Source organism: Eleutherodactylus coqui, chromosome 12 (assembly GCF_035609145.1).
Source record: "Eleutherodactylus coqui strain aEleCoq1 chromosome 12, aEleCoq1.hap1, whole genome shotgun sequence".
Classification (NCBI taxonomy): domain Eukaryota; kingdom Metazoa; phylum Chordata; class Amphibia; order Anura; family Eleutherodactylidae; genus Eleutherodactylus; species Eleutherodactylus coqui.
The window spans coordinates 18,113,398-18,389,416 of NC_089848.1; the positions used below are offsets into that span (position 1 = coordinate 18,113,398).

At 46.9% G+C, this 276,019-nt stretch overlaps 1 protein-coding gene across 1 annotated transcript; it reads right to left on the reverse strand.

Annotated features, from left to right (window-relative positions):
* Positions 1 to 43,607: 43,607 nt before the first annotated feature.
* SFRP4 (secreted frizzled related protein 4) lies at positions 43,608 to 240,905 on the reverse strand. The gene is made up of 6 exons (XM_066584824.1): positions 240,455 to 240,905; positions 71,213 to 71,293; positions 70,968 to 71,033; positions 60,571 to 60,769; positions 45,772 to 45,835; positions 43,608 to 43,787 (listed from the first exon to the last, which is right to left on the reverse strand). Exons 1-6 carry the CDS (start codon positions 240,894 to 240,896, stop codon positions 43,608 to 43,610), a joined length of 1,032 nt encoding a protein of 343 aa, XP_066440921.1. The 5' UTR covers positions 240,897 to 240,905.
* Between the last annotated feature and the right edge of the window lie 35,114 nt (positions 240,906 to 276,019).

The following is a 276,019-nucleotide window of genomic DNA, read 5'->3' on the forward strand; positions in this document are numbered from 1 at the left end:
AGAATCCTATTTTTTAAGGACTCTGGGTGAAAGATGTGAATCGACCAGTGTCTGTGCGCCTTAAAATAAAATAACCATTTCCTGAGAAGATCCTGAGTTGTTCTGTCAAATATCCTATTTCAATCCGACATGGCCGTCTGCAGGCGGCCTATCAGGTGTGTTCTCTTCTGTCCCCTGTTCAAAGTTGGCGCTGCTAGGCGGGGGTGGGGGTGGGGGGGGGGGTTGGCTTTAGTGCGGCCCAGGAATCGGAGCAGTCCCAAAGCCAAGGCAACTGTGGAGCACCGCTCCTGTCACCCAGAGAGGCTGAGGTAGCGGGTGACCCGCAGCCAGGGTCCCCGCCAGTTGTATGAAGTCTGGTGCTGCCACCAGCGGCACTCGCACAGCTGCAAGGAGATGGGGGTAGGCGTCAGTTGTTCCTCCGCAGGTTCTCCGATCCGGTCGAGGCTCACGGTCGCCTGGCAGGAGGGTTTCGGCCGGGCTCCTTCCAACTACCAGCCTTGCCACGCAGGCCCGGGGATACTCTGGTCCCACAGGCCGCAACAGTCCTCACTGCTTGATGGGACCCTGAAAGGTCTCTAAATGTTCCAGGTCAGAGAGAGCCATGCAGGGTCCCAGCTGTCCCTTTGTTCCGACACTGGCCTGACGGCGATATTTAGCGCTGGCTGTGAATGGAGCTCTACTGAACACTTGTGCTTCTCTGAATGGCTAGGCCACGCCCCCATTTATGCATAGTTATTTGATCGCCCCTTAGCCGTCTTTTTTCCAGGGTGAATAATCCGAATAATGTGCTCGTCCCTCGCCTCTATACCTCTTTTAATGCACCCCCAGACTTTATTAGCTTTTGTAGCAGCTGACTGGCATTGATTGCTCAAGTTAAGTCTATAGTCAACTATCACCCCCGATCTTTTTCCATATCACTTTTCCCTAGCAGTACCGCATTAAGGGCATCTACCCACTAGTGTTTTTTTTAACGCTGCGATATCGCTGAGTTTTTTCAATGGAAGTTTCTAATGTTAAAATTCAATCGCACAAAAATCGAAAAAGCACAAACTTGCGATTTTTGTGCGATGCGATTTTAACATTAGAAAGTTCTATTGAAAAAAAATGCAGCGATATCACAGCGTTAAAAAAAATGCTAGTGGGTAGGAACTAGAGATGAACGAGCACCAAAATGCTCGGGTGCTCATTACTCGAGTCGAACTTCCCGCGATGCTCGAGGGTTCGTTTCGAGTAACGAACCCCATTGAAGTCAAAGGGCGACCCGAGCATTTTTGTATATCGCCGATGCTCGCTAAGGTTTTCATTTGTGAAAATCTGGGAAATTCAAGAAAGTGATGGGAACGACACAAACGGATAGGGCAGGCGAGGGGCTACATGTTGGGCTGCATCTCAAGTTCCCAGGGCCCACTATTAAGCCACAATAGCGGCAAGAGTGGGCCCCCCCCCCCCAACAATTTTTGCTAATGAGGGTTTTTCAGAAGTAAGGCATACCTTAGCTAAGCACCACACTACCTCCAACAAAGCACAATCACTGCCTGCATGACACTCCGCTGCCACTTCTCCTGGGTTACATGCTGCCCAACCCCCCCCCCCGCACGACCCAGTGTCCACAGCGCACACCAAAGTGTCCCTGCGCAGCCTTCAGCTGCCCTCATGCCACACGCTGGCCTCATAGCCACACCACCCTCATGTCTATTTATAAGTGCGTCTGCCATGAGGAGGAACCAGAGGCACACACTGCAGACGGTTGGCAGAGCCAGGCAGCGACCCTCTTTAAAAGGGGCGGGGCGATAGCCCACAATGCTGTACAGAAGCAATGAGACATCCAATCCTGTGCCACCTCCGTCAGGAGCTGCAAACGTGGGCATAGCAATGGGGAATCTATGTGCCACACAGTATTCATTCTGTCAAGGTGTCGCATAGCTCAATCCACACTGCAAGGGGAAAGCCGTCAGCGCTCTGCCCCCTACCCAAGTCAGTCAGTGCCTTTGTGCCAGACAGGTCAAACACCGCAATGGGAACTAAGTTTGCACCAACAGCATAGGTGGGTCCTAGGACCTGAACAAAAAATTGATCTGAGCGGCCAAACATGGCAGACTTGCACCGCGCCCACGGCATAGGCATCGGCCCACAGATTCAGCAATCCTAGGCTGGAAGCGGACTTTCACTGCACCCAGGACATAGGCCTCTGCTCAAACCCTCAGCAATCGCGTGCCTACAGAAGACTCCAATGCTAGCGTAGCTGTGCACGTCTCCTTAGCGCTGTATTGCTCCTGTAGTTTGTCCCAATGCAGTGCCCCAGATAGTAGAGCTAACGTCAGATTAAATACAGGTGGGCTTCGTTCCACAGTGCATGCCCCAGTCAGACTGCGGTTCTTTATAAGTAGACACAGGCATTTACAACTCCGTGTGGACCGACAGCATGGATGTGTCCCAGGAAGGCACTGGCATTACATAAATAAATCCCATTGCATTGCCCAGCACAGCTGAGGCAACGTCAGATTAAATGCAGGTGGGCTTTGGCCCACACTGCATGCCCCAGTCTGACCGGGGTTTTTAATACATAGACACTAGCAGGTACAAATTCGTAATGTGAAGTCCCTGTGGACCCACAGCATGGGTGGCTCCCTGGAACCCACCAGCCGTACATAAATTTATCCCATTGTAGTGCCCTGCTCAGCAGAGCTAACGTCAGATACAATACAGGTGGGCTTCGGCCCACAGTGCATGCCCCAGTCAGACTGGTAATATGTACCTTAACAGTAACCACGTTGGTGGGAATGTGGTCGCGACTGTGGACCTAGTAGCGCGGTTTTATTTAGTTGGTTTTCGGAATGTGGCCAGGATTAAGTGGACCTAGGCAGTAACCGCGTTGGTGAGGGCGCGTACAATGTTGCGGGAGACGTGGTCGTGCAGGGCTGGGACGGCACATCGGGAAAAGTAGTGGCGACTGGGAACCGAATAGCGCGGGGCCGCCGCCATCATGTTTTTGAAAGCCTCCGTTTCCACAAGCCTATACGGCAGCATCTCCAGGCTGATAAATTTGGCTATGTGCACGTTTAACGCTTGAGCGTGCTGTGCGTGGCGGCGTACTTGCGCTCAAACAGTTGCGCTAGCGACGGCTGGACGCTGTGCTGAGAGACATTGCTGGATGGGGCCGAGGACAGCGGAGGTGAGGGTGTGGGTGCAGGCCGAGAGACGGTCGTGTCTGTGTCCTGAGAAGGGGGTTGGATCTCAGTGGCAGGTTGGGGCACAGGGGGAGAGGCAGTGGTGCAAACCGGAGGCGGTGAACGGCCTTGTCCCACCTTGTGGGGTGCTTGGCCATCATATGCCTGTGCATGCTGGTGGTGGCTCCCCGGCTGATCTTGACGCGACAAACCTTGCACACCACAGTTCGTCGGTCATCTGCACTCTCAGTGAAAAACTGCCACACCTTTGAGCACTTTGGCCTCTGCAGGGTGGCATGGCGCGAGGGGGCGCTTTGGGAAACAGTTGGTGGATTATTCGGTCTGGCCCTGCCTCTACCCCTGGCCACCGCACTGCCTCTTTCAACCTGCCCTGCTGCTGCACTTGCCTCCCCCTCTGAAGACCTGTCCTCAGTAGGCTTAGCAAACCAGGTGGGGTCAGTCACCTCATCGTCCTGCTGCTCTTCCTCCGAATCCTCTGTGCGCTCCTCCCTCGGACTTACTGCAATTACTACTACCTGAGTGATAGACAACTGTGTCTCATCGTCATCGTCCTCCTCACCCACTGAAAGCTATTGAGACAGTTGCCGGAAGTCCCTAGCCTCATCCCCCGGACCCCGGGAACTTTCCAAAGGTTGGGCATCGGTCACGACAAACTCCTCCGGTGGGAGAGGAACCATTGCTGCCCAATCTGGGCAGGGGCCCGAGAACAGTTCCTGGGAGTCTGCCTGCTCCTCAGAATGTGTCATTTTCATGGAGTGAGGAGGCTGGGAGCAAGGAGGAGCAGCAGTCAGAGGATTCAGAGTTGCAACTGTGGACGGCGTAGAAGACTGGGTGGTCGATAGATTGCTGGATGCACTGTCTGCCATCCACGACAGGACCTGCTAACACTGCTCAGTTTCTAATCAAGGTCTACCGCATGGACCCATTAATTGTGAGATGAATCTGGGGACCCCAGAAACTTGCCTCTCTCCTAATCCCACAGCAGTCGGCTGCGATACACCTGGACCAGGAGCTCGGCCTGTGCCTACACACTGACTTGGGCCTCCGCGTCCTCGCTTGCGTCCATGTCCTCTAGGCCTACCCCTACCCCTCAGCATGGTGTTTTACGAGTAGAGCAGAAACAGAACGCTGTAATTAAATGTGCCGCTTATTGGCCTGTGGTTGGAGGCTGACTTCGCTTATGGAGCGCACAGCAGAGCCGGGAAACAATTATGCGCAAGCCTGTAGTGAGACCTAGGTGCGTATGACTGAGCTACTGGAATTCACAGCGAAGAACCAGTCAAGTGTCCAAAGGCCAGTGGTAGGCCTTAAATATTTTGCCTCAATTGTTTAAAATGGTGAGGTGAAAAACCAGACAGACACCATATGCAGCGTATATATGTATACTGTTTCCCTCTGGCGGGAGGACGGCGATCATGTAACGGACACAGTAGAGCCAGGAAACAATTATGCGCAAGCCTGTAGGGAGACCTAGGTGCATATGACTGAGCTACTGGAATTCACTGCGCAGAACCAGTCAAGTGGCCAAAGGTCAGTGGTAGGCCTTAAGTATTTTGCTTCAATTTTTTAAAATGGTGAGTTGAAAAACCAGACAGACACCGTATGCAGCGTATATATGTATACTGTTTCCCTCTGGCGCGATGACGGCGATCATGTAACGGACACAGCAGAGCCAGGAAACTATTATGCGCAAGCCTGCTGTAACGCTTAGCTGGGTATTAATTAGCGACTACTACCCCCAGCAGACACGCAGTAAACTGAAGACGGTCACAGGCAGCCCAATTTTTGGGAAAAAGCCCACTGCCTATATAGCCTGTATATGGATTTCTCTGTTGGAGGATGACTGTGGTTATTGAAAGCACAGTGCAGCCAGAAAAAATTCTGCGCACGGCTGCAGTAACACCTAGCTGGTAATAGGTGAGCGACTACTACCCCCAGCAGACATGTAGTAAACTGAACACGGTCACAGACAGCCCAAAGATTTTTTTTTCCAATTTTTTTGAAAAAGCCCACTGCCTATATAGCCAGTATACCTCTTTCCCTGTACCACTGTCCCTGCCTCACCAGTACTGCCCCTATACTCAGTAAAATGACTGCAGACTGAGGACGCTATGGTCTGCATGCCCGATATACAAAAAAAAAAGAAGTGCAACACTGCTAAAAGCAGCCTCAACAGTACTGCACACGGTCAGATGTGGCCCTAAGAAGGACCGTTGGGGTTCTTGAAGATGAATATAACAGCCTAACACTCTCCCTGTAGCAGCTACAGCAAGACGGCACTTTCCCTAATGTCTCTCAGCGTGCATCTGTGGCGAGCCGCGGGCGGCCCCAGTTTATATACTCGGGTGGCACCTGATCTCCCCAGCCACTCACTGCAGGGGGGTGGGATAGGGCTGGAACTTCACAGGAGGAAGTTGTAATGCCTTCCTTGTGTTACTATTGGCCAGAAAACGGCGCAAAATTTTCTGGGAAGAAAATGAAAGTGACTCGAACACCGCGTGGTGCTAGTCTCAAGTAACGAGCACCTCGAGTACCCTAATACTCGAACGAGTATCAAGCTCGGACGAGTACGTTCGCTCATCTCTAGTAGGAACCCTTAGTGTGTATTGATGACATCCATTTCTCCTGCCCATGTGCATAACCTTACATTTATCAACATTGAACTTTATTTGCCATTTTTCTGCCCAAGCCCCCAGTTTATCTAGGTCCTTTTGTAGCTGCACATTGTCCTCCGTTGTATTTATTGTCTCGTATAATTTTGCATCATCTGCAAATATTGATATTTTACTATGCAGCCCCTCTATCAAGTCACTGATAAATATATTGAACAGAATACGGCCTGAGGGCTTAGTCAGACGGGCGTTTTTTGCCGCGATTTGCGCATGCGCATGCGTCCGGCGATTTTTTAAAACCATTGCTTCGCAATGGTATCGGACACATGTGCGCTTTTTATGCGCTCGTCCGAAAAATTATAGAACAAAAAAATCGCAGATCGCACCTATCTGCGATCTGCGATTCCTGTTCGCTTCTGTATATGCGCTCAATGGGGCCGGCGGCAGCAGCGACGACCCCATTGAGAACATATAGAAGACAAATCATTCTTCTCTGCCACAGCTGTAACAGCTGTGGCAGAGAAGAACGATGTTTGCCCATTGAATTCAATGGAGCGGCAATACAGCCGCTCCATTGAAAGCAATGGGCTGCCGGCGTGCGCGGGGTTAATTGTCGGGAAGGGGTTAAATATATAAACCCTTCCCTGCAATTCATGCTAAAATGTGTTAAAATAAAAAAAAATTGTATACTCACCTTTCCGCTGCAGCCGGAGTCCAGCCGCGGCCGCTGTCAGTTCTCCTGAACTGCTTCTCGGCACTATTCAGCCGGCGGGGCTTTAAAATCCCCGCCTGCTGAATGATCTGCTCTGATTGGTCACAGCCTGACCAATCAGAGGCCGGTTTCACTCACACACCCATTCATGAATTCATGAATGGGTGAGTGACTGCTGCCTCTCAGCGCTGAGCCAATCAGGGGCAGGTCTGACTCACATCCATTCATGAATTCATGAATGGGTGTGAGTGAGGCATGCCTCTGATTGGCTCAGCGCTGAGCCAATCAGGGGGCAGGTCTGACTCACACCCCCTTCACACCCACTGCAGGACGGCTGCCCGGAGCTGCAGGCAGAAGGTGAGAATGCAATTTTTTTTTATTTTAACACATTTTAGGATGGATTGCAGGTAAGGGCTTATATATTTAAGCCCTTACCGACAATTCATCCCGGGCTCGCCCGCAGCGCATTGCTTTCAATGGAGACGGCTGTATTGCCGTCTCCATTGAATGCAATGCGCTGGACAGCTCCGGCCCGTTTCTAATGAAACGCGCCTAGGAGCAGATTTTCAGGCGATTTGCGGGCGACTTGCGCGCACCGGTCACGCGATTTGCGGATGCGCATCCGTCATGCGATCCGCAAATCGCGGCAAAAAACGCCCGTCTGACTAAGGCCTAATACTGAACCCTGTGGCACCCCAATAACAGTGGCCCCATCAGAGCACAAAACATTTATCACCACCCTCTGCTTTCTATCTCTGAGCCAGTTCCTTATCCAGACACACACATTTTCACCCAGTCCGAGCTGTCTTGTTTTATATATCAACCTATTATGCGGCACAGTGTCAAATGCTTTAGAGAAATCCAGATATACGAGATCAATAGACTCTCCCAGGTCCAGCTTAGAACTTACTTCATTATAGAAGCTTATCAGATTGGTCTGACATGATATACCCCTCATGAACCCATGCTGATGAGGGGTTATACTGTTGTTCTCCTTGAAGTATTCTAGGATGGCGTCTCTCAGAAACCCTTTGAATATTTTTCCAATAATTGCAGTGAGACTTAAAGGAGATGTCTCGAGGAAGCAGTGAATTTTTTTTTTGCCCAGTCCCCCTAATTAAACATACATTACTAATTACCCCTGTAAATTACTTTCCTAGCTGGTTTCTACTTACCGTTCCAGCGTTTCAGCAACTTATAACACTTTTTCCCAAGATGGCCGCCAGCTCTTTTCGCATCGCTTGCTGTAGCCCGACGTGCGCGCTCCCGAGACGCTACCAGCTGTGTCTCCATGGCAACCAAACGCCCCGCAGCCGCCGACCGGACCCCTGGAGTGAACACCGCCGACCTGTCACCCACCGCCAGGCAGAAGGTAACCGGCGCAGTCCCCCCCCCCCCATCACAGCCCCCCTGGCCCAGCGACAGCCCCCCCCCCCCCCCGGCCCAGCGCTAGTTCCCCCATCACAGCGGCAGCCCCCCCGGCCCAGCGACAGCCCCCCCCGGCCCAGCGCTAGTTCCCCCATCACAGCGGCAGCCCCCCCGGCCCAGCGCTAGTTCCCCCATCACAGCGGCAGCCCCCCCGGCCTAGCGACAGCCCCCCCCCATCGCAGCGGCAGCCCCCCCAGCCTAGCGACAACCCCCCCCATCGCAGCGACAACCCCCCCCATCGCAGCGGCAGCCCCCCCAGCCTAGCGACAGCCCCCCCGGCCTAGCGGCAGCCCCCCCCGTCGCAGCGGCAGCCCCCCCCATCGCAGCGGCAGCCCCCCCCGGCGCAGCGGCAGCCCCCCCCGGCCCATCACTTACCAGGACAGCTGGACAGCTGGACGGCGGGACAGCTGGGCGGCTTCTCCGGACAGCTCGGCAGCTCTGCACCTTCCTCTAACAGAGGAAGGTACAGAATGGCCGCTCCAGCGCGCTCCCGAGCAGTGACAGCTCGTCTGCGCATGCGCAGAAGAGCTGTAGCGGGGAGCACACTGAAGCGGCTCGTGCTGAATGGAGAAGACCGGACTGCGCAAGCGCGTCTAAAAAAGCAAGCTGCCGGCGAATTTAGACGGAACCATGGAGACGAGGACGCTAGCAACGGAGCAGGTAAGTGGAATAACTTCTGTATGGCTCATATTTAATGCACGATGTATATTACAAAGTGCATTAATATGGCCATACGGAAGTGTATAACCCCACTTGATTTCGCGAGACCACCCCTTTAACGGCCTGTAGTTACCAGTTCACTGTAGCAGGACAGTTCTTTAACTGAAATAACTAACTGGTCACCGGAAAGAACTTTACTAAGATATAAAATATAACCTTTATTTAATCATTTAAAAGAGCTTGTAAGTAAAAATAAAAGAAGTCATATGACTCCACCAGCAACAATCTGGGGGCTATGCTGGCACCCACAAACAGCCAGAGGGGACGAAGATTAATATAATGACCCTCTAGCTTGATTGGATGTATCCTATATCCATAATAGGTATACTTAAACCAGATAACTCTATGGAGCAGTTTCTTGACTTTTATGCCTGATATCACTGGTCGCCAGAGCTAAATTAAACAAAGATCACATCCATCGACGCGTTTCCTTTAGTGTCACCAATGTGCACTATTTCATCAGGATGGGCACTATTCAATCAGTTAGAGAAAGACCATTGTCTGATTGACATATTAAATGTACTTCCTTGCTCTAACCCTCAATAGAGGGGGCTTATTCACACCAATGTTGTACTGGATAAACCAACACAATCACAGCATTGGACTTTGTGTCGTTCACTCAGAAAAAGTCCGAGTAGACAGCACAGGAGGTAAGTTCAGATGTAGATATATGCTCCTAGCCCTCATTTACGGGGCAATTAACTAGGTGAAACACTGTATTGATGATAACAGAATTCCAAGATAGATATAAACCACTGGATGAATTCAACCCCAGATAACCAGGGTCAAAAACTCCCGATGATGCATATACGTGGTAAAGCCTGCTACTGCCCACATTTACGGGGCGATTCAGTTAGACACATGTGCTACTGCCCACATTTACGGGGCTATTTTAGTCAGCAGAGATCTGTATTGATGAGAATAATTCATTGGATGAGATTGACCCAGATGTTGAGGGTCAATAGCTTCCAATTCCAAACTCTTATGGACCACCAAATACCAAAACCCACATTTACGGGGCAGATCAACAGCTATTTCTGATCAGAGAGGAGACCGATGACAGAAATCACATTGGTGAAGTCAAACGTGAACCCTCCTACACTGATCAGGGAGACAGCACACACCCTGGTCTAGGTTCAAATCCCTAGGTTAGATAGTGCCTGGGATCCACATGAACCTAATGCCAGATAGTATAATATTACAAGCCACTACTGCATCATTAGAAGGCTAGTATCGGCTAAATGCCCTTATGCAGGGAGCAGCAGGACCAGCCACACTGGCCGGGATCTTAGGACATAGATGGTATGTCAGTGCTAGCACCATTCTTTTATTTACCAAGCTCCGCCTTACTCCACCCTAGGGGCGGATATCATTGCACCAATCACATGCCATCATTGGCACACACCCCCGTGTGTACCGGATGTAAAAGCAGCGTCATTACCTTGCAGCGTAATGCCGTGTATGGGCCCGATCATGTGACTCCGATTTGATGACGCAAGGACGTCACATGATGCAGCCCAGGCTTACAGTCAAGAACCGATGCATTCGATCTCGCTGCGTTACATCGCGCACGCGCAGGACAGAGACCAGCCCGATCATGTGACACCAGACTGGTGACGCAGGAACGTCACATGACCCAACCCGGGCTAGCAGTGAGAGCCTGATATACTCAAACTAGCTGCGATATCTTCGCGCAAGCGCAGAGCAATAATTAGCGATCGATCCAATTCCACAGGAATGTGACGTCCTTGCGTCATCAAATCGGAGTCACATGATCGGGCCCATACACGGCATTACGCTGCAAGGTAATGACGCTGCTTTTACATCCGGTACACACGGGGGTGTGTGCCAATGATGGCATGTGATTGGTGCAATGATATCCGCCCCTAGGGTGGAGTAAGGCGGAGCTTGGTAAATAAAAGAATGGTGCTAGCACTGACATACCATCTATGTCCTAAGATCCCGGCCAGTGTGGCTGGTCCTGCTGCTCCCTGCATAAGGGCATTTAGCCGATACTAGCCTTCTAATGATGCAGTAGTGGCTTGTAATATTATACTATCTGGCATTAGGTTCATGTGGATCCCAGGCACTATCTAACCTAGGGATTTGAACCTAGACCAGGGTGTGTGCTGTCTCCCTGATCAGTGTAGGAGGGTTCACGTTTGACTTCACCAATGTGATTTCTGTCATCGGTCTCCTCTCTGATCAGAAATAGCTGTTGATCTGCCCCGTAAATGTGGGTTTTGGTATTTGGTGGTCCATAAGAGTTTGGAATTGGAAGCTATTGACCCTCAACATCTGGGTCAATCTCATCCAATGAATTATTCTCATCAATACAGATCTCTGCTGACTAAAATAGCCCCGTAAATGTGGGCAGTAGCACATGTGTCTAACTGAATCGCCCCGTAAATGTGGGCAGTAGCAGGCTTTACCACGTATATGCATCATCGGGAGTTTTTGACCCTGGTTATCTGGGGTTGAATTCATCCAGTGGTTTATATCTATCTTGGAATTCTGTTATCATCAATACAGTGTTTCACCTCGTTAATTGCCCCGTAAATGAGGGCTAGGAACATATATCTACATCTGAACTTACCTCCTGTGCTGTCTACTCGGACTTTTTCTGAGTGAACGACACAAAGTCCAATGCTGTGACTGTGTTGGTTTATCCAGTACAACATTGGTGTGAATAAGCCCCCTCTATTGAGGGTTAGAGCAAGGAAGTACATTTAATATGTCAATCAGACAATGGTCTTTCTCTAACTGATTGAATAGTGCCCATCCTGATGAAATAGTGCACATTGGTGACACTAAAGGAAACGCGTCGATGGATGTGATCTTTGTTTAATTTAGCTCTGGCGACCAGTGATATCAGGCATAAAAGTCAAGAAACTGCTCCATAGAGTTATCTGGTTTAAGTATACCTATTATGGATATAGGATACATCTAATCAAGCTAGAGGGTCATTATATTAATCTTCGTCCCCTCTGGCTGTTTGTGGGTGCCAGCATAGCCCCCAGATTGTTGCTGGTGGAGTCATATGACTTTATTTTTACTTACAAGCTCTTTTAAATGATTAAATAAAGGTTATATTTTCTTTCCGGTGACCAGCCTGTAGTTACCAGGCTCTCTTTTGGACCCCTTTTTGTAGTCCTTTCATTTTTGAAGGGTATGAACTGCTCACATGAGGTAATTAGGATGTTTTTAAACTTCTCCCATTTGTCGCCTGTACAGTTATTTTTGAGGACGCTGTCACAATTAATGTTGCTGATAGTAGTTCTGAACTGATCAAATTTTGCTTTACTAAGGTTTATTTTTTTTCGACCCTGATAAGGCTTCCTGTTAAATGACAACTGGAAATTAATTATATTGTGGCCACTATTTAGCAAGTGTCCCTCAACCTGTACCCCCGCGATTCTGTCCAGTTTGTTAGTTAATAATTCCTCTAGAATGTCCCTCCCTCTAGCTAACTCCCATACAAGTTGGATAAAGTATATATATTTATGCTCAGTCTCTAAGCCAATCAGCAAGGTGCTTAAGATACTGTTAGCCTACTGTATCAGAGCTGGAGTAGATCAAACCTTAAGACCTCCCTGAAGGTACTTACAGATGCAAATTGTGAGGGATTAGTGTTAGGATATGTAGCAACCTGGGCATCCAAAGCCAGAGACAGTGACACACGGAATAAAGTTCAAAGTTCAGGCTTTGCCTGGGTTTATTGTAGCAAAAGTAAAGCAAAACAGGCCTTAACTCCAGGCCAACATAAATTAACACCTGCTCGTCTGAGCACTCACTATACATAGACCATCCCTGACTACTCACTTGAAACAACACTGCTTGCTGCGCACAGCCAGTCTGGTCCTCAGACCTGCAGAGGTCTCAGCACACCCTCTCAAGACCTGCAGGTCCAGGCTTTATAAGGCCTGGTACCAGCCTTACCTGGTACATGGGAGTGGCCATCCCACCCTTTGCTTTGACCACTCCAGGAAAAGCCGGCCCGGACTATGCGGCTGGGAGCTACTTACCAACTACAACGTGTCAGTACCTTAGTGTTACTGACACACAAATGCTGGCTTCCTCCGAGCCCAGGCTGCTCAGTGGCACGTATCTGCCCAGGTGCTCCCTAAAGCCTCATATGAGAGCATCCTAGGCAAAATATATCTGCCCTTCAGCACTTTGCCAGTCCCTGCCTCACATACCCTCCCCCTCTGTTCAAGCCCGTGGGATCGGACACTTTTAGCTGCCATGCAATGCGTCCTTGACAAGGCATCGGCATTGCCCTGTAGCTTTCCGTCCCTGTGTTCTATGGAAAAGCTAAAGTTTTGTAGTGTCAGGAACCACCTGGTGACTCTGGCATTTCTCTCTTTTGCCTGTGACATCCAAGTTAAGGGAGAGTGGTCTGTGATTAGCCTGAAGTGCCTACCTAATAGATAGTACTTTAGGGATTCAAGGGCCCATTTGATGGCTAAGCACTTCCACTAACTATGCTATAATTTTTCTCTGGTGGCGTGAGCTTCTGGCTCAGATATATTACGGGATGTTCCTCTCCCTCCACTTCTTAGGACGGAACTGCTCCTATTCCCACATCAGATGCGTCTGTTTGGACAACAAATTCTCTTTTAAAATTAGGTGTGACCAACACTGGATGTCTACAGAGTGCCTGTTTTAACTCTTGGAACGCCTTTTCTGCGTCAGGGTTCCACTTGACCATAACTGACTTACTGTTCTTGGTCAAGTCTGTTAGGGGCGCTGCTATGCTAGCAAAGTTTGGCACGAACCGCCGATAGTACCCTACAATGCCTAAAAAGGGTCTCACCTGCCTTTTAGTTGTGTGTTGTGGCCAGTCCTGTACAGCTTCAATTTTATTGATCTGGGGTTTTATAATACCCCTACCTATTATAAACCCCAGGTACCAGGCGTCTTCGAGACCTAAGGCGCACTTCTTTGGGTTTGCTGTGAGCCCTGCTTTCCTAAGGTACCTCAGTACTGCCTGTACCTTAGGTAGATGGCTGTCCCAGTCTTCACTAAAGATGATGATATCATCTAAATATGCTGACACATACTGACGATGGGGTTTGAGTATGACATCCATTAATCTTCGAAAGGTTGCTGGAGCTCCATGCAAACCAAAAGGTAGGCAGACGTACTGAAACAGCCCTTCTGGTGTGGCAAATGCAGTCTTTGCTTTCGCCCTCTCTGTAAGGGGAACCTGCCAGTAACCTTTAGTAAGGTCGAAAGTGGAAAAGTATCTGGCATGACCCAGTCTCTCAATTAACTCATCCACTCTCGGCATTAGATATGCATCAAATTTTGACACGTCATTTAGCTTCCGGAAGTCATTACCGAAGCGTAAAGAGCCATCAGGTTTTGGTATCAGCACGATAGGGCTGGACCATTCACTTTTCGACTCCTCAATTACCCCGAGGTCTAGCATTTTCTTGACCTCCTCCGAGATGGCTCGTCTGCGGGCTTCTGGAACCCTGTAAGGTTTCAAATGAACCTTTACCCCTGGCTCAGTTACAATATTGTGTTTTATGACACCAGTACGCCCTGGTATAATCGGAGAACACATCCGAATTACGTTGTATAAATTCCCTAGACTCTTGCTGTTGGGATTTAGACAGGGACTCTGATACACACACCTCTGGGACCACACCATGGGGGGTGCTCACTGCAGTCAGGGTTTCTCTGTCCTTCCATTGCTTAATTAGATTTACATGGTACAACTGTTCTGGCTTCCGCCTACCCGGCTGGTACACCTTATAGTTTACCTCTCCCACTTTTTTGATTATTTCATAGGGCCCTTGCCACTTTGCCAGCAATTTACTTTCTAGGGTGGGCACCAACACTAGTACCCGATCCCCAGGGTTGAAGCTTCTCACCTTGGCGGACCTGTTATATACCCAGCTTTGGGCTTCTTGGGCCTGCTGTAAATGTTCCCTAACAATGGGCATAACTGCCACAATTCGGTCTTGCATAAGGGAGATGTGTTCAATAACACTCCTGTAGGGGGTGGACTCGTGCTCCCAGGTCTCCTTGGCTATATCAAGGAGCCCCCGTGGACCTCTACCATAAACTAACCCAAAAGGAGAGAACCCAGTGGAGGACTGTGGGACTTCACGGATTGAAAACATTAAATATGGCAGCAGACAGTCCCAGTCCTTCCCATCCCTATTGACTACCTTTTTTAGCATACTTTTTAGGGTCTTGTTGAATCCTTCAACAAGACCATCTGTCTGTGGGTGGTACACAGATGTACATAAGTGCTTAATATTCAGCAGCTTACACAGTTCCTTCATGACCTTTGACATAAAGGGGGTTCCTTGATCCATCAGGATCTCTTTTGGTATCCCTGCAGGATGAAGTATTGCGCAAAGGAACTGCTTCGGGGTAGCGGGTGGCGTAGTCTACAACCACTAATATATGTTGGTGATTCCTGGCAGACTTTACTAAGGGGCCGACTAGGTCCATAGCAATCCACTCAAACGGCACCTCTATAATGGGCAAGGGCACTAGGGGACTCCGGTAATGGGGCATAGGAGCCATTATTTGACACTCCAGGCACGACTCACAGTATCGCTTTACATCACCATGTACCCCAGACCAGAAAAAATGCTGATGGACGCGTTCCCAAGTCTTTTCGCTCTTGAGATTACCTCCTAGTACATGCTTGTGCGCAAGGTTTAAGACCATTCTACGATGGGACTGAGGTACCACCAGCTGTTCCACAACCTCTCCACGGACCTTGTCAACCTGATACAACAATTCTTGATTGACTGCCAGGTGTGGAAACATTGTACGAGCCCCTGGATATTGAGGTTCCCCATTAATCACTTTAACATTTTCCCTGGCTTTTACTCGGGTGGGGTCTCGGAGCTGCTGAGTTCCAAAATTAGCACGTGAGACCTCTAAGTCAGGCATAGCAACCACTTTGTCCTGTACCTCCGTCTCACCTGCTAGCACCGTTAAGGGAAAATTATCCCCATTCTCTTGGGTCACCCCTACTGCCGGAACCGTGTAATCAGGGTCAAACTGTTCTGGACACACCTGATACACATTTACATCCTCCTGCACATTACTTGTAGATGACCCTTGGCTTCGCCACAAGTCCCAAAATAGCAGAAAGTCTCTCCCGAGAATCACAGTGTGCATTAAAGGGGTTGTCTCGAGGAAGCAGTGAAATTTTTTTTTGCCCAGTCCCCCTTATTAAGCATACATTACTAATCACCCATGTAAATGACTTTTCTAGCTGGTTTGTACTTACAGTTCCAGAGTTTCAGCAACTTATAAAAAGTTTCCCCAAGATGGCCGCCTGCTCTTTTCCCGTCGCTTGCTGTAGCCCGACGTGCGCGCTCCCTAGATGCTACCAGCTGTGTCTCCCTGGCAACCAGACGCCCCGCAGCCACCGACCGGACCCCGGGATTGAACGCGGCCGACCAGTCACCCACCGCCAGGCAGCAGGTAACCGGTGCTAGGCCCCCGGCTCCCCCGCGCTAGGCCTCTGGCTCCCCTGCGCTAGGCCCCCAGGGCCCAGCGGTAGGTCCCGGGGCCCAGCGGTAGGCCCCGGGGCCCAGCGGCAGTCCGTCACGCGTCACCCCCGTCAGTCCGTCACCCGTCACTTACCTGGGTGGCTGGGTGGCTGGGCGGCTCTGCACCTTCCTCTAAGAGAGGATGGTAGCAGAATGGCCGCTCCAGTGCGTTCCCGAGAAGATACAGCTCGTCTGCGCATGCGCAGAAGAGCTGTAGCGGCGAGCACACTGAAGCAGCTCGTGCTCAGAGCAGAAGACCGGACTACGCAAGCGCGTCTAAAAAAGCAAGCCGCCAGCGAATTTAGACGGAACCATGGAGACGAGGACGCTAGCAACGGAGCAGGTAAGTGAATAACTTCTGTATGGCTCATATTTAATGCACGATGTATATTACAAAGTGCATTAATATGGCCATACAGAAGTGTATAACCCCACTTGATTTCGCGAGACAACCCCTTTAAGGACCTTACGACGCCCACCTCATGAGTGGCAAGTCCACACGGAGTCTCAAGTCTTACAAGGGCAATAGGATACTCCTTGGTGTCCCCATGCACACACACAAGCCCCATGCGACTTTCGGTGACTGTTGTGGGATCGACCAAGCTGGAGTGCACCAGCGTAACCAAGCTCCCTAAGTCCAGTAGTGCTGTCACCACAAAGTCATTCACCTTTATGTGGCATAATTGTCGATCCGTCTGACACAGTCTCTGCAGAGCACATTGGCCGTGCGAACATTGACCTCTGCCTGTGTGGGGGAAATTACCCAGGACCCCAGCTTTTGTGATATTATTTTAGATTCTACTGTTTCAGAGAAATCATTTCTTGTATAAGCTTTAGGCCTTGGTAGAATGTTAGCTTGACTTCACCAGCAATAAACCATAACTGGTGACTAGTCAGGCGATGGTTGAAAGTCCAGACCTTAACTGATAAAAAACTAATTAGTACCAGGTTCCAGCTGATATAACCAATAAATTTACCTTAAAATAAAGTCATAAAAAGTGAATAACAGAATAGCTGAAGAATGGAAAATTTTAGGTATTACGAATAGACTTTGACTGAACATGTGGCATTACTGAATGATGTAAACAAAATATGTAATGTTTGGCTCAGAATCAACATCACTTTAATTATATGATAGGTCTATAAAAGACCTCTTGTAACGTCAATAAAATCGAAGTAGATGAATTGTACATTCCATGCACATGTATGGTCTGTCTCTTCCTACCGATCGGTACTACTTAAACAATGATGAGTACTCATTTCAATTTGGACGCCGCATGACATACTAACGGGAGTTTTTCCCTAACAGCCTGGCTGAGTCACAGTCCATTGGCTCCACTGTGAGTGGACAGTTGGCGGCAATATGCCCGGGCTCATGACAGCGCCAACACCGCATGGGGCCCCGGTCTCCTTGGGGTTCTACCCAGGACTGGACTGTCCATTTGAGACTCCTCTTCTGTCCCAAACGATCCTCCTCTGGGCCGCCTCCCTTTGGGACACTTGTGACACCCCTTAAATAAGGAACAGTCTTACCAGATGCTCCGGCCGGCTTGCTGTTCCCGGGGTTGGAACGTCCAGGAGGCATGGCTTGTAATAAGTCCTCCATGGCTTTATACCTCTCGACAAGGTTCACGAGCTGTTCCACGTCCTGGGGGTTCCCTTGTCCCACCCAGCGCTGGATTGCGGGCTGTAACGAGCGGATGAGTTTGTCCAGAAATCTGATCAGTTTCTACGATGAAGTAAGCTCTAAGCTCGACCAGGGAGAATCTATTGATCTCGTATATCTGGATTTCTCTAAAGCCTTTGACACCGTGCTACATAATAGGCTAATATATAAAATGAGGCAGCTCGGACGGGGCGAAAACGTGTGTAAGTGGGTAAAAAAATTGGCTCAATGATAGAAAGCAGAGGGTGGTAATAAATGGTTCGTACTCTGCTTGGACCACAGTCGCTAGTGGGGTGCCACAGGTTTCAGTATTAGGCCCCACTCTGTTCAACATATTTATCAATGACCTGATAGAGGGGCTGCTCAGCAAAATATCAATATTTGCAGATGACACAAAATTATACAATATAATTAATGCAACGGAGGACAATGTGCGGCTACAAACGGACCTAGATAAGCTGGGGGCTTGGGCAGGAAAATGGCAAATGAAGTTCAATGTTGAAAAGTGTAAGACTATGCACATGGGCAGGAGAAACGGATGTCACCAATTTTCACTTAATGGGGTACCACTGGGGAAAAGTAATATGGAAAAGGATCTGGGGGTATTAGTGGATAATAGACTAAACTGGAGTAACCAATGCCAGTCAGCTGCTGCGCTGCAAAGGCAAATAAAGTCTTGGGGTGCATTAAAAGAGGTATAGGGGCGAAGGATGAGAACATTATCCTTCCATTATATAAGGCACTTGTCAGGCCTCACATGGAATACTGCGTACAATTCTGGTCACCGGTGCTCAGGAAAGATGTCACAGTGCTTGAGGGGATTCAAAGAAGGGCAACTAAACTAATACATGGAATGACGGGACTGGAATACCCAGAGAGGCTATCCAAATTGGGACCATTTACTCTAGAAAAAAGAAGGTTAAGAGGTGACCAAATAACCATGTATAAGTACATGAGGGGACATTACAAGGATCTCTCCCAAGATCTGTTTACACCCAGGACCACGACGGTAACAAGAGGACATCCGCTACGATTAGAGGAAAGTAGTTTTCATCACCAACATAGAAGGGGATTCTTTACTGTAAGAGCAGTTAGACTGTGTAACTCTCTGCCTGAGGAAGTGGTGATGGCAAAATCCATAGAGGAGTTTAAAAAGGGGCTTGATGTCTTTCTGGAGGACATTCTAGGATATAAATCTTAGGTTAATTGTCAATCAAGGTATATAGGAAGGTAGGAACTATTAGGGGTTGATCCAGGGAACAGTCTGATTAGGGAGTCGGGAAGGAATTTTTTCCCCAAAAGGGCTAATTGGCTTCTGGCCTTGGGGTTTTTTGCCTTCCTCTGGATCAACAAAGGAGGATAGACAGGCTGGACTAGATGGACATTGTCTTCATTCAGCCTTACATACTATGTTACTATGTTACTATGTAGAACAACTTTTTGCACCATCTCGGCCGGGGTTGATTCCTCCGGTTGCAGCCACTTTCTCACCAGGTGGAACAGGTCATACATCTGGGAGCGAGCTGGCAGGTGGTCAGCAAAAGCCCAGTTGTGCACCCGTCGGGCCCGCACATTGGTATGCATGCTTAAGCGTGCCAGGATCTAACCCTTGAGTTTAGCATAGGTCTTAGCATCCTGCTCACCGAGGTCAAAATAGCCCTTTTCAGGTTCCCCCATCAGGAAAGGCGCCACTACCTCAGCCCACTGAGGCACCGGTAACTTCTCCCTCTCTGCCACTCTTTCAAAGACAGCCAGATAGGCCTCGACGTCATCTGTGGGCGTCATCTTTTGTAAGGACGCCTGTACCACGGTACGGGTGGTGGGAAGCGCACCAGACGACCTCTGCACACTTTGCGCCACCGCCAGGACTTGCTCTTGCAGCTGCTTGTTAACCCGTTGTTACTCCTTCAGGGCTAAACGGTTGGCTTCCACCAGGAGAGCATTAGTTTCGGCCTGAGCTGTCATGGCCTCCTCATGGACCTTTTGCTGGGTCGCCGTCATCAGCTGGAGGCTGGAGTTCGCCTGAATTAACTGCTTCATTAGCTCCTCCATCTTGGCCGTGTCTAATTGCTGTGCTGTTGCAGCTTTCACCCAGGACATGGGGGTTACAGCACTCTCCAGTCAATCTTTCTTGGGCGGTTGCCCTTAGCAATGGTTCTCCAGTTGCTGCAGCAAAATGTCCATTAATTGGTGTATGTTTCTTTAAGACCTTTGCCTGCATCCAAACACCATATGTAAGGGATTAGCGTTAGGATATGTAGTAACCTGGGCATCCACAGCCAGAGACAGTGACACACGGAATAAAGTTCAAAGTTCAGGCTTTGCCTGGGTTTATTGTAGCAAAAGTAAAGCAAAACAGGCCTTAACTCCAGGCCAACATAAATTAACACCTGCTCGTCTGAGCACTCAGTATACATAGACCAGCCCTGACTACTCACTACGCACACCCTCTCTTCAAGACCTGCAGGTCCAGGCTTTATAAGGCCTGGTACCAGCCTTACCTGGTACGTGGGAGTGGCCATCCCACCCTTCACTTTGACCACTCCAGGAAAAGCCGGCCCAGACTATGGGGCTTGGAGCCACTTACCAACTACAACGTGTCAGTACCTTAGTGTTACTGACACACAAATACTGGCTTCCTCCACCGAGCCCAGGCTGCTCGGTGGCACGTATCTGCAGAGGTGCTCCCTAAAGCCTCATATGAGAGCATCCTAGGTGAAATATATCTGCCCTCCAGCACTTTGCCAGTCACTGTCTCACAAAATATACAAATTAACAGTGTAAAAACAGGCATGTTGATTTAGGTTAATTCTTTAGGCTGTATCCGTACTGATGAGTGTGATTTTAGTCAGTGAAAAACTGTCTAATTTTGATGCAATTTCCATGTGTTTTTTACGAGTTTTTGTAATACCTTACAATTATGATCCAGTTTACAGTCAGGAAATAATGGTAGATTCTTGAATAAGAATTCCGCAAAAGTAGAACATGCAATGATTTTTCTCATTTGGATTATTGGATTGGGTAAAAAAGTCACGTGTGAATTAAGTAATTCAATTTAATGGGTTCTTATTCTAAGAAAGTTTTGTCTATCTCGCGCATGAAAATTGCTTGTATGATACAGCCTTACAAGTACAGTCTAAGACCCCAATAAAGGAAAATGCATCAATGACCTTTTTCATATAGCCAAACCACATTATAGGATCCATATTACATGGTAAGACTTGAACACGTACGTTATTTCCAAGTCTTCTATGTTCTGTGGTGATCTACATCTTATTCATTAGAGCTGTGCCACATGTATATCTCACCACTAACAAAATGTGTAATTTACAATAAGCTGGTTACATAATGAACACGCTCAAGTTACAAATTAGAAGCGATTTATCACGCATTACTAATTGTAAAGCTGTAAATATCTCCATTATATCTCAATATTTTTTAGTTCATGAAGGTGCTCACTGGCTTCTCTTGTTTTGGCATAGAAAAAGTTTTTAGATCAATTAGAGGAGAAATTTCAGAAGGCAAAGTTTCAATATGGAATTCCTTTGGATTTTCTTAAATACTACAAAATCAAAAGGGTTAAATCAGCAGCATGAGTTGACATCATGAGCTCTACATACTTAACCCAGGTAGCTCTGCTATTCTGTTCCCCGACTCTCCTATGTTATTAATCACTCACCAGAAAAGTTTGCTTTGGACTCCACCATTCATTACCTGTTTGTTGTTTTCAGTTAGTTTTATCAGTCCTTGCTTGATGGTCAATGTCTGCTATGTCTTCATCCTGACCAAGTTCTTTTTCCCATTTTCATGTCCTGTTTTTTCCTCTGTCAAGTTTCTTCCTGTGTGTCATTGCTGTTTTGGATTTAAGTCCCCATTACTGTGAAAGTTAAAACGTTATTTTACAAAATATCCTGCTATTTCTGTCATCCTTTGGAAAGTCTTAACCTAGAAAGGTCCACATTCAGTGCCCAGGGAACCCACATTTATGTGACAGCTCATTTCATATTATTGACATGCGTATGTTTCCAATGTGACTGCAGTTGTATCACTTCTAGAGATGAGCGAGCACCAAAATGCTTGAGTGCTCGTTGCTCGAGTCGAACTTTCCGCGATGCTCGAAGGTTCGTTTTGAGTAACAAACCCCATTGAAGTCAATGGGTGACTCGAGCATTTTTGTATATGACCAATGCTCCACTTAGGTTTTCACTTGTGAAAATCTGGAAAACCTATGAAAGTGATGGAAACGCCACAGAAACAGATAGGGCAGGCCAGGGGCAACATGCAGGGCTGCATCTCAGGTTCCCAGGTCTCACTATTAAGCCACAATAGCGGCAAGAGTGTGCCCCCCCCTAACAATTTTTACTTCGGACAAACCCTCATTAGCAAGGCACACCTTAGCTAAGCGCCACACTACCTCCAACCAAGCACAATCACTGCCTGCGGGACACACCGCTGCCTTTTCTCCTGGGTTACATGCTGCCCAATCCACCGCACGACCCTGCGTCCGCAGCGCACACAAAAGTGTCCCTGCGCAGCCTTTAGCAGCCCTCATGCCACATGCTCGCTTCATAGCCACACCACCCTCATGTCTATTTACAAGTGCGTCGGCGATAAGGAACAAGATGCTGTTGAGAATCGATGAGAAATTGACATTCGATCTTCATTCCAATCCTGTGCCACCTCCGTCAGGAGCTGCAAACGTGGTCCTAAAGGGGATTCAGGTGCCAGCCCAGCACTTTTACACATTTCCACAATGCAGCAATACTCTGTGTGGGAAGTATGTGAGCGGGCCCTGGGTCTGCCTCTGTCCCAGCAAACACCTTGTGTGGCCCAAGGTGCTGCGAGTGACATAGCAGTGGGGAATCTGTGTGTCCACACACTACTCATTCTGTTTGGGTGTCTGATACCTCATTGACAACGCAAGGGGTAAACCATCTGCACTCTGCACCCTACCCAAGTCTGTCAGTGTTTTGGGGACAGACAGGTAAAACACCTCTATGGGAAGTCTGTGTGCACTCACAGCATGGGTGGGTCCAAGGAACTTAAATACAGTACACATAAAGAAATCAGAGTGCCCAAACATGGCAGACTTTCACTGCGCCGAGGACATAGGCCTCTGCACAAACCCTCAGCAATCGTGGGCATAGAGTGGACTCCGATGCTAGCATAGCTTTGAACGTCTCATTATCGCTGTATCGCTCCTCTTGTTTGTCCCAATACATAAATAAATCCCATTGCAGTGCCCCGGATAGCTGTGGTAACATGAGACAAAATACATGCTGGCTTGGGCCCACACTCCATGCCCTACTTAGTCTGTTTTTTTTTTTTTTATAGTGCCAGGCAGGTACAACTCCGCTATGGGAAGTCTGTGTGCACCCACAGCATGGCTGCGTCCCAGGAACCAAGAGAAGGTACATAAAGAAATCCCACTGCAGTGCCCCGGATACCTGTGGTAACGTGAGAGAAAATACATGTTGGCTTCGGCCCACAATCCATGCCATAGTCAGTCAGTGTTTTTTTTAGGGTCACATAGGTAGAACACCGCGATGGGAAGACTTATTGCACCCATAGTATACACAGACCCCTGTAATATTCCTGTAACAAAGGTATAAGCTGACTCCAGTAACAGTTATGTTGCAGAAGTCTAGGGAGAACCCAATAACATTTCTGTAGTAACAGTATAGACAGACCCCAGTAACATTTAATAAGCAGAAGTATAGGCAGACCCCTGTAATATTTCTATAGCAGAAGTATAGGCAGCCCCCTGTAACATTTACGTGGCAGAAGTATACGCAGACCCCCTAGTAACATTTATGTAACAGCAGTATGGCAGACCCCTGTAACATTTCAGTAGTAACAGTATAGACAGACCCCAGTAACATTTCTGTAGTAACAGTATAGGCAGACCCCAGTAACATTTCTGTATTAACAGTATAGACAGACCCCAAGTAACATTTCTGTAGTAACAGTATAGACAGACCCTAGTAACATTTATGTAGCAGCAGTATAGGCAGACCCCTGTAACATTTCAGTAGCAGCAGTATAGGCTGAGCCCAGTATTAGTCAAATTTCAGTAGAGGCCAGTATTCGTAACATTTCTGTAGTGACAGTATAGACAGAGCCCAGTAACATTTCTGTAGTAACAGTATAGGCAGACCCCAGTAACATTTATGTAGCAGCAGTACAGGCAGACCCCGGTAACATTTGTGTAGCAGCAGTATAGGCAGACCCCTGTAACATTTGTGTAGCAGCAGTATAGGCAAACCCCTGTAACATTTGTGTAGCAGCAGTATAGGCAAACCCCTGTAACATTTCAGTAGCAGCAGTATAGGCAGAGGCCAGTATTCGTAACATTTCAGTAGTAACAGTATAGACAGACCCCAGTGACATTTCTGTAGTAACAGTATAGGCAGACCCCAGTAACATTTATGTAGCAGCAGTATAGGCAGACCCCTGTAACATTTCTGTAGCAGCAGTATAGGCTGAGCCCAGTATTAGTAAAATTTCAGTAGTAGCAGTATAAGCAGAGGCCAGTATTCGTAATATTTCTGTAGTGACAGTATAGACAGAGCCCATTAACATTTCTGTAGTTACAGTATAGGCAGACCGCAGTAACATTTATGTAGCAGCAGTATAGGCAGACCCCGGTAACATTTGTGTAGCAGCAGTATAGGCAGACCCCTGTAACATTTGTGTAGCAGCAGTATAGGCAGACCCCTGTAACATTTGTGTAGCAGCAGTATAGGCAGACCCCTGTAACATTTGTGTAGCAGCAGTATAGGCAGACCCCTGTAACATTTGTGTAGCAGCAGTATAGGCAGACCCCTGTAACATTTGTGTAGCAGCAGTATAGGCAGACCCCTGTAACATTTGTGTAGCAGCAGTATAGGCAGACCCCTGTAACATTTCAGTAGCAGCAGTATAGCAGAGGCCAGTATTTGTAACATTTCAGTAGTAACAGTATAGACAGACCCCAGTAACATTTCTGTAGTAACAGTATAGACAGACCCCAGTAACATTTCTGTAGTAACAGTATAGACAGACCCCAGTAACATTTCTGTAGTAACAGTATAGGCAGACCCCAGTAACATTTCTGTAGTAACAGTATAGACAGACCCCAAGTAACATTTCTGTAGTAACAGTATAGGCAGACCCCGGTAACATTTCTGTAGTAACAGTATAGGCAGACCCCAGTAACATTTATGTAGCAGCAGTATAGGCAGACCCCTGTAACATTTCAGTAGCAGCAGTATAGGCTGAGCCCAGTATTCGTAAAATTTCAGTAGAGGCCAGTATTCGTAACATTTCTGTAGTAACAGTATAGGCAGACCCCAGTAACATTTCTGTAGTAACACTATAGGCAGACCCCAGTAACATTTATGTAGCAGCAGTATAGGCAGACCCCAGTAACATTTCTGTAGCAGCAGTATAGGCAGACCCCTGTAACATTTCTGTAGCAGCAGTATAGGCAGACCCTAGTAAGATTTCTGTAGCAGCAGTATAGGCAGACCCCTGTAACATTAACGTGGCAGAAGTATAGGCAGAGCCTAGTAACATTTTTGTAGCAGAAGTATACGCAGACCCCTGTAACATTTATGTAGCAGCAGTATAGGCAGACCCCAGTAACATTTCTGTCGAAAGAGTATAGGCGAACCCCTGAAACATTGGGGTACCATGAGTGTAGGCGAAAGCCGGTAAATTAGTTTGATAAGAGTATAGATGAGGGCCTGAAAAATTAGTGTTGCAAGAGTACATAGGTCCCCCGGAAACATTGCTCAGCCGAGGGGGCAGGTAAAACCCATAAATATTTATTGAAAGATACAGCTCGATGTTGCTTAATTTGTAACAGAGCATGGAGGCAGCCCTGTTAAAAAAATTGGTTCATGTTAAAATATCAATGCTTTTGAAACTTTGAAAAATGTTGTTAAAAAATTGTAAGCTCAGCCTTCTGGGCCGTAGAAAAATTGGCAGGTCAGCGTGATGACATGATGTTTCAGGAGGAGGAGCGGGAGGAGGAGGACTAATATCATACACAGATTGACAAAGGTAAATGTCCCTTTTTTTCCGGTGATAGAGAAGAATGCTTGCATCCGCGGTTGCAGCGAAAATAATCTTTAGGTTCCGCTGCTTTCTGCTGGTGGAGAAGAGAAGTCTGGGGAAATCCAGGCTTTTTTCATGTTTATGAGTGTAAGCATGTCGGCACTGGCAGTTGACAGGTGGGTACGCTTATCCGTGATGATTCCCCCAGCTGCACTAAACACCCTCTCTGACAAGACGCTAGCGGCAGAACAAGCAAGCACCTCCAGGGCATACAGCGCAAGTTCGTGCCACGTGTCCAGCTTTGACACCCAGTAGTTGTATGGAGCAGAGGCATCATGGAGGACGGTGGTACGATCGGCTACTCCCTCACCATCTTTTACAGTGCTCCATCCAACTTAGCCTTGACTGGGGAGTGGTGACACAGTCTTGCTGTGGAGCCATAAAGCTGGCAAGGGCCTTGGAGAGTGTTCCACTGCCTGCGCTGAACATGCTTCCTGATCTCTGCGCCCCCCTGCTACCTGGCCTTCGGAACTGCGCCTTCTGCCACTACCGCTGTCAGATGGGAAGTTTACCATCAGTTTGTCCACCAGGGCCCTCTGGTATTGCATCATTCTCAAACCTCTTTCATCTTCGGGAATGAGAGTGGAAAGGTTCTCCTTATACTGTGGGTCGAGTAGGGTGTACACCCTGTAATCCGTAGCGGCCAGAATGCGTCAAACGCGAGGGTCACGAAAAAGGCAGCCTAACATGAAGTCAGCCATGTGTGCCAGGGTACCAGTACGCAACACATCGCTGTCCTCACTAGGAAGATCTCATTTTTAGGATCCTCCTCCTCGTCCACAGGCCATACACGCTGAACAGATGGGAGGCAAGCAGCATGGGTAGTGGGCCCTCTGCAGTGGGCCCAGCTATCTCTTCTCCCTCCTCCTCCTGCTCCTCCCACTCATCCTCCTCCTCCTCCTCCAAAACACGCTGAGATATAGACATGAGGGTGGTCTGGCTATCAATGGACATACTCTCATACCATCTCCTGTTCCGACCGCAAAGCCTCAGCCTTTATGCTTTGCAGCGAACTTCTCAGCAGGCATAGCAGAGGAATGGTGACGCTAATGATTGCAGCATCGCCGCTCACCATCTGGGTAGACTCCTCAAAGTTTCCAAGGACCTGGCAGATATCTGCCATCCAGGCCCACTCCTCGGTAAAGAATTGAGGAGGCTGACTCCCAGTACGTTGCCCATGTTGGAGTTGGTATTCCACTATTGCTCTACGCTGCTTATAGAGCCTGGCCAACATGTGCAGCGTAGAATTTCACCGTGTGGGCACGTCTCACAGCAGTCAGTGCTCTGGCAGATTAAACCGATGTTGCAGGGTCCTCAGGGTGGCAGTATCCGTGGTGGACTTGCGAAAATGTGCGCAGACCCGGCACACCTTGCCGAGGAAGTAAGACAAGTGAGTGTAGTTTTTCAGAAACCGCTGAACCACCAAATTGAAGATGTGGGCCAGGCATGGCATGTGTGTGAGGCTGCCGAGCTGCAGAGCCGCTACCAAGTTACGGCCGTTGTCACACACGACCATGCCCGGTTGGAGGCTCAGCTGCGAAAGCCAGAGGTCGGTCTGCTCTGTCAGACCCTGCAACAGTTCGGGGGCCTTGTGCCTCCTGTCACCTAGGCTGAGAAGTTTCAGCATGGCCTGCTGACGCTTGCCCACCGCTGTGCTGACGCGCCGCGCTAAAATGACTGCTGGCGACGTGCTGCTCACATTTCTTAATTGAGAGGTAGAGGTTGCGTAGGAGGAGGAGGGTTTAGAGGAGGTGGCATAGACCGACACAGATACCAGAACCGAGGAAGGACCTGCAATTCTGGGTGTGGGTAGGACGTGTGCAGTCCAAGGCTCTGACTCGGTCCCAGCCTCCACCAAATTCACCCAATATGCCATCAGGGAGATATAGTGGCCCTGCTCACCAGTACTTGTCCACGTGTCCGTGGTTAAGTGGACCTTCCCAGTAACCGTGTTGGTGAGGGCACGATTGATGTTGTGGGAGACGTGCTGGTGTAGGAATGGGATGGCACACCGAGAAGAATAGTGGCGACTGGGGACCGAGTAACGTGGGACTGCCGCCACCATCATGTTTTTGAAAGCCTCCATTTCCACAAGCCTGTACGGCAGCATCTCCAGGCTGATCAATTTGGCAATGTGCACGTTTAAAGCTTGAGTGTGCGGGTGCGTGGTGGTGTATTTGCGCTTTCGTTCCAACGATTGCGCTAGCGACAGCTGGACGCTGCGCTGAGAGACATTGCTGGATGGGGTTGAGGACAGCGGAGGTGAGGGCGTGGGTGCAGGCCGGAGGCGCTCGTGCCTGTGTCCTGAGAAAGGGGTTGGATCTGAGTAGCAGGTTGGAGCACAGGGGGCGAGGCAGTGGTGCAACCCGGAGGCGGTGAACAGCCTTCGTCCCACCTTGTGGGGTGCTTGGCCATCATATGCCTCCGCATGCTGGTGGTGGTGAGGCTGGTAGTGGTGGCTCCTGGGCTGATCTTCGCGCGACACAGGTTGCACACCACTGTTCGTCGGTCATCCGCGCTCTCACTGAAAAACATCCACACCTTTGAACACCTAGGCCTCAGCACGGTGGCTTGGCGCGAGGGGATGCTTTGGGAAACAGTTGGGGGGTTCTTTGCTCTGGCCCTGCCTCTACCCCTGGCCACCCCATTGCCTATTCCAACCTGTCCTGCTGCTGCACTTGCCTCCCCCTCTAAAAACCTGTCCTCAGTTGGCTTAGGAAACCAGGTGGGGTCAGTCACCTCATCGTCCAGCGGCTCTTCCTCCGAATCCTCTGTGCACTCCTCCCTCAGACTTTCTGCCCTTACTACTACCTCACTGATAGACAACTGTGTCTTATCATCGTCCTCCTCACCCACCGAAAGCTCTTGAGACAGTTGTCATAAGTCCCCAGCCTCATCACCCGGCCCCTGGAAACCTTCCAAAGGTTGGGCATCAGTCACAACAAACTCCTCAGGTGACAGAGGAACCATTTTTTCCCAATCAAGGCAGGGGCCCGAGAACAGTTCCTGGGAGTCTCTCTGCTTATCAGAATGTGTCATTTTTATGGAGAGAGGAGGCTGGGAGGAAGGAGGGGCAGCAACGAGAGGATTCAGAGTTGCAGCAGTGCATGGCATAGAAGACTGGGTTGTCGATACATTGCTGGATGCATTTTCTGCCATCCATGACAGGACCTGCTCACACTGCTCTGTTTGTAATAAAGGTCTACCACGTGGACCCGAAAATTGTGATGTGAAGCTGGGGACCCCAGAAACTTGCCTCTCTCCTAATCCCGCATTAGCCGGCTGCGATTCACCTGGACCAGGAATTCGGCCTGTGCCCACACCCTCACTTGGACCTCCGCGTCCTCGCCCGCATTCATGTCCACGTCCTCGAGCCCTACCCCTCAGCATGGTGGATTACGAATAAAGCAGATACAGAGCGGTGTAGATAATTATGGAATAATTTGCGTACAGTTGGAGGCTGACGGCGGTATTGTAACGCTAACCCCAGGCAGAAACAAAGAATACGGAAGGCTGCAAACAGACCTAGCTCTGCAATACTGATGCACTGCAACTCCCACCAGACACCCAGTAAATTTCAGACGGTCAGAGGTAGCCCAACGAAGGAGCTTTTATTTTAATTTTTTTGAAAAAGAATACAGGCTTTAAAGCATGTATATGACTTCCCCTCTATCAGTGGCTGTGGCCGTACGCTGTGCGTGAAGTTTAGTCACACACAGAACGATGTAAAAAATTATGGAATTATTGGCGTATAGTTGGAGGCTGACAGCGGTATTGTAACGCTAACTCTAGGCAGAAACAAAGAATACGGAAGGCTGCAAACAGGCCTAGCCATTCAATAGTGATGCACTACAACTCCCACCAGACACCCAGTAAATTTCAGACGGTCAGAGGTAGCCATAAGAAGGACCTTTTATTTAAAAAAAATTTTGAAAAAGAATACAGGCTATATAGCGTGTATATGACTTTCCCTCTATCAGTGGCTCTGGCCATACGCTGTGCGTGAAGTTCACGGCACACATAGACCGGTGTAAGAAATTATGGAAATATTGGCCTACAGTTGGAGGCTGACAGCGGTAATGTAACGCAAACTGCAGCCAGAAAAAAATTATATGGAAGGCTGCAAACAGGCCTAGCTGCGTAATAGTGAAGCACTACAACTCCCAGCAACCACGCAGTAAAATGCACACAGTCACAGGTAGCCCTAAGAAGGACCGTTGGGGTTCTTGTAGACAGGATCCTACACTCCCACTATCCCTGTCTCACCAGCACTGTCCCTATACTCTGTATAATTGACTGCAGATCGAGAACGCTATAGCTGTAATGGCCTGCACAGCCCTATATTTAAAAAAAAAAAAAATTGTGCCAAACTGCTCCCAGCAGCCACAACAGTAATGCACACAGTCAGATGTGGCCCTAAGAAGGACCGTTGGGGTTCTTGTAGACAGGAACCTACACTACCACTTTCCCTATCTCTTCAGCAGCACTTTCCCTGATCTCTCACAGTGTGTGTCTGAGGCGAGCCGTGGGCAGGACCGCTTTAAGTCACTTGATCTCACCAGCCACTCACTGCGGGGGTGGGGTGGGGGTGGGGATGGAATAGGGCTGGAACGTCACAGGAGGAAGTTGTAATGCCTTACCTGCATTTCTATTTGCCAGAAAATGGCGCTAAACATGCAGGGAAAGAAATGGAATTGACTCGAGTACCGCGTGGTGCTCGTCTCGAGTAACGAGCATCTCGAGTACTCCAATACTCGAACGAGCATCAAGCTCGGACGAGTATGCTCGCTCATCTCTAATCACTTCTTATTTTTGTATAAGTCTGTGATACTACATGTGTTTTTAAGGTTTGGGATTATTAGGGTCTTCCCGAAAAGGTCTACTGGGAGTCACAATGGAGTTTCAAGATCGTTGCTCCAAACAGACCTAAGCACGCTCCCTGGAGACTTTCTAGTGTGAGAATGTCATTGCTATAAATTTAACTTTCGCTGCTCAATCAACAGAATACAGAGATAGTGAGTGGGGGTGCTGCAGAGAAGATGCAGCCACAAAGGAAAAGGCATCAAGGGCCTAAGCCCCGTGATGTAAGAGGGGTTGCTCAAGTTGCTTCTGCTGTATGGCCTGATTGAAAACCGAGATCTAAAGAATACAAATTTAAAAGCAATGGTATGTGATTCCCAGTAGACCTTTTAGGGAAGACCCTCCTATTCCCACCCCTTAAAAACACATGTAGTATCACTGAATTATACAAAAATAAGAAGTGATACAACTGCAGTAACATTGGAAGCATACACATGTCAATAATATGAAACTTTGTAATTGTACATGGAAAGCACTATTTTAAAAATGACAACGTTGGAGCGGTTAGCACTGAAAGGAAGTTATGTATTGTTTTCGGCCTCAATAATTATATATTTTAAAGGGGTTGTCCAAGTTGAGATTCTTTTAAAAAAAGCTTATTCCTCATGCAAAAACATAAACATATACTCACCTCTCCCCCATCAATGCTCAGTCCTCAATGACTGGTGTTTGTTTACAGGCTGCAGTCAGCCCGTGTATGGGAGCTCTGTCATTGGCTGCAGCAGCCTGTGACAGCCAAAAAACTGTCTACTGCAGCCTGTAAACATGATGTCAGGGGGAAGACCTGGAGCAGTGGCACTGAACACAGCACAGAGCTGTGAGAGGTGAGTACATGTCTGTTATGTTGCTGCATGAAAATAAAACATCTTGGATAATACTGCCATCCTGCTGCTGCAACCAAAACCGTGACTGCTGCTACAGATGTTGCAATTATGTTCCAAAAATGTTCCTACTCTGCAGCTAAATTCCTCCAAATAATACAGATATAATAGTGCCCGAGGACATGAATGAAGATGAAAGTAAGAGCATAACTGCAAAATGATAGGCTCCATATCAAAACCTTTAAATCAGCCCCAGGCGAAATTGAAAAGTGAATGCTAATCTCAGACCAGACTTCTAAATTAGTTCTTACTCCCAACCAGATACCTAAATAAATTCAAATCCCAGACTAGACTCCAAAACAAAGTGAAACCTCAATACAGACCTCCACAAAATAAGTCTTTCAATAAAGACCCCTTAAATTAATTCAGACCCCAAAGGGGACATCTCAATAAATTCAGATCATAGATCTGAATAACAGACCCAGCCTCTTTGTTATGTCTGCAAAGGACATACTGGACCAGCAACTGCAGATGTGTACAATAGTTGCTCACAGTGCAGCAGCCAAAACAAACTGACAAATAATAAATGTGAAGTCTTTCCCTAAACACATAATGAACAAGGGAGAGGGCCTTGCCTGACATGGCAAACTGATCACGTCAATAGATGCGGGCCTGCACGCGTTCCTGCGGCCTAAGTAACACTACTTGGCCAAACTGATAAGGGACAAAACAAAATAAAACACAGCACCTAGCTTTAGTAGAATAAGCCGCAGCACACAGAGCCATCCGAAAAAAGGAACCGTGGACACCACGCCTTCCACAGGAGCCACTAACTGCCAGATCAGACAGTAAGCAAATAACAATTCACAGCACCTTAGCTTCCTATCCATCCCAGCTAAATAGCTAGCTAATCCACAGATGTGAGCACATTGTGTCACACCTGCTAAGCTAGAAGGTGCAGAACCATGTCGAAAACCCGCACTGGACTGCGTCAACCCGGCAGCAATCCCAGCACTGCTGCAACACTCTTTCTCACACAGACTGGTCCCCCATGACATCCCTTTCCCACAGACTGCTCACCATGCCTCTCCTCACAAGATTGCTTTACAATGTTCCTCCTCACACAGACTGCTCCACATGTCTCTCCTTGCAAGATTGTTTCATTTGGCTTCTCCTCAAACAGACTGTTTGATATAGAGCTATCAACTAAGCATAGTCCATTTTTACCCATCATGCCTGTTGGAGTGATATCCATTTTTACATCATTCTTAACGGAACTGTTTCAACTATAGTGACCAGCTGGCCAAGCTTAGGACTACTATACATGCATGATCTGCATAGCTCAAGGAAATCTATGGTGCACAGATGCATTAATAAGGTCACGATACCAACAATACTGTCAAGACCATTCAAATTACAGTAACTACCGTGTTTCCCAGAAAAAGACAGTGTCTTATATTAATGTTTGTCCAAAAAGAGGCACAATGTCTTAATTTCGGGGACAAGCAGCGTCCGGGTCCCTCTGGCTGGGCTGTGGCGCTCCTGCAATATACCGTGTAGTCCGCGGCACTGAGAAAGCATTCTCTTCCTGGTAACAGGGCTTGAATACTCCGCCTCCAGCAAAAGATTGCTGTGATTGGATCACGATTGCAGTGGCTTAGCCAATCAGAGCCAGTGCTTGATGAGCCAATCACAGCCATTCAATGATGTAATTCACTGAATGGCTGTGTTTGGTTCATTGAGCGCCGGCTCTGATTGGCTGAGCCACGACACTCATGATCCAATCACAGCAATCTCTTGCTGGAGATGGGGTATTCAATCCCCGTTACCAGGAAGAGATTGTTTTCTCAGCAATGAGGACTACAAGGAAAACTGCTGGAGTGCCACAGTACAGCGTGAGGCACCAGGACGTCACCTGCTAGGTGTATATACATTGCACATTGTTTCTATATGTTTGAGAATGCTTTTGCTCTCTATATTGATTTGAGTGGAGCACTTATCCAACTGTGTGGGGCCTGTGGTGGGTTATTTGCACTTTTTTTTTCAGCCAGCGGCTATTTTTTTCTTATTATCTTATTCTTTTTTTTATATTTTAATAAAATAAATATATAATCAAGGCATTTTGAGAGCCGATCTCCCTGTGATGAATTAGGTGCGTGCATACTCACACTTGGCTTTCATTCCCAGTTATTGTTACAGGGCTTGTATAAAGAGTCTATCATAGAATCCTAGAATGGTACAGTTGGAAGGGGCTTTCATGGTCATCAGGTCCAACCCCCTGCTCAGTGCAGGATCACTAAATCATCCCAGACAGATGTCTGTCCAGCCTTTGTTTGAACACTTCCATTTGAAGGAGAACTCACCACCTCCCATGGTAACCTGTTCCACTTATTGATAAATCAGAATTATGTACTTTCAGATGTCTAACAAATGTTCTAACAAGAAAAACATATTTCATTATATAACAATCCTTTCAAATCCATGATACATTCTAATGTACATTTGTATATTCTTACATCTTTTATACAACTAGAGAATTAGAAATACAGATATTTTCACAAAGATGTAAATTCCTTATTTAACCCTTTCCAATCCAATGTCGGGCCTGCCCCGACATCATAATTTTCCCTCCACAGCTCCGATGTCGGAGCAGACCCGACACTGCAGTGCAGGAGTGCATCTGCACCCGATCATCAGACACATCGGGTGCAGATGCACTCCTGCACTGGTCCTCATTGAGGACCCCCGAGGAGAAGGCAGAAAGGGTTTTTAACCCTTCCTGCCTTCTCCTTTACACATTACATAGCGCTCAATTAGCGCTATGTAATGCACGGAGATTCCAGTCGGCGATCATGTGACCACCGGTTTTACCTGACCCCCAGCGGTCACATGAACGCGAGCCGGGAGCCTGCACCGTGGGAGGGCCTGCTTACCTGTCCGGCATCTTCTGCATTCTCCCTTCTGTCTCCTGGCTCGGCGAGTCGGGAGGCAGAAGGCAGAATGCTGAAGACGCCGGACAGGTAAGCAGATCCCTCCACGGTGCAGTGAGCACCTGCACCCTCCTGAACTCTGTCAGTTCAGGAGGGTGCAGGGAAATGTATTTTTTTCTCTTCCATTCTCACCAGCTCCAATTTATTTGGAGCTGGGGAGAATGGCTGAGAAAAAAATAAGTGGATTGGGAAGGGTTAAGAATGGGACGCAATAGCCAGCAGCCAGCCCATCGAGAAAGATTGTACTTGAGAAATCATTATTTGTGAGTGTTGTGAGTGGAACGTACAGATTCATGTCCGTTCCCATTCAAGGTAAACTTGTATCCTGATGAATGTTATGTGGCAAGCAAGACCGCAGCTGCATGTTCTCTTTGATATAATGCTGAGATTTGGATGGCTGTAAAGTCTATTGTTTATTTGGTTTTTCTCAGCGTCCAACAAAATCTTCTCAATCTCAAAACAGAATAATGGCCAAAATGTCTTGGACAGTATCAGCGATCGTCATAGAAACATCTTTACAATGCACAAAGTTGCTAGAATTGCATTCTACAGAAATATCAACGTGTAAAGTTTACCAATTTCCATCTCACTGAGTTTACATATCTAGTATAAATAATAGAGATGAGCGAGTACCAAAATGCTCGGGTGCTCGTTGCTCGAGTCAAACTTTCCGTGATGCTCGAGGGTTCGTTTCGAGTAACGAACCCCATTGAAGTCAATGGGCGACTCAAGCATTTTTGTATATCGCCGATGCTCGCTAAGGTTTTCATTTGTGAAAATCTGGGAAATTCAAGAAAATGATGGGAACGACACAAACAGATAGGGCAGGCGAGGGGCTACATGTTGGGCTGCATCTCAAGTTCCCTGGTCCCACTATTAAGCCACAATAGCAGCAAGAGTGGGCCCCCCCAACAATTTTTACTTCTGAAAAACCCTCATTAGCAAGGCATACCTTAGCTAAGCACCACACTACCTCCAACAAAGCACAATCACTGCCTGCATGACACTCCGCTGCCACTTCTCCTGGGTTACATGCTGCCCAACCCCCCCGCACGACCCAGTGTCCACAGCGCACACCAAAGTGTCCCTGCGCAGCCTTCAGCTGCCCTCATGCCACACGCTGGCCTCATAGCCACACCACCCTCATGTCTATTTATAAGTGCGTCTGCCATGAGGAGGAACCGGAGGCACACACTGCAGACGGTTGGCAGAGCCAGGCAGCGACCCTCTTTAAAAGGGGCGGGGCGATAGCCCACAATGCTGTACAGAAGCAATGAGAACTCCAATCCTGTGCCACCTCCGTCAGGAGCTGCAAACATGGGCATAGCAATGGGGAATCCATGTGCCACACAGTATTCATTCCGCAAAGGTGTCGCATAGCTCAATCCACTCTGCAAGGGGAAAGCAGTCAGCGCTCTGCCCCCTACCCAAGTCAGTCAGTGCCTTTGTGCCAGACAGGTCAAACACCGCAATGGGAACTAAGTTTGCACCAACAGCAAAGGTGGGTCCTAGGAAACCCAAGACATGAACAAAAAATTGATCTGAGCGGCCAAACATGGCAGACTTGCACCGCGCCCACGGCATAGGCATCGGCCCACAGATTCAGCAATCCTAGGCTGGAAGCGGACTTTCACTGCACCCAGGACAGAGGCCTCTGCACAAACCCTCTGCAATCGCGTGCCTACAGCGGACTCCAATGCTAGCGTAGCTGTGCACGTCTCATTAGCGCTGTATTGCTCCTCTAGTTTGTCCCAATGCAGTGCCCCGGATAGCTGAGCTAACGTGATATAAAGTACAGGTTGGCTTCGGCCCACACTCCATGCCCTAGTCAGTCTGGCCTTTTTTCATGGTCACAGGCAAGTACAACTCCGCTCTGGGAAGTCTGTGTGGACCCACAGCATGGGTGGGTCCCAGGAAGCCACCAACGGTTCATAAATAAATCCCATTGCAGTGCCCCGGATAGCTGAGCTAACGTGACATAATGTACAGGTGGGCTTCGGCCCACACTGCATGCCTGAGTCAGACTAGGGTTTTTTAATTAATAGTCACAGGCAGGTACAACTCCGCAATGGGAAGTCTGTGTGCACCCACAGCATGGGTGGCTCCCTGGAACCCACCGACGGTGCATAAATCCCATTGCAGTGCCCCGCACAGCTGAGCTAACGTCAGATAAAATACAGGTGGGCTTCGGCCCACACTGCATGCCCCAGTCAGACTAGGGTTTTTTAATTAATAGTCACAGGCAGGTACAACTCCGCTATGGGAAGTCTGTGTGGAGTGAACCCACAGCATGGGTGGCTCCCTGGAACCCACCGACGGTACATAAAAAAATCCCATTGCAGTCCCGCGGATAGCTGAGGTAACGTCAGATAAAGTACAGGTGGGCTTCGGCGAACACTGCATGCCCCAGTCAGACTGTGTTTTTTTAGTTAATAGTCACAGGCAGGTACAATTCCCCTTTGCGAAGTCTGTGTGGAGTGGACCCACAGCATGGGTGGGTCCCAGGAAGCCACCGACGGTACATAAATCCCATTGCAGTGCCCCGCACAGAAGAGCTAACGTCAGATAAAATACAGGTGGGCTTCGGCCAACACTGCATGCGCCAGTCAGACTGGGTTTTTTTTCTTGGGCCAGATACGTAGAACACCGCGATGTGAAAACTTTGTGCAGCCATCCTATGCACAGACCCCTGTAGTATTCCTGTAGCAAAGGTATAAGCTGACCCCACTAACAGTTATTTTGCAGAAATCTAGGTAGACCCCAGTAACATTTCGGTTGCAGCAGTATAGGCAGAGCTCAGTAACATTTCATTTGCAGCAGTGTAGATAGACCCCAGTAACATTTCAGTTGCAGCATTATAGACAGACCCCAGTAACATTTCAGTTGCAGCATTATAGACAGACCCCAGTAACATTTCAGTAGCAGCAGTGTAGGCAGAGCCCAGTAACATTTCAGGAGTTAGAGTATAGACAGACCCCAGTAAAATTTCATTTGCAGCATTATAGACAGAGCCCAGTAACATTTCAGTAGTAACAGTATAGACAGACCCCAAAAACATTTCAGTTGCAGCAGTATAGACAGACCCCAGTTACATTTCAGTAGCAGCAGTGTAGGCAGAGCCCAGTAACATTTCAGGGGTAACAGTATAGACAGACCCCAGTAACATTTCATTTGCAGCAGTATAGGCAGACCCCAGTAACATTTCAGTAGCAGCAGTGTAAGCAGAGCCCAGTAACATTTCAGTAGTAACAGTATAGACAGACCCCAAAAACATTTCAATTACATCAGTATAGTCAGACCGCAGTAATATTTCAGTAGTAGCAGTGTAGGCAGAGCCCAGAAACATTTCAGTAGTAACATTATAGACAGACCCCAGTAACATTTGAGTAGTAACAGTATAGACAGACCCCAGTAACATTTCATTTGCAGCAGTGTAGGATGAGCCCAGTAACATTTTTTAGGAGCAGAAGTATAGGCAGACCGAAGTAACATTTCTGTCGCAGAAGTATAGGCAGACCCCTGTAGCATTATTGTGGCAGAAGTATAGGCAGGCAGACCCATGTGACATTTACGTAGCAAGAGTGTAGGCCAACCCCTAACACATGAGTGTAGGCGAAGGCCAGAAAAAATAATTGGATTACAGTGTAGGCGAGGGCCCAAAAATTGCTGTACCAACAGTACAAATGTACTCCAGAAAAATTGCTCAACCCAGAGGGCAGGTGAAAACCATTAATATTTTAGCTTACTGTGGATTAATTTGTAACAGAGCCTGGAAGCAGCCCTGTTAAAAGAATTAGTTCATGTTGAAGTTTCAATGCCTTAGTTATAAACGTAGAAATATTGTTTGACAAAAGTTATATGAGCCTTTTGGGCCGCAGAAAAATTGGCGGGGTAAAAAATGTTTGAATTATTGGCGTGCAGTTTTTTAAAAAAATTTTTGGGAAATGCAATGCAGGCTATATAGCGTCTATCTGAGTTTCCCTCTATCGGGGGCTGATGCGTCTGCTGTGCGTGCAGTTGATGGCAGACACACCGCGGTGTAAAATTTTTTAGAATTATTGGCGTGCAGTTGGAGGGAAACAGTGCTTATGTTACGCAAACTGCACCCAGGAAAAAAATTATACAGAAGCCTGTGAGCAGGCCTAGCTGTGCAATAGTGAGGTACTACAACTGCCAGCAGCCACAGAGTTAAATGCACATGGTCACAGATAGCCCTAAACAGGAGCTTTTTGGGGGTACTTGTTGACAGGATTCTACAGTAGCACTGTCCCTGCCTCACCAATACTGCCCCTATACTCTGTATAATTGGCTGCAGACTGAGAATGCAATAGTCTGCAGAGCCCAAGATGAAAAAAAAAATTGGTCCAAAACTGCTCCTAGCAGCCACAACATTAATGCACACGGTAAGATGTGGCCCTAAGAAGGACCATTGGGGTTCTTCTAGGCAGGATTCCACACTACCACTGTCCCTACCTCACCAATACTTCCCCTATACTACGTAGTACAGACTGCAGCCTGAGAACGCTATAGCCTGCACGCGCAATATGAATAAAATTTTTTTTGCAAAACTGCTCCCAGCAGCCACAACAGTAATGCACATGGTCAGATGTGGCCCTAAGAAGGGCCGTTGGGGTTCTTGAAGACGCTAATACTCTCCCTATAGCAGCAGCACCCTCCCTAATCTCTGCCAGCGTGTGTCTGCGGCGAGCAGCGGGTAGGGCTGCATTATATACTCGGCGGTCACTTGATCTCGCCAGCCACTCACTGCAGGGGGGTGGGATAGGGCTGGAACGTCACAGGAGGAAGTCGTAATGCCTTCCCTGCATGTCTATTGGCCAGAAAATGGCAGAAAACTTTCAGGGAAGGAAATGGAATTGACTCGAGTACCGCATGGTGCTCGTCTCGAATAACGAGTATCTCGAACACCCTAATACTCGAACGAGCATCAGGCTCGGACGAGTATGCTCGCTCATCTCTAGTACCTATTCTCCACATTGAAAAATCTGCACCAATATTTGTATCGAGAACTGCATCATTGGTGCAGATTTTGATGCGGATTTGCTACAGATCTGAATTAACAGCTGTGTCATATGCTGCAGTTTTCAACATGGTTTTGGATGTAAATATTGGTGCAGTTATTCCACAAATTATGCTGTGACTTTTGGTGGAGATCTGTATTAAAAATCCGCTTTGTGTAAACATACCCTTACAGGGGTGCCATCACTTTCCTGTAGTGTGTGATGATGCCCGGGCCTTCTTCGTTGGAGCAGAAGGTTCTGAATCACAAAGGTACTATTCATTACATGATTATCACAGTGTTCACATCTGATTTCTTTGTCTTCAGGCTCCTTAATGTCAACTTTAACTGAAGCCAGTCTAAAGATTAAGGTTTGGGGTGCTGATGGCCAACCTTAAACGAGAGTATCCTGCTTAAAGACAATAGTGCGAGTATGTCCTACATTCGCTAATTGACTTAAATGATAACTGTGGTTTAACTAATAATAAAAAAGCATTTTTCAGTTTCAGATATTTATTATCATAATTTCATAATTGTTAAATAGATTTAAACATCAGAGCCCAGCCTGAAGTACAATAGTAGAAACTATAATATAGACAACAATGAAGCACAGTTATAAAATGGTTCTCGTGTAAAACATTCACAAATGTTTGTATAGGGGGGAATGTGCGCAAATATATTGCAACTTTTTTGCATTTTGTGCTGGCCAAAACGTGGGCAGGGCTTGTCAGGAAGGGGTGTGGCTATCCCATACTGACAAATTTATGTATAACATACGCCACAAACTGCCATATATTGTACCAGAAAAAAAGTTTAGTACGGTGTTAGCCAGTAGAGCAAAATGTGATTGTTCTCAGTGAGAGAAACAAAGTAAGGGTGGCTTCACACGAGCGTGTTTTTGTTTGTGCATACGTGCAAAAAAACACGCTTCTATTAGAACCAATGCATTCCCTATGGTGTGTGCACATGTCCGTGCTTTACAGGCATGTGCCTGCAAAGATAGGATATGCGTGCACCACAGGGAATGCACACATTGACTTCAATGGAGCCGCAGCTGCTGCCGGCGGTTCTATTGGGGACTATGGTCTGCCGGCACCCTTGAATTGTTTTTCAGTGAAGGGCTTTATATATAAGCCCTTCCCAGAAAAACAAGAATTTTGGTATAAAAAAATAAATGAATAAATATTTACTTGTCCACCACTGCCGTGTCCATGCGGCAGATCTTTCCTTCATCCCTGCGAGGAAAAAGAATTCCCTGCTGCACATGCCACATTGGTGACAGATGCAGCAAAGGAATTCTTCCTCCCTGCGGGGAATAAAGAATTACCTACCACAACTGGATTTTAAATCCCCACCTGCTGAAAGAAGTGCTTTGAAATGCCGGGAACAGCGCAGAGAGGACGCGGCTGAGCCCCGGCAGCTGAAGGAAGGTGAGTATGATTTTTTTAAATTTTTAACACCACTTTTCCTTGTTTTTCAGGGAAGGGCTTATATTTAAAGCCCTTCCCTGAAAAACAATTACAGGATGCCGGCAGCTGGATCCCCTACCGCAGCTGTCATGTGTGACAGCTGTGGTAGGGAATTCTTTATTCTCCGCAGGGATGAAGAATTCCTTTGCTGCATCTGTCACAGATGTGGCAGGTGCAGCAGGGAATTCTTTTTCTCGCGGGGATGAAAGTAACATCTGCCGCATGGACACGGCAGCGGCAGACAGGTAAGTAAGTTTTTTTTTTTCTTTACACTAAAATTCTTGATTTTCAGGGAAGGACTTATATGTAAAGCCCTTCACTGAAAAATAATTCAGGGGTGCCGGCAGACCATTGCTTTCAATGGAGGCACAGGCAGCAGCCGCGGCTTTGTTGAAGGCAATGTACGGACCTTCATACATGCATGCTTTTGCATGTACATAGGTGCGCACCTATGTACGCAAAAATACACGCTCATTTGAAGCCACCCTAATCTTGTAGATATGAGACTTTTTTATGGCTAACAGAAATACATGATGTTATAGCGAGATTTCAAACCTTCCTCAGGCTTAAATGGAATAGATCAGAACATATATATATATATATATATATGCACAGACATGGTGTGAGTAATTGGCACTTAAAACAATACCAGAACAAAATGAGCAGAGGAGTAAATACTTAAAGGGGTTGTCCAGCGGCGAAATCCAAATTTTTTTTTTAACTTACCCCCTCATTCTGCCCCATTAAAATCAATTCCGTTAGTTATTTTGAAAAAAAAAAATCACTTACCTGCATCCCCGTTCGCGCAGCATCTTCTTTTCTTCTTTTAAAGATGGCCGCCGGTCCTTTCCCATGGTGCACTGCGGTTTTCTCCCATGGTGCACCATGGATTGTCTTCTCCTTCCTTGTGTTCCACTGCCGATACAGCCACCTAATTGGCCGATCGGCAGCACGTGATGGAGGCGGAGCTACGATGACGCGGAGAAGAGGGAGGAGCCAGGACGCCGCTCGTGAGCCCGGAGGAAGTAAGAAGAGGAATCCTTACAGCGCATGTGCGACTGTTCGTGCGACTAAAGAAGCAGCTTTAGTCAGCACCATGGAGACAGGGACACCAGCAACGGAGCAGGTAAGTGAATAACTTCTGTATGGCTCATATTTAATGCACGATGTATATTACAAAGTGCATTAATATGGCCATACAGAAGTGTATAACCCCACTTGATTTCGCGGGGCAACCCCTTTAATTAGTAATGTGTAAGGCATGTGAAAGTGGTCTCTAAATTGTTGTAGGTGATCGCCAGGCCAGTGTGTTATCTCCGCTCCACATTTCTCATATTCTCCACTGATGCAAGAACCCCCCTCCGAGGTTCATTCTGGTCTTGACAGTATCAAAAGTTGTTATACATTTGTACTCCGAAACTCTTCTGTGACATTGGGATTTGAAATTGCCTTTTAATACAGTAACTTTTATACGTTTTAAAAGGCAATTTCAAATTCCAACGAAGAATTTGGGAGTACAAATTTATAACAACATTTGAAACTGTCAAGACGGGAATGAACCTCGGAGGGTGCTTCTTGCATCGGTGGAGAATATGAGAAATCTGGAGCAGAGATAACACCAATTTGGAGACAATAAAAACTTTCCCATCCCTTATCAGTGAACTAATGAATTATTTTCTTCTCTACTCATCCTGTTCTAATATTGTGTTGTGCAAATTAATGACACCATGTATATGCCTCTTCTGATCTATTCCATTTAAGTCCAAGGAAGATCTCTGAGTAGGTTTAAAGCTTGCTATAACATCATGTATTTCTGTTAGCTATTGAAAGGTATCATATCTACAAGATTACTTGGTTTTTCGTACTGAGAACAATCACATTTTATAGTAGAAATATGTACCAGATTAGACCTGACGTACACTTCTGAGAAGGCACATGGAGTTGCCAGGATGCACGGAATACATGAAGTGGCGTTCATGTATTAAATGGACCATACACAGGGGGAAAATTATACTAAGCCCGACATTGGAAATGTTGAGCTTAGTAATTTTCCTCCAGTATGCACACAAACATTTCCAATCTTCTATGTGGACATTCCAACATGCTGAAGCACAAGTGCAATAAACTCGTTCATTCAACTAAATGTCAATGGAAGAAACAAACAACATATTTGTATCATAAATCTCAAAGTAAACAATGTATTGTAGATAAAAGAATACTCATAAATATGGTGCAAATGGTTTGTCTCCACAATTGCACCAATGTTCACTGATACAAAGGTTTCAGTTTATTCAATACAAACCCTAAACTATGGATTGTAGTGGTCAAAGTATAAAAAGCAAACATTGGTAATTAAAGTGCAGCAAATAAAGTCATTGCAGGTTTCTGCATAATTGTTTGCTAGTGGATGAGCTTAGGAATAATATATTCTGCTACTGTAGCCAGCTAGCGGCCCTCACAATGCATGAAATGTCCTTTCGTGCAAACAGAGCAGCTTATGCCCGCTTGTCTCTCTGGTCCTTCTTAGTTTTAACAGCCTTTTTGGAGATGGCAGGAGGAGGGTTAGGGCTCTTCGGGCTTGTCTTTAGTGTCCCACTACGACTAGTTCGTCCCACATGCTTAACTTTTTCTTGTGCTGTTTTCACTTGCTGCTCTTGTAAGGTTTGCTCCCATCTCTTTAAAATAATCACATTGTTAATATTAGTGTCTTGGATATCATACACCGCACTAACACTGTAAGTGAACAAACCTAAAGAAAAGTACGCCTTTTATTTGTTACTGTAAAAAACTACTAGTGTATTCTATGTCTACTAGTATACTATATCACTACTAGTGTATTATATGTCTACTAGTATACTATATGACTACTAGTTAGAGATGAGCGAACCTACTCGGCCACGCCCCTTTTTCGCCCGAGCACCGCGATTTTTGAGTACTTCCGTACTCGGGTGAAAAGATTCGGGAGGCGCCGTGGGTGAGTGGGGGTTGCAGCGGGGAGTGTTCCCCGCTGCTACCCCCCGCTCCCCCACGCCTCCCCCTGCCCCCCGGCGCCCCCCGAATCTTTTCACCTGAGTACGGAAGTACTCAAAAATCGCGGTGCTCGATCAAGTAATTACTCGAAACGAGTATATTCGCTCATCTCTACTACTAGTGTATTCTATGTCTACTAGATTACTAGTGTATTCTATGTCTACTAGTGTACTATATCACTACTAGTGTATAATATATCTACTAGATAACTAGTGTATAATATGTCTACTAGATTACTAGTGTATTATATGCCTACTAGTGTAGGCACACATATGCTACTAGTGTATTATATGTCTACTAGTGTACTATTTGACTAGTAATGCACTATATTTCTATTAGATTACTAGTGTATAATTTGCCTACTAGATTACTAGTGTATTATATATCTACTAATGTACTATATGACTACTAGTGTATTATATGTCTACTAGATTACTAGTGTATTATATGTCTACTAGTGTACTATATGACTACTAGTGTATTATATGTCTACTAGATTACTAATGTATTATATGTCTACTTGTGTACAAAATGACTACTAATGCATTGTATAATTACTAGTGCTTACTATGAGTACCCCAATGCAAATCAATTGTGTTTATGCTATCTGCACTATGCGCGTAATACAGAGCACAAATACACTCATGTGAATGAGCCCTTATAAACGGCCCTTTGAAGGCAACTATAATGTTGATGTGGCCCTCGGTGGAAATGAGTTTAACCCCCCTGTTATATATTATTAAACATTATAAATCTAAAGGCAGATAAGACAAGATTCCCCATGAAAAATTGGTGTTGGGGACAACTTATCTCCCTGTGAACTCTGTATATGTCTGATCACTCTCACTGCACTCTCACAGACAGCTCATTTTCTGATTATTCTGTTAGGGCTCCTACCCACTTGCGTTTTTTTAATGCTACTGTAGCACTGCGCTTTTTTATGCGAATTTCAATAGGCCTTTCCAATGTTAAAAATGCATCACACAAAAATCTCAAAGCACAAACTTGCGATGAATTTTTAACATTAGAAAGTTTCATTGACATTCGCATTAAAAAAACGCAAGTGGGTAGGAGCCCTAAGGCACCATGCACACGGGCGGAAATTCGGCGTCGGGATTTCCCGCAGAATTCCCGCCCGTGCCCGCCTGCATAGGATTGCATTACAAAACGCAATCCTAGGCAGGACGGACACGATTTGTCTGTGTGAAAACACACGTGGAAAACAAATCGCGGCATGTTCTATTTCTGTATGGGTCTCGCAGAGGTCCGCACAGAAATGGCAATTGTGATGAGTTGGCCCCGCTGTGTGCATGCGCCACCTGGCCGGCACATTACAGAGCCGAAGCCGCGGGAGCAGGTGAAAGCCTCACTGGTCCCTGCAGGGCGCGGGTCGGGTCCCGCTGTGAGAATTCTCACAGGGGATCTGACCTGGTCGTATGCAGGCGGCCTTACTATGAGAAAAAAAAGTTTATTGAAGAGAAAGCTGCTCAAAGTTTGTTACTGTTCATGCGTCCCAACCTGTTCTAAGGTATAAACTCTGCCTTTGGAGAACGCTAGAGCGCCTGTAGTTGTATCTCTGGGAGAAGACTGTCAGACAGTAATTTCAGAAATAAAAATCGGTAATATTACCTTGAATCTCTTATTTAATTGGTCTTTCCACTTTTCCACTAAACAACCATCAAGAAGCATCATCCTAGGAATTAAAAATATAATATAATGATTGATGTACAACAGAATACTTAACAGCTACGGGAAGCTTTGTGCATGCAGAATCAATAAACACCTATCTTACTAAGTCCCTACAGAAAAAAAAAATTATACTTGCAATGCCTTAAGTCTTCCATTGAAATTTAAGGAGCATTCCCAGCAATAATAAGCACAAGCTCAGCTCCCCCTCCCTTTTCCTCTGTCTGAGGCCGCCTGCAGACGGGCGGGTCGGATCCGGCGCCTGCAGAGAGCGGCGCGTACTTGCCCACGCCCGTGGCTCCGGCTGTTTGATGTGCCGGGCAGCCGACGCATGCGCAGACCGGACCCGGCGGTGGGTGAGTGATGCGAGTCCCACACAGAAATAGGACATGCCGCGGTTTGTTTGCCGCGAGAGATTTTGCATGGCCAAATCCCACGGCAGAATTTCCGCTCGTGTGCAGGCGCCCGGAGGCTGTGTAGTCACACCCACTCAATGCTACACTGTATCTTCTTCAAGGTCATTTACCACCTGAGTTGGCGATTCCACTTTCTTGGTCTGTTCAGAGAGCAGGAAAGTGGAATCACTGCGGCCGAATAGCTCAAATTCTGGACAGAGCAGAACAGCGCTGGACAAACCCTATTGACTATAATGGGGTATGTCCGTTTTCCACCCAAATGCCTGTCTTCTGGATGGAAGAAAAAGTGTTGCGTGCAGGACTTTTTCTTCCAGTATTTTGAGCCAAATCTGTGACGAAACCTCCAGCCAGAGGTTCCAATGCAGATGTGAAACCAGCCTTACTGTTTATGGTTCAGATAAGCACGGAGCAGTTGTTTACAATGCAGTTCTATCTATAGATCAAATGGCAAGGTGGTGTGAACTGAACTGGGCTAAAGATGGAGCCTAATTATACAAGTAGGGGGGCAGATGATCTGGATAGAGAGCAGAGCATGACAAAATAATACAATGTGCAGAATGCTAGGGCATGGGGCTATGAGATGATCAGCATCTCACCTATATCTATAGGAACATCACTGCTGCAGTCATGCAAACATCCCTGGCTAGGACTGGAGCAGCAGTGCTAAACTGGTAGGGGATAAAACCAGTGATCATACGTTCTTTTTAATTTTTCAACTTTTGTTAAGTTTAGAAAAAAAATCAAACTAACTCAGAAAACCCCTTTAAAAGGAAATAAGCTGCTGCCAGAGATGTATGGCAGTGGCTTATTCCCCTCTCCCTATGAATACATGCACACTCTGTTGAGCTGAGCATGCGTGTGTTGCCAATGTGTATGGTGACCCTTAGATATTAAAATCTGTCAGTTTTAAAAGTATAACGATCTAATTCGTATTTGGATTTGACTCTGGCCCCCTGCACACGGGCGGAAATTCCGTGGCGGGATTTCCCACACAATTTCCACCCGTGCCCGCCTGCATAGGATTGCATTACAAAACGCAATCCTATGCAGATGGCCACGATTTGTCCGCGTGAAAATACACGTGGAAAACAAATCGCTGCATGTTCTATTTCTGTGCGGGTCTCATCACAGAGCCAGAGCCGTGGGAGCAGGTAAGAGACGCACTTGTCCCTGCAGGGACGTGGGCCGGATCCCGCTGCGAGAATTCTCACAGGGGATCCGACCCAGGAGTCTGCAGGCGGCCTCTGACAAAGTATTCCAGCATGTTGACTGGAAGAAAATATAAGAAAATTGTTATTTTTTAATGGTCTTGAGAAATAATATTTATTTAGTCAAGAACTGAGTGTGCTAGGTTTGTGATATACATCCTGTTAAAATTCCCTCTTGAAGGTTAGGTGATAAAAAGTACAGCTGCGGTCTTGTACTGTAAGCGTTTATAGAGCATGCGCAAAAGACCTCTGCAGCGCGAGCACGCCGGAGCCGGACAGAAGAAGGCAGACAGCGCAGCTTTAGTCGGCGCCATGGAGACGGGGACGCCAGCACCGGAGGGGTAAGTGTATAACTTCTGTATGGCCAATATTTAATGCACGATGTATATTACAAAGTGCATTAATATGGCCATACAGAAGTGCTTAACACCACTTCTTATCACGGTACAACCCCTTTAATCACTTCTACACTGCTCAGTACTGCTGTACAGTGCCCTACCTGATGATGTTGTGTTACATAAAGCAGTTCTCTGTGTACAGTGCATAGAAGATAAGCAGCTAAAAATACTCCCACCAGTTCTGTGAGGACTGAAAATCACAGATACAGCCTGCAGAGTGAAAAATGCAAGCTACAAATCATATAATGTCCAGAAATAGTGTTATTCCTCATGCACACAGCAGCATATTCTGAAAAGTCATCTAAAAAGTTAGATACTGCTTTAACAAGTAGATAATAGAGATGAGCGAACGTGTCCGTTACGGACACATCCGCACCCGGACACCGGCTTTGGCGAACACTACAGTGTTCGCGCGTAAGTGTCCGGGTGCCGCCGGGGGGCGGGGAGATGCGCGGCGGCGCGGGCGGCAGTAGCGGGGAACAGGGGGGAGCCCTCTCTCTCTCCCTCTCCCCCCCACTCCCCGCCGCACCCCCCCGCGCTGCCACGGCGGCCCCCGAACTTTTTCGCCCGAACACTGAAGTGTTCGCAAAGTTCGGTGTTCGGGCGAAAAAGGGGCGGGGCCGAACGTGTTCGCTCATCTCTAGTAGATAACTAATTCAAGATTTTTATTTTTTTTAAATTATTAAAAGCTCATGCACACTCTCAGGATCTCACGGTACTACATCCTGCTGTTGGCCCTAGATATACATAGATCTCCAGTAGAGATGAGCGAGCACCAAAATGCTCGGGTGCTCGTTGCTCGAGTCGAACTTTCCGCGATGCTCGAGGGTTCGTAACGAACCCCATTGAAGTCAATGGGCGACTCAAGCATTTTTGTATATCACCCATGCTCCGCTAAGGTTTTCATTGGTGAAAATCTGCAAAACCCAAGAAAGTGATGGAAACGACACAGAAACGGATAGGACAGGCGAGGGGCAACATGCTGGGCTGCATTTCAGGTTACCAGGTCCCACTTTTCAGCCACAATAGTGGCAAGAGTGGGCCCCCCCCCCTAACAATTTTTACTTCGGACAAACCCTCATTAGTAAGCGACACCTTAGCTAAGCACCACACTACCTCCAACTAAGCACAAGCACTGCCTGTGGGAAACACCCCTGCCTCTTCTCCTGGGTTACATGCTGCCCAACCCCCCCCCCACCCCCGCACGACCCAGTATCCACAGCGCACACCAAAGTGTCCCTGCGCAGCCTTCAGCTGCCCTCATGCCACATGCTGGCCTCATAGCCACACCACCCTCATGTCTATGTATAAGTGCGTCAGCCATGAGGAGGAACCGGAGGCACACACTGCAGAGGGTTGGCAGGGCCAGGCAGCGACCCTCTTTAAAAGGGGCGGGGCAATAGCCCACAATGCTGTACAGAAGCAATGAGACATCCAATCCTGTGCCACCTCCGTCAGGAGCTGCAAACGTGGGCATAGCAATGGGGAATCCATGTGCCACACAGTATTCATTCTGTCAGGGTGTCGCATAGCTCAATCTACACTGCAAGGGGAAAGCCGTCAGCGCTCTGCTCTCTACCCAAGTCAGTCAGTGTATTTGTGCCAGACAGGTCAAACACCGCGATGGGAACTAAGTTTGCAAGTCCTAGGAAGCCCAAGACATGAACAAAAAATTGATCTGAGCGGCCAAATATGGCAGACTTGCACCGCGCCCATGGCATAGGCCTCGGCCCACAGCTTCAGCAATCCTAGGCAGGAAGCGGACTTTCACTGCACCCAGGACATAGGCCTCTGCACAAACCCTCAGCAATCGCGGGCCTACAGCGGACTCCTATGCTAGCGTAGCTGTGCACGTCTCATTAGTGCTGTATTGCTCCTGTAGTTTGTCCCAATGCAGTGCCATGGATAGTAGAGCTAATGTCAGATTAAATATATAGGTGGGCTTCGGCCCACACTGCATGCCCCAGTCTGACCGGGGTTTTTTATAAATACTCACAGGCAGGTACAACTCCGCAATGGGAATTCCGTGTGCACCCACAGCATGGGTGGCTCCCTGGAGCCCACTGGCGGTACATAAATATATCTCATTGCAGTGCCCAGCACAGCTGAGGTAACGTCATAGTAACATAGTTCGTAAGGCTGAATGAAAACAATGCCCATCTAGTCCAGCCTGTCTAGCCTCCTGTTTTGTTGATCCAGAGGAAGGCAAAAAACCAAAAGAGCAGAAGCCAATTAGCCCTTTTGGGGAAAAAATTCCTTCCCGACTCCCTAATGGCAATCAGACTGTTCCCTGGATCAACCCCTAATAGTTCCTACCTGCCTGTATACCCGGATTAACAAATAATCTTAGATTTATAGCCTATAATATACTTCCTCTCCAGAAAGACATCAAGTCTAGAGATGAGCGAGCCTACTCGGCCACGCCCCTTTTTCGCCCGAGTACCGCAATTTTCGAGTACTTCCGTACTCGGGCGAAAGGATTCGGGGGGCGCTGTGGGTGAGTGGGGGGTTGCAGCGGGGAGTGGGAGGGAGAGGGAGAGAGAGAGGGCTCCCCCCTGTTCCCCACTGCTACCCCCCGCGCCGCCACACCTCCCCCCGCCCCCCGAATCTTTTCACCCGAGTACTGAAGTACTCGAAAATCGCGGTGCACGATCGAGTAATTACTCGAAACGAGTAGGTTCGCTCATCTCTAATCAAGTCCCCTTTTAAACTCCTCTTAGGATCTTGCCAACACTACGTCCTCAGGCAGAGAGTTCCACAGTCTAACTGCTCTAACAGTAAAGAATCCCTTTCTATGTTGGTGATGAAACCTGCTTTCCTCTAAACGTAGCGGATGCCCTCTTGTTACCGTTGCAGTCCAGGGTATAAACAGATCCTGGGAGAGATCCTTGTATTTTCCCCTCATGTACTTATACATGGCTATTTGGTCGCCTCTTAACCTTTTTTCAAGAGTAAATAGTCCAATTTGGATAGCCTCTCTGGGTATTCCAGTCCAGTCATTCTATGTATTAGTTTAGTTGCCCTTCTTTGAACCCCCTCCAATACTGTAACATCTTTCCTGAGCACCGGTGACCAGAACTGTACGCAGTATTCCATGTGAGGCCTGACAAGTGCCTTATATAATGGAAGGATAATGTTCTCGTCCTTCGCCCCTATACCTCTTTTAATGCATCCCAAAACTTTATTTGCCTTTGCAGCAGCTGATTGGCATTGGTTACTCCAGTTTAGTCTATAGTCCACTAGTACCCCCAGGTCTTTTTCCATATCACTTTTCCCTAGCGGTACCCCATTAAGCGAATAGTGGTAACATCCATTCTTGCTGCCCATGTGCATAACCTTACAGTTATCAACATTGAACTTCATTTGCCATTTTTCTGCCCAAGCCCCTAGCTTATCTAGGTCCGTTTGTAGCTGCACATTGTCCTCCATTGCATTAATTATATTGCATAGTTTTGTATCATCTGCAAATATTGAAATTTTGCTGTGCAGCCCCTCTATCAGGTCGTTGATAAATATATTGAACAGAATGGGGCCCAATACTGAACCTTGTGGCACCCCACTAGTGACTGTGGCCCAATCGGAGTATGAGCCATTTATTACAACCCTCTGCTTTCTATCATTGAGCCAATTTTTAACCCAATTACACACGTTTTCACCCTATCCAAGCTGTCTCATTTTGTATATTAGCCTATTATGTGGCACGGTGTCAAACGCTTTAGAGAAGTCCAGATATACTAGATCAATAGACTCTCCCAGGTCCAGCTTAGAGCTTACTTCATCGTAGAAACTGATCAGATTTGTCTGACATGAGCGACCCTTCATGAATCCATGCTGGTGAGGAGTTATTCCCTTGTTCTCCTTGAGGTGCTCATCGATGGCGTCTCTCAGAATCCCCTCGAAAAATTTTCCCGTTACTGAAGTGAGACTTACCAGCCTGTAGTTGCCAGGCTCACTTTTGGTCCCCTTTTTATAAATTGGAACCACGTTGGCAATGCGCCAATCCAATGGTACAACACCGGTCTTGATAGTGTCTAGAAATATTAGGTATAGCGGCCTAGCTAACTCATCACTTAGTTTCCTTAGTATCCTTGGGTGTATTCCATCTGGGCCTGGCGATTTATCGATTTTAATCTTTTTTAACCTGTTCCGCACTTCCTCTTGCGTTAGGTATGACATATTTTGTGAAGGGTTTATTTTATTCCCCTGTATCTCGTGTGGCATTTCCTTTTCGTTTGTGAATGCGCTTGAAAAGAAACTATTTAATAGATTTGCCTTCCCTCCATCATCTTCAATGATTTCCCCTGCATTATTTGTTAAAGGGCCAGTGCTCTTCCTGCAAATCCTTTTGCTGTTAATATAGTTGAAAAATAGTTTTGGGTTGTTTTTGCTCTCTTTGGCGATCAGTCTTTCTGCCACCTTCTTAGCAATTTTGATCGTATCTTTGCATATTTTGTTTTTTTCCCTGTACGATTTTAGCGCTTCTTCGCTACCTTGTTGCTTTAGTAGTTTGAACGCTTTCTTTTTTTCGTTTATTGCCCCCCTTACCGTCTTGTCGAGCCACATTGGTTTCCTTTTAGTAGAGATTCTTTTATTTTTAAAGAGAATGAACTGTTCACATGAGGTGATTAGGATCCTTTTAAACTTTTCCCATTTGTCCTCTGTACTGATATTTTTGAGGGTGTTGTCCCAATTAATGTTACCGACAGTAGTTCTAAGCTCATCAAATTTTGCTTTACTAAAGTTTAGTTTGTTTGTCGCTCCCTGATAAGGCTTCCTATTGAATGACAGCTGGAAGTTGATTATATTGTGGTCACTGTTCCCCAAGTGCCCCACGTCAGATGAAATGCAGGTGGGCTTCGGCCCACACTGCATGCCCCAACCTGACTGAGGTTTTTAATTCATAGACACAGGCAGGTACAAATCCCCTATGTGAAATCCATGTGGACTGACAGCATGGGTGGCTCCCTGGAACCCACCGGCGGTACATAAATAAATCCCATTGCATTGCCCAGCACAGCTGAGGTAACGTCAGATTAAATGCAGGTGGGCTTCAGCCCACACTGCATACCCCAGCCTGAGTGGGGTTTTTAATACATAGACACAGGCAGGTACAAATCCCCTATGTGAAATCCATGTGGACTGACAGCATGGGTGGCTCCCTGGAACCCACAGGCGGTACATAAATATATCCCCTTGCAGTGTCCAGCACAGCTGAGGTAACATCAGATTAAATGCAGGTGGGCTTCGGCCCACACTGCATGCCCCAGTCAGACTGGGGTTTTTTATAAGTAGACACAGGCAGGTACAACTCCCTATTCTGAAGTCTGTGTGGACCGACAGCATGGGTGGGTCCCAGGAAGCCACCGGCGGTACATAAATATATCCCATTGCAGTGCCCAGCACAGCTGATGTAACATCAGATTTAATGCAGTTTGGCTTTGGCCCACACTGCATGCCCCAGTCAGACTGGGGTTCTTTATAAGTAGACACATGCAGTTACAACTCTGTGTGGACCGACAGCATGGGTGGGTCCCAGGAAGCCACTGGCGGTACATAAATAAATCCCATTGCATTGCCCAGCACAGCTGAGGTAACGTCAGATTAAATGCAGGTGGGCTTCGGCCCACACTGCATGCCGCAACCTGACCGGGGTTTTTAATTCATAGACACAGGTAGGTACAAATCCCCTATGCGAAGACCCTGTGGACCGACAGCATGGGTGGCTCCCTGGAACCCACTGGCGGTACATAAATATATCCCATTGCAGTGCCCAGCACAGCTGAGGTAACTTCAGATTTAATGCAGTTTGGCTTCGGCCCACACTGCATGCCCCAGTCAGACTGGGGTTCTTTATAAGTAGACAGATGCAGTTACAACTCCGTGTAGACCGACAGCATGGGTGGGTCCCAGGAAGCCACCGGCGATACATAAATATATCCCATTGCAGTGCCCTGGACAGCAGAGCTAACGTCAGATTAAATGCAGGTGGACTTCAGCCAAGAATGTTTTCATTGTTGGAGGAGGAGGACGGGAAAGTTTTTGAGGCAGTATGTGTCCTGTCCCCGTGTCCGTGGTTATATGCACCTTCCCAGTGACCGCGTCGCTGAACAGTTATCGCGCCTGTGGAACCTAGTAGCGTGGCCTCGCCACCATCATGTCTTTGGGAAGCCTCCATTTCCACTACCCTGTAACATTGCAGTAGCAGCAGTATAGGCAGAGCCGAGAATTTGTAACATTTCAGCGGTAAGAGTATGCACAAACCCCTGTAACATTTCATTGGCAGCAGTGAGGACAGACCCCACTAACATTTCATTTGCAGCAGTATACACAGATCCCAGTAACATTTTAGTAGTATCAGTATAGACAGACCCCAGTAAGAGTAACGTAGAAGCAGTAGGGACAAAGCAGCAGATTCACATTTTCCTGGCAGCAGTGTAGGGAGAGCATAGTATTGGTAAGATTTCAGTAGTACGAGTATAGTTAGGCCCCAGTAACAGTAACGTAGAAGCAGTAGGGACAAAGCAGCAGACTCACATTTCCCTGGCAGCAGTGTAGGGAGAGTATAGTATTTGTAAGATTTCAGTAGTAGGAGTATAGACAGGCCCCAGCAACAGTAACATATAAGCAGTAGGGACAAAGCAGCAGATTCACATTTTCCTGGCAGCAGTGTAGGGAGAGCATAGTATTGGTAAGATTTCAGTAGTACGAGTATAGTTAGGCCCCAGTAACAGTAACGTAGAAGCAGTAGGGACAAAGCAGCAGATTCACATTTCCCTGGCAGCAGTGTAGGGAGAGTATAGTATTTGTAAGATTTCAGTAGTAGGAGTATAGACAGGCCCCAGCAACAGTAACGTATAAGCAGTAGGGACAAAGCAGCAGATTCACATTTCCCTGGCAGCAGTGTAGGGAGAACGTAGTATTGGTAAGATTTCAGTAATAGGAGTATAGACCTGCCCCAGTAACATTTCCGTTGAAGCATTATGGGCAGAGCCCAGTATTAGTAAAATTACAGTAGTAACAGTATACACCAACCAAGGTAACATTTCAGGAGCAGAAGTATCGGCAGACCGAAGTAACATTTCTGTTGCTGAAGTATAGTCAGACCCCTGTAGCATTACTGTGGCAGAAGTATAGGTAGGCAGAACAGAGTTACATTTCTGTAGCAAAAATGTAGGCCGACCCCAGACACAGTGGTGTACCATGAGTGCAGGCGAAGCCCATAAAAATTACTTGCATTACATTGTAGGCGAGGGCCCAAAAAATTGTTGTACCGACAGTACAAATGTACCCCAGAAAAATTGCGCATGCCCAACCCAGAGGGCAGGTGAAACCCATTAATCGCTTAGCTTAATTTTTAACTAGGCCTGGAGGCAGTCCAGTCTAAAAAACAATTGGTTCAGGTGGAAGCTTCAATGCTTTAATGAGAATTGAAACAGATAAATATTATTTTGGCCCACAGAAAAATTGCCCATTCGCGGTGATTATGAGAGGTTTCAGGAGGAGGAGCCGGAGGAGGAGGACGAATACCATACACAGATTGACAAAGGTCTTTAGGTAGCGCTGTTATCCGCTGGTGGAGAAGAGAAGTCTGGGGAAATCCAGGCTTTGTTCATCTTTATGAGTGTAAGCCTGTCGGCACTGTCAGTTGACAGGCGGGTACGCTTGTCCGTGATGATTCCCCCAGCTGCACTAAAGACCCTCTCTGACAAGACGCTAGCCGCAGGGCACGCCAACACCTCCAGGGCATACAGCGCGAGTTTGGGCCACGTGTCCAGCTTTGACACCCAGTAGTTGTACGGAGCAGAGGCGTCACGCAGGACGGTGGTTCGATCGGCTGCGTACTCCCTCACCATCTTCTTACAGTGCTCCCTCCGACTCAGCCTGGACTGGGGAGGTGAGAGACAGTCTTGCTGGGGAACCATAAAGCTGGCAAAGGCCTTGGAGAGTGTTCCCCTGCCTGCGCTGAACATGCCGCCTGATCTCCGCGCCTCCCCTTCTACGTGGCCCTTGGAACTGCGCCTTCTGCCACTAGCGCTGTCACATGGGAAGTTTACCATCAGTTTGTCCACCAGGGCCCTGTGGTATTGCATCACTCTCAAACCCCTTTCCTCTTCGGGAATGAGAGTGGAAAGGTTCTCCTTATACCGTGGGTCAAGCAGTGTGTACACCCAGTAATCCATAGTGGCCAGAATGCGTCTAACACGAGGCTCACGAGAAAGGCATGCTAACATAAAGTCAGCCATGTGTGCCAGGGTACCTGTATGGAACATATGGCTGTCCTAACTAGGAAGATCACTTTGAGTATCCTCCTCGTCCACCTCCTCAGGCCATACATGCTGAATGGATAGGCAAGCAGCATGGGTACCCTCTGCAGTGGGCCCAGCTGTCTCTTCCTCCTCAGGCTCCTCCCCCTCCTCCTCCTCCATGCTCTGAGATATAGACATGAGGGTGCTCTGACAATCCAGCGACATACTGTCTTCCCCGGCCTCCATTTCCGCCCGCAAAGCATCAGCCTTCATGCTTTGCAGGGAACTTCTCAACAAGCATAGCAGGGGGAATGGTGACGCTAATGATTGCAGCATCACCGCTCACCATCAGGGTGGACTCCTCACAGTTTCCAAGGACCTGGCAGATATCTGCCATCCAGGCCCACTCCTCTGTAAAGAATTGAGGAGGCTGACTCCCACTTCGCCGCCCATGTTGGAGTTGGTATTCCACTATAGCTCCACGCTGCTCATACAGCTGGGACCACATGTGAAGCGTAGAGTTCCACCGTGTGGGCACGTCGCAAAGCAGTCGGTGCACTGGCAGATGTTGCAGGGTGCGCAGGGTGGCAACGTCCGTGTTGGACTTGCGGAAATGTGCACTGACCCGGCGCACCTTGCCGAGGAGGTCTGACAAGTGTGGGTAGCCTTTCAGAAACCGCTGAACCACCAAATTAAAGACGTTGGCCAGGCATGGCACGTGCGTGAGGCTGCCAAGCTGCAGAGCCGCCACAAGGTTACGGCCGTTGTCACACACGACCATGCCCGGTTGGAGGCTCAGTGGCGAAAGCCAGCGGTCGGTCTGCTCTGTCAGACCATGCAACAGTTCATGGGCCGTGTGCCTCTTCTCTCCTAAGCTGAGTAGTTTCAGCACGGCCTGCTGATGCTTGCCCACCGCTGTGCTGCCGCACGACACCGACTGCTGGCGACGTGCTGCTGCTGGTGACAAGTCTTGATTTCGAGGTAGGGGTTGCGTTGGAGGAGGAGGAGAAAGGTTTAGTGGAGGTGGCAAACACCGCCGCAGATACCAGCACCAAGCTGGGGCCTGCAATTCTGGGGGTGGGTAGGACATGAGCAGTCCCAGGCTCTGACTCGGTCCCAGCCTCCACTAAATTGACCCAATGTGCCGTCAGGGAGATATAGTGGCCCTGCCCGCCTGTGCTTGTCCACATGTCCGTTGTAAAGTGGACCTTGGCAGTAACTGAGTTGGTGAGGGCGCGTACGATGTTGCGTGAGACGTGGTCGTGCAGGGCTGGGGCGGCACACCATGAAAAATAGTGGCGACTGGGGACAGAGTAGCGCGGGGCTGCTACCGCCATCAGGTTTTGGAATGCCTCAGTTTCCACCAGCCTGTAGGGGAGCATCTCCAGGCTGATGAATTTGGCTATGTGGACATTTAAAGCTTGAGCATGCGGGTGCGTGGCGACGTATTTGCGCTTTCGCTCCAACGATTCTCTTAGCGACAGCTGGACTCTGCGTTGAGAGACATTGCTGGATGGGGCCGAGGACAGCGGAGGTGAGGGTGTGGGTCCAGGCCAGGAGACGGTCGTGCCTGTGTCCTGAGAGGGGGGTTGGATCTCAGTGGCAGGTTGGGGCCCAGGGGAGAGGCAGTGACGCAAGCTTTAGGCGGTGAACGGCCTTCTTCCCACCTTGTGGAGTGCTTGGCCATCATATGCCTGCGCATGCTGGTGGTGGTGACTCCCCGGCTGATCTTGGTGCGACAAAGGTTGCACACCACTGTTCGTCGGTCGTCCAGCGTCTCCGTGAAAAACTGCCACACCTTAGAGCACCTTGGCCTCTGCACGGTTGCTTGGCGCGAGGGGGTGCTTTGGGAAACAGCTGGTGCATTATTCGCTCGTGCCCTGCCTCTACCCCTGGCCACCCCACTGCCTCTTCCAACCTGTCCTGCGGCTGCAATTGCCTCCCCCTCTGAAGACCGGTCCTCAGTTGGCTTATCACACCAGGTGGGGTCAGTCACCTCATCGTCCAGCGGCTCTTCCTCCGAATCCTCTGTGCGCTCCTCCCTTGGACTAAAAATTTGTGCAAAAGTGATCACAGCACCCACTACAGGTACTACAACTCCGAGCAACCACAGAGTTAAATGCACACAGTCGCAGGTTGCCTTAAGAAGAACCATTGGGGTACTTGTAGACAGGTTTCTACACTACCACTGTCCCTGCCTGACCAATAGTGCCCGGATACTGAAGTACAGACTGCAGCCTGAGAACATTACAGCCTGCACGCCCGATATACATTAAAAAAAAAATTGTGCAAAACTGCTCATAGCAGCCACAACAGTAATGCACTAGGTGAGCTGTGGCCCTAAGAAGGGCCGTTGTGGTTCTTGAAGACGCTAACACTGTCCCTATAGCAGCAGCAGCATCAGCAGCACTTTCCCTAATCTCTCTTAGCGTGTGTCTGTGGCGAGCCGCGGGTGGGGCTGATTTAAATACTCGGGGGTCACTTGATCTCGCCAGCCACTCACTGCAGCGGGGTGGGATAGGGCTGGAATGTCACAGGAGGAAGTTGTAATGCCTTCCCTGTGTTTCTATTGGCCAGAAAAGGGCGCAAATTTCTCAGGGAAGGAAATGTAATGGAGTCGAGTGCCGCGTGATGCTCGTCTCGAGTAACGAGCATCTTGAACACCCTAATACTCGAACGAGTATCAAGCTCGGACGAGTGCGCTCGCTCATCTCTAGTCTCCAGCATTCAGCCATAATCTGCTTGTGTGCATGAGACCTAAAAGTCTTCCACTTTTATGCATTATCGCTTCTATGAAAGCGCTGCAATATCGCACCTTTGTACACGCGATTTTGTAGCATCAGTGATGCTTTTTCCTAGGAAAAATGACGCAGCGCGTCAGTGCTACACACAATAAAATTGCGTGATTTTATCATGAGAAAAGTAATGAGTTTCTAAAATCGCAAGTGCTATGTGATAAACAAGGAAACATGGACTACAAAACATAGAAAATCATGGCTGTATAGAGCATGCCACGATTTATTTTCTAGCAACTATAGCATCAGACAAAACATCGCTAATGTGAAGGAACCCATCGAAAACCATGGGCTTCATATACATGCGATTTGTAGCACTGTCGCATTGCAACAAAATTGTGCGATTTTGTAGCCCGTGTGAAAGTAGCGTTTGGCCTCTTTTACACAGGTGACAGCAATATCGCCGCAAAAAATTGCAGCAAGATCGCTACGTTTTTTCACAGTGATATCACGATTTTGCGTCGCTACAAAGTTGCGCAACTTTGTAGCACTCTTTTTTCTGGGATTTTTTGGGGGAGCTTGGAATAAAACCCTACCCCGAAAATAAGCCCTAGCTGCATTAAAAAAATAAAAAACCACAAGCCAATCAGCCAATCAGAGCCAGCGCTTCCTGGAGGCAGGGTTTTTCAACCTCTGATCTAGGAAGCACTGATAGAAGACTTCAAACAAGTGTTGGGGACCTGCGAGGAGAAGTGCGGTCGAGCGGACAGCAGCTGTTAGGTGATGTACTGTGTTTTTAGTTTTTTTTAATGCAGCTAGGGTTTATTTTATGGCTTTTCCAGTAGGTCCTAACTTCCTACTGTAAAAGTTACATCACACTGCACAAAACCGCAGTTGCGATGCAACAGAAAGGAAGGCTTCATAGGGAAACGTGGGCTACAAAACATTGCAAGTCGCAGCAATATTGACCATCCTGCGATTTTTTTTCTCTCGCAATGCAGCAGCCTAAAAAACATTGCGAATGTGAAGAAAGCATGGGTGTCACATACATGCAATTTGTAGCACTGTCGCATCGCAAGATAATCGCACTATTTTGTTGCCCGTGTTAAAGCGGCCATATTGTTGCCTCTATTAGAGGGTTGTTGAATATTCAATACTAAAGACAATTTTGCAATGATCCTATTGTAATCATAATAGATAATAACAATAGTAATAACAATAGAATATTGTGCATTAATAAACATTTTTACGGATTTTAATTATCCATTTGGAAGAAGGAACCAACAAACTACAATAAAAATCGTAAAGTACCTTCACATAATAGGTCAGAACAGTGTAAATTTCTCTAATTCTGGGTTCCCACTGGACAGTATCACCGCGGAAATCTTGCGGTTTTGCCGCAGCGAAAAACCACGAGATTTCCACTGGATAAGCGCAGCTTCAAAACCCGGCACTTAGCCGTGGGTTTTGAAGCGGCTTCACCGCACGCTTTTACGTTGCGGCTGACTCTCCCATAGAGAGTAGTTTGGCCGCAACAAAGCTGCTGCCGGCTTTCCCGCAACACGTTGTCCGCCCTGTGTGGACAAGATTTTTGACAAATCTCATCCACATATTTGGCTAATCCCGGGATTAGCAGCCACAGGCGGATTTGCTGCAGCGAAATTCAGCGGCAAATCCGCCCTGTGTGAACCCAGCCTAAGTGGTGTAATACTGTTTTGGAAAATTGCGACCTTTCTCACCTTGAACGCCACTGGTAGCACATAATAAGGACATCTTGGTTCGGAAGTAAATGTGGACACTGACAGGATGAGTTTGTGATAAGAGGAACTTGGGATCGAGCTATAGTTTTTGAAGATTTCAATGTCTCTTTCACTTCTACTACTGTAGTTATTTCATTACAGTTGCTTCTAGTGACACTTTTCACTCTTGCATGGATCACTAGAGAAGAAAACAGAAACAATACATTTACAGGTTTTGTGTATTTGCCGTCTGTGTTAGTGGCTTCTGAGGGTCCGAGTTCTTCAAAGCTACAAAATCTTTTCATGGCATGGAATAATAATTTGAGCGACAGAGGATTTCTGTGCATCACAAAACTTTACTGCACTGAGGTAACAAGTAGAGATGAGCGAGCACCAAAATGCTCCAGGGCTTGTTACTCGGGACGAAATTCTCGCGATGCTCAAGGGTTCGTTTCGAGTAACGAACCCCATTGAAGTCAATGGGCGACCCCAGCATTTTTGTATATCGCCGATGCTCGCTAAGGTTTCCATTTGTGAAAATCTGGGCAATTCAAGAAAGTGATGGGAACGACACAGCAATGGATAGGGCAGGCGAGGGGCTACATGTTGGGCTGCATCTCAAGTTCCCAGGTCCCGCTATTAAGCCACAATAGCGGCAAGAGCGCCCCCCCCCCTCCCAACAATTTTTACTTCTGAAAAGCCCTCATTAGCAATGCATACCTTAGCTAAGCACCACACTACCTCCAACAAAGCACAATCACTGCCTGCATGACACTCCGCTGCCACTTCTCCTGGGTTACATGCTGCCCAACCCCCCGCACGACCCAGTGTCCACAGCGCACACCAAAGTGTCCCTGCGCAGCCTTCAGCGGCCCTCATGCCACACCACCCTCATGTCTATTTATAAGTGCGTCTGCCATGAGGAGGAACCGCAGGCACACACTGCAGAGGGTTGGCACGGCTAGGCAGCGACCCTCTTTAAAAGGAGCGGGGCGATAGCCCACAATGCTGGGCAGAAGCAATGAGAAATATAATCCTGTGCCACCGCCATCAGGAGCTGCACACGTGGGCATAGCAAAGGGGAACCTATGTGCCACACACTATTCATTCTGTCAAGGTGTCTGCATGCCCTAGTCAGACCGTGGTTTTTTATAAATAGTCACAGGCAGGTACAACTCCGCAATGGGAATTCCGTGTGCACCCACAGCATGGGTGGCTCCCTGGAACCCACCGGCTGTACATAAATGTATCCCATTGCAGTGCCCTGGACAGCGGAGCTAACGTCAGATTAAATGCTTCGGCCCACACTGCATGCCCCAACCTGACCGGGGTTTTTAATTCATAGACACAGGCAGGTACAACTCCCTATTGTGAAGTCCCTGTGGACCGACAGCATGGGTGCCAGGAAGCAACCGGCGGTACATAAATATATCCCATTGCATTGCCCATCACAGCTGAGGTAATGTCATGTTTAATGCAGGTGGGCCTTGGCCCACACTGCATGCCCCAGTCAGACTGGGGTTCTTTAGAAGTGGACACATGCAGTTACAACTCCGTGTGGACCGACAGCATGGGTGGCTCCCTGGAACCCACCGACGGTACATAAATATATCCCATTGCAGTGCCCAGCACAGCTGAGGTAATGTCATGTTTAATGCAGGTGGGCTTTGGCCCACACTGCATGCCCCAGTCAGACTGGGGTTCTTTAGAAGTGGACACATGCAGTTACAACTCCCTGTAGACCCACAGCATGGGTGGGTGCCAGGAAGCCACCGGCGGTACATAAATATATCCCATTTCAGTGCCCAGCACAGCTGAGGTAACTTCGGCTTCAATGCAGGTGGGCAAAAAATTAATTGGATTACACTGTAGGCGAGGGCCCCAAAAAATTGGTGTACCAACAGTACTAATGTACGTCAGAAAAATTGCCCATGCCCAACCAAGAGGGCAGGTGAAACCCATTAATCGCTTTGGCTAATGTGGCTTAATTTGTAACTAGGCCTGGAGGCAGCCCAGTTAAAATAAAAATTGGTTCAGGCGCAAGTTTCAACGCTTTAATGAGCATTGAAACGTATAAAAATTGTTTACAAAAATTATATGACTGAGCCTTGTGGGCCTAAGAAAAATTGCCCGTTCGGCGTGATTACGTGAGGTTTCAGGAGGAGGAGCAGGAGGAGGATGAATATTATACACAGATTGATGAAGCTAAAAGGTCCACGTTTTTGATGGTGATAGAGAACAATGCTTCCATCCACAGGTGCAGCCTACGTATTGTTTAGGTATCGCTGCTGTCCGCTGGTGGAGAAGAGAAGTCTGGGAAAATCCAGGCTTTGTTCATCTTGATGAGTGTAAGCCTGTCGGCACTGTTGGTTGACAGGCGGGTACGCTTATCTGTGATGATTCCCCCAGCCGCACTAAACACCCTCTCTGACAAGACGCTAGCCGCAGGACAAGCAAGCACCTCCAGGGCATACAGCGCGAGTTCAGGCCACGTGTCCAGCTTCGACACCCAGTAGTTGTAGGGAGCAGGGGCGTCACGGAGGTCGGTCGTGCGATCGGCTACGTACTCCCTCACCATCCTTTTACAGTGCTCCCGCTGACTCAGCCTTGACTGGGGAGCGGTGACACAGTCTTGCTGGGGAGCCAGAAAGCTGTCAAAGGCCTTAGAGAGTGTTCCCCTGCCTGTGCTGTACATGCTGCCTGATCTCCGCACCTCCCCTGCTACCTGGCCCTCGGAACTGCACCTTCGGCCACTAGCGCTGTCGGATGGGAATTTTACCATCAGTTTGTCCGCCAGGGTCCTGTGGTATAGCATCACTCTCGAACCCCTTTCCTCTTTGGGTATGAGAGTGGAAAGGTTCTCCTCATACCGTGGGTCGAGCAGTGTGTACACCCAGTAATCCGCATTGGCCAGAATGCGTGTAATGCGAGGGTCACGAGAAAGGCATCCTAACATGAAGTCAGCCATGTGTGCCAGGGTACCTGTACGCAACACATGGCTGTCCTCACTAGGAAGATCACTTTCAGGATCCTCCTCCTCCTCCTCCTCAGGCCATACACACTGAAAGGATGACAGGCAAGCAGCATGGGTACCCTCAGCAGTGGGCTAAGCTGTCTCTTCCCCCTCCTCCTCATCCTCCTCCCCCTCCTCCTCCTCCTCCTCCTCCTCCTCAATGCGCTGAGATATAGACAGGAGGGTGCTCTGACTATCCAGCGACATACTGTCTTCCCCCGCCTCCGTTTCCGAGCGCAAAACGTCTGCCTTTATGCTTTGCAGGGAACTTCTCAAGAGGCATAGCAGAGGAATGGTGACGCTAATGATTGCAGCATCGCCGCTCACCATCTGGGTAGACTCCTCAAAGTTTCCAAGGACCTGGCAGATGTCTGCCAACCAGGCCCACCCTTCTGTAAAGAATTGAGGAGGCTGACTCCCACTGCGCCGCCCATGTTGGAGTTGGTATTCCACTATAGCTCTACGCTGCTCATAGAGCCTGGCCAACATATGGAGCGTAGAGTTCCACCGTGTGGGCACGTCGCACAGCAGTTGGTGCACTGGTAGATGAAACCGATGTTGCAGGGTGCGCAGGGTGGCAGCATCCGTGTGGGACTTGCGGAAATGTGCGCTGAGCCGGCGCACCTTTCCGAGCTGGTCCGACAAGCGTGGGTAGCTTTACAGAAAGCGCTGAACCACCAAATTGAAGACGTGGGCCAGGCATGGCACGTGTGTGAGGCTGTCGAGCTGCAGAGCCGCCACCAGGTTACGGCCGTTGTCACACACGACCATGCCCGGTTGGAGGCTCAGCGGCGCAAGGCAGCGGTCGTCTGCTCTGTCAGACCCTGCAGCAGTTCGTGGGCCGTGTGCCTCTTCTCTCCTAAGCTGAGTAGTTTCAGCACGGCCTGCTGACGCTTGCCCACCGCTATGCTGCCGTGCCGCGCGACACCGACTGCTGGCGACGTGCTGCTGCTGACACATCTTGATTGCGAGACAGAGGTTGCGTAGGAGGAGGGTGGTTTAGTGGAGGAAGCATACACCGCCGCAGATACCACCACCGAGCTGGGGCCCACAATTCTGGGGGGTGGGTAGGACGTGAGCGGTCCCAGGCTCTGACTCTGTCCCAGCCTCCACTAAATTCACCCAATGTGCCGTCAGGGAGATATAGTGGCCCTGCCCGCCTGTGATTGTCCACGTGTCCATTGTTAAGTGGACCTTGGCAGTAACCGCGCTGGTGAGGGCGCGTACAATGTTGCGGGAGACGTGGTCGTGCAGGGCTGGGACGGCACATTGGGAAAAGTAGTGGCGCCTGGGAACTGAGTAGCGCGGGGCCGCGGCCGCCATCATACCTTTGAAAGCCTCCGTTTCCACAACCCTATACGGCAGCATCTCCAGGCTGATAAATTTGGCTATGTGCACGTTTAACGCTTGAGCGTGCGGGTGCGTGGGGGTGTGCTTGCGCTTGCGCTCCAACACTTGCGCTAGCGACGGCTGGACGGTGCGCTGAGAGACATTGGTGGATGGGGTCGAGGACAGCGGAGGTGAGGGTGTGGGTTCAGGCCAGGAGACGGTAGTGCCTGTGTCCTGAGAGGGGGGTTGGATCTCAGTGACAGGTTGGGGCACAGGGGGAGAGGCAGCGGTGCAAACCGGAGGCGGTGAACGGCCTTCGTCCCACCTTGTGGGGTGCTTGGCCATCATATGTCTGCGCATGCTGGTGGTGGTGAGGCTGGTGGTGGTGGCTCCCCGGCTGATCTTGGCGCGACAAAGGTTGCATACCACTGTTCGTTCGTTGTCTGCACTCTCAGTGAAAAACTGCCAGACCTTTGAGCACCTCGGCCTCTGCAGGGTGGCATGGCGCGAGGGGGCGCTTTGGGAAACAGTTGGTGGATTATTCGGTTTGGCCCTGCCTCTACTCCTGGCCACCGCACTGCCTCTTCCAACCTGCCCTGCTGCTGCACTTGCCTCCCCCTCTGAAGACCTGTCCTCAGTAGGCGTAGCAAACCAGGTGGGGTCAGTCACCTCATCGTCCTGCTGCTCTTCCTCCGAATCCTCTGTGCGCTCCACCCTCGGACTTGCTTCAATTACGACTACCTGAGTGATAGACAACTGTGTCTCATCGTCATCGTCCTCCTCACCCACTGAAAGCTCTTGAGACAGTTGCCGGAAGTCCCCAGCCTCATCCCCCGGACCCCGGGAACTTTCCAAAGGTTGGGCATCAGTCACGACAAACTCCTCCGGTGGGAGAGGAACCATTGCTGGCCATTCTGGGCAGGGGCCCGGGAACAGTTCCTGGGAGTCTGCCTGCTCCTCAGAATGTGTCATTTTCATGGAGTGAGGAGGCTGGGAGGAAGGAGGAGCAGCAGCCAGAGGATTCAGAGTTGCAGCAGTGGACGGCGCAGAATTCTGGGTGGTCGATAGATTGCTGGATGCACTTTCTGCCATCCACGACAGGACCTGCTCACACTGCTCATTTTCTAATAAAGGTCTACCGCGTGGACCCATTAATTGTGAGATGAATCTGGGGACCCCTGAAACGTGCCTCTCTCCTAATCCCGCAGCAGTCGGCTGCGATACACCTGGATCAGGAGCTCGGCCTGTGCCCACACCCTGACTTGGGCCTCCTCGCCCACGTCCACGTCCTCTAGGCCTACCCCTACCCCTCAGCATGGTGTATTACCAGTAGTGCAGAAACAAAACGCTGTAATTAAATGTGCCGCTTATTGGCCTGTGGTTGGAGACTGACTTCCCTTACGGAACGCACAGCAGAGCCAGGAAACAATTTTGCGCACGCCTGTAGTGAGACGTAGGTGCATATGACTGAGCTAGTGGAATTCACAGCGCAGAAGCAGTCAAGTGGCCAAAGGCCAGTAGTAGGCCTTAAGTATTTTGCTTCTATTTTTTTAAAATGCTGAGCTGATACAGCAGACAGATACTGTAGGCAGCGTATAATATTATGCATACTGTTTCCCTCTGGCGGGATGACGGCGGTGATGTAACGGAGACAGCAGAGCCAGGAAACAATTTTGCGCAAGCCTGCTGAAACGCTTAGCTGCGTATTAATTAGGACTACTACCCCCAGCAGACAGATACTGTAGGCAGCGTATAATATTATGTATACTGTTTCCCTCTGGCGGGATGACGGCAGTGATGTAACAGAGACAGCAGAGCCAGGAAACAATTTTGCGCAAGCCTGCTGTAACGCTTAGCTGCGAATTAATTAGGACTACTACCACCAGCAGACAGATACTGTAGGCAGCGTATAATATTATGTATACTGTTTCCCTCTGGCGGGATGACGGCGCTGATGTAACGGAGACAGCAGAGCCAGGAAACAATTTTGCGCAAGCCTGCTGTAACGCTTAGCTGCATATTAATTAGGACTACTACCCCCAGCAGACACGCAGTAAACTGAAGACGGTCACAGGCAGCCCAAATATAGTATTTTTCCCCAATTTTTTGGAAAAAAACCCTGCCTATATAGCCTGTATATCTCTTTCCCTGCCTCACCAGTACTGGCCCTATACTCTGTACAATGACTGCAGACTGAGGACGCAATGCTCTGCACGCCCGATATACAAAAAAAAAAAATTGTGCAACACTGCTAAAAGCAGCCTGAACAGTACTGCACACGGTTAGATGTGGCCCTAAGAAGGACCATTGGGGTTCTTGAAGACTAAAATAACTCCTGACGCTCTCCCTATAGCAGCTCCGGCATCAGCAGCACTTTCCCTGATCTCTGTCAGAATGCATCTGTGGTGAGCCGTGGGAGGGGCCGATTTATATACTCGGGTGACACCTGATCTCGCCAGCCACTCACTGCAGGGGGGTGGTATAGGGCTTGAACGTCGCAGGGGGAAGTTGTAATGCCTTCCCTGTCTTTCTATTGGCCAGAAAAGCGCGCTAACGTCTCAGAGATGAAAGTGAAAGTAACTCGAACATCGCATGTTGCTCGCCTCTAGTAACGAGCATCTCGAACACGCTAATACTCGAACGAGTATCAAGCTCGGACGAGTACGTTCGCTCATCTCTAGTAACAAGCTTGATACTTACAAACAGTTCAATATGCATGCTGATTCACAACCGTGTCTCAAAGAGGGCACAAACTAGGCATTGCTTACACAAGATGATGGCTACTTGCATCGAGTTAACTCTCACGTTATTCAAGGGTATCTGCACTACATATATACATTTCAAGTCACTACTGGTTCACCTCCTTCAAACCAGATTCTGGCCAGCACAATCTCGCACCTCTCATTCTCCTCAATACAACCTTTTCACGTGACATGGCTCTCTATCACACTCTGGATGTTGACAAGAAGGCATTACATCGAATCAGCTCTCGTACATGAAACATACATACTGTGCCGGCCAGCTTGTCAGCACATTTATCACACAAAAAGGTTGGACTCTAGTACATTCACCCATCAATATCAATCCTATGCCCCACTTCTGTGCCAATGATTGGTTGGAACTCCTCTACCCTGTGATACATCCTGACACCCAATCCAATGAGAGCTGTGCGGCACAGTATTAGCCTTGACATCCCTTGAGGATGCCAAGAAACTGTCAAAATATGTTGGAAGGCTCACAGCAGTGTTTTTAGCAGTTTGCTTGGCTGTGTTTTGCCCTTTGCCATGAGTGCTTGATTAATATGTGATTGTTTTCAGTAAGAGAAATCAGGTTATCTTGTAGATACGGTAGGTTTTAGTGGCTAACAAAAATTCATGATGTTATAGTGAGCTTTTGGACCTCTTAGTGTCCTTCCTCAGGCATAATGGAACAAATCTAAAGACGTATTTACTATAACACATGATCGCATGGGAGGGCACAAACATGGTGAACTTTATTTGCACTAGCTAAGTACCAGAGAGTGAGAGGATACAGACATGTTGGAAATAATAGAATTTGAATAAATACCAGGAGGGAAGACCATAACAGTAAATAATTAGTCCAGTGACAAGGAATGTGAAAGGAATCTTTACTTCAGACCTGCAAACAAGGAAGATGGAACAATACCTCTGCAGCGCCACCTCTAATTAATGATTCTCCTTGATACTGAGGAGAGAGTTTGAGTCTTCCACTCGGTTCATAGGGAGCTTAGGGCAGCTTTTCGTCTGCATTTGGGTGTACTACCTGATGAGTGTTCATCTTTTTCTTATATATGACCCTTTGCCCCTGATTATGATCTTTTATTTCAAGTATTTTCCTATACTGAGGAGGGAGTTTGAGTCCTCCACTCCTGTCCCTGGAAAATAGGGCAAATCTGTATTCTCATATGGTCGATTTACCTAATGAGTGTTTGTTTGATGCAGGCAGCATCTGGATTTTTAACCTTTAGCAAGTGAATTTAAATTTATATCTAAAAAAAGTTATATTTTTGTATAGGGGTTAATGCCTTTGGACTTTTTTCACTTTAAGTCATTTATAACCCTTGTAGAGCTTCTAGGCCACTGCTTTCAGATCAGCTGTTGTAAACGGTACTCATCACATTCACCATGTGAAGAACAATAAAAGCGTTTGACACAGATCTCTAATCTATCCCACTTGCAGCAATGTGACATCTATGTTCAACGTTACTGTTACTCTACACTGACCCCAACTCGTTTCTACCCAGCTGGTACTTACCTCTAGTTATCAGGGTGCATGGCTGATGTGGAAAGTATTTCTGCAGTGGAAAAAATCTGATCAGAAATTTTAACCATGTGTTCATATGTGTTGTGGATTTTTTTTATCCCCATAGAAATACACGGAAATTTCCAGTGTAGATTGTTATGCAGTAAAAATTATGCCCTGTGTGAATCCATCTTTGGGCTGCTTCCAGACAAGCACACCTGTAGCCAGTATTTGATCCATACTTTCCAGTCACAAAACTGATGTACATCTATGTATCTATTCACATGGGTGTATTTTTCACAGCCGTGTAATAAAAACATAACATGCGCTACTTTTGTCTGCATTGCATGAAAAACATGCCCATTATAGTCCATGGAAAGGTATTAAAAATCTGGTTGCATCCGTATAACATCCATCAGTATTAGATCTGTATGAGTCAACGTATTTGCATTCATTGGTAATATTTTCTAGTGGGAAAATATGGATCCGTATTTGCCCAGTTGAGGATAAAAACCAATGACAGCAAATATCGTATCAAATACAGATCAAATACTGATGGCATACGGTTGCAATATCACCTGTAAGACGTCTGTATTACGAATTCGTATTACATACGTTTTACAATGTGCTTGTGTAAAATCAGTTTGAGGCTGTATTTATACCGGCTAATGCGGGTTGTGCCCGAGATTTTCGAATGCAACATGCATCGCACAACACGCGAACACTTGGTCCATCCGCTGTCAGAGTTGCAGAACAGCACATATTACATGCCGCATTCTCATACAATACTCGCCAGAAAATGGAGCATACAGCGATTTTTCAATCCTGGCCCGTGGGTCTGAATGAAATGTCGCTCATGCAAATGAACCAACTCAAATGGATGGGTTAATTTTCTGTGAGAGTTCTATTCATGTGAGGCCTCATTCACATGAGCGTTTTTACACAGCTATTGGAGCTGTGTTGAAAAATCGCAACCATGTGAAACACTGCATTCATTCACATGAATGATTTTCAGTCGCATAAAAAAATTGTGCCATCAAAAGAAGAAGTTTTTATACGCCAATTTTTCTCACTGCGTGAAAAAATAAGTCTTGACTAGAGATGAGCGAGCGTACTCGGAAAAGCACTACTCGCTCGAGTAATGTGCTTTATCCGAGTATCGCTGTGCTCGGGTCTGAAGATTCGGGTGCCGCTGCGGCTGACAGGTGAGTCGCAGCGGGGAGCAGGGGAGAGAAAGATCTTACCTCCGCCCCCCCCCCCCCCCCCCCCCCGCTCTCCCCTGCAGCTCCCCGCTCCGTGCTGGCACCCGAATCTTCAGGGACGAGCACAGCGATACTTGGATAAAGCAAATTACTCGAGCGAGTAGTGCTTTTCCGAGTACGCTCGCTCATCTCTAGTCTTGACCCATCTTCTGCCGAAAACCACTGGAAGTTCCCATAGACTCCTGTGAGAGCTGAAAAAATGGCTCCGCGCTCAGAAACAATGATAGCTGACGATATTTAAGTTGTTGAAGCTATTAGAAGTCATTCTGAGGATTTCTGCCGACTGAAGAATTTCCATGCTGCTGCGTATTTTTCCCGCAATACGCCTGTGTGAATGAACGAGAAAACGCTAATTAAGCTCGAGACTCGATCGTGGCAATTGATGCAATCTTCAGCTGCAATGCGGCCAGCAATAAAACACATATGCTTGTGTGAATAAGACCTAAGACAGAACAGAACTTAAACGAGTTTATCGGTCGTGTAAATGCGTCCGTAGTCTTTGTTTGCTGCACAATATTGAAATCACTTACCATAGCTGTAGTTTTTCACCAAGTACGTATGTAAACTTGGTTTCATTGTTTTACATTTGCAGCGATCTGCAAAGAAAGAGGAGAAATCCTTACAGTAGCAAAATTAAAAATGTATCAGATGAACACAAATTAAATAATTAAAAAAAGAAATGTAAAAGCTGGCAGAAGACAAAAGAGTTGTGAGTGTCCTCTGGAGGACAAGGAGTTCTACAGGATCAGTTGTCAGAAGCAAATACAGACTTTACCCATGTTCAAACTTTTGCAGTGATTCATTCTGGGTCTTTCTGGGACGATGACATCTTGTGTAAACTCTGTCCACTTGATATCTAAAAAGAACAAGACAAATTTGCCAATGAAAATAATTGTGCCGTGCCAAAGACCCCAGGAGTAACTTGAGTCTTTAGTTACACCTCGTGAACCGGATAAGATGGTCTCTCCATATCTGCAGGGTAAAGGCTTTTAGTACTATTAAGTAAACCTGCGCTTTGATGGTTCTATTACTTTATTGCTTTAATAACTCTTTTTTTTTTCCTTTTAATAAAGTTTCACAACTATAGAAATTATTCCATTGCATAGAAAGTTCTAGCGTTGTGCGTGTGACGTGGCCAAGCCAAATAAAAAATAACCTGTGGACCAAACAACTTTCCTTTTGCGCTGGTCCTGTTATTTAAACAGGTGACTTTACTTGCACAACTGAAATTCTCTACAGGTGTTTTGGGGGTTTATGTATCACATGGCGGTAATCAGAGGGAGGCAAATGATGCTCTTTTCTGAAACAACCACTAAGGCCTCTTTTACATGAGCGTCATTTTCACGCAAAGTAGGTGCGTAAAAAAAACAAATCGCATTTAAAAGAACCCATGGTTTCCTATGGGTCCTTTCAGACAAACAATTTTTTAACGCGCCTAAAAAGATTTTTTGACATTGAATTTCTCTCTGTCAAAAGATAGGACTTGTCGATGGCTCCATAGTCTCCTATGGAGTTTATGAGAGCCAAGCAGCAAATAGAGGGGGAGGGAGTTTAACACAGCAGGGATGAAGGGAGTCCCCGTAGGATTTCCTTTATTGTTCTGGCAGCCAAGGAATTTCAGTGCACTGCGAGACGCTGCAGCCAGCTGGATAAACTCGCGAATATTCTTCATTCATGCGATTTAGCTCTCTGATAGCTGCGATTTCTAGCGCGGCTGTTGGAGCACTTAAGGGAGATGGAATAAATCCTGGCTTTGCTTTTAATTCCCGGTCATTGTAACAAGGCTTGTATAAAAAGTCTGACTTTGGCTTGAAGGAATACTGCCTTTCAATAGGTGGCACTGTGGAGGATTTATTCCATCACCCTTATTTGCATATTACCCAGAGGAGCATGCATGTCCATTTAAATCTCCTCACTTAGTTTATAGTATAGTTGCTCTGCCTAAGGAGAAAAGTTTCTTACCCCCCTGTAGGAGCACTAAAATGACATTCATGTGAAAGAGGCGTAACATGTCTGATGTATGATGGCTACTAGAGATGAGCGAACACCAAAATGTTCGGGTGTTCGTTATTCGGAACGAACTTCCCGCAATGCTCGAGGGTTCGTTTCGAACAACGAACCCCATTGAAGTCAATGGGCGACCAGAGCATTTTTGTATTTCGCCGATGCTCGCTAAGGTTTTCATGTGTGAAAATCTGGGCAATTCAAGAAAGTGATGGGAATGACACAGAAACGGATAGGGCAGGCGAGGGGCTACATGTTGGGCTGCATCTCAAGTTCACAGGTCCCACTATTAAGCCACAATACCGGCAAGAGTGGGCCCCCCCCCCTCCCAACAACTTTTACTTCTGAAAAGCCCTCATTAGCATGGCATACCTTTGCTAAGCACCACACTAGCTACAACAAAGCACAATCACTGCCTGGATGACACTCCGCTGCCACTTCTCCTGGGTTACATGCTGACCAACCGCCCCCCCTCCCCCCCACAGCGCACACCAAAGTGTCCCTGCGCAGCCTTCAGCTGCCCTCATGCCACACCACCCTCATGTCTATTTAGAACTGCGTCTGCCATGAGGAGGAACCGCAGGCACACACTGCAGAGGGTTGGCACGGCTAGGCAGCGACCCTCTTTAAAAGTGGCGGGGCGATAGCCCACAATGCTGTACAGAAGCAATGAGAAATAGAATCCTGTGCCACCGCCATCAGGAGCTGCACACGTAGGCATAGCAATGGGGAACCTATGTGCCACACACTATTCATTCTGTCAAGGTGTCTGCATGCCCCAGTTAGACCGGGCTTTTTAATTCATAGACACAGGCAGGTACAACTCCCTATTGTGAAGTCCCTGTGGACCGACAGCATGGGTGGGTGCCAGGAAGCCACCGGCAGTACATAGAAATATCCCATTGCATTGCCCAACACAGCTGAGGTAGTAATGTCGTGCGTAATACAGGTGGGCTTCGGCCCACACTGCATGCCCCAGTCAGACTGGGGTTCTTTACAAGTGTACAGATGTGTTAAAAACTCCGTGTGCACCTACAGCATGGGTGGCTCCCTGGAACCCACCGGCGGTACACAAAAATATCCCATTGCATTGCCCAACACAGCTGAGGTAGTAATGTCGTGCATAATGCAGGTGGGCATCGGCCCACACTGCATGCCCCAGTCAGACTGGGGTTCTTTAGAAGTGGACACATGTAGGTTAAACTCCCTGTGGACCCACTGCCTGGGTGGGTGCCAGGAAGCCACCGGCGGTACATAGAAATATCCCATTGCATTGCCCAACACAGCTGAGGTAGTAATGTCGTGCGTAATACAGGTGGGCTTCGGCCCACACTGCATGCCCCAGTCAGACTGGGGTTCTTTAGAAGTGTACAGATGTATTAAAAACTCCGTGTGCACCTACAGCATGGGTGGCTCCCTGGAACCCACCGGCGGTACATAAAAATATCCCATTGCATTGCCCAACACAGCTGAGGTAGTAATGTTGTGCTTAACCCTTTCCAATCCAATTTGTATATGGTTTTCCTAGGGGGCTTACTCTTTTTCTGCCGTTATACAACGGCGCTATATGCTGGCTAAAGCCAGTACTGCATGAGCTGACACGTAGGATAGGCTCCGACAGCAGAGAGGCTGGCAATATACAGTAAGAGAACCCCGACGGACGTCTACCAACAACGGAGCTGTACAGCCTTAAACCCTAATGTCTTCACAGGTCACACAGTGGACTGGAAAGGGTTAATGCAGGTGGGTTTCGGCCCACACTGCATGCCCCAGTCAGACTGGGTTTCTTTATAAGTGGAAACAGATGCATTTATAATTCCCTGTGGACCCACAGCATGGGTGGGTGCCAGGAAGCCACCGGCGGTACATAGAAATATCCCATTGCATTGCCCAACACAGCTGAGGTAGTAATGTCGTGCGTAATACAGGTGGGCTTCGGCCCACACTGCATGGCCCAGTCAGACTGGTGTTCTTTAGAAGTGGACACATGTAGGTTAAACTCCCTGTGGACCCACTGCCTGGGTGGGTGCCAGGAAGCCACCGGCGGTACATAGAAATATCCCATTGCATTGCCCAACACAGCTGAGGTAGTAATGTCGTGCGTAATACAGGTGGGCTTCGGCCCACACTGCATGCCCCAGTCAGACTGGGGTTCTTTACAAGTGTACAGATGTGTTAAAAACTCCGTGTGCACCTACAGCATGGGTGGCTCCCTGGAACCCACCGGCGGTACACAAAAATATCCCATTGCATTGCCCAACACAGCTGAGGTAACGTCAGCTGTAATGCAGGTGGGCTAAAAATTAATTTGATTACACTGTAGGCGAGGGCCCACAAAAATTGCTGTATCAACAGTACTAATGTACATCCCAAAAATTGGCCATGACCAGCCAAGAGGGCAGGTGAAACCCATTAATCGCTTTGGTTAATGTGGCTTAAGTGGTAACTAGGCCTGGAGGCAGCCCAGTGTAACGAAAAATTGGTTCAAGTTAAAGTTCCAACGCTTTTAAGCGCATTGAAACTTATAAAAATTGTTCAGAAAAATTATTTGAGTGAGCCTTGTGGCCCTAAGAAAAATTGCCCGTTCAGCGTGATTACGTGAGGTTTCAGGAGGAGGAGCAGGAGGAGGAGGAGGAATATTAGACACAGATTGATGAAGCAGAAATGTCCCCGTTTTGGATGGTGAGAGAGAACGTAGCTTCCATCCGCGGGTGCAGCCTACGTATTGCTTACGTATCGCTGCTGTCCGCTGGTGGAGAACAGAAGTCTGGCGAAATCCAGCCTTTGTTCATCTTGATGAGTGTTAGCCTGTCGGCACTGTCGGTTGACAAGCGGCTACGCTTATCTGTGATGATTCCCCCAGCCGCACTAAACACCCTCTCCGACAAGACGCTAGCCGCAGGACAAGCAAGCACCTCCAGGGCATACAGCGCTAGTTCAGGCCACGTGTCCAGCTTCGACACCCAGTAGTTGTAGGGGGCAGAGGCGTCACCAAGGATGGTCGTGCGATCCGCTACGTACTCCCTCACCATCCTTTTACAGTGCTCCCGCCGACTCAGCCGTGACTGGGGAGCGGTGACACAGTCTTGGTGGGGAGCCATAAAGCTGGCCAGGCCCTTAAAGACTGTTGCACTGCCTGGGATGTACATGCTGCTCGATCTACGCACATCCCCTGCTACCTTGCCCTCGGTACTGCGCCTTCTGCCACTAGCGCTGTCGGCTGGGAATTTTACCATCAGCTTGTCCGCAAGGGTCCTGTGGTATAGCAACACTCTCGAACCCCTTTCCTCTTCGGGAATCAGAGTGGGCAGGTTCTCCTTATACCGTGGATCGAGCAGTGTGTACACCCAGTAATCTGTCGTGGCCAGAATGCGTGCAACGCGAGGGTCACGAGAAAGGCATCCTAACATGAAGTCAGCCATGTGTGCCAGGGTACCTGTACGCAACACATGGCTGTCTTCACTAGGAAGATCACTTTCAGGATCCTCCTCCTCCTCCTCAGGCCATACATGCTGAAAGGATGACAGGCAATCAGCCGGTGTACCGTCAGCAGCGGCCCAAGCTGTCTCTTCCCCCTCCTCCTCATCCTCCTCATGCTCCTCCTCCTCCTCCTGTACGCGCTGAGAAATAGACAGGAGGGTGCCCTGACTATCCAGCGGCATACTGTCTTCCCCCGCCCCCGTTTCCGAGCGCAAAGCAGCTGCCTTTATGGTTTGCAGGGAATTTCTCAAGATGCATAGCAGAGGAATGGTGACGCTAATGATTGTAGCATCGCCGCTCACCACCTGGGTAGACTCCTCAAAATTACCAAGGACATGGCAGATGTCTGCCAACCAGGCCCACTCTTCTGAAAGGAATTGAGGAGGCTGACTCCCACAGCGCCGCCCATGTTGGAGTTGGTATTCGACTATAGCTCTACGTTGTTCATAGAGCCTGGCCAACATGTGGAGCGTAGAGTTCCACCGTGTGGGCACGTCGCACAGCAGTCGGTGCACTGGCAGCTTAAAGTGATGTTGCAGGGTGCGCAGGGTGGCAGCGTCCGTGTGGGACTTGCGAAAATGTGCGCAGAGCCGGCGCGCCTTTACGAGCAGGTCTGACAAGCGTGGGTAGCTTTTCAGAAACCGCTGAACCACCAAATTAAAGACGTGGGCCAGGCATGGCACGTGCGTGAGGCTGCCGAGCTGCAGAGCCGCCACAAGGTTACGGCCGTTGTCACACACGACCATGCCCAGTTGGAGGCTCAGCGGCGCAAGCCAGCGGTCGGTCTGCTGTGTCAGACCCTGCAGCAGTTCGTGGGCCGTGTGCCTCTTATCGCCTAAGCTGAGTAGTTTCAGCACGGCCTGCTGACGCTTGCCCACCGCTGTGCTGCCACACCGCGCGACACCGACTGCTGGCGACATGCTGCTGCTAACACATCTTGATTGCGAGACAGAGGAGGAGGAGGAGGAGGAGGAGGGTGCTTTAGTGGAGGAAGCATACACCTCCGCAGATACCACCACCGAGCTGGGGCCCGCAATTCTGGGGGTGGGTAGGACATGAGCGGTCCCAGGCTCTGACTCTGTCCCAGCCTCCACTAAATTCACCCAATGTGCCGTCAGGGAGATGTAGTGGCCCTGCCCGCCTGTGCTTGTCCACGTGTCCGTAGTTAAGTGGACCGTGGCAGTAACCGCGTTGGTGAGGGCGCGTACAATGTTGCGGGAGACGTGGTCGTGCAGGGCTGGGACGGCACATCGGGAAAAGTAGTGGCGACTGGGAACTGAGTAGCGCGGGGCCGCCGCCTCTATGATACTTTTGAAGGACTCCGTTTCCACAACCCTATACGGCAGCATCTCAAGGCTGATGAATTTTGCTATGCGGACGGTTAACGTTTGAGCGTGCGGGTGCGTGGCGGCGTACTTGCGCTTGCGCTCCAACAGTTGCGCAAGCGACGGCTGGACGGTGCGCTGAACTACACTGCTGGATGGGGCCGAGGACAGCGGAGGTGAGGGTGTGGGTGCAGGCCAGGAGACGGTAGTGCCTGTGTCCTGAGAGGGGGGTTGCATCTCAGTGGCAGGTTGGGGCACAGGGGGAGAGGCAGGGGTGCAAACCGGAGGCGCTGAACGGCCTTCGTCCCACCTTGCGGGGTGCTTGGCCATCATATGTCTGCGCATGGTGGTGGTGGTGAGACTGTTGGTGTTGGCTCCCCGGCTGAGCTTTGCGCGACAAAGGTTGCACACCACTGTTCGTCGGTCGTCAGGCGTCTCTGTGAAAAACTGCCAGACCTTAGAGCACCTCGGCCTCTGCAGGGTGGCATGGCGCGAGGGGGCGCTTTGGGAAACACTTGGTGGATTATTCGGTCTGGCCCTGCCTCTACCCCTGGCCACCGCACTGCCTCTTGCAACCTGCCCTGCTGATGCCCTTGACTCCCCCTCTGAAGACCTGTCCTCCTGAGTAAGCGTTGCACACCAGGTGGGGTCAGTCACCTCATCGTCCTGCTGCTCTTCCTCCGAATCCTCTGTGCGCTGCTCCCTCGGACTTACTGCCCTTACTACTACCTCACTGCAAGACAACTGTGTCTGATCGTCATCGTCCTCCTCACCCACAGAAAGTTGTTGAGACAGTTGGCGGAAGTCCCCAGCCTCTTCCCCCGGACCCCGGGAACTTTCGAATGGTTGGGCATCAGTGACAATAAACTCCTCTGGTGGGAGAGGAACCGCTGCTGCCCAATCTAAGCAGGGGCCCGAGAACAGTTCCTGGGAGTGTTCCCGCTCCTGAGCAGGTGTTATTGTAGTGGAGTGAGGAGGCTGGGAGGAAGGAGGAGCAGCAGACAGAGGATTCGGATTGGCAGCAGTGGACGGCGCAGAACTGCGGGTAGACGATAGGTTGCTCGAAGCACTTTCTGCCATCCAGGACAGGACCTGCTCACAATGCTCATTTTCTAATAACCGTCTCCCGCGTGGACCCATTAATTGGGCGATGAATGTGGGGACACCAGAAACGTGCCTCTCTCCTAATCGCGTAGCAGTCGGCTGCGACACACCTGGATCAGGAGCTTGGCCTGTGCCCACACCCTGACTTGGCCCTCCGCGTCCTCGGCCGCGTCCACGTCCTCTAGGCCTACCCCTACCCCTCAGCATGCTGTATTACCAGTGATTTGATTTCACAGGCAGCTAATAAATTGGCGCAAGACTGCAGGCCAAATATAATTTTTTCCCTTTTTTGAAAACGAAAGGCCCCACTGCCTCTAGTGAATGAATAATCTAAGTTTAATAACTGTGCTGTTTTCCTGCTAATGTGTCACAGAACGTGAGGGTAGCAGAGTTATTAACTGTGGCAGAGCAGGTATTTTTTTTCCCAATTAAGGAAAGCAAATGGCGAAGCCAGGAGTAAAACGTAGCTGGGTGCGTCTGATTTTTACAGGTTGCACACGCAGCCGACACGTGTCCACCGGCGTTAGTACGGACAGAGGCAGGACAAATAGAATTATTTTCCGTTTTTTTGCACCAAAAGGCAGCGCTGCGTATATTCTATGAACATGAGAAGTTTAATAACTGTGCTGTTTTCCTGCTAATGTGTCACAGAACGTGAGGATAGCAGAGTTATTAACTGTGGCAGAGCAGGTATTTTTTTTCCCAATTAAGGAAAGCAAATGGCGAAGCCAGGAGTAAAACGTAGCTGGGTGCGTCTGATTTTTACAGGTTGCACACGCAGCCGACACGTGTCCACCGGCGTTAGTACGGACAGAGGCAGGACAAATAGAATTATTTTCCGTTTTTTTGCACCAAAAGGCAGCACTGCGTATATTCTATGAACATGAGAAGTTTAATAACTGTGCTGTTTTCCTGCTAATGTGTCACAGAACGTGAGGGTAGCAGAGTTATTAACTGTGGCAGAGCAGGTATTTTTTTCCCCAATTAAGGAAAGCAAATGGCGAAGCCAGGAGTAAAACGTAGCTGGGTGCGTCTGATTTTTACAGGTTGCACACGCAGCCGACACGTGTCCACCGGCGTTAGTACGGACAGAGGCAGGACAAATAGAATTATTTTCCGTTTTTTTGCACCAAAAGGCAGCACTGAGTATATTCTATGAACATGAGAAGTTTAATAACTGTGCTGTTTTCCTGCTAATGTGTCACAGAACGTGAGGGTAGCAGAGTTATTAACTGTGGCAGAGCAGGTATTTTTTTTCCCAATTAAGGAAAGCAAATGGCGAAGCCAGGAGTAAAACGTAGCTGGGTGCGTCTGATTTTTACAGGTTGCACACGCAGCCGACACGTGTCCACCGGCGTTAGTACGGACAGAGGCAGGACAAATAGAATTATTTTCCGTTTTTTTGCACCAAAAGGCAGCACTGCGTATATTCTATGAACATGAGAAGTTTAATAACTGTGCTGTTTTCCTGCTAATGTGTCACAGAACGTGAGGGTAGCAGAGTTATTAACTGTGGCAGAGCAGGTATTTTTTTTCCCAATTAAGGAAAGCAAATGGCGAAGCCAGGAGTAAAACGTAGCTGGGTGCGTCTGATTTTTACAGGTTGCACACGCAGCCGACACGTGTCCACCGGCGTTAGTACGGACAGAGGCAGGACAAATAGAATTATTTTCCGTTTTTTTGCACCAAAAGGCAGCACTGCGTATATTCTATGAACATGAGAAGTTTAATAACTGTGCTGTTTTCCTGCTAATGTGTCACAGAACGTGAGGGTAGCAGAGTTATTAACTGTGGCAGAGCAGGTATTTTTTTCCCCAATTAAGGAAAGCAAATGGCGAAGCCAGGAGTAAAACGTAGCTGGGTGCGTCTGATTTTTACAGGTTGCACACGCAGCCGACACGTGTCCACCGGCGTTAGTACGGACAGAGGCAGGACAAATAGAATTATTTTCCGTTTTTTTGCACCAAAAGGCAGCACTGCGTATATTCTATGAACATGAGAAGTTTAATAACTGTGCTGTTTTCCTGCTAATGTGTCACAGAACGTGAGGGTAGCAGAGTTATTAACTGTGGCAGAGCAGGTATTTTTTTTCCCAATTAAGGAAAGCAAATGGCGAAGCCAGGAGTAAAACGTAGCTGGGTGCGTCTGATTTTTACAGGTTGCACACGCAGCCGACACGTGTCCACCGGCGTTAGTACGGACAGAGGCAGGACAAATAGAATTATTTTCCGTTTTTTTTGCACCAAAAGGCAGCACTGCGTATATTCTATGAACATGAGAAGTTTAATAACTGTGCTGTTTTCCTGCTAATGTGTCACAGAACGTGAGGGTAGCAGAGTTATTAACTGTGGCAGAGCAGGTATTTTTTTTCCCAATTAAGGAAAGCAAATGGCGAAGCCAGGAGTAAAACGTAGCTGGGTGCGTCTGATTTTTACAGGTTGCACACGCAGCCGACACGTGTCCACCGGCGTTAGTACGGACAGAGGCAGGGCAAATAGAATTATTTTCCGTTTTTTTGCACCAAAAGGCAGCACTGCGTATATTCTATGAACATGAGAAGTTTAATAACTGTGCTGTTTTCCTGCTAATGTGTCACAGAACGTGAGGGTAGCAGAGTTATTAACTGTGGCAGAGCAGGTATTTTTTTTCCCAATTAAGGAAAGCAAATGGCGAAGCCAGGAGTAAAACGTAGCTGGGTGCGTCTGATTTTTACATGTTGCTCACGCAGCCGACACGTGTCCACCGGCGTTAGTACGGACAGAGGCAGGACAAATAGAATTATTTTCCGTTTTTTTGCACCAAAAGGCAGCACTGCGTATATTCTATGAACATGAGAAGTTTAATAACTGTGCTGTTTTCCTGCTAATGTGTCACAGAACGTGAGGGTAGCAGAGTTATTAACTGTGGCAGAGCAGGTATTTTTTTTCCCAATTAAGGAAAGCAAATGGCGAAGCCAGGAGTAAAACGTAGCTGGGTGCGTCTGATTTTTACAGGTTGCACACGCAGCCGACACGTGTCCACCGGCGTTAGTACGGACAGAGGCAGGACAAATAGAATTATTTTCCGTTTTTTTGCACCAAAAGGCAGCACTGCGTATATTCTATGAACATGAGAAGTTTAATAACTGTGCTGTTTTCCTGCTAATGTGTCACAGAACGTGAGGGTAGCAGAGTTATTAACTGTGGCAGAGCAGGTATTTTTTTTCCCAATTAAGGAAAGCAAATGGCGAAGCCAGGAGTAAAACGTAGCTGGGTGCGTATGATTTTTACAGGTTGCACACGCAGCCGACACGTGTCCACCGGCGTTAGTACGGACAGAGGCAGGACAAATAGAATTATTTTCACTTGTTTTACAAGCAAAAGGCAGCACTGCGTATATTCAATGAATAATAACTGTGTTGTGGCCCTGCCTATACAATTCTTTCCCTGCAGTATCAATGGAGGGTGGAATGCTCTGCAGAGGCGATTTTGAGAAGCAAAAAAAAATGCAGCACAGCTAACAGCAGCCTGGACAGTACTGCACACGGATAAATATGGCCCTAGAAAGGACCGTTGAGGTTCTTGAAGGCTACACTCACTCCTAACACTCTCCCTGCCTATGCAGCACTTCTGTCCCTAATGCTGGGTGCAACGCTCTGCAGAGCCGATTTTGAGAAGAAAAAAAATGGCACTGCTAACAGCAGCCAACACACAGCTATCAGTGGCCCTAATAAGGACCTTTGGGGGTCTTGAAGCCTACACTAACTACCAATTCTTTCCCTACAGCAGCTCCGGTACAAACAGCACTGTCCCTCATCTAACTCACACGGCATCTGAGCCGAACCGCGGGAGGGGCCGACTTTTATGTTCGGGTGACACCTGATCTTCCCAGCCACTCACAGCAGGGGGGTGGTATAGGGCTTGAACGTCACAGGGGGAAGTTGTAATGCCTTCCCTGTCTTTCAATTGGCCAAAAAAAGCGCGCTAACGTCTCAGGGAAGGAAGTGAAAGTAACCAGAACACCGCATGGTGTTCGTTACGAATAACGAACATCCCGAACACCCTAATATTCGCACGAATATCAAGCTCGGAAGAACACGTTCGCTCATCTCTAATGGCTACTCATTTCAAGCAAAAAGAGGCTACATTCACACGGGCGACAATCCTGCACAGGTTTTGTGCGTTGTCAGAACTCGCATGAATATGAACTCAATTCTTTTGAATGGATTTATTTACATCAGCAATTATTTTGGCACCTCGCACATTGTTTTCAATGGGACCTTAACAGACATTGCATGCTGCGGGATGTACATGTGAGTGCAATGTAATGTTTCCCATTGAACTCAATAGGAAACACTTGCGATCCTCAACCGCGTGGGAAATGCAATTTCATAAAAACAATAGAAGGAATTTTTGAATGTAAAACGCCTGGCATCGGCATGAAAAACGCATGTTGGCAAGCACAATATCGAGCTGAGATATTGCACTTGCCCATGTGAATGTAGCCTAAGGCCACTTTCACACATCTGAGAAAATCACACAAGATTTGTGCATTGTGAGGCACACAAACCTCGCACGAATATGAATCCCATTCTTTTGAATGCAGTCATATACATGAGCAATGCGGTGCGGGAACAAAATCATGGCATTTTCTGCCTTTTTGTGTTCCTTGGAATGCATCGTCCATTATTTTTAATGGGACTGTAAAACACAACACACGGCGTGCAATGTACACACAAATTTATACTGCGCTAAAACTACGCCTGTGTGGAAGACCCTATGAGGAATCTTGCCATACCAAACAGTCCAGTAACAAGTGTGCTGCTCCTGAGAGAAAGCAGCTTTGCTTTTCTAATCTTTTACAGTCCCCAAGTCTTTGGGCACCTTCACACCGAGCGTATTCGGTGACAACTTTCCACAATGGAAAATCAGCAGCAAATATGCAGTAAATCCGTAGGGTCCAAATCTACGCATAAAGTAAGCTAATACTATGGGGCTTCTGTGGGGGTCACTATTATTACTGGGGCTTCTGTGGAGGTCACTATTATTGCTGGCGCTTCTGTGGGGGTAACTACTATTACTGGGGCTTCTGTGGGGGGTCACTACTATTTCTGGGGCTTTTATAGGGGAGCGATAATGCTACTGGGGTGATTGTTGCCAGGAATACTATGGGGGTCATTATTATTGCCGGGGATACTGTGGGGGTCATTATTATTGCTGGGAATACTGTGGGGGTCACAAGTATTGCTGGGGCTGGTATAGGGGAGCAATAATGCTACTGGAGTCATTGTGAGGCCACTATTACTAGTGAAGCCACTCTGCACGTGGCAGCGTACCTCAAGCTAACTTAGGGTATGTTTATATGTAGCAAAAATGCTGCAGAATGTCTACAGTGGAAATTTCCGCAGCAAATTCCACATCTAAAAGAACAGTCAAAATCTGTACCATTGACGCAGATTTTGATTAGAAATCAGCTGCAAATATGCAGCGGCGCTCCCCTTCATCGCCTCCAAGGGCTATCCGCTGTCAGCGCTTCCCAGCTTCCAGTTCCCAGTGGTCTGGTCAGGAGATGCCGCTACAGGCTGCTGGGAACTGGAAGCGCTGACAGCGGGAAGCCTTCGGATGAGGGGAGGGCGAGTGCCACATGGTATGAAATCAGCTGTGGATATGCAGCTGATTTCCAGTCAAAATTCACACAAATGGTACAGATTTTGGATGCAAAAATGCTGCAGTATTGGCACCCTGTCTTTTGTTGAACCGGCGCTGTACATTTTATAATGCCGGAGGTAAAATTATACGTCCGAGTTAGCCCCACCCTTGACCAGACCCTTCTGCCCCGCTTTGGCCCTGGTAAAATCTGGTCACCTTACATAAAGGGTGTGGATTTTTGTGCAGATTTGCGATGGGTATCAGCCTTTGCATTTCAAAGGTTAAAATCTGCTGTGAAGATCCTCATTTATTGAAATGCTGAGGATTAAGAGTCTGCGGAATATTTCAGATATACTGCAGATTTTCGCTCTGTGGACGAGTTTTTTTTTTTTTTTTTTTCAAATCAAATTTTATTAGATTTTTTATATAAACATACAAGGTATGGGCATGCCTCAACAAATATGTAATACCGCTAATACAACAATCTTTTTACTCCAGAAACCCTGGCTCTGCAGTGACAGCGTTAAATAAAGGCTTTAACGAGAGATCAGGGGACAGAAGACCAGCGCGCGTCCGCTGCCCAAGTGGTCCCTGTGGGCCCTCCGGACTGGAGGATCCAACAAACCTGTTACACAACACATATTGGGAAAAGTGGGGCGGGTAGGAGGGGAAGGGGATAGGAGGGTAGGGGGGTCTTGGTAACTGCACCTACTGTTGGGAGAAAACGTCTAGGAGCCTCAACTCACGCCAGGGATGCCACGTTATAATGAATTTGTCATGTGTGTTATTCTGACAGCTCTCCAGTTCCTCAAGATTATAGATCCAATCCACCTTCTCTTTCCAGTGTGAAAGAAGGGGGGGTGCCTCAGACTTCCAGGACAGCGGGATCAGGGCTTTGGCCGCATCTATCAACTGGGCCACCAATCTGTCTCTCCGTGGGTGAAACGCTTGGGAGGGTTTCCACAGGAAGACTATCTCCGGCGTTAGAATAAAGTTTTGTTTAATTTCACACAACACCTCGCTCACTCCCCTCCAGAAGGTCCCAAGTCCCTTGCAGGACCACCATATATGTAGGTAGGACCCCACTTCGGCGTCACACCTCCAACATCTGTTGTGTGGCGCCAACCTGTATGCAGCCAACCACTGTGGTGTTTTGTACCAGCGTACTAATAATTTATAATGGGATTCTTGGGCAAGGATACATGGAGAAAGGCCGCAGGAGTTGGACAAAATTAGATTGATATCTGAAGATGTCAACGAGATGCTCAGTTCCTTCTCCCAAGAGGCGAGAAATCCTGGCTTGATTATAACGTGCGGAACAATAAAATGGCCGCGAAGCTGCGAGATTCTTCTTGCCCTGGGGTTGGGATCGATTAAAGCGCGTTCAAAAGGGGTTTTGGGCCTGGTAGATGCATAAGCTTTAAAAAAGTCCTCCATGACCCTTGTAACCGTGGCTTTCACCAAAAAGGAGGGGGACCAATCCGTCTGGATTTTTTGTAAGATATCTACAGCCGGCAGGTGAGCCAGCGCCTGAAGGTTCCCCACCGTAAGGTGGTTAAATTTTTTCCAGACCGAGGTGGTAGTGGGATCTTCTGGTAACTTCATGTAATTGTGTATTAAACTTAGTGGAGCCACCGGGGAGGGCTCTGGTGACAGAGTCCCCTTCAGTTTATTCCACACTTCGCACGGTCCTTTCAAAAGAGGAGAGAACCCCTTTGCCAGGTATCTTTTCCTCTCAGGGAACCATAGGTCTTTCTGAGAACCACTGTAGGTGTGGGCCAATGCCAGGTTAGAGAGTATCTTGTCCCCTGACGGACACGCCAAGTCCATCCAGTAGTTCAACTGGGCTGCACGATAATAATCCTGGACATTCGGGAGGCCTATACCTCCCTCCGATCTCCTTTTGATCATTAGGCTGTAAGCCAATCTGGGTCTTCTTTGCCTCCAAACGAAGGCAGCAAAGACCGTGCGAATCGTTTTAAAGAAACTAGGAGGTATATAGATCGGTAGCATTCTGATCTTATAAAGGATAATCGGAAGGATGTATGATTTGAGGATATTGCGTCTACCAAACCAAGATATGCTGGGTATATCATAATCTTTCACAAGCTTTCTAACCTGGTCCAGTAGCGGGACGAAATTAGTTGCATATATATCCTCTATTTTTTGTGGGATTTTAACTCCCAGATAGTCCATGGCTGTCTCCGACCAGACGAACGGTGAGGAACTAGCTAAGTTTTTGCCAACTGTGTGTGGAACCGAGACATTTAGAACCGCAGACTTGTCGAAATTAATTTTAAAATTTGATAATTCACCATAGGCGTTTAGTGTTTCGACAAGTCTGCGGAGACCCTCCTCGGGGTTAGTGATAATAAAGACGATGTCGTCTGCAAAAGCCGCGGAAGACAACCGATCGTTTCCGACCGCTAGGCCTTCTATCTTTGGGTCCTGTCTGATCTGTACTAGGAGGGGCTCCAGAGCCAAGATGAACAGCGAGGGCGATAATGGACACCCTTGACTTGTGCCATTGTTAATTTCGAATGGGGGGGGACAGAGTGTCGTTAACCTTAATTCTGGCATGTGGAGCGGCGTACAGAGAAAAGATGGCTGTTACAAAACTATCCGGGATATTGTAATTTAGTAGGGTAGTTTTCATGTACTGCCAATTGACCCGGTCAAAGGCTTTCTCTGCGTCGGTTCCCACGAATACCATGGGGATATTCTGTGATTGCGCGTATCGGGAAGCATGTAGAAGTCTCCTACAGTTATCCTTACCCTCCCTTCTTTTAACAAAGCCCGCTTGCTCCTTGCCGACAAGATCGGGGATAAATTTGTCGAGTCTTCTGGTCAATAGCTTAGCCCATAGCTTGGCATCTAGGTTAATAAGGGAAATAGGTCTGTAGTTGCTACAGAGAACAGGATCTTTTTTTTCTTTGGGGATTAAAGTAATGTGGGCTTCTTGAGCCTGTCTAGGGAGCGGGGCCCCACCTAGCAAGGAGTTAAATAAATCCGTCATCTTGGGCACCAGGATATCCTGGAGGGCCTTATAATCAGGCATAGAAAGCCCGTCCGGGCCAGGACTTTTATTAGGGGGGGAGGAAGCTAATATCTCCTTAACTTCTGCTTGTGTGACCGGAGTCAACAAAGAGTCAGCGTTCGCTTCGCTCAATTTCGGTAGAGGAATCCGACGGAGGAAAGACTCAATCCTGTCTTTTGCTAACAGGGCTTCTTCTGGGGAGGTTTGTTTATCCAAATTATATAGGCCTGAGTAATAATGTTGAAATTCTTTAGCTATTTCGTTAGTGTCCATTGATATTTTCCCAGTGTGGGTTTTAATGGCAGTAATTGTGTTTTTGGTCTTTGCTTTTTTGATTAGTGAGGACGTAAATTTACTTCCTTTGTTGCCCTGTATATAGATTATATGCTTCCAGAACAAGTGTTTTTTATTAAATTTCACGTTAAGACAGAGTTGGAGATCTTTTCTTAATTCCGTCAGCTTTCCCAATTCAGTTTTCACTTGGGAGAGTTTTACTTTTTGCTCAATGGTGGCAATTTGGGTTAATTTTTCGTCTATCTCCTTTTGCGCTATTTTCTTGGCCCTGGAGCCCATAGCGATCAACAGGCCCCTAACATATGCCTTGTGGGTTTCCCACACAGTTGGCACATTCACCCCTCCCCCAGAGTTTAGCTGGAAGAATTCCTCTATTTGAGCTGAAATGGCGGAGACATTTTCCAGAGAATCTAGCAAAGAGGCGTTCAGTCTCCAACGCCACTCTCTAGACGGCTGTCTGAAGGGAAGGAACGTTGCGTGGACCGGCGCGTGGTCGGAGACAGTCACTACATCTATGTGCGCCCCTTGAAGAGCTTTTAACAGCCCCGGGGAGACGAAAATGTAGTCCAATCTTTGATGTGTAAGATGGACCTGAGAGAGGAACGTATAGTCCCTATCTACAGGGAATAGGAGGCGCCATGCATCTACCAGGCCCAACTCCTGCAAGCTTTTGTTCAGTTTTCTTAGCTTCGATTGGGATATATGGAAGCGACCGGTGGAGGCGTCTAACAGGGGATTAAGAGTTAGATTCAGGTCGCCCCCCAGGATAATTTGGCCTATTGCAAAATTTTTTAATATGTCCAATTGTGCTACCAACCATGAGACCTGATCTGTGTTAGGAGCATACAAGTTGGCGATGGTGATTTGCATGTTGTCTATCTTCCCCTTCAGGAGCAGAACTCTTCCCTCACCATCTGTGTACTGCGAATCGCATATAAAGTTAACGGAATGGTGGAAGAGAGTTGAGACTCCCCTGGAGGCGGAGATCGCGTACGTGCTGTGGAAGTGCTGTGGAAATTGCTTACCCGGTAGCGTGAAGCACCTGGTCCCCTTGAAGTGGGTTTCTTGTAGAAGCAAAATTTTCGTCCCATATTTCTTAATCATACAGGCAGTGTTGTGGCGTTTGACCGGCGTGTTGAGGCCCCTGACGTTGAATGACGTGACCTTCAACTCGTTCATCGTACCTGCTCACAACGGAAGATAAGACAAGAATTAATGGAAAAAGTAATAAACGTTACTTATCTTACTCAGTTACCAAAGCAGAGGTAGAGGGACAGGGGCAGGGACAGGGAGGGGGCAGGGAAAGCGGGGGACGGAAGGCTTGTAGGTAAGGTGTGGAGCACCCCTAGGTGCTTACTGAGAGAACAACCGGGGTTGCCTCTCAGGGATATGAATCAAAAGATATCAAAAGACTCAGAAAAAATGGAGGACGGACTGCGTCCCGGAGTATCAACGCAGTACTCAGTAATTAAACGAGAACTAAGTCAGCCTGACCTGACAGGCACGATCGGGGACCCCCTCTAAAAGGGGGGAAGTATTCCAGCATATAACTTTAGAAAAAACAGGAGTTTAAGTAGAGAACAAATACTTAACAAAATAGACCATTCTTAGCCTAATTAATCGTGCAAACAAAGAAACTCCCAACGGAAGGCGGAGAGGGGAGAGACGTCTGGCCCCCCGTAGGTGGCTGCACAGCTCGCCGAAAGTTCCGCTGCCTCTTCCTCTCACTTGGATCAACAGGAGAAACATGAACCGTGATAGACCTCAACCCTAGGCAATAGGGTTGGCTTGCTCCAGGGCATACGCGGTGTAAGTGGATTGTCCATTACTGTTCCAATTAGCCCTTCAAGTGTCCCTTGCTTCGGATTCGTCTCTGGTTTTCTTTTTTTTCCCTTTTGGGGACTTGTGATTGACTACCGGCTGCCAGCTCTCCGTCGCTGTTAAGGAGGGTAGTCTCACCGGTTCGGGCAGCGGGAGCCAATTAGGAATGTCCAGAGGTTCCATTTCCAACTGATGCCAGCAACGATGCAAATCTTCCGGGGACCGTATATTTATCTTACGGTCTTTATGGGTTATCCCCAGGCCAAAGGGGAATAACCAAGCATATCGGATCCCCTTCTGTTTTAGGGCATCCAAAAGAGGGCGCATCATCCTGCGTTTTGCCAGAGTGGATGGGGACAAATCCTGGAAGATGCGTATGGAGGCGTCACCGTAACGGATGTCGTTAATTTGCCTTGCAGCCTTCAGGACTTCCAGCGCATCAGGGAAAGCCAAAATCTTGCAGATAATGTCCCTCGGTGGTTCCGAAGGTGGGGGAGGGGGTTTAAGTGCCCTGTGGACTCGCTCGATGCAAATGGTCGCCGCTCTCTCTTCTCCTAGCAGTTGGCTGAAGATCTCTTTGGTGACTTTCATTAGGCACTCTGCAGCCCAGGTCTCAGGAAGCCCCTTGATGCGCACATTATTGCGCTTGTTTCTATTTTCAATGTCCTCTTGCATCAAGAGGGCTTTGTTAATTTGCAGGTGGTGCTCTTGTAAGGTTTTTTCTACCTCTAGGGAGTGAGATGTGATCGCAGCAGTAGTGGACTCCAGCGCTTCAACTCTGCGCCCCAGCTGCTTCAGCTCTTCTTTAATTTCAGTCAAATCAGTTTTGACTGGGTGCAGGGCTTGTGAAAGGAGCTCTCTCATAACGCTCCTGGATAAGCCTTCTCCCTCCTCTCCATCTGAAGAAGCCCCGTCCTCCCCCTCCTTACTGTTGGTGACAGAAATCCCTGCAGCCGGCGCCATCTTGAAGGGAGCACGAGGTGAGCGGGAGCTCTGTTCTTTTAGGTATCGCTGCATGTCCGCTTGTCCCTTACTTGCTCTGGGGGTGCTCTGGGCTTCTCCCCCCTTCTCTCTGCCGATTTTCCCCATCTAAGCTTCTTGTAGCCGCTGTGTGGGGTCCCCGCGGGTGCCGGTGTGATGGAGCTCCGGGCTCAGCACTCCATCTTCTTCAGCGGTCAGGCTCCGCCCCCGACAAGTTTTTTTTTAATACCCAACACGCTGTAAATTTTTCACGGAAATTCCACAGCTATTATGGCCCATGTGAAGCATCGGTACACATGCCATATATTCCAACCACCGGCGTAACTATAGGTGATGCAAGGGATGCGGTGGCACCTGGGTCCAGGAGCCCTAGGGGGCCCATAAGGCCTCTGTTCTCCATATAGGGAGCCCAGTACTATGAATAAAGCATTATAGTTGGGGACCCTGTTACAGATTTTGCATTGAGCCCAGAAGCGTCAACGTACACCTCTGATTCCAACACTTGTATCATCACTCAAGGGACACTTCCCAACCCCATCCTGATACGTACAAGAGTGCTCTCAAAATAGCTACAACACCCACTTTTATGCAGATCTACATAAGAGTTGCCCACTTAGCGACCCGTTTCTTGAAAAACTGGGACAGTTGGGAGGTGTGCACATGCCAAACAGTTGCGGGGACGATGTACAGTGGCTCACAAAGTCCCTATGGGCCAGATTTCTGAGCTTTAGGCAATTCATGTGCCAACAAACTGTGCCTGTGTTCCTCTTCTAGAAGCATTCTCAGACTCAAATAGCAAAGAAATAGGAAAATTATGGACTACCAACGCCATATTCCAAATCCACAAAATGTAGATCGCTGATACGGCTGTGATCTTGAAGCCTTGCTCAACATAGTCTAGAAATTAATACATCTACGTATTAATCTTACACTAAAGTGCTTCAAACACAGAATGGCAATTTCCATCATACTGCTAGTGTCCAGTTTGGGTATTTTTACTTCATTTAGGCCTCGGTCACACGGGCGATTCTCCGTGCGACCTGCGCCTGCGCATGCGATCTGCAATCTTAGAGAACCATTGCTTTGCAATGGTATCGGACAAATGAGCGCTTTTTATGCGCTCGTCCGATAAATTATAGAACAGAAATCGCAGATCGCACCAATCTGCGATCTGCGATTCCTGTTCTCTTCTCTATATGCGCTCAATGGGGCCGGCGGCAGCAGCGCCGACCCCATTGACAACATATAGTAGAGAAATCATTCTCCTCTGCCACAGTTGTAACAGCTGTGGCAGAGAAGAATGATGTTTGCCCATTGAATTCAATGGAGCCGGCAATACAGCCAGCTCCATTGAAAGCAATGGGCTGCCGGCGATCGCACGATGAATTTTCGGGAAGGGCTTAAAAATATAAGCCCTTCCCTGAAATTCATCCAGAAATGTGTAAAAAAACAAAAAAAATATATACACATTTCTGGATGAATTTCAGGGAAGGGCTTATATTTTTAAGCCCTTCCCGAAAATTCATCGTGAGATCGCCCGCGGCGCATTGCTTTCAATGGAGCCGGCTGTATTGCCGGCTCCATTGAATTCAATGCGCTGGACAGCGCTGAACTGCTCCGGCCCGTTTCTATTGAAACGCGGCTAGGAGCAGTTTTTTGGGGCGATTTTTCCGCCCCGGTCACACGATTTGCGGATGCGCATCCGTCATGCGATCCGCAAATCGCGGGAAAAAACGCCTGTGTGACTAAGGCCTAAGGCCGCATGCACACAAGCATATTTGTGCTGTGGAATCTGGACGTCCCCCTCCGGATTCCACTGCATTAACCCTCTATAGCATGCAATGCAAAAAAGATTCTTCATGCACACGAGCGGAAACCAATTGTGGTTTCTGCTCGCGGATAAAAAAAATTGCAGCATGCTCCATTTTACTACGGTTCCCACACGGACGGCTTCCAATTACTTCAATGGAAGCCTTCCAACCCATGGCCTGTCCGCGGGTAAAGCCGTAGTTTAAAAAAAAAAATCTGAACTGCACATGTCCGACAGCGAGCCATCCAAAGTGCAGAGAAGCCAGAAGAGGAGAGTATGCGGGGTCACCTGCCGCAGTCACGGCCAGATTTCGTGCGGGATTCCCCATGTGGAATCCATGCGTGCCCGTGTGCATGAGGCCTAACAGTCATGTAACTCCTTTTAATCAAACAGCTAACAACCACTTGTCAGATAGTGAGTGCTTCTCATGCTCCCCCCTTGGTGAGGTCATTGCTCCGCCCCCTGGTGACATCATCGCAGGTCCTACAACATATATAAAACACAGAGCCTGACTGACAGAAGAATAGCAAAGTTAGGGCTCTTGAGAAGGAAAGGACAAAAATAACACAATGATAATACAACTAAGCCGTTATTATATCAGACACAACTCAGTGATCCTGACAGAAGATACTGACCTACTGCCACCACAAAGATCCGGTGGGCTGAATGACCTGCAGTGATGTCACTGCTGTGGGAGGAGCCATTGTGCAGTTTGGTAGAAAGTACTGTATACTGGATAAACTGACAGCAGCTACTACCAGGACCTGTGATGACATCACCATCATGTGATCACCTGTGTGGTTGAAGTCAGGAATCACAAGACATGGGGTGATCACTGTATCCAGGAGTCTGGTGATGTGTGGAACAGCAGAGCTGTGTGTGTGTGAATCAGGATGTAGAAGTGTTGTGTGTGTCATGTGCTCTGTGTGTCATGTGTGGGGTCAGGATGGATATAAATGGATGTACAATGTGTCAGAGCTGTGCGTGTAATCTGCTGTGTGTGTTGTGTTGGGTCAGCATGCATATAGCAGAGCTGTTTGTGTAATCTGCTGTGTGTGTGATGTGTGGGAATCATAATGAATCTGCAATATTAGCAGAGCTGTGTGTGTAATGTCTGGGAATCAAGATGGATGTAGTAGCGCTGTGTGTGTAATGTGTGGGGTCAGGATGGATGTAGTAGAGCTGTGTGTGAAATGTACTGTGTGTAATGTGTGGGAATCAGGATGAATGTAGTAGCGTTGTATGTGTAATGTGCTATGTGTGTCATGCGGGAATCAGGATGGATGTAGTAGAGCTGTGTGTGTAATGTGCTGTGTGTCATGTGTGGGAATCAGGCTGGATGTAGTAGAGCTGTGTGTTATGTGCTGTGTGGGAATCAAGATGGATGTAGTAGAGCTGTGTGTGTAATGTGTACCATCCACTCTATGTACTGTATTCTATAACTGCCAAACTCCGCACATTAAAAAGTCTCTTTATGCACCAAATTTGTACCTACTGTGACTCTAATCATTAATCATTAATAGAGATGAGCGAACATACTCGTCCGAGCTTGATACTCGTTCGAGTATTAGCGTGTTCGAGATGCTCGTTACTCGAGACGAGTACCACGCGATGTTCGAGTTACTTTCACTTTCATCTCTGAGACATTAGCGCGCTTTTCTGGCCAATAGAAAGACAGGGAAGGCATCACAACTTCCCCCTGCGACGTTCAAGCCCTATACCACCGCCCTGCAGTGAGTGGCTGGCGAGATCAGGTGTCACCCGAGCATATAAATCGGCCCCTCCCGTGGCTCACCACAGATGCATTCTGACAGAGATCAGGGAAAGTGCTGCTGGTGCCGGAGCTGCTATAGGGAGAGCGTTAGGAGTTATTTTAGGCTTCAAGAACCCCAACGGTCCTTCTTAGGGCCACATCTGACCATGTGCAGTACTGTTGAGGCTGCTTTTAGCAGTGTTGCACAATTTTTTTTTTTTGTATATCGGGCGTGCAGAACATTGCGTCCGCAGTCTGCAGTCATTGTACAGAGTATAGGGCCAGTACTGATGAGGCAGGGAAAGAGAAATTCAGGCTATATAGGCAGTGGGCTTTTTCCAAAAAATTGGGGAAAAATACTATATTTGGGCTGCCTGTGACCGTCTTCAGTTTACTGCGTGTCTGCTGGGGGTAGTAGTCCTAATTAATACGCAGCTAAGCGTTACAGCAGGCTTGCGCAAAATTGTTTCCTGGATCTGCTGTCTCTGTTACATGATCGCCGTCATCCCGCCAGAGGGAAAGAGTATACATAAAATTATACGCTGCCTACAGTATCTATCTGCTGGGGGTAGTAGTCCTAATTAATTCGCAGCTAAGCGTTACAGCAGGCTTGAGCAAAATTGTTTCCTGGCTCTGCTGTCTCTGTTACATGATCGCCGTCATCCCGCCAGAGGGAAAGAGTATACATAAAATTATACGCTGCCTACAGTATCTATCTGCTGGGGGTAGTAGTCCTAATTAATATACAGCTAAGCGTTACAGCAGGCTTGCGCAAAATATTTTCCTGGATCTGCTATCTCTGTTACATCAGCGCCGTGATCCCATCAGAGGGAAACAGTATACATAATATTATACGCTGCCTACAGTATCTATCTGCTGGGGGTAGTAGTCCTAATTAATACGCAGCTAAGCGTTACAGCAGGCTTGCGCAAAATTGTTTCCTGGATCTGCTGTCTCTGTTACATGATCGCCGTCATCCCGCCAGAGGGAAAGAGTATACATAATATTATACGCTGCCTACAGTATCTATCTGCTGGGGGTAGTAGTCCTAATGAATACGCAGCTAAGCATTACAGCAGGCTTGCGCAAAATTGTTTCCTGGATCTGCTGTCTCTGTTACATCAGCGCTGCAATCCCGCCAGATGAAAGAGTATACATAATATTATACGCTGCCTACAGTATCTATCTGCTGGGGGTAGTAGTCCTAATAAATATGCAGCTAAGCGTTACAGCAGGCTTGCGCAAAATTGTTTCCTGGATCTGCTGTCTCTGTTACATCAGCGCTGTCATCCCGCCAGAGGGAAAGAGTATACATAATATTTAACGCTGCCTACAGTATCTATCTGCTGGGGGTAGTAGTCCTAATTAGTACGCAGCTAAGCGTTACAGCAGGCTTGCGCAAAATTGTTTCCTGGATCTGCTGTCTCTGTTACATGATCGCCGTCATCCCGCCAGAGGGAAAGAGTATACATAATATTATACGCTGCCTACAGTATCTATCTGCTGGGGGTAGTAGTCCTAATTAATACGCAGCTAAGCATTACAGCAGGCTTGCGCAAAATTGTTTCCCGGATCTGCTGTCTCTGTTACATCAGCGCTGTCATCCCGCCAGAGGGAAAGAGTATACATAATATTATACGCTGCCTACAGTATTTATCTGCTGGGGGTAGTAGTCCTAATTAGTACGCAGCTAAGCGTTACAGCAGGCTTGTGCAAAATTGTTTCCTGGATCTGCTGTCTCTGTTACATGATCGCCGTCATCCCGCCAGAGGGAAAGAGTATACATAATATTATACGCTGCCTACAGTATCTATCTGCTGGGGGTAGTAGTCCTAATTAATATGCAGCTAAGCGTTACAGCAGGCGTTTGCAAAATTGTTTCCTGGATCTGCTGTCTCTGTTACATGATCGCCGTCATCCCGCCAGAGGGAAAGAGTATACATAATATTATACGCTGCCTACAGTATCTATCTGCTGGGGGTAGTAGTCCTAATTAATACGCAGCTAAGCGTTACAGCAGGTTTGCGCAAAATTGTTTCCTGCATCTGCTGTCTCTGTTACATCAGCACTGCAATCCCGCCAGAGGGAAAGAGTATACATAATATTATACGCTGCCTACAGTATCTATCTGCTGGGGGTAGTAGTCCTAATTAATACGCAGCTAAGCGTTACAGCAGGCTTGCGCAAAATTGTTTCCTGGATCTGCTGTCTCTGTTACATCAGCGCAGTCATCCCGCCAGAGGGAAAGAGTATACATAATATTATACGCTGCCTACAGTATCTATCTGCTGGGGGTAGTACTCCTAATTAGTACGCAGCTAAGCGTTACAGCAGGCTTGCGCAAAATTGTTTCCTGGATCTGCTGTCTCTGTTACATGATCGCCGTCATCCTGCCAGAGGGAAAGAGTATACATAATATTATACGATGCCTACAGTATCTATCTGCTGGGGGTAGTAGTCCTACTTAATACGCAGCTAAGCATTACAGCAGGCTTGCGCAAAATTGTTTCCTGGATCTGCTGTCTCTGTTACATCAGCGCTGTCATCCCGCCAGAGGGAAAGAGTATACATAATATTATACGCTGCCTACAGTATCTATCTGCTGGGGGTAGTAGTCGTAATTAGTATGCAGCTAAGCGTTACAGCAGGCTTGTGCAAAATTGTATCCTGGATCTGCTGTCTCTGTTACATGATCGCCGTCATCCCGCCAGAGGGAAAGAGTATACATAATATTATACGCTGCCTACAGTATCTATCTGCTGGGGGTAGTAGTCCTAATTAATACGCAGCTAAGCGTTACAGCAGGCTTGCGCAAAATTGTTTCCTGGATCTGCTGTCTCTGTTACATGATCGCCGTCATCCCGCCAGAGGGAAAGAGTATACATAATATTATACGCTGCCTACAGTATCTATCTGCTGGGGGTAGTAGTCCTAATTAATACGCAGCTAAGCGTTACAGCAGGCTTGCGCAAAATTGATTCCTGCATCTGCTGTCTCTGTTACATCAGTGCTGTCACCCCGCCAGAGGGAAAGAGTATACATAATATTATACGCTGCCTACAGTATCTATCTGCTGGGGGTAGTAGTCCTAATTAATACGCAGCTAAGCGTTACAGCAAGCTTGCGCAAAATTGTTTCCTGCATCTGCTGTCTCTGTTACATCAGCGCTGTCATCCCGCCAGAGGGAAAGAGTATACATAATATATTACGCTGCCTACAGTATCTATCTGCTGGGGGTAGTAGTCCTAATTAATACGCAGCTAAGCGTTACAGCAGGCTTGCGCAAAATTGTTTCCTTGATCTGCTGTCTCTGTTACATCAGCGCTGTAATCCCGCCAGAGGGAAAGAGTATACATAATATATTACGCTGCCTACAGTATCTATCTGCTGGGGGTAGTAGTCCTAATTAATACGCAGCTAAGCGTTACAGCAGGCTTGCGCAAAATTGTTTCCTGGATCTGCTGTCTCTGTTATATCAGCGCTGTCATCCCGCCAGAGGGAAAGAGTATACATAATAACATACGCTGCCTACAGTATCTATCTGCTGGGGGTAGTAGTCCTAATTAATACGCAGCTAAGTGTTACAGCAGGCTTGCGCAAAATTGTTTCCTGGATCTGCTGTCTCTGTTACATGATCGCCGTCATCCCGCCAGAGGGAAAGAGTATACATAAAATTGTACGCTGCCTACAGTATCTATCTGCTGGGGGTAGTAGTCCTAATTAATATGCAGCTAAGCGTTACAGCAGGCGTTTGCAAAATTGTTTCCTGGATCTGCTGTCTCTGTTACATGATCGCCGTCATCCCGCCAGAGGGAAAGAGTATACATAATATTATACGCTGCCTACAGTATCTATCTGCTGGGGGTAGTAGTCCTAATTAATACGCAGCTAATCGTTACAGCAGGCTTGCGCAAAATTGTTTCCTGCATCTGCTGTCTCTGTTACATCAGCACTGCAATCCCGCCAGAGGGAAAGAGTATACATAATATTATACGCTGCCTACAGTATCTATCTGCTGGGGGTAGTAGTCCTAATTAATACGCAGCTAAGCGTTACAGCAGGCTTGCGCAAAATTGTTTCCTGGATCTGCTGTCTCTGTTACATCAGCGCAGTCATCCCGCCAGAGGGAAAGAGTATACATAATATTATACGCTGCCTACAGTATCTATCTGCTGGGGGTAGTAGTCCTAATAAATATGCAGCTAAGCGTTACAGCAGGCTTGCGCAAAATTGTTTCCTGGATCTGCTGTCTCTGTTACATCAGCGCTGTCATCCCGCCAGAGGGAAAGAGTATACATAATATTATACGCTGCCTACAGTATCTATCTGCTGGGGGTAGTAGTCCTACTTAATACGCAGCTAAGCATTACAGCAGGCTTGTGCAAAATTGTTTCCTGGATCTGCTGTCTCTGTTACATCAGCGCTGTCATCCCGCCAGAGGGAAAGAGTATACATAATATTATACGCTGCCTACAGTATTTATCTGCTGGGGGTAGTAGTCGTAATTAGTATGCAGCTAAGCGTTACAGCAGGCTTGTGCAAAATTGTTTCCTGGATCTGCTGTCTCTGTTACATGATCGCCGTCATCCCGCCAGAGGGAAAGAGTATACATAATATTATACGCTGCCTACAGTATCTATCTGCTGGGGGTAGTAGTCCTAATTAATACGCAGCTAAGCGTTACAGCAGGCTTGCGCAAAATTGTTTCCTGGATCTGCTGTCTCTGTTACATGATCGCCGTCATCCCGCCAGAGGGAAAGAGTATACATAATATTATACGCTGCCTACAGTATCTATCTGCTGGGGGTAGTAGTCCTAATTAATACGCAGCTAAGCGTTACAGCAGGCTTGCGCAAAATTGATTCCTGCATCTGCTGTCTCTGTTACATCAGTGCTGTCATCCCGCCAGAGGGAAAGAGTATACATAATATTATACGCTGCCTACAGTATCTATCTGCTGGGGGTAGTAGTCCTAATTAATACGCAGCTAAGCGTTACAGCAAGCTTGCGCAAAATTGTTTCCTGCATCTGCTGTCTCTGTTACATCAGCGCTGTCATCCCGCCAGAGGGAAAGAGTATACATAATATATTACGCTGCCTACAGTATCTATCTGCTGGGGGTAGTAGTCCTAATTAATACGCAGCTAAGCGTTACAGCAGGCTTGCGCAAAATTGTTTCCTGGATCTGCTGTCTCTGTTACATGATCGCCGTCATCCCGCCAGAGGGAAAGAGTATACATAATATTATACGCTGCCTACAGTATCTATCTGCTGGGGGTAGTAGTCCTAATTAATACGCAGCTAAGCATTACAGCAGGCTTGTGGAAAATTGTTTCCTGGATCTGCTGTCTCTGTTACATCAGCGCTGCAATCCCGCCAGAGGGAAAGAGTATACATAATATTATACGCTGCCTACAGTATCTATCTGCTGGGGGTAGTAGTCCTAATTAATATGCAGCTAAGCGTTACAGCAGGCTTGCGCAAAATTGTTTCCTAGATCTGCTGTCTCTGTTACATCAGGGCTGTCATCCCGCCAGAGGGAAAGAGTATACATAATATTATACGCTGCCTACAGTATCTATCTGCTGGGGGTAGTAGTCCTAATTAGTACGCAGCTAAGCGTTACAGCAGGCTTGCGCAAAATTGTTTCCTGGATCTGCTGTCTCTGTTACATCAGCGCTGTCATCCCGCCAGAGGGAAAGAGTATACATAATATTATACGCTGCCTACAGTATTTATCTGCTGGGGGTAGTAGTCCTAATTAGTACGCAGCTAAGCGTTACAGCAGGCTTGTGCAAAATTGTTTCCTGGATCTGCTGTCTCTGTTACATGATCGCCGTCATCCCGCCAGAGGGAAAGAGTATACATAATATTATACGCTGCCTACAGTATCTATCTGCTGGGGGTAGTAGTCCTAATTAATACGCAGCTAAAGGTTACAGCAGGCTTGCGCAAAATTGTTTCCTGCATCTGCTGTCTCTGTTACATGATCGCCATCATCCCGCAAGAGGGAAAGAGTATACATAATATTATGCGCTGCCTACAGTATCTATCTGCTGGGGGTAGTAGTCCTAATTAAAACGCAGCTAAGCGTTACAGCAGGCTTGCGCAAAATTGTTTCCTGCATCTGCTGTCTCTGTTACATCAGCGCTGTCATCCCGCCAGAGGGAAAGAGTATACATAATATTATACGCTGCCTACACTATCTATCTGCTGGGGGTAGTAGTCCTAATTAATACGCAGCTAAGCGTTACACCAGGCTTGCGCAAAATTGTTTCCTGCATCTGCTGTCTCTGTTACATCAGCGCTGTCATCCCGCCAGAGGGAAAGAGTATACATAATATTATACGCTGCCTACAGTATCTATCTGCTGGGGGTAGTAGTCCTAATTAATACGCAGCTAAGCGTTACAGCAGGCTTGCGCAAAATTGTTTCCTGCATCTGCTGTCTCTGTTACATCAGCGCTGTCATCCCGCCAGAGGGAAAGAGTATACATAATATTATACGCTGCCTACAGTATCTATCTGCTGGGGGTAGTAGTCCTAATTAATACGCAGCTAAGCGTTACAACAGGCTTGCGCAAAATTGTTTCCTGCATCTGCTGTCTCTGTTACATGATCGCCGTCATTCTGCCAGAGGGAAAGAGTATACATAGTATTATACGCTGCCTACAGTATCTATCTGCTGGGGGTAGTAGTCCTAATTAATACGCAGCTAAGCGTTACAGCAGGCTTGCGCAAAATTGTTTCCTGGATCTGCTGTCTCTGTTACATGATCGCCGTCATCCCGCCAGAGGGAAAGAGTATACATAATATTATACGCTGCCTACAGTATCTATCTGCTGGGGGAAGTAGTCCTAATTAAAACGCAGCTAAGCGTTACAGCAGGCTTGCGCAAAATTGTTTCCTGCATCTGCTGTCTCTGTTACATCAGCGCTGTCATCCCGCCAGAGGGAAAGAGTATACATAATATTATACGCTGCCTACAGTATCTATCTGCTGGGGGTAGTAGTCCTAATTAATACGCAGCTAAGCGTTACAGCAGGCTTGCGCAAAATTGTTTCCTGCATCTGCTGTCTCTGTTACATCAGCGCTGTCATCCCGCTAGAGGGAAAGAGTATACATAATATTATACGCTGCCTACAGTATCTATCTGCTGGGGGTAGTAGTCCTAATTAATACGCAGCTAAGCGTTACAGCAAGCTTGCGCAAAATTGTTTCCTGCATCTGCTGTCTCTGTTACATCAGCGCTGTCATCCCGCCAGAGGGAAAGAGTATACATAATATTATACGCTGCCTACAGTATCTATCTGCTGGGGGTAGTAGTCCTAATTAATACGCAGCTAAGCGTTACAGCAGGCTTGCGCAAAATTGTTTCCTGGATGTGCTGTCTCTGTTACATGATCGCCGTCATTCTGCCAGAGGGAAAGAGTATACATAATATTATACGCTGCCTACAGTATCTATCTGCTGGGGGTAGTAGTCCTAATTAATACGCAGCTAAGCGTTACAGCAGGCTTGCGCAAAATTGTTTCCTGCATCTGCTGTCTCTGTTACATCAGCGCTGTCATCCCGCTAGAGGGAAAGAGTATACATAATATTATACGCTGCCTACAGTATCTATCTGCTGGGGGTAGTAGTCCTAATTAATACGCAGCTAAGCGTTACAGCAAGCTTGCGCAAAATTGTTTCCTGCATCTGCTGTCTCTGTTACATCAGCGCTGTCATCCCGCCAGAGGGAAAGAGTATACATAATATTATACGCTGCCTACAGTATCTATCTGCTGGGGGTAGTAGTCCTAATTAATACGCAGCTAAGCGTTACAGCAGGCTTGCGCAAAATTGTTTCCTGGATGTGCTGTCTCTGTTACATGATCGCCGTCATTCTGCCAGAGGGAAAGAGTATACATAATATTATACGCTGCCTACAGTATCTATCTGCTGGGGGTAGTAGTCCTAATTAATACGCAGCTAAGCGTTACAGCAGGCTTGCGCAAAATTGTTTCCTGGATCTGCTGTCTCTGTTACATGATCGCCGTCATCCCGCCAGAGGAAAACAGTATACATAATATTATACGCTGCCTACAGTATCTATCTGCTGGGGGTAGTAGTCCTAATTAAAACGCAGCTAAGCGTTACAGCAGGCTTGCGCAAAATTGTTTCCTGGATCTGCTGTCTCTGTTACATGATCGCCGTCATCCCGCCAGAGGGAAAGAGTATATATAATATTATACGCTGCCTACAGTATCTATCTGCTGGGGGTAGTAGTCCTAATTAATACGCAGCTAAGCGTTACAGCAGGTTTGCGCAAAATTGTTTCCTGGATCTGCTGTCTCTGTTATATCAGCGCTGCAATCCCGCCAGAGGGAAAGAGTATACATAATATTATACGCTGCCGACAGTATCTATCTGCTGGGGGTAGTAGTCCTAATTAATATGCAGCTAAGCGTTACAGCAGGCTTGCGCAAAATTGTTTCCTGGATCTGCTGTCTCTGTTACATCAGCGCTGTCATCCCGCCAGAGGGAAAGAGTATACATAATATTCTACGCTGCCTACAGTATCTATCTGCTGGGGGTAGTAGTCCTAATTAGTACGCAGCTAAGCGTTACAGCAGGCTTGCGCAAAATTGTTTCCTGGATCAGCTGTCTCTGTTACATCAGCGCTGTCATCCCGCCAGAGGGAAAGAGTATACATAATATTATACGCTGCCTACAGTATTTATCTGCTGGGGGTAGTAGTCCTAATTAGTACGCAGCTAAGCGTTACAGCAGGCTTGCGCAAAATTGTTTCCTGAATCTGCTGTCTCTGTTACATGATCGCCGTCATCCCGCCAGAGGGAAAGAGTATACATAATATTATACGCTGCCTACAGTATCTATCTGCTGGGGGTAGTAGTCCTAATTAATACGCAGCTAAACGTTACAGCAGGCTTGCGCAAAATTGTTTCCTGCATCTGCTGTCTCTGTTACATGATCGCCATCATCCCGCCAGAGGGAAAGAGTATACATAATATTATACGCTGCCTACAGTATCTGTCTGCTGGGGGTAGTAGTCCTAATTAAAACGCAGCTAAGCGTTACAGCAGGCTTGCGCAAAATTGTTTCCTGCATCTGCTGTCTCTGTTACATCAGCGCTGTCATCCCGCCAGAGGGAAAGAGTATACATAATATTATACGCTGCCTACATTATCTATCTGCTGGGGGTAGTAGTCCTAATTAATACGCAGCTAAGCGTTACAGTAGGCTTGCGCAAAATTATTTCCTGCATCTGCTGTCTCTGTTACATCAGCGCTGTCATCCCGCCAGAGGGAAAGAGTATACATAATATTATACGCTGCCTACAGTATCTATCTGCTGGGGGTAGTAGTCCTAATTAATACGCAGCTAAGCGTTACAGCAGGCTTGCGCAAAATTGTTTCCTGCATCTGCTGTCTCTGTTACATCAGCGCTGTCATCCCGCCAGAGGGAAAGAGTATACATAATATTATACGCTGCCTACAGTATCTATCTGCTGGGGGTAGTAGTCCTAATTAATACGCAGCTAAGCGTTACAACAGGCTTGCGCAAAATTGTTTCCTGCATCTGCTGTCTCTGTTACATGATCGCCGTCATCCCGCCAGAGGGAAACAGTATACATAATATTATACGCTGCCTACAGTATCTATCTGCTGGGGGTAGTAGTCCTAATTAATACGCAGCTAAGCATTACAGCAGGCTTGCGCAAAATTGTTTCCTGGATCTGCTGTCTCTGTTACATCAGCGCTGTCATCCCACCAGAGGGAAAGAGTATACATAATATTATACGCTGCCTACAGTATTTTTCTGCTGGGGGTAGTAGTCCTAATTAGTACTCAGCTAAGCGTTACAGCAGGCTTGCGCAAAATTGTTTCCTGGATCTGCTGTCTCTGTTACATGATCGCCGTCATCCCGCCAGAGGGAAAGAGTATACATAATATTATACGCTGCCTACAGTATCTATCTGCTGGGGGTAGTAGTCCTAATTAATACGCAGCTAAGCGTCACAGCAGGTTTGCGCAAAATTGTTTCCTGGATCTGCTGTCTCTGTTATATCAGCGCTGCTATCCCGCCAGAGAGAAAGAGTATACATAATATTATACGCTGCCGACAGTATCTATCTGCTGGGGGTAGTAGTCCTAATTAATACGCAGCTAAGCGTTACAGCAGGCTTGCGCAAAATTGTTTCCTGCATCTGCTGTCTCTGTTACATCAGCGCTGTCATCCCGCCAGAGGGAAAGAGTATACATAATATTATACGCTGCCTACAGTATCTATCTGCTGGGGGTAGTAGTCCTAATTAATACGCAGCTAAGCGTTACAACAGGCTTGCGCAAACTTGTTTCCTGGATCTGCTGTCTCTGTTACATGATCGCCGTCATCCCGCCAGAGGGAAACAGTATACATAATATTATACGCTGCCTACAGTATCTATCTGCTGGGGGTAGTAGTCCTAATTAATACGCAGCTAAGCATTACAGCAGGCTTGCGCAAAATTGTTTCCTGGATCTGCTGTCTCTGTTACATCAGCGCTGTCATCCCACCAGAGGGAAAGAGTATACATAATATTATACGCTGCCTACAGTATTTTTCTGCTGGGGGAAGTAGTCCTAATTAGTACTCAGCTAAGCGTTACAGCAGGCTTGCGCAAAATTGTTTCCTGGATCTGCTGTCTCTGTTACATGATCGCCGTCATCCCGCCAGAGGGAAAGAGTATACATAATATTATACGCTGCCTACAGTATCTATCTGCTGGGGGTAGTAGTCCTAATTAATACGCAGCTAAGCGTTACAGCAGGCTTGCGCAAAATTGTTTCCTGCATCTGCTGTCTCTGTTACATGATCTCCGTCATTCTGCCAGAGGGAAAGAGTATACATAATATTATACGCTGCCTACAGTATCTATCTGCTGGGGGTAGTAGTCCTAATTAATACGCAGCTAAGCATTACAGCAGGCTTGCGCAAAATTGTTTCCTGGATCTGCTGTCTCTGTTACATCAGCGCTGTCATCCCGCCAGAGGGAAAGAGTATACATAATATTATACGCTGCCTACAGTATTTATCTGCTGGGGGTAGTAGTCCTAATTAGTACGCAGCTAAGCGTTACAGCAGGCTTGTGCAAAATTGTTTCCTGCATCTGCTGTCTCTGTTACATGATCTCCGTCATCCCGCCAGAGGGAAAGAGTATACATAATATTATACGCTGCCTACAGTATCTATCTGCTGGGGGTAGTAGTCCTAATTAATACGCAGCTAAGCGTTACAGCAGGCTTGCGCAAAATTGTTTCCTGGATCTGCTGTCTCTGTTACATGATCTCCGTCATTCTGCCAGAGGGAAAGAGTATACATAATATTATACGCTGCCTACAGTATCTATCTGCTGGGGGTAGTAGTCCTAATTAATACGCAGCTAAGCATTACAGCAGGCTTGCGCAAAATTGTTTCCTGGATCTGCTGTCTCTGTTACATCAGCGCTGTCATCCCGCCAGAGGGAAAGAGTATACATAATATTATACGCTGCCTACAGTATTTATCTGCTGGGGGTAGTAGTCCTAATTAGTACGCAGCTAAGCGTTACAGCAGGCTTGTGCAAAATTGTTTCCTGCATCTGCTGTCTCTGTTACATGATCTCCGTCATCCCGCCAGAGGGAAAGAGTATACATAATATTATACGCTGCCTACAGTATCTATCTGCTGGGGGTAGTAGTCCTAATTAATACGCAGCTAAGCGTTACAGCAGGCTTGCGCAAAATTGTTTCCTGGATCTGCTGTCTCTGTTACATGATCTCCGTCATTCTGCCAGAGGGAAAGAGTATACATAATATTATACGCTGCCTACAGTATCTATCTGCTGGGGGTAGTAGTCCTAATTAATACGCAGCTAAGCATTACAGCAGGCTTGCGCAAAATTGTTTCCTGGATCTGCTGTCTCTGTTACATCAGCGCTGTCATCCCGCCAGAGGGAAAGAGTATACATAATATTATACGCTGCCTACAGTATTTATCTGCTGGGGGTAGTAGTCCTAATTAGTACGCAGCTAAGCCTTACAGCAGGCTTGTGCAAAATTGTTTCCTGGATCTGCTGTCTCTGTTACATGATCGCCGTCATCCCGCCAGAGGGAAAGAGTATACATAATATTATACGCTGCCTACAGTATCTATCTGCTGGGGGTAGTAGTCCTAATTAAAACGCAGTTAAGCGTTACAGCAGGCTTGCGCAAAATTGTTTCCTGCATCTGCTGTCTCTGTTACATCAGCGCTGTCATCCCGCCAGAGGGAAAGAGTATACATAATATTATACGCTGCCTACAGTATCTATCTGCTGGGGGTAGTAGTCCTAATTAATACGCAGCTAAGCGTTACAGCAGGCTTGCGCAAAATTGTTTCCTGCATCTGCTGTCTCTGTTACATCAGCGCTGTCATCCCGCCAGAGGGAAAGAGTATACATAATATTATACGCTGCCTACAGTATCTATCTGCTGGGGGTAGTAGTCCTAATTAATACGCAGCTAAGCGTTACAGCAAGCTTGCGCAAAATTGTTTCCTGCATCTGCTGTCTCTGTTGCATCAGCGCTGTCATCCCGCCAGAGGGAAAGAGTATACATAATATTATACGCTGCCTACAGTATCTATCTGCTGGGGGTAGTAGTCCTAATTAATACGCAGCTAAGCGTTACAACAGGCTTGCGCAAAATTGTTTCCTGCATCTGCTGTCTCTGTTACATGATCGCCGTCATTCTGCCAGAGGGAAAGAGTATACATAATATTATACGCTGCCTACAGTATCTATGTGCTGGGGGTAGTAGTCCTAATTAATACGCAGCTAAGCGTTACAGCAGGCTTGCGCAAAATTGTTTCCTGGATCTGCTGTCTCTGTTACATGATCGCCGTCATCCCGCCAGAGGGAAAGAGTATACATAATATTATACGCTGCCTACAGTATCTATCTGCTGGGGGTAGTAGTCCTAATTAATACGCAGCTAAGCATTACAGCAGGCTTGCGCAAAATTGTTTCCTGGATCTGCTGTCTCTGTTACATCAGCGCTGTCATCCCACCAGAGGGAAAGAGTATACATAATATTATATGCTGCCTACAGTATTTTTCTGCTGGGGGTAGTAGTCCTAATTAGTACTCAGCTAAGCGTTACAGCAGGCTTGCGCAAAATTGTTTCCTGGATCTGCTGTCTCTGTTACATGATCGCCGTCATCCCGCCAGAGGGAAACAGTATACATAATATTATACGCTGCCTACAGTATCTATCTGCTGGGGGTAGTAGTCCTAATTAATACGCAGCTAAGCGTTACAGCAGGCTTGCGCAAAATTGTTTCCTGCATCTGCTGTCTCTGTTACATGATCTCCGTCATTCTGCCAGAGGGAAAGAGTATACATAATATTATACGCTGCCTACAGTATCTATCTGCTGGGGGTAGTAGTCCTAATTAATACGCAGCTAAGCATTACAGCAGGCTTGCGCAAAATTGTTTCCTGGATCTGCTGTCTCTGTTACATCAGCGCTGTCATCCCGCCAGAGGGAAAGAGTATACATAATATTATACGCTGCCTACAGTATCTATCTGCTGGGGGTAGTAGTCCTAATTAAAACGCAGCTAAGCGTTACAGCAGGCTTGCGCAAAATTGTTTCCTGCATCTGCTGTCTCTGTTACATCAGCGCTGTCATCCCGCCAGAGGGAAAGAGTATACATAATATTATACGCTGCCTACAGTATCTATCTGCTGGGGGTAGTAGTCCTAATTAATACGCAGCTAAGCGTTACAGCAGGCTTGCGCAAAATTGTTTCCTGCATCTGCTGTCTCTGTTACATCAGCGCTGTCATCCCGCCAGAGGGAAAGAGTATACATAATATTATACGCTGCCTACAGTATCTATCTGCTGGGGGTAGTAGTCCTAATTAATACGCAGCTAAGCGTTACAGCAAGCTTGCGCAAAATTGTTTCCTGCATCTGCTGTCTCTGTTGCATCAGCGCTGTCATCCCGCCAGAGGGAAAGAGTATACATAATATTATACGCTGCCTACAGTATCTATCTGCTGGGGGTAGTAGTCCTAATTAATACGCAGCTAAGCGTTACAACAGGCTTGCGCAAAATTGTTTCCTGCATCTGCTGTCTCTGTTACATGATCGCCGTCATTCTGCCAGAGGGAAAGAGTATACATAATATTATACGCTGCCTACAGTATCTATCTGCTGGGGGTAGTAGTCCTAATTAATACGCAGCTAAGCGTTACAGCAGGCTTGCGCAAAATTGTTTCCTGGATCTGCTGTCTCTGTTACATGATCGCCGTCATCCCGCCAGAGGGAAACAGTATACATAATATTATACGCTGCCTACAGTATCTATCTGCTGGGGGTAGTAGTCCTAATTAATACGCAGCTAAGCATTACAGCAGGCTTGCGCAAAATTGTTTCCTGGATCTGCTGTCTCTGTTACATCAGCGCTGTCATCCCACCAGAGGGAAAGAGTATACATAATATTATATGCTGCCTACAGTATTTTCCTGCTGGGGGTAGTAGTCCTAATTAGTACTCAGCTAAGCGTTACAGCAGGCTTGCGCAAAATTGTTTCCTGGATCTGCTGTCTCTGTTACATGATCGCCGTCATCCCGCCAGAGGGAAAGAGTATACATAATATTATACGCTGCCTACAGTATCTATCTGCTGGGGGTAGTAGTCCTAATTAATACGCAGCTAAGCGTTACAGCAGGCGTGCGCAAAATTGTTTCCTGCATCTGCTGTCTCTGTTACATGATCTCCGTCATTCTGCCAGAGGGAAAGAGTATACATAATATTATACGCTGCCTACAGTATCTATCTGCTGGGGGTAGTAGTCCTAATTAATACGCAGCTAAGCATTACAGCAGGCTTGCGCAAAATTGTTTCCTGGATCTGCTGTCTCTGTTACATCAGCGCTGTCATCCCGCCAGAGGGAAAGAGTATACATAATATTATACGCTGCCTACAGTATTTATCTGCTGGGGGTAGTAGTCCTAATTAGTACGCAGCTAAGCGTTACAGCAGGCTTGTGCAAAATTGTTTCCTGCATCTGCTGTCTCTGTTACATGATCGCCGTCATCCCGCCAGAGGGAAAGAGTATACATAATATTATACGCTGCCTACAGTATCTATCTGCTGGGGGTAGTAGTCCTAATTAATACGCAGCTAAGCGTTACAGCAGGCTTGCGCAAAATTGTTTCCTGCATCTGCTGTCTCTGTTACATGATCGCCATCATCCCGCCAGAGGGAAAGAGTATACATAATATTATACGCTGCCTACAGTATCTGTCTGCTGGGGGTAGTAGTCCTAATTAAAACGCAGCTAAGCGTTACAGCAGGCTTGCGCAAAATTGTTTCCTGCATCTGCTGTCTCTGTTACATCAGCGCTGCCATCCCGCCAGAGGGAAAGAGTATACATAATATTATACGCTGCCTACAGTATCTATCTGCTGGGGGTAGTAGTCCTAATTAATACGCAGCTAAGCGTTACAGCAGGCTTGCGCAAAATTGTTTCCTGCATCTGCTGTCTCTGTTACATGATCTCCGTCATTCTGCCAGAGGGAAAGAGTATACATAATATTATACGCTGCCTACAGTATCTATCTGCTGGGGGTAGTAGTCCTAATTAATACGCAGCTAAGCATTACAGCAGGCTTGCGCAAAATTGTTTCCTGGATCTGCTGTCTCTGTTACATCAGCGCTGTCATCCCGCCAGAGGGAAAGAGTATACATAATATTATACGCTGCCTACAGTATTTATCTGCTGGGGGTAGTAGTCCTAATTAGTACGCAGCTAAGCGTTACAGCAGGCTTGTGCAAAATTGTTTCCTGCATCTGCTGTCTCTGTTACATGATCTCCGTCATCCCGCCAGAGGGAAAGAGTATACATAATATTATACGCTGCCTACAGTATCTATCTGCTGGGGGTAGTAGTCCTAATTAATACGCAGCTAAGCGTTACAGCAGGCTTGTGCAAAATTGTTTCCTGCATCTGCTGTCTCTGTTACATGATCTCCGTCATCCCGCCAGAGGGAAAGAGTATACATAATATTATACGCTGCCTACAGTATCTATCTGCTGGGGGTAGTAGTCCTAATTAATACGCAGCTAAGCGTTACAGCAGGCTTGCGCAAAATTGTTTCCTGGATCTGCTGTCTCTGTTACATGATCTCCGTCATTCTGCCAGAGGGAAAGAGTATACATAATATTATACGCTGCCTACAGTATCTATCTGCTGGGGGTAGTAGTCCTAATTAATACGCAGCTAAGCATTACAGCAGGCTTGCGCAAAATTGTTTCCTGGATCTGCTGTCTCTGTTACATCAGCGCTGTCATCCGGCCAGAGGGAAAGAGTATACATAATATTATACGCTGCCTACAGTATTTATCTGCTGGGGGTAGTAGTCCTAATTAGTACGCAGCTAAGCCTTACAGCAGGCTTGTGCAAAATTGTTTCCTGGATCTGCTGTCTCTGTTACATGATCACCGTCATCCCGCCAGAGGGAAAGAGTATACATAATATTATACGCTGCCTACAGTATCTGGGCTTAGTCACACGGGCGTTTATTGCCGCGATTTGCGCATGCGCATGCGTCCGGCGACTTTTTAAAACCATTGCTTTGCAATGGTATCGGACACATGAGCGCTTTTTATGCGCTCGTCCGATAAATTAGAGAACAGAAATCGCAGATCGCACCTATCTGCGATCTGCGATTCCTGTTCTCTTCTCTATATGCGCTCAACGGGGCCGGCGGCAGCAGCGCCGACCCCATTGAGAACATATAGAAGACAAATCATTCTTCTCTGCCACAGCTGGAACAGCTGTGGCAGAGAAGAACGATGTTTGCCCATTGAATTCAATGGAGCGGCAATACAGCCGCTCCATTGAAAGCAATGGGCTGCCGGCGTGCGCGGGGTTAATTGTCGGGAAGGGGTTAAATATATAACCCCTTACCTGCAATGCATCCTTAAATGTGAAAAAATAAAAAAAAAGGATGTTCTCACCTGCTCCCGGCAGCTGGAGATCCCGGCGGTCGGCCTGCAGTGGGTGTGAAGGAGGTGTGACTCAGGCTTGCCCCTGATTGGCTCAGCCTGAGCCAATCAGAGGCTGAGCTCAGTCACACCCATTCATGAATTCATGAATGGGTGTGACTGAGACTTGCTTCTGATTGGCTCAGCGCTGAGCCAATCAGGGGCAAGCCTGAGTCACACCTCCTTCACACCCACTGCAGGCCGACCGCCGGGATCTCCAGCTGCCGGGAGCAGGTGAGTACATCCTTTTTTTTTATTTTTTCACATTTAAGGATGCATTGCAGGTAAGGGGTTATATATTTAACCCCTTCCCGACAATTAACCCCGCGCCCGCCCGCAGCGCTTGCATTCAATGGAGCCGCTGTATTGCCGGCTCCATCGAATGCAATTCGCTGGACAGCTCCGGCCCGTTTCTAATGAAACGCGGCTAGGAGCAGATTTTCGGGCGATTTTTGGGCCGATTTTTCGGCGCCGGTCACGCGATTTGCGCATGCGCATCCGTCATGCGATGCGCAAATCGCGTGAAAAAACGCCCGTGTGACTAAGGCCTTTATCTGCTGGGGGTAGTAGTCCTAATTAAAACGCAGTTAAGCGTTACAGCAGGCTTGCGCAAAATTGTTTCCTGCATCTGCTGTCTCTGTTACATCAGCGCTGTCATCCCGCCAGAGGGAAAGAGTATACATAATATTATACGCTGCCTACAGTATCTATCTGCTGGGGGTAGTAGTCCTAATTAATACGCAGCTAAGCGTTACAGCAGGCTTGCGCAAAATTGTTTCCTGCATCTGCTGTCTCTGTTACATCAGCGCTGTCATCCCGCCAGAGGGAAAGAGTATACATAATATTATACGCTGCCTACAGTATCTATCTGCTGGGGGTAGTAGTCCTAATTAATACGCAGCTAAGCGTTACAGCAAGCTTGCGCAAAATTGTTTCCTGCATCTGCTGTCTCTGTTGCATCAGCGCTGTCATCCCGCCAGAGGGAAAGAGTATACATAATATTATACGCTGCCTACAGTATCTATCTGCTGGGGGTAGTAGTCCTAATTAATACGCAGCTAAGCGTTACAACAGGCTTGCGCAAAATTGTTTCCTGCATCTGCTGTCTCTGTTACATGATCGCCGTCATTCTGCCAGAGGGAAAGAGTATACATAATATTATACGCTGCCTACAGTATCTATGTGCTGGGGGTAGTAGTCCTAATTAATACGCAGCTAAGCGTTACAGCAGGCTTGCGCAAAATTGTTTCCTGGATCTGCTGTCTCTGTTACATGATCGCCGTCATCCCGCCAGAGGGAAACAGTATACATAATATTATACGCTGCCTACAGTATCTATCTGCTGGGGGTAGTAGTCCTAATTAATACGCAGCTAAGCATTACAGCAGGCTTGCGCAAAATTGTTTCCTGGATCTGCTGTCTCTGTTACATCAGCGCTGTCATCCCACCAGAGGGAAAGAGTATACATAATATTATATGCTGCCTACAGTATTTTTCTGCTGGGGGTAGTAGTCCTAATTAGTACTCAGCTAAGCGTTACAGCAGGCTTGCGCAAAATTGTTTCCTGGATCTGCTGTCTCTGTTACATGATCGCCGTCATCCCGCCAGAGGGAAACAGTATACATAATATTATACGCTGCCTACAGTATCTATCTGCTGGGGGTAGTAGTCCTAATTAATACGCAGCTAAGCGTTACAGCAGGCTTGCGCAAAATTGTTTCCTGCATCTGCTGTCTCTGTTACATGATCTCCGTCATTCTGCCAGAGGGAAAGAGTATACATAATATTATACGCTGCCTACAGTATCTATCTGCTGGGGGTAGTAGTCCTAATTAATACGCAGCTAAGCATTACAGCAGGCTTGCGCAAAATTGTTTCCTGGATCTGCTGTCTCTGTTACATCAGCGCTGTCATCCCGCCAGAGGGAAAGAGTATACATAATATTATACGCTGCCTACAGTATCTATCTGCTGGGGGTAGTAGTCCTAATTAAAACGCAGCTAAGCGTTACAGCAGGCTTGCGCAAAATTGTTTCCTGCATCTGCTGTCTCTGTTACATCAGCGCTGTCATCCCGCCAGAGGGAAAGAGTATACATAATATTATACGCTGCCTACAGTATCTATCTGCTGGGGGTAGTAGTCCTAATTAATACGCAGCTAAGCGTTACAGCAGGCTTGCGCAAAATTGTTTCCTGCATCTGCTGTCTCTGTTACATCAGCGCTGTCATCCCGCCAGAGGGAAAGAGTATACATAATATTATACGCTGCCTACAGTATCTATCTGCTGGGGGTAGTAGTCCTAATTAATACGCAGCTAAGCGTTACAGCAAGCTTGCGCAAAATTGTTTCCTGCATCTGCTGTCTCTGTTGCATCAGCGCTGTCATCCCGCCAGAGGGAAAGAGTATACATAATATTATACGCTGCCTACAGTATCTATCTGCTGGGGGTAGTAGTCCTAATTAATACGCAGCTAAGCGTTACAACAGGCTTGCGCAAAATTGTTTCCTGCATCTGCTGTCTCTGTTACATGATCGCCGTCATTCTGCCAGAGGGAAAGAGTATACATAATATTATACGCTGCCTACAGTATCTATCTGCTGGGGGTAGTAGTCCTAATTAATACGCAGCTAAGCGTTACAGCAGGCTTGCGCAAAATTGTTTCCTGGATCTGCTGTCTCTGTTACATGATCGCCGTCATCCCGCCAGAGGGAAACAGTATACATAATATTATACGCTGCCTACAGTATCTATCTGCTGGGGGTAGTAGTCCTAATTAATACGCAGCTAAGCATTACAGCAGGCTTGCGCAAAATTGTTTCCTGGATCTGCTGTCTCTGTTACATCAGCGCTGTCATCCCACCAGAGGGAAAGAGTATACATAATATTATATGCTGCCTACAGTATTTTCCTGCTGGGGGTAGTAGTCCTAATTAGTACTCAGCTAAGCATTACAGCAGGCTTGCGCAAAATTGTTTCCTGGATCTGCTGTCTCTGTTACATGATCGCCGTCATCCCGCCAGAGGGAAAGAGTATACATAATATTATACGCTGCCTACAGTATCTATCTGCTGGGGGTAGTAGTCCTAATTAATACGCAGCTAAGCGTTACAGCAGGCGTGCGCAAAATTGTTTCCTGCATCTGCTGTCTCTGTTACATGATCTCCGTCATTCTGCCAGAGGGAAAGAGTATACATAATATTATACGCTGCCTACAGTATCTATCTGCTGGGGGTAGTAGTCCTAATTAATACGCAGCTAAGCATTACAGCAGGCTTGCGCAAAATTGTTTCCTGGATCTGCTGTCTCTGTTACATCAGCGCTGTCATCCCGCCAGAGGGAAAGAGTATACATAATATTATACGCTGCCTACAGTATTTATCTGCTGGGGGTAGTAGTCCTAATTAGTACGCAGCTAAGCGTTACAGCAGGCTTGTGCAAAATTGTTTCCTGCATCTGCTGTCTCTGTTACATGATCGCCGTCATCCCGCCAGAGGGAAAGAGTATACATAATATTATACGCTGCCTACAGTATCTATCTGCTGGGGGTAGTAGTCCTAATTAATACGCAGCTAAGCGTTACAGCAGGCTTGCGCAAAATTGTTTCCTGCATCTGCTGTCTCTGTTACATGATCGCCATCATCCCGCCAGAGGGAAAGAGTATACATAATATTATACGCTGCCTACAGTATCTGTCTGCTGGGGGTAGTAGTCCTAATTAAAACGCAGCTAAGCGTTACAGCAGGCTTGCGCAAAATTGTTTCCTGCATCTGCTGTCTCTGTTACATCAGCGCTGTCATCCCGCCAGAGGGAAAGAGTATACATAATATTATACGCTGCCTACAGTATCTATCTGCTGGGGGTAGTAGTCCTAATGAATACGCAGCTAAGCGTTACAGTAGGCTTGCGCAAAATTGTTTCCTGCATCTGCTGTCTCTGTTACATCAGCGCTGTCATCCCGCCAGAGGGAAAGAGTATACATAATATTATACGCTGCCTACAGTATTTATCTGCTGGGGGTAGTAGTCCTAATTAGTACGCAGCTAAGCGTTACAGCAGGCTTGTGCAAAATTGTTTCCTGCATCTGCTGTCTCTGTTACATGATCGCCGTCATCCCGCCAGAGGGAAAGAGTATACATAATATTATACGCTGCCTACAGTATCTATCTGCTGGGGGTAGTAGTCCTAATTAATACGCAGCTAAGCGTTACAGCAGGCTTGCGCAAAATTGTTTCCTGCATCTGCTGTCTCTGTTACATGATCGCCATCATCCCGCCAGAGGGAAAGAGTATACATAATATTATACGCTGCCTACAGTATCTGTCTGCTGGGGGTAGTAGTCCTAATTAAAACGCAGCTAAGCGTTACAGCAGGCTTGCGCAAAATTGTTTCCTGCATCTGCTGTCTCTGTTACATCAGCGCTGCCATCCCGCCAGAGGGAAAGAGTATACATAATATTATACGCTGCCTACAGTATCTATCTGCTGGGGGTAGTAGTCCTAATTAATACGCAGCTAAGCGTTACAGCAGGCTTGCGCAAAATTGTTTCCTGGATCTGCTGTCTCTGTTACATGATCTCCGTCATTCTGCCAGAGGGAAAGAGTATACATAATATTATACGCTGCCTACAGTATCTATCTGCTGGGGGTAGTAGTCCTAATTAAAACGCAGCTAAGCGTTACAGCAGGCTTGCGCAAAATTGTTTCCTGCATCTGCTGTCTCTGTTACATCAGCGCTGTCATCCCGCCAGAGGGAAAGAGTATACATAATATTATACGCTGCCTACAGTATCTATCTGCTGGGGGTAGTAGTCCTAATTAATACGCAGCTAAGCGTTACAGCAGGCTTGCGCAAAATTGTTTCCTGCATCTGCTGTCTCTGTTACATCAGCGCTGTCATCCCGCCAGAGGGAAAGAGTATACATAATATTATACGCTGCCTACAGTATCTATGTGCTGGGGGTAGTAGTCCTAATTAATACGCAGCTAAGCGTTACAGCAAGCTTGCGCAAAATTGTTTCCTGCATCTGCTGTCTCTGTTGCATCAGCGCTGTCATCCCGCCAGAGGGAAAGAGTATACATAATATTATACGCTGCCTACAGTATCTATCTGCTGGGGGTAGTAGTCCTAATTAATACGCAGCTAAGCGTTACAACAGGCTTGCGCAAAATTGTTTCCTGCATCTGCTGTCTCTGTTACATGATCGCCGTCATTCTGCCAGAGGGAAAGAGTATACATAATATTATACGCTGCCTACAGTATCTATCTGCTGGGGGTAGTAGTCCTAATTAATACGCAGCTAAGCGTTACAGCAGGCTTGCGCAAAATTGTTTCCTGGATCTGCTGTCTCTGTTACATCAGCGCTTTCATCCCACCAGAGGGAAAGAGTATACATAATATTATATGCTGCCTACAGTATTTTTCTGCTGGGGGTAGTAGTCCTAATTAGTACTCAGCTAAGCGTTACAGCAGGCTTGCGCAAAATTGTTTCCTGGATCTGCTGTCTCTGTTACATGATCGCCGTCATCCCGCCAGAGGGAAAGAGTATACATAATATTATACGCTGCCTACAGTATCTATCTGCTGGGGGTAGTAGTCCTAATTAATACGCAGCTAAGCGTTACAGCAGGCTTGCGCAAAATTGTTTCCTGCATCTGCTGTCTCTGTTACATGATCTCCGTCATTCTGCCAGAGGGAAAGAGTATACATAATATTATACGCTGCCTACAGTATCTATCTGCTGGGGGTAGTAGTCCTAATTAATACGCAGCTAAGCATTACAGCAGGCTTGCGCAAAATTGTTTCCTGGATCTGCTGTCTCTGTTACATCAGCGCTGTCATCCCGCCAGAGGGAAAGAGTATACATAATATTATACGCTGCCTACAGTATTTATCTGCTGGGGGTAGTAGTCCTAATTAGTACGCAGCTAAGCGTTACAGCAGGCTTGTGCAAAATTGTTTCCTGCATCTGCTGTCTCTGTTACATGATCGCCGTCATCCCGCCAGAGGGAAAGAGTATACATAAGATTATACGCTGCCTACAGTATCTATCTGCTGGGGGTAGTAGTCCTAATTAATACGCAGCTAAGCGTTACAGCAGGCTTGCGCAAAATTGTTTCCTGCATCTGCTGTCTCTGTTACATGATCGCCATCATCCCGCCAGAGGGAAAGAGTATACATAATATTATACGCTGCCTACAGTATCTGTCTGCTGGGGGTAGTAGTCCTAATTAAAACGCAGCTAAGCGTTACAGCAGGCTTGCGCAAAATTGTTTCCTGCATCTGCTGTCTCTGTTACATCAGCGCTGTCATCCCGCCAGAGGGAAAGAGTATACATAATATTATACGCTGCCTACAGTATTTATCTGCTGGGGGTAGTAGTCCTAATTAGTACGCAGCTAAGCGTTACAGCAGGCTTGTGCAAAATTGTTTCCTGCATCTGCTGTCTCTGTTACATGATCGCCGTCATCCCGCCAGAGGGAAAGAGTATACATAATATTATACGCTGCCTACAGTATCTATCTGCTGGGGGTAGTAGTCCTAATTAATACGCAGCTAAGCGTTACAGCAGGCTTGCGCAAAATTGTTTCCTGCATCTGCTGTCTCTGTTACATGATCGCCATCATCCCGCCAGAGGGAAAGAGTATACATAATATTATACGCTGCCTACAGTATCTGTCTGCTGGGGGTAGTAGTCCTAATTAAAACGCAGCTAAGCGTTACAGCAGGCTTGCGCAAAATTGTTTCCTGCATCTGCTGTCTCTGTTACATCAGCGCTGCCATCCCGCCAGAGGGAAAGAGTATACATAATATTATACGCTGCCTACAGTATCTATCTGCTGGGGGTAGTAGTCCTAATTAATACGCAGCTAAGCGTTACAGCAGGCTTGCGCAAAATTGTTTCCTGGATCTGCTGTCTCTGTTACATGATCTCCGTCATTCTGCCAGAGGGAAAGAGTATACATAATATTATACGCTGCCTACAGTATCTATCTGCTGGGGGTAGTAGTCCTAATTAAAACGCAGCTAAGCGTTACAGCAGGCTTGCGCAAAATTGTTTCCTGCATCTGCTGTCTCTGTTACATCAGCGCTGTCATCCCGCCAGAGGGAAAGAGTATACATAATATTATACGCTGCCTACAGTATCTATCTGCTGGGGGTAGTAGTCCTAATTAATACGCAGCTAAGCGTTACAGCAGGCTTGCGCAAAATTGTTTCCTGCATCTGCTGTCTCTGTTACATCAGCGCTGTCATCCCGCCAGAGGGAAAGAGTATACATAATATTATACGCTGCCTACAGTATCTATGTGCTGGGGGTAGTAGTCCTAATTAATACGCAGCTAAGCGTTACAGCAAGCTTGCGCAAAATTGTTTCCTGCATCTGCTGTCTCTGTTGCATCAGCGCTGTCATCCCGCCAGAGGGAAAGAGTATACATAATATTATACGCTGCCTACAGTATCTATCTGCTGGGGGTAGTAGTCCTAATTAATACGCAGCTAAGCGTTACAACAGGCTTGCGCAAAATTGTTTCCTGCATCTGCTGTCTCTGTTACATGATCGCCGTCATTCTGCCAGAGGGAAAGAGTATACATAATATTATACGCTGCCTACAGTATCTATCTGCTGGGGGTAGTAGTCCTAATTAATACGCAGCTAAGCGTTACAGCAGGCTTGCGCAAAATTGTTTCCTGGATCTGCTGTCTCTGTTACATGATCGCCGTCATCCCGCCAGAGGGAAACAGTATACATAATATTATACGCTGCCTACAGTATCTATCTGCTGGGGGTAGTAGTCCTAATTAATACGCAGCTAAGCATTACAGCAGGCTTGCGCAAAATTGTTTCCTGGATCTGCTGTCTCTGTTACATCAGCGCTTTCATCCCACCAGAGGGAAAGAGTATACATAATATTATATGCTGCCTACAGTATTTTTCTGCTGGGGGTAGTAGTCCTAATTAGTACTCAGCTAAGCGTTACAGCAGGCTTGCGCAAAATTGTTTCCTGGATCTGCTGTCTCTGTTACATGATCGCCGTCATCCCGCCAGAGGGAAAGAGTATACATAATATTATACGCTGCCTACAGTATCTATCTGCTGGGGGTAGTAGTCCTAATTAATACGCAGCTAAGCGTTACAGCAGGCTTGCGCAAAATTGTTTCCTGCATCTGCTGTCTCTGTTACATGATCTCCGTCATTCTGCCAGAGGGAAAGAGTATACATAATATTATACGCTGCCTACAGTATCTATCTGCTGGGGGTAGTAGTCCTAATTAATACGCAGCTAAGCATTACAGCAGGCTTGCGCAAAATTGTTTCCTGGATCTGCTGTCTCTGTTACATCAGCGCTGTCATCCCGCCAGAGGGAAAGAGTATACATAATATTATACGCTGCCTACAGTATTTATCTGCTGGGGGTAGTAGTCCTAATTAGTACGCAGCTAAGCGTTACAGCAGGCTTGTGCAAAATTGTTTCCTGCATCTGCTGTCTCTGTTACATGATCGCCGTCATCCCGCCAGAGGGAAAGAGTATACATAAGATTATACGCTGCCTACAGTATCTATCTGCTGGGGGTAGTAGTCCTAATTAATACGCAGCTAAGCGTTACAGCAGGCTTGCGCAAAATTGTTTCCTGCATCTGCTGTCTCTGTTACATGATCGCCATCATCCCGCCAGAGGGAAAGAGTATACATAATATTATACGCTGCCTACAGTATCTGTCTGCTGGGGGTAGTAGTCCTAATTAAAACGCAGCTAAGCGTTACAGCAGGCTTGCGCAAAATTGTTTCCTGCATCTGCTGTCTCTGTTACATCAGCGCTGTCATCCCGCCAGAGGGAAAGAGTATACATAATATTATACGCTGCCTACTGTATCTATCTGCTGGGGGTAGTAGTCCTAATTAATACGCAGCTAAGCGTTACAGTAGGCTTGCGCAAAATTGTTTCCTGCATCTGCTGTCTCTGTTACATCAGCGCTGTCATCCCGCCAGAGGGAAAGAGTATACATAATATTATACGCTGGCTACAGTATCTATCTGCTGGGGGTAGTAGTCCTAATTAATACGCAGCTAAGCGTTACAGCAGGCTTGCGCAAAATTGTTTCCTGCATCTGCTGTCTCTGTTACATCAGCGCTGTCATCCCGCCAGAGGGAAAGAGTATACATAATATTATACGCTGCCTACAGTATCTATCTGCTGGGGGTAGTAGTCCTAATTAATACGCAGCTAAGCGTTACAACAGGCTTGCGCAAAATTGTTTCCTGCATCTGCTGTCTCTGTTACATGATCGCCGTCATTCTGCCAGAGGGAAAGAGTATACATAATATTATACGCTGCCTACAGTATCTATCTGCTGGGGGTAGTAGTCCTAATTAATACGCAGCTAAGCGTTACAGCAGGCTTGCGCAAAATTGTTTCCTGCATCTGCTGTCTCTGTTACATCAGCGCTGTCATCCCGCCAGAGGGAAAGAGTATACATAATATTATACGCTGCCTACAGTATCTATCTGCTGGGGGTAGTAGTCCTAATTAATACGCAGCTAAGCGTTACAGCAAGCTTGCGCAAAATTGTTTCCTGCATCTGCTGTCTCTATTGCATCAGCGCTGTCATCCCGCCAGAGGGAAAGAGTATACATAATATTATACGCTGCCTACAGTATCTATCTGCTGGGGGTAGTAGTCCTAATTAATACGCAGCTAAGCGTTACAGCAAGCTTGCGCAAAATTGTTTCCTGCATCTGCTGTCTCTGTTGCATCAGCGCTGTCATCCCGCCAGAGGGAAAGAGTATACATAATATTATACGCTGCCTACAGTATCTATCTGCTGGGGGTAGTAGTCCTAATTAATACGCAGCTAAGCGTTACAACAGGCTTGCGCAAAATTGTTTCCTGCATCTGCTGTCTCTGTTACATGATCGCCATCATTCTGCCAGAGGGAAAGAGTATACATAATATTATACGCTGCCTACAGTATCTATCTGCTGGGGGTAGTAGTCCTAATTAAAACGCAGCTAAGCGTTACAGCAGGCTTGCGCAAAATTGTTTCCTGCATCTGCTGTCTCTGTTACATCAGCGCTGTCATCCCGCCAGAGGGAAAGAGTATACATAATATTATACGCTGCCTACAGTATCTATCTGCTGGGGGTAGTAGTCCTAATTAATACGCAGCTAAGCGTTACAGTAGGCTTGCGCAAAATTGTTTCCTGCATCTGCTGTCTCTGTTACATCAGCGCTGTCATCCCGCCAGAGGGAAAGAGTATACATAATATTATACGCTGCCTACAGTATCTATCTGCTGGGGGTAGTAGTCCTAATTAATACGCAGCTAAGCGTTACAGCAGGCTTGCGCAAAATTGTTTCCTGCATCTGCTGTCTCTGTTACATCAGCGCTGTCATCCCGCCAGAGGGAAAGAGTATACATAATATTATACGCTGCCTACAGTATCTATCTGCTGGGGGTAGTAGTCCTAATTAATACGCAGCTAAGCGTTACAGCAGGCTTGCGCAAAATTGTTTCCTGCATCTGCTGTCTCTGTTACATGATCTCCGTCATTCTGCCAGAGGGAAAGAGTATACATAATATTATACGCTGCCTACAGTATCTATCTGCTGGGGGTAGTAGTCCTAATTAATACGCAGCTAAGCATTACAGCAGGCTTGCGCAAAATTGTTTCCTGGATCTGCTGTCTCTGTTACATCAGCGCTGTCATCCCGCCAGAGGGAAAGAGTATACATAATATTATACGCTGCCTACAGTATTTATCTGCTGGGGGTAGTAGTCCTAATTAGTACGCAGCTAAGCGTTACAGCAGGCTTGTGCAAAATTGTTTCCTGCATCTGCTGTCTCTGTTACATGATCTCCGTCATCCCGCCAGAGGGAAAGAGTATACATAATATTATACGCTGCCTACAGTATCTATCTGCTGGGGGTAGTAGTCCTAATTAATACGCAGCTAAGCGTTACAGCAGGCTTGCGCAAAATTGTTTCCTGGATCTGCTGTCTCTGTTACATGATCTCCGTCATTCTGCCAGAGGGAAAGAGTATACATAATATTATACGCTGCCTACAGTATCTATCTGCTGGGGGTAGTAGTCCTAATTAATACGCAGCTAAGCATTACAGCAGGCTTGCGCAAAATTGTTTCCTGGATCTGCTGTCTCTGTTACATCAGCGCTGTCATCCCGCCAGAGGGAAAGAGTATACATAATATTATACGCTGCCTACAGTATCTATCTGCTGGGGGTAGTAGTCCTAATTAATACGCAGCTAAGCGTTACAGTAGGCTTGCGCAAAATTGTTTCCTGCATCTGCTGTCTCTGTTACATCAGCGCTGTCATCCCGCCAGAGGGAAAGAGTATACATAATATTATACGCTGCCTACAGTATCTATCTGCTGGGGGTAGTAGTCCTAATTAATACGCAGCTAAGCGTTACAGCAGGCTTGCGCAAAATTGTTTCCTGCATCTGCTGTCTCTGTTACATCAGCGCTGTCATCCCGCCAGAGGGAAAGAGTATACATAATATTATACGCTGCCTACAGTATCTATCTGCTGGGGGTAGTAGTCCTAATTAATACGCAGCTAAGCGTTACAACAGGCTTGCGCAAAATTGTTTCCTGCATCTGCTGTCTCTGTTACATGATCGCCGTCATTCTGCCAGAGGGAAAGAGTATACATAATATTATACGCTGCCTACAGTATCTATCTGCTGGGGGTAGTAGTCCTAATTAATACGCAGCTAAGCGTTACAGCAGGCTTGCGCAAAATTGTTTCCTGCATCTGCTGTCTCTGTTACATCAGCGCTGTCATCCCGCCAGAGGGAAAGAGTATACATAATATTATACGCTGCCTACAGTATCTATCTGCTGGGGGTAGTAGTCCTAATTAATACGCAGCTAAGCGTTACAGCAAGCTTGCGCAAAATTGTTTCCTGCATCTGCTGTCTCTGTTGCATCAGCGCTGTCATCCCGCCAGAGGGAAAGAGTATACATAATATTATACGCTGCCTACAGTATCTATCTGCTGGGGGTAGTAGTCCTAATTAATACGCAGCTAAGCGTTACAGCAAGCTTGCGCAAAATTGTTTCCTGCATCTGCTGTCTCTGTTGCATCAGCGCTGTCATCCCGCCAGAGGGAAAGAGTATACATAATATTATACGCTGCCTACAGTATCTATCTGCTGGGGGTAGTAGTCCTAATTAATACGCAGCTAAGCGTTACAACAGGCTTGCGCAAAATTGTTTCCTGCATCTGCTGTCTCTGTTACATGATCGCCGTCATTCTGCCAGAGGGAAAGAGTATACATAATATTATACGCTGCCTACAGTATCTATCTGCTGGGGGTAGTAGTCCTAATTAAAACGCAGCTAAGCGTTACAGCAGGCTTGCGCAAAATTGTTTCCTGCATCTGCTGTCTCTGTTACATCAGCGCTGTCATCCCGCCAGAGGGAAAGAGTATACATAATATTATACGCTGCCTACAGTATCTATCTGCTGGGGGTAGTAGTCCTAATTAATACGCAGCTAAGCGTTACAGTAGGCTTGCGCAAAATTGTTTCCTGCATCTGCTGTCTCTGTTACATCAGCGCTGGCATCCCGCCAGAGGGAAAGAGTATACATAATATTATACGCTGCCTACAGTATCTATCTGCTGGGGGTAGTAGTCCTAATTAATACGCAGCTAAGCGTTACAGCAGGCTTGCGCAAAATTGTTTCCTGCATCTGCTGTCTCTGTTACATCAGCGCTGTCATCCCGCCAGAGGGAAAGAGTATACATAATATTATACGCTGCCTACAGTATCTATCTGCTGGGGGTAGTAGTCCTAATTAATACGCAGCTAAGCGTTACAGCAGGCTTGCGCAAAATTGTTTCCTGCATCTGCTGTCTCTGTTACATGATCTCCGTCATTCTGCCAGAGGGAAAGAGTATACATAATATTATACGCTGCCTACAGTATCTATCTGCTGGGGGTAGTAGTCCTAATTAATACGCAGCTAAGCATTACAGCAGGCTTGCGCAAAATTGTTTCCTGGATCTGCTGTCTCTGTTACATCAGCGCTGTCATCCCGCCAGAGGGAAAGAGTATACATAATATTATACGCTGCCTACAGTATTTATCTGCTGGGGGTAGTAGTCCTAATTAGTACGCAGCTAAGCGTTACAGCAGGCTTGTGCAAAATTGTTTCCTGCATCTGCTGTCTCTGTTACATGATCTCCGTCATCCCGCCAGAGGGAAAGAGTATACATAATATTATACGCTGCCTACAGTATCTATCTGCTGGGGGTAGTAGTCCTAATTAATACGCAGCTAAGCGTTACAGCAGGCTTGCGCAAAATTGTTTCCTGGATCTGCTGTCTCTGTTACATGATCTCCGTCATTCTGCCAGAGGGAAAGAGTATACATAATATTATACGCTGCCTACAGTATCTATCTGCTGGGGGTAGTAGTCCTAATTAATACGCAGCTAAGCATTACAGCAGGCTTGCGCAAAATTGTTTCCTGGATCTGCTGTCTCTGTTACATCAGCGCTGTCATCCCGCCAGAGGGAAAGAGTATACATAATATTATACGCTGCCTACAGTATTTATCTGCTGGGGGTAGTAGTCCTAATTAGTACGCAGCTAAGCCTTACAGCAGGCTTGTGCAAAATTGTTTCCTGGATCTGCTGTCTCTGTTACATGATCGCCGTCATCCCGCCAGAGGGAAAGAGTATACATAATATTATACGCTGCCTACAGTATCTATCTGCTGGGGGTAGTAGTCCTAATTAAAACGCAGCTAAGCGTTACAGCAGGCTTGCGCAAAATTGTTTCCTGCATCTGCTGTCTCTGTTACATCAGCGCTGTCATCCCGCCAGAGGGAAAGAGTATACATAATATTATACGCTGCCTACAGTATCTATCTGCTGGGGGTAGTAGTCCTAATTAATACGCAGCTAAGCGTTACAGCAGGCTTGCGCAAAATTGTTTCCTGCATCTGCTGTCTCTGTTACATCAGCGCTGTCATCCCGCCAGAGGGAAAGAGTATACATAATATTATACGCTGCCTACAGTATCTATCTGCTGGGGGTAGTAGTCCTAATTAATACGCAGCTAAGCGTTACAGCAAGCTTGCGCAAAATTGTTTCCTGCATCTGCTGTCTCTGTTGCATCAGCGCTGTCATCCCGCCAGAGGGAAAGAGTATACATAATATTATACGCTGCCTACAGTATCTATCTACTGGGGGTAGTAGTCCTAATTAATACGCAGCTAAGCGTTACAACAGGCTTGCGCAAAATTGTTTCCTGCATCTGCTGTCTCTGTTACATGATCGCCGTCATTCTGCCAGAGGGAAAGAGTATACATAATATTATACGCTGCCTACAGTATCTATGTGCTGGGGGTAGTAGTCCTAATTAATACGCAGCTAAGCGTTACAGCAGGCTTGCGCAAAATTGTTTCCTGGATCTGCTATCTCTGTTACATGATCGCCGTCATCCCGCCAGAGGGAAACAGTATACATAATATTATACGCTGCCTACAGTATCTATCTGCTGGGGGTAGTAGTCCTAATTAATACGCAGCTAAGCATTACAGCAGGCTTGCGCAAAATTGTTTCCTGGATCTGCTGTCTCTGTTACATCAGCGCTGTCATCCCACCAGAGGGAAAGAGTATACATAATATTATATGCTGCCTACAGTATTTTTCTGCTGGGGGTAGTAGTCCTAATTAGTACTCAGCTAAGCGTTACAGCAGGCTTGCGCAAAATTGTTTCCTGGATCTGCTGTCTCTGTTACATGATCGCCGTCATCCCGCCAGAGGGAAAGAGTATACATAATATTATACGCTGCCTACAGTATCTATCTGCTGGGGGTAGTAGTCCTAATTAATACGCAGCTAAGCGTTACAGCAGGCTTGCGCAAAATTGTTTCCTGCATCTGCTGTCTCTGTTACATGATCTCCGTCATTCTGCCAGAGGGAAAGAGTATACATAATATTATACGCTGCCTACAGTATCTATCTGCTGGGGGTAGTAGTCCTAATTAATACGCAGCTAAGCATTACAGCAGGCTTGCGCAAAATTGTTTCCTGGGTCTGCTGTCTCTGTTACATCAGCGCTGTCATCCCGCCAGAGGGAAAGAGTATACATAATATTATACGCTGCCTACAGTATCTATCTGCTGGGGGTAGTAGTCCTAATTAAAACGCAGCTAAGCGTTACAGCAGGCTTGCGCAAAATTGTTTCCTGCATCTGCTGTCTCTGTTACATCAGCGCTGTCATCCCGCCAGAGGGAAAGAGTATACATAATATTATACGCTGCCTACAGTATCTATCTGCTGGGGGTAGTAGTCCTAATTAATACGCAGCTAAGCGTTACAGCAAGCATGCGCAAAATTGTTTCCTGCATCTGCTGTCTCTGTTGCATCAGCGCTGTCATCCCGCCAGAGGGAAAGAGTATACATAATATTATACGCTGCCTACAGTATCTATCTGCTGGGGGTAGTAGTCCTAATTAATACGCAGCTAAGCGTTACAGCAAGCTTGCGCAAAATTGTTTCCTGCATCTGCTGTCTCTGTTGCATCAGCGCTGTCATCCCGCCAGAGGGAAAGAGTATACATAATATTATACGCTGCCTACAGTATCTATCTGCTGGGGGTAGTAGTCCTAATTAATACGCAGCTAAGCGTTACAACAGGCTTGCGCAAAATTGTTTCCTGCATCTGCTGTCTCTGTTACATGATCGCCGTCATTCTGCCAGAGGGAAAGAGTATACATAATATTATACGCTGCCTACAGTATCTATCTGCTGGGGGTAGTAGTCCTAATTAAAACGCAGCTAAGCGTTACAGCAGGCTTGCGCAAAATTGTTTCCTGCATCTGCTGTCTCTGTTACATCAGCGCTGTCATCCCGCCAGAGGGAAAGAGTATACATAATATTATACGCTGCCTACAGTATCCTTCTGCTGGGGGTAGTAGTCCTAATTAATACGCAGCTAAGCGTTACAGTAGGCTTGCGCAAAATTGTTTCCTGCATCTGCTGTCTCTGTTACATCAGCGCTGTCATCCCGCCAGAGGGAAAGAGTATACATAATATTATACGCTGCCTACAGTATCTATCTGCTGGGGGTAGTAGTCCTAATTAATACGCAGCTAAGCGTTACAGCAGGCTTGCGCAAAATTGTTTCCTGCATCTGCTGTCTCTGTTACATCAGCGCTGTCATCCCGCCAGAGGGAAAGAGTATACATAATATTATACGCTGCCTACAGTATCTATCTGCTGGGGGTAGTAGTCCTAATTAATACGCAGCTAAGCGTTACAGCAGGCTTGCGCAAAATTGTTTCCTGCATCTGCTGTCTCTGTTACATGATCTCCGTCATTCTGCCAGAGGGAAAGAGTATACATAATATTATACGCTGCCTACAGTATCTATCTGCTGGGGGTAGTAGTCCTAATTAATACGCAGCTAAGCATTACAGCAGGCTTGCGCAAAATTGTTTCCTGGGTCTGCTGTCTCTGTTACATCAGCGCTGTCATCCCGCCAGAGGGAAAGAGTATACATAATATTATACGCTGCCTACAGTATCTATCTGCTGGGGGTAGTAGTCCTAATTAAAACGCAGCTAAGCGTTACAGCAGGCTTGCGCAAAATTGTTTCCTGCATCTGCTGTCTCTGTTACATCAGCGCTGTCATCCCGCCAGAGGGAAAGAGTATACATAATATTATACGCTGCCTACAGTATCTATCTGCTGGGGGTAGTAGTCCTAATTAATACGCAGCTAAGCGTTACAGCAGGCTTGCGCAAAATTGTTTCCTGCATCTGCTGTCTCTGTTACATCAGCGCTGTCATCCCGCCAGAGGGAAAGAGTATACATAATATTATACGCTGCCTACAGTATCTATCTGCTGGGGGTAGTAGTCCTAATTAATACGCAGCTAAGCGTTACAGCAGGCTTGCGCAAAATTGTTTCCTGCATCTGCTGTCTCTGTTACATGATCTCCGTCATTCTGCCAGAGGGAAAGAGTATACATAATATTATACGCTGCCTACAGTATCTATCTGCTGGGGGTAGTAGTCCTAATTAATACGCAGCTAAGCATTACAGCAGGCTTGCGCAAAAATTGTTTCCTGGATCTGCTGTCTCTGTTACATCAGCGCTGTCATCCCGCCAGAGGGAAAGAGTATACATAATATTATACGCTGCCTACAGTATTTATCTGCTGGGGGTAGTAGTCCTAATTAGTACGCAGCTAAGCGTTACAGCAGGCTTGTGCAAAATTGTTTCCTGGATCTGCTGTCTCTGTTACATCAGCGCTGTCATCCCGCCAGAGGGAAAGAGTATACATAATATTATACGCTGCCTACAGTATTTATCTGCTGGGGGTAGTAGTCCTAATTAGTACGCAGCTAAGCCTTACAGCAGGCTTGTGCAAAATTGTTTCCTGGATCTGCTGTCTCTGTTACATGATCGCCGTCATCCCGCCAGAGGGAAAGAGTATACATAATATTATACGCTGCCTACAGTATCTATCTGCTGGGGGTAGTAGTCCTAATTAAAACGCAGCTAAGCGTTACAGCAGGCTTGCGCAAAATTGTTTCCTGCATCTGCTGTCTCTGTTACATCAGCGCTGTCATCCCGCCAGAGGGAAAGAGTATACATAATATTATACGCTGCCTACAGTATCTATCTGCTGGGGGTAGTAGTCCTAATTAATACGCAGCTAAGCTTTACAGCAGGCTTGCGCAAAATTGTTTCCTGCATCTGCTGTCTCTGTTACATCAGCGCTGTCATCCCGCCAGAGGGAAAGAGTATACATAATATTATACGCTGCCTACAGTATCTATCTGCTGGGGGTAGTAGTCCTAATTAATACGCAGCTAAGCGTTACAGCAAGCTTGCGCAAAATTGTTTCCTGCATCTGCTGTCTCTGTTGCATCAGCGCTGTCATCCCGCCAGAGGGAAAGAGTATACATAATATTATACGCTGCCTACAGTATCTATCTGCTGGGGGTAGTAGTCCTAATTAATACGCAGCTAAGCGTTACAACAGGCTTGCGCAAAATTGTTTCCTGCATCTGCTGTCTCTGTTACATGATCGCCGTCATTCTGCCAGAGGGAAAGAGTATACATAATATTATACGCTGCCTACAGTATCTATGTGCTGGGGGTAGTAGTCCTAATTAATACGCAGCTAAGCGTTACAGCAGGCTTGCGCAAAATTGTTTCCTGGATCTGCTGTCTCTGTTACATGATCGCCGTCATCCCGCCAGAGGGAAACAGTATACATAATATTATACGCTGCCTACAGTATCTATCTGCTGGGGGTAGTAGTCCTAATTAATACGCAGCTAAGCATTACAGCAGGCTTGCGCAAAATTGTTTCCTGGATCTGCTGTCTCTGTTACATCAGCGCTGTCATCCCACCAGAGGGAAAGAGTATACATAATATTATATGCTGCCTACAGTATTTTTCTGCTGGGGGTAGTAGTCCTAATTAGTACTCAGCTAAGCGTTACAGCAGGCTTGCGCAAAATTGTTTCCTGGATCTGCTGTCTCTGTTACATGATCGCCGTCATCCCGCCAGAGGGAAAGAGTATACATAATATTATACGCTGCCTACAGTATCTATCTGCTGGGGGTAGTAGTCCTAATTAATACGCAGCTAAGCGTTACAGCAGGCTTGCGCAAAATTGTTTCCTGCATCTGCTGTCTCTGTTACATGATCTCCGTCATTCTGCCAGAGGGAAAGAGTATACATAATATTATACGCTGCCTACAGTATCTATCTGCTGGGGGTAGTAGTCCTAATTAATACGCAGCTAAGCATTACAGCAGGCTTGCGCAAAATTGTTTCCTGGGTCTGCTGTCTCTGTTACATCAGCGCTGTCATCCCGCCAGAGGGAAAGAGTATACATAATATTATACGCTGCCTACAGTATCTATCTGCTGGGGGTAGTAGTCCTAATTAAAACGCAGCTAAGCGTTACAGCAGGCTTGCGCAAAATTGTTTCCTGCATCTGCTGTCTCTGTTACATCAGCGCTGTCATCCCGCCAGAGGGAAAGAGTATACATAATATTATACGCTGCCTACAGTATCTATCTGCTGGGGGTAGTAGTCCTAATTAATACGCAGCTAAGCGTTACAGCAGGCTTGCGCAAAATTGTTTCCTGCATCTGCTGTCTCTGTTACATCAGCGCTGTCATCCCGCCAGAGGGAAAGAGTATACATAATATTATACGCTGCCTACAGTATCTATCTGCTGGGGGTAGTAGTCCTAATTAATACGCAGCTAAGCGTTACAGCAAGCTTGCGCAAAATTGTTTCCTGCATCTGCTGTCTCTGTTGCATCAGCGCTGTCATCCCGCCAGAGGGAAAGAGTATACATAATATTATACGCTGCCTACAGTATCTATCTGCTGGGGGTAGTAGTCCTAATTAATACGCAGCTAAGCGTTACAACAGGCTTGCGCAAAATTGTTTCCTGCATCTGCTGTCTCTGTTACATGATCGCCGTCATTCTGCCAGAGGGAAAGAGTATACATAATATTATACGCTGCCTACAGTATCTATCTGCTGGGGGTAGTAGTCCTAATTAATACGCAGCTAAGCGTTACAGCAGGCTTGCGCAAAATTGTTTCCTGGATCTGCTGTCTCTGTTACATGATCGCCGTCATCCCGCCAGAGGGAAACAGTATACATAATATTATACGCTGCCTACAGTATCTATCTGCTGGGGGTAGTAGTCCTAATTAATACGCAGCTAAGCATTACAGCAGGCTTGCGCAAAATTGTTTCCTGGATCTGCTGTCTCTGTTACATCAGCGCTGTCATCCCACCAGAGGGAAAGAGTATACATAATATTATACGCTGCCCACAGTATTTTTCTGCTGGGGGTAGTAGTCCTAATTAGTACTCAGCTAAGCGTTACAGCAGGCTTGCGCAAAATTGTTTCCTGGATCTGCTGTCTCTGTTACATGATCGCCGTCATCCCGCCAGAGGGAAAAAGTATACATAATATTATACGCTGCCTACAGTATCTATCTGCTGGGGGTAGTAGTCCTAATTAATACGCAGCTAAGCGTTACAGCAGGCGTGCGCAAAATTGTTTCCTGCATCTGCTGTCTCTGTTACATGATCTCCGTCATTCTGCCAGAGGGAAAGAGTATACATAATATTATACGCTGCCTACAGTATCTATCTGCTGGGGGTAGTAGTCCTAATTAATACGCAGCTAAGCATTACAGCAGGCTTGCGCAAAATTGTTTCCTGGATCTGCTGTCTCTGTTACATCAGCGCTGTCATCCCGCCAGAGGGAAAGAGTATACATAATATTATACGCTGCCTACAGTATTTATCTGCTGGGGGTAGTAGTCCTAATTAGTACGCAGCTAAGCGTTACAGCAGGCTTGTGCAAAATTGTTTCCTGCATCTGCTGTCTCTGTTACATGATCGCCGTCATCCCGCCAGAGGGAAAGAGTATACATAATATTATACGCTGCCTACAGTATCTATCTGCTGGGGGTAGTAGTCCTAATTAATACGCAGCTAAGCGTTACAGCAGGCTTGCGCAAAATTGTTTCCTGCATCTGCTGTCTCTGTTACATGATCGCCATCATCCCGCCAGAGGGAAAGAGTATACATAATATTATACGCTGCCTACAGTATCTGTCTGCTGGGGGTAGTAGTCCTAATTAAAACGCAGCTAAGCGTTACAGCAGGCTTGCGCAAAATTGTTTCCTGCATCTGCTGTCTCTGTTACATCAGCGCTGTCATCCCGCCAGAGGGAAAGAGTATACATAATATTATACGCTGCCTACAGTATTTATCTGCTGGGGGTAGTAGTCCTAATTAGTACGCAGCTAAGCGTTACAGCAGGCTTGTGCAAAATTGTTTCCTGCATCTGCTGTCTCTGTTACATGATCGCCGTCATCCCGCCAGAGGGAAAGAGTATACATAATATTATACGCTGCCTACAGTATCTATCTGCTGGGGGTAGTAGTCCTAATTAATACGCAGCTAAGCGTTACAGCAGGCTTGCGCAAAATTGTTTCCTGCATCTGCTGTCTCTGTTACATGATCGCCATCATCCCGCCAGAGGGAAAGAGTATACATAATATTATACGCTGCCTACAGTATCTGTCTGCTGGGGGTAGTAGTCCTAATTAAAACGCAGCTAAGCGTTACAGCAGGCTTGCGCAAAATTGTTTCCTGCATCTGCTGTCTCTGTTACATCAGCGCTGTCATCCCGCCAGAGGGAAAGAGTATACATAATATTATACGCTGCCTACAGTATTTATCTGCTGGGGGTAGTAGTCCTAATTAGTACGCAGCTAAGCCTTACAGCAGGCTTGTGCAAAATTGTTTCCTGGATCTGCTGTCTCTGTTACATGATCGCCGTCATCCCGCCAGAGGGAAAGAGTATACATAATATTATACGCTGCCTACAGTATCTGTCTGCTGGGGGTAGTAGTCCTAATTAAAACGCAGCTAAGCGTTACAGCAGGCTTGCGCAAAATTGTTTCCTGCATCTGCTGTCTCTGTTACATCAGCGCTGTCATCCCGCCAGAGGGAAAGAGTATACATAATATTATACGCTGCCTACAGTATCTATCTGCTGGGGGTAGTAGTCCTAATTAATACGCAGCTAAGCGTTACAGCAGGCTTGCGCAAAATTGTTTCCTGCATCTGCTGTCTCTGTTACATCAGCGCTGTCATCCCGCCAGAGGGAAAGAGTATACATAATATTATACGCTGCCTACAGTATCTATCTGCTGGGGGTAGTAGTCCTAATTAATACGCAGCTAAGCGTTACAGCAGGCTTGCGCAAAATTGTTTCCTGGATCTGCTGTCTCTGTTACATCAGCGCTGTCATCCCGCCAGAGCGAAAGAGTATACATAATATTATACGCTGCCTACAGTATCTATCTGCTGGGGGTAGTAGTCCTAATTAATACGCAGCTAAGCGTTACAACAGGCTTGCGCAAAATTGTTTCCTGCATCTGCTGTCTCTGTTACATGATCGCCGTCATTCTGCCAGAGGGAAAGAGTATACATAATATTATACGCTGCCTACAGTATCTATCTGCTGGGGGTAGTAGTCCTAATTAATACGCAGCTAAGCGTTACAGCAGGCTTGCGCAAAATTGTTTCCTGGATCTGCTGTCTCTGTTACATGATCGCCGTCATCCCGCCAGAGGGAAACAGTATACATAATATTATACGCTGCCTACAGTATCTATCTGCTGGGGGTAGTAGTCCTAATTAATACGCAGCTAAGCATTACAGCAGGCTTGCGCAAAATTGTTTCCTGGATCTGCTGTCTCTGTTACATCAGCGCTGTCATCCCACCAGAGGGAAAGAGTATACATAATATTATACGCTGCCTACAGTATTTTTCTGCTGGGGGTAGTAGTCCTAATTAGTACTCAGCTAAGCGTTACAGCAGGCTTGCGCAAAATTGTTTCCTGGATCTGCTGTCTCTGTTACATGATCGCCGTCATCCCGCCAGAGGGAAAGAGTATACATAATATTATACGCTGCCTACAGTATCTATCTGCTGGGGGTAGTAGTCCTAATTAATACGCAGCTAAGCGTTACAGCAGGCTTGCGCAAAATTGTTTCCTGCATCTGCTGTCTCTGTTACATGATCTCCGTCATTCTGCCAGAGGGAAAGAGTATACATAATATTATACGCTGCCTACAGTATCTATCTGCTGGGGGTAGTAGTCCTAATTAATACGCAGCTAAGCATTACAGCAGGCTTGCGCAAAATTGTTTCCTGGATCTGCTGTCTCTGTTACATCAGCGCTGTCATCCCGCCAGAGGGAAAGAGTATACATAATATTATACGCTGCCTACAGTATTTATCTGCTGGGGGTAGTAGTCCTAATTAGTACGCAGCTAAGCGTTACAGCAGGCTTGTGCAAAATTGTTTCCTGCATCTGCTGTCTCTGTTACATGATCTCCGTCATCCCGCCAGAGGGAAAGAGTATACATAATATTATACGCTGCCTACAGTATCTATCTGCTGGGGGTAGTAGTCCTAATTAATACGCAGCTAAGCGTTACAGCAGGCTTGCGCAAAATTGTTTCCTGGATCTGCTGTCTCTGTTACATGATCTCCGTCATTCTGCCAGAGGGAAAGAGTATACATAATATTATACGCTGCCTACAGTATCTATCTGCTGGGGGTAGTAGTCCTAATTAATACGCAGCTAAGCATTACAGCAGGCTTGCGCAAAATTGTTTCCTGGATCTGCTGTCTCTGTTACATCAGCGCTGTCATCCCGCCAGAGGGAAAGAGTATACATAATATTATACGCTGCCTACAGTATTTATCTGCTGGGGGTAGTAGTCCTAATTAGTACGCAGCTAAGCCTTACAGCAGGCTTGTGCAAAATTGTTTCCTGGATCTGCTGTCTCTGTTACATGATCGCCGTCATCCCGCCAGAGGGAAAGAGTATACATAATATTATACGCTGCCTACAGTATCTATCTGCTGGGGGTAGTAGTCCTAATTAAAACGCAGCTAAGCGTTACAGCAGGCTTGCGCAAACTTGTTTCCTGCATCTGCTGTCTCTGTTACATCAGCGCTGTCATCCCGCCAGAGGGAAAGAGTATACATAATATTATACGCTGCCTACAGTATCTATCTGCTGGGGGTAGTAGTCCTAATTAATACGCAGCTAAGCGTTACAGCAAGCTTGCGCAAAATTGTTTCCTGCATCTGCTGTCTCTGTTGCATCAGCGCTGTCATCCCGCCAGAGGGAAAGAGTATACATAATATTATACGCTGCCTACAGTATCTATCTGCTGGGGGTAGTAGTCCTAATTAATACGCAGCTAAGCGTTACAACAGGCTTGCGCAAAATTGTTTCCTGCATCTGCTGTCTCTGTTACATGATCGCCGTCATTCTGCCAGAGGGAAAGAGTATACATAATATTATACGCTGCCTACAGTATCTATGTGCTGGGGGTAGTAGTCCTAATTAATACGCAGCTAAGCGTTACAGCAGGCTTGCGCAAAATTGTTTCCTGGATCTGCTGTCTCTGTTACATGATCGCCGTCATCCCGCCAGAGGGAAACAGTATACATAATATTATACGCTGCCTACAGTATCTATCTGCTGGGGGTAGTAGTCCTAATTAATACGCAGCTAAGCATTACAGCAGGCTTGCGCAAAATTGTTTCCTGGATCTGCTGTCTCTGTTACATCAGCGCTGTCATCCCACCAGAGGGAAAGAGTATACATAATATTATATGCTGCCTACAGTATTTTTCTGCTGGGGGTAGTAGTCCTAATTAGTACTCAGCTAAGCGTTACAGCAGGCTTGCGCAAAATTGTTTCCTGGATCTGCTGTCTCTGTTACATGATCGCCGTCATCCCGCCAGAGGGAAAGAGTATACATAATATTATACGCTGCCTACAGTATCTATCTGCTGGGGGTAGTAGTCCTAATTAATACGCAGCTAAGCGTTACAGTAGGCTTGCGCAAAATTGTTTCCTGCATCCGCTGTCTCTGTTACATGATCTCCATCCTTCTGCCAGAGGGAAAGAGTATACATAATATTATACGCTGCCTACAGTATCTATCTGCTGGGGGTAGTAGTCCTAATTAATACGCAGCTAAGCATTACAGCAGGCTTGCGCAAAATTGTTTCCTGGATCTGCTGTCTCTGTTACATCAGCGCTGTCATCCCGCCAGAGGGAAAGAGTATACATAATATTATACGTTGCCTACAGTATCTATCTGCTGGGGGTAGTAGTCCTAATTAAAACGCAGCTAAGCGTTACAGCAGGCTTGCGCAAAATTGTTTCCTGCATCTGCTGTCTCTGTTACATCAGCGCTGTCATCCCGCCAGAGGGAAAGAGTATACATAATATTATACGCTGCCTACAGTATCTATCTGCTGGGGGTAGTAGTCCTAATTAATACGCAGCTAAGCGTTACAGCAGGCTTGCGCAAAATAGTTTCCTGCATCTGCTGTCTCTGTTACATCAGCGCTGTCATCCCGCCAGAGGGAAAGAGTATACATAATATTATACGCTGCCTACAGTATCTATCTGCTGGGGGTAGTAGTCCTAATTAATATGCAGCTAAGCGTTACAGCAAGCTTGCGCAAAATTGTTTCCTGCATCTGCTGTCTCTGTTGCATCAGCGCTGTCATCCCGCCAGAGGGAAAGAGTATACATAATATTATACGCTGCCTACAGTATCTATCTGCTGGGGGTAGTAGTCCTAATTAATACGCAGCTAAGCGTTACAACAGGCTTGCGCAAAATTGTTTCCTGCATCTGCTGTCTCTGTTACATGATCGCCGTCATTCTGCCAGAGGGAAAGAGTATACATAATATTATACGCTGCCTACAGTATCTATCTGCTGGGGGTAGTAGTCCTAATTAATACGCAGCTAAGCGTTACAGCAGGCTTGCGCAAAATTGTTTCCTGGATCTGCTGTCTCTGTTACATGATCGCCGTCATCCCGCCAGAGGGAAACAGTATACATAATATTATACGCTGCCTACAGTATCTATCTGCTGGGGGTAGTAGTCCTAATTAATACGCAGCTAAGCATTACAGCAGGCTTGCGCAAAATTGTTTCCTGGATCTGCTGTCTCTGTTACATCAGCGCTGTCATCCCACCAGAGGGAAAGAGTATACATAATATTATATGCTGCCTACAGTATTTTTCTGCTGGGGGTAGTAGTCGTAATTAGTACTCAGCTAAGCGTTACAGCAGGCTTGCGCAAAATTGTTTCCTGGATCTGCTGTCTCTGTTACATGATCGCCATCATCCCGCCAGAGGGAAAGAGTATACATAATATTATACGCTGCCTACAGTATCTATCTGCTGGGGGTAGTAGTCCTAATTAATACGCAGCTAAGCGTTACAGCAGGCGTGCGCAAAATTGTTTCCTGCATCTGCTGTCTCTGTTACATGATCTCCGTCATTCTGCCAGAGGGAAAGAGTATACATAATATTATACGCTGCCTACAGTATCTATCTGCTGGGGGTAGTAGTCCTAATTAATACGCAGCTAAGCATTACAGCAGGCTTGCGCAAAATTGTTTCCTGGATCTGCTGTCTCTGTTACATCAGCGCTGTCATCCCGCCAGAGGGAAAGAGTATACATAATATTATACGCTGCCTACAGTATTTATCTGCTGGGGGTAGTAGTCCTAATTAGTACGCAGCTAAGCGTTACAGCAGGCTTGCGCAAAATTGTTTCCTGCATCTGCTGTCTCTGTTACATGATCGCCGTCATCCCGCCAGAGGGAAAGAGTATACATAATATTATACGCTGCCTACAGTATCTATCTGCTGGGGGTAGTAGTCCTAATTAATACGCAGCTAAGCGTTACAGCAGGCTTGCGCAAAATTGTTTCCTGCATCTGCTGTCTCTGTTACATGATCGCCATCATCCCGCCAGAGGGAAAGAGTATACATAATATTATACGCTGCCTACAGTATCTGTCTGCTGGGGGTAGTAGTCCTAATTAAAACGCAGCTAAGCGTTACAGCAGGCTTGCGCAAAATTGTTTCCTGCATCTGCTGTCTCTGTTACATCAGCGCTGTCATCCCGCCAGAGGGAAAGAGTATACATAATATTATACGCTGCCTACAGTATCTATCTGCTGGGGGTAGTAGTCCTAATTAATACGCAGCTAAGCGTTACAGCAGGCTTGCGCAAAATTGTTTCCTGGATCTGCTGTCTCTGTTACATGATCTCCGTCATTCTGCCAGAGGGAAAGAGTATACATAATATTATACGCTGCCTACAGTATCTATCTGCTGGGGGTAGTAGTCCTAATTAATACGCAGCTAAGCATTACAACAGGCTTGCGCAAAATTGTTTCCTGGATCTGCTGTCTCTGTTACATCAGCGCTGTCATCCCGCCAGAGGGAAAGAGTATACATAATATTATACGCTGCCTACAGTATTTATCTGCTGGGGGTAGTAGTCCTAATTAGTACGCAGCTAAGCCTTACAGCAGGCTTGTGCAAAATTGTTTCCTGGATCTGCTGTCTCTGTTACATGATCGCCGTCATCCCGCCAGAGGGAAAGAGTATACATAATATTATACGCTGCCTACAGTATCTATCTGCTGGGGGTAGTAGTCCTAATTAAAACGCAGCTAAGCGTTACAGCAGGCTTGCGCAAAATTGTTTCCTGCATCTGCTGTCTCTGTTACATCAGCGCTGTCATCCCGCCAGAGGGAAAGAGTATACATAATATTATACGCTGCCTACAGTATCTATCTGCTGGGGGTAGTAGTCCTAATTAATACGCAGCTAAGCGTTACAGCAGGCTTGCGCAAAATTGTTTCCTGCATCTGCTGTCTCTGTTACATCAGCGCTGTCATCCCGCCAGAGGGAAAGAGTATACATAATATTATACGCTGCCTACAGTATCTATCTGCTGGGGGTAGTAGTCCTAATTAATACGCAGCTAAGCGTTACAGCAAGCTTGCGCAAAATTGTTTCCTGCATCTGCTGTCTCTGTTGCATCAGCGCTGTCATCCCGCCAGAGGGAAAGAGTATACATAATATTATACGCTGCCTACAGTATCTATCTGCTGGGGGTAGTAGTCCTAATTAATACGCAGCTAAGCGTTACAACAGGCTTGCGCAAAATTGTTTCCTGCATCTGCTGTCTCTGTTACATGATCGCCGTCATTCTGCCAGAGGGAAAGAGTATACATAATATTATACGCTGCCTACAGTATCTATCTGCTGGGGGTAGTAGTCCTAATTAATACGCAGCTAAGCGTTACAGCAGGCTTGCGCAAAATTGTTTCCTGGATCTGCTGTCTCTGTTACATGATCGCCGTCATCCCGCCAGAGGGAAACAGTATACATAATATTATACGCTGCCTACAGTATCTATCTGCTGGGGGTAGTAGTCCTAATTAATACGCAGCTAAGCATTACAGCAGGCTTGCGCAAAATTGTTTCCTGGATCTGCTGTCTCTGTTACATCAGCGCTTTCATCCCACCAGAGGGAAAGAGTATACATAATATTATATGCTGCCTACAGTATTTTTCTGCTGGGGGTAGTAGTCCTAATTAGTACTCAGCTAAGCGTTACAGCAGGCTTGCGCAAAATTGTTTCCTGGATCTGCTGTCTCTGTTACATGATCGCCGTCATCCCGCCAGAGGGAAAGAGTATACATAATATTATACGCTGCCTACAGTATCTATCTGCTGGGGGTAGTAGTCCTAATTAATACGCAGCTAAGCGTTACAGCAGGCTTGCGCAAAATTGTTTCCTGCATCTGCTGTCTCTGTTACATGATCTCCGTCATTCTGCCAGAGGGAAAGAGTATACATAATATTATACGCTGCCTACAGTATCTATCTGCTGGGGGTAGTAGTCCTAATTAATACGCAGCTAAGCATTACAGCAGGCTTGCGCAAAATTGTTTCCTGGATCTGCTGTCTCTGTTACATCAGCGCTGTCATCCCGCCAGAGGGAAAGAGTATACATAATATTATACGCTGCCTACAGTATTTATCTGCTGGGGGTAGTAGTCCTAATTAGTACGCAGCTAAGCGTTACAGCAGGCTTGTGCAAAATTGTTTCCTGCATCTGCTGTCTCTGTTACATGATCGCCGTCATCCCGCCAGAGGGAAAGAGTATACATAAGATTATACGCTGCCTACAGTATCTATCTGCTGGGGGTAGTAGTCCTAATTAATACGCAGCTAAGCGTTACAGCAGGCTTGCGCAAAATTGTTTCCTGCATCTGCTGTCTCTGTTACATGATCGCCATCATCCCGCCAGAGGGAAAGAGTATACATAATATTATACGCTGCCTACAGTATCTGTCTGCTGGGGGTAGTAGTCCTAATTAAAACGCAGCTAAGCGTTACAGCAGGCTTGCGCAAAATTGTTTCCTGCATCTGCTGTCTCTGTTACATCAGCGCTGTCATCCCGCCAGAGGGAAAGAGTATACATAATATTATACGCTGCCTACAGTATCTATCTGCTGGGGGTAGTAGTCCTAATTAATACGCAGCTAAGCGTTACAGTAGGCTTGCGCAAAATTGTTTGCTGCATCTGCTGTCTCTGTTACATCAGCGCTGTCATCCCGCCAGAGGGAAAGAGTATACATAATATTATACGCTGCCTACAGTATCTGTCTGCTGGGGGTAGTAGTCCTAATTAAAACGCAGCTAAGCGTTACAGCAGGCTTGCGCAAAATTGTTTCCTGCATCTGCTGTCTCTGTTACATCAGCGCTGTCATCCCGCCAGAGGGAAAGAGTATACATAATATTATACGCTGCCTACAGTATCTATCTGCTGGGGGTAGTAGTCCTAATTAATACGCAGCTAAGCGTTACAGTAGGCTTGCGCAAAATTGTTTCCTGCATCTGCTGTCTCTGTTACATCAGCGCTGTCATCCCGCCAGAGGGAAAGAGTATACATAATATTATACGCTGCCTACAGTATTTATCTGCTGGGGGTAGTAGTCCTAATTAGTACACAGCTAAGCGTTACAGCAGGCTTGTGCAAAATTGTTTCCTGCATCTGCTGTCTCTGTTACATGATCGCCGTCATCCCGCCAGAGGGAAAGAGTATACATAATATTATACGCTGCCTACAGTATCTATCTGCTGGGGGTAGTAGTCCTAATTAATACGCAGCTAAGCGTTACAGCAGGCTTGCGCAAAATTGTTTCCTGCATCTGCTGTCTCTGTTACATGATCGCCATCATCCCGCCAGAGGGAAAGAGTATACATAATATTATACGCTGCCTACAGTATCTGTCTGCTGGGGGTAGTAGTCCTAATTAAAACGCAGCTAAGCGTTACAGCAGGCTTGCGCAAAATTGTTTCCTGCATCTGCTGTCTCTGTTACATCAGCGCTGTCATCCCGCCAGAGGGAAAGAGTATACATAATATTATACGCTGCCTACAGTATCTATCTGCTGGGGGTAGTAGTCCTAATTAATACGCAGCTAAGCGTTACAGCAGGCTTGCGCAAAATTGTTTCCTGGATCTGCTGTCTCTGTTACATGATCTCCGTCATTCTGCCAGAGGGAAAGAGTATACATAATATTATACGCTGCCTACAGTATCTATCTGCTGGGGGTAGTAGTCCTAATTAATACGCAGCTAAGCATTACAACAGGCTTGCGCAAAATTGTTTCCTGGATCTGCTGTCTCTGTTACATCAGCGCTGTCATCCCGCCAGAGGGAAAGAGTATACATAATATTATACGCTGCCTACAGTATTTATCTGCTGGGGGTAGTAGTCCTAATTAGTACGCAGCTAAGCCTTACAGCAGGCTTGTGCAAAATTGTTTCCTGGATCTGCTGTCTCTGTTACATGATCGCCGTCATCCCGCCAGAGGGAAAGAGTATACATAATATTATACGCTGCCTACAGTATCTATCTGCTGGGGGTAGTAGTCCTAATTAAAACGCAGCTAAGCGTTACAGCAGGCTTGCGCAAAATTGTTTCCTGCATCTGCTGTCTCTGTTACATCAGCGCTGTCATCCCGCCAGAGGGAAAGAGTATACATAATATTATACGCTGCCTACAGTATCTATCTGCTGGGGGTAGTAGTCCTAATTAATACGCAGCTAAGCGTTACAGCAGGCTTGCGCAAAATTGTTTCCTGCATCTGCTGTCTCTGTTACATCAGCGCTGTCATCCCGCCAGAGGGAAAGAGTATACATAATATTATACGCTGCCTACAGTATCTATCTGCTGGGGGTAGTAGTCCTAATTAATACGCAGCTAAGCGTTACAGCAAGCTTGCGCAAAATTGTTTCCTGCATCTGCTGTCTCTGTTGCATCAGCGCTGTCATCCCGCCAGAGGGAAAGAGTATACATAATATTATACGCTGCCTACAGTATCTATCTGCTGGGGGTAGTAGTCCTAATTAATACGCAGCTAAGCGTTACAACAGGCTTGCGCAAAATTGTTTCCTGCATCTGCTGTCTCTGTTACATGATCGCCGTCATTCTGCCAGAGGGAAAGAGTATACATAATATTATACGCTGCCTACAGTATCTATCTGCTGGGGGTAGTAGTCCTAATTAATACGCAGCTAAGCGTTACAGCAGGCTTGCGTAAAATTGTTTCCTGGATCTGCTGTCTCTGTTACATGATCGCCGTCATCCCGCCAGAGGGAAACAGTATACATAATATTATACGCTGCCTACAGTATCTATCTGCTGGGGGTAGTAGTCCTAATTAATACGCAGCTAAGCATTACAGCAGGCTTGCGCAAAATTGTTTCCTGGATCTGCTGTCTCTGTTACATCAGCGCTTTCATCCCACCAGAGGGAAAGAGTATACATAATATTATATGCTGCCTACAGTATTTTTCTGCTGGGGGTAGTAGTCCTAATTAGTACTCAGCTAAGCGTTACAGCAGGCTTGCGCAAAATTGTTTCCTGGATCTGCTGTCTCTGTTACATGATCGCCGTCATCCCGCCAGAGGGAAAGAGTATACATAATATTATACGCTGCCTACAGTATCTATCTGCTGGGGGTAGTAGTCCTAATTAATACGCAGCTAAGCGTTACAGCAGGCTTGCGCAAAATTGTTTCCTGCATCTGCTGTCTCTGTTACATGATCTCCGTCATTCTGCCAGAGGGAAAGAGTATACATAATATTATACGCTGCCTACAGTATCTATCTGCTGGGGGTAGTAGTCCTAATTAATACGCAGCTAAGCATTACAGCAGGCTTGCGCAAAATTGTTTCCTGGATCTGCTGTCTCTGTTACATCAGCGCTGTCATCCCGCCAGAGGGAAAGAGTATACATAATATTATACGCTGCCTACAGTATTTATCTGCTGGGGGTAGTAGTCCTAATTAGTACGCAGCTAAGCGTTACAGCAGGCTTGTGCAAAATTGTTTCCTGCATCTGCTGTCTCTGTTACATGATCGCCGTCATCCCGCCAGAGGGAAAGAGTATACATAAGATTATACGCTGCCTACAGTATCTATCTGCTGGGGGTAGTAGTCCTAATTAATACGCAGCTAAGCGTTACAGCAGGCTTGCGCAAAATTGTTTCCTGCATCTGCTGTCTCTGTTACATGATCGCCATCATCCCGCCAGAGGGAAAGAGTATACATAATATTATACGCTGCCTACAGTATCTGTCTGCTGGGGGTAGTAGTCCTAATTAAAACGCAGCTAAGCGTTACAGCAGGCTTGCGCAAAATTGTTTCCTGCATCTGCTGTCTCTGTTACATCAGCGCTGTCATCCCGCCAGAGGGAAAGAGTATACATAATATTATACGCTGCCTACAGTATCTATCTGCTGGGGGTAGTAGTCCTAATTAATACGCAGCTAAGTGTTACAGCAAGCTTGCGCAAAATTGTTTCCTGCATCTGCTGTCTCTGTTGCATCAGCGCTGTCATCCCGCCAGAGGGAAAGAGTATACATAATATTATACGCTGCCTACAGTATCTATCTGCTGGGGGTAGTAGTCCTAATTAATACGCAGCTAAGCGTTACAACAGGCTTGCGCAAAATTGTTTCCTGCATCTGCTGTCTCTGTTACATGATCGCCGTCATTCTGCCAGAGGGAAAGAGTATACATAATATTATACGCTGCCTACAGTATCTATCTGCTGGGGGTAGTAGTCCTAATTAATACGCAGCTAAGCGTTACAGCAGGCTTGCGCAAAATTGTTTCCTGGATCTGCTGTCTCTGTTACATCAGCGCTGTCATCCCGCCAGAGGGAAAGAGTATACATAATATTATACGCTGCCTACAGTATCTATCTGCTGGGGGTAGTAGTCCTAATTAATACGCAGCTAAGCGTTACAACAGGCTTGCGCAAAATTGTTTCCTGGATCTGCTGTCTCTGTTACATCAGCGCTTTCATCCCACCAGAGGGAAAGAGTATACATAAGATTATACGCTGCCTACAGTATCTATCTGCTGGGGGTAGTAGTCCTAATTAGTACGCAGCTAAGCGTTACAGCAGGCTTGTGCAAAATTGTTTCCTGCATCTGCTGTCTCTGTTACATGATCGCCGTCATCCCGCCAGAGGGAAAGAGTATACATAAGATTATACGCTGCCTACAGTATCTATCTGCTGGGGGTAGTAGTCCTAATTAATACGCAGCTAAGCGTTACAGCAGGCTTGCGCAAAATTGTTTCCTGCATCTGCTGTTTCTGTTACATGATCGCCATCATCCCGCCAGAGGGAAAGAGTATACATAATATTATACGCTGCCTACAGTATCTGTCTGCTGGGGGTAGTAGTCCTAATTAAAACGCAGCTAAGCGTTACAGCAGGCTTGCGCAAAATTGTTTCCTGCATCTGCTGTCTCTGTTACATCAGCGCTGTCATCCCGCCAGAGGGAAAGAGTATACATAATATTATACGCTGCCTACAGTATCTATCTGCTGGGGGTAGTAGTCCTAATTAATACGCAGCTAAGCGTTACAGTAGGCTTGCGCAAAATTGTTTCCTGCATCTGCTGTCTCTGTTACATCAGCGCTGTCATCCCGCCAGAGGGAAAGAGTATACATAATATTATACGCTGCCTACAGTATCTATCTGCTGGGGGTAGTAGTCCTAATTAATACGCAGCTAAGCGTTACAGCAGGCTTGCGCAAAATTGTTTCCTGCATCTGCTGTCTCTGTTACATCAGCGCTGTCATCCCGCCAGAGGGAAAGAGTATACATAATATTATACGCTGCCTACAGTATCTATCTGCTGGGGGTAGTAGTCCTAATTAATACGCAGCTAAGCGTTACAACAGGCTTGCGCAAAATTGTTTCCTGCATCTGCTGTCTCTGTTACATGATCGCCGTCATTCTGCCAGAGGGAAAGAGTATACATAATATTATACGCTGCCTACAGTATCTATCTGCTGGGGGTAGTAGTCCTAATTAATACGCAGCTAAGCGTTACAGCAGGCTTGCGCAAAATTGTTTCCTGCATCTGCTGTCTCTGTTACATCAGCGCTGTCATCCCGCCAGAGGGAAAGAGTATACATAATATTATACGCTGCCTACAGTATCTATCTGCTGGGGGTAGTAGTCCTAATTAATACGCAGCTAAGCGTTACAGCAAGCTTGCGCAAAATTGTTTCCTGCATCTGCTGTCTCTGTTGCATCAGCGCTGTCATCCCGCCAGAGGGAAAGAGTATACATAATATTATACGCTGCCTACAGTATCTATCTGCTGGGGGTAGTAGTCCTAATTAATACGCAGCTAAGCGTTACAGCAAGCTTGCGCAAAATTGTTTCCTGCATCTGCTGTCTCTGTTGCATCAGCGCTGTCATCCCGCCAGAGGGAAAGAGTATACATAATATTATACGCTGCCTACAGTATCTATCTGCTGGGGGTAGTAGTCCTAATTAATACGCAGCTAAGCGTTACAACAGGCTTGCGCAAAATTGTTTCCTGCATCTGCTGTCTCTGTTACATGATCGCCGTCATTCTGCCAGAGGGAAAGAGTATACATAATATTATACGCTGCCTACAGTATCTATCTGCTGGGGGTAGTAGTCCTAATTAAAACGCAGCTAAGCGTTACAGCAGGCTTGCGCAAAATTGTTTCCTGCATCTGCTGTCTCTGTTACATCAGCGCTGTCATCCCGCCAGAGGGAAAGAGTATACATAATATTATACGCTGCCTACAGTATCTATCTGCTGGGGGTAGTAGTCCTAATTAATACGCAGCTAAGCGTTACAGTAGGCTTGCGCAAAATTGTTTCCTGCATCTGCTGTCTCTGTTACATCAGCGCTGTCATCCCGCCAGAGGGAAAGAGTATACATAATATTATACGCTGCCTACAGTACCTATCTGCTGGGGGTAGTAGTCCTAATTAATACGCAGCTAAGCGTTACAGCAGGCTTGCGCAAAATTGTTTCCTGCATCTGCTGTCTCTGTTACATCAGCGCTGTCATCCCGCCAGAGGGAAAGAGTATACATAATATTATACGCTGCCTACAGTATCTATCTGCTGGGGGTAGTAGTCCTAATTAATACGCAGCTAAGCGTTACAACAGGCTTGCGCAAAATTGTTTCCTGCATCTGCTGTCTCTGTTACATGATCGCCGTCATTCTGCCAGAGGGAAAGAGTATACATAATATTATACGCTGCCTACAGTATCTATCTGCTGGGGGTAGTAGTCCTAATTAATACGCAGCTAAGCGTTACAGCAGGCTTGCGCAAAATTGTTTCCTGCATCTGCTGTCTCTGTTACATCAGCGCTGTCATCCCGCCAGAGGGAAAGAGTATACATAATATTATACGCTGCCTACAGTATCTATCTGCTGGGGGTAGTAGTCCTAATTAATACGCAGCTAAGCGTTACAGCAAGCTTGCGCAAAATTGTTTCCTGCATCTGCTGTCTCTGTTGCATCAGCGCTGTCATCCCGCCAGAGGGAAAGAGTATACATAATATTATACGCTGCCTACAGTATCTATCTGCTGGGGGTAGTAGTCCTAATTAATACGCAGCTAAGCGTTACAACAGGCTTGCGCAAAATTGTTTCCTGCATCTGCTGTCTCTGTTACATGATCGCCGTCATTCTGCCAGAGGGAAAGAGTATACATAATATTATACGCTGCCTACAGTATCTATCTGCTGGGGGTAGTAGTCCTAATTAATACGCAGCTAAGCGTTACAGCAGGCTTGCGCAAAATTGTTTCCTGGATCTGCTGTCTCTGTTACATGATCGCCGTCATCCCGCCAGAGGGAAACAGTATACATAATATTATACGCTGCCTACAGTATCTATCTGCTGGGGGTAGTAGTCCTAATTAATACGCAGCTAAGCATTACAGCAGGCTTGCGCAAAATTGTTTCCTGGATCTGCTGTCTCTGTTACATCAGCGCTGTCATCCCACCAGAGGGAAAGAGTATACATAATATTATATGCTGCCTACAGTATTTTTCTGCTGGGGGTAGTAGTCCTAATTAGTACTCAGCTAAGCGTTACAGCAGGCTTGCGCAAAATTGTTTCCTGGATCTGCTGTCTCTGTTACATGATCGCCGTCATCCCGCCAGAGGGAAAGAGTATACATAATATTATACGCTGCCTACAGTATCTATCTGCTGGGGGTAGTAGTCCTAATTAATACGCAGCTAAGCGTTACAGCAGGCTTGCGCAAAATTGTTTCCTGCATCTGCTGTCTCTGTTACATGATCTCCGTCATTCTGCCAGAGGGAAAGAGTATACATAATATTATACGCTGCCTACAGTATCTATCTGCTGGGGGTAGTAGTCCTAATTAATACGCAGCTAAGCATTACAGCAGGCTTGCGCAAAATTGTTTCCTGGATCTGCTGTCTCTGTTACATCAGCGCTGTCATCCCGCCAGAGGGAAAGAGTATACATAATATTATACGCTGCCTACAGTATTTATCTGCTGGGGGTAGTAGTCCTAATTAGTACGCAGCTAAGCGTTACAGCAGGCTTGTGCAAAATTGTTTCCTGCATCTGCTGTCTCTGTTACATGATCGCCGTCATCCCGCCAGAGGGAAAGAGTATACATAATATTATACGCTGCCTACAGTATCTATCTGCTGGGGGTAGTAGTCCTAATTAATACGCAGCTAAGCGTTACAGCAGGCTTGCGCAAAATTGTTTCCTGCATCTGCTGTCTCTGTTACATGATCGCCATCATCCCGCCAGAGGGAAAGAGTATACATAATATTATACGCTGCCTACAGTATCTGTCTGCTGGGGGTAGTAGTCCTAATTAAAACGCAGCTAAGCGTTACAGCAGGCTTGCGCAAAATTGTTTCCTGCATCTGCTGTCTCTGTTACATCAGCGCTGTCATCCCGCCAGAGGGAAAGAGTATACATAATATTATACGCTGCCTACAGTATCTATCTGCTGGGGGTAGTAGTCCTAATTAATACGCAGCTAAGCGTTACAGTAGGCTTGCGCAAAATTGTTTCCTGCATCTGCTGTCTCTGTTACATCAGCGCTGTCATCCCGCCAGAGGGAAAGAGTATACATAATATTATACGCTGCCTACAGTATCTATCTGCTGGGGGTAGTAGTCCTAATTAATACGCAGCTAAGCGTTACAGCAGGCTTGCGCAAAATTGTTTCCTGGATCTGCTGTCTCTGTTACATCAGCGCTGTCATCCCGCCAGAGGGAAAGAGTATACATAATATTATACGCTGCCTACAGTATCTATCTGCTGGGGGTAGTAGTCCTAATTAATACGCAGCTAAGCGTTACAACAGGCTTGCGCAAAATTGTTTCCTGCATCTGCTGTCTCTGTTACATGATCGCCGTCATTCTGCCAGAGGGAAAGAGTATACATAATATTATACGCTGCCTACAGTATCTATCTGCTGGGGGTAGTAGTCCTAATTAATACGCAGCTAAGCGTTACAGCAGGCTTGCGCAAAATTGTTTCCTGGATCTGCTGTCTCTGTTACATGATCGCCGTCATCCCGCCAGAGGGAAACAGTATACATAATATTATACGCTGCCTACAGTATCTATCTGCTGGGGGTAGTAGTCCTAACTAATACGCAGCTAAGCATTACAGCAGGCTTGCGCAAAATTGTTTCCTGGATCTGCTGTCTCTGTTACATCAGCGCTGTCATCCCACCAGAGGGAAAGAGTATACATAATATTATACGCTGCCTACAGTATTTTTCTGCTGGGGGTAGTAGTCCTAATTAGTACTCAGCTAAGCGTTACAGCAGGCTTGCGCAAAATTGTTTCCTGGATCTGCTGTCTCTGTTACATGATCGCCGTCATCCCGCCAGAGGGAAAGAGTATACATAATATTATACGCTGCCTACAGTATCTATCTGCTGGGGGTAGTAGTCCTAATTAATACGCAGCTAAGCGTTACAGCAGGCTTGCGCAAAATTGTTTCCTGCATCTGCTGTCTCTGTTACATGATCTCCGTCATTCTGCCAGAGGGAAAGAGTATACATAATATTATACGCTGCCTACAGTATCTATCTGCTGGGGGTAGTAGTCCTAATTAATACGCAGCTAAGCATTACAGCAGGCTTGCGCAAAATTGTTTCCTGGATCTGCTGTCTCTGTTACATCAGCGCTGTCATCCCGCCAGAGGGAAAGAGTATACATAATATTATACGCTGCCTACAGTATTTATCTGCTGGGGGTAGTAGTCCTAATTAGTACGCAGCTAAGCGTTACAGCAGGCTTGTGCAAAATTGTTTCCTGCATCTGCTGTCTCTGTTACATGATCTCCGTCATCCCGCCAGAGGGAAAGAGTATACATAATATTATACGCTGCCTACAGTATCTATCTGCTGGGGGTAGTAGTCCTAATTAATACGCAGCTAAGCGTTACAGCAGGCTTGCGCAAAATTGTTTCCTGGATCTGCTGTCTCTGTTACATGATCTCCGTCATTCTGCCAGAGGGAAAGAGTATACAGAATATTATACGCTGCCTACAGTATCTATCTGCTGGGGGTAGTAGTCCTAATTAATACGCAGCTAAGCATTACAGCAGGCTTGCGCAAAATTGTTTCCTGGATCTGCTGTCTCTGTTACATCAGCGCTGTCATCCCGCCAGAGGGAAAGAGTATACATAATATTATACGCTGCATACAGTATTTATCTGCTGGGGGTAGTAGTCCTAATTAGTACGCAGCTAAGCCTTACAGCAGGCTTGTGCAAAATTGTTTCCTGGATCTGCTGTCTCTGTTACATGATCGCCGTCATCCCGCCAGAGGGAAAGAGTATACATAATATTATACGCTGCCTACAGTATCTATCTGCTGGGGGTAGTAGTCCTAATTAATACGCAGCTAAGCGTTACAGCAGGCTTGCGCAAAATTGTTTCCTGCATCTGCTGTCTCTGTTACATGATCGCCATCATCCCGCCAGAGGGAAAGAGTATACATAATATTATACGCTGCCTACAGTATCTATCTGCTGGGGGTAGTAGTCCTAATTAATACGCAGCTAAGCGTTACAGCAGGCTTGCGCAAAATTGTTTCCTGCATCTGCTGTCTCTGTTGCATCAGCGCTGTCATCCCGCCAGAGGGAAAGAGTATACATAATATTATACGCTGCCTACAGTATCTATCTGCTGGGGGTAGTAGTCCTAATTAATACGCAGCTAAGCGTTACAACAGGCTTGCGCAAAATTGTTTCCTGCATCTGCTGTCTCTGTTACATGATCGCCGTCATTCTGCCAGAGGGAAAGAGTATACATAATATTATACGCTGCCTACAGTATCTATCTGCTGGGGGTAGTAGTCCTAATTAATACGCAGCTAAGCGTTACAGCAGGCTTGCGCAAAATTGTTTCCTGGATCTGCTGTCTCTGTTACATGATCGCCGTCATCCCGCCAGAGGGAAAGAGTATACATAATATTATACGCTGCCTACAGTATCTATCTGCTGGGGGTAGTAGTCCTAATTAATACGCAGCTAAGCATTACAGCAGGCTTGCGCAAAATTGTTTCCTGGATCTGCTGTCTCTGTTACATCAGCGCTGTCATCCCACCAGAGGGAAAGAGTATACATAATATTATACGCTGCCTACAGTATTTTTCTGCTGGGGGTAGTAGTCCTAATTAGTACTCAGCTAAGCGTTACAGCAGGCTTGCGCAAAATTGTTTCCTGGATCTGCTGTCTCTGTTACATGATCGCCGTCATCCCGCCAGAGGGAAAGAGTATACATAATATTATACGCTGCCTACAGTATCTATCTGCTGGGGGTAGTAGTCCTAATTAATACGCAGCTAAGCGTTACAGCAGGCTTGCGCAAAATTGTTTCCTGCATCTGCTGTCTCTGTTACATGATCTCCGTCATTCTGCCAGAGGGATAGAGTATACATAATATTATACGCTGCCTACAGTATCTATCTGCTGGGGGTAGTAGTCCTAATTAATACGCAGCTAAGCATTACAGCAGGCTTGCGCAAAATTGTTTCCTGGATCTGCTGTCTCTGTTACATCAGCGCTGTCATCCCGCCAGAGGGAAAGAGTATACATAATATTATACGCTGCCTACAGTATTTATCTGCTGGGGGTAGTAGTCCTAATTAGTACGCAGCTAAGCGTTACAGCAGGCTTGTGCAAAATAGTTTCCTGCATCTGCTGTCTCTGTTACATGATCGCCGTCATCCCGCCAGAGGGAAAGAGTATACATAATATTATACGCTGCCTACAGTATCTATCTGCTGGGGGTAGTAGTCCTAATTAATACGCAGCTAAGCGTTACAGCAGGCTTGCGCAAAATTGTTTCCTGGATCTGCTGTCTCTGTTACATGATCTCCGTCATTCTGCCAGAGGGAAAGAGTATACATAATATTATACGCTGCCTACAGTATCTATCTGCTGGGGGTAGTAGTCCTAATTAATACGCAGCTAAGCATTACAGCAGGCTTGCGCAAAATTGTTTCCTGGATCTGCTGTCTCTGTTACATCAGCGCTGTCATCCCGCCAGAGGGAAAGAGTATACATAATATTATACGCTGCCTACAGTATTTATCTGCTGGGGGTAGTAGTCCTAATTAGTACGCAGCTAAGCGTTACAGCAGGCTTGTGCAAAATTGTTTCCTGGATCTGCTGTCTCTGTTACATGATCGCCGTCATCCCGCCAGAGGGAAAGAGTATACATAATATTATACGCTGCCTACAGTATCTATCTGCTGGGGGTAGTAGTCCTAATTAATACGCAGCTAAGCGTTACAGCAGGCTTGCGCAAAATTGTTTCCTGCATCTGCTGTCTCTGTTACATGATCGCCATCATCCCGCCAGAGGGAAAGAGTATACATAATATTATACGCTGCCTACAGTATCTATCTGCTGGGGGTAGTAGTCCTAGTTAAAACGCAGCTAAGCGTTACAGCAGGCTTGCGCAAAATTGTTTCCTGCATCTGCTGTCTCTGTTACATCAGCGCCGTCATCCCGCCAGAGGGAAAGAGTATACATAATATTATACGCTGCCTACAGTATCTATCTGCTGGGGGTAGTAGTCCTAATTAATACGCAGCTAAGCGTTACAGCAGGCTTGCGCAAAATTGTTTCCTGCATCTGCTGTCTCTGTTACTTCAGCGCTGTCATCCCGCCAGAGGGAAAGAGTATACATAATATTATACGCTGCCTACAGTATCTATCTGCTGGGGGTAGTAGTCCTAATTAATACGCAGCTAAGCGTTACAGCAGGCTTGCGCAAAATTGTTTCCTGCATCTGCTGTCTCTGTTACATCAGCGCTGTCATCCCGCCCGAGGGAAAGAGTATACATAATATTATACGCTGCCTACAGTATCTATCTGCTGGGGGTAGTAGTCCTAATTAATACGCAGCTAAGCGTTACAACAGGCTTGCGCAAAATTGTTTCCTGCATCTGCTGTCTCTGTTACATGATCGCCGTCATTCTGCCAGAGGGAAAGAGTATACATAATATTATACGCTGCCTACAGTATCTATCTGCTGGGAGTAGTACTAATTAATACGCAGCTAAGCGTTACAGCAGGCTTGCGCAAAATTGTTTCCTGCATCTGCTGTCTCTGTTACATCAGCGCTGTCATCCAGCCAGAGGGAAAGAGTATACATAATATTATACGCTGCCTACAGTATCTATCTGCTGGGGGTAGTAGTCCTAATTAATACGCAGCTAAGCGTTACAGCAGGCTTGCGCAAAATTGTTTCCTGCATCTGCTGTCTCTGTTACATCAGCGCTGTCATCCCGCCAGAGGGAAAGAGTATACATAATATTATACGCTGCCTACAGTATCTATCTGCTGGGGGTAGTAGTCCTAATTAATACGCAGCTAAGCGTTACAGCAGGCTTGCGCAAAATTGTTTCCTGCATCTGCTGTCTCTGTTACATGATCGCCATCATCCCGCCAGAGGGAAAGAGTATACATAATATTATACGCTGCCTACAGTATCTGTCTGCTGGGGGTAGTAGTCCTAATTAAAACGCAGCTAAGCGTTACAGTAGGCTTGCGCAAAATTGTTTCCTGCATCTGCTGTCTCTGTTACATCAGCGCTGTCATCCCGCCAGAGGGAAAGAGTATACATAATATTATACGCTGCCTACAGTATCTATCTGCTGGGGGTAGTAGTCCTAATTAATACGCAGCTAAGCGTTACAGTAGGCTTGCGCAAAATTGTTTCCTGCATCTGCTGTCTCTGTTACATCAGCGCTGTCATCCCGCCAGAGGGAAAGAGTATACATAATATTATACGCTGCCTACAGTATCTATCTGCTGGGGGTAGTAGTCCTAATTAATACGCAGCTAAGCGTTACAGCAGGCTTGCGCAAAATTGTTTCCTGGATCTGCTGTCTCTGTTACATCAGCGCTGTCATCCCGCCAGAGGGAAAGAGTATACATAATATTATACGCTGCCTACAGTATCTATCTGCTGGGGGTAGTAGTCCTAATTAATACGCAGCTAAGCGTTACAACAGGCTTGCGCAAAATTGTTTCCTGCATCTGCTGTCTCTGTTACATGATCGCCGTCATTCTGCCAGAGGGAAAGAGTATACATAATATTATACGCTGCCTACAGTATCTATCTGCTGGGGGTAGTAGTCCTAATTAATACGCAGCTAAGCGTTACAGCAGGCTTGCGCAAAATTGTTTCCTGGATCTGCTGTCTCTGTTACATGATCGCCGTCATCCCGCCAGAGGGAAACAGTATACATAATATTATACGCTGCCTACAGTATCTATCTGCTGGGGGTAGTAGTCCTAATTAATACGCAGCTAAGCATTACAGCAGGCTTGCGCAAAATTGTTTCCTGGATCTGCTGTCTCTGTTACATCAGCGCTGTCATCCCACCAGAGGGAAAGAGTATACATAATATTATACGCTGCCTACAGTATTTTTCTGCTGGGGGTAGTAGTCCTAATTAGTACTCAGCTAAGCGTTACAGCAGGCTTGTGCAAAATTGTTTCCTGGATCTGCTGTCTCTGTTACATGATCGCCGTCATCCCGCCAGAGGGAAAGAGTATACATAATATTATACGCTGCCTACAGTATCTATCTGCTGGGGGTAGTAGTCCTAATTAATACGCAGCTAAGCGTTACAGCAGGCTTGCGCAAAATTGTTTCCTGCATCTGCTGTCTCTGTTACATGATCTCCGTCATTCTGCCAGAGGGAAAGAGTATACATAATATTATACGCTGCCTACAGTATCTATCTGCTGGGGGTAGTAGTCCTAATTAATACGCAGCTAAGCATTACAGCAGGCTTGCGCAAAATTGTTTCCTGGATCTGCTGTCTCTGTTACATCAGCGCTGTCATCCCGCCAGAGGGAAAGAGTATACATAATATTATACGCTGCCTACAGTATTTATCTGCTGGGGGTAGTAGTCCTAATTAGTACGCAGCTAAGCGTTACAGCAGGCTTGTGCAAAATTGTTTCCTGCATCTGCTGTCTCTGTTACATGATCTCCGTCATCCCGCCAGAGGGAAAGAGTATACATAATATTATACGCTGCCTACAGTATCTATCTGCTGGGGGTAGTAGTCCTAATTAATACGCAGCTAAGCGTTACAGCAGGCTTGCGCAAAATTGTTTCCTGGATCTGCTGTCTCTGTTACATGATCTCCGTCATTCTGCCAGAGGGAAAGAGTATACAGAATATTATACGCTGCCTACAGTATCTATCTGCTGGGGGTAGTAGTCCTAATTAATACGCAGCTAAGCATTACAGCAGGCTTGCGCAAAATTGTTTCCTGGATCTGCTGTCTCTGTTACATCAGCGCTGTCATCCCGCCAGAGGGAAAGAGTATACATAATATTATACGCTGCCTACAGTATTTATCTGCTGGGGGTAGTAGTCCTAATTAGTACGCAGCTAAGCCTTACAGCAGGCTTGTGCAAAATTGTTTCCTGGATCTGCTGTCTCTGTTACATGATCGCCGTCATCCCGCCAGAGGGAAAGAGTATACATAATATTATACGCTGCCTACAGTATCTATCTGCTGGGGGTAGTAGTCCTAATTAATACGCAGCTAAGCGTTACAGCAGGCTTGCGCAAAATTGTTTCCTGCATCTGCTGTCTCTGTTACATGATCGCCATCATCCCGCCAGAGGGAAAGAGTATACATAATATTATACGCTGCCTACAGTATCTATCTGCTGGGGGTAGTAGTCCTAATTAATACGCAGCTAAGCGTTACAGCAGGCTTGCGCAAAATTGTTTCCTGCATCTGCTGTCTCTGTTGCATCAGCGCTGTCATCCCGCCAGAGGGAAAGAGTATACATAATATTATACGCTGCCTACAGTATCTATCTGCTGGGGGTAGTAGTCCTAATTAATACGCAGCTAAGCGTTACAACAGGCTTGCGCAAAATTGTTTCCTGCATCTGCTGTCTCTGTTACATGATCGCCGTCATTCTGCCAGAGGGAAAGAGTATACATAATATTATACGCTGCCTACAGTATCTATCTGCTGGGGGTAGTAGTCCTAATTAATACGCAGCTAAGCGTTACAGCAGGCTTGCGCAAAATTGTTTCCTGGATCTGCTGTCTCTGTTACATGATCGCCGTCATCCCGCCAGAGGGAAACAGTATACATAATATTATACGCTGCCTACAGTATCTATCTGCTGGGGGTAGTAGTCCTAATTAATACGCAGCTAAGCATTACAGCAGGCTTGCGCAAAATTGTTTCCTGGATCTGCTGTCTCTGTTACATCAGCGCTGTCATCCCACCAGAGGGAAAGAGTATACATAATATTATACGCTGCCTACAGTATTTTTCTGCTGGGGGTAGTAGTCCTAATTAGTACTCAGCTAAGCGTTACAGCAGGCTTGCGCAAAATTGTTTCCTGGATCTGCTGTCTCTGTTACATGATCTCCGTCATTCTGCCAGAGGGATAGAGTATACATAATATTATACGCTGCCTACAGTATCTATCTGCTGGGGGTAGTAGTCCTAATTAATACGCAGCTAAGCATTACAGCAGGCTTGCGCAAAATTGTTTCCTGGATCTGCTGTCTCTGTTACATCAGCGCTGTCATCCCGCCAGAGGGAAAGAGTATACATAATATTATACGCTGCCTACAGTATTTATCTGCTGGGGGTAGTAGTCCTAATTAGTACGCAGCTAAGCGTTACAGCAGGCTTGTGCAAAATTGTTTCCTGCATCTGCTGTCTCTGTTACATGATCGTCGTCATCCCGCCAGAGGGAAAGAGTATACATAATATTATACGCTGCCTACAGTATCTATCTGCTGGGGGTAGTAGTCCTAATTAATACGCAGCTAAGCGTTACAGCAGGCTTGCGCAAAATTGTTTCCTGGATCTGCTGTCTCTGTTACATGATCTCCGTCATTCTGCCAGAGGGAAAGAGTATACATAATATTATACGCTGCCTACAGTATCTATCTGCTGGGGGTAGTAGTCCTAATTAATACGCAGCTAAGCATTACAGCAGGCTTGCGCAAAATTGTTTCCTGGATCTGCTGTCTCTGTTACATCAGCGCTGTCATCCCGCCAGAGGGAAAGAGTATACATAATATTATACGCTGCCTACAGTATTTATCTGCTGGGGGTAGTAGTCCTAATTAGTACGCAGCTAAGCGTTACAGCAGGCTTGTGCAAAATTGTTTCCTGGATCTGCTGTCTCTGTTACATGATCGCCGTCATCCCGCCAGAGGGAAAGAGTATACATAATATTATACGCTGCCTACAGTATCTATCTGCTGGGGGTAGTAGTCCTAATTAATACGCAGCTAAGCGTTACAGCAGGCTTGCGCAAAATTGTTTCCTGCATCTGCTGTCTCTGTTACATGATCGCCATCATCCCGCCAGAGGGAAAGAGTATACATAATATTATACGCTGCCTACAGTATCTATCTGCTGGGGGTAGTAGTCCTAGTTAAAACGCAGCTAAGCGTTACAGCAGGCTTGCGCAAAATTGTTTCCTGCATCTGCTGTCTCTGTTACATCAGCGCCGTCATCCCGCCAGAGGGAAAGAGTATACATAATATTATACGCTGCCTACAGTATCTATCTGCTGGGGGTAGTAGTCCTAATTAATACGCAGCTAAGCGTTACAGCAGGCTTGCGCAAAATTGTTTCCTGCATCTGCTGTCTCTGTTACTTCAGCGCTGTCATCCCGCCAGAGGGAAAGAGTATACATAATATTATACGCTGCCTACAGTATCTATCTGCTGGGGGTAGTAGTCCTAATTAATACGCAGCTAAGCATTACAGCAGGCTTGCGCAAAATTGTTTCCTGCATCTGCTGTCTCTGTTACATCAGCGCTGTCATCCCGCCCGAGGGAAAGAGTATACATAATATTATACGCTGCCTACAGTATCTATCTGCTGGGGGTAGTAGTCCTAATTAATACGCAGCTAAGCGTTACAACAGGCTTGCGCAAAATTGTTTCCTGCATCTGCTGTCTCTGTTACATGATCGCCGTCATTCTGCCAGAGGGAAAGAGTATACATAATATTATACGCTGCCTACAGTATCTATCTGCTGGGGGTAGTACTAATTAATACGCAGCTAAGCGTTACAGCAGGCTTGCGCAAAATTGTTTCCTGCATCTGCTGTCTCTGTTACATCAGCGCTGTCATCCCGCCAGAGGGAAAGAGTATACATAATATTATACGCTGCCTACAGTATCTATCTGCTGGGGGTAGTAGTCCTAATTAATACGCAGCTAAGCGTTACAGCAGGCTTGCGCAAAATTGTTTCCTGCATCTGCTGTCTCTGTTACATCAGCGCTGTCATCCCGCCAGAGGGAAAGAGTATACATAATATTATACGCTGCCTACAGTATCTATCTGCTGGGGGTAGTAGTCCTAATTAATACGCAGCTAAGCGTTACAGCAGGCTTGCGCAAAATTGTTTCCTGCATCTGCTGTCTCTGTTACATCAGCGCTGTCATCCCGCCAGAGGGAAAGAGTATACATAATATTATACGCTGCCTACAGTATCTATCTGCTGGGGGTAGTAGTCCTAATTAATACGCAGCTAAGCGTTACAACAGGCTTGCGCAAAATTGTTTCCTGCATCTGCTGTCTCTGTTACATGATCGCCGTCATTTTGCCAGAGGGAAAGAGTATACATAATATTATACGCTGCCTACAGTATCTATCTGCTGGGGGTAGTAGTCCTAATTAATACGCAGCTAAGCGTTACAGCAGGCTTGCGCAAAATTGTTTCCTGGATCTGCTGTCTCTGTTACATGATCGCCGTCATCCCGCCAGAGGGAAACAGTATACATAATAGTATACGCTGCCTACAGTATCTATCTGCTGGGGGTAGTAGTCCTAATTAATACGCAGCTAAGCATTACAGCAGGCTTGCGCAAAATTGTTTCCTGGATCTGCTGTCTCTGTTACATCAGCGCTGTCATCCCACCAGAGGGAAAGAGTATACATAATATTATACGCTGCCTACAGTATTTTTCTGCTGGGGGTAGTAGTCCTAATTAGTACTCAGCTAAGCGTTACAGCAGGCTTGCGCAAAATTGTTTCCTGGATCTGCTGTCTCTGTTACATGATCGCCGTCATCCCGCCAGAGGGAAAGAGTATACATAATATTATACGCTGCCTACAGTATCTATCTGCTGGGGGTAGTAGTCCTAATTAATACGCAGCTAAGCGTTACAGCAGGCTTGCGCAAAATTGTTTCCTGCATCTGCTGTCTCTGTTACATGATCTCCGTCATTCTGCCAGAGGGAAAGAGTATACATAATATTATACGCTGCCTACAGTATCTATCTGCTGGGGGTAGTAGTCCTAATTAATACGCAGCTAAGCATTACAGCAGGCTTGCGCAAAATTGTTTCCTGGATCTGCTGTCTCTGTTACATCAGCGCTGTCATCCCGCCAGAGGGAAAGAGTATACATAATATTATACGCTGCCTACAGTATTTATCTGCTGGGGGTAGTAGTCCTAATTAGTACGCAGCTAAGCGTTACAGCAGGCTTGTGCAAAATTGTTTCCTGCATCTGCTGTCTCTGTTACATGATCGCCGTCATCCCGCCAGAGGGAAAGAGTATACATAATATTATACGCTGCCTACAGTATCTATCTGCTGGGGGTAGTAGTCCTAATTAATACGCAGCTAAGCGTTACAGCAGGCTTGTGCAAAATTGTTTCCTGGATCTGCTGTCTCTGTTACATGATCGCCGTCATCCCGCCAGAGGGAAAGAGTATACATAATATTATACGCTGCCTACAGTATCTATCTGCTGGGGGTAGTAGTCCTAGTTAAAACGCAGCTAAGCGTTACAGCAGGCTTGCGCAAAATTGTTTCCTGCATCTGCTGTCTCTGTTACATCAGCGCCGTCATCCCGCCAGAGGGAAAGAGTATACATAATATTATACGCTGCCTACAGTATCTATCTGCTGGGGGTAGTAGTCCTAATTAATACGCAGCTAAGCGTTACAGCAGGCTTGCGCAAAATTGTTTCCTGCATCTGCTGTCTCTGTTACTTCAGCGCTGTCATCCCGCCAGAGGGAAAGAGTATACATAATATTATACGCTGCCTACAGTATCTATCTGCTGGGGGTAGTAGTCCTAATTAATACGCAGCTAAGCGTTACAGCAGGCTTGCGCAAAATTGTTTCCTGCATCTGCTGTCTCTGTTACATCAGCGCTGTCATCCCGCCCGAGGGAAAGAGTATACATAATATTATACGCTGCCTACAGTATTTTTCTGCTGGGGGTAGTAGTCCTAATTAGTGCTCAGCTAAGCGTTACAGCAGGCTTGCGCAAAGTTGTTTCCTGGATCTGCTGTCTCTGTTACATGATCTCCGTCATTCTGCCAGAGGGAAAGAGTATACATAATATTATACGCTGCCTACAGTATCTATCTGCTGGGGGTAGTAGTCCTAATTAATACGCAGCTAAGCATTACAGCAGGCTTGCGCAAAATTGTTTCCTGGATCTGCTGTCTCTGTTACATCAGCGCTGTCATCCCGCCAGAGGGAAAGAGTATACATAATATTATACGCTGCCTACAGTATTTATCTGCTGGGGGTAGTAGTCCTAATTAGTACGCAGCTAAGCGTTACAGCAGGCTTGTGCAAAATTGTTTCCTGCATCTGCTGTCTCTGTTACATGATCGCCGTCATCCCGCCAGAGGGAAAGAGTATACATAATATTATACGCTGCCTACAGTATCTATCTGCTGGGGGTAGTAGTCCTAATTAATACGCAGCTAAGCGTTACAGAAGGCTTGTGCAAAATTGTTTCCTGGATCTGCTGTCTCTGTTACATGATCGCCGTCATCCCGCCAGAGGGAAAGAGTATACATAATATTATACGCTGCCTACAGTATCTATCTGCTGGGGGTAGTAGTCCTAATTAATACGCAGCTAAGCGTTACAGCAGGCTTGCGCAAAATTGTTTCCTGCAACTGCTGTCTCTGTTACATGATCGCCATCATCCCGCCAGAGGGAAAGAGTATACATAATATTATACGCTGCCTACAGTATCTATCTGCTGGGGGTAGTAGTCCTAGTTAAAACGCAGCTAAGCGTTACAGCAGGCTTGCGCAAAATTGTTTCCTGCATCTGCTGTCTCTGTTACATCAGCGCCGTCATCCCGCCAGAGGGAAAGAGTATACATAATATTATACGCTGCCTACAGTATCTATCTGCTGGGGGTAGTAGTCCTAATTAATACGCAGCTAAGCGTTACAGCAGGCTTGCGCAAAATTGTTTCCTGCATCTGCTGTCTCTGTTACTTCAGCGCTGTCATCCCGCCAGAGGGAAAGAGTATACATAATATTATACGCTGCCTACAGTATCTATCTGCTGGGGGTAGTAGTCCTAATTAATACGCAGCTAAGCGTTACAGCAGGCTTGCGCAAAATTGTTTCCTGCATCTGCTGTCTCTGTTACATCAGCGCTGTCATCCCGCCCGAGGGAAAGAGTATACATAATATTATACGCTGCCTACAGTATCTATCTGCTGGGGGTAGTAGTCCTAATTAATACGCAGCTAAGCGTTACAACAGGCTTGCGCAAAATTGTTTCCTGCATCTGCTGTCTCTGTTACATGATCGCCGTCATTCTGCCAGAGGGAAAGAGTATACATAATATTATACGCTGCCTACAGTATCTATCTGCTGGGGGTAGTACTAATTAATACGCAGCTAAGCGTTACAGCAGGCTTGCGCAAAATTGTTTCCTGCATCTGCTGTCTCTGTTACATCAGCGCTGTCATCCCGCCAGAGGGAAAGAGTATACATAATATTATACGCTGCCTACAGTATCTATCTGCTGGGGGTAGTAGTCCTAATTAATACGCAGCTAAGCGTTACAGCAGGCTTGCGCAAAATTGTTTCCTGCATCTGCTGTCTCTGTTGCATCAGCGCTGTCATCCCGCCAGAGGGAAAGAGTATACATAATATTATACGCTGCCTACAGTATCTATCTGCTGGGGGTAGTAGTCCTAATTAATACGCAGCTAAGCGTTACAGCAGGCTTGCGCAAAATTGTTTCCTGCATCTGCTGTCTCTGTTACATCAGCGCTGTCATCCCGCCAGAGGGAAAGAGTATACATAATATTATACGCTGCCTACAGTATCTATCTGCTGGGGGTAGTAGTCCTAATTAATACGCAGCTAAGCGTTACAACAGGCTTGCGCAAAATTGTTTCCTGCATCTGCTGTCTCTGTTACATGATCGCCGTCATTCTGCCAGAGGGAAAGAGTATACATAATATTATACGCTGCCTACAGTATCTATCTGCTGGGGGTAGTAGTCCTAATTAATACGCAGCTAAGCGTTACAGCAGGCTTGTGCAAAATTGTTTCCTGGATCTGCTGTCTCTGTTACATGATCGCCGTCATCCCGCCAGAGGGAAAGAGTATACATAATATTATACGCTGCCTACAGTATCTATCTGCTGGGGGTAGTAGTCCTAGTTAAAACGCAGCTAAGCGTTACAGCAGGCTTGCGCAAAATTGTTTCCTGCATCTGCTGTCTCTGTTACATCAGCGCCGTCATCCCGCCAGAGGGAAAGAGTATACATAATATTATACGCTGCCTACAGTATCTATCTGCTGGGGGTAGTAGTCCTAATTAATACGCAGCTAAGCGTTACAGCAGGCTTGCGCAAAATTGTTTCCTGCATCTGCTGTCTCTGTTACTTCAGCGCTGTCATCCCGCCAGAGGGAAAGAGTATACATAATATTATACGCTGCCTACAGTATCTATCTGCTGGGGGTAGTAGTCCTAATTAATACGCAGCTAAGCGTTACAGCAGGCTTGCGCAAAATTGTTTCCTGCATCTGCTGTCTCTGTTACATCAGCGCTGTCATCCCGCCCGAGGGAAAGAGTATACATAATATTATACGCTGCCTACAGTATTTTTCTGCTGGGGGTAGTAGTCCTAATTAGTACTCAGCTAAGCGTTACAGCAGGCTTGCGCAAAATTGTTTCCTGGATCTGCTGTCTCTGTTACATGATCTCCGTCATTCTGCCAGAGGGAAAGAGTATACATAATATTATACGCTGCCTACAGTATCTATCTGCTGGGGGTAGTAGTCCTAATTAATACGCAGCTAAGCATTACAGCAGGCTTGCGCAAAATTGTTTCCTGGATCTGCTGTCTCTGTTACATCAGCGCTGTCATCCCGCCAGAGGGAAAGAGTATACATAATATTATACGCTGCCTACAGTATTTATCTGCTGGGGGTAGTAGTCCTAATTAGTACGCAGCTAAGCGTTACAGCAGGCTTGTGCAAAATTGTTTCCTGCATCTGCTGTCTCTGTTACATGATCGCCGTCATCCCGCCAGAGGGAAAGAGTATACATAATATTATACGCTGCCTACAGTATCTATCTGCTGGGGGTAGTAGTCCTAATTAATACGCAGCTAAGCGTTACAGAAGGCTTGTGCAAAATTGTTTCCTGGATCTGCTGTCTCTGTTACATGATCGCCGTCATCCCGCCAGAGGGAAAGAGTATACATAATATTATACGCTGCCTACAGTATCTATCTGCTGGGGGTAGTAGTCCTAATTAATACGCAGCTAAGCGTTACAGCAGGCTTGCGCAAAATTGTTTCCTGCAACTGCTGTCTCTGTTACATGATCGCCATCATCCCGCCAGAGGGAAAGAGTATACATAATATTATACGCTGCCTACAGTATCTATCTGCTGGGGGTAGTAGTCCTAGTTAAAACGCAGCTAAGCGTTACAGCAGGCTTGCGCAAAATTGTTTCCTGCATCTGCTGTCTCTGTTACATCAGCGCCGTCATCCCGCCAGAGGGAAAGAGTATACATAATATTATACGCTGCCTACAGTATCTATCTGCTGGGGGTAGTAGTCCTAATTAATACGCAGCTAAGCGTTACAGCAGGCTTGCGCAAAATTGTTTCCTGCATCTGCTGTCTCTGTTACTTCAGCGCTGTCATCCCGCCAGAGGGAAAGAGTATACATAATATTATACGCTGCCTACAGTATCTATCTGCTGGGGGTAGTAGTCCTAATTAATACGCAGCTAAGCGTTACAGCAGGCTTGCGCAAAATTGTTTCCTGCATCTGCTGTCTCTGTTACATCAGCGCTGTCATCCCGCCCGAGGGAAAGAGTATACATAATATTATACGCTGCCTACAGTATCTATCTGCTGGGGGTAGTAGTCCTAATTAATACGCAGCTAAGCGTTACAACAGGCTTGCGCAAAATTGTTTCCTGCATCTGCTGTCTCTGTTACATGATCGCCGTCATTCTGCCAGAGGGAAAGAGTATACATAATATTATACGCTGCCTACAGTATCTATCTGCTGGGGGTAGTACTAATTAATACGCAGCTAAGCGTTACAGCAGGCTTGCGCAAAATTGTTTCCTGCATCTGCTGTCTCTGTTACATCAGCGCTGTCATCCCGCCAGAGGGAAAGAGTATACATAATATTATACGCTGCCTACAGTATCTATCTGCTGGGGGTAGTAGTCCTAATTAATACGCAGCTAAGCGTTACAGCAGGCTTGCGCAAAATTGTTTCCTGCATCTGCTGTCTCTGTTGCATCAGCGCTGTCATCCCGCCAGAGGGAAAGAGTATACATAATATTATACGCTGCCTACAGTATCTATCTGCTGGGGGTAGTAGTCCTAATTAATACGCAGCTAAGCGTTACAGCAGGCTTGCGCAAAATTGTTTCCTGCATCTGCTGTCTCTGTTACATCAGCGCTGTCATCCCGCCAGAGGGAAAGAGTATACATAATATTATACGCTGCCTACAGTATCTATCTGCTGGGGGTAGTAGTCCTAATTAATACGCAGCTAAGCGTTACAACAGGCTTGCGCAAAATTGTTTCCTGCATCTGCTGTCTCTGTTACATGATCGCCGTCATTCTGCCAGAGGGAAAGAGTATACATAATATTATACGCTGCCTACAGTATCTATCTGCTGGGGGTAGTAGTCCTAATTAATACGCAGCTAAGCGTTACAGCAGGCTTGCGCAAAATTGTTTCCTGGATCTGCTGTCTCTGTTACATGATCGCCGTCATCCCGCCAGAGGGAAACAGTATACATAATATTATACGCTGCCTACAGTATCTATCTGCTGGGGGTAGTAGTCCTAATTAATACGCAGCTAAGCATTACAGCAGGCTTGTGCAAAATTGTTTCCTGGATCTGCTGTCTCTGTTACATGATCGCCGTCATCCCGCCAGAGGGAAAGAGTATACATAATATTATACGCTGCCTACAGTATTTTTCTGCTGGGGGTAGTAGTCCTAATTAGTACTCAGCTAAGCGTTACAGCAGGCTTGCGCAAAATTGTTTCCTGGATCTGCTGTCTCTGTTACATGATCGCCGTCATCCCGCCAGAGGGAAAGAGTATACATAATATTATACGCTGCCTACAGTATCTATCTGCTGGGGGTAGTAGTCCTAATTAATACGCAGCTAAGCGTTACAGCAGGCTTGCGCAAAATTGTTTCCTGCATCTGCTGTCTCTGTTACATGATCTCCGTCATTCTGCCAGAGGGAAAGAGTATACATAATATTATACGCTGCCTACAGTATCTATCTGCTGGGGGTAGTAGTCCTAATTAATACGCAGCTAAGCATTACAGCAGGCTTGCGCAAAATTGTTTCCTGGATCTGCTGTCTCTGTTACATCAGCGCTGTCATCCCGCCAGAGGGAAAGAGTATACATAATATTATACGCTGCCTACAGTATTTATCTGCTGGGGGTAGTAGTCCTAATTAGTACGCAGCTAAGCGTTACAGCAGGCTTGTGCAAAATTGTTTCCTGCATCTGCTGTCTCTGTTACATGATCGCCGTCATCCCGCCAGAGGGAAAGAGTATACATAATATTATACGCTGCCTACAGTATCTATCTGCTGGGGGTAGTAGTCCTAATTAATACGCAGCTAAGCGTTACAGCAGGCTTGTGCAAAATTGTTTCCTGGATCTGCTGTCTCTGTTACATGATCGCCGTCATCCCGCCAGAGGGAAAGAGTATACATAATATTATACGCTGCCTACAGTATCTATCTGCTGGGGGTAGTAGTCCTAGTTAAAACGCAGCTAAGCGTTACAGCAGGCTTGCGCAAAATTGTTTCCTGCATCTGCTGTCTCTGTTACATCAGCGCCGTCATCCCGCCAGAGGGAAAGAGTATACATAATATTATACGCTGCCTACAGTATCTATCTGCTGGGGGTAGTAGTCCTAATTAATACGCAGCTAAGCGTTACAGCAGGCTTGCGCAAAATTGTTTCCTGCATCTGCTGTCTCTGTTACTTCAGCGCTGTCATCCCGCCAGAGGGAAAGAGTATACATAATATTATACGCTGCCTACAGTATCTATCTGCTGGGGGTAGTAGTCCTAATTAATACGCAGCTAAGCGTTACAGCAGGCTTGCGCAAAATTGTTTCCTGCATCTGCTGTCTCTGTTACATCAGCGCTGTCATCCCGCCCGAGGGAAAGAGTATACATAATATTATACGCTGCCTACAGTATTTTTCTGCTGGGGGTAGTAGTCCTAATTAGTACTCAGCTAAGCGTTACAGCAGGCTTGCGCAAAATTGTTTCCTGGATCTGCTGTCTCTGTTACATGATCTCCGTCATTCTGCCAGAGGGAAAGAGTATACATAATATTATACGCTGCCTACAGTATCTATCTGCTGGGGGTAGTAGTCCTAATTAATACGCAGCTAAGCATTACAGCAGGCTTGCGCAAAATTGTTTCCTGGATCTGCTGTCTCTGTTACATCAGCGCTGTCATCCCGCCAGAGGGAAAGAGTATACATAATATTATACGCTGCCTACAGTATTTATCTGCTGGGGGTAGTAGTCCTAATTAGTACGCAGCTAAGCGTTACAGCAGGCTTGTGCAAAATTGTTTCCTGCATCTGCTGTCTCTGTTACATGATCGCCGTCATCCCGCCAGAGGGAAAGAGTATACATAATATTATACGCTGCCTACAGTATCTATCTGCTGGGGGTAGTAGTCCTAATTAATACGCAGCTAAGCGTTACAGAAGGCTTGTGCAAAATTGTTTCCTGGATCTGCTGTCTCTGTTACATGATCGCCGTCATCCCGCCAGAGGGAAAGAGTATACATAATATTATACGCTGCCTACAGTATCTATCTGCTGGGGGTAGTAGTCCTAATTAATACGCAGCTAAGCGTTACAGCAGGCTTGCGCAAAATTGTTTCCTGCAACTGCTGTCTCTGTTACATGATCGCCATCATCCCGCCAGAGGGAAAGAGTATACATAATATTATACGCTGCCTACAGTATCTATCTGCTGGGGGTAGTAGTCCTAGTTAAAACGCAGCTAAGCGTTACAGCAGGCTTGCGCAAAATTGTTTCCTGCATCTGCTGTCTCTGTTACATCAGCGCCGTCATCCCGCCAGAGGGAAAGAGTATACATAATATTATACGCTGCCTACAGTATCTATCTGCTGGGGGTAGTAGTCCTAATTAATACGCAGCTAAGCGTTACAGCAGGCTTGCGCAAAATTGTTTCCTGCATCTGCTGTCTCTGTTACTTCAGCGCTGTCATCCCGCCAGAGGGAAAGAGTATACATAATATTATACGCTGCCTACAGTATCTATCTGCTGGGGGTAGTAGTCCTAATTAATACGCAGCTAAGCGTTACAGCAGGCTTGCGCAAAATTGTTTCCTGCATCTGCTGTCTCTGTTACATCAGCGCTGTCATCCCGCCCGAGGGAAAGAGTATACATAATATTATACGCTGCCTACAGTATCTATCTGCTGGGGGTAGTAGTCCTAATTAATACGCAGCTAAGCGTTACAACAGGCTTGCGCAAAATTGTTTCCTGCATCTGCTGTCTCTGTTACATGATCGCCGTCATTCTGCCAGAGGGAAAGAGTATACATAATATTATACGCTGCCTACAGTATCTATCTGCTGGGGGTAGTACTAATTAATACGCAGCTAAGCGTTACAGCAGGCTTGCGCAAAATTGTTTCCTGCATCTGCTGTCTCTGTTACATCAGCGCTGTCATCCCGCCAGAGGGAAAGAGTATACATAATATTATACGCTGCCTACAGTATCTATCTGCTGGGGGTAGTAGTCCTAATTAATACGCAGCTAAGCGTTACAGCAGGCTTGCGCAAAATTGTTTCCTGCATCTGCTGTCTCTGTTGCATCAGCGCTGTCATCCCGCCAGAGGGAAAGAGTATACATAATATTATACGCTGCCTACAGTATCTATCTGCTGGGGGTAGTAGTCCTAATTAATACGCAGCTAAGCGTTACAGCAGGCTTGCGCAAAATTGTTTCCTGCATCTGCTGTCTCTGTTACATCAGCGCTGTCATCCCGCCAGAGGGAAAGAGTATACATAATATTATACGCTGCCTACAGTATCTATCTGCTGGGGGTAGTAGTCCTAATTAATACGCAGCTAAGCGTTACAACAGGCTTGCGCAAAATTGTTTCCTGCATCTGCTGTCTCTGTTACATGATCGCCGTCATTCTGCCAGAGGGAAAGAGTATACATAATATTATACGCTGCCTACAGTATCTATCTGCTGGGGGTAGTAGTCCTAATTAATACGCAGCTAAGCGTTACAGCAGGCTTGCGCAAAATTGTTTCCTGGATCTGCTGTCTCTGTTACATGATCGCCGTCATCCCGCCAGAGGGAAACAGTATACATAATATTATACGCTGCCTACAGTATCTATCTGCTGGGGGTAGTAGTCCTAATTAATACGCAGCTAAGCATTACAGCAGGCTTGTGCAAAATTGTTTCCTGGATCTGCTGTCTCTGTTACATGATCGCCGTCATCCCGCCAGAGGGAAAGAGTATACATAATATTATACGCTGCCTACAGTATCTATCTGCTGGGGGTAGTAGTCCTAATTAATACGCAGCTAAGCGTTACAGCAGGCTTGCGCAAAATTGTTTCCTGCATCTGCTGTCTCTGTTACATGATCGCCATCATCCCGCCAGAGGGAAAGAGTATACATAATATTATACGCTGCCTACAGTATCTATCTGCTGGGGGTAGTAGTCCTAATTAAAACGCAGCTAAGCGTTACAGCAGGCTTGCGCAAAATTGTTTCCTGCATCTGCTGTCTCTGTTACATCAGCGCTGTCATCCCGCCAGAGGGAAAGAGTATACATAATATTATACGCTGCCTACAGTATCTATCTGCTGGGGGTAGTAGTCCTAATTAATACGCAGCTAAGCGTTACAGCAGGCTTGCGCAAAATTGTTTCCTGCATCTGCTGTCTCTGTTACATCAGCGCTGTCATCCCGCCAGAGGGAAAGAGTATACATAATATTATACGCTGCCTACAGTATCTATCTGCTGGGGGTAGTAGTCCTAATTAATACGCAGCTAAGCGTTACAACAGGCTTGCGCAAAATTGTTTCCTGCATCTGCTGTCTCTGTTACATGATCGCCGTCATTCTGCCAGAGGGAAAGAGTATACATAATATTATACGCTGCCTACAGTATCTATCTGCTGGGGGTAGTACTAATTAATACGCAGCTAAGCGTTACAGCAGGTTTGCGCAAAATTGTTTCCTGGATCTGCTGTCTCTGTTACATGATCGCCGTCATCCCGCCAGAGGGAAACAGTATACATAATATTATACGCTGCCTACAGTATCTATCTGCTGGGGGTAGTAGTCCTAATTAATACGCAGCTAAGCATTACAGCAGGCTTGCGCAAAATTGTTTCCTGGATCTGCTGTCTCTGTTACATCAGCACTGTCATCCCACCAGAGGGAAAGAGTATACATAATATTATACGCTGCCTACAGTATCTATCTGCTGGGGGTAGTAGTCCTAATTAATACGCAGCTAAGCGTTACAGCAGGCTTGCGCAAAATTGTTTCCTGGATCTGCTGTCTCTGTTACATGATCTCCGTCATTCTGCCAGAGGGAAAGAGTATACATAATATTATACGCTGCCTACAGTATCTATCTGCTGGGGGTAGTAGTCATAATTAATACGCAGCTAAGCATTACAGCAGGCTTGCGCAAAATTGTTTCCTGGATCTGCTGTCTCTGTTACATCAGCGCTGTCATCCCGCCCGAGGGAAAGAGTATACATAATATTATACGCTGCCTACAGTATCTATCTGCTGGGGGTAGTAGTCCTAATTAATACGCAGCTAAGCGTTACAGCAGGCTTGCGCAAAATTGTTTCCTGCATCTGCTGTCTCTGTTACATCAGCGCTGTCATCTCGCCAGAGGGAAAGAGTATACATAATATTATACGCTGCCTACAGTATCTATCTGCTGGGGGTAGTAGTCCTAATTAATACGCAGCTAAGCGTTACAGCAGGCTTGCGCAAAATTGTTTCCTGGATCTGCTGTCTCTGTTACATCAGCGCTGTCATCCCACCAGAGGGAAAGAGTATACATAATATTATACGCTGCCTACAGTATTTATCTGCTGGGGGTAGTAGTCCTAATTAGTACGCAGCTAAGCGTTACAGCAGGCTTGCGCAAAATTGTTTCCTGGATCTGCTGTCTCTGTTACATGATCTCCGTCATTCTGCCAGAGGGAAAGAGTATACATAATATTATACGCTGCCTACAGTATCTATCTGCTGGGGGTAGTAGTCCTAATTAAAGCGCAGCTAAGCGTTACAGCAGGCTTGCGCAAAATTGTTTCCTGCATCTGCTGGCTCTGTTACATCAGCACTGTCATCCCGCCAGAGGGAAAGAGTATACATAATATTATACGCTGCCTACAGTATCTATCTGCTGGGGGTAGTAGTCCTAATTAATACGCAGCTAAGCGTTACAGCAGGCTTGCGCAAAATTGTTTCCTGGATCTGCTGTCTCTGTTACATGATTGCCGTCATCCCGCCAGAGGGAAAGAGTATACATAAAATTATACGCTGCCTACAGTATCTATCTGCTGGGGGTAGTAGTCCTAATTAATATGCAGCTAAGCGTTACAGCAGGCGTTTGCAAAATTGTTTCCTGGATCTGCTGTCTCTGTTACATGATCGCCGTCATCCCGCCAGAGGGAAAGAGTATACATAATATTATACGCTGCCTACAGTATCTATCTGCTGGGGGTAGTAGTCCTAATTAATACGCAGCTAAGCGTTACAGCAGGCTTGCGCAAACTTGTTTCCTGCATCTGCTGTCTCTGTTACATCAGCGCAGTCATCCCGCCAGAGGGAAAGAGTATACATAATATTATACGCTGCCTACAGTATCTATCTGCTGGGGGTAGTCGCCATAATTAGTACGCAGCTAAGCGTTACAGCAGGCTTGCGCAAAATTGTTTCCTGCATCTGCTGTCTCTGTTACATGATCGCCGTCATCCCGCCAGAGGGAAAGAGTATACATAATATTATACGCTGCCTACAGTATCTATCTGCTAGGGGTAGTAGTCCTAATTATTACGGAGCTAAGCGTTACAGCAGGCTTGCGCAAAATTGTTTCCTGGATCTGCTGTCTCTGTTACGTGATCGCCGTCATCCCGCCAGAGGGAAAGAGTATACATAATATTATACGCTGCCTACAGTATCTATCTGCTGGGGGTAGTAGTCCTAATTAAAACGCAGATAAGCGTTACAGCAGGCTTGCGCAAAATTGTTTCCTGCATCTGCTGTCTCTGTTACATCAGCGCTGTCATCCCGCCAGAGGGAAAGAGTATACATAATATTATACGCTGCCTACAGTATCTATCTGCTGGGGGTAGTAGTCCTAATTAATATGCAGCTAAGCGTTACAGCAGGCTTGCGCAAAATTGTTTCCTGCATCTGCTGTCTCTGTTACATCAGCGCTGTCATCCCGCCAGAGGGAAAGAGTATACATAATATTATACGCTGCCTACAGTATCTATCTGCTGGGGGTAGTAGTCCTAATTAATACGCAGCTAAGCGTTACAGCAGGCTTGCGCAAAATTGTTTCCTGCATCTGCTGTCTCTGTTACATCAGCGCTGTCATCCCGCCAGAGGGAAAGAGTATACATAATATTATACGCTGCCTACAGTATCTATCTGCTGGGGGTAGTAGTCCTAATTAATACGCAGCTAAGCGTTACAGCAGGCTTGCGCAAAATTGTTTCCTGCATCTGCTGTCTCTGTTACATCAGCGCTGTCATCCCGCCAGAGGGAAAGAGTATACATAATATTATACGCTGCCTACAGTATCTATCTGCTGGGGGTAGTAGTCCTAATTAATACGCAGCTAAGCGTTACAACAGGCTTCCGCAAAATTGTTTCCTGCATCTGCTGTCTCTGTTACATGATCGCCGTCATTCTGCCAGAGGGAAAGAGTATACATAATATTATACGCTGCCTACAGTATCTATCTGCTGGGGGTAGTAGTCCTAATTAATACGCAGCTAAGCGTTACAGCAGGCTTGCGCAAAATTGTTTCCTGGATCTGCTGTCTCTGTTACATGATCGCCGTCATCCCGCCAGAGGGAAACAGTATACATAATATTATACGCTGCCTACAGTATCTATCTGCTGGGGGTAGTAGTCCTAATTAATACGCAGCTAAGCGTTACAGCAGGCTTGCGCAAAATTGTTTCCTGCATCTGCTGGCTCTGTTACATCAGCGCTGTCATCCCGCCAGAGGGAAAGAGTATACATAATATTATACACTGCCTACAGTATCTATCTGCTGGGGGTAGTAGTCCTAATTAATACGCAGCTAAGCGTTACAGCAGGCTTGCGCAAAATTGTTTCCTGGATCTGCTGTCTCTGTTACATCAGCGCTGTCATCCCGCCAGAGGGAAAGAGTATACATAATGTTATACGCTGCCTACAGTATCTATCTGCTGGGGGTAGTAGTCCTAATTAATACGCAGCTAAGCGTTACAGCAGGCTTGCGCAAAATTGTTTCCTGGATCTGCTGTCTCTGTTACATGATTGCCGTCATCCCGCCAGAGGGAAAGAGTATACATAAAATTATATGCTGCCTACAGTATCTATCTGCTGGGGGTAGTAGTCCTAATTAATATGCAGCTAAGCGTTACAGCAGGCGTTTGCAAAATTGTTTCCTGGATCTGCTGTCTCTGTTACATGATCGCCGTCATCCCGCCAGAGGGAAAGAGTATACATAATATTATACGCTGCCTACAGTATCTATCTGCTGGGGGTAGTAGTCCTAATTAAAACGCAGCTAAGCGTTACAGCAGGCTTGCGCAAAATTGTTTCCTGCATCTGCTGGCTCTGTTACATCAGCGCTGTCATCCCGCCAGAGGGAAAGAGTATACATAATATTATACACTGCCTACAGTATCTATCTGCTGGGGGTAGTAGTCCTAATTAATACGCAGCTAAGCGTTACAGCAGGCTTGCGCAAAATTGTTTCCTGGATCTGCTGTCTCTGTTACATCAGCGCTGTCATCCCGCCAGAGGGAAAGAGTATACATAATGTTATACGCTGCCTACAGTATCTATCTGCTGGGGGTAGTAGTCCTAATTAATACGCAGCTAAGCGTTACAGCAGGCTTGCGCAAAATTGTTTCCTGGATCTGCTGTCTCTGTTACATGATTGCCGTCATCCCGCCAGAGGGAAAGAGTATACATAAAATTATATGCTGCCTACAGTATCTATCTGCTGGGGGTAGTAGTCCTAATTAATATGCAGCTAAGCGTTACAGCAGGCGTTTGCAAAATTGTTTCCTGGATCTTCTGTCTCTGTTACATGATCGCCGTCATCCCGCCAGAGGGAAAGAGTATACATAATATTATACGCTGCCTACAGTATCTATCTGCTGGGGGTAGTAGTCCTAATTAATACGCAGCTAAGCGTTACAGCAGGCTTGCGCAAAATTGTTTCCTGCATCTGCTGTCTCTGTTACATCAGCACTGCAATCCCGCCAGAGGGAAAGAGTATACATAATATTATACGCTGCCTACAGTATCTATCTGCTGGGGGAAGTAGTCCTAATTAATACGCAGCTAAGCGTTACAGCAGGCTTGCGCAAAATTGTTTCCTGGATCTGCTGTCTCTGTTACATCAGCGCAGTCATCCCGCCTGAGGGAAAGAGTATACATAATATTATACGCTGCCTACAGTATCTATCTGCTGGGGGTAGTAGTCCTAATTAATACGCAGCTAAGCGTTACAGCAGGCTTGCGCAAAATTGTTTCCTGCATCTGCTGTCTCTGTTACATGATCTCCGTCATTCTGCCAGAGGGAAAGAGTATACATAATATTATACACTGCCTACAGTATCTATCTGCTGGGGGTAGTAGTCCTAATTAATACGCAGCTAAGCGTTACAGCAGGCTTGCGCAAAATTGTTTCCTGGATCTGCTGTCTCTGTTACATCAGCGCTGTCATCCCGCCAGAGGGAAAGAGTATACATAATGTTATACGCTGCCTACAGTATCTATCTGCTGGGGGTAGTAGTCCTAATTAATACGCAGCTAAGCGTTACAGCAGGCTTGCGCAAAATTGTTTCCTGGATCTGCTGTCTCTGTTACATGATTGCCGTCATCCCGCCAGAGGGAAAGAGTATACATAAAATTATATGCTGCCTACAGTATCTATCTGCTGGGGGTAGTAGTCCTAATTAATATGCAGCTAAGCGTTACAGCAGGCGTTTGCAAAATTGTTTCCTGGATCTTCTGTCTCTGTTACATGATCGCCGTCATCCCGCCAGAGGGAAAGAGTATACATAATATTATACGCTGCCTACAGTATCTATCTGCTGGGGGTAGTAGTCCTAATTAATACGCAGCTAAGCGTTACAGCAGGCTTGCGCAAAATTGTTTCCTGCATCTGCTGTCTCTGTTACATCAGCACTGCAATCCCGCCAGAGGGAAAGAGTATACATAATATTATACGCTGCCTACAGTATCTATCTGCTGGGGGAAGTAGTCCTAATTAATACGCAGCTAAGCGTTACAGCAGGCTTGCGCAAAATTGTTTCCTGGATCTGCTGTCTCTGTTACATCAGCGTAGTCATCCCGCCTGAGGGAAAGAGTATACATAATATTATACGCTGCCTACAGTATCTATCTGCTGGGGGTAGTAGTCCTAATTAATACGCAGCTAAGCGTTACAGCAGGCTTGCGCAAAATTGTTTCCTGCATCTGCTGTCTCTGTTACATGATCTCCGTCATTCTGCCAGAGGGAAAGAGTATACATAATATTATACGCTGCCTACAGTATCTATCTGCTGGGGGTAGTAGTCCTAATTAATACGCAGCTAAGCATTACAGCAGGCTTGCGCAAAATTGTTTCCTGGATCTGCTGTCTCTGTTACATCAGCGCTGTCATCCCGCCAGAGGGAAAGAGTATACATAATATTATACGCTGCCTACAGTATTTATCTGCTGGGGGTAGTAGTCCTAATTAGTACGCAGCTAAGCGTTTCAGCAGGCTTGTGCAAAATTGTTTCCTGCATCTGCTGTCTCTGTTACATGATCGCCGTCATCCCGCCAGAGGAAAAGAGTATACATAATATTATACGCTGCCTACAGTATCTATCTGCTGGGGGTAGTAGTCCTAATTAATACGCAGCTAAGCGTTACAGCAGGCTTGCGCAAAATTGTTTCCTGGATCTGCTGTCTCTGTTACATGATCTCCGTCATTCTGCCAGAGGGAAAGAGTATACATAATATTATACGCTGCCTACAGTATCTATCTGCTGGGGGTAGTAGTCCTAATTAATACGCAGCTAAGCATTACAGCAGGCTTGCGCAAAATTGTTTCCTGGATCTGCTGTCTCTGTTACATCAGCGCTGTCATCCCGCCAGAGGGAAAGAGTATACATAATATTATACGCTGCCTACAGTATTTATCTGCTGGGGGTAGTAGTCCTAATTAGTACGCAGCTAAGCGTTACAGCAGGCTTGTGCAAAATTGTTTCCTGGATCTGCTGTCTCTGTTACATGATCGCCGTCATTCTGCCAGAGGGAAAGAGTATACATAATATTATACGCTGCCTACAGTATCTATCTGCTGGGGGTAGTAGTCCTAATTAATACGCAGCTAAGCGTTACAGCAGGCTTGCGCAAAATTGTTTCCTGGATCTGCTGTCTCTGTTACATGATCGCCGTCATCCCGCCAGAGGGAAACAGTATACATAATATTATACGCTGCCTACAGTATCTATCTGCTGGGGGTAGTAGTCCTAATTAATACGCAGCTAAGCGTTACAGCAGGCTTGCGCAAAATTGTTTCCTGCATCTGCTGGCTCTGTTACATCAGCGCTGTCATCCCGCCAGAGGGAAAGAGTATACATAATATTATACACTGCCTACAGTATCTATCTGCTGGGGGTAGTAGTCCTAATTAATACGCAGCTAAGCGTTACAGCAGGCTTGCGCAAAATTGTTTCCTGGATCTGCTGTCTCTGTTACATCAGCGCTGTCATCCCGCCAGAGGGAAAGAGTATACATAATGTTATACGCTGCCTACAGTATCTATCTGCTGGGGGTAGTAGTCCTAATTAATACGCAGCTAAGCGTTACAGCAGGCTTGCGCAAAATTGTTTCCTGGATCTGCTGTCTCTGTTACATGATTGCCGTCATCCCGCCAGAGGGAAAGAGTATACATAAAATTATATGCTGCCTACAGTATCTATCTGCTGGGGGTAGTAGTCCTAATTAATATGCAGCTAAGCGTTACAGCAGGCGTTTGCAAAATTGTTTCCTGGATCTGCTGTCTCTGTTACATGATCGCCGTCATCCCGCCAGAGGGAAAGAGTATACATAATATTATACGCTGCCTACAGTATCTATCTGCTGGGGGTAGTAGTCCTAATTAAAACGCAGCTAAGCGTTACAGCAGGCTTGCGCAAAATTGTTTCCTGCATCTGCTGGCTCTGTTACATCAGCGCTGTCATCCCGCCAGAGGGAAAGAGTATACATAATATTATACACTGCCTACAGTATCTATCTGCTGGGGGTAGTAGTCCTAATTAATACGCAGCTAAGCGTTACAGCAGGCTTGCGCAAAATTGTTTCCTGGATCTGCTGTCTCTGTTACATCAGCGCTGTCATCCCGCCAGAGGGAAAGAGTATACATAATGTTATACGCTGCCTACAGTATCTATCTGCTGGGGGTAGTAGTCCTAATTAATACGCAGCTAAGCGTTACAGCAGGCTTGCGCAAAATTGTTTCCTGGATCTGCTGTCTCTGTTACATGATTGCCGTCATCCCGCCAGAGGGAAAGAGTATACATAAAATTATATGCTGCCTACAGTATCTATCTGCTGGGGGTAGTAGTCCTAATTAATATGCAGCTAAGCGTTACAGCAGGCGTTTGCAAAATTGTTTCCTGGATCTTCTGTCTCTGTTACATGATCGCCGTCATCCCGCCAGAGGGAAAGAGTATACATAATATTATACGCTGCCTACAGTATCTATCTGCTGGGGGTAGTAGTCCTAATTAATACGCAGCTAAGCGTTACAGCAGGCTTGCGCAAAATTGTTTCCTGCATCTGCTGTCTCTGTTACATCAGCACTGCAATCCCGCCAGAGGGAAAGAGTATACATAATATTATACGCTGCCTACAGTATCTATCTGCTGGGGGAAGTAGTCCTAATTAATACGCAGCTAAGCGTTACAGCAGGCTTGCGCAAAATTGTTTCCTGGATCTGCTGTCTCTGTTACATCAGCGCAGTCATCCCGCCTGAGGGAAAGAGTATACATAATATTATACGCTGCCTACAGTATCTATCTGCTGGGGGTAGTAGTCCTAATTAATACGCAGCTAAGCGTTACAGCAGGCTTGCGCAAAATTGTTTCCTGCATCTGCTGTCTCTGTTACATGATCTCCGTCATTCTGCCAGAGGGAAAGAGTATACATAATATTATACACTGCCTACAGTATCTATCTGCTGGGGGTAGTAGTCCTAATTAATACGCAGCTAAGCGTTACAGCAGGCTTGCGCAAAATTGTTTCCTGGATCTGCTGTCTCTGTTACATCAGCGCTGTCATCCCGCCAGAGGGAAAGAGTATACATAATGTTATACGCTGCCTACAGTATCTATCTGCTGGGGGTAGTAGTCCTAATTAATACGCAGCTAAGCGTTACAGCAGGCTTGCGCAAAATTGTTTCCTGGATCTGCTGTCTCTGTTACATGATTGCCGTCATCCCGCCAGAGGGAAAGAGTATACATAAAATTATATGCTGCCTACAGTATCTATCTGCTGGGGGTAGTAGTCCTAATTAATATGCAGCTAAGCGTTACAGCAGGCGTTTGCAAAATTGTTTCCTGGATCTTCTGTCTCTGTTACATGATCGCCGTCATCCCGCCAGAGGGAAAGAGTATACATAATATTATACGCTGCCTACAGTATCTATCTGCTGGGGGTAGTAGTCCTAATTAATACGCAGCTAAGCGTTACAGCAGGCTTGCGCAAAATTGTTTCCTGCATCTGCTGTCTCTGTTACATCAGCACTGCAATCCCGCCAGAGGGAAAGAGTATACATAATATTATACGCTGCCTACAGTATCTATCTGCTGGGGGAAGTAGTCCTAATTAATACGCAGCTAAGCGTTACAGCAGGCTTGCGCAAAATTGTTTCCTGGATCTGCTGTCTCTGTTACATCAGCGCAGTCATCCCGCCTGAGGGAAAGAGTATACATAATATTATACGCTGCCTACAGTATCTATCTGCTGGGGGTAGTAGTCCTAATTAATACGCAGCTAAGCGTTACAGCAGGCTTGCGCAAAATTGTTTCCTGCATCTGCTGTCTCTGTTACATGATCTCCGTCATTCTGCCAGAGGGAAAGAGTATACATAATATTATACGCTGCCTACAGTATCTATCTGCTGGGGGTAGTAGTCCTAATTAATACGCAGCTAAGCATTACAGCAGGCTTGCGCAAAATTGTTTCCTGGATCTGCTGTCTCTGTTACATCAGCGCTGTCATCCCGCCAGAGGGAAAGAGTATACATAATATTATACGCTGCCTACAGTATTTATCTGCTGGGGGTAGTAGTCCTAATTAGTACGCAGCTAAGCGTTTCAGCAGGCTTGTGCAAAATTGTTTCCTGCATCTGCTGTCTCTGTTACATGATCGCCGTCATCCCGCCAGAGGAAAAGAGTATACATAATATTATACGCTGCCTACAGTATCTATCTGCTGGGGGTAGTAGTCCTAATTAATACGCAGCTAAGCGTTACAGCAGGCTTGCGCAAAATTGTTTCCTGGATCTGCTGTCTCTGTTACATGATCTCCGTCATTCTGCCAGAGGGAAAGAGTATACATAATATTATACGCTGCCTACAGTATCTATCTGCTGGGGGTAGTAGTCCTAATTAATACGCAGCTAAGCATTACAGCAGGCTTGCGCAAAATTGTTTCCTGGATCTGCTGTCTCTGTTACATCAGCGCTGTCATCCCGCCAGAGGGAAAGAGTATACATAATATTATACGCTGCCTACAGTATTTATCTGCTGGGGGTAGTAGTCCTAATTAGTACGCAGCTAAGCGTTACAGCAGGCTTGTGCAAAATTGTTTCCTGGATCTGCTGTCTCTGTTACATGATCGTCGTCATCCCGCCAGAGGGAAAGAGTATACATAATATTATACGCTGCCTACAGTATCTATCTGCTGGGGGTAGTAGTCCTAATTAATACGCATCAAAAGCGTTACAGCAGGCTTGCGCAAAATTGTTTCCTGCATCTGCTGTCTCTGTTACATGATCGCCATCATCCCGCCAGAGGGAAAGAGTATACATAATATTATACGCTGCCTACAGTATCTATCTGCTGGGGGTAGTAGTCCTAATTAATACGCAGCTAAGCGTTACAGCAGGCTTGCGCAAAGTTGTTTCCTGCATCTGCTGTCTCTGTTACATCAGCGCTGTCATCCCGCCAGAGGGAAAGAGTATACATAATATTATACGCTGCCTACAGTATCTATCTGCTGGGGGTAGTAGTCCTAATTAATACGCAGCTAAGCGTTACAACAGGCTTGCGCAAAATTGTTTCCTGCATCTGCTGTCTCTGTTACATGATCGCCGTCATTCTGCCAGAGGGAAAGAGTATACATAATATTATACGCTGCCTACAGTATCTATCTGCTGGGGGTAGTACTAATTAATACGCAGCTAAGCGTTACAGCAGGTTTGCGCAAAATTGTTTCCTGGATCTGCTGTCTCTGTTACATGATCGCCGTCATCCCGCCAGAGGGAAACAGTATACATAATATTATACGCTGCCTACAGTATCTATCTGCTGGGGGTAGTAGTCCTAATTAATACGCAGCTAAGCATTACAGCAGGCTTGCGCAAAATTGTTTCCTGGATCTGCTGTCTCTGTTACATCAGCACTGTCATCCCACCAGAGGGAAATAGTATACATAATATTATACGCTGCCTACAGTATCTATCTGCTGGGGGTAGTAGTCCTAATTAATACGCAGCTAAGCGTTACAGCAGGCTTGCGCAAAATTGTTTCCTGGATCTGCTGTCTCTGTTACATGATATCCGTCATTCTGCCAGAGGGAAAGAGTATACATAATATTATACGCTGCCTACAGTATCTATCTGCTGGGGGTAGTAGTCCTAATTAATACGCAGCTAAGCATTACAGCAGGCTTGCGCAAAATTGTTTCCTGGATCTGCTGTCTCTGTTACATCAGCGCTGTCATCCCGCCAGAGGGAAAGAGTATACATAATATTATACGCTGCCTACAGTATCTATCTGCTGGGGGTAGTAGTCCTAATTAGTACGCAGCTAAGCGTTACAGCAGGCTTGTGCAAAATTGTTTCCTGGATCTGCTGTCTCTGTTACATGATCGCCGTCATCCCGCCAGAGGGAAAGAGTATACATAATATTATACGCTGCCTACAGTATCTATCTGCTGGGGGTAGTAGTCCTAATTAATACGCAGCTAAGCGTTACAGCAGGCTTGCGCAAAATTGTTTCCTGCATCTGCTGTCTCTGTTACATCAGCGCTGTCATCCCGCCCGAGGGAAAGAGTATACATAATATTATACGCTGCCTACAGTATCTATCTGCTGGGGGTAGTAGTCCTAATTAATACGCAGCTAAGCGTTACAGCAGGCTTGCGCAAAATTGTTTCCTGCATCTGCTGTCTCTGTTACATCAGCGCTGTCATCTCACCAGAGGGAAAGAGTATACATAATATTATACGCTGCCTACAGTATCTATCTGCTGGGGGTAGTAGTCCTAATTAATACGCAGCTAAGCGTTACAGCAGGCTTGCGCAAAATTGTTTCCTGGATCTGCTGTCTCTGTTACATCAGCGCTGTCATCCCACCAGAGGGAAAGAGTATACATAATATTATACGCTGCCTACAGTATTTATCTGCTGGGGGTAGTAGTCCTAATTAGTACGCAGCTAAGCGTTACAGCAGGCTTGCGCAAAATTGTTTCCTGGATCTGCTGTCTCTGTTACATGATCTCCGTCATTCTGCCAGAGGGAAAGAGTATACATAATATTATACGCTGCCTACAGTATCTATCTGCTGGGGGTAGTAGTCCTAATTAAAACGCAGCTAAGCGTTACAGCAGGCTTGCGCAAAATTGTTTCCTGCATCTGCTGGCTCTGTTACATCAGCGCTGTCATCCCGCCAGAGGGAAAGAGTATACATAATATTATACGCTGCCTACAGTATCTATCTGCTGGGGGTAGTAGTTTTAATTAATACGCAGCTAAGCGTTACAGCAGGCTTGCGCAAAATTGTTTCCTGGATCTGCTGTCTCTGTTACATGATTGCCGTCATCCCGCCAGAGGGAAAGAGTATACATAAAATTATACGCTGCCTACAGTATCTATCTGCTGGGGGTAGTAGTCCTAATTAATATGCAGCTAAGCGTTACAGCAGGCGTTTGCAAAATTGTTTCCTGGATCTGCTGTCTCTGTTACATGATCGCCGTCATCCCGCCAGAGGGAAAGAGTATACATAATATTATACGCTGCCTACAGTATCTATCTGCTGGGGGTAGTAGTCCTAATTAATACGCAGCTAAGCGTTACAGCAGGCTTGCGCAAAATTGTTTCCTGCATCTGCTGTCTCTGTTACATCAGCACTGCAATCCCGCCAGAGGGAAAGAGTATACATAATATTATACGCTGCCTACAGTATCTATCTGCTGGGGGTAGTCGCCATAATTAGTACGCAGCTAAGCGTTACAGCAGGCTTGCGCAAAATTGTTTCCTGGATCTGCTGTCTCTGTTACATGATCGCCGTCATCCCGCCAGAGGGAAAGAGTATACATAATATTATACGCTGCCTACAGTATCTATCTGCTAGGGATAGTAGTCCTAATTATTACGGAGCTAAGCGTTACAGCAGGCTTGCGCAAAATTGTTTCCTGGATCTGCTGTCTCTGTTACGTGATCGCCGTCATCCCGCCAGAGGGAAAGAGTATACATAATATTATACGCTGCCTACAGTATCTATCTGCTGGGGGTAGTAGTCCTAATTAAAACGCAGATAAGCGTTACAGCAGGCTTGCGCAAAATTGTTTCCTGCATCTGCTGTCTCTGCTACATCAGCGCTGTCATCCCGCCAGAGGGAAAGAGTATACATAATATTATATGCTGCCTACAGTATCTATCTGCTGGGGGTAGTAGTCCTAATTAATATGCAGCTAAGCGTTACAGCAGGCTTGCGCAAAATTGTTTCCTGCATCTGCTGTCTCTGTTACATCAGCGCTGTCATCCCGCCAGAGGGAAAGAGTATACATAATATTATACGCTGCCTACAGTATCTATCTGCTGGGGGTAGTAGTCCTAATTAATACGCAGCTAAGCGTTACAGCAGGCTTGCGCAAAATTGTTTCCTGCATCTGCTGTCTCTGTTACATCAGCGCTGTCATCCCGCCAGAGGGAAAGAGTATACATAATATTATACGCTGCCTACAGTATCTATCTGCTAGGGGTAGTAGTCCTAATTAATACGCAGCTAAGCGTTACAGCAGGCTTGCGCAAAATTGTTTCCTGCATCTGCTGTCTCTGTTACATCAGCGCTGTCATCCCGCCAGAGGGAAAGAGTATACATAATATTATACGCTGCCTACAGTATCTATCTGCTGGGGGTAGTAGTCCTAATTAATACGCAGCTAAGCGTTACAACAGGCTTCCGCAAAATTGTTTCCTGCATCTGCTGTCTCTGTTACATGATCGCCGTCATTCTGCCAGAGGGAAAGAGTATACATAAAATTATATGCTGCCTACAGTATCTATCTGCTGGGGGTAGTAGTCCTAATTAATATGCAGCTAAGCGTTACAGCAGGCGTTTGCAAAATTGTTTCCTGGATCTGCTGTCTCTGTTACATGATCGCCGTCATCCCGCCAGAGGGAAAGAGTATACATAATATTATACGCTGCCTACAGTATCTATCTGCTGGGGGTAGTAGTCCTAATTAATACGCAGCTAAGCGTTACAGCAGGCTTGCGCAAAATTGTTTCCTGCATCTGCTGTCTCTGTTACATCAGCACTGCAATCCCGCCAGAGGGAAAGAGTATACATAATATTATACGCTGCCTACAGTATCTATCTGCTGGGGGAAGTAGTCCTAATTAATACGCAGCTAAGCGTTACAGCAGGCTTGCGCAAAATTGTTTCCTGGATCTGCTGTCTCTGTTACATGATCGCCGTCATCCCGCCAGAGGGAAAGAGTATACATAATATTATACGCTGCCTACAGTATCTATCTGCTAGGGGTAGTAGTCCTAATTAATACGCAGCTAAGCGTTACAGCAGGCTTGCGCAAAATTGTTTCCTGGATCTGCTGTCTCTGTTACATGATCGCCGTCATCCCGCCAGAGGGAAAGAGTATACATAATATTATACGCTGCCTACAGTATCTATCTGCTAGGGGTAGTAGTCCTAATTAATACGCAGCTAAGCGTTACAGCAGGCTTGCGCAAAATTGTTTCCTGGATCTGCTGTCTCTGTTACATGATCGCCGTCATCCCGCCAGAGGGAAAGAGTATACATAATATTATACGCTGCCTACAGTATCTATCTGCTGGGGGTAGTAGTCCTAATTAAAACGCAGATAAGCGTTACAGCAGGTTTGCGCAAAATTGTTTCCTGCATCTGCTGTCTCTGTTACATCAGCGCTGTCATCCCGCCAGAGGGAAAGAGTATACATAATGTTATACGCTGCCTACAGTATCTATCTGCTGGGGGAAGTAGTCCTAATTAATACGCAGCTAAGCGTTACAGCAGGCTTGCGCAAAATTGTTTCCTGGATCTGCTGTCTCTGTTACATCAGCGCAGTCATCCCGCCTGAGGGAAAGAGTATACATAATATTATACGCTGCCCACAGTATCTATCTGCTGGGGGTAGTAGTCCTAATTAATACGCAGCTAAGCGTTACAGCAGGCTTGCGCAAAATTGTTTCCTGCATCTGCTGTCTCTGTTACATGATCTCCGTCATTCTGCCAGAGGGAAAGAGTATACATAATATTATACGCTGCCTACAGTATCTATCTGCTGGGGGTAGTAGTCCTAATTAATACGCAGCTAAGCATTACAGCAGGCTTGCGCAAAATTGTTTCCTGGATCTGCTGTCTCTGTTACATCAGCGCTGTCATCCCGCCAGAGGGAAGGAGTATACATAATATTATACGCTGCCTACAGTATTTATCTGCTGGGGGTAGTAGTCCTAATTAGTACGCAGCTAAGCGTTTCAGCAGGCTTGTGCAAAATTGTTTCCTGCATCTGCTGTCTCTGTTACATGATCGCCGTCATCCCGCCAGAGGAAAAGAGTATACATAATATTATACGCTGCCTACAGTATCTATCTGCTGGGGGTAGTAGTCCTAATTAATACGCAGCTAAGCGTTACAGCAGGCTTGCGCAAAATTGTTTCCTGGATCTGCTGTCTCTGTTACATGATCTCCGTCATTCTGCCAGAGGGAAAGAGTATACATAATATTATACGCTGCCTACAGTATCTATCTGCTGGGGGTAGTAGTCCTAATTAATACGCAGCTAAGCATTACAGCAGGCTTGCGCAAAATTGTTTCCTGGATCTGCTGTCTCTGTTACATCAGCGCTGTCATCCCGCCAGAGGGAAAGAGTATACATAATATTATACGCTGCCTACAGTATTTATCTGCTGGGGGTAGTAGTCCTAATTAGTACGCAGCTAAGCGTTACAGCAGGCTTGCGCAAAATTGTTTCCTGCATCTGCTGTCTCTGTTACATGATCGCCATCATCCCGCCAGAGGGAAAGAGTATACATAATATTATACGCTGCCTACAGTATCTATCTGCTGGGGGTAGTAGTCCTAATTAAAACGCAGCTAAGCGTTACAGCAGGCTTGCGCAAAATTGTTTCCTGCATCTGCTGTCTCTGTTACATCAGCGCTGTCATCCCGCCAGAGGGAAAGAGTATACATAATATTATACGCTGCCTACAGTATCTATCTGCTGGGGGTAGTAGTCCTAATTAATACGCAGCTAAGCGTTACAGCAGGCTTGCGCAAAATTGTTTCCTGCATCTGCTGTCTCTGTTACATCAGCGCTGTCATCCCGCCAGAGGGAAAGAGTATACATAATATTATTCGCTGCCTACAGTATCTATCTGCTGGGGGTAGTAGTCCTAATTAATACGCAGCTAAGCGTTACAGCAGGCTTGCGCAAAATTGTTTCCTGCATCTGCTGTCTCTGTTACATCAGCGCTGTCATCCCGCCAGAGGGAAAGAGTATACATAATATTATACGCTGCCTACAGTATCTATCTGCTGGGGGTAGTAGTCCTAATTAATACGCAGCTAAGCGTTACAACAGGCTTGCGCAAAATTGTTTCCTGCATCTGCTGTCTCTGTTACATGATCGCCGTCATTCTGCCAGAGGGAAAGAGTATACATAATATTATACGCTGCCTACAGTATCTATCTGCTGGGGGTAGTACTAATTAATACGCAGCTAAGCGTTACAGCAGGTTTGCGCAAAATTGTTTCCTGGATCTGCTGTCTCTGTTACATGATCGCCGTCATCCCGCCAGAGGGAAACAGTATACATAATATTATACGCTGCCTACAGTATCTATCTGCTGGGGGTAGTAGTCCTAATTAATACGCAGCTAAGCATTACAGCAGGCTTGCGCAAAATTGTTTCCTGGATCTGCTGTCTCTGTTACATCAGCACTGTCATCCCACCAGAGGGAAAGAGTATACATAATATTATACGCTGCCTACAGTATCTATCTGCTGGGGGTAGTAGTCCTAATTAATACGCAGCTAAGCGTTACAGCAGGCTTGCGCAAAATTGTTTCCTGGATCTGCTGTCTCTGTTACATGATCTCCGTCATTCTGCCAGAGGGAAAGAGTATACATAATATTATACGCTGCCTACAGTATCTATCTGCTGGGGGTAGTAGTCCTAATTAATACGCAGCTAAGCATTACAGCAGGCTTGCGCAAAATTGTTTCCTGGATCTGCTGTCTCTGTTACATCAGCGCTGTCATCCCGCCAGAGGGAAAGAGTATACATAATATTATACGCTGCCTACAGTATTTATCTGCTGGGGGTAGTAGTCCTAATTAGTACGCAGCTAAGCGTTACAGCAGGCTTGTGCAAAATTGTTTCCTGGATCTGCTGTCTCTGTTACATGATCGCCGTCATCCCGCCAGAGGGAAAGAGTATACATAATATTATACGCTGCCTACAGTATCTATCTGCTGGGGGTAGTAGTCCTAATTAAAACGCAGCTAAGCGTTACAGCAGGCTTGCGCAAAATTGTTTCCTGCATCTGCTGTCTCTGTTACATCAGCGCTGTCATCCCGCCCGAGGGAAAGAGTATACATAATATTATACGCTGCCTACAGTATCTATCTGCTGGGGGTAGTAGTCCTAATTAATACGCAGCTAAGCGTTACAGCAGGCTTGCGCAAAATTGTTTCCTGCATCTGCTGTCTCTGTTACATCAGCGCTGTCATCTCACCAGAGGGAAAGAGTATACATAATATTATACGCTGCCTACAGTATCTATCTGCTGGGGGTAGTAGTCCTAATTAATACGCAGCTAAGCGTTACAGCAGGCTTGCGCAAAATTGTTTCCTGGATCTGCTGTCTCTGTTACATCAGCGCTGTCATCCCACCAGAGGGAAAGAGTATACATAATATTATACGCTGCCTACAGTATTTATCTGCTGGGGGTAGTAGTCCTAATTAGTACGCAGCTAAGCGTTACAGCAGGCTTGCGCAAAATTGTTTCCTGGATCTGCTGTCTCTGTTACATGATCTCCGTCATTCTGCCAGAGGGAAAGAGTATACATAATATTATACGCTGCCTACAGTATCTATCTGCTGGGGGTAGTAGTCCTAATTAAAACGCAGCTAAGCGTTACAGCAGGCTTGCGCAAAATTGTTTCCTGCATCTGCTGGCTCTGTTACATCAGCGCTGTCATCCCGCCAGAGGGAAAGAGTATACATAATATTATACGCTGCCTACAGTATCTATCTGCTGGGGGTAGTAGTCCTAATTAATACGCAGCTAAGCGTTACAGCAGGCTTGCGCAAAATTGTTTCCTGGATCTGCTGTCTCTGTTACATGATTGCCGTCATCCCGCCAGAGGGAAAGAGTATACATAAAATTATACGCTGCCTACAGTATCTATCTGCTGGGGGTAGTAGTCCTAATTAATATGCAGCTAAGCGTTACAGCAGGCTTGCGCAAAATTGTTTCCTGCATCTGCTGTCTCTGTTACATCAGCGCAGTCATCCCGCCAGAGGGAAAGAGTATACATAATATTATACGCTGCCTACAGTATCTATCTGCTGGGGGTAGTCGCCATAATTAGTACGCAGCTAAGCGTTACAGCAGGCTTGCGCAAAATTGTTTCCTGGATCTGCTGTCTCTGTTACATGATCGCCGTCATCCCGCCAGAGGGAAAGAGTATACATAATATTATACGCTGCCTACAGTATCTATCTGCTAGGGGTAGTAGTCCTAATTATTACGGAGCTAAGCGTTACAGCAGGCTTGCGCAAAATTGTTTCCTGGATCTGCTGTCTCTGTTACGTGATCGCCGTCATCCCGCCAGAGGGAAAGAGTATACATAATATTATACGCTGCCTACAGTATCTATCTGCTGGGGGTAGTAGTCCTAATTAAAACGCAGATAAGCGTTACAGCAGGCTTGCGCAAAATTGTTTCCTGCATCTGCTGTCTCTGCTACATCAGCGCTGTCATCCCGCCAGAGGGAAAGAGTATACATAATATTATACGCTGCCTACAGTATCTATCTGCTGGGGGTAGTAGTCCTAATTAATATGCAGCTAAGCGTTACAGCAGGCTTGCGCAAAATTGTTTCCTGCATCTGCTGTCTCTGTTACATCAGCGCTGTCATCCCGCCAGAGGGAAAGAGTATACATAATATTATACGCTGCCTACAGTATCTATCTGCTGGGGGTAGTAGTCCTAATTAATACGCAGCTAAGCGTTACAGCAGGCTTGCGCAAAATTGTTTCCTGCATCTGCTGTCTCTGTTACATCAGCGCTGTCATCCCGCCAGAGGGAAAGAGTATACATAATATTATACGCTGCCTACAGTATCTATCTGCTGGGGGTAGTAGTCCTAATTAATACGCAGCTAAGCGTTACAGCAGGCTTGCGCAAAATTGTTTCCTGCATCTGCTGTCTCTGTTACATCAGCGCTGTCATCCCGCCAGAGGGAAACAGTATACATAATATTATACGCTGCCTACAGTATCTATCTGCTGGGGGTAGTAGTCCTAATTAATACGCAGCTAAGCGTTACAACAGGCTTCCGCAAAATTGTTTCCTGCATCTGCTGTCTCTGTTACATGATCGCCGTCATTCTGCCAGAGGGAAAGAGTATACATGAAATTATATGCTGCCTACAGTATCTATCTGCTGGGGGTAGTAGTCCTAATTAATATGCAGCTAAGCGTTACAGCAGGCGTTTGCAAAATTGTTTCCTGGATCTGCTGTCTCTGTTACATGATCGCCGTCATCCCGCCAGAGGGAAAGAGTATACATAATATTATACGCTGCCTACAGTATCTATCTGCTGGGGGTAGTAGTCCTAATTAATACGCAGCTAAGCGTTACAGCAGGCTTGCGCAAAATTGTTTCCTGCATCTGCTGTCTCTGTTACATCAGCACTGCAATCCCGCCAGAGGGAAAGAGTATACATAATATTATACGCTGCCTACAGTATCTATCTGCTGGGGGAAGTAGTCCTAATTAATACGCAGCTAAGCGTTACAGCAGGCTTGCGCAAAATTGTTTCCTGGATCTGCTGTCTCTGTTACATCAGCGCAGTCATCCCGCCTGAGGGAAAGAGTATACATAATATTATACGCTGCCTACAGTATCTATCTGCTGGGGGTAGTAGTCCTAATTAATACGCAGCTAAGCGTTACAACAGGCTTGCGCAAAATTGTTTCCTGGATCTGCTGTCTCTGTTACATGATCACCGTCATCCCGCCAGAGGGAAAGAGTATACATAATATTATACGCTGCCTACAGTATCTATCTGCTAGGGGTAGTAGTCCTAATTAATACGCAGCTAAGCGTTACAGCAGGCTAGCGCAAAATTGTTTCCTGGATCTGCTGTCTCTGTTACATGATCGCCGTCATCCCGCCAGAGGGAAAGAGTATACATAATATTATACGCTGCCTACAGTATCTATCTGCTGGGGGTAGTAGTCCTAATTAAAACGCAGATAAGCGTTACAGCAGGTTTGCGCAAAATTGTTTCCTGCATCTGCTGTCTCTGTTACATCAGCGCTGTCATCCCGCCAGAGGGAAAGAGTATACATAATATTATACGCTGCCTACAGTATCTATCTGCTGGGGGTAGTAGTCCTAATTAATATGCAGCTAAGCGTTACAGCAGGCGTTTGCAAAATTGTTTCCTGGATCTGCTGTCTCTGTTACATGATCGCCGTCATCCCGCCAGAGGGAAAGAGTATACATAATATTATACGCTGCCTACATTATCTATCTGCTGGGGGTAGTAGTCCTAATTAAAACGCAGCTAAGCGTTACAGCAGGCTTGCGCAAAATTGTTTCCTGCATCTGCTGGCTCTGTTACATCAGCGCTGTCATCCCGCCAGAGGGAAAGAGTATACATAATATTATACACTGCCTACAGTATCTATCTGCTGGGGGTAGTAGTCCTAATTAATACGCAGCTAAGCGTTACAGCAGGCTTGCGCAAAATTGTTTCCTGGATCTGCTGTCTCTGTTACATCAGCGCTGTCATCCCGCCAGAGGGAAAGAGTATACATAATGTTATACGCTGCCTACAGTATCTATCTGCTGGGGGTAGTAGTCCTAATTAATACGCAGCTAAGCGTTACAGCAGGCTTGCGCAAAATTGTTTCCTGGATCTGCTGTCTCTGTTACATGATTGCCGTCATCCCGCCAGAGGGAAAGAGTATACATAAAATTATATGCTGCCTACAGTATCTATCTGCTGGGGGTAGTAGTCCTAATTAATATGCAGCTAAGCGTTACAGCAGGCTTGCGCAAAATTGTTTCCTGGATCTGCTGTCTCTGTTACATCAGCGCAGTCATCCCGCCAGAGGGAAAGAGTATACATAATATTATACGCTGCCTACAGTATCTATCTGCTAGGGGTAGTAGTCCTAATTAATACGCAGCTAAGCGTTACAGCAGGCTTGCGCAAAATTGTTTCCTGGATCTGCTGTCTCTGTTACATGATCGCCGTCATCCCGCCAGAGGGAAAGAGTATACATAATATTATACGCTGCCTACAGTATCTATCTGCTGGGGGTAGTAGTCCTAATTAAAATGCAGATAAGCGTTACAGCAGGCTTGCGCAAAATTGTTTCCTGCATCTGCTGTCTCTGTTACATCAGCGCTGTCATCCCGCCAGAGGGAAAGAGTATACATAATATTATACGCTGCCTACAGTATCTATCTGCTGGGGGTAGTAGTCCTAATTAATACGCAGCTAAGCGTTACAGCAGGCTTGCGCAAAATTGTTTCCTGCATCTGCTGTCTCTGTTACATCAGCGCTGTCATCCCGCCAGGGGGAAAGAGTATACATAATATTATACGCTGCCTACAGTATCTATCTGCTGGGGGTAGTAGTCCTAATTAATACGCAGCTAAGCGTTACAGCAGGCTTGCGCAAAATTGTTTCCTGGATCTGCTGTCTCTGTTACATCAGCGCTGTCATCCCGCCAGAGGGAAAGAGTATACATAATATTATACGCTGCCTACAGTATCTATCTGCTGGGGGTAGTAGTCCTAATTAATACGCAGCTAAGCGTTACAGCAGGCTTGCGCAAAATTGTTTCCTGGATCTGCTGTCTCTGTTACATGATCGCCGTCATCCCGCCAGAGGGAAACAGTATACATAATATTATACGCTGCCTACAGTATCTATCTGCTGGGGGTAGTAGTCCTAATTAATACGCAGCTAAGCGTTACAGCAGGCTTGCGCAAAATTGTTTCCTGGATCTGCTGTCTCTGTTACATCAGCGCTGTCATCCCACCAGAGGGAAAGAGTATACATAATATTATACGCTGCCTACAGTATCTATCTGCTGGGGGTAGTCGTCCTAATTAGTACACAGCTAAGCGTTACAGCAGGCTTGCGCAAAATTGTTTCCTGGATCTGCTGTCTCTGTTACATGATCGCCGTCATCCCGCCAGAGGGAAAGAGTATACATAATATTATACGCTGCCTACAGTATCTATCTGCTAAAGGTAGTAGTCCTAATTAATACGCAGCTAAGCGTTACAGCAGGCTTGCGCAAAATTGTTTCCTGGATCTGCTGTCTCTGTTACATGATTGCCGTCATCCCGCCAGAGGGAAAGAGTATACATAATATTATACGCTGCCTACAGTATCTATCTGCTGGGGGTAGTAGTCCTAATTAAAACGCAGATAAGCGTTACAGCAGGCTTGCGCAAAATTGTTTCCTGCATCTGCTGTCTCTGTTACATCAGCGCTGTCATCCCGCCAGAGGGAAAGAGTATACATAATATTATACGCTGCCTACAGTATCTATCTGCTGGGGGTAGTAGTCCTAATTAATACGCAGCTAAGCGTTACAGCAGGCTTGCGCAAAATTGTTTCCTGCATCTGCTGTCTCTGTTACATCAGCGCTGTCATCCCGCCAGAGGGAAAGAGTATACATAATATTATACGCTGCCTACAGTATCTATCTGCTGGGGGTAGTAGTCCTAATTAATACGCAGCTAAGCGTTACAGCAGGCTTGCGCAAAATTGTTTCCTGCATCTGCTGTCTCTGTTACATCAGCGCTGTCATCCCGCCAGAGGGAAAGAGTATACATAATATTATACGCTGCCTACAGTATCTATCTGCTGGGGGTAGTAGTCCTAATTAATACGCAGCTAAGCGTTACAGCAGGCTTGCGCAAAATTGTTTCCTGCATCTGCTGTCTCTGTTACATCAGCGCTGTCATCCCGCCAGAGGGAAAGAGTATACATAATATTATACGCTGCCTACAGTATCTATCTGCTGGGGGTAGTAGTCCTAATTAATACGCAGCTAAGCGTTACAGCAGGCTTGCGCAAAATTGTTTCCTGCATCTGCTGTCTCTGTTACATCAACGCTGTCATCCCGCCAGAGGGAAAGAGTATACATAATATTATTAAGCGCTGCGGAATAAGTTGGCGCTATACAAATAAAGATTATTATTATTATTATTATACGCTGCCTACAGTATCTATCTGCTGGGGGTAGTTGTCCTAATTAATACGCAGCTAAGCGTTACAGCAGGCTTGCGCAAAATTGTTTCCTGGATCTGCTGTCTCTGTTACATGATCGCCGTCATCCCGCCAGAGGGAAAGAGTATACATAATATTATACGCTGCCGACAGTATCTATCTGCTGGGGGTAGTAGTCCTAATTAATACGCAGCTAATCGTTACAGCAGGCTTGCGCAAAATTGTTTCCTGCATCTGCTGTCTCTGTTACATCAGCACTGCAATCCCGCCAGAGGGAAAGAGTATACATAATATTATACACTGCCTACAGTATCTATCTGCTGGGGGTAGTAGTCCTAATTAATACGCAGCTAAGCGTTACAGCAGGCTTGCGCAAAATTGTTTCCTGGATCTGCTGTCTCTGTTACATGATCGCCGCCATCCCGCCAGAGGGATAGAGTATACATAATATTATACGCTGCCTACAGTATCTATCTGCTGGGGGTAGTAGTCCTAATTAATACGCAGCTAAGCGTTACAGCAGGCTTGCGCCAAATTGTTTCCTGCATCTGCTGTCTCTGTTACATCAGCACTGCAATCCCGCCAGAGGGAAAGAGTATACATAATATTATACGCTGCCTACAGTATCTATCTGCTGGGGGAAGTAGTCCTAATTAAAACGCAGCTAAGCGTTACAGCAGGCTTGCGCAAAATTGTTTCCTGGATCTGCTGTCTCTGTTACATCAGCGCAGTCATCCCGCCTGAGGGAAAGAGTATACATAATATTATACGCTGCCTACAGTATCTATCTGCTAGGGGTAGTAGTCCTAATTGATACGCAGCTAAGCGTTACAGCAGGCTTGCGCAAAATTGTTTCCTGGATCTGCTGTCTCTGTTACATGATCGCCGTCATCCCGCCAGAGGGAAAGAGTATACATAATATTATACGCTGCCTACAGTATCTATCTGCTGGGGGTAGTAGTCCTAATTAAAACGCAGATAAGCGTTACAGCAGGCTTGCGCAAAATTGTTTCCTGCATCTGCTGTCTCTGTTACATCAGCGCTGTCATCCCGCCAGAGGGAAAGAGTATACATAATATTATACGCTGCCTACAGTATCTATCTGCTGGGGGTAGTAGTCCTAATTAATACGCAGCTAAGCGTTACAGCAGGCTTGCGCAAAATTGTTTCCTGCATCTGCTGTCTCTGTTACATCAGCGCTGTCATCCCGCCAGAGGGAAACAGTATACATAATATTATACGCTGCCTACAGTATCTATCTGCTGGGGGTAGTAGTCCTAATTAATACGCAGCTAAGCGTTACAGCAGGCTTGCGCAAAATTGTTTCCTGCATCTGCTGTCTCTGTTACATCAGCGCTGTCCTCCCGCCAGGGGGAAAGAGTATACATAATATTATACGCTGCCTACAGTATCTATCTGCTGGGGGTAGTAGTCCTAATTAATACGCAGCTAAGCGTTACAGCAGGCTTGCGCAAAATTGTTTCCTGCATCTGCTGTCTCTGTTACATCAGCGCTGTCATCCCGCCAGAGGGAAAGAGTATACATAATATTATACGCTGCCTACAGTATCTATCTGCTGGGGGTAGTAGTCCTAATTAATACGCAGCTAAGCGTTACAGCAGGCTTGCGCAAAATTGTTTCCTGCATCTGCTGTCTCTGTTACATCAGCGCTGTCATCCCGCCAGAGGGAAAGAGTATACATAATATTATACGCTGCCTACAGTATCTATCTGCTGCGGGTAGTAGTCCTAATTAATACGCAGCTAAGCGTTACAACAGGCTTGCGCAAAATTGTTTCCTGCATCTGCTGTCTCTGTTACATGATCGCCGTCATTCTGCCAGAGGGAAAGAGTATACATAATATTATACGCTGCCTACAGTATCTATCTGCTGGGGGTAGTAGTCCTAATTAATACGCAGCTAAGCGTTACAGCAGGCTTGCGCAAAATTGTTTCCTGGATCTGCTGTCTCTGTTACATGATCGCCGTCATCCCGCCAGAGGGAAACAGTATACATAATATTATACGCTGCCTACAGTATCTATCTGCTGGGGGTAGTAGTCCTAATTAATACGCAGCTAAGCGTTACAGCAGGCTTGCGCAAAATTGTTTCCTGGATCTGCTGTCTCTGTTACATCAGCGCTGTCATCCCACCAGAGGGAAAGAGTATACATAATATTATACGCTGCCTACAGTATCTATCTGCTGGGGGTAGTCGTCCTAATTAGTACGCAGCTAAGCGTTACAGCAGGCTTGCGCAAAATTGTTTCCTGGATCTGCTGTCTCTGTTACATGATCGCCGTCATCCCGCCAGAGGGAAAGAGTATACATAATATTATACGCTGCCTACAGTATCTATCTGCTAAGGGTAGTAGTCCTAATTAATACGCAGCTAAGCGTTACAGCAGGCTTGCGCAAAATTGTTTCCTGCATCTGCTGTCTCTGTTACATCAGCGCTGTCATCCCGCCAGAGGGAAAGAGTATACATAATATTATACGCTGCCTACAGTATCTATCTGCTGGGGGTAGTAGTCCTAATTAAAACGCAGATAAGCGTTACAGCAGGCTTGCGCAAAATTGTTTCCTGCATCTGCTGTCTCTGTTACATCAGCGCTGTCATCCCGCCAGAGGGAAAGAGTATACATAATATTATACGCTGCCTACAGTATCTATCTGCTGGGGGTAGTAGTCCTAATTAATACGCAGCTAAGCGTTACAGCAGGCTTGCGCAAAATTGTTTCCTGCATCTGCTGTCTCTGTTACATCAGCGCTGTCATCCCGCCAGAGGGAAAGAGTATACATAATATTATATGCTGCCTACAGTATCTATCTGCTGGGGGTAGTAGTCCTAATTAATACGCAGCTAAGCGTTACAGCAGGCTTGCGCAAAATTGTTTCCTGCATCTGCTGTCTCTGTTACATCAGCGCTGTCATCCCGCCAGAGGGAAAGAGTATACATAATATTATACGCTGCCTACAGTATCTATCTGCTGGGGGTAGTAGTCCTAATTATTACGCAGCTAAGCGTTACAGCAGGCTTGCGCAAAATTGTTTCCTGCATCTGCTGTCTCTGTTACATCAGCGCTGTCATCCCGCCAGAGGGAAAGAGTATACATAATATTATACGCTGCCTACAGTATCTATCTGCTGGGGGTAGTAGTCCTAATTAATACGCAGCTAAGCGTTACAGCAGGCTTGCGCAAAATTGTTTCCTGCATCTGCTGTCTCTGTTACATCAACGCTGTCATCCCGCCAGAGGGAAAGAGTATACATAATATTATTAAGCGCTGCGGAATAAGTTGGCGCTATACAAATAAAGATTATTATTATTATTATTATACGCTGCCTACAGTATCTATCTGCTGGGGGTAGTTGTCCTAATTAATACGCAGCTAAGCGTTACAGCAGGCTTGCGCAAAATTGTTTCCTGGATCTGCTGTCTCTGTTACATGATCGCCGTCATCCCGCCAGAGGGAAAGAGTATACATAAAATTATACGCTGCCTACAGTATCTATCTGCAGGGGGTAGTAGTCCTAATTAATATACAGCTAAGCGTTACAGCAGGCGGTTGCAAAATTGTTTCCTGGATCTGCTGTCTCTGTTACATGATCGCCGTCATCCCGCCAGAGGGAAAGAGTATACATAATATTATACGCTGCCGACAGTATCTATCTGCTGGGGGTAGTAGTCCTAATTAATACGCAGCTAATCGTTACAGCAGGCTTGCGCAAAATTGTTTCCTGCATCTGCTGTCTCTGTTACATCAGCACTGCAATCCCGCCAGAGGGAAAGAGTATACATAATATTATACACTGCCTACAGTATCTATCTGCTGGGGGTAGTAGTCCTAATTAGTACGCAGCTAAGCGTTACAGCAGGCTTGCGCAAAATTGTTTCCTGCATCTGCTGTCTCTGTTACATCAGCGCTGTCATCCCGCCAGAGGGTAAGAGTATACATAATATTATACGCTGCCTACAGTATCTATCTGCTGCGGGTAGTAGTCCTAATTAATACGCAGCTAAGCGTTACAACAGGCTTGCGCAAAATTGTTTCCTGCATCTGCTGTCTCTGTTACATGATCGCCGTCATTCTGCCAGAGGGAAAGAGTATACATAATATTATACGCTGCCTACAGTATCTATCTGCTGGGGGTAGTAGTCCTAATTAATACGCAGCTAAGCGTTACAGCAGGCTTGCGCAAAATTGTTTCCTGGATCTGCTGTCTCTGTTACATGATCGCCGTCATCCCGCCAGAGGGAAACAGTATACATAATATTATACGCTGCCTACAGTATCTATCTGCTGGGGGTAGTAGTCCTAATTAATACGCAGCTAAGCGTTACAGCAGGCTTGCGCAAAATTGTTTCCTGGATCTGCTGTCTCTGTTACATCAGCGCTGTCATCCCACCAGAGGGAAAGAGTATACATAATATTATACGCTGCCTACAGTATCTATCTGCTGGGGGTAGTCGTCCTAATTAGTACGCAGCTAAGCGTTACAGCAGGCTTGCGCAAAATTGTTTCCTGGATCTGCTGTCTCTGTTACATGATCGCCGTCATCCCGCCAGAGGGAAAGAGTATACATAATATTATACGCTGCCTACAGTATCTATCTGCTAAGGGTAGTAGTCCTAATTAATACGCAGCTAAGCGTTACAGCAGGCTTGCGCAAAATTGTTTCCTGCATCTGCTGTCTCTGTTACATCAGCGCTGTCATCCCGCCAGAGGGAAAGAGTATACATAATATTATACGCTGCCTACAGTATCTATCTGCTGGGGGTAGTAGTCCTAATTAATACGCAGCTAAGCGTTACAGCAGGCTTGCGCAAAATTGTTTCCTGCATCTGCTGTCTCTGTTACATCAGCGCTGTCATCCCGCCAGAGGGAAAGAGTATACATAATATTATACGCTGCCTACAGTATCTATCTGCTGGGGGTAGTAGTCCTAATTAATACGCAGCTAAGCGTTACAGCAGGCTTGCGCAAAATTGTTTCCTGCATCTGCTGTCTCTGTTACATCAGCGCTGTCATCCCGCCAGAGGGAAAGAGTATACATAATATTATACGCTGCCTACAGTATCTATCTGCTGGGGGTAGTAGTCCTAATTAATACGCAGCTAAGCGTTACAGCAGGCTTGCGCAAAATTGTTTCCTGCATCTGCTGTCTCTGTTACATCAGCGCTGTCATCCCGCCAGAGGGAAAGAGTATACATAATATTATACGCTGCCTACAGTATCTATCTGCTGGGGGTAGTAGTCCTAATTAATACGCAGCTAAGCGTTACAGCAGGCTTGCGCAAAATTGTTTCCTGCATCTGCTGTCTCTGTTACATCAACGCTGTCATCCCGAAAGAGGGAAAGAGTATACATAATATTATTAAGCGCTGCGGAATAAGTTGGCGCTATACAAATAAAGATTATTATTATTATTATTATACGCTGCCTACAGTATCTATCTGCTGGGGGTAGTTGTCCTAATTAATACGCAGCTAAGCGTTACAGCAGGCTTGCGCAAAATTGTTTCCTGGATCTGCTGTCTCTGTTACATGATCGCCGTCATCCCGCCAGAGGGAAAGAGTATACATAATATTATACGCTGCCGACAGTATCTATCTGCTGGGGGTAGTAGTCCTAATTAATACGCAGCTAATCGTTACAGCAGGCTTGCGCAAAATTGTTTCCTGCATCTGCTGTCTCTGTTACATCAGCACTGCAATCCCGCCAGAGGGAAAGAGTATACATAATATTATACACTGCCTACAGTATCTATCTGCTGGGGGTAGTAGTCCTAATTAATACGCAGCTAAGCGTTACAGCAGGCTTGCGCAAAATTGTTTCCTGGATCTGCTGTCTCTGTTACATCAGCACTGCAATCCCGCCAGAGGGAAAGAGTATACATAATATTATACGCTGCCTACAGTATCTATCTGCTGGGGGAAGTAGTCCTAATTAAAACGCAGCTAAGCGTTACAGCAGGCTTGCGCAAAATTGTTTCCTGGATCTGCTGTCTCTGTTACATCAGCGCAGTCATCCCGCCTGAGGGAAAGAGTATACATAATATTATACGCTGCCTACAGTATCTATCTGCTAGGGGTAGTAGTCCTAATTGATACGCAGCTAAGCGTTACAGCAGGCTTGCGCAAAATTGTTTCCTGGATCTGCTGTCTCTGTTACATGATCGCCGTCATCCCGCCAGAGGGAAAGAGTATACATAATATTATACGCTGCCTACAGTATCTATCTGCTGGGGGTAGTAGTCCTAATTAAAACGCAGATAAGCGTTACAGCAGGCTTGCGCAAAATTGTTTCCTGCATCTGCTGTCTCTGTTACATCAGCGCTGTCATCCCGCCAGAGGGAAAGAGTATACATAATATTATACGCTGCCTACAGTATCTATCTGCTGGGGGTAGTAGTCCTAATTAATACGCAGCTAAGCGTTACAGCAGGCTTGCGCAAAATTGTTTCCTGCATCTGCTGTCTCTGTTACATCAGCGCTGTCATCCCGCCAGAGGGAAACAGTATACATAATATTATACGCTGCCTACAGTATCTATCTGCTGGGGGTAGTAGTCCTAATTAATACGCAGCTAAGCGTTACAGCAGGCTTGCGCAAAATTGTTTCCTGCATCTGCTGTCTCTGTTACATCAGCGCTGTCATCCCGCCAGGGGGAAAGAGTATACATAATATTATACGCTGCCTACAGTATCTATCTGCTGGGGGTAGTAGTCCTAATTAATACGCAGCTAAGCGTTACAGCAGGCTTGCGCAAAATTGTTTCCTGCATCTGCTGTCTCTGTTACATCAGCGCTGTCATCCCGCCAGAGGGAAAGAGTATACATAATATTATACGCTGCCTACAGTATCTATCTGCTGGGGGTAGTAGTCCTAATTAATACGCAGCTAAGCGTTACAGCAGGCTTGCGCAAAATTGTTTCCTGCATCTGCTGTCTCTGTTACATCAGCGCTGTCATCCCGCCAGAGGGAAAGAGTATACATAATATTATACGCTGCCTACAGTATCTATCTGCTGCGGGTAGTAGTCCTAATTAATACGCAGCTAAGCGTTACAACAGGCTTGCGCAAAATTGTTTCCTGCATCTGCTGTCTCTGTTACATGATCGCCGTCATTCTGCCAGAGGGAAAGAGTATACATAATATTATACGCTGCCTACAGTATCTATCTGCTGGGGGTAGTAGTCCTAATTAATACGCAGCTAAGCGTTACAGCAGGCTTGCGCAAAATTGTTTCCTGGATCTGCTGTCTCTGTTACATGATCGCCGTCATCCCGCCAGAGGGAAACAGTATACATAATATTATACGCTGCCTACAGTATCTATCTGCTGGGGGTAGTAGTCCTAATTAATACGCAGCTAAGCGTTACAGCAGGCTTGCGCAAAATTGTTTCCTGGATCTGCTGTCTCTGTTACATCAGCGCTGTCATCCCACCAGAGGGAAAGAGTATACATAATATTATACGCTGCCTACAGTATCTATCTGCTGGGGGTAGTCGTCCTAATTAGTACGCAGCTAAGCGTTACAGCAGGCTTGCGCAAAATTGTTTCCTGGATCTGCTGTCTCTGTTACATGATCGCCGTCATCCCGCCAGAGGGAAAGAGTATACATAATATTATACGCTGCCTACAGTATCTATCTGCTAAGGGTAGTAGTCCTAATTAATACGCAGCTAAGCGTTACAGCAGGCTTGCGCAAAATTGTTTCCTGCATCTGCTGTCTCTGTTACATCAGCGCTGTCATCCCGCCAGAGGGAAAGAGTATACATAATATTATACGCTGCCTACAGTATCTATCTGCTGGGGGTAGTAGTCCTAATTAAAACGCAGATAAGCGTTACAGCAGGCTTGCGCAAAATTGTTTCCTGCATCTGCTGTCTCTGTTACATCAGCGCTGTCATCCCGCCAGAGGGAAAGAGTATACATAATATTATACGCTGCCTACAGTATCTATCTGCTGGGGGTAGTAGTCCTAATTAATACGCAGCTAAGCGTTACAGCAGGCTTGCGCAAAATTGTTTCCTGCATCTGCTGTCTCTGTTACATCAGCGCTGTCATCCCGCCAGAGGGAAAGAGTATACATAATATTATATGCTGCCTACAGTATCTATCTGCTGGGGGTAGTAGTCCTAATTAATACGCAGCTAAGCGTTACAGCAGGCTTGCGCAAAATTGTTTCCTGCATCTGCTGTCTCTGTTACATCAGCGCTGTCATCCCGCCAGAGGGAAAGAGTATACATAATATTATACGCTGCCTACAGTATCTATCTGCTGGGGGTAGTAGTCCTAATTATTACGCAGCTAAGCGTTACAGCAGGCTTGCGCAAAATTGTTTCCTGCATCTGCTGTCTCTGTTACATCAGCGCTGTCATCCCGCCAGAGGGAAAGAGTATACATAATATTATACGCTGCCTACAGTATCTATCTGCTGGGGGTAGTAGTCCTAATTAATACGCAGCTAAGCGTTACAGCAGGCTTGCGCAAAATTGTTTCCTGCATCTGCTGTCTCTGTTACATCAACGCTGTCATCCCGCCAGAGGGAAAGAGTATACATAATATTATTAAGCGCTGCGGAATAAGTTGGCGCTATACAAATAAAGATTATTATTATTATTATTATACGCTGCCTACAGTATCTATCTGCTGGGGGTAGTTGTCCTAATTAATACGCAGCTAAGCGTTACAGCAGGCTTGCGCAAAATTGTTTCCTGGATCTGCTGTCTCTGTTACATGATCGCCGTCATCCCGCCAGAGGGAAAGAGTATACATAAAATTATACGCTGCCTACAGTATCTATCTGCAGGGGGTAGTAGTCCTAATTAATATACAGCTAAGCGTTACAGCAGGCGGTTGCAAAATTGTTTCCTGGATCTGCTGTCTCTGTTACATGATCGCCGTCATCCCGCCAGAGGGAAAGAGTATACATAATATTATACGCTGCCGACAGTATCTATCTGCTGGGGGTAGTAGTCCTAATTAATACGCAGCTAATCGTTACAGCAGGCTTGCGCAAAATTGTTTCCTGCATCTGCTGTCTCTGTTACATCAGCACTGCAATCCCGCCAGAGGGAAAGAGTATACATAATATTATACACTGCCTACAGTATCTATCTGCTGGGGGTAGTAGTCCTAATTAGTACGCAGCTAAGCGTTACAGCAGGCTTGCGCAAAATTGTTTCCTGCATCTGCTGTCTCTGTTACATCAGCGCTGTCATCCCGCCAGAGGGAAAGAGTATACATAATATTATACGCTGCCTACAGTATCTATCTGCTGGGGGTAGTAGTCCTAATTAATACGCAGCTAAGCGTTACAGCAGGCTTGCGCAAAATTGTTTCCTGCATCTGCTGTCTCTGTTACATCAGCGCTGTCATCCCGCCAGAGGGAAAGAGTATACATAATATTATACGCTGCCTACAGTATCTATCTGCTGCGGGTAGTAGTCCTAATTAATACGCAGCTAAGCGTTACAACAGGCTTGCGCAAAATTGTTTCCTGCATCTGCTGTCTCTGTTACATGATCGCCGTCATTCTGCCAGAGGGAAAGAGTATACATAATATTATACGCTGCCTACAGTATCTATCTGCTGGGGGTAGTAGTCCTAATTAATACGCAGCTAAGCGTTACAGCAGGCTTGCGCAAAATTGTTTCCTGGATCTGCTGTCTCTGTTACATGATCGCCGTCATCCCGCCAGAGGGAAACAGTATACATAATATTATACGCTGCCTACAGTATCTATCTGCTGGGGGTAGTAGTCCTAATTAATACGCAGCTAAGCGTTACAGCAGGCTTGCGCAAAATTGTTTCCTGGATCTGCTGTCTCTGTTACATCAGCGCTGTCATCCCACCAGAGGGAAAGAGTATACATAATATTATACGCTGCCTACAGTATCTATCTGCTGGGGGTAGTCATCCTAATTAGTACGCAGCTAAGCGTTACAGCAGGCTTGCGCAAAATTGTTTCCTGGATCTGCTGTCTCTGTTACATGATCGCCGTCATCCCGCCAGAGGGAAAGAGTATACATAATATTATACGCTGCCTACAGTATCTATCTGCTAAGGGTAGTAGTCCTAATTAATACGCAGCTAAGCGTTACAGCAGGCTTGCGCAAAATTGTTTCCTGCATCTGCTGTCTCTGTTACATCAGCGCTGTCATCCCGCCAGAGGGAAAGAGTATACATAATATTATACGCTGCCTACAGTATCTATCTGCTGGGGGTAGTAGTCCTAATTAAAACGCAGATAAGCGTTACAGCAGGCTTGCGCAAAATTGTTTCCTGCATCTGCTGTCTCTGTTACATCAGCGCTGTCATCCCGCCAGAGGGAAAGAGTATACATAATATTATACGCTGCCTACAGTATCTATCTGCTGGGGGTAGTAGTCCTAATTAATACGCAGCTAAGCGTTACAGCAGGCTTGCGCAAAATTGTTTCCTGCATCTGCTGTCTCTGTTACATCAGCGCTGTCATCCCGCCAGAGGGAAAGAGTATACATAATATTATATGCTGCCTACAGTATCTATCTGCTGGGGGTAGTAGTCCTAATTAATACGCAGCTAAGCGTTACAGCAGGCTTGCGCAAAATTGTTTCCTGCATCTGCTGTCTCTGTTACATCAGCGCTGTCATCCCGCCAGAGGGAAAGAGTATACATAATATTATACGCTGCCTACAGTATCTATCTGCTGGGGGTAGTAGTCCTAATTATTACGCAGCTAAGCGTTACAGCAGGCTTGCGCAAAATTGTTTCCTGCATCTGCTGTCTCTGTTACATCAGCGCTGTCATCCCGCCAGAGGGAAAGAGTATACATAATATTATACGCTGCCTACAGTATCTATCTGCTGGGGGTAGTAGTCCTAATTAATACGCAGCTAAGCGTTACAGCAGGCTTGCGCAAAATTGTTTCCTGCATCTGCTGTCTCTGTTACATCAACGCTGTCATCCCGCCAGAGGGAAAGAGTATACATAATATTATTAAGCGCTGCGGAATAAGTTGGCGCTATACAAATAAAGATTATTATTATTATTATTATACGCTGCCTACAGTATCTATCTGCTGGGGGTAGTTGTCCTAATTAATACGCAGCTAAGCGTTACAGCAGGCTTGCGCAAAATTGTTTCCTGGATCTGCTGTCTCTGTTACATGATCGCCGTCATCCCGCCAGAGGGAAAGAGTATACATAAAATTATACGCTGCCTACAGTATCTATCTGCAGGGGGTAGTAGTCCTAATTAATATACAGCTAAGCGTTACAGCAGGCGGTTGCAAAATTGTTTCCTGGATCTGCTGTCTCTGTTACATGATCGCCGTCATCCCGCCAGAGGGAAAGAGTATACATAATATTATACGCTGCCGACAGTATCTATCTGCTGGGGGTAGTAGTCCTAATTAATACGCAGCTAATCGTTACAGCAGGCTTGCGCAAAATTGTTTCCTGCATCTGCTGTCTCTGTTACATCAGCACTGCAATCCCGCCAGAGGGAAAGAGTATACATAATATTATACACTGCCTACAGTATCTATCTGCTGGGGGTAGTAGTCCTAATTAATACGCAGCTAAGCGTTACAGCAGGCTTGCGCAAAATTGTTTCCTGGATCTGCTGTCTCTGTTACATGATCGCCGCCATCCCGCCAGAGGGATAGAGTATACATAATATTATACGCTGCCTACAGTATCTATCTGCTGGGGGTAGTAGTCCTAATTAATACGCAGCTAAGCGTTACAGCAGGCTTGCGCCAAATTGTTTCCTGCATCTGCTGTCTCTGTTACATCAGCACTGCAATCCCGCCAGAGGGAAAGAGTATACATAATATTATACGCTGCCTACAGTATCTATCTGCTGGGGGAAGTAGTCCTAATTAAAACGCAGCTAAGCGTTACAGCAGGCTTGCGCAAAATTGTTTCCTGGATCTGCTGTCTCTGTGACATCAGCGCAGTCATCCCGCCTGAGGGAAAGAGTATACATAATATTATACGCTGCCTACAGTATCTATCTGCTAGGGGTAGTAGTCCTAATTGATACGCAGCTAAGCGTTACAGCAGGCTTGCGCAAAATTGTTTCCTGGATCTGCTGTCTCTGTTACATGATCGCCGTCATCCCGCCAGAGGGAAAGAGTATACATAATATTATACGCTGCCTACAGTATCTATCTGCTGGGGGTAGTAGTCCTAATTAAAACGCAGATAAGCGTTACAGCAGGCTTGCGCAAAATTGTTTCCTGCATCTGCTGTCTCTGTTACATCAGCGCTGTCATCCCGCCAGAGGGAAAGAGTATACATAATATTATACGCTGCCTACAGTATCTATCTGCTGGGGGTAGTAGTCCTAATTAATACGCAGCTAAGCGTTACAGCAGGCTTGCGCAAAATTGTTTCCTGCATCTGCTGTCTCTGTTACATCAGCGCTGTCATCCCGCCAGAGGGAAACAGTATACATAATATTATACGCTGCCTACAGTATCTATCTGCTGGGGGTAGTAGTCCTAATTAATACGCAGCTAAGCGTTACAGCAGGCTTGCGCAAAATTGTTTCCTGGATCTGCTGTCTCTGTTACATGATCGCCGTCATCCCGCCAGAGGGAAACAGTATACATAATATTATACGCTGCCTACAGTATCTATCTGCTGGGGGTAGTAGTCCTAATTAATACGCAGCTAAGCGTTACAGCAGGCTTGCGCAAAATTGTTTCCTGGATCTGCTGTCTCTGTTACATCAGCGCTGTCATCCCACCAGAGGGAAAGAGTATACATAATATTATACGCTGCCTACAGTATCTATCTGCTGGGGGTAGTCGTCCTAATTAGTACGCAGCTAAGCGTTACAGCAGGCTTGCGCAAAATTGTTTCCTGGATCTGCTGTCTCTGTTACATGATCGCCGTCATCCCGCCAGAGGGAAAGAGTATACATAATATTATACGCTGCCTACAGTATCTATCTGCTAAGGGTAGTAGTCCTAATTAATACGCAGCTAAGCGTTGCAGCAGGCTTGCGCAAAATTGTTTCCTGGATCTGCTGTCTCTGTTACATGATTGCCGTCATCCCGCCAGAGGGAAAGAGTATACATAATATTATACGCTGCCTACAGTATCTATCTGCTGGGGGTAGTAGTCCTAATTAAAACGCAGATAAGCGTTACAGCAGGCTTGCGCAAAATTGTTTCCTGCATCTGCTGTCTCTGTTACATCAGCGCTGTCATCCCGCCAGAGGGAAAGAGTATACATAATATTATACGCTGCCTACAGTATCTATCTGCTGGGGGTAGTAGTCCTAATTAATACGCAGCTAAGCGTTACAGCAGGCTTGCTCAAAATTGTTTCCTGCATCTGCTGTCTCTGTTACATCAGCGCTGTCATCCCGCCAGAGGGAAAGAGTATACATAATATTATACGCTGCCTACAGTATTTATCTGCTGGGGGTAGTAGTCCTAATTAATACGCAGCTAAGCGTTACAGCAGGCTTGCGCAAAATTGTTTCCTGCATCTGCTGTCTCTGATACATCAGCGCTGTCATCCCGCCAGAGGGAAAGAGTATACATAATATTATACGCTGCCTACAGTATCTATCTGCTGGGGGTAGTAGTCCTAATTAATACGCAGCTAAGCGTTACAGCAGGCTTGCGCAAAATTGTTTCCTGCATCTGCTGTCTCTGTTACATCAGCGCTGTCATCCCGCCAGAGGGAAAGAGTATACATAATATTATACGCTGCCTACAGTATCTATCTGCTGGGGGTAGTAGTCCTAATTAATACGCAGCTAAGCGTTACAGCAGGCTTGCGCAAAATTGTTTCCTGCATCTGCTGTCTCTGTTACATCAGCGCTGTCATCCCGCCAGAGGGAAAGAGTATACATAATATTATTAAGCGCTGCGGAATAAGTTGGCGCTATACAAATAAAGATTATTATTATTATTATTATACGCTGCCTACAGTATCTATCTGCTGGGGGTAGTTGTCCTAATTAATACGCAGCTAAGCGTTACAACAGGCTTGCGCAAAATTGTTTCCTGGATCTGCTGTCTCTGTTACATGATCGCCGTCATCCCGCCAGAGGGAAAGAGTATACATAAAATTATACGCTGCCTACAGTATCTATCTGCAGGGGGTAGTAGTCCTAATTAATATACAGCTATGCGTTACAGCAGGCGGTTGCAAAATTGTTTCCTGGATCTGCTGTCTCTGTTACATGATCGCCGTCATCCCGCCAGAGGGAAAGAGTATACATAATATTATACGCTGCCGACAGTATCTATCTGCTGGGGGTAGTAGTCCTAATTAATACGCAGCTAATCGTTACAGCAGGCTTGCGCAAAATTGTTTCCTGCATCTGCTGTCTCTGTTATATCAGCACTGCAATCCCGCCAGAGGGAAAGAGTATACATAATATTATACACTGCCTACAGTATCTATCTGCTGGGGGTAGTAGTCCTAATTAATACACAGCTAAGCGTTACAGCAGGCTTGCGCAAAATTGTTTCCTGGATCTGCTGTCTCTGTTACATGATCGCCGCCATCCCGCCAGAGGGATAGAGTATACATAATATTATACGCTGCCTACAGTATCTATCTGCTGGGGGTAGTAGTCCTAATTAATACGCAGCTAAGCGTTACAACAGGCTTGCGCAAAATTGTTTCCTGGATCTGCTGTCTCTGTTACATCAGCGCTGTCATCCCGGCAGAGGGAAAGAATATACATAATATTATACGCTGCCAACAGTATCTATATGCTGGGGGTAGTAGTCCTAATTAATACGCAGCTAAGCGTTACAGCAGGCTTGCGCAAAATTGTTTCCTGCATCTGCTGTCTCTGTTACATCAGCGCTGTCATCCCGCCAGAGGGAAAGAGTATACATAATATTATACGCTGCCTACAGTATCTATCTGCTGGGGGTAGTAGTCCTAATTAATACGCAGCTAAGCGTTACAGCAGGCTTGCGCAAAATTGTTTCCTGCATCTGCTGTCTCTGTTACATGATCGCCATCATCCCGCCAGAGGGAAAGAGTATACATAATATTATACGCTGCCTACAGTATCTATCTGCTGGGGGTAGTAGTCCTAATTAATACGCAGCTAAGCGTTACAGCAGGCTTGCGCAAAATTGTTTCCTGCATCTGCTGTCTCTGTTACATCAGCGCTGTCATCCCGCCAGAGGGAAAGAGTATACATAATATTATACGCTGCCTACAGTATCTATCTGCTGGGGGTAGTAGTCCTAATTAATACGCAGCTAAGCGTTACAGCAGGCTTGCGCAAAATTGTTTCCTGCATCTGCTGTCTCTGTTACATCAGCGCTGTCATCCCGCCAGAGGGAAAGAGTATACATAATATTATACGCTGCCTACAGTATCTATCTGCTGGGGGTAGTAGTCCTAATTAATACGCAGCTAAGCGTTACAGCAGGCTTGCGCAAAATTATTTCCTGCATCTGCTGTCTCTGTTACATCAGCGCTGTCATCCCGCCAGAGGGAAAGAGTATACATAATATTATACGCTGCCTACAGTATCTATCTGCTGGGGGTAGTAGTCCTAATTAATACGCAGCTAAGCGTTTCAACAGGCTTGCGCAAAATTGTTTCCTGGATCTGCTGTCTCTGTTACATGATCGCCGTCATCCCGCCAGAGGGAAAGAGTATACATAAAATTATACGCTGCCTACAGTATCTATCTGCTGGGGGTTGTAGTCCTAATTAATATGCAGCTAAGCGTTACAGCAGGCGGTTGCAAAATTGTTTCCTGGATCTGCTGTCTCTGTTACATGATCGCCTCATCCCGCCAGAGGGAAAGAGTATACATAATATTATACGCTGCCTACAGTATCTATCTGCTGGGGGTAGTAGTTTTAATTAATACGCAGCTAATCGTTACAGCAGGCTTGCGCAAAATTGTTTCCTGCATCTGCTGTCTCTGTTACATCAGCACTGCAATCCCGCCAGAGGGAAAGAATATACATAATATTATACGCTGCCTACAGTATCTATCTGCTGGGGGTAGTAGTCCTAATTAATACGCAGCTAAGCGTTACACCAGGCTGTCTCTGTTACATCAGCGCAGTCATCCCGCCAGAGGGAAAGAGTATACATAATATTATACGCTCCCTACAGTATCTATCTGCTGGGGGTAGTAGTCCTAATTAATACCTGGCTAAGCATTACAGCAGGCTTGCGCAAAATTGTTTCCTGGATCTGCTGTCTCTGTTACATGATCGCCGTCATCCCGCCAGAGGGATAGAGTATACATAATATTATACGCTGCCTACAGTATCTATCTGCTGGGGGTAGTAGTCCTAATTAATACGCAGCTAAGCGTTACAGCAGGCTTGCGCAAAATTGTTTCCTGGATCTGCTGTCTCTGTTACATCAGCGCTGTCATCCCGCCAGAGGGAAAGAGTATACATAATATTATACGCTGCCTACAGTATCTATCTGCTGGGGGTAGTAGTCCTAATTAATACGCAGCTAAGCATTACAGCAGGCTTGCGCAAAATTGTTTCCTGGATCTGCTGTCTCTGTTACATGATCGCCGTCATTCTGCAGAGGGAAAGAGTATACATAATATTATACGCTGCCTACAGTATCTATCTGCTGGGGGTAGTAGTCCTAATTAATACGCAGCTAAGCGTTACAGCAGGCTTGCGCAAAATTGTTTCCTGCATCTGCCGTCTCTGTTACATCAGCGCTGTCATCCCGCCAGAGGGAAAGAGTATACATAATATTATACGCTGCCTACAGTATCTATCTGCTGGGGGTAGTAGTCCTAATTAATACGCAGCTAAGCGTTACAGCATGCTTGCGCCAAATTGTTTCCTGCATCTGCTGTCTCTGCTACATCAGCGCTGTCATCCCGCCAGAGGGAAAGAGTATACATAATATTATACGCTGCCTACAGTATCTATCTGCTGGGGGTAGTAGTCCTAATTAAAATGCAGCTAAGCGTTACAGCAGGCTTGCGTAAATTTGTTTCCTGCATCTGCTGTCTCTGTTACATCAGCGCTGTCATCCCGCCAGAGGGAAAGAGTATACATAATTTTATACGCTGCCTACAGTATCTATCTGCTGGGGGTAGTAGTCCTAATTAATACGCAGCTAAGCGTTACAGCAGGCTTGCGCAAAATTGTTTCCTGCATCTGCTGTCTCTGTTACATCAGCGCTGTCATCCCGCCAGAGGGAAAGAGTATACATAATATTATATGCTGCCTACAGTATCTATCTGCTGGGGGTAGTAGTCCTAATTAAAACGCAGCTAAGCGTTACAGCAGGCTTGCGCAAAATTGTTCCCTGGATCTGCTGTCTCTGTTACATGATCGCCGTCATTCTGCCAGAGGGAAAGAGTATACATAATATTATACGCTGCCTACAGTATCTATCTGCTGGGGGTAGTAGTCCTAATTAATACGCAGCTAAGCGTTACAGCATGCTTGCGCCAAATTGTTTCCTGCATCTGCTGTCTCTGCTACATCAGCGCTGTCATCCCGCCAGAGGGAAAGAGTATACATAATATTATACGCTGCCTACAGTATCTATCTGCTGGGGGTAGTAGTCCTAATTAATACGCAGCTAAGCGTTACAGCAGGCTTGCGCAAAATTGTTTCCTGCATCTGCTGTCTCTGTTACATCAGCGCTGTCATCCCGCCAGAGGGAAAGAGTATACATAATATTATACGCTGCCTACAGTATCTATCTGCTGGGGGTAGTAGTCCTAATTAATACGCAGCTAAGCGTTACAGCAGGCTTGCGCAAAATTGTTTCCTGGATCTGCTGTCTCTGTTACATGATTGCCGTCATCCCGCCAGAGGGAAAGAGTATACATAAAATTATACGCTGCCTACAGTATCTATCTGCTGGGGGTAGTAGTCCTAATTAATATGCAGCTAAGCCTTACAGCAGGCGTTTGCAAAATTGTTTCCTGGATCTGCTGTCTCTGTTACATCAGCGCTGTCATCCCGCCAGAGGGAAAGAGTATACATAATATTATACGCTGCCTACAGTATCTATCTGCTGGGGGTAGTAGTCCTAATTAATACGCAGCTAAGCGTTACAGCAGTCTTGCGCAAAATTGTTTCCTGCATCTGCTGTCTCTGTTACATCAGCGCTGTCATCCCGCCAGAGGGAAAGAGTATACATAATATTATACGCTGCCTACAGTATCTATCTGCTGGGGGTAGTAGTCCTAATTAATACGCAGCTAAGCGTTACAGCAGGCTTGCGCAAAATTGTTTCCTGGATCTGCTGTCTCTGTTACATCAGCGCAGTCATGCCGCCAGAGGGAAAGAGTATACATAATATTATACACTGCCTACAGTATCTATCTGCTGGGGGTAGTAGTCCTAATTAGTACGCAGCTAAGCGTTACAGCAGGCTTGCGCAAAATTGTTTCCTGGATCTGCTGTCTCTGTTACATGCTCGCCTTCATCCCGACAGAGGGAAAGAGTATACATAATATTATACGCTGCCTACAGTATCTATCTGCTGGGGGTAGTAGTCCTAATTAATACGCAGCTAAGCGTTACAGCAGGCTTGCGCAAAATTGTTTCCTGCATCTGCTGTCTCTGTTACATCAGCGCTGTCATCCCGCCAGAGGGAAAGAGTATACATAATATTATACGCTGCCTACAGTATCTATCTGCTGGGGGTAATAGTCCTAATTAAAACGCAGCTAAGCGTTACAGCAAGCTTGCGCAAAATTGTTCCCTGGATCTGCTGTCTCTGTTACATGATCGCCGTCATTCTGCCAGAGGGAAAGAGTATACATAATACTATACGCTGCCTACAGTATCTATCTGCTGGGGGTAGTAGTCCTAATTAATACGCAGCTAAGCGTTACAGCATGCTTGCGCCAAATTGTTTCCTGCATCTGCTGTCTCTGCTACATCAGCGCTGTCATCCCGCCAGAGGGAAAGAGTATACATAATATTATATGCTGCCTACAGTATCTATCTGCTGGGGGTAGTAGTCCTAATTAATACGCAGCTAAGCGTTACAGCAGGCTTGCGCAAAATTGTTTCCTGCATCTGCTGTCTCTGTTACATCAGCGCTGTCATCCCGCCAGAGGGAAAGAGTATACATAATATTATACGCTGCCTACAGTATCTATCTGCTGGGGGTAGTAGTCCTAATTAATACGCAGCTAAGCGTTACAGCAGGCTTGCGCAAAATTGTTTCCTGGATCTGCTGTCTCTGTTACATGATTGCCGTCATCCCGCCAGAGGGAAAGAGTATACATAAAATTATACGCTGCCTACAGTATCTATCTGCTGGGGGTAGTAGTCCTAATTAATATGCAGCTAAGCCTTACAGCAGGCGTTTGCAAAATTGTTTCCTGGATCTGCTGTCTCTGTTACATGATCGCCGTCATCCCGCCAGAGGGAAAGAGTATACATAATATTATACGCTGCCTACAGTATCTATCTGCTGGGGGTAGTAGTCCTAATTATTACGCAGCTAATCGTTACAGCAGGCTTGCACAAAATTGTTTCCTGCATCTGCTGTCTCTGTTACATCAGCACTGCAATCCCGCCAGAGGGAAAGAGTATACATAATATTATACGCTGCCGACAGTATCTATCTGCTGGGGGTAGTAGTCCTAATTAGTACGCAGCTAAGCGTTACAACAGGCTTGCGCAAAATTGTTTCCTGGATCTGCTGTCTCTGTTACATGATCGCCGTCATCCCGCCAGAGGGAAAGAGTATACATAAAATTATACGCTGCCTACAGTATCTATCTGCTGGGGGTTGTAGTCCTAATTAATATGCAGCTAAGCGTTACAGCAGGCGGTTGCAAAATTGTTTCCTGGATCTGCTGTCTCTGTTACATGATCGCCTCATCCCGCCAGAGGGAAAGAGTATACATAATATTATACGCTGCCTACAGTATCTATCTGCTGGGGGTAGTAGTTTTAATTAATACGCAGCTAATCGTTACAGCAGGCTTGCGCAAAATTGTTTCCTGCATCTGCTGTCTCTGTTACATCAGCACTGCAATCCCGCCAGAGGGAAAGAGTATACATAATATTATACGCTGCCTACAGTATCTATCTGCTGGGGGTAGTAGTCCTAATTAATACGCAGCTAAGCGTTACACCAGGCTTGCGCAAAATTGTTTCCTGGATCTGCTGTCTCTGTTACATCAGCGCAGTCATCCCGCCAGAGGGAAAGAGTATACATAATATTATACGCTCCCTACAGTATCTATCTGCTGGGGGTAGTAGTCCTAATTAATACCTGGTTAAGCATTACAGCAGGCTTGCGCAAAATTGTTTCCTGGATCTGCTGTCTCTGTTACATGATCGCCGTCATCCCGCCAGAGGGATAGAGTATACATAATATTATACGCTGCCTACAGTATCTATCTGCTGGGGGTAGTAGTCCTAATTAATACGCAGCTAAGCGTTACAGCAGGCTTGCGCAAAATTGTTTCCTGGATCTGCTGTCTCTGTTACATCAGCGCTGTCATCCCGCCAGAGGGAAAGAGTATACATAATATTATACGCTGCCTACAGTATCTATCTGCTGGGGGTAGTAGTCCTAATTAATACGCAGCTAAGCATTACAGCAGGCTTGCGCAAAATTGTTATCTGGATCTGCTGTCTGTTACATGATCGCCGTCATTCTGTAGAGGGAAAGAGTATACATAATATTATACGCTGCCTACAGTATCTATCTGCTGGGGGTAGTAGTCCTAATTATTACGCAGCTAAGCGTTACAGCAGGCTTGCGCAAAATTGTTTCCTGGATCTGCTGTCTCTGTTACATCAGCGCAGTCATCCCGCCAGAGGGAAAGAGTATACATAATATTGTACGCTCCCTACAGTATCTATCTGCTGGGGGTAGTAGTCCTAATTAATACCTAGCTAAGCATTACAGCAGGCTTGCGCAAAATTGTTTCCTGGATCTGCTGTCTCTGTTACATGATCGCCGCCATCCCGCCAGAGGGATAGAGTATACATAATATTATACGCTGCCTACAGTATCTATCTGCTGGGGGTAGTAGTCCTAATTAATACGCAGCTAAGCGTTACAACAGGCTTGCGCAAAATTGTTTCCTGGATCTGCTGTCTCTGTTACATCAGCGCTGTCATCCCGCCAGAGGGAAAGAGTATACATAATATTATACGCTGCCAACAGTATCTATATGCTGGGGGTAGTAGTCCTAATTAATACGCAGCTAAGCGTTACAGCAGGCTTGCGCAAAATTGTTTCCTGCATCTGCTGTCTCTGTTACATCAGCGCTGTCATCCCGCCAGAGGGAAAGAGTATACATAATATTATACGCTGCCTACAGTATCTATCTGCTGGGGGTAGTAGTCCTAATTAATACGCAGCTAAGCGTTACAGCAGGCTTGCGCAAAATTGTTTCCTGGATCTGCTGTCTCTGTTACATGATCGCCGTCATTCTGCCAGAGGGAAAGAGTATACATAATATTATACGCTGCCTACAGTATCTATCTGCTGGGGGTAGTAGTCCTAATTAATACGCAGCTAAGCGTTACAGCAGGCTTGCGCAAAATTGTTTCCTGCATCTGCTGTCTCTGTTACATCAGCGCTGTCATCCCGCCAGAGGGAAAGAGTATACATAATATTATACGCTGCCTACAGTATCTATCTGCTGGGGGTAGTAGTCCTAATTAATACGCAGCTAAGCGTTACAGCAGGCTTGCGCAAAATTGTTTCCTGCATCTGCTGTCTCTGTTACATCAGCGCTGTCATCCCGCCAGAGGGAAAGAGTATACATAATATTATACGCTGCCTACAGTATCTATCTGCTGGGGGTAGTAGTCCTAATTAATACGCAGCTAAGCGTTACAGCAGGCTTGCGCAAAATTGTTTCCTGCATCTGCTGTCTCTGTTACATCAGCGCTGTCATCCCGCCAGAGGGAAAGAGTATACATAAAATTATACGCTGCCTACAGTATCTATCTGCTGGGGGTAGTAGTCCTAATTAATATGCAGCTAAGCCTTACAGCAGGCGTTTGCAAAATTGTTTCCTGGATCTGCTGTCTCTGTTACATCAGCGCTGTCATCCCGCCAGAGGGAAAGAGTATACATAATATTATACACTGCCTACAGTATCTATCTGCTGGGGGTAGTAGTCCTAATTAATACGCAGCTAAGCGTTACAGCAGTCTTGCGCAAAATTGTTTCCTGCATCTGCTGTCTCTGTTACATCAGCGCTGTCATCCCGCCAGAGGGAAAGAGTATACATAATATTATACGCTGCCTACAGTATCTATCTGCTGGGGGTAGTAGTCCTAATTAATACGCAGCTAAGCGTTACAGCAGGCTTGCGCAAAATTGTTTCCTGGATCTGCTGTCTCTGTTACATCAGCGCAGTCATGCCGCCAGAGGGAAAGAGTATACATAATATTATACACTGCCTACAGTATCTATCTGCTGGGGGTAGTAGTCCTAATTAGTACGCAGCTAAGCGTTACAGCAGGCTTGCGCAAAATTGTTTCCTGGATCTGCTGTCTCTGTTACATGCTCGCCGTCATCCCGACAGAGGGAAAGAGTATACATAATATTATACGCTGCCTACAGTATCTATCTGCTGGGGGTAGTAGTCCTAATTAATACGCAGCTAAGCGTTACAGCAGGCTTGCGCAAAATTGTTTCCTGCATCTGCTGTCTCTGTTACATCAGCGCTGTCATCCCGCCAGAGGGAAAGAGTATACATAATATTATACGCTGCCTACAGTATCTATCTGCTGGGGGTAGTAGTCCTAATTAATACGCAGCTAAGCGTTACAGCAGGCTTGCGCAAAATTGTTTCCTGGATCTGCTGTCTCTGTTACATGATTGCCGTCATCCCGCCAGAGGGAAAGAGTATACATAAAATTATACGCTGCCTACAGTATCTATCTGCTGGGGGTAGTAGTCCTAATTAATATGCAGCTAAGCCTTACAGCAGGCGTTTGCAAAATTGTTTCCTGGATCTGCTGTCTCTGTTACATGATCGCCGTCATCCCGCCAGAGGGAAAGAGTATACATAATATTATACGCTGCCTACAGTATCTATCTGCTGGGGGTAGTAGTCCTAATTATTACGCAGCTAATCGTTACAGCAGGCTTGCACAAAATTGTTTCCTGCATCTGCTGTCTCTGTTACATCAGCACTGCAATCCCGCCAGAGGGAAAGAGTATACATAATATTATACGCTGCCGACAGTATCTATCTGCTGGGGGTAGTAGTCCTAATTAGTACGCAGCTAAGCGTTACAACAGGCTTGCGCAAAATTGTTTCCTGGATCTGCTGTCTCTGTTACATGATCGCCGTCATCCCGCCAGAGGGAAAGAGTATACATAAAATTATACGCTGCCTACAGTATCTATCTGCTGGGGGTTGTAGTCCTAATTAATATGCAGCTAAGCGTTACAGCAGGCGGTTGCAAAATTGTTTCCTGGATCTGCTGTCTCTGTTACATGATCGCCTCATCCCGCCAGAGGGAAAGAGTATACATAATATTATACGCTGCCTACAGTATCTATCTGCTGGGGGTAGTAGTTTTAATTAATACGCAGCTAATCGTTACAGCAGGCTTGCGCAAAATTGTTTCCTGCATCTGCTGTCTCTGTTACATCAGCACTGCAATCCCGCCAGAGGGAAAGAGTATACATAATATTATACGCTGCCTACAGTATCTATCTGCTGGGGGTAGTAGTCCTAATTAATACGCAGCTAAGCGTTACACCAGGCTTGCGCAAAATTGTTTCCTGGATCTGCTGTCTCTGTTACATCAGCGCAGTCATCCCGCCAGAGGGAAAGAGTATACATAATATTATACGCTCCCTACAGTATCTATCTGCTGGGGGTAGTAGTCCTAATTAATACCTGGTTAAGCATTACAGCAGGCTTGCGCAAAATTGTTTCCTGGATCTGCTGTCTCTGTTACATGATCGCCGTCATCCCGCCAGAGGGATAGAGTATACATAATATTATACGCTGCCTACAGTATCTATCTGCTGGGGGTAGTAGTCCTAATTAATACGCAGCTAAGCGTTACAGCAGGCTTGCGCAAAATTGTTTCCTGGATCTGCTGTCTCTGTTACATCAGCGCTGTCATCCCGCCAGAGGGAAAGAGTATACATAATATTATAAACTGCCTACAGTATCTATCTGCTGGGGGTAGTAGTCCTAATTAATACGCAGCTAAGCATTACAGCAGGCTTGCGCAAAATTGTTTCCTGGATCTGCTGTCTCTGTTACATGATCGCCGTCATTCTGCAGAGGGAAAGAGTATACATAATATTATACGCTGCCTACAGTATCTATCTGCTGGGGGTAGTAGTCCTAATTATTACGCAGCTAAGCGTTACAGCAGGCTTGCGCAAAATTGTTTCCTGGATCTGCTGTCTCTGTTACATCAGCGCAGTCATCCCGCCAGAGGGAAAGAGTATACATAATATTGTACGCTCCCTACAGTATCTATCTGCTGGGGGTAGCAGTCCTAATTAATACCTAGCTAAGCATTACAGCAGGCTTGCGCAAAATTGTTTCCTGGATCTGCTGTCTCTGTTACATGATCGCCGCCATCCCGCCAGAGGGATAGAGTATACATAATATTATACGCTGCCTACAGTATCTATCTGCTGGGGGTAGTAGTCCTAATTAATACGCAGCTAAGCGTTACAACAGGCTTGCGCAAAATTGTTTCCTGGATCTGCTGTCTCTGTTACATCAGCGCTGTCATCCCGCCAGAGGGAAAGAGTATACATAATATTATACGCTGCCAACAGTATCTATATGCTGGGGGTAGTAGTCCTAATTAATACGCAGCTAAGCGTTACAGCAGGCTTGCGCAAAATTGTTTCCTGCATCTGCTGTCTCTGTTACATCAGCGCTGTCATCCCGCCAGAGGGAAAGAGTATACATAATATTATACGCTGCCTACAGTATCTATCTGCTGGGGGTAGTAGTCCTAATTAATACGCAGCTAAGCGTTACAGCAGGCTTGCGCAAAATTGTTTCCTGGATCTGCTGTCTCTGTTACATGATCGCCGTCATTCTGCCAGAGGGAAAGAGTATACATAATATTATACGCTGCCTACAGTATCTATCTGCTGGGGGTAGTAGTCCTAATTAATACGCAGCTAAGCGTTACAGCAGGCTTGCGCAAAATTGTTTCCTGCATCTGCTGTCTCTGTTACATCAGCGCTGTCATCCCGCCAGAGGGAAAGAGTATACATAATATTATACGCTGCCTACAGTATCTATCTGCTGGGGGTAGTAGTCCTAATTAATACGCAGCTAAGCGTTACAGCAGGCTTGCGCAAAATTGTTTCCTGCATCTGCTGTCTCTGTTACATCAGCGCTGTCATCCCGCCAGAGGGAAAGAGTATACATAATATTATACGCTGCCTACAGTATCTATCTGCTGGGGGTAGTAGTCCTAATTAATACGCAGCTAAGCGTTACAGCAGGCTTGCGCAAAATTGTTTCCTGCATCTGCTGTCTCTGTTACATCAGCGCTGTCATCCCGCCAGAGGGAAAGAGTATACATAATATTATACGCTGCCTACAGTATCTATCTGCTGGGGGTAGTAGTCCTAATTAGTACGCAGCTAAGCGTTACAACAGGCTTGCGCAAAATTGTTTCCTGGATCTGCTGTCTCTGTTACATGATCGCCGTCATCCCGCCAGAGGGAAAGAGTATACATAAAATTATACGCTGCCTACAGTATCTATCTGCTGGGGGTTGTAGTCCTAATTAATATGCAGCTAAGCGTTACAGCAGGCGGTTGCAAAATTGTTTCCTGGATCTGCTGTCTCTGTTACATGATCGCCTCATCCCGCCAGAGGGAAAGAGTATACATAATATTATACGCTGCCTACAGTATCTATCTGCTGGGGGTAGTAGTCCTAATTAATACGCAGCTAAGCGTTACACCAGGCTTGCGCAAAATTGTTTCCTGCATCTGCTGTCTCTGTTACATCAGCACTGCAATCCCGCCAGAGGGAAAGAGTATACATAATATTATACGCTGCCTACAGTATCTATCTGCTGGGGGTAGTAGTCCTAATTAATACGCAGCTAAGCGTTACAGCAGGCTTGCGCAAAATTGTTTCCTGGATCTGCTGTCTCTGTTACATCAGCGCAGTCATCCCGCCAGAGGGAAAGAGTATACATAATATTATACGCTCCCTACAGTATCTATCTGCTGGGGGTAGTAGTCCTAATTAATACCTGGTTAAGCATTACAGCAGGCTTGCGCAAAATTGTTTCCTGGATCTGCTGTCTCTGTTACATGATCGCCGTCATCCCGCCAGAGGGATAGAGTATACATAATATTATACGCTGCCTACAGTATCTATCTGCTGGGGGTAGTAGTCCTAATTAATACGCAGCTAAGCGTTACAGCAGGCTTGCGCAAAATTGTTTCCTGGATCTGCTGTCTCTGTTACATGATCGCCGTCATTCTGCAGAGGGAAAGAGTATACATAATATTATACGCTGCCTACAGTATCTATCTGCTGGGGGTAGTAGTCCTAATTAATACGCAGCTAAGCGTTACAGCAGGCTTGCGCAAAATTGTTTCCTGCATCTGCTGTCTCTGTTACATCAGCGCTGTCATCCCGCCAGAGGGAAAGAGTATACATAATATTATACGCTGCCTACAGTATCTATCTGCTGGGGGTAGTAGTCCTAATTAATACGCAGCTAAGCGTTACAGCATGCTTGCGCCAAATTGTTTCCTGCATCTGCTGTCTCTGCTACATCAGCGCTGTCATCCCGCCAGAGGGAAAGAGTATACATAATATTATACGCTGCCTACAGTATCTATCTGCTGGGGGTAGTAGTCCTAATTAATACGCAGCTAAGCGTTACAGCAGGCTTGCGCAAAATTGTTTCCTGGATCTGCTGTCTCTGTTACATGATTGCCGTCATCCCGCCAGAGGGAAAGAGTATACATAAAATTATACGCTGCCTACAGTATCTATCTGCTGGGGGTAGTAGCCCTAATTAATATGCAGCTAAGCCTTACAGCAGGCGTTTGCAAAATTGTTTCCTGGATCTGCTGTCTCTGTTACATCAGCGCTGTCATCCCGCCAGAGGGAAAGAGTATACATAATATTATACGCTGCCTACAGTATCTATCTGCTGGGGGTAGTAGTCCTAATTAATACGCAGCTAAGCGTTACAGCAGTCTTGCGCAAAATTGTTTCCTGCATCTGCTGTCTCTGTTACATCAGCGCTGTCATCCCGCCAGAGGGAAAGAGTATACATAATATTATACGCTGCCTACAGTATCTATCTGCTGGGGGTAGTAGTCCTAATTAATACGCAGCTAAGCGTTACAGCAGGCTTGCGCAAAATTGTTTCCTGGATCTGCTGTCTCTGTTACATCAGCGCAGTCATGCCGCCAGAGGGAAAGAGTATACATAATATTATACACTGCCTACAGTATCTATCTGCTGGGGGTAGTAGTCCTAATTAGTACGCAGCTAAGCGTTACAGCAGGCTTGCGCAAAATTGTTTCCTGGATCTGCTGTCTCTGTTACATGATCGCCGTCATCCCGACAGAGGGAAAGAGTATACATAATATTATACGCTGCCTACAGTATCTATCTGCTGGGGGTAATAGTCCTAATTAAAACGCAGCTAAGCGTTACAGCAGGCTTGCGCAAAATTGTTCCCTGGATCTGCTGTCTCTGTTACATGATCGCCGTCATTCTGCCAGAGGGAAAGAGTATACATAATATTATACGCTGCCTACAGTATCTATCTGCTGGGGGTAATAGTCCTAATTAAAACGCAGCTAAGCGTTACAGCAGGCTTGCGCAAAATTGTTCCCTGGATCTGCTGTCTCTGTTACATGATCGCCGTCATTCTGCCAGAGGGAAAGAGTATACATAATATTATACGCTGCCTACAGTATCTATCTGCTGGGGGTAATAGTCCTAATTAAAACGCAGCTAAGCGTTACAGCAGGCTTGCGCAAAATTGTTCCCTGGATCTGCTGTCTCTGTTACATGATCGCCGTCATTCTGCCAGAGGGAAAGAGTATACATAATATTATACGCTGCCTACAGTTTCTATCTGCTGGGGGTAGTAGTCCTAATTAATACGCAGCTAAGCGTTACAGCAGGCTTGCGCAAAATTGTTTCCTGCATCTGCTGTCTCTGTTACATCAGCGCTGTCATCCCGCCAGAGGGAAAGAGTATACATAATATTATACGCTGCCTACAGTATCTATCTGCTGGGGGTAATAGTCCTAATTAAAACGCAGCTAAGCGTTACAGCAGGCTTGCGCAAAATTGTTCCCTGGATCTGCTGTCTCTGTTACATGATCGCCGTCATTCTGCCAGAGGGAAAGAGTATACATAATATTATACGCTGCCTACAGTATCTATCTGCTGGGGGTAGTAGTCCTAATTAATACGCAGCTAAGCGTTACAGCATGCTTGCGCCAAATTGTTTCCTGCATCTGCTGTCTCTGCTACATCAGCGCTGTCATCCCGCCAGAGGGAAAGAGTATACATAATATTATACGCTGCCTACAGTATCTATCTGCTGGGGGTAGTAGTCCTAATTAATACGCAGCTAAGCGTTACAGCAGGCTTGCGCAAAATTGTTTCCTGCATCTGCTGTCTCTGTTACATCAGCGCTGTCATCCCGCCAGAGGGAAAGAGTATACATAATATTATACGCTGCCTACAGTATCTATCTGCTGGGGGTAGTAGTCCTAATTAATACGCAGCTAAGCGTTACAGCAGGCTTGCGCAAAATTGTTTCCTGGATCTGCTGTCTCTGTTACATGATTGCCGTCATCCCGCCAGAGGGAAAGAGTATACATAAAATTATACGCTGCCTACAGTATCTATCTGCTGGGGGTAGTAGTCCTAAATAATATGCAGCTAAGCCTTACAGCAGGCGTTTGCAAAATTGTTTCCTGGATCTGCTGTCTCTGTTACATGATCGCCGTCATCCCGCCAGAGGGAAAGAGTATACATAATATTATACGCTGCCTACAGTATCTATCTGCTGGGGGTAGTAGTCCTAATTATTACGCATCTAATCGTTACAGCAGGCTTGCACAAAATTGTTTCCTGCATCTGCTGTCTCTGTTACATCAGCACTGCAATCCCGCCAGAGGGAAAGAGTATACATAATATTATACGCTGCCTACAGTATCTATCTGCTGGGGGTAGTAGTCCTAATTAATACGCAGCTAAGCGTTATAGCAGGCTTGCGCAAAATTGTTTCCTGGATCTGCTGTCTCTGTTACATCAGCGCAGTCATCCCGCCAGAGGGAAGGAGTATACATAAAATTATACGCTGCCTACAGTATCTATCTGCTGGGGGTAGTAGTCCTAATTAGTACGCAGCTAAGCGTTACAGCAGGCTTGCGCAAAATTGTTTCCTGGATCTGCTGTCTCTGTTACATGATCGTCGTCATCCCGCCAGAGGGAAAGAGTATACATAAAATTTTACGCTGCCTACAGTATCTATCTGCTGGGGGTAGTAGTCCTAATTAATATGCAGCTAAGCCTTACAGCAGGCGTTTGCAAAATTGTTTCCTGGATCTGCTGTCTCTGTTACATGATCGCCGTCATCCCGCCAGAGGGAAAGAGTATACATAATATTATACGCTGCCTACAGTATCTATCTGCTTGGGGTAGTAGTCCTAATTAATACGCAGCTAAGCGTTACAGCAGGCTTGCGCAAAATTGTTTCCTGTATCTGCTGTCTCTGTTACATGATCGCCGTCATCCCGCCAGAGGGAAAGAGTATACATAATATTATACGCTGCCTACAGTATCTATCTGCTGGGGGTAGTAGTCCTAATTAAAATGCAGCTAAGCGTTACAGCAGGCTTGCGCAAATTTGTTTCCTGCATCTGCTGTCTCTGTTACATCAGCGCTGTCATCCCGCCAGAGGGAAAGAGTATACATAATTTTATACGCTGCCTACAGTATCTATCTGCTGGGGGTAGTAGTCCTAATTAATACGCAGCTAAGCGTTACAGCAGGCTTGCGCAAAATTGTTTCCTGCATCTGCTGTCTCTGTTACATCAGCGCTGTCATCCCGCCAGAGGGAAAGAGTATACATAATATTATATGCTGCCTACAGTATCTATCTGCTGGGGGTAGTAGTCCTAATTAAAACGCAGCTAAGCGTTACAGCAGGCTTGCGCAAAATTGTTCCCTGGATCTGCTGTCTCTGTTACATGATCGCCGTCATTCTGCCAGAGGGAAAGAGTATACATAATATTATACGCTGCCTACAGTATCTATCTGCTGGGGGTAGTAGTCCTAATTAATACGCAGCTAAGCGTTACAGCATGCTTGCGCCAAATTGTTTCCTGCATCTGCTGTCTCTGCTACATCAGCGCTGTCATCCCGCCAGAGGGAAAGAGTATACATAATATTATACGCTGCCTACAGTATCTATCTGCTGGGGGTAGTAGTCCTAATTAATACGCAGCTAAGCGTTACAGCAGGCTTGCGCAAAATTGTTTCCTGCATCTGCTGTCTCTGTTACATCAGCGCTGTCATCCCGCCAGAGGGAAAGAGTATACATAATATTATACGCTGCCTACAGTATCTATCTGCTGGGGGTAGTAGTCCTAATTAATACGCAGCTAAGCGTTACAGCAGGCTTGCGCAAAATTGTTTCCTGGATCTGCTGTCTCTGTTACATGATTGCCGTCATCCCGCCAGAGGGAAAGAGTATACATAAAATTATACGCTGCCTACAGTATCTATCTGCTGGGGGTAGTAGTCCTAAATAATATGCAGCTAAGCCTTACAGCAGGCGTTTGCAAAATTGTTTCCTGGATCTGCTGTCTCTGTTACATGATCGCCGTCATCCCGCCAGAGGGAAAGAGTATACATAATATTATACGCTGCCTACAGTATCTATCTGCTGGGGGTAGTAGTCCTAATTATTACGCATCTAATCGTTACAGCAGGCTTGCACAAAATTGTTTCCTGCATCTGCTGTCTCTGTTACATCAGCACTGCAATCCCGCCAGAGGGAAAGAGTATACATAATATTATACGCTGCCTACAGTATCTATCTGCTGGGGGTAGTAGTCCTAATTAATACGCAGCTAAGCGTTATAGCAGGCTTGCGCAAAATTGTTTCCTGGATCTGCTGTCTCTGTTACATCAGCGCAGTCATCCCGCCAGAGGGAAGGAGTATACATAAAATTATACGCTGCCTACAGTATCTATCTGCTGGGGGTAGTAGTCCTAATTAGTACGCAGCTAAGCGTTACAGCAGGCTTGCGCAAAATTGTTTCCTGGATCTGCTGTCTCTGTTACATGATCGTCGTCATCCCGCCAGAGGGAAAGAGTATACATAAAATTTTACGCTGCCTACAGTATCTATCTGCTGGGGGTAGTAGTCCTAATTAATATGCAGCTAAGCCTTACAGCAGGCGTTTGCAAAATTGTTTCCTGGATCTGCTGTCTCTGTTACATGATCGCCGTCATCCCGCCAGAGGGAAAGAGTATACATAATATTATACGCTGCCTACAGTATCTATCTGCTTGGGGTAGTAGTCCTAATTAATACGCAGCTAAGCGTTACAGCAGGCTTGCGCAAAATTGTTTCCTGTATCTGCTGTCTCTGTTACATGATCGCCGTCATCCCGCCAGAGGGAAAGAGTATACATAATATTATACGCTGCCTACAGTATCTATCTGCTGGGGGTAGTAGTCCTAATTAAAATGCAGCTAAGCGTTACAGCAGGCTTGCGCAAATTTGTTTCCTGCATCTGCTGTCTCTGTTACATCAGCGCTGTCATCCCGCCAGAGGGAAAGAGTATACATAATTTTATACGCTGCCTACAGTATCTATCTGCTGGGGGTAGTAGTCCTAATTAATACGCAGCTAAGCGTTACAGCAGGCTTGCGCAAAATTGTTTCCTGCATCTGCTGTCTCTGTTACATCAGCGCTGTCATCCCGCCAGAGGGAAAGAGTATACATAATATTATATGCTGCCTACAGTATCTATCTGCTGGGGGTAGTAGTCCTAATTAAAACGCAGCTAAGCGTTACAGCAGGCTTGCGCAAAATTGTTCCCTGGATCTGCTGTCTCTGTTACATGATCGCCGTCATTCTGCCAGAGGGAAAGAGTATACATAATATTATACGCTGCCTACAGTATCTATCTGCTGGGGGTAGTAGTCCTAATTAATACGCAGCTAAGCGTTACAGCATGCTTGCGCCAAATTGTTTCCTGCATCTGCTGTCTCTGCTACATCAGCGCTGTCATCCCGCCAGAGGGAAAGAGTATACATAATATTATACGCTGCCTACAGTATCTATCTGCTGGGGGTAGTAGTCCTAATTAATACGCAGCTAAGCGTTACAGCAGGCTTGCGCAAAATTGTTTCCTGCATCTGCTGTCTCTGTTACATCAGCGCTGTCATCCCGCCAGAGGGAAAGAGTATACATAATATTATACGCTGCCTACAGTATCTATCTGCTGGGGGTAGTAGTCCTAATTAATACGCAGCTAAGCGTTACAGCAGGCTTGCGCAAAATTGTTTCCTGGATCTGCTGTCTCTGTTACATGATTGCCGTCATCCCGCCAGAGGGAAAGAGTATACATAAAATTATACGCTGCCTACAGTATCTATCTGCTGGGGGTAGTAGTCCTAATTAATATGCAGCTAAGCCTTACAGCAGGCGTTTGCAAAATTGTTTCCTGGATCTGCTGTCTCTGTTACATGATCGCCGTCATCCCGCCAGAGGGAAAGAGTATACATAATATTATACGCTGCCTACAGTATCTATCTGCTGGGGGTAGTAGTCCTAATTATTACGCAGCTAATCGTTACAGCAGGCTTGCACAAAATTGTTTCCTGCATCTGCTGTCTCTGTTACATCAGCACTGCAATCCCGCCAGAGGGAAAGAGTATACATAATATTATACGCTGCCTACAGTATCTATCTGCTGGGGGTAGTAGTCCTAATTAATACGCAGCTAAGCGTTACAGCAGGCTTGCGCAAAATTGTTTCCTGGATCTGCTGTCTCTGTTACATCAGCGCAGTCATCCCGCCAGAGGGAAGGAGTATACATAATATTATACGCTGCCTACAGTATCTATCTGCTGGGGGTAGTAGTCCTAATTAGTACGCAGCTAAGCGTTACAGCAGGCTTGCGCAAAATTGTTTCCTGGATCTGCTGTCTCTGTTACATGATCGTCGTCATCCCGCCAGAGGGAAAGAGTATACATAAAATTTTACGCTGCCTACAGTATCTATCTGCTGGGGGTAGTAGTCCTAATTAATATGCAGCTAAGCCTTACAGCAGGCGTTTGCAAAATTGTTTCCTGGATCTGCTGTCTCTGTTACATGATCGCCGTCATCCCGCCAGAGGGAAAGAGTATACATAATATTATACGCTGCCTACAGTATCTATCTGCTTGGGGTAGTAGTCCTAATTAATACGCAGCTAAGCGTTACAGCAGGCTTGCGCAAAATTGTTTCCTGTATCTGCTGTCTCTGTTACATGATCGCCGTCATCCCGCCAGAGGGAAAGAGTATACATAATATTATACGCTGCCTACAGTATCTATCTGCTGGGGGTAGTAGTCCTAATTAAAATGCAGCTAAGCGTTACAGCAGGCTTGCGCAAATTTGTTTCCTGCATCTGCTGTCTCTGTTATATCAGTGCTGTCATCCCGCCAGAGGGAAAGAGTATACATAATTTTATACGCTGCCTACAGTATCTATCTGCTGGGGGTAGTAGTCCTAATTAATACGCAGCTAAGCGTTACAGCAGGCTTGCGCAAAATTGTTTCCTGCATCTGCTGTCTCTGTTACATCAGCGCTGTCATCCCGCCAGAGGGAAAGAGTATACATAATATTATATGCTGCCTACAGTATCTATCTGCTGGGGGTAGTAGTCCTAATTAAAACGCAGCTAAGCGTTACAGCAGGCTTGCGCAAAATTGTTCCCTGGATCTGCTGTCTCTGTTACATGATCGCCGTCATTCTGCCAGAGGGAAAGAGTATACATAATATTATACGCTGCCTACAGTATCTATCTGCTGGGGGTAGTAGTCCTAATTAAAACGCAGCTAAGCGTTACAGCAGGCTTGCGCAAAATTGTTTCCTGCATCTGCTGTCTCTGTTACATCAGCGCTGTCATCCCGCCAGAGGGAAAGAGTATACATAATATTATACGCTGCCTACAGTATCTATCTGCTGGGGGTAGTAGTCCTAATTTATACGCAGCTAAGCGTTACAGCAGGCTTGCGCAAAATTGTTTCCTGCATCTGCTGTCTCTGTTACATCAGCGCTGTCATCCCGCCAGAGGGAAAGAGTATACATAATATTATACGCTGCCTACAGTATCTATCTGCTGGGGGTAGTAACATAGTAACATAGTATGTAAGGACGAATGAAGACATTGTCCATCTAGTCCAGCCTGTCTATCCTACTGTGTTGATCCAGAGGAAGGCAAAAAACCCCAAGGCCAGAAGCCAATTAGCCCTTTTGGGGGAAAAATTCCTTCCCGACTCCCTAATGGCAATCAGACTGTTCCCTGGATCAACCCCTAATAGTTCCTACCTGCCTGTATACCAGGATTGACACTTAACCTAATATTTATATCCTGTAATATACTTCTCCAGAAAGACATCAAGTCCCCTTTAAACTCTTCTATCGATTTTGCCATCACCACTTCCTCCGGTAGAGAGTTCCACAGTCTAACTGCTCTTACAGTAAAGAACCCCTTTCTGTGTTGGTGATGAAACCTACTTTCCTAATTAGTAGTCCTAATTAATACGCAGCTAAGCGTTACAGCAGGCTTGCGCAAAATTGTTTCCTGCATCTGCTGTCTCTGTTACATCAGCGCTGTCATCCCGCCAGAGGGAAAGAGTATACATAATATTATACGCTGCCTACAGTATCTATCTGCTGGGGGTAGTAGTCCTAATTAGTACGCAGCTAAGCGTTACAGCAGGCTTGCGCAAAATTGTTTCCTGGATCTGCTGTCTCTGTTACATGATCGCCGTCTTCCCGCCAGAGGGAAAGAGTATACATAATATTATACGCTGCCTACAGTATCTATCTGCTGGGGGTAGTAGTCCTAATTAATACGCAGCTAAGCGTTACAGCAGGCTTGCGCAAAATTGTTTCCTGGATCTGCTGTCTCTGTTACATGATCGCCGTCATCCCGCCAGAGGGAAAAAGTATACATAATATTATACGCTGCCTACAGTATCTATCTGCTGGGGGTAGTAGTCCTAATTAATACGCAGCTAAGCGTTACAGCAGGCTTGCGCAAAATTGTTTCCTGCATCTGCTGTCTCTGTTACATCAGCGCTGTCATCCCGCCAGAGGGAAAGAGTATACATAATATTATACGCTGCCTACAGTATCTATCTGCTGGGGGTAGTAGTCCTAATTTATACGCAGCTAAGCGTTACAGCAGGCTTGCGCAAAATTGTTTCCTGCATCTGCTGTCTCTGTTACATCAGCGCTGTCATCCCGCCAGAGGGAAAGAGTATACATAATATTATACGCTGCCTACAGTATCTATCTGCTGGGGGTAGTAACATAGTAACATAGTAACATAGTATGTAAGGACGAATGAAGACATTGTCCATCTAGTCCAGCCTGTCTATCCTACTGTGTTGATCCAGAGGAAGGCAAAAAACCCCAAGGCCAGAAGCCAATTAGCCCTTTTGGGGGAAAAATTCCTTCCCGACTCCCTAATGGCAATCAGACTGTTCCCTGGATCAACCCCTAATAGTTCCTACCTGCCTGTATACCAGGATTGACACTTAACCTAATATTTATATCCTGTAATAAACTTCTCCAGAAAGATATCAAGTCCCCTTTAAACTCTTCTATCGATTTTGCCATCACCACTTCCTCCGGTAGAGAGTTCCACAGTCTAACTGCTCTTACAGTAAAGAACCCCTTTCTGTGTTGGTGATGAAACCTACTTTCCTAATTAGTAGTCCTAATTAATACGCAGCTAAGCGTTACAGCAGGCTTGCGCAAAATTGTTTCCTGCATCTGCTGTCTCTGTTACATCAGCGCTGTCATCCCGCCAGAGGGAAAGAGTATACATAATATTATTCGCTGCCTACAGTACTTATCTGCTGGGGGTAGTAGTCCTAATTAATACGCAGCTAAGTGTTACAGCAGGCTTGCGCAAAATTGTTTTCTGGATCTGCTGTCTCTGTTACATCAGCGCTGTCATCCCGCCAGAGGGAAAGAGTATACATAATATTATACGCTGCCTACAGTATCTATCTGCTGGGGGTAGTAGTCCTAATTAAAACGCAGCTAAGCATTACAGCAGGCTTGCACAAAATTGTTTCCTGGATCTGCTGTCTCTGTTACATGATCGCCGTCATCCCGCCAGAGGGAAAGAGTATACATAATATTATACGCTGCCTACAGTACTGGGGGTAGTAGTCCTAATTAATACGCAGCTAAGCGTTACAGCATGCTTGCGCCAAAGTGTTTCCTGCATCTGCTGTCTCTGCTACATCAGCGCTGTCATCCCGCCTGAGGGAAAGAGTATACATAATATTATACGCTGCCTACAGTATCTATCTGCTGGGGGTAGTAGTCCTAATTAATACGCAGCTAAGCGTTACAGCAGGCTTGCGCAAAATTGTTTCCTGCATCTGCTGTCTCTGTTACATCAGCGCTGTTATCCCGCCAGAGGGAAAGAGTATACATAATATTATACGCTGCCTACAGTATCTATCTGCTGGGGGTAGTAGTCCTAATTAATACGCAGCTAAGTGTTACAGCAGGCTTGCGCAAAATTGTTTCCTGGATCTGCTGTCTCTGTTACATGATCGCCGTCATCCCGCCAGAGGGAAAGAGTATACATAATATTATACGCTGCCTACAGTATCTATCTGCTGGGGGTAGTAGTCCTAATTAATACGCAGCTAAGCATTACAGCAGGCTTGCGCAAAATTGTTTCCTGGATCCGCTGTCTCTGTTACATGATCGCGGTCATCCCGCCAGAGGGAAAGAGTATACATAATATTATACGCTGCCTACAGTATCTGTCTGCTGTATCAGCTCAGCATTTAAAAAAAAATAGAAGCAAAATACTTAAGGCCTACTAGTAGCCTTTGGACACTTGACTGCTTCTGCGCTGTGAATTCCACTAGCTCAGTCATACGCACCTACGTCTCACTACAGGCTTGCGCAAAATTCTTTCCTCGCTCTGCTGTGCGTTCCGTAAGCGAAGTCAGCCTCCAACCACAGGCCAATAAGCAGCACATTTAATTACAGCGTTCTGTTTCTGCACTCCTGGTCATACAGCATGCTGAGGGGTAGGGGTAGGACTAGAGGACATGGACGCGGGCGAGGACGCGGAGGCCCAAGTCAGGGTGTGGGCACAGGCCGAGCTCCTGATCCAGGTGTATCGCAGACGACTGCTGCGGGATTAGGAGAGAGGCACATTTCTGGCGTCCCCACATTCTTCTCACAATTAATGGGTCCACGCGGTAGACCTTTATTAGAAAATGAGCAGTGTGAGCAGGTCCTGTCGTGGATGGCAGAAAGTGCATCCAGCAATCTATCGACCACCCAGAATTCTGCGCCGTCCACTGCTGCAACTCTGAATCCTCTGGCTGCTGCTTCTCCTTCCTCCCAGCCTCCTCACTCCATGAAAATGACACATTCTGAGGAGCAGGCAGACTCCCAGGAACTGTTCTCGGGCCCCTGCCCAGAATGGCCAGCAATGGTTCCGAATCCTCTCCCACTGCAGGAGTTTGTCGTGACCGATGCCCAACCTTTGGAAAGTTCCCGGGGTCCGGGGGATGAGGCTGGGGACTTCCGGCAACTGTCTCAAGAGCTTTCAGTGGGTGAGGAGGACGATGACGATGAGACACAGTTGTCTATCACTCAGGTAGTAGTAATTGGAGTAAGTCTGAGGGAGGAGCGCACAGAGGATTCGGAGGAAGAGCAGCAGGACGATGAGGTGACTGACCCCACCTGGTTTGCTACGCCTACTGAGGACAGGTCTTCAGAGGGGGAGGCAAGTGCAGCAGCAGGGCAGGTTGGAAGAGGCAGTGCGGTGGCCAGGGGTAGAGGCAGGGCCAGACCGAATAATCCACCAACTGTTTCCCAAAGCGCCCCCTCGCGCCATGCCACCCTGCAGAGGCCGAGGTGCTCAAAGGTCTGGCAGTTTTTCACTGAGGGTGCAGACGACCGACGAACAGCGGTGTGCAACCTTTGTTGCGCCAAGATCAGCCGGGGAGCCACCACCACCAGCATGTGCAGACATATGATGGCCAAGCACCCCACAAGGTGGGAAGAAGGCTGTTCACCACCTCCGGTTTGCACCGCTGCCTCTCCCCCTGTGCCCCAACCTGCCACTGAGATCCAACCCCCCTCTCAGAACACAGGCACTACCGTCTCCTGGCCTGCACCCACACCCTCACCTCCGCTGTGCTCGGACCCATCCACCAATGTCTCTCAGCGCACCGTCCAGCCGTCGCTAGCGCAAGCGTTGGAGCGCAAGCGCAAGTACGCCGCCACGCACCCGCACGCTCAAGCGTTAAACGTGCACATAGCCAAATTTATCAGCCTGGAGATGCTGCCGTATAGGGTTGTGGAAACGGAGGCTTTCAAAGGTATGATGGCGGCCGCGGCCTCGCGCTACTCAGTTCCCAGTCGCCACTACTTTTCCCGATGTGCCGTCCCAGCCCTGCACGACCACGTCTCCCGCAACACTGTACGCGCCCTCACCAACGCGGTTACTGCCAAGGTCCACTTAACAACGGACACGTGGACAAGCACAGGCGGGCAGGGCCACTATATCTCCCTGACGGCACATTGTGTGAATTTAGTGGAGGCTGGGACAGAGTCAGAGCCTGGGACCGCTTACGTCCTACCCACCCCCAGAATTGCGGGCCCCAGCTCGGTGGTGGTATCTGCGGCGGTGTATGCTTCCTCCACTCAACCACCCTCCTCCTCCTCCTCCTACGCAACCTCTGTCTCGTAATCAAGATGTGTCAGCAGCAGCACGTCGCCAGCAGTCGGTGTCGCGCGTCGTGGCAGCACAGCGGTGGGCAAGCGTCAGCAGGCCGTGCTGAAACTACTCAGCTTAGGAGAGAAGAGGCACACGGCCCACGAACTGCTGCAGGGTCTGACAGAGCAGACCGACTGCTGGCTTGCGCCGCTGAGCCTCCAACCGGGCATGGTCGTGTGTGAACTCTACGCTCCACATGTTGGCCAGGCTCTATGAGCAGCGTAGAGCTATAGTGGAATACCAACTCCAACATGGGCAGCGCAGTGGGAGTCAGCCTCCTCAATTCTTTACAGAAGAGTGGACCTGGTTGGCAGACATCTGCCAAGTCCTTGGAAACTTTGAGGAGTCTACCCAGATGGTGAGCGGCGATGCTGCAATCATTAGCGTCACCATTCCTCTGCTATGCCTCTTGAGAAGTTCCCTGCAAAGCATAAAGGCAGACACTTTGCGCTCGGAAACAGAGGCGGGGGAAGACAGTATGTCGCTGGATAGTCAGAGCACCCTCCTGTCTATATCTCTCGTTGAGGAGGAGGAGGAGGAGGGGGAGGAGGATGAGGAGGAGGGGTAAGAGACAGCTTGGCCCACTGCTGAGAGTACCCATGCTGCTTGCCTGTCATCCTCTCAGCGTGTATGGCCTGAGGAGGAGGAGGAGGAGGATCCTGAAAGTGATCTTCCTAGTGATGACAGCCATGTGTTCCGTACAGGTACCCTGGCACACATGGCTGACTTCATGTTAGGATGCCTTTCTCGTGACCCTCGTGTTACACGCATTCTGGCCACTATGGATTACTGGGTGTACATACTGCTCGACCCACGGTATAAGGAGAACCTTTCCACTCTCATACCCGAAGAGGAAAGGGGTTCGAGAATGATGCTATACCACAGGACCCTGGCAGACAAACTGATGGTAAAATTCCCATCCGACAGCGCTAGTGGCCGAAGGCGCAGTTCCGAGGGCCAGGTAGCAGGGGAGGCGCAGAGATCAGGCAGCATGTACAGCACAGGCAGGGGAACACTCTCTAAGGCCTTTGACAGCTTTCTGGCTCCCCAGCAAGACTGTGTCACCGCTCCCCAGTCAAGGCTGAGTCGGCGGGAGCACTGTAAAAGGATGGTGAGGGAGTACGTAGCCGATCGCACGACCGTCCTCTGCCCCCTACAACTACTGGGTGTCGAAGCTGGACACGTGGCCTGAACTCGCGCTGTATGCCCTGGAGGTACTTGCTTGTCCTGTGGCTAGCGTCTTGTCAGAGAGGGTGTTTAGTGCAGCTGGGGGAATCATCACAGATAAGCGTACCCGCCTATCAACCGACAGTGCCGACAGGCTTACACTCATCAAGATGAACAAAGCCTGGATTTCCCCAGACTTCTCTTCTCCACCAGCGGACAGCAGCGATACCTAAACAATACGTAGGCTGCACCCACGGATGGAAGCATTGTTCTCTATCACCATCAAAAACGTGGACCTTTTAGCTTCATCAATCTGTGTATAATATTCATCCTCCTCCTCCTGCTCCTCCTCCTGAAACCTGACGTAATCACGCCGAACGGGCAATTTTTCTTAGGCCCACAAGGCTCAGTCATATAATTTTTGTAAACAATTTTTATACGTTTCAATGCTCATTAAAGCGTTGAAATTTGCACCTGAACCAATTTTTATTTTAACTGGGCTGCCTCCAGGCCTAGTTACAAATCAAGCCACATTAACCAAAGCGATTAATGGGTTTCACCTGCCCTCTTGGTTGGGCATAGGCAATTTTTCTGACGTACATTAGTACTGTTAGTACACCAATTTTTTGGGGGGCTCGCCTACAGTGTAATTCAATTAATTTTTTGCCCACCTGCATTAAAGCTGACGTTACATCAGCTGCGCTGGGCACTGCAATGGGATATATTTATGTACCGCCGGTGGGTTCCAGGGAGCCACCCATGCTGTGGGTCCACAGGGAGTTGTAACTGCATGTGTCCACTTCTAAAGAACCCCAGTCTGACTGGGGCATGCAGTGTGGGCCGAAGCCCACCTGCATTTAATCGGACGTTACCTCAGCTGTGATGGGCACTGCAATGGGATACATTTATGTACAGCCGGTGGGTTCCAGGGAGCCACCCATGCTGTGGGTGCACACGGAATTCCCATTGCGGAGTTGTACCTGCCTGTGACTATTTATAAAAAACTGCGGTCTGACTGGGGTATGCAGACACCTTGACAGAATGAATAGTGTGTGGCACATAGGTTCCCCATTGCTATGCCCACGTGTGCAGCTCCTGATGGCGGTGGCACAGGATTATATTTCTCATTGCTTCTGTACAGCATTGTGGGCTATCGCCCCCTTTTAAAGAGGGTCGCTGCCTGGCCGTGCCAACCCTCTGCAGTGTGTGCCTGCGGTTCCTCCTCATGGCAGACGCACTTATAAATAGACATGAGGGTGGTGTGGCATGAGTGCAGCTGAAGGCAGCCGAGGGACACTTTGGTGTGCGCTGTGGACACTGCGTCGTGCGGGGGGGTGGGGGGGTGGGGTTGGGCAGCATGTAACCCAGGAGAAGTGGCAGCGGCGTGTCATGCAGGCAGTGATTGTGCTTTTTTGGAGGTAGTGTGGTGCTTAGCTAAGGTATGCATTGCTTATGAGGGCTTTTCAAAAGTAAAAGTTGTTGGGGGGGGGGGGGCACTCTTGCCACTATTGTGGCTTTATAGTGGGACCTGTGAACTTAAGATGCAGCCCAACAAGTAGCCCCTCGCCTGCCCTATCCGTTGCTGTGTCGTTCCCATCACTTTCCTGTATTGCCCAGATTTTCACAAATGGAAACCTTAGCGAGCATCGGCGATATACAAAAATGCTCGAGTCGCCCATTGACTTCAATGGGGTTCGTTACTCAAAACGAACCCTCGAGCATCGCGAAAATTTCGTCCCGAGTAAAGAGCACCCGAGCATTTTGGCGCTCGCTCATCTCTAATTATTAAGTCATTGAAGTTTATTTTTCCATTACTGCGCTATCCTCAGTACCTAAAGAAAGGATCAAGGGCCATGCATAAACAGACCATCTCATGAGAAGTTGTGATTTTCTAATCCTGGACAACATGTTTAATATTATTAACCCTTTTACTGACAGACATAGAAGAAATGTTATTTTATTGCTTTTAGTATACTTCACAAAGAATTATTTGACAACCAATAATCTGTATATGCAACATATATTAAATGTAAGCATTAGGCTGCTTGCACATAGGGATGATTCTTGCTGCAGAATTTGAGGTAGGTGCATGCACCATGGATCTGCAGCGAATACCGTCCACAGCATGCTATGGGAAATCGACTCTTCCTGCACAAAAGCAGAAACCAATTGCAGTTTCCGCTCGTGGAGAAAAAAAATCGCACCATGCTCCATTTTTGCGCAGCTTCCACGTGGACGGCTTCCATTGAAGTCAATGGAAGCCATCCGGCCTGTGGCCCTTCAGCAATTGACATTGCAGAAAGCTCACAATTTCTGCGTCATCACCTAGCGATAACGTGGGAAAAGTAGAAGAAAAAATCTGTACTGCGCATGTCCGACAGCTCACCGTGTGGACCATCTTCAGTATAGAGAAAGAAGATGACTGACAGGTACGTCTGGACGCCACTGCTGCCAGGGTAGGATTCTCTGCTGTGTGTAGGTGGCCAAAAGTATAAAACTTTATTGAAAATGGGATTCAAAGAGAATATCTAAGATTCTGACATTTTACTAAATATTTTGGAATCAATAAAAAGTGAAAAAAAAGGTACCCACCTCTCCCCCCTAATATACGACTTCCGTCTTCTGTCCTGTTTTTGTAATATCATGTGACCTGTTACGAGCGTAACAGATTATATATATATTTTTTTGGTTCACAAAAGCTGTGCATTTGCACACGCATACAATCCCGCTAGCAATATGTAATGCTGTCATCATTGACCCAGCCCCTCTTAATCACCCATAAATATTAAACATGTGCGATATGACGTTATCATGCGGGCTAAGGAAAAGTAGAGGGGGATAATTACCTCACGTCCTCTGGACTCTATGCTTCTCTTAATACATCCCAGAATTGTGTTTGCCTCTTTGGCTGCTGCATCACATTGTTGGAGCTTTTCTAGGTGTTTTAGAATCCTCTCTCTCTCTTCCCTAGTGTTAGCTATACCTCCTACCTTTGTGTCATCAGCAAATTTGATCAGTTTTCTCTCAACTCCCTCATCTAGATCATTTATAAAAATGTTGAACAACACTGGGCCTGGGACAGAGCCTTGTGCTATCCCACTTGATACATTCTTCCACTTGGATGTGCAGCCATTTATGACCACTCTTTGAGTACAATCACTCAGCCAGTTGTGAATCCACCTAACAGTTTCCTTGTCAATCCCATATTTGGTCATCTTTTCAATAAGAATGGTATAAAAATACTTTGTCAAATGCTTTACTAAAGTCAAGATATACTATATCTACCGCATTTCCGTGATCAACCCAGTCAGTGATTCTGTCATAGAAGGAAACTAGATTCGTCTGGCATGACTTGTTTGTTACAAACCCATGCTGGCTCTGGTTAATTACTCCATTTTTATCTAAGTACTTGCATATGTGCTGTTTAATTATTTGTTCATAGATCTTACCCGGGATAGAAGTCAGGCTCACAGGCCTGTAGTTTCCTAGATCCACCTTCTTCCCTTTTTTGAACATACGGACAACATTTGCCCTTTTCCATTCTTCTGGGACTTCTCCTGTTCTCAAGGAATTTTCAAAGATTATGGCGAGTGGTTCACCAATTACCTCCGCTGCTTCCTTTTGTGTCCTAGGATGTAATTCATCTGGACCATGAGACTTGAATTCTGCGGGTCAGACACCTTCATTGACATCAATGTAGGCCATTCGCGCAGATTCTTTGATAAAATAGAGCATGCTGTGGTTTTTCTTCGACTTGTGTAATACACAATTTGTAAATCGAAACTATATGCCTTTTAATGCCTGTGTTTTGCCACGGAAAGTCCACACTGATGTTGATCGCATATGAGATCGGATTTGGGCTATGTTCACACTAGCGTTATTTTGTTTCTGTCTAGCTATTTCATCATGGGAGCAGCTAAACAGAAAAGATACCAGTTTCCGTGTATATAGAGATGCATTGAAACTGAGGACCTTCAATTTCAATCCAGTTGTCAATTTTCCCTCGCCATTCCGTTTTTAAAACTGAAGCAAATGCACAGACTGCTGAACTTTTGTTTCCAGTTCAAAAAGCGGAACTAAAATGAATTGAAACATTTCAGTTTTTTTAAACATGTCTGTCAATGGAAAACGGAAGCAAATGGAACTCTGTTTTACATTTCAGTTTTTTTCCATTTAGCTGTTCCCACAACAAAACAGCTAGACATAAACAGTCACTAGTGTGACATATAGAGATGAGCGAACACCAAAATGTTCGGGTGTTCGTTATTCGTAACGAACTTCCCGTGATGCTCGAGGGTTCGTTTCGAACAACGAACCCCATTGAAGTCAATGGGCGACCGGAACATTTTTGTATTTCGCCGATGCTCGCTAAGGTTTTCATGTGTGAAAATCTGGGCAATTCAGGAAAGTGATGGGAATGACACAGTGACGGATAGGGCAGGCGAGGGGCTACATGGTGGGCTGCATCTCAAGTTCACAGGTCCCACTATTAAGCCACAATAGCGGCAAGAGTGCCCCCCCCCCCCCCACTGTCAGCATAAAGATCGTCCTCCTCTGGCACAGCTGTAACAGCTGTAGCAGAGAAGAACGATGTTTGCCCATTGAATTCAATGGAGCGGCAATACAGCCGACTCCACTGAATGCAATGGGCTGCCGGCGATCGCAGGATGAATGGTCGGAAAGGGGTTAAATATATAACCCCTTTCCTGCAATTCATCCAGAAATGTGTTACACTAAAAATATATACCGGCGTATAAGGCGACCGGGCGTATAAGACGACCCCCCAACTGTCACCTTATACGCCGGTAATACAGTGGAGCAAAGAATAAAAAGCATTACTTACGTTTTTAGATGATCTGCGGCGCTCCTGCAGGCTGTCACTCCCTCCTGGTCCACGGCAGACAAGCTTTCTCCACGAAAGACTTTAAATCCCTGCCTCCAGAAGCACATGTGCCTTCAGCCAATCACAGCCAATGACAATGATGTCATTGAATGGCTGTGATTGGCTGTGTTTCTGGAGGCGGGGATTTCAAGGCTTGAAATCCCCGCCTCCAGAAACACAGCCAATCACAGCCATTCAATGACATCATTGTCATTGGCTGTGATTGGCTGAAGGCACATGTGCTTCTGGAGGCAGGGATTTAAAGTCTTTCGTGGAGAAAGCTTGTCTGCCGTGGACCAGGAGGGAGTGACAGCCTGCAGGAGCGCCGCAGATCATCTAAAAACGTAAGTAATGCTTTTTATTCTTTGCTCCACTGTATTACCGGCGTATAAGGTGACAGTTGGGGGGTCGTCTTATACGCCCGGTCGCCTTATACGCCGGTATATATTTTTAGTGTAACACATTTCTGGATGAATTGCAGGAAAGGGGTTATATATTTAACCCCTTTCCGACCATTCATCCTGCGATCGCCGGCAGCCCATTGCATTCAGTGGAGTCGGCTGTATTGCCGCTCCATTGAATTCAATGGGCAAACATCGTTCTTCTCTGCTACAGCTGTTACAGCTGTGCCAGAGAAGAAGGATTTGTCTTCTATATGTTCTCAATGGGGTCAGCGCTGCTGCCGCTGGCCCCATTGAGCGCATATAGAATGCATCCATAGCGAGCAGCGGGAGGGGCAGATTTCAATACTCGGGTGACACCTTATCTCCCCAGCCACTCACAGCAGGGGGGTGGTATAGGGCTTAAACGTTGCAGGGGGAAGTTGTAATGCCTTCCCTGTCTTTATATTGGCCAAAAAAAAGCGCTAACGTCTCAGGGAAGAAAGTTTAATTTACCAGAACACCGCATGGTGTTCGTTACGAATAACGAACATCCCGAACACCCTAATATTCGCACGAATAGCAAGCTCGGACGAACGCGTTCGCTCATCTCTAGTGACATAGCCTTACGGCTTCTTCGTATTTTCACTTGTGTAAAATATACGCATGCAATTCGCAGAGAATAGAATTCATTGCTGCCAATGGATTCATTTTCATGAACATGTTCTGTGCGGGCATTTCATGTGCACGCAAAAAGATAGGACCTGCTGTATATTTCTGCATTTTGCGCAGCAAATGCCCCATAGAAGTCCATGGGAGGTGCACAAATACACAAGGGGATGTGTTAAACACTGCACAAAACCACGAGGAAGAGAACACATCTGGACCTCATAAGGCTATGTAGTCTTTTGAACCATGGAAGGGGAGAGATGCGCATGCGCATGTGTGTAAACTGGCCCTGGATGCACAAAAAATACAGTGCTATGTTCGCACAAATCTACCTCATCAACATCGTTCACTGCACAAATGTGTTGCACTGAGGTGAGCATATCTATATATATAAAGACAAAAGCCCTCACTGACTGACTGACTGACTCACTCACTGACTGACTCGCCAAAAGTTCTCCAACTTCCCGATGTCGGAGAAACATGAATTTTGGCACAAGCATAGATTATCTCCAAAATAGGAAAAGTAAATAGGTCCCAATTCGATTATTCAATTCTAGCACAAAAGAATTAGCGTCGAAATTTAATGTACATAATCTAAATCTCTCACTTCCCAATGTCATAGAAACCTGAAATTTGGCACAGGCATCGATTATGTCATAAATAGGAAAAGCTAATTGGTTCCAACTCGATTATTCAAGTCTATGTGCAAAAGATTTAGCGTCTAAATTTTACGTACGGAATGTATTTTTCTCACTTTCTGGTGTCATAGAAACGTGAAATTTGGCACGAGCATTGATTATATCATAAATAGGAAAAGCTAATGGATCCCAACTCGATTATTCAATTCTATGCGCAAAAGAATTAGCGTCCAAATTTTACGTACGGAATGTAATTTTCTCACTTTCCAGTGTCATAGAAATGTGAAATTTGGCACGAGGATTGATAATGTCATAAATAGGAAAAGCTAATGGGTTCCAACTCGATTATTCAATTCTATGCGCAAAAGATTTAGCGTCCAAATTTTACGTACGAAATGTATTTTTCTCACTTTCCGGTGTCATAGAAACGTGAAATTTGGCACGAGCATTGATTATGTCATAAATAGGAAAAGCTAATGGGTCCGAACTCGATTATTCAATGCTATGCGCAAAAGAATTAGCGTCCAAATTTTATGTGCGGAATGTTATTTTCTCACTTTCTGGTGTCATAGAAACGTGAAATTTGGCACGAGCATTGATAATGTCATAAATAGGAAAAGCTAATGGGTCCCAACTCGATTATTCAATTCTATGCGCAAAAGAATTAGCATCCAAATTTTACGTACGGAATGTAATTTTCTCACTTTCCGGTGTCATAGAAACATGAAATTTGGCACGAGAATTGTGTTTATGTCATAAATAGGAAAAGTTAATAGGTCCCAACTCGATTATTTAATTTTAGTACAAAAGAATTAGCGTCGAAATTTTACGTACATAATCTAAATCTCTCACTTCCCAATGTCATAGAAACATGAAATTTGCCATAAGCATTGAATATGTCATAAATAGGAAAAGTTAATGGGTCCCAACTCGATTATTCAATTCTAGCGCCAAAGAATTAGCGTCCAAATTTTACGTACGGAATCTAATTCTCTAACTTCTTGGTGTCATTGAAACATGAAATTTGGAACGGGCATTGATTATGTCATAAATAGGAAAAGTTAATGGGTCCCACCTCGATTGTTCAATTCTATGCGCAAAAGAATTAGCATCCAAATTTTATGTATGGAATCTATTTCTCTCACTTCCTGATGTCATTTTATATAAACCAAACGTTGCATGGTTACCTCCCCATGGTGTTTCCTGGGTAACGCAGAGAACTATGCAAAATGGTGAACATATGTTTTTCCGGTATCTCTAAAGTAACCACGACTTCATAAGATTTTCCGTGTGAACACCAGATAACCACCAGTACCAAATTAACTCGGGCGAAGCCGGGTATATCAGCTAGTTTACTTATACGCTCATGTGAAGTTGCCCTTATACTGAACTTATACACAATACACCTCTGCTACAGTGAATGTGTACTTTGATACATACTGTATATTGTATTACATTAAATGTTACTCCAACCTTCTTTTTAACAGTACACACACAAATGACATGAATGCTAATGGTAAGTATTATTGAATTTTAAGCTTGACGCACATTATTATCACTAGTTTTTTCAGAACATGTAAATTATTTCCTGTGGCACATTTATACATGAACTAATACACAATACATTATTTTGCAACATTTTTACACATTACAGGTATGATGGGGGTTATACATTGACCATTTTTACAGTTTACAACACTGTCATTCTTATGATGTCTCTGAGAATGGTGACAAAAGCTAAAAATTGGATGGTGCTTTTTTACAAGGGAATACACTGTTGCAAAATTATGATTGTTTATATTCAAATTGTTTCAGTTCGATTTTAATTCACATCAGTTTTTCTAATCAGCTCTTAGTACAATACATTAATAAATACTTTATGCTGCAGGTTTCTTCCTAATATTACCAAAAGAAGTAGTGGTACTTTAAAGTATTTGACACTCTGTTTCATTTATAGCATGCACTAAATGAAGAAAGTTATTCCAAGCCATTAGAATATAAAATATCTCACATAAAGAATGTGGGGTTCCCTTACCTTCTGGGATGTCAGTGACTATGGCTTCAGGAGAGATGCACACACCACGATCATATATTGGCAGGTCATCACATGCCAGGTTCTCTGGCCAGCTGTGATTGTATCTTTTCATGATGGGTTCACATCCATCCTTGGCTCTTTGGCACACTGACTTGCATGGTTTAATAGGATCATGAAGGAACTGCAGGGTGCAGATGGGTGCATACATGGCACAAAGAAAAAAGCTCAGCACAGGACTGCAGTTGATGTCCACCAGCTCTTGGTATTGATCAATTGCCAGTATAGCATTCTCCTGGGTGCTGTGGTGGAGGTGGTTGGGCATCCTAGTAATATTCCATGGCATATCTTTACACAACGGGATTCTGATAGTCTCACAGGGTGCTGACTGGACCCCTGTGCCCAGCACTATCAGACAGAGGGCAGCTATAAGCAGGAGCATCATAATGGCAGAGGATGCAGTGCACTTGGAGCCAGGTAGGTTTCTTTTGATGCCAGGCTGGAGGTTAGTAGCTGTGAAACTTCTTCCCAGGAGCTGCCCTGTAGATACACGAGTGCATTGTGAGTAAGTGGCCACCTTTTATAGCAGTGCCACAAGTGACGTGCAGCACATCCAGTGCTTACATGGCTGCAGAATTCATTTATTTGTCAGATTATATTACATCATCCTATTCCTTTAATCCCAGGGCGACATCATTACGTTTCATTTAATTTCCAAGTTCAATTACAGTCTCCTCCCAATTTTTCTGTTCTTGAACTTCTGCATGGAGCAAAGAAATCTAAGTCTTTTTCACCTGTTCCAAATTTTACTGCAGCAGAACAAAGCTAAGGAAAATAACACGATCTTATAATAGCAGAGGGGGTATTGTCCAAGATCAGCTCTCAGGTCCTCTCCTCTCTCCCCAGATTTAGCACTGTACTGTACTGAGATACACCACTAGGAGGAATTACAGCTGTCTTTATGCATTTTTTAACACACTGATTGGATTATAAACTTATCTGCAGCAACCTCTCTTATTTTATCTCAATGTTTCTACATTAGCTTTGATTACATGTCACTTTTCTTGTTTGTTACTTTCTCAGTTATAAAGTGCTGAAATATGTTAGTAGTATATAAAAATTATTTTTGCTATAAGAAGCCCTACAAAGATACAGTGAGCTTTCTACAATTAATGAAACTCATTTGAAAACGGAAAAGTAGTATGCCATTGATGGCAGATCATACACCTGGTGTGAAGCCCATAGGGCAGAAGACTTAGAGATAAACAGCCCCGACACCCCCACCCACTCGCTGGGACCCTACTCCTTCACACTGTCTGTCTGTAAAACCATAATCGTTCCTGCTGTCTGACACCATGGTCTATGCACTAGCTGACTTCTCTCCCTGACTCCAGCACACTGTTCTCTGAGAGCAGGAGCTGGGAGGAGGAGTCAGTTTGTACACAGGACACAGCCAGAGAAAGTGGCCACAAAGGGGACACAGGTAGCACTATTACTAATTGGGGCCACATAGGGAGATGTTATGTAAGCGGATGTGGATGCACTGTCTCACTCAACCAGTAGATGGATCAGACCAGCAGGGCTGACAGCTGACTCTGGAAACCCAGATGCTCACAGCTGAAGATGTGACTTGGAATGCAACGGTGACCAGGGAATCTAGCCCTTTGCGGGTAGCACGAGGTAGAAAGTCCCTGCCTATAAACAGCAAAAACATTTGCCCTGACAAGGGCAGCCCTGCACAGGAATCTGGGCGCTGTTTAACCCTGTCAAGACTAGTCACCGGGAAGCCACTGGATAACACCAAGCCATCTGAAGAATTAAGGAGTGAGCAGGCAAGTCCAGGTGCATTCTGAAAGTATCAAGCAAACAGAAGACTAAGCAGCAACTGGAAACACAGGAACAGCAGGAGCGACTGTGACATGTGTCTTCATGAGAGGACTCATACAATAACACTGCAGCACAGGCTGTCAAGTCTGAGGCATCTATACAGTGGTGAAGAGATGACAAACAATCTGCAGCTGGATGGGAGAGGCAGAACCAATTTAACCATGAATGTGCTGGAAAAAGTTCAATCCAAACGCGGTAAAGGAGGGGGAAATGGGGAGATAACAAGTGATTTCACAGTGGGAAAGATGAAGTGGGGGTGTCAAGTGGTGCCACAGAAGAAAATGGGTAGCAAAGGGGATCATTAATAGTAAGACATCACCTGAAAATAAGACCTAGTAGAGGTTTTGCTAAAGTGCTAAATATAAGGCCTCCCCCAAAAGTAAGACCTAGCTCTGTCCCTGCTGTGTGAGTCTACTGTGATTAGCTCCCCAGGAAGCTGCAATATCGTCCCTGCTGTACAAGTGGTCCAGGAACTGCTGTGGGTGATGGTTAGGCCTTATGCACACGGCCGTGATGGGCTCTGCAAGCGTAATATCGCAGGAGAGTCCATCATGGTGCCCCCCAAAGACCCCATACTTACCTCCCGATCTGCTGCGCGAAGTCCCGCATGACGCTCTGGCGCACATGCGCAGTACATGCCGCAGGTAATTTCACACTGCGGAATTCCGTGGTGGAATTGCGCAGCGTGTACATTGAGCTATTAGGTTCTATTAGGTTTCACGTGGCAGAAATACAGCCGTGTGCATTAGGTCTTACAGTCCCCAGACAGTGTGTGGGAGCCAGGTACTTTACAGCCCTTATTTTTGTGGCCCTGTATGTGAGTCAGGCAACCAGTGTGTCACTTTGATTCTTTAGGGGGTGATCGTTACAGTATCCAGTGTGTACAGTGCATAGAAATAATGGTAGTAACAACAAATTCATGATAGGATTTGTCTGGTTCTGCTGGTTTGTGATGACAACTACTGTACAGTTTATAATAAATGTGCATTTTTTTGTTCAACAATAAATGTGAATTCTTCTTCATGAAAAAATAAGAAATCCCCTGAGAATAAGACTTAGTGCATCTTTGGGAGCAAAAATTAATTTAAGACACTGTCTTATTTTCAGGGAAACAGGGTAGAAGCTTGGTGGCTGGCACTGTTGCTAATGTAGTGCTGTAATTCTTGGTTTAAGTCTGATTATTGACAACATCTGCATGAAGTCTGTATATTCTCATTGTATTTATTATTATTGCTCTTCTCCGTCATCTAATTTTGAGAAGGAAGAAACAAGAAGTGTTGTGGCTCAGTTATTAGCTCTGCTGCCTTGCAGTGTTGGAGTTATAGGTTCAAATATGTCTAAAGGCAGCATCTGGAAGGGTGTTTCGCATTCTCTTTATGTTTATTCTTGTTGTTCTTTCCCCTCTCCTAGAGCAGTACAGACCAGTGTGGTGGCTCAGCTTTTAGCACTGCTTTGTTGCAGTACTTGAGTTGTAAATTCCAATCTAACTAAGGCTGCCTGACCTCTACTGTCAGCCTATCTGATAGATAGGCCCCCTGCACAAGGGTGGAAATTCTGCTCAGGATTTCCCAAGGGAATTTCCGCCCATGGAAGCTGCCATAGGATTGCGTTAGAAAACGCAATCCTAGGCAGACGGCCGTGATTTGTCTGCGCGAAATCAAATCGAGGCATGCTCTATTTCTGTGCGGGACTCGCAGAGCCCCGCACAGAAATGTCACTCCCAGGTCGCTGGCTCTGCTATGCGCATGCGCCAGCTGGGTGGCAGCCGACACATCACAGAGCCGGAGCCGTGGGAGCAGGTGAGTGCCACGCTGGTCTATGCAGGGGCTCGGGTCGGGTCCCGCTGCGGGAATTCTCACAGCTGAATCCGACCCGGCCATCTGCAGGCAGCCATAAGCTGCCTGCAGAGAATCGCGGCAATTCACTGTGATTCTCTGCTCATGGACATGGGTGAAGCGCTTTACATAGCAACGCTATGGAAAGTCTTCACTGCGTTCCCCGCGGCTGGATTATCACTGCGGGGAACGCAATGAAAGTTCGCCCATGGACAGATAGCCTAAGGCTGGGTTCACACGGAGCGGATTTGCCGCAGAAATTCTGCCCGGAATTTTGCCGCGGCAAATCCGCCTGCGGCCTCTAATCCCAGATTTGGCCAGCCATATGGACGAGATTTCTGAGAAATCTCGTCCACACGGGACGGCAAATCCGCCGCTTCAAAGCCGGCAGAAACTGGCACTGCGGCGCGGATTAGCCAGCCGCAGCATATTCGTTCTTTTTCTTCCTCCGCTGCGGTCGCGCTCTCCTCTATGGGAGCACCGGCCGCAGCGGAAGAGCAGCGCTTCTCCCGGCAGAAAACTAACGTTTTTTCGCTGTGGCCAAACCGCGAGATTTCCGCTGGGATTCCGTTGTGTGAGAACCCAGGCTAAGAGCAACATCTGGATGGAGTTTTTACGTTCTCTTTGTGTTGTTCCTCCCCTTCTCCAGAGCACTACAGACAAGTGTGGTGGCTCAGTTGTTAGTATTGCTGCTATGCAGTACTGGAGTTGTAGGTTCCAATGAAATCAACAATTTTTTAATTCCAAAATACATAACACATTATCTTCATCTGGTTGGTATGTAGTATTTACCCTGCTTTAGCTTGAAGTTTTCAGGCACTCCTGCAAAACGTGAGTAAAACAGCTTCAATAGCAACAGCAAAGTTGAAAAGTCAGCTCCTTCAAAACATTCTTTTATTCCAAAAAAAAATCCATAAAATTACAAATGGAAGGTACCGTGTAACACCATGCCTATGTTCAGACACTACTTTCTAACAAACTCACATGGTACTTCCCCTTAAAATCAATTAAGGACCAAACAATAAATATTTATATCATGTGTGCAGATTTCCACAATCTTGATTGCGATACCCAGAACCCAAGACAAAAAAAAAACCAAAAATTATTTTTTCCTTTTTCTTTTTTTACTTTCATTGATCTGGAGTTGGAATTGGTTGCTGCGATTCATGATAATTAAAAGTAATTGGGCCAGGCAGTTTCGACCCAATTCTAACACTGACCTGTTGGATATTCATGTGGAACCTCCGGATGCGAGTCACTTGTCTGTTTGAATGGACAATTCTAGCCAGACACTGCCAAATGTGATTAATAATAACCCGTGAGTGGCCACTGTAGTGTTTACTGTGGATGGTAATGCCTTCAGTGATGCTTTCCCGGTACACACGTGACACTGTGATTCGAGGAATGTTTAATGCCTGCACAACTTTGGAATTGGACTGTCCCATCTATCTGGCACCCACTATTACGCCTCATTCGAACTCTGATAATTCACATTGCCTTGAGCATACTGGCCAGTGTTCAGCCTCACTCATCTAATATAAATAAACCCACATGTTTTTTCTTGCACCACACTTTGCCCCCTTTGCTTTAACTTTGGTGTATGATGTTGCTGCTATTAGAAGACACCAATGCTTACCAGTGCCGTAAAATTATCAAATGTGTCACCCTGTCAGCTGGGTTGAAAGTTACAATATTAAGTCTATGGGCATGCGCTGGAATGAGTGAAGCGTTGCTAAGCAACACAGCATACACTGCCCAACCAAGAGCGTTAGAGAGAGAGACGGCGATAAAGAGATGGAGAGAGAAAGTGAGAGAGCGATAGAGAAACAGTGAGAGAAAGAGCGATAGAGAGACAGAGAAACAGAGAGAGAGCGAAAGAGAGACATAGAAACACGGAGAAAGCGATAGAGAGATGGAGAGAGAGCAATAGACAGAAATAGATAGATAGTGAGACAGATAGAGAGATAGCAATTGAGAGACAGGCAGAGAGCGATAGAAAGAGACAGTGAAACAGTAATAGAGACAGAGAGAGATAGCGATAGAGAGATACAAACAGAGTGAGAGAGTAAATTAGACAAAGAAAGACAGAGAGAAAGCGATAGACAGAGAGAGAGCAATAGAGAGACAGTAATAGAGAGACAGAGGGCAATAGAGAGACAGACAGAAAGAGAGCAATAGAGAAACAGAAAGAGAGAGTGAAAGAGAAACAGACAGAGGGAGAGTGATAGAGAAACGGAGAGAGAGCAAAAGAGAGACAGAAAGAGAGAATGATAGAGACAGAGATAGCGATAGGCTGCCTGCAGATGGCTGGGTCGGATCCCGCTGCGAGAGTTCTCACAGCGGGACCCGACCCGAACCCCGGCAGAGACCAGCGCAGCACTCACCTGCTCCTGCGGCTCCGGCTCTGTGATGTGACGGCTGCCGCCCAGCTGGCACACGCGCGTAGCGGAGCCAGCGGCCAGGGAGTGACATTTCTGTGCGGGGCTCGCAGAAATAGAGCATGCTGCAATTTGTTTTCCACGCACGATTTTGCGTGGACAAATCGGGGCCACCAGCAGAGGATTGCGTTTTCTAACGCAACCCTATGGCAGCTTCCACGGGCGGAAATTCTGCAGGAAATCCCACCGCGGAATTTCCGCCCATCTGCATGCAGCCATAGAGAGACAGAAACAGACAGAGAGAGTGATAGAGAGACAGAGAGCATAGAGAGACAGAGAAAGTGCTAGACAGAGATAGCAATAAAGAGACAGAGAGAGAGAGCGTGTGAGAGTGATAGACAGAACGAGAGCGATAGACAGAATGAGAGAGCGAAAGAGAGAGAGCAATAGAGACAGAAAGAGAGAGAGCGAGAGACAGAGAGAGGGACAGACAGACAGAGACAGAAAGAGAACAAAAGAGACAGAGTGATACATAGACAAAAAAAGAGAGAGAGACAGAGAGAGATACACAGGCAGAAACAGAGAGAGAGAGAGAGAGAAACAGAGAGAAAGAAACAGAGAGAGACAGACAAACAGAGTACTGTGAGCGCTTCACTGTTTTTGCTTGCATGTTGGTGTTCCTGGCCACCCCGCTGTGCAGGGAGCTGCAGTGACTCCATACACTTGCATGAAGCTGTGCTGTAGTTTTTCTACACAGCAAGTAGTTGGGGTGCTGCTCTGCAGCAAAGACTGTGAAGGCTGCTCAACATTGAATTCGTTTTGCAGCAGCATCATTCACACGATTGTCTTCTAACGATATGTCATCACTTTCGGAATACCCCTTCTAGTGGGACCCTAATCCGTTTAGCAGTGGACACCAGGTGACTTAAAATGACTCCCCGCTACATACCAGAAAAGCATCTTACATCTTACATGTCCACATGACCACCCAATCATTGCTGTTTTCCATAGGTTCCCTCAAAGAGAAGTTGTTCAGCATGTATGATGACAATGATTCTATAAGACTATGAAGTATCTACTATACATATGTAATGGACGGGAGGTACGTGCCCGATAACCGGTTACGTGATGCGCAGCGATGACATGGAGTTGATTTAGGGATTTATTCTGATTACACTACAGTATTTGGTGTCAGGAAGGAATTTTCCCCATAATATGGGGCAATTAGCATCACCTTATAGGAGTTTTTCCTTCAGCTGGATCAACATAGTATGATTATAAATTGGCCTTGTAAGGCTGAAATAAGATACAAGTCCATCAACTATATAACTATTCAACAGTCGTAGAAATTTCTTCAGCAAATCTCTCATGTGTGAACATCGTTTTATACTTCCATCACTAATACAAACCAAAGGAGAAACAGTTTGTAGAAAAATAAATCTGGCATTTCAAAAATATATGTAAAGCTATACTTTAGATAACACATGTCAAACACGAGACCCGGGGGCTGAATCCAGCACGCCACCTCATTTTATGTGGTCCACCAGCTGTACAGCGTACCACTCATCCAGGCTGCAGGTCCGATCCGCAGAAACACATAATGTGAGGGAACCCATTGAAGTCCTAAGACTGTTTTCAGACACCAGAGATTTGTGTGTTGTGAGACTCACAAATCTTGCACGAATATGAACCCTACTGTTTTAAATAGGGTCATAAACATGGACAATTGTTTTCCCCGCATTGCACCGTGAAGCAGGAAGCAAATCGCACCATGTCCTATCTTTGGCCATGTTTGCGCCGTGCATCGCCCATTGTTTTCAATGGGGCAGGCGGCAGCATCGCACTGCATGCTCTCTGTGTGAACACAACCATAGACATGGTGCGTCCTATGCTCAGGGCGAACAAGACACATACAATGTCTTTTAACTCCTTAGTGATCACGCCTGTTTGCACCTTAATGACCAGGCCAAATTTTGGAAATCTGACATGTGTTACTTTAACATAGACTAACTCCTAAAAAAAAGTAAAGGTTTTGCATATCCAAGTGAGGGCGAGCACCCACTGGCGTTTGCGTTTTCCGCGGGAAAAAAACGCAGCGTTTTCGCCGCGTTTCCCGCGATTTTTCCGCGCGTTTTTCGCGGCGTTTTCGCGGCTTTTCCATTAATTTCCATTGACTTTCATGGGTGCATTAGGAGAAAAATAAGGACACATATGCAACTGACAGTTCCTATGTTAAAACCGCAAACGCAACGCAAAAAAAACGCCAGTGGACAGGAACACATGTTAACCCCAATGCCTGTGCAGGAAAAACGCAAAACGCAGGTAAAAAAACGCCAGTGGGTGCTCGCCCTGATTCTTACATTGCTTTTTCGCCACATATTGTACTTCATTTAGGCATTAAAAATAGACTGATAGAATTTGTATATATTTATTAAAAGTGCCAAATTTGGGAAAATGTTAACTTTTTCACATTTTCAACTGCAATATCTAAAATTTGTGCAAACATACTGTACAAATTTTGATGAGATGTAGATTTACATCTCTTTACTTTATTCTGGGCGCACATTGAAATAAGGTCAGTTTTTTTTTTTACCATTTAGAAGATGTACAAATTTAACATTGATTATTAATAGAGATGAGCGAGCACCAAAATGCTCGGGTGCTCGTTACTCGAGACGAAATTTTCCCGATGCTCGAGGGTTCGTTTCGAGTAACAAACCCCATTGAAGTCAATGGGCGACTCGAGCATTTTTGTATATCGCCGATGCTCGCTAAGGTTTTCATTTGTGAAAATCTGGGCAATTTAAGAAAGTGATGGGAACGACACAGCAACGGATAGGGCAGGCGAGGGGCCACATGTTGGGCTGCATCTCAAGTTCCCAGGTCCCACTATTAAGCCACAATAGCGGCAAGAGTGCCCCCCCCCCCCTCCCAACAATTTTTACTTCTGAAAAACCCTCATTAGCAAGGCATACCTTAGCTAAGCACCACACTACCTCCAACAAAGCACAATCACTGCCTGCATGACACTCCACTGCCACTTCTTCTGGGTTACATGCTGCCCAACCCCCCCGCACGACCCAGTGTCCACAGCGCACACCAAAGTGTCCCTGCGCAGCCTTCAGCTGCCCTCATGCAACACGCTGGCCTCATAGCCACACCACCCTCATGTTTATTTATAAGTGCGTCTGCCATGAGGAGGAACCGCAGGCACACACTGCAGAGGCTTGGCACAGCCAGGCAGCGACCCGCTTTAAAAGGGGCAAGCCCATAATGCTGTACAGAAGCAATGAGAAATCCAATCCTGTGCCACCTCCATCAGGAGCTGCAAACGTGGCTATAGTAATGGGGAACCCATGTGCCATACACTATTCATTCTGTCAAAGTGTCTGCATGCCCCAGTCAGACAGGGTTTTTTTTATAAATAGTCACAGGCAGGTACAACTCCACAATGGGAATTCCGTGTGCACCCACAGCATGGGTGGCTCCCTGGAACCCACCGGCTGTACATAAATGTATCCCATTGCAGTGCCCTGGACACAGCTGAGGTAATGTCCGATTAAATGCAGGTGGTCTTCGGCCCACACTGCATGCCCCAGGCTGACCGGGGTTTTTAATACATAGACACTGGCAGGTACAAATCCCTAATGTGAAGTCCCTGTGGACCCACAGCATGGGTGGCTCCCTGGAACCCACCGGCGGTAAATAAATATATCCCATTGCAGTGCCCATCACAGCTGAGGTAACGTCAGGTTTAATGCAGGTGGGCTTCGGCCCACACTGCATGCCCCAGTCAGACAGGGGTTCTTTAGAAGTGGACACATGGAGTTACAACTCCGTGTGGACCGACAGCATGGGTGGGTCCCAGGAAGCCACCGACGGTACATAAATATATCCCATTGCATTGCCCATCACAGCTGAGGTAACGTCAGGTTTAATGCAGGTGGGCTTCGGCCCACACTGCATGCCCCAGTCAGACTGGGGTTTCTTAGAAGTGGACACATGGAGTTACAACTCCGTGTGGACCCACAGCATGGGTGGCTGCCTGGAACCCACCGGCGGTACATAAATATATCCCATTGCAGTGCCCATCACAGCTGAGGTAACGTCAGGTTTAATGCAGGTGGGTTTCGGCCCACACTGCATGCCCCAGTCAGACTGGGGTTCTTTAGAAGTGGACACATGGAGTTACAACTCCGTGTGGACCGACAGCATGGGTGGCACCCTGGAACCCACCGGCGGTACATAAATATATCCCATTGCATTGCCCAGCACAGCTGAGGTAACGGCAGCTTTAATGCAGGTGGGCAAAAAATTACTAGGATTACACTGTAGGTGAGGGCCCAAAAAATTGGTGTACCAACAGTACTAATGTACCTCAGAAAAATTGCCCATGCCCAACCAAGAGGGCAGGTGAATCCCATTAATCGCTTTGGTTAATGTGGCTTAATTTGTAACTAGGCCTGTAGGCAGCCCAGTTAAAATAAAAATTGGTTCAGGAGCAAGTTTCAATGCTTTATTCAATTGAGAATTGAAACGTATAAGCATTGTTTACAAAAGTTATATGACTGAGCCTTGTGGGCCTATGAAAAATTGCCCGTTCGGCGTGATTACGTGAGGTTTCAGGAGGAGGAGCAGGAGGAGGAGGATGAATAGAATACACAGATTGATGAAGCAAAAAGGTCCCCGTTTTTGATGGTGATAGAGAACGATGCTTCCATCCACGGGTGCAGCCTACGTTTTGTTTAGGTATCGCTGCTGTCCGCTGGTGGAGAAGAGAACTCTGGGGAAATCCAGGCTTTGTTCATCTTTATGATTGTAAGCCTGTCGGCACTGTCGGTTGACAGGCGGGTACGCTTATCCGTAATGATTCCCACAGCCGCACTAAACACCCTCTCTGACAAGACGCTAGCCGCAGGACAAGCAAGCACCTCCAGGGCATACAGCGCGAGTTCAGGCCACGTGTCCAGCTTCGACACTCAGTAGTTGTAGGGGGCAGAGGCGTGCGATCGGCTACGTACTCCCTCCCCATCCTTTTACAGTGCTCCCGCCGACTCAGCCTTGACTGGGGAGCGGTGACACAGTCTTGCTGGGGAGCCATAAAGCTGGCAAAGGCCTTGGACAGTGTTCCCCTGCCTGTGCTGTACATGCTGCCTGATCTCCGCGCCTCCCCTGCTACCTGTCCCTCGGAACTGCGCCTTCTGCCACTAGCGCTGTCGGATGGGAATTTTACCATCAGTTTGTCCGCCAGGGTCCTGTGGTATAGCATCACTCTCGAACCCCTTTCCTCTTCGGGTATGAGAGTGGAAAGGTTCTCCTTATACCGTGGGTCGAGCAGTGTACACCCAGTAATCCGTAGTGGCCAGAATGCGTGTAACGCGAGGGTCACGAGAAAGGCATCCTAACATGAAGTCCGCCATGTGTGCCAGGCTACCTGTACGCAACACATGGCTGTCCTCACTCGGAAGATCACTTTCAGGATCCTCCTCCTCCTCCTCCTCAGGCCATACACGCTGAAAGGATGACAGGCAAGCAGCATGGGTACCCTCAGCAGTGGGCCAAGCTGTCTCTTCCCCCTCCTCCTATGCTCCTCCCCCTCTTCCTCCTCCTCAACGCGCTGAGATACAGACATGAGGGTGCTCTGACTATCCAGCGACATACTGTCTTCCCCCGCCTCCATTTCCGAGTGCAAAGCGTCTGCCTTTATGCTTTGCAGGGAACTTCTCAAGAGGCATAGCAGAGGAATGGTGACGCTAATGATTGCAGCATCCCCGCTCACCACCTGGGTAGACTCCTCAAAGTTTCCAAGGACCTGGCATATGTCTGCCAACCAGGCCCACTCTTCTGTAGAGAATTGAGGAGGCTGACTCCCACTACGCCGCCCATGTTGGAGTTGGTATTCCACTATAGCTCTACGCTGCTCATAGAGCCTGGCCAACATGTGAAGCGTAGAGTTCCATCGTGTGGGCACATCGCACAGCAGTCGGTGCACTGGCAGATTAAACCGATGTTGCAGGGTGGCAGCGTCCGTCTTGGACTTGCGGAAATGTGCGCTGAGCCGGCGCACCTTTCCGAGCAGGTCTGACAAGCGTGGGTAGCTTTTCAGAAAGCGCTAAACCACCAAATTAAAGACGTGGGCCAGGCATGGCTGCCGAGCTGCAGAGCCGCCACCAGGTTACGGCCGTTGTCACACACGACCATGCCCGGTTGGGGGCTCAGCGGCGAAAGCCAGCGGTTGGTCTGCTCTGTCAGACCCTGCAGCAGTTCGTGGGCGGTGTGCCTCTTCTCTCCTAAGCTGAGTAGTTTCAGCACGGCCTGCTGATGCTTGGCCACCGCTGTGCTGCCACACCGCGCGACACCGCGACGTGCTGCTGACACATCTTGATTGCGAGACAGAGGTTGCGAAGGAGGAGGAGGAGGGTGGTTTAGTGGAGGAAGCATACACCGCCGCAGATACCAGCACCGAGCTGGGGCCCGCTATTCTGGGGGTGGGTAGGACGTGAGCGGTCCCAGGTTCTGACTCGGTCCCAGCCTCCACTAAATTCACCCAATGTGCCGTCAGGGAGATATAGTGGCTCTGCCCGCCTGTGCTTGTCCACGTGTCCGTTGTTAAGTGGATCTTGCCAGTAACCGCATTGGTGAGGGCGCGTACAATGTTGCGGAAGATGTGGTCGTGCAGGGCTGGGACGGCACATCGGGAAAAGTAGTGGCAACTGGGAACCGAGTAGCGCCGGGCTGCTGCTGCCATCATGTTTTTGAAAGCCTCCGTTTCCACAAGCCTATACGGCAGCATCTCCAGGCTGATCAATTTGGCTATGTGCACGTTTAACGCTTGAGCGTGCGGGTGCGTGGCTGCGTACTTGCGCTTGCACTCAAACACTTGCACTAGCGACGGCTGGACGGTGTGCTGAGAGACATTGCTGGATGGGGCCGAGGACAGCGGAGGTGAGGGTGTGGGGGCAGGCCGGGAGACGGTCGTGCCTGTGTCCTGAGAGGGGGGTTGGATCTCAGTGGCAGGTTGGGGCACAGGGGGAGAGGCAGCGGTGCAAACCGGAGGTGGTGAACGGCCTTCGTCCCACCTTGTGGGGTGCTTGGCCATCATATGCCTGCGCATGCTGGTGGTGGTGAGGCTGGTGGTGGTGGCTCCATGGCTGATCTTGGCGCGACAAACCTTGCACACCACAGTTCGTCGGTCGTCTGCACTCTCAGTGAAAAACTGCCAGACCTTTGAGCACCTCGGCCTCTGCAGGGTGGCATGGCACGAGGGGGCGCTTTGGGAAACAGTTGGTGGATTATTCGGTCTGGCCCTGCCTCTACCCCTGGCCACCGCACTGCCTCTTCCAACCTGCCCTGCTGCTGCACTTGCCTCCCCCTCTGAAGACCTGTCCTCAGTAGGCTTAACAAACCAGGTGGGGTCAGTCACCTCATCGTCCTGCTGCTCTTCCTCCAAATCCTCTGTGCACTCCTCCCTCGGACTTACTGCAATTACTACTACCTGAGTGATAGACAACTGTGTCTCATCGTCGTCCTCCTCCTCACCCACTGAAAGCTCTTGAGACAGTTGCCGGAAGTCCCCAGCCTCATCCCCCAGACCCCGGGAACTTTCCAAAGGTTGGGCATCGGTCACGACAAACTCCTCCGGTGGGAGAGGAACCATTGCTGCCCATTGTGCGCAGGGGCCCGAGAACAGTTCCTGGGAGTCTGCCTGCTCCTCAGAATGTGTCATTGTAATGGAGTGAGGAGGCTGGAAGGAAGGAGGAGCAGCAGCCATAGGATTCAGAGTTGCAGCAGTGGACGGCGTAGAACTCTGGGTGGTCGATAGATTGCTGGATGCACTTTCTGCCATCTACAACAGGACCCGCTCACACTGCTCATTTTCTAATAAAGGTCTACCTCGTGGACCCATTAATTGTGAGATTAATCTGGGGACGCCAGAAACGTGCCTCTCTCCTAATCCCGCAGCAGTCGGCTGCGATACACCTGGATCAGGAGCTCGGCCTGTGCCCACACCCTGACTTGGGCCTTCGCATCCTCGCCCGCGTCCACGTCCTCTAGGCCTACCCCTACCCCTCAGCATGGTGTATTACCAGTAGTGCAGAAACAGAACGCTGTAATTAAATGTGCCGCTTATTGGCCTGTGGTTGGAGGCTGACTTCGCTTACGGAGCGCACAGCAGAGCCAGGAAAGAATTTTGCGCAAGCCTGTAGTGAGACGTAGGTGCGTATGACTGAGCTAGTGGAATTAACAGCGCAGAAGCAGTCAATGGTCCAAAGGCCACTAGTAGGCCTTAAGTATTTTGCTTCTATTTTTTAAAAGGCTGAGCTGAGACAGCAGACAGATACTGTAGGCAGCGTATATATGTATACTGTTTCCCTCTGGACGGGATGACGGCGGTGATGTAACGGGCAACGCAGAGCCAGGAAACAATTTTGTGCAAGCCTGCTGTAACACTTAGCTGCGTATTAATTAGGACTACTACCCCCAGCAGAGACGCAGTACACTCAAGACGGTCACAGGCAGCCCAAAGATAGTATTTTTCCCAAATTTGTTTGAAAAAGGCCACTGCCTATATAGATAGTATATCTCTTTCACCTTTCCCACTGTCCCTTCCTCACCACTACTGGCCCTATACTATGTAAAATTACTGCAGACTGTTTCCCTCTGGACGGGATGACGGTGGTGATGTAACGGGCAACGCAGAGCAAGGAAACAATTTTGCGCAAGCCTGCTGTAACACTTAGCTGCATATTAATTAGGACTACTACCCCCAGCAGAGACGCAGTACACTCAAGACGGTCACAGGCAGCCCAAAGATAGTATTTTCCCCAAATTTGTTTGAAAAAGCCCACTGCCTATATAGACAGTATATCTCTTTCACCTTTCCCACTGTCTCTGCCTCACCAGTACTGGCCCTATACTCTGTACAATGACTGCAGACTGTTTGCCTCTGGACGGGATGACGGAGGTGATGTAACGGGCAACGCAGAGGCAGGAAACAATTTTGTGCAAGCCTGCTGTAACACTTAGCTGCGTAATAATTAGGACTACTACCCCCAGCAGAGATGCAGTACACTCAAGACGGTCACAGGCAGCCCAAAGATAGTATTTTTCCCAAATTTGTTTGAAAAAGGCCACTGCCTATATATACAGTATATCTCTTTCACCTTTCCCACTGTCCCTGCCTCACCACTACTGGCCCTATACTATGTAAAATTACTGCAGACTGTTTCCCTCTGGACGGGATGACGGCGGTGATGTAACGGGCAACGCAGAGCCAGGAAACAATTTTGCGCAAGCCTGCTGTAACACTTAGCTGCATATTAATTAGGACTACTACCCCCAGCAGAGACACAGTACACTCAAGACGGTCACAGGCAGCCCAAAGATAGTATTTTTCCCATATTTGTTGGAAAAAGCCCACTGCCTATATAGACAGTATATCTCTTTCACCTTTCCCACTGTCCCTGCCTCACCACTACTGGCCCTATACTATGTAAAATTACTGCAGACTGAGGACGCAATGCTCTGCACGCCCGATATACAAAAAAAAAAATATATATGCAACACTGCTCACAGCAGCCTTAACAGTACTGCACACGGTCAGATGTGGCCCTAAGAAGGACCGTTGGGGTTCTTCAAGCCTAAAATAACTCCTAACACTCTCCCTATAGCAGCAGCAGCATCAGCAACACTGTCCCTGATCTCTGTCAGAATGCATCTGTGGCGAGCCGCGGGCGGGGCAGATTTAAATACTCGGGTGACACCTGATCTCCCCAGCCACTCACTGCAGGGGGGTGGTATAGGGCTGGAACATCACAGGAGGAAGTTGTAATGCCTTCCGTCTTTCTATTGGCCAGAAAAGCGTGCTAATGTCTCAGAGATGAAAGTGAAAGTAACTCGAACACCACATGATGCTCGTCTCGAGTAACGAGCATCTCGAACACCCTAATACTCGAACGAGCATCAAGCTCGGACGAGTACGTTCGCTCATCTCTAATTATTAACATTTTGAGGAACATTTTATTTTCCTACACCAAGCCAAGATTGCAAAGGCTTATCGGTGTCAGAATGATAGATACACCCACAAATGACGCAATTTAAAAATAATACAAATTTGAATGTATTCACTGAGGGGTGTATTGAGTATTTTGATCCCTCAGTTTCTTTTCAGGAGTTAATGCAATTTAGAGGAGAAAAAATAAAATTTCATATTTTTGCAAATATGTCATTTAAAATACAGGATTTGTTTCTGTAGTGCACATGATAATGAGGATTTGCACCCAAAATAGATACCCCTGTTTGTCCCATGTTCAGAAACACACCCATTGTGGCCCTATTCTTATTTACGTATGCACAACAGGGACCAAACCGAAAGGAGCAGCTGGTGCCTACTTGTGCAGCCCTTGAGCTGCTACAACGACAGAAAACCACACAAATGACCCCATTTTGAAAACTAAACCCTTTAACAAATTCCTCTAGGGGTATATTTTGACTTCACAGTTTTTGAATGAATCTAAGCACAGCAGAAGGAAAAAATTACAATTTTCATTTTTTTAGCAATTATGTCATTTTAAAAACGTTTTCTTTTTTGGACAGCACACATATAAATGAAGGCTTACACCCCAAAATGGATCCCTCTGTTTGTTCTGTGTTCAGAAACATACACATTGTGGCCCTAATATTATGTCTTTAATGCACAACAGGGCCCAAACCGAAAGAAACATTAAACTTCAACTGTGCTTTAACTTTTATGTAATCATCATTATCTATTGGATAACAGCTATCACGTGACTGGGGACCTCTGTCACTGCTTCAGGCTTTTGGCTACCTTTAGTACCCAGGAGCAAGAACATTTTAAATTTCCTGGGCCCTCCCAAGCTTCTGCGCTTGTGTCTGCCACTTTGCTAATGGGCGCATGCGCCAAAGTTGGGGAATGGTCCAAAATGCTCGGGTGCTCATTGCTCGAGTCGAACTTTCCGCGATGCACGAGAGTTCGTTTCGAGTAACGAACCCCATTGAAGTCAATGGGCGACTCGAGCATTTTTGTATATCACCCATGCTCCGCTAAGGTTTTCATTTGTGAAAATCTGGAAAACCCAAGAAAGTGATATAAACGACACAGAAACGGATAGGGCAGACGAGGGGCAACATGCTGGGCTGCATCTCAGGCTCCCAGGTCCCATGATTAAGCCACAATAGCGGCAAGAGTGCCCCCCCCCCCCAACAATTTTTACTTCCGACAAACCCTCATTAGCAAGGCACACCTTAGCTAAGCACTACACTACCTTTAACTAAGCACAAACACTGCCTACGGGACACACTGCTGCCTCTTCTCCTGGGTTACATGCTGCCCAAACCCCCCACACGACCCTGCATCTGCAGAGCACACCAAAGTGTTCCTGCGCACCCTTCAGCTGCCCTCATGCCACACGCTGGCTGCATAGCCACACCACCCTCATGTCTATTTCTCAGAACATCTGCGATGAGGAGGAACCGGAGGCACACACTGCAGAGGGTTGGCAGGGCCAGGCAGCAACCCTCTTTAAAAGGGGGGGGGGGGAGATAGCCCACAATGCTGTACAGAAGCAATGAGAAATCCAATCCTGTGCCACCTCCGTCAGGAGCTGCAAACGTGGGCATAGCAATGGGGAATCCATGTGCCCACACAGTATTCATTCTGTCAAGGTGACGCATAGCTCAATCGACACCGCAAGGGGAAAGCCATCTGCACTCTGCCCCCTACCCAAGTCAGTCAGTGTCTTTGTACCAGACAGGTCAAACACCGCGTAATGGGAAATAAGTGGGCACCAACAGCATAGAAGGGTCCTAGGCAACCCAAGACATGAAAAATGTATAAATCTGAGTGGCCAAACATGGCAGACTTGCACCGCGCCCACGACATAGGCCTCGGCCCACAGCTTCAGCAATCGTAGGCAGGAAGCGGACTTTCACTGCACCCAGGACGTAGGCCTCTGCACAAACCCTCAGCAATCGTGGGCCTAGAGCAGACTCCAATGATAGCATAGCTGTGAACGTCTCATTAGCGCTGTATTGCTCCTGTAGTTTGTCCCAATGCAGTGCACCGGACAGCAGAGCTAAAGTCAGATTAAACACAGGTGGCCTTTGGCCCACACTGCATGCCCCAGTCAGACTGGAGTTTTTTATAAATAGTCACAGGCAGGTACAACTCCGCAACAGGAATTCCGGATGCACCCACAGCACGGGTGGCTCGCTGGAACCCACCGGCGGTACATAAATAAACCCCATTGCAGTGCCCTGGACAGCAGAGCTAACGTCAGATAAAATACAGGTCGCCTTTGGCCAACACTGCATGCCCCAGTCAGACTGTTTTTTTTTAATAAGTACACACAGGCAGGTACAACTCCCCTATGTGAAGTCCGTGTGCACCCACAGCATGGGTGGGTCCCAGGAAGCCACAGGCGGTACATAAATAAATCCCATTGCAGTGCCCTGGACAGCAGAGCTAACGTTAGATAAAATACAGGTGGGCTTCGGCCCACATTGCCTACCCCAGTTAGACTGGGGTTTTTAAAAGGAAGACACAGGCAGGTACAACTCCCCTATGTGAAGTCCCTGTGGACCCACAGCATGGGTGGCTCCCTGGAACCCACCGGTGGTACATAAATATATCCCATTGCAGTGCCCTGCACAGCTGAGGTAACATTAGATTAAATACAGGTGGGCTTCGGCCCACACTGCATGCCCCAGTCAGACTGGGGTTTTTATAAGTAGACACAGGCAGGTACAACTCCCCTATGTGAAGTCCCTGTGGACCCACAGCATTGGTGGGTCGCAGGAAGCCACCGGCGGTACATAAATAAATCCCATTGCAGTGCCCTGGACAGCAGAGCTAACGTCAGATAAAATACAGGTGGCCTTTGGCCCACACTGCATCCCCCAGTCAGACTGGGTTTTTTATAAATACACACAGGCAGGTACAACTCCCCTATGTGAAGTCCTTGTGGACCCACAGCATGGGTGGCTCCCTGGAACCCACCGGCGGTACATCAATATATCCCATTGCAGTGCCCTGCACATCTGAGGTAACGTTAGATTAAATACAGGTGGGCTTCGGCCCACACTGCATGCCTCAATCAGACTGTTTTTTTTTATAAATACAGACAGGCAGGTACAACTCCCCTATGTGAAGTCCCTGTGGACACACAGCATGGGTGGCTCCCTGGAACCCACAGGCGGTACATAAATATATCCCATTGCAGTGCCCTGCATAGCTGAGGTAACGTCAGATAAAATACAGGTGGGCTTTTGCCCACACTGCATGCCCCAGTCAGACTGTGGTTTTCTATAAATAGTCACAGGCAGGTAAAACTTCCCTATGTGAAGTCCCTGTGGACCCACAGCATGGGTGGCTCCCTGGAACGCACAGGCGGTACATAAATATATCCCATTGCAGTGCCCTGCACAGCTGAGGTAACGTTAGATTAGATACAGGTGGGCTTCGGCCCACACTGCATGCCCCAGTCAGCCTTTTTTTTTTTTTATAACTAGACACAGGCAGGTACAACTCCCTAATGTGAAGTCCGTGTGGACTCACAGGATGGGTGGGTCCCAGGAAGCCACCGGCGGTACATAAATAAATCCCAATGCAGTGCCCTGGACAGCAGAGCTAACATCAGATAAAATACCGGTGGCCTTTGGCCCACACTGCATCCCCCAGTCAGACTGTTTTTTTTTATAAATACACACAGGCAGGTACAACTCCCCTATGTGAAGTCCCTCTGGACCCACAGCATGGGTGGCTCCCTGGAACCCACCGGCGGTACAAAAATATATCCCATTGCAGTGCCCTGCACATCTGAGGTAACGTCAGATTAAATACAGGTGGGCTGCGGCCCACACTGCATGCCCCAGTCAGACTGGGGTTTTTAATAAGTAGACACAGGCAGGTACAACTCTCTAATGTGAAGTCCCTGTGGACCCACAGCAGGGGTGGCACCCTGCAACCCACCGGCGGTACATAAATATATCCCATTGCAGTGCCCTGGATAGCAGAGCTAACGTCAGATAAAATACAGGCGGGCTTCGGCCCACACTGCATGCCCCAGTCAGACTGGGGTTTTTATATAAGTATACACAGGCACGTACAACTCCCTAATGTGAAGTCCGTGTGGACCCACAGCATGGGTGGGTCCCCGGAAGCCACCGGCGGTACATAAATATATCCCATTACAGTGCCCTGGACAGCGGAGCTAACTTCAGATAAAATGCAGATGGGCTTTGGCCCACACTGCATGCCCCAGTCAGACTGGGGTTTTTATAAGTAAGCACAGGCAGGTACAACTCCCCTATGTGAAGTCCCTGTGGAGCCACAGCATAGGTGGCTCCTTGGAACCCACCAGCGGTACATAAATATATCCCATTGCAGTGCCCTGCACATCTGAGGTAGCGTTAGATTACATACAGGTGGGCTTCAGCCTACACTGTATGCCCCAGTCAGACTGGGGTTTTTATAAGTAGACACAGGCAGGTACAACTCCCCTATGTGAAGTCCCTGTGGACTCACAGCATGGGTGGGTCGCAGGAAGCCACCGGCGGTACATAAATAAATCCCATTGCAGTGCCCTGGACAGCAGAGCTAACGTCAGATAAAATACAGGTGGGCTTTTGCCCACACTGCATGCCCCAGTCAGACTGGGGTTTTTAATAAATAGTCACAGGCAGGTAAAACTCCCCTATGTGAAGTCCCTGTGGACCCACAGCATGGGTGGCTCCCTGGAACCCACAGGCGGGACATAAATATATCCAATTGCAGTGCCCTGGACAGCAGAGCTAACGTCAGTTTAAATACAGGTGGGCTTCGGCCCACACTGCATGCCCCAGTCAGACTGGGGTTTTTATTAGTATACACAGGCAGGTACAACTCCCCTATGTGAAGTCCCTGCTGACACACAGCATGGGTGGGTCCCAGGAAGCCACCAGCGGTACATAAAAAAATCCCATTGCAGTGCCCTGCATAGCTGAGGTAATGTCAGATTAAATACAGGTGAGCTTCAGCCCACACTGCATGCCCCAGTCAGACTGGGGTTTTTAATTTGAAGACACAGGCAGGTACAACTCCCCTATGTGAAGTCCCTGTGGACCCACAGCATGGGTGGCTCCCTGGAACCCACCGGTGGTACATAAATATATCCCATTGCAGTGCCCTGGACAGCAGAGTTAACGTCAGATAAAATACAGGTGGGCTTTGGCCCGCACTGCATGCCCCAGTCAGACTGGGGTTTCTATAAATAGTCACAAACAGGTAAAACTCCCCTATGTGAAGTCCCTGTAGACCCACAGCATGGGTGGCTCTCTGGAACCCACAGGCGGTACATAAATATATCCAATTGCAGTGCCCTGGACAGCAGAGCTAACGTCAGTTAAAATACAGGTGGGCTTCGGCCCACACTGCATGCCCCAGTCAGACTGGGGTTTTTATAAATATACACTGGCAGGTACAACTCCCTAATGTGAAGTCCGTGTGAACCCACAGCATGGGTGGGTCCCAGGAAGCCACCGGCGGTACATAAATAAATCCCATTGCAGTGCCCTGCACATCTGAGGTAGCGTTAGATTACATACAGGTGGGCTTCGGCCCAGACTGCATGCCCCAGTCAGACTGGAGTTTTTATAAGTAGACACAGGCAGGTACAACTCCCCTATGTGAAGTCCCTGTGGACCCACAGCCTGGGTGGTCCCAGGAAGCAATTGGCGGTACATAAATAAATCCCATTGCAGTGCCCTGCATAGGTGAGGTAACGTCAGATTAATTACAGGCGGGCTTCGGCCCACACTGCATGCCCCAGTCTGACTGGGGTTTTTATAAGTAGACACAGGCAGGTACAACTCCCCTATGTGAAGTCCCTGTGGACCCACAGCATGGGTGGGTCGCAGGAAGCCACCGGCGGTACATAAATAAATCCCATTGCAGTGCCCTGGACAGCAGAGCTAACGTCAGATTAAATACAGGTGGGCTTTTGCCCACACTGCATGCCCCAGTCAGACTGGGGTTTTCTATAAATAGTCACAGGCAGGTAAAACTCCCCTATGTGAAGTCCCTGTGGACCCACAGCATTGATGGCTCCCTGGAACCCACAGGCGGTACATAAATATATCCCATTGCAGTGCCCTGGACAGCAGAGCTAACGTCAGATTAAATACAGGTGGGCTTCAGCCCACACTGCATGCCCCAGTCAGACTGAGTTTTTTTATAAATACACACAGGCAGGTACAACTCCCGTATGTGAAGTCCCTGTGGACACACAGCATGGGTGGGTCCCAGGAAACCACCAGCGGTACATAAAAAAATCCCATTGCAGTGACCTGCATAGCTGAGGTAACGTCAGATTAAATACAGGTGGGCTTCAGCCCACACTGCATGCCCCAGTCAGACTGTGGTTTTTAATAAGTAGACACAGGCAGGTACAACTCCCCTATGTGAAGTCCCTGTGGACCCACAGCATGGGTGGCTCCCTGGAACCCACCGGCGGTACAAAAATATATCCCATTGCAGTGCCCTGGACAGCAGAGCTAACGTCAGATAAAATACAGGTGGGCTTCGGCCCACACTGCATGCCCCAGTCAGACTGGGGTTTTCTATAAATAGTCACAGGCAGGTAAAACTCCCCTGTGTGAAGTCCCTGTAGACACAGAGCATGGGTGGCTCCCTGGTACCCACCGGTGGTACATAAATATATCCCATTGCAGGGCCCTGCACAGCTGAGGTTCGTTAGATTAAATACAGGTGGGCTTCGGCCCACACTGCATTCCCCAGTCAGACTGTTTTTTTTTAATAAGTATACAGAGGCAGGTACAACTCCCCTATGTGAAGTCCCTGTGGACCCACAGCATGGGTGGGTCCCAGGAAGCCACCGGCGGTACATAAATAAATCCCATTGCAGTGCCCTGGACAGCAGAGCTAACGTCAGATAAAATACAGGTGGGCTTTGGCCCACACTGCATGCCCCAGTCAGACTGGGGTTTTCTATAAATAGTCACAAACAGGTAAAACTCCCCTATGTGAAGTCCGTGTGGACCCACAGCATGGGTGGCTCCCTGGAACCCACAGGCGGTACATAAATATATCCCATTGCAGTGCCCTGGACTGCAGAGCTAACGTCAGATTAAATACAGGTGGGCTTCGGCCCACACTGCATGCCCCAGTCAGACTGGGGTTTTTATAAGTATACACAGGCAGATACAACTCCCTAATGTGAAGTCCGTGTGGACCCACAGCATGGGTGGTCCCAGGAAGACACCGGCGGTACATAAATAAGTCCCATTGCAGTGCACTGCACAGCTGAGGTAACGTTAGATTAAATGCAGGTGGGCACTGCATGCCCCAGTCAGACTGCGTTAGTTTTTTTGGGCCATGTACGTGGAACACCGTGATGGGAACACTTAGTGCACCGATAGTATGCACAGACCCCTGTAATACTTCTGTAGCAAAGGTATAAGCTGACCCCACTTACAGTTATGTTGCAGAACTCTAGGCAAACCACTGTAACATTTATGTAGCAGCAGTATAGGCAGACCCCTGTAACCTTTCAGTAGCAGCAGTATAGGCAGAGGCCAGTATTCGTAACATTTCAGTAGTAACAGTATCGGCAGACCCTTGTAACATTTCCGTTACAGCAGTATAGGCAGAGCCCAGTATTAGTGGGATTTCAGTAGTAACAGTATAGACAGATAGACAACACCTATGTGGAAAAGCTAGTATTTTCTGAGACAAGAGAGGGGCATTTGATTGCAATGAAAAGGATATTCAAGGTACTGAAAGTCTGCACTCCTCATCTCAAGCTGAAAAATGGAAACGCTTCATTCCTATGGTTTCAGTTGTCCATTTCAAAGTGTTAGCAAATAGCAATCCAAGTTTCCGGCTACTACCACGCATCTTTCTTAGGAATTACCAAAGATGATCACAAGTAAAGGCCTCATCATCGGAGGAGGACGAATATCATACACAGATTGACAAAGGTAAAGCTCCCCATTTTTTTAGGTGATAGAGAACAATGCTTGCATCCGCGGTTGCAGCAAAAATAATCTTTAGGTACCACTACTGTCCGCTGGTGGACAAGAGAAGTCTGGGGAAATCCAGGCTTTGTTCATCTTTATGAGTGTAAGCCTGTCGGCACTGTCAGTTGACAGGTGGGTACGCTTATCCGTGATGATTACCCCAGCTGCATTAAACACCCTCTCTGACAAGATGCTAGCCGCAGGGCAAGCCAGCACCTCCAGGGCATACAGCGCGAATTCATGCCACGTGCTCAGCTTTGACACCCAGTAGCAGAGGCGTTACGGAGGACAGTGGTATGATCGGCTGTGTACTCCCTCACCATCTTTTTACAGTGCTCCCTCCGACTTAGCCCTGACTGGTAAGTTGTGACACAGTCTTGCTTGGGAGCCATAAAGCTGGCAAAGGCCTTGGAGAGTGTTCCCCTGCCTGTTCTGAACATGCTGCCTGATCTTCGTGCCTCCCCTTCTACTTGGCCCTCGGAACTGCGCCTTTTGCCACTTGCGCTGTCGGATGGGAAGTTTACCATCAGTTTGTCCACCAGGGCCCTGTGGTATTGCATCACTCTAGAACCCCTTTCCTCTCCGGGAATGAGAGTGGAAAGGTTCTCCTTATACCGTGGGTCCAGCAGTATGTGCACCCAGTAATCCGTAGTGGCAAGAACGCGTCTAACGCGAGGGTCACGAGAAAGGCATCCTAACATGAAGTCAGCCATGTGTGCCAGGGTACCTCTACGCAACATATGGCTGTCCTCACTAGGAAGATCACTTTGAGGATCCTCTTCCTCCTCCTCCTCGTCCACCTCCTTCTCCTCGTCCACAGGCCATACACGCTGAATGGATGAGAGGCAAGCAGCATGGGTACCATCTGCAGTAGGCCCAGCTGTCTATTCCTCCTCCTCCTCAGGCTCCTCCCTCTCCTCCTCCACAATGCGCTGAGATATAGACATGAGGGTGCTCTGACTATCCAGCGACATACTGTCTTCCCCCACCTCCGTTTTCGACCGCAAAGCGTCTGACTTTATGCTTTGCAGGGAACTTCTCAACAGGCATAGCAGGGGAATGGTGACGCTAATGATTGCAGCATCGCCGCTCACCATCTGGGTAGACTCCTCAAAGTTTCCAAGGACCTGGCAGATATCTGTCATCCAGGACCACTCCTCTGTAAAGAATTGAGGAGGGTGACTCCCACTACGCCGCCCATGTTGGAGTTGGTATTCCACTATAGCTCTACGCTGCTCATACAGCCTGGCCAACATGTGGAGCATAGAGTTCCACCATGTGTGCACGTCGCAAAACAGTCGGATTAAACTGATGTTGCAGGGTCCGCAGGGCGGCAGCGTCCGTGTTGGAGTTGCGGAAATGTGCTCAGACACGGCACACCTTGCCGAGGAGGTCTGACAAGTGTGGGTTGCCTTTCAGAAACCGCTGAACCACCAAATTAAAGACATGGGCCAGGCATGGCACGTGCGTGAGGCTGCCGAGCTGCAGAGCTGCTGATGCTTGGGCACCGCTGTGCTGCCGCGCCGTGCCACACCGACTGCTGGCGACATGCTGCTGCTGACACGTTTTGATTGCGAGACAGAGGTTGCGTTGGAGGAGGAGGAGGGAGGTTTAGTGGAGGTGGCATACCCCGCCGCAGATACCAGCACCGAGCTGAGGCCCGCAATTCTGGGGGTGGGTAGGACATGAGCAGTCCCAGGCTCTGACTCGGTCCCAGCCTCCACTAAATTCACCCAATGTGCCGCCAGGGAGATATAGTGGCCCTGCCTGGCTGTGCTTGTCCACGTGTCCGTTGTTAAGTGGACCTTGCCAGTAACCGCGTTGGTGAGGGCGCGTACAATGTTGCGGGAGACGTGGTCGTGCAGGGCTGGGACGGCACACCAGGAAAAATAGTGGCGACTGGGGACAGAGCAGCGCGGGGCCACCGCCGCCATCATGTTTTGGAAAGCCTCAGTTTCCACAAGCCTGTACAAGCGCATCTCCAGGCTGATCAATTTGGCTATGTGCACGTTTAAAGCTTGAGCGTGCGAATGCGTGGCGGCGTATTTGCGCTTTTGCTCCAATGCTTCTGCTAGCGACAGCTGGACGCTGCGCTGAGAGACATAGCTGGATGGGGCCGAGGACAGCGGAGGTGAGGGTGTGGGTGCAGGCCGGGAGGCGGTCGTGCCTGTGTCCTGAGAGGGGGGTTGAATCTGAGTGGCAGGTTGGGGCACAGGGGGAGAGGCAGTGGTGCATCCCGGAGGTGGTGAACAGCCTTTGTCCCACCCCTTGTGGGGTGCTTGGCCATCATATGCCTGCGCATGCTGGTGGTGGTGAGGCTGGTAGTGGTGGCTCCCCGGCTGATCTTGGCGCAACAAAGGTTGCACACCACTGTTAGTCGGTCATCCGCGCTCTCAGTGAAAAACTGGCACACCTTTGAGCACCTTGGCCTCTGCTCGGTGACTTTGCGCGAGGGGGTGCTTTGGGAAACAGCTGGTGGATTACTCGCTCTGGCCCTGCCTCTACCCCTGGCCGGCCCACTGCCTCTTCCAATCTGTCCTGCGGCTGCACTTGCCTCCTCCTCTGAAGACCTGTCCTCAGTTGGCTTATCAAACCAGGTGGAGTCAGTCACCTCATCGTCCAGCTGCTCTTCCTCCGAATCCTCTGTGCGCTCCTCTCTCGGACTTACTGCCCTTACTACTGCCTCACTGATAGACAACTGTGTCTCATCATCATCATCGACCTCCTCACCCACCGAAAGCTCTTAAGACAGGTGCCGGAAGTCCCCAGCCTCATCACTCGGACCCCGGGAACTTTCCAAAGGTTGGGCATCGGTCACAACAAACTCCTCAGGTGGGAGAGGAACCATTTTTTCTCCATCAGCACTGGGACCCGAAATCAGTTCCTGGGAGTATGCCTGCTCATCCGAATGTGTCATTTTCATGGAGTGAGGAGGCTGGGAGGAAGGAGGAGCAGCAGCCAGAGGATTCAGAGTTGCAGCAGTGGAGGGCGTAGAAGACAGGTTAGTGGAGACATTGCTGGATGCACTTTCTGCCATCCACGACAGGACTTGCTCACACTGCTCATTTTGTAATAAAGGTCTACGACGTGGACCCAAAAATTGTGATATGAAGTTGGGGACCCCAGAAACTTTCCTCTCTCCTACTCCCGCAGCAGCCGGCTGTGATTCACCTGGACCAGGAACTCGGCCTATACCCACACCCTCACTTGAAACTCCGCGTCCTCACCCGCGTCCAGGTCCACGTCCTCTAGCCCTACCCCTCAGCATGGTGGATTACGAATAGAGCAGACACAGAGCGGTGTAAAAAATTTTTGAATTCTTATTGGCGTGCTGTTGGAGTGAGACAGCGCTTTTGTAACGCAAACTGTCGCCAGGAAAAAATTATTCAGAAGACTGCAAGCACGCCGAGCTGTGCAATATGCAATACTGGTAGTCCTGAGTTCACACCAGTCACGCAGTGAAATGCAGAAAGTCACAGCTAGCCGTAATGATTTTCCTTTTTTTTGGTTAATTTTAGTGCAATGCAATGTATATTGAGCCAATGTGAGTTTCACTGTATGGGGGTCTGTCACCGTGCGTGCAATTTACAGCAGACACACCACAGTGTAAAAAAATTTTGAATTCTTATTGGCGTGCAGTTGGAGTGAGACAGCGCTTATGTTACACAAACTGTAGCCAGGAAAAAAATTATTCAGAAGACTGCAAGCACGCCGAGCTGTGCAATAAGCAATACTGGTAGTCCTGAGCTCACACCAGCCACGCAGTGAAATGCAGAAAGTCACAGCTAGCCGTAATGATTTTCCTTTTTTTTTGGTAATTTCAGTGCAATGGAATGCAATGCAGGGTATTTTGCGCCAATGTGAGTTTCGCTGTATGGGGGTCTGTCACCGTGCGTGCAATTTACAGCAGACACACCACTGTGTTTAAAATTTTTGAATTCTTATTGGCGTGCAGTTGGAGTGAGACAGCGCAAACTGCAGCCTGGAAAAAAATTATTTGGAAGACTGCAAGCACGCCTAGCTGTGCAATAATGAGGTACTACAACTACTAGCAGCCACGGAGTTGAATGCAGACGGTCACAGATAGCCCTAAACAAGTGATTTTTAGGGGTACTTGTTGACAGGATTCTACAGTAGCACTGTCCCTGCCTCACCAATACTGCCCCTATACTCTGTAGAATTGGCTGCAGACTGAGAGCGCAATAGTCTGCAGAGCCCAAGATGAAAGAAAAAATTTGGTGCAAGGCTGCTCCTAGCAGCAACAACTGTAATTCACATGGTAAGATGTGGCCCTAAGAAGCACCGTTGGGGTTCTTGTACACTACCCACTGTCCCTGCCTGACCAATACTGCCCTATACTATGTAGTACAGACTGCAGCCTGAGAATGCTATAGCCTGCACGTCCGATATAAAAAAAAAAATTATTGTGCAAAACTGCTCTCAGCACCCACAACAGTAGTGCACTAGGTGAGCTGTGGCCGTAAGAAAGACCGTTTGGGTTCTTGAAGATGCTAACACTCTCCCTATAGCAGCAGAAGCACTGTCCCTAATCTCTGCCAGCGTGTGTCTGTGGCGAGCAGCGGGTGGCGCTGCCTTATATACTCGGCAGTCACTTGATCTCGCCAGCCACTCACTGCAGGGGGATGGGATAGGGCTGGAACGTCACAGGAGGAAGTTGTAATGCCTTCCCTGCGTTTCTATTGGCCAGAAAATGGCACAAATTTATCATGGAAGGAAATGGAATTGACTCGAACACCGCATGGTGCTCGTCACGAGTAACGAGCATATCGAACACCCTAAGGGCGCCCACCCACTGGCGTTTTTTTACCTGCGTTTTGCGTTTTGCGTTTTTCCTGCACAGGCATAGAGATAACATGTGTTCCTGTCCACTGGCGTTTTTTTTGCGTTGCGTTTGCGTTTTTAACATAGGAACTGTCAGTTGCATATGTGTCCTTATTTTTCTCCTAATGCACCCATGAATGTCAATGGAAATTAACGGAAAAATCGCGGGAAACGGGGCGAAAACGCTGCGTTTTTTTCCCGCGGAAAACGCAAACGCCAGTGGGTGGGCGCCCTAAGACTCGAACGAGTATCAAGCTCGGACAAGTATGCTCGCTCATCTCTATTTTTTAACTTTTTTAAAACTTTTTTTTATTTTAACATGACCGTTGTTATCCATGGGATAGCAGTGATTATATGACCGGGAGCCGCATACAGCGGCTCCTGGTGACATCTCTCTGCTCTCTGCTACACATGTGAGCCGGGAGCCAGGGAGATTTTTTAATTTCCTAAGCCACGCACCCTTCTGAGCATGCGTCCGACACATGACGTCAAGCGCATTCACAGAAGGCGGAGGCGGGACCGAGAGAGCAGAACGCCGTTGGACACCGTGGAGTCCAGAGCTTGCAGGATTTTAATCCCCGCAGGGAGCATGTTATTACGTCCCTGGGGATTAAATCCTAGCAAGCCAGGACATAAAAAGGCAATGGGGAGGTCACTAAAGGGTTAAGGTACCATTGAAAACAATGAGTGAGGCATTCCGCAGAACTGCCCAAAGAGAGAACGTGCTGAATGTGAATGAATGCATTCAAAACAATAGATTTTATATTCGTGCGCGTTTTGTACATTGCATCGTACAGAAGTTGCACACAAGAATATCGCTCGTGTGAATAACCCCTAAGACTGATATTCATTAGAGATGAGCGAGCGTACTCGTCCGAGCTTGATGCTCGTTCAAGTATTAGGGTGTTCGAGATGCTCGTTGCTCGAGACGAGCACCACGCGGTGCTCGACTCCATTACATTTCCTTCCCTGAGAAATGTGCGCGCTAGGGGCAGTACTGGTGAGGCAGAGACAGTGGTACAGGGAAAGAGGTATACTGGCTATATAGACAGTGGGCTTTTTCAAAAAAATTGGGGAAAAATACTATATTTGGGCTGCCTGTGACCGTCTTCACTTTACTGCGTGTCTGCTGGGGGTAGTAGTCGCTAATTAATACCCAGCTAAGCATTACAGCAGGCTTGCGCATAATTGTTTCCTGACTCTGCTGTGCCCGTTACATGACCGCCGTCATCCCGCCAGAGGGAAACAGTATACATAATATACGGTCTGGTCTGTCTGGTTTTTCACCTCACCATTTAAAAAAATAGAAACAAAATACTTAAGGCCTACCACTGGCCTTTGGCCACTTGACTGGTTCTGCGCTGTGAACTCCAGTAGCTCAGTCATACGCAGCTAGGTCTCACTATAGGCTTGCGCATAATTGTTTCCTGGCTCTGCTGTGCGTTCCGTAAGCGAAGTCAGCCTCCAACCACAGGCCAATAAGCGGCACATTTAATTACAGCATTCTGTTTCTGCTCTACTCGTAATAGACCATGCTGATGGGTAGGGGTAGGCCTAGAGGACGTGGAAGGGGGCGAGGACGTGGAGGCCCAAGTCAGGGTGTGGGCACAGGCCGAGCTCCTGGTCCAGGTGTATCGCAGCCGACTGCTGCGGGAGTAGGAGAGAGGCAAGTTTCTGGGGTCCCCAGATTCATCTCACAAATAATGGGTCCACGCGGTAGACCTTTATTAGAAACTGAGCAGTGTGAGCAGGTCCTGTCGTGGATGGCAGAAAGTGCATCCAGCAATCTATCGACCACCCAGTCTTCTACGCCGTCCACAGCTGCAACTCTGAATCCTCTGGCTGCTGCTCCTCCTTCCTCCCAGCCTCCTCACTCCATGAAAATGACACATTCTGAGGAGCAGGCAGACTCCCAGGAACTGTTCTCAGGCCCCTGCCCAGATTGGGCAGCAATGGTTCCTCTCCCACCGGAGGAGTTTGTCGTGACCGATGCCCAACCTTTGGAAAGTTCCCGGGGGATGAGGCTGGGGACTTCCGGCAACTGTCTCAAGAGCTTTCAGTGGGTGAGGAGGACCATGACGATGAGACACAGTTGTCTATCAGTGAGGTAGTAGTAGAGGAAGTAAGTCCGAGGGAGGAGCGCACAGAGGATTCGGAGGAAGAGCAGCTGGACGATGAGGTGACTGAACCCACCTGGTTTGCTAAGCCTACTGAAGACAGGTCTTCAGAGGGGGGGGGCAAGAGCAGCAGCAGGGCAGGTTGGAAGAGGCAGTGTGATGGCCAGGGGTAGAGGCAGGGCCAAACCTAATAATCCACCAACTGTTTCCCAAAGCGCCCCCTCGCGCCATGCCACCCTGCAGAGGCTGAGGTGCTCAAAGGTGTGGCAGTTTTTCACTAAGAGTGCAGACGACCGACGAACTGTGGTGTACAAGGTTTGTCGCGCCAAGATCAGCCGGGGAGCCACCACCACCAGCCTCACTACCACCAGCATGCGCAGGCATATGATGGCCAAGCACCCCACAAGGGGTGGAACGAAGGCCGTTCACCGCCTCCGGTTTGCACCACTGCCTCTCCCCCTGTGCCCCAACCTGCCACTGAGATCCAACCCCCCTCTCAGGACACAGGCACGACTGTCTCCCGGCCTGCACCCACACGCTCACCTCCGCTGTCCTCAGCCCCATCCAGCAATGTCTCTCAGCACAGCGTCCAGCCGCCGCTAGCGCAACTGTTTGAGCGCAAGCGCAATTACGCCGCCACGCACCCGCACGCTCAAGCGTTAAACGTGCACATAGCCAAATTGATCAGCCTGGAGATGCTGCCGTATAGGCTTGTGGAAAGGAGGCTTTCAAAAACATGACGGCGGCGGCGGCTCCGTGCTACTCGGTTCCCAGTAGCCACTACTTTTCCCGATGTGCAGTCCCAGCCCTGCACGACCACGTCTCCTGCAACATTGTACGCGCCCTCACCAACGCGTTTACTGCCAAGGTCCACTTAACAACGGACACGTGGACAAGCACAGGCGGGCAGGGCCACTATATCTCCCTGATGGCACATTGGGTGAATTTAGTGGAGGCTGGGACCGAGTCAGAGCCTGGGACCGCTCACGTCCTACCCACCCCCAGAATTGCGGGCCTCAGCTCGGTGCTGGTATCTGCGGCGGTGTATGCTTCCTCCACTAAACCACCCTCCTCCTCCTCCTCCTACGCAACCTCTGTCTTGCAATCAGGATGTGTCAGCAGCACGTCGCCAGCAGTCGGTGTCGCGCGGCACGGCAGCACAGCGGTGGCCAAGCATCAGCAGGCCGTGCTGAAACCACTCAGCTTAGGAGAGAGGAGGCACACGGCCCACGAACTGCTGCAGGGTCTGACAGAGCAGACCGACCGCTGGCTTTCGGCGCTGAGCCCCCAACTGGGCATGGTCGTGTCTGACAACGGCCGTAACCTGGTGGCGGCTCTGCAGCTCGGCAGCCTCACGCACGTGCCATGCCTGGCCCACGTCTTTAATTTGGTGGTTCAGCGATTTCTGAAAAGCTACCCACGCTTTTCAGACCTGCACTGAGCCGGCGCACCTTTCCGCAAGTCCAACACGGACTCTGCCACCCTGCAGACCCTGCAACATTGGTTTAATCTGCCAGTGCAACGACTGCTGTGCGATGTGCCCACACGGTGGAACCCTACGCTCCACATGTTGGCCAGGCTATATGAGCAGCGTAGAGCTATATTGGAGTACCAACTGCAACAAGGGCGGCGCAGTGGGAGTCAGCCTCCTCAATTCTTTACAGAAGAGTGGGCCTGGTTGGCAGACATCTGCCAGGTCCTTGGAAACTTTGAGGAGTCTACCCAGATGGTGAGCGGCGATGCTGCAATCATTAGCGTCACCATTCCTCTGCTATGCCTCTTGAGAAGTTCCCTGCAAAGCATAAAGGCAGACGCTTTGCGCTCGGAAACGGAGGCGGGGGAAGACAGTATGTCGCTGGATAGTCAGAGCACCCTCATGTCTATATCTCAGCGCGTTGAGGAGTGGGAGGAGCATGAGGAGGAGGGGGAAGAGACAGCTTGGCCCACTGCTGAGGGTACCCATGCTGCTTGCCTGTCATCCTTTCAGTGTGTATGGCCTGAGGAGGAGGAGGAGGATCCTGAAAGTGATCTTCCGAGTGAGGACAGCCATGTGTTGCGTACAGGTACCCTGGCCTACGCTTTTGCTACATAAATGTAACTGGGGCCTTGTCTATACTGCAACTACTGAAATGTGAAAGAGACTGTTATCTCCCTAAACTGCTGCAACGGGAATGTTACTGGGGCCTGTCTTGACTGCTACTACTACTGAAATGGAACTGAGACTGTGCTCCCCCTATACTGCTGCTAGTGATATGTTACTGGGGCCTGTCCCTAATGGTACCGCTGAAATGTTACTAATTCTGGGCTCTGCCTATACCGCTGCCAATGCTATGTCACTGGGGTGTGGAAACGGAGGCTTCCCAAAGACATGATGGCGGCAAGACCATTTCCCACCAACGCGGTTACTGTTAAGGTGCATATAACCACGGACACGTGGAGAGGACACGTAGTGCCTCAAAAACATCCCCCTCCTCCTCCAACAATGAAAACATTCTTGGCAAATACCTGTGCATCGGTCCGTCTGGTGGCAGTCCAAGAATTTCACCTTTAACGACACAACAAGAGAGATCCCCCACCATCCCCCCGCCACAGCCCACTTAATCCTGGCCACATTCCGAAAACCAACTAAATAAAACCGCGCTACTAGGTCCGCAGTCGCCACCACATTCCCACCAACGCGGTTACTGTAAAGGTACATATTACCAGTCTGACTAGGGCATGCACTGTGGGCTGAAGCCCACCTGTATTGCATCTGACATTACCTCTGCTGAGCAGGGCACTGCAATGGGATACATTTATGTATCGCCGATGGGTTCCAGGGAGCCACCCATGCTATGGGTCCACAGGGATTTCACATTACGGATTTGTACCTACCAGTGTCTATGTATTAAAAACCCCGGTCAGACTGGGGCATGCAGTGTGGGCCGAAGCCCACCTGCATTTAATCTGACGTTACCTCAGTTGTGCTGGGCAATGCAATGGGATTTTTTTATGTAACGCCGGTGGCTTCCTGGGACCCTCCCATGCTGTCGGTCCACAAAGAGTTGTACCTGCCTGTGTCTACTTATAAAGAACCCCAGTCTGACTGGGGCATGCAGTGTGGGCCGAAGCCCACCTGTATTTAATCTGACGTTAGCTCTGCTGTCCAGGGCACTGCAATGGGATTTGTTTATGTACCACCAGTGGGTTCCAGGGAGCCACCCATGCTTTGGGTCCACACGGACTTCACATTAGGGATTTGTACCTGCCTGTGTCTATGTATTAAAAACCCCGGTCAGACTGGGGCATGCAGTATGGGCCGAAGCCCACCTGTATTGTATCTGACGTTACCTCTGCTGAGCAGGGCACTGCAATGGGATACATTTATGTATCGCCGATGGGTTCCAGGGAGCCACCCATGCTGTGGGTCCACAGGGACTTCACATTACGGATTTGTACCTACCCGTGTCTATGTATTAAAAACCCCGGTCAGACTGGGGCATGCAGTGTGGGCCGAAGCCCACCTGCATTTAATCTGACGTTACCTCAGCTGTGCTGGGCAATGCAATGGGATTTCTTATGCTTCCTGGGACCCACCCATGCTGTCGGTCCACACGGAGTTGTACCTGCCTGTGTCTACTTATAAAGAACCCCAGTCTGACTGGGGCATGCAGTGTGGGCCAAAGCCCACCTGTATTTAATCTGACGTTAGCTCTACTATGCGGGGCACTGCATTGGGACAAACTACAGGAGCAATACAGCGCTAATGAGACGTGCACAGCTACGCTAGCATTGGAGTCCGCTGTAGGCACGCGATTGTTGAGGGTTTGTGCAGAGGCCTATGTCCTGGGTGCAGTGAAAGTACGCTTCCAGCCTAGGATTTCTGAAGCTGTGGGCCAAGGCCTATGTCGTGGGCGCGGTGCAAGTCTGCCATGTTTGGCTGCTCAGATCAATTTTTTGTTCATGTCTTGGGCTTCCTAGGTCCCACCTATTCTGTTGGTGCAAACTTAGTTCCCATCGCGGTGTTTGACCTGTCTGGCACAAAGACACTGACTGACTTGGGTAGAGGGCAGAGCGCTGACGGCTTTCCCCTTGCAGTGTGGATTGAGCTATGCGACACCTTGACAGAATGAATACTGTGTGGTACATGGATTCCCCTTTGCTATGCCCACGTTTGCAGCTCCTGACGGAGGTTGCACAGGATTGGAGTTCTCATTGCTTCTGTACAGCATTGTGGGCTATCGCCCTGCCCCTTTTAAAGAGGGTCGCTGCCTGGCCCTGACAACCCTCTGCAGTGTGTGCCTCCAGTTCCTCCTCATGGCAGACGCACTTATAAATAGACATGAGGGTGGTGTGGCTATGAGGCCAGCGTGCGGCATGAGGGCAGCTGAAGGCTGCGCAGGGACACTTTGGCGTGCGCTGTGGACACTGGGTCATGTGGGGGGGGGGGGCAGCATGTTAACCAGGAGAAGTGGCAGCGGAGTGGCATGCAGG

Excerpts from the sequence above, each read along its gene's own strand:
- SFRP4 (XM_066584824.1), bottom strand. The coding sequence starts at position 240,896 with ATGATGCTCCTGCTTATAGCTGCCCTCTGTCTGATAGTGCTGGGCACA. Across the intron at positions 71,294-240,454 it reads AGTCACTGACATCCCAGAAG|ATATCAAGTGGACAGAGTTT; the intron begins GTAAGGGAACCC and ends TGTTCTTTTTAG. Across the intron at positions 71,034-71,212 it reads CTGCAAAAGTTTGAACATGG|ATCGCTGCAAATGTAAAACA; the intron begins GTAAAGTCTGTA and ends CTTTCTTTGCAG.